General features: G+C 42.1%; 1 protein-coding gene across 2 annotated transcripts; it reads right to left on the reverse strand.

The window, feature by feature from the left end:
* Positions 1-97,733: 97,733 nt before the first annotated feature.
* PHF2 (PHD finger protein 2) lies at positions 97,734-209,106 on the reverse strand. 2 transcript variants are annotated; one of them, XM_033140867.1, is made up of 22 exons: positions 208,560-209,105; positions 155,002-155,087; positions 142,778-142,892; positions 140,240-140,400; positions 135,268-135,409; positions 133,131-133,317; positions 132,176-132,338; positions 131,200-131,287; positions 129,234-129,340; positions 127,402-127,493; positions 126,031-126,120; positions 122,028-122,441; positions 120,914-121,033; positions 119,249-119,367; positions 115,036-115,214; positions 113,976-114,049; positions 113,011-113,168; positions 108,172-108,446; positions 105,298-105,393; positions 104,701-104,810; positions 103,107-103,368; positions 97,734-101,305 (listed from the first exon to the last, which is right to left on the reverse strand). In XM_033140867.1, exons 1-22 carry the CDS (start codon positions 208,655-208,657, stop codon positions 101,217-101,219), a joined length of 3,225 nt encoding a protein of 1,074 aa, XP_032996758.1. In that variant the 5' UTR covers positions 208,658-209,105; the 3' UTR covers positions 97,734-101,216. The 2 variants fall into 2 exon arrangements, with proteins under 2 accessions (XP_032996758.1, XP_032996759.1); XM_033140868.1 differs by lacking the exon at positions 103,107-103,368 and having other exon boundaries at positions 208,560-209,106.
* Between the last annotated feature and the right edge of the window lie 16,885 nt (positions 209,107-225,991).

Here is a 225,991-nt window from a genome sequence, read left to right on the forward strand (position 1 = left end):
CCACGTCAGTCCAAATTTTCCATCGCCATTTTTTCTGAAGCCAGAGTGTAAAGACCAAAACTTTAAATGGAGATATTTTCTCCCCACTTAATCCCCAAAGGGAAAACTCAGCAGTCTCAGTTTTCAGATTCCGAACACTTTGTATCCATTATTGTAGCAGCAGTCACTTAAACTGGTTATTTTCTTTCTCTCCCGAAGGGAGGGAGGCAGGCTCCCTTTCCTCTTCCCCCCGGATCGTTCCAAAAATAGAAAAGTCAGTCAAATACTCACAACCACCGGGTTCTTTCAGATCGTTAAAGACAGGTAGAACTTAGACGCTCATCACAGGATTTGTCGCCGCATTTACATCCCGGTTGGGGCATGTCCCCTATAGCCCGGCTCCGTCGTCCCTTCACCCCCACTCCCCCTTTACAGGGGGAGCGAGGGAAGGGTTCGGAGCCACAACGGGCACAGCCGGGGAGCCCAGGGTGCGGGATGCTCTTCCCGCACCCCACCGGAGCCCCGCTTTGCGGTAGCGGGGCTCCAAACCCCCGGGATGGACTGAGCGCCTCGCAGCCGAAGCAGCCCACGACCACCCGCAATGGCGTCGCCGCCGGAAGTCAGGACTACACTGACTTTAAAGCTCGCTATAGATTGGTATATTGCTGATTGTGGTATGCACCTCAAGACTTTGAGATTAGATTGCAAATTAATTACACTGTACAGTGGTACCTTGGTTCTCGAACGGCTTAATTGTCGAATAAATTAGCTCCAGAACACCGCAAACCAGGAAGTAAGTGTTCTGGTTTGCGGATGTTTTTCAGAAGCTGAATGTCCAATGTGGCTTCCGCGGCTTCCGATTGAGTGAAGGAAGCACCAGCAGCCAATCAGAAGCAGCGCCTTGGTTTTCAAATGGTTTCAGGAGTTGAACGGACTCCTGGAATGGATTAAGTTCGAGGACCAAAGTACCACTGTATCAGAGATCTGTTTTGCGTCTGTTGAGCTTTAGCTCTCCCAGTTATCCAAACTCTTTCCACATTCTTCACTGATGGAATGTATAATATACCTGATCAGTTGCTTAGTCAAATGATCAGGGAATAATGTGTGGTAAATGGAGATCTGAGGCTGCTGTCAAAATCTGGTAGAAAATTAGAGGAGCTTGGGTTCATCAGAGGGTTTTATGAATGAAAGTGGGGCAAAGGTGGTTTTGTGCATATTCCTCTTCCAACCTCTCTCAATCCACTTCCCAGTTGTTCAGGAGGTACCTCAACAATATGTCCTTCTGACCAAACCATTGTTTGTACCCAAAGACCCAATACCATTGAAATTAGTGGAACAAGTTAATTATAACCCACTTCTAATGTTTTCTGCACTAGGACAACTTAACTTCATCACAGGCTACATTGATTATTCCAGAATCGCAAGGGTGGAAAGCAGGCCAGAGGCATTTCAAAAGTTAGCTTTTCACAAAAATATAAAAAGTAATCTTGAAAAAAGACATCATTTGCAAAGGAAAAAGAAAAGAGCTTGTCTTTTACTATAGCAGGTTTTATAGTATAACTGAAGCGTCTGCGTTAAAATATGGATCTTGTTTTCCTTTAGAATCTTTACAGCCAGTTGGATTATCTTACGCTCCTTGTTTCCCATGTTGTCCCATGAGACAGTGTTGATACAGCATGGTTTTATTTTGGAAGGCTATTAAAACATAACGTTAAGTATCGCACCACAGTATTTTAATAGTAACCCCCTATTAAAATTCTTTCAGATCCATTAAAATAGTTCATGCATGCAATTACCATTAACACAGAATGATAGGGTGGCTGTGGTAAGCCAGAATGTGTAGAACCTTACAAGAACCCATTTACAGAAGCCAAAGCTGTAGCCTGGGCTGTTTATTGCCAGCAGTGTCAAATGATTGGTGAGTCCAAATGCTTGCTGTTTCCCCCCACCCACCCACCCACCTTGATTAATGTTTAGTATGGAGGGCATCTTCAGAATACAGGCTCCTTGATCTTTTCATAGCAGCTAGTAGCAGCAGGCCATGAGAAATTACAGCACTATAACCCCCCCTCTCCCCACCCAAAGGCAGATGTTTGACTTTCTGCCCAGCTTCACTAAATAGAGAAGCTTAAGAGAGAGTGTAAAAATACATTTCCTCCTGAAAATAGGTCACAATGACCTTGCTCAAGACATACACACATCATTTCTATACCATTTAAAATTGTTTAAAAGCCTATGGGAAAGATTCCAGTAAGTTGTTGTGCTAGTGGATTTCCCCCCCCCCCGCCTTTCCCCTGTGCCCTCTCATGCCCTCCCCAAATCTGCTGGGTGGGTGGGTGGGGGGAAGCAGTGGTCAGAAAAATATCAGTGCCTGGGAGAGGGGACATCATTCCATCTGACAGCAGAAATGTTTGCCCCGAGGGAATGATCTCCTTGAATTCAACCCTATATTCTTCTACCCTCTTCATTCACGTCTAAGTGTACTTAATGATCAGGGAGCTAGACAAAGTGTGCATTATTTTCTCTTACTCTTGGCGCTCCACATATTCAGATAGTAATGTCACAGAAGGGCTGTGCCATGCGTTCTCTTAAACTTCTAGACCAGCCTAAACATCATTAGGGTTGAACCATGTAAATCAGGGGTGGGGAAGCAGTGACCCTCCAGAGATGGCTGGCCTTCAGCTCCCTTCAGTTTGAGGCCCCATGGTCTACAGTATGGAATAAGTGTGCCATAGTCCAAGAATGTCTGGGAAGGCCGCAGCTTCTCCACCCCTGAGGCAGAGAGTTAACAGACCAAGAAATTAGTTATTTTTCTACATTTGGGTATGTCAACTTGAGCAAAGGTCAGAGCTGAGTGATAAAGCCTGGCCTTCCATGCAGAGGTTCCCGGGTCCAATCTTGCCACCTCTGGTTAAAAGGATCCAACAGCAGGTATGAAAGACTTTGGCCTGAGCAAGACCATGAAGAACTGCTAGCAGTCTGAGAATTCCGGACCAGGTAGCCACATAGCCTAACCTGGTGTATGGCCAGTTTCCTCGTGGGGAGTGCGGGCATGCAATACAAATTCCCACAGGAAATCTAAAAAGGAAAGAAACTACAGAATGCCAACATCCCACAACCTTAGCTCTGTTCTGATTGGACAATCATTGAACGTAGGGAGGTGCCGGATAGCAGGCTCCACCCTTCTACCTGCACATGTTCACTGAACACCTGAAGGGATTCCAAGCTGATCATGCAGAGAGCTCTGTCTAAACGACCAGGCTCTTGAGCACGTGCTGAGCATACACTAGGCATAGGGTTTCCATTCAGATGTTTAATGAATGTACATAAGGGATTAATCCTGTCCCCCCCCCCATTTGTAGAATGCTCTCCCCATGCCTAAAAATAAATAATAAAGGCACCAGGAGAAAACATTCCTCTTCAACTTGGCCTTTGGCTGATTAATATCCTATAGCCTTTTAAATGTATCTGTGGGAAGGGGGGTTATTTTGATATTGCCTTAATTATTTACTTGTGTGCATTTGGTTTAATTATTTACTTGTGTGTATTTTATTCTGTGAACCGCCCTGGGATGTATTGATGAAGGGCTGTATATACATTTAATAAATAATAATGATGATTTCCATTCATTCATTGTGTTATCTGAATGGCTGATTCAGATGTTTGTCCACATATTATATTTCCTTTACAGGTGTACTAAAGTGGAGTTCTGCCTAATTAGATCCACGCACTCCAAAAGTGCCTGCTAGTAGTATGTTTGGGTTTGGCTGCATTTAATGAATATTTCCTCTTTCAAAGACTTCATTGGGAATCACAGAGCACAGTTGTTTTATATAGTCAAGGCTCTTGCCCCAGGAGACCCAGGTTTTAATCTAGCATTGATGGCCTTGGCTGCAAATACATTCCCCCTGGACATTTGCCATATTGCACCACTAAAGAGCTTGGCGCGAACAAGTAGCCTTTGCATAAGCAAGGCCACTAACATCCCTGGAATAGTGTTGAATTTGTGGGTATGGAAAGCTTTCAAAGCATAGCAACTCCGTACATGCAGCAGACTTGATTTTTTACATCACTAATAATGGTAAATCTAGCATAATATAGGCACTGAGTTTTCAGCCGAATGTGTAAATATGGCATGGTCACCACACTATTTTAACTGATTATTAACTTCCTACAAAGTGAATTCAGCACTGAATATTGCCAAACATCTGTGGCCATTCTGTGTCTCTAATAAACACCCTTAGCTGATATAAATAGAAACAGAGTTCATTACCAATAGGAGTTTATCTAGCTAGGAAAGATCATCTGCATGGGAAGTTTACACTAAACTCTATGAAGTCTTACGGCTGGAATAGCTTTGGAGGAGCATGATGCCCCCGACTAACAACCCAGGATGCTATGTGACTGTATTAAATAAGATATATCTGATGTGTTACTTGCAGTCTGATTGGGCACCCAACATCACAGTCAAAACACAACGGAGGCAGGACAGGTCTCGCTCATCTCTGGAAGGAACAAACACACCATTGAAAACAGCATCACAATCATAAACATGTTTTCCTTACAAAACATTTATTTCTATTGTCATTCGAAGTATTCCTTTGTAAATATATTCCAAGCTTAAATGTTCATTTTCTTATATCAACCCTGGTGCATTTTATTTTATTTTTTAGTTGGGTAGTAAATTGCAAAATTTGAAGAAGCATGGAATTCCCTGTTACGTACTGGATGCTTCCAGGATAGCTGCAGAAGTCTATGAGGCTACTCTGGAGTCAACCTGGCAGGGAAGGGAAGGTGATTTATTTTAAGTGCCTTCATCTAGACTGAGAGGCTTGTTAATCTTCATGCTATAAAACTAGCATGGCAAGCTTCTTGGTGGATGATCAGGAAGATGTTCTCCCCCCTCCAGCATGTTCCTTTCCACAGAGGCCAGTTCAATTGCTAGATTAGCTGGAAGCTACTAGAATAATATTCATTCATTCATTCATTCATTCATTCATTCATTCATTCATTCATTCCCCGCCCATCTTGCTGGGTTTCCCCAACCACTCTGGGCGGCTCTGAACAGAATATTAAAAACACGATAAAACATCGCACATTAAAAACGTCCCTAATCAGGGCTGCCTTCAGATGTCTTCTTTGTTTATCTCCTTGACATCTGATGGGAGGGCGTTCCACAGGGTGGGTGCCACTACTGAGAAGGCCCTCTGCCTGGTTCCCTGTAACCTCACTTCTCGCAGTGAGGGAGCCACCAGAAGGCCCTTGGAGGTGGACCTCAGTGTCTGGGCTGATGGGGGTGGAGATGCTCCTTCAGGTATACTGGGCCGAGGCCGTTTAGGGCTTTAAAAGTCAGCACAAACACTTTGAATTGTGCTCAGAAATGTATTGGGAGCCAATGTAGGTCTTTCAGGACCCATGTCATATGGTCTCAGTGGCCACTCCTTTCAATATACAGTATTGATATCACATGCTCATTTTTATTTTGAAGATAACATTTTGGTGTAGTAACACAGGCGAAAACCCAGATTAAGTTTCAGCATGCATATATGCTAGGGTCTTTTCAATCTGAAGTTGAGACGGTGATTCTTCCTCTATAAATATTTAAATTGTTTTCTGTCACCCAGAAGAAAAAGAAATCAGTTCCTAAAGTAGACCTGTATTGTGTTTCAGTGCAAAAAAGAACCCTACATTAGCAATGGAGACCAAGCGAAGTGGTTAAGTAAAGGTTACCCTCAGGCACCCTTTACTTACATGCTGACAAGCCAGGCATGCGTTCTTACTTTCACCTTCATTATATATATATGAAAAAAAACTTTAAAGGTGCAGCAGTCTTGACAATTCCCTCATTGAATGGCACACATGGATAATCCTATACATAAACTAAGATTTATATGCCTGTCTTCATGCTCTTCTCTCAACAACAAAGTTTCATTTATTATAACTCCAGGAATAAGAAATACCATAAATGCTTACATAGTTTCCTTGAGCTTAGTTCATAGGTGTGAAAATAAAGTTCCTTTAGTTATGGTTAGGTGACCAACACATAATGTAAAACAAAACAAAACACAGAACTTTTCACACCTAATTTTCTTTTTACCCAGAATAATCACAATAGTACCAACCATGGCTTTCTGGTCATGACTGTGATCATTACCACTACATCAGAAAGATTTCCTGTACTTAAAAAAGAGAAGTGTAATTTATTTATTTTTAAGTGTGCTCTATTCATGCCCTTCCATGCACACACATAGTTTTCTGCACAGAGAGGGAATCCTCATAGGCCAGACTTCCCAACCTGGTGCCTCCCCAGACCTTGTTGAACTCCAAACTCCCACCAGCGTGGACAATGGTCAGGGATGGTGGTACAACGATCTCTGGCAAGCAAGCAGCCTGATAAGCAGCAATGACTCTCTGTCAGTTTTATGTAAGTTTAATTACAAGAAGAACACATCCAGAGCATGGCCCTCCCGCCTGCTCTCATTAACAGATGACTCATCGTCCCTCCCCCAACAGGAAGAATGCCAAAATCTTGCCTTCCGTCTCTTTCCCTTCCATTGTTCTCTGAGCTTCTCCCATCTCCTAGTATGGGGACTGAACTCCTTCCCACTCCCAGAAGACACAGCCTCAGACTCTGGCTTATCTGATGGTTGCCTGGGAACACTCTGGCCAACTTCCAACTCTTCCTCTCCTTGGGAGCTAACAGATTCTTCCCTGGAAAGGAGTGGGGCAGGACTGTCCTCTCTAAACTCTGACAAACAGGTCTCATCTGCAGAGTCGGCTCCTTGTTTGCTTAGCTCAATTTCTGAGGCCGACTCTTCCACTGTGCTCTGGGGAGCCATGTTCCTGAGAGGTGGTGACTGTTAGTAGACCAGCAACATCTTGAAGGCACCAGTCCAGGGAAGATTTCCATAGACATTGCATTCAGCTCTCCTTCCTATTGACTCTTCACAAGGTGCACTGTAGGGCAGCCAACCATTCCTGGTAATGCGATGCTTCCCACTGCGTGTCAGGTGTGGCACACTGATTTGTAGGCTCTGTCTCACAGAATACCCTGATTTCTTGGGGGAGGATGCTATGAGCCAGGGGCCTGGAAAAGAACTGGCTTGTGTGTGTGAAAATATGTGTGAGGTGAGAGGAGCAACAGAACATACTGTTGTTTTTCAATCTGCTGCAGCCGTCTTTCTAATTATAACTTCAGCACTATAAATCGGGTGAGGAAAAAGCAAAGGAAGAATGGCAGTTCTGGTAGAGACTGGCATAATTGACCTCAGGTGTTTTAGATATTAGTTCTATTTGTTTTATTGTAATTTAAGTTTTATTATGCCATGCTATATCTGCAGCTCAGTGCGACTTATGTACCATGTTGTTCGTATTCGGCATTGTTTGTTTTTGCTTGTTGGGTTTCTGCTATGGCTAAATGCTAATGCAATAAAGAATTTGACTGATCACGGGCTTGTATGCATTAGGAAAGGTGCCATAATCTGTCCCATAATGGCAGACATTTTGGAAATCTCTCGTAATGGAATTAATATTAGGTTTACGGTCTCTTCCTGTTTTCTTTTTATCTCTCCAGCTTACTTCAATAAACCATTTTTCAAATAAACTGCTTCTCATCACCACCTTCCTAAGTGAAGCAGTAAGGCAGAATGCCGGGCATTATGCTATTGCACCTCTTTTCGACGTAATGTTTGTACTAAAGCTGTCATGATTTTCAAAATTGAAATAGTGATTTAGTGTTCTGGCTTATTCCCAAAATTCTTTGTCACAACATTATTTATTTAAAAGCCAAATCAATTATTACCATTATAAAGCACTGGGTATTTATTTATTTGTACATGATGGGGAAGGGCACTGCTAGGACCAAATGCTCCCTGAGATTTATGAAGCTGCATAATTACCAAATCAAATACTAATTAGCGGAGTTAATTGTTTGGATAGCTCATTTTCAGCTACGGTGGGGGACTAAAAGGTCTTTCTGTTAACCTCCTTTGGCCCTGCATTAAATTCAAAAGCGGTTTTATGTGTGTGGACAAAAAAAAAGGGAAACCAGTCCCCTCACAAATTTGTTTATAAGACACCCATGGATACATCTTCAAAGTGATATTTAGGAACTCATCAACAAAACTCCCATCAGAGCCAGTCCAAGTCTCATACAACCCCTTCCCCTTCCCCTGTGTCCTACTTTTAAAAACATGCCCCCATTGCTGAAGAAAGTGCAACTGAAAAACAAAATCCCTTTGGTGGAAGGTGCAATGCTTTAAAGAAATCACAGCTATGTAGACCCTTTTGCAAAATCATTTATTAAGTGTTACTCAGTGTGTACAAATGAGTTAATGACTAGAAACAGAGCTCAAAACATGTGCTTATTTACAATGACATTTTTATAGGACTGCAGTCAGGGAATGTTTATTGCCATTTACCAAAAGGGGGGGGGGGTGGATAAGAAAGATTGCATAAACAAAAGAACTTTTTCCAGTCCCTTTCAAAGGACGGGGCCTATTGCAGTTTAAAATCAAGTCCATATTGTACACCCCGCTAAACCTGAGAGGGATCATAGATAATGAAAGATTTAATGGAGAGGTTTCATTATTCCAAATTTACTTAGTTCATGTTAGTTATATGTCAACCACCATTATGTTCACACTCTCAGGGAGTTTAAAAAGTAGTCGTATGGCTCACCTCAACTATTCCGATGACTGGTTCAAGGATGGAATGATTATTTCAAGCTGCAGGTGTGATGCTGGGATTAATAAAAAGCAAAAGACAAACATCCCATTGAGAGACATGTGCATGCAAGCAATAGTATCAGCTTATGTGTATCATCGGCACACACTTGACTATGGGACATTATCAGAGTGGTGAAGTTTGGTGGAACAATTCACCTGTTTGGAAGCTGTACACAAAGTTCCCCATCCAGTGTCAAAATCTGCACACAAAGCTGCAAGCACTGGGTTCATCAGTCTGTATCAGGACCATGCCCACAGTACTCTTTAAAACATGCAGCTCCTGATTCAACAGAGCATGCACACACACATGAACTCAGCACACTACTGGAAGGAATTTTTTAATTTTTAATTTTGTTTTGACTATGGCAGACAACACAGCTACCTACCTGTAATCAGCACACTTTGACACACACACTGCATTTATTTCTGAGAAGTATGTCCAATTCTTTCCAACCCTCTTATTTCGTAAGCAGAACAAATTTCATTCATTTATTGTTTGGAAAAATAACATTTTGAAGACGACATCTCAGTAGCTGTGACTAAAATGAAGATGTTAATATCTACAACACATTGTAAATATATTACATGTATTTACAGAGGAATGGCGACTGAGATGATAAGGGGACTGGAAAGCAAGCCTTATGAGGAATGGTTGAGGAGGTTGGGTATGTTTAGCCTGGATTAGACGATACTGAAAAGAGATATGTTAGCCATCTTCAAATATCTAAATGGCTGTCGCATGGAAATTGGAGCAAGCTTGTTTGCCCCTGCTCTGGAGGGTAGGACAAACCAATCACAGAATCATAGAATTGTAGAGTTGGAAGGCATGCCAACCCTTCCAACCAGATGACCATCTAACCTCTGCTTAAAAACCTCCAATGAAGGAGAGTCAGTTACAAGAAGGAAGATTCTGACTAAACATCAGGAAGACCTTTCTGCTGGTAAGAGCTGTTCAACGGTGGAACCGACTGAGAGGATGGTGGACTCACCTTCCTTTTAGGATTGTAATCAGAGGCTGGGTGGCCATCTGTCTTGGATGCTTTAGTTGAGATTCCTGAGTCACAGGGGTTGGGCTAGATGACCCTCAGGGTCCCTTCCAACTCAACAAGACTATGATTCTATTTCATGCAAATTGTTGCATCTTACCTCTGATTATTTCTGTTTATATGTTTTTCAGGCTTTTCCTTGCCCCCCCTTTTTACTTGCAATTTAATCTACTGATTCTCTTCTATAAACCAGAACTTTATAAATAAAGAACCAGCAGAATATATTCACACACACCCCATACACTCAGTGACAACAACTGTCAGGAATTAGCAACAGAATTTGATGAGGGTGCATCATAACTGTTAATGAAATCTCACATTCTCTTTGCTGCTTTTTCAACAGGCAGTGCCATCTAGTGGTACTACGTCTCATTTGGGCTGATTGACAAAACATATATCTATGATCTGTTAAAGCAGGCTTCCTCAACCTCGGCCCTCCAGATGTTTTGAGACTACAATTCCCATCATCCCTGACCACTGGTCCTGATAGCTAGGGATCATGGGAGCTGTAGGCCAAAAACATCTGGAGGCCGGAGGTTGAGGAAGCCTGTGTTAAAGGGACTAAACAGACACCCATTAGATCACTCATCTTGAAAACAGCTACACACAAACTGAGGAGGCTACCATAGCAGTGTGGGAACTGCTTTTCTATGGTCAATTCATTTAAACGAACAAACAATATGCTCATCCACATGATGGCCCCAGCTTTCCTCCATCTCCTCTGAGCCAGGGGCCAATTCCATGCTCAGAACGCACGCAACTGGGCCCGTGCATTCCCATGGGCCATTTAAAGAGATGTGATGGCAACCCCAGGCAAAGAGCTTTCCCATATGAGTCCCATGTGCTCTCAGTCATGCATAAGCATGCTTAGCACATGAGTAATCCCATCCTAGGGACATCAGAGGTGATGGCTGTCCTCTGCCTTCACGGCTGGAGGCAGCAATGCTTCTGAATACCAGTTGCTGGAAACCACATGAGGGGAGAGAGTTGTTGTGCTCGGATGCAGCTTGTGGGCTGAACACAGGCATCTGAATGGTCACTGTGAGAACAGGATGCCAATGTGGATGAGCCATTGGCCTGATCCAGCAGGCTCTACTTATGTTCTTATTCATATACAGTGTTAGCAGCATGTTTTTAATAAGCCACTGTTCGCTGACATCTACACGCAAATGATAAGTGCATCTATGCGACAGAGGATATGTGGAATGTATACCTGCAAGCATTACATGTGTTTCAAACTGAACCATACCCTACCCATAGACACTCACAGAAAAGTGACTCCCATGGAGAAAGGGGAATGCAAGACATGGTTAAAAACAGAAACTGATATTAACCAGTTGGCTTTCCTTTCTTCGTTCAACCAAGGAACTTCAATGTAAGAGGGCTGATTTCACAGAATAGGTGACAAGAAATAATTCCTTCCTTGAGGCCTGCAGTTTGAAATAAGTGTTCCATTATTCTCCTTTTAGGTTCCCTTTTCTTAATTTGATAGGCGTTGGCCTTAATAGAAGGACATTTGGTCCACTGGTGGCATCCAAGGATGGGCAAAATGCGCCTCTCCCATAGCTTACTCAAATGGGATCCAAGCCAATGTTCGTCAACTTGGAGATGAAATCCCCCCCTTCCCTGTGAAGAAACCCCCTTAATATTGAAGTTGGTCTCTTCTACTACCATCTGTGCCTGGCAAAAAATTTGCAACACTTCACCTCAAAGGGATGTTATGAATATAAATACAATAAGGATTGTAAGATACTTTGATCAAGTTGTCCAAAGAAGTAAGTTGGATAGTGTTTGAATAAAGATGTGGAATGAGTTTTTGATTGCATTTTATTTCTTCCAGATGTGTGGATTTTATGCTGGCTGGCCAACTGGGATACTGGGTTTTTTAAAATTCAGAACTTTCCCCCATTATATAAAAACTCCATATTTATCTTAGTCAACTGGTTTTTTTGTTTTGTTTTGTATTTTCTGAAGCTCACCCGCTCCAAAAGAGGAATCACATCTTCTTTAATATGTTCAGTGGCTTTAGAGCAAAATGGACACTAAGCTTGCTGTAAAGGAATGTGACTTATACAGTGCAATCCTATGCATGTTTAGGTTTATTCCCAGGGAAGTGTGTGTCTGATGGCAGCCGAATATTCAGAAGTTGATTCCACACATGCAATGCAAAAACTATATACCTAAAAATAAAATACATTCTAGAATTAAAGTATAACCTGCCATGCCTTTCTCACTACATGTTGCATTACTGTACCACAATTTTGGGATCCTTGTTTGGCAGTGTCCTGCCTAGGACTTACCAGTCAAAATTTAACATTGAAGAGTTGTTTATCTCCTCTGAATGGTTTTGGTTTGTTTGTTTGTTTGTTTGTTTTTTGTATTTTCCTGCTAAGTAGAATGACAATTACAGCAGGGTGGGCACACTATAATTCTTGTGGGATCCACTTTTTAGTTTTTACTAGAATGCTGAAAATAACCAACTGGTAAAAAGGTAAAGGTAAAAGTACCCCTGACCATTAGGTCCAGTCGCGGATGACTCTGGGGTTGTGCGCTCGTCTCGCTCTATAGGCCGAGGGAGCCGGCATTTGTCTGCAGACAGCTTCCAGGTCATGTGGCCAGCGAACCACAGCAGCAGACGGAAACGCCGTTTACCTTCTCGCCAGAGCGGTACCTATTTATCTACTTGCACTTTGATGTGCTTTCGAACTGCTAGGTGGGCAGGAGCTGGGATCGAGCAACGGGAGCTCACACCATCACAGGGATTCGAACTGCCGACCTTCTGATTGGCAAGCCCTAGGCTCAGTGGTTTAGACCACAGCACCACCCGCGTCCCAACTGGAGTCTAGTGCAAAACAGTGGTTCAAAGGATAGAAACAGAATTAAGAAACAGGACATTGCTAGGGATGGGACAAAGCTCCCCCCCCCAAACAAAACTGGCATCCCATTTATAGGCAGTGAAAATGCAGGGAAGCATTTCATCACTTTTCCAGAGGTTAATCTTTGGGAACATTTCTGTGAGGGTTATTTATTTATTATCTTTTTTTTTTGAATATAAAATTTTCATTTATACCCCACCTTTCCTTCAGGTTTATTGATCATGGTGGGACAGCAGTGGAATTGATGGCGGATCTTGATTTTGTTGGGGAAGCAGTGCCAGAGCTCTTCCCAACAGCCTCCAGGCACCAGCCACCATCTTCTCTCCCCAGCACGACCCTAGGATTCATTATGAAGAACTGTGTGTTCTAACGGGCCTTCTGGGATCAAAAGGAACGAGCAGTTGGGGTTGCCATTTTGTATCCTCAGAGGCTTCCTCAAAATGATACGATGTAGCACCATTCCAGGGCTTTCCAAGGGAGAAAGATGGCAGCCACTATGAAAAGCTCTACTGCTGTCACTGCCTTGGGTAGTCGAAAAAATAAACGGAAACCAACCAACCAAATACAAACACCACCACTGTCCCTCTGTCAGTGGTCAGCTGCCCCCCCGTCACCTGCCAACCCTTTAAAGGACATATGTTCCTCTTCAAATTCCCCAGTTATGGGCACCCCTTGCCCTTCTCTCCAATGTGAAGCTGACCATTTGACAACTCAACTTTTTGACCTCCCCTGAGTGCATCTTCTGCCCAAGTATCTAAGCTGAGCTCACAGTTCCTCCCCATGAAAATCCATTTCTGGGCTTCTTGCTAAGCTCCCCTTTCAGCAGCCTGACTTAAAAGCAGAAAAAAGCCTTTTCACTGTTATGACTGTTAAACCATAGAGAATCAGAGGGCCTTGTTAATCCCCAGTAGGCCTGGAGTGGGGAAGTTCAGGCCCAGAGGACCAAATGTGCATCCCCTCCCAGACCTTTCTCTTCAGCCCTGGTGACCCTTGCCCCTTCGCTCCCCCTCCCTACACCACACCTCTATTTAGATCTGCTGCGCACTCTTCTCAAGTGCTTTGCCCTGTCCAGATGTGCCCTTGGACAGCCATCATGCCTCTTGCTTGCCTGGATGGAAGATGGAGAGAAGTGTGTGCCTGTAAACATTTCCAATGAGCTTTCCAGTTTTTCAGGGAAGGGGTGCAACTCAGTGGTAGAGCATCTGCTTTGCATGCAGAAGCTTCCAGGTTCAAACCCTGAATTGTCTAGGTAGGCCTAGATATCTCCCCTGTCTGAACCCTGGAGAGCCGCTGCCAGTCAGTGTAGTCTGTACTGATGTAGATGGTCCAAGAGTCCGACATGGTAGAAGTCAGCTTATTACGTTCCTGTCTGGGACTGTACCCCATACTCACATTTCTGAAAAAATGTGTTGGGTCTTCATTTATGGGAGAAATGATGAAAAGGAGCAAGCATAGGCTGTCAGTGCTCACTCCAGTTAATTTTGTTCCTATGAGGAGCAGCAGCTGCATATTGCTATCAGATATTTGGCATTTTTAGAGCTAAAAAGGCAGCTGTAGTGGAAACGCCCCAGAAAAACACATCCATTTGCCTGCTTAACTTCAGCACTTAAACCATCAGACGGGTCAGCCTCAAGAAAAATGAATGACATCAGTCAAAACAATAGGATATGCATATCTTTCTGCAGTGATTATCTCCGTGTAGTACAAAAATTTAAAATAATTTGTGCTTTGAAAAATGTGATGATTGATTGGCTTCCATTAAGCTGGGGTTTTAAAAACATACCATGAACTCTTAGATAAAACAGCACTAAAATGTTAATGCAATGACCAAATGAATCATATCTGGCTATGGTGCATATAACTACTTTAAAACATTATAGATGCAACCCTTTGTGTATAATAAAAAAAGCAAAGAATGTAATCACCGGAGGAACATTTTTAATGCTTTTACATTACACCGACCCACACCTCACATTCTTGTTTGTTATCTATCCTTATTACGAAACCCTTGAAATTTGCACTTCTACCGAGCACATAAGTGTTGTTCCAACACAACTGCATTGAGGGAAGTATTCATTTTTCATGTTTATAGGAAGCATTATTAGAATCATGGAATTGTAGAGTTGGAAGGGACGCTGAGGATCATCTAGTCCAACCCTCTGCATTGCAGGAATATGCAGCTGTCCCATACGGGGATTGAACCTGCAACCTAGATCACAACTATAGAGTGCCTCAGGGCTTTGCAAAATGGCAGTATCAGCAGAGACACATAAAGGGAAAAGTAGGAACAGAAACTCTGCTGCTTTGTATTTTATAAATCCTTCTTGAGCAAGACAGTTCTTTATGGACAAATCTCAGCAAACAGGTGGAGAAAACAAGTTAATACCCACATTACCTTGTCTGTGTGACATTCAGGGCCGTCTCATCCACAGGGGCTGGTGGCGCGGTGAACCAGGGCGCCCCCGCGAGCCCGCCGGCACACCGGGCTCCCCCTCCCCAACCCGTCCCCGCCCCCATGCTTTGCGCGCCCTTCCAGCACTCCAGCTGGGGCTCCAGGAGGCGAGGGCAGCTGGCTTGCAGCCCGCCCACCCGCTGGTACAGGAGCGCCCGCCCGCCCCTCATCCCCTGCCTGCTGGCGCGCGAGCGCCCGCTCCAACGCCACACCCCTTAGATCCCTCTAAGATGGCCCTGGTGACATTCTTCCAATTGCATTACACATAGTCACCTGAAATTCACCTGCTTGCTTAATGACCTTCCCAGTTGCCTCTCTTCTGGCCTCTGTGGTCCACCTTGATTCCTTCAAAATTCATCCTTCTTAGATGGAATCCAGTTTGCCTTCCCTTATACAGCAAGAGTATTTCCGGGACATTGAAATTTCACTGTGTTGCTCTTTCCCTTAGCCTAGTTTGTCCTAGAAAAGAAGTCATGTTTTACTAGTGAAATTATTTTTTCCCCCTTTCCTGTAATGTAGCACTTAGGAGGTTACAGATTACCAAATTAAGTGGAAAGTGCTGTTTTCTGTTCAGTTTCAATTCTCCATGCTGCGTGCGAAAGTATTAAAACTATGAAAGCTATTGACTTTTCAGGAAGGATAGTTGAGCACGAAGTAATAAGATATGGAGTATTTCATGGCGATCTTTGACCATTAATAGAGCAGATCAGATGTTCAGGCCACCCACAAGTATATATATAGGCAACCTCTCAAGATATTAAGAACCAACAACAAGCATCTTGAAGTAAAAAAGCAAAATGAAAACAAATGGCGGGGTCCATGCCAATCGGTGGTGCACATGGGGGTGTTGTCCTCACCAGGTATCCTCAAAGCCAGAGTTCCAGTGTCCTGGCAGGACTCACCAAGGACACTTGCTCGGCTGAACCCTCTGAAAAAGTTTTTATTGCAGAGATGGGCAACCTTTTCCCCCTTGAGGTCAACCTGCAGTAGTGGCTGAGTGCATACTACAAGACAGCGGGCATGACTGGAGTGTGCATGCAGTGTTAATACAAGCATGATCATAGTTTTTAAAGGCTTTCCTTGCTGGAATGAAGAAAAGCAGAACCTCTTTGCCACTGCAGGGAAAGCCCTTTGAACAGAGGCGTAGGAAGGTCAGGTGGTACCCGGTGCGGAAAATTTATTGCCACCTCCCCATTGATTTCACCCCTTCCCTGCAAAAATGGTTTTACTTTATTTCATATTTTCTTACAAAGGAATAATAACAAGTAGTAATAATAATAATAATAAACTTTTATTTATATCCCACCATCCCTGGCCGAAGTTGGGCTCAGGGTGACTAACATCAGATACATAACATTGGTATAAAATCAAACAATAATTAAATTACCTCCTTAAAACATCTCAAAATCAAATTAAAGTCTAATTAGATGGCTTTCCACAGGCTTGGGAACAGTAAGTGCTCCACTGAACAGAAATTTCAGCCTTCACAACATAGCAAAACAGCCAAGTAAACAGCTATTTTGGTGGAGGAGGGTCAAGATATTAACTGATATGCATGAAATTTCATTTTAAAAAGTTTTTTATGAACCACCCTAGTAGGGCAGTAATTGTTCCTTGATAATTTGTCACCCCCTCCATTATGGAAACTGGGGCGAACCGCCCCCTACGCCGCCCCTGCCTTTGAAAATGGGGATCATGCCACAAACAACCAGAGCAATCTTGGCTTTCAAATCTTAAACAAAGTTGTGGACATGCACAAGCTCCCCTAGCTAATACTATGCTATCATATGGAAACTCAGCATGTTGCAAAAAAAAAAAAAAGTTCACCTCTGATGGTGGCGGTAATGACTGAACTAGCATTTTGCATCTTTAAGTAATCATCCCTCAAGGAATCTTTAGAACTATGTGAACGCTGTATCCTTTATTGTTTTGCTGCAGCAGGCAGCACCTTAACTCTGCACAATGAGCCACTTCTGCTTGGAATTAGCAGAATACGTCCATAGATTACTATCAATAGCTTTATGAGGGTGATTATCAGCTCCAATTGTCTGCCAGGCAGCATTACCCTTAATGTTTCCATCCGCCTCATCATTAAGCACATGTCAAACTCAAAGGAACAGTGGTAATTTTTTGCAATTAAGGTCCCCATTATTGTTTCCTTTACTTAAACAGGGAGTAAAAATTGCATGTTTTAAATGTAACCACAAGTTGCTCCCCACACACTTAGTTACCTTATCCAGCAGCAGAGATTTCTTTCTACACTTAATTGACTAGGTTAAATCTGCTACTGAAGGACCTCTTGATATCTAAAAGAATACATTGTCTTGCATCTGTCCTGCCAGAAAATGTTGTGCCCAGTTTGGTTGTAAATCTAAGTAAGCAGCTTGAAGCTTGGGAGTGCTTTCTTAAAACACATGGAAGGAGGGCAGGAGAATGAAAGGAACATTATTTTAGATAAGGGAAATGCAATTATTAAACATTAGGGTTTTATTTGTGGAGCACTTTATTTGTCACATTAAGGCCTGCAGATAGAGATAGAAGATAAATTCAGATTGATTCAGATTTTAATTACAGGTGGGTAGCCGTGTTGGTCTGCCATAGTCGAAACAAAATAAGTATCTGAAGAAGTGTGCATGCACACGAAAGCTCATACCAAGAACAAACTCAGTTGGACTCTAAGGTGCTACTGGAAAGAATTTCCTATTTTGTTTCCTATTTTGTTTCAGATTTTAATGTGAGCCTACTTAATTCACACTTTCCAAAACAATATGCAAACTGAAACACAGGTATCCTTCAAAGTTCGCTCTTCTCCCGAAAATCTATCAGAGGTCTAGCGCTCATTTCCATGCTAATTGTTTTCACGGAAAAAAAACACCCTTTTTCAACCCCATTAAATCAGAACATCGTGAGAGTTTTGTGTTACAATTTTGTATGATGAAATTTGGGGTATGTATATAACAGCATACAGTTCTTTTCTACTGTTTGAAATTTAGTGTAACATGGAGGTATATTGGTCAAAAAGTCGCAGTTCCATAATGCAACAGGTACTGAAGTGCAAAAAGGATGTTAGAAATAAGAACAGAAGCACTAGGGTACATTTAGCTGTGGGGAATAGTGCATTAATTTTCCTGACTATATCGCTTGTGCTTTTATGTTCCTCTTACACTGCAAACTGAATATGGTGGTTAGTGCTCATGCTTAATAATTAGTGTCTGAAGAAAAGTGGCTTTATGTATTATCTCCATCATTTCTGGTGATTACAGCCCTTCAGAAGTATTCTTGCACAATTACTAATGGTGTTGATATGGCTTTTTGAATAAAAATACCTCCCAAAGATTCCTCAACTTTGAATCTGCAAAATTTACAGGTGACCTAGTTTCCAGCAAAGCAATATGAATTCTGTCACGACAGGAGGAAGCTCAGTCACGAGTCCCCCCCACATTCATATTCAAAGAGTGATGTGTCTTCTTTGCTTACATAAAGCTTGTCCTCTCTCTCCTTGAACAAGGAATGTGAATGTCTTCAAGTAAGTAATGAAAAGAGTGCCTGGCTAAAGTGCTCCATAGAGTATCCCTTGGGTTTGACATTGTCATTGTAGCCTGTAATAAATTAAGAGCTGTGCTTGAACCCAAAGACCAGCAAATTAACAGTTAATTAGGAGTTGATAAATAACAGTCACAGAGGACCTCTGATTTAGCCAGTTTGCCGTGGCACCCTCTCCCTCCTATCTTAAAACAGCAAGTGTTTATGTGCTTGTAACAAGTGCCTGAGTGGATGGCGGTGTCTGCATTTTGTCATGCCTCAGGATTGCTCTCACATGTTCACCTTCCACTCGACTTCTCTTAATACACTTACTCGACTCTATCTGACAGAGTGGCTCTATCTGAACATTTTCCAAGATAAAGAAGCATGGTGACTTTTTAAAGGAATCACATCACTCTTCTCATGGGGAGGAGAGAGCTTGTTTTGCTCAGCAGAGGTGGGGTAAATGATCTGCTGGGGCTCCTCCAGACAAACCAGTTTATTGAGCAACCACCCTGATTTGCTTGATCACAGCTCACATGGGAGGTTTGAAATGTCTGATCTTCATTTAAACATTGATCCTGAATTGTTTACAGAGGGGTTATATGTCTTCCTGTCAATCAATCATTATCACACACGTCTCGGTGCAACTCCCTGTCACTTTCCTAACTAAAACATTCAGTGTTTTCTTTTTAAGTGGATTTGTTGTTAAAAAGTGATTGCATAAATTTCCAGTATGAGACTGAATCCTTCTTGCAAAATAGTGGCAGTCTGGAGGCAACCCTGGTTTCCAGAAAAACACAAACCAAAGAGCAAACTGTGCTTAGGCTTGCAGCCAGACATTCAGATACAGATCTGTTTGCTCCAAACTGAAAATCTCACTGCGTTCAACAGGTGCCATGAGCAGAGCATTTAAACACTGCCATCAGCAATCCCACTAGCCTGTAGGATTCTTTGTACTATCACATGCTGAAATGCTTTTGTGGACTGAAGGCCAGGGTGTGTGAAGCTGCAAGATAGTAACTTCATAAGATGCTTTGAGACATTTTCCTTAATTTAGGGTAAGGGTAAGGTAAAGTCAATGTCTAATTTCCCTGCAGACAAATCAGGATAAATGCTCAATGAACAGGTCTGGAAGTGTCTGGTATGCAAGGATATATGTTTTTTTGCCACAACCTCCCTTGTCAGCTCACTTCCACCTCATCCCTCTTTCCATTCTCCCAATCTCCTCCTTCTGAAGGGGCCTTTTCAGTGATGGCTCTGAATGACCTCTCCACTGAGGTGTGTTCAGTCACATCTTTGTTTTTCTAAAGCACTTAGAGGTTTTATTTACAATTAATGCAGTATAAAAATTCTGAAAAACAGATCCAAATAAAATAAAATAAAACGTTTTCTTTTTGGAAATAAGCAAAGAAACACCTTTCAGCAGGCTTTTGGATGAAGGTATCAGTGACTGAATGAATGGATTGAATACTTTGATGTTGCTATTTATTATGAATTGCTTGTTATGAATTGTATGTGTATAACTGTAAAATTTGTATTTTTTGAATATTATGTTATGCATGAATGTTACAATGTTTATTAAGTTACTATGTTGTAAACCACTTTGTGGCCCTTTGACAAAGGGTAGCGTATAAATTTCTTAAATAAATACATTTCCAGGGTGGGTGTAAATTAGAGAATAATTTTATGTCCCTAATAATGATGTAACACTAGGATATATTAGCATACCAAAACATGCATAGGCCTTATTAGGAGCTTCGAAACTTGCCACTTCATATCCCCTTGTTCTGACACCTAATTAATGTTTTCCCTTTATGGTGTTTTGGGCCTAGCACACCTTATTAATGTCAGGCAGCATAATCTCCTTCGCTGTGGTTGGCAGGCACTTGTTAATTCAGGTTTAAATGTGTTCATACTTCTTGGGGATAATGATTTTGGTGGGGATAGTGAATTCAAAAGTTGGGGTGCGCGTGGAATGTTGTCATTTTATTGCTTTGTATGCTTTGATAACATAAAATCGCTTTATTGTTTAGAGTGCTACTTGATAGGTTGCTAGCATATATATTTTTTATTCAGGTTTAGGGACTTTCCAGGCCAAAATGACTGGTTTGTTGAGAACCGAAAAACACCTGACTACAACATAAACACTCACTTTCTTCCCCCATTTCAGTAAAAATGCCTCAGTTGCTTAAGGGGTGACCAAATCCAGCACTTTCTTTCCTCTTTCACACATTATTAATTATCAGGCTTTACAAGAGGTTGGACTGATTCAGAATGTTGTAGCTGATGCATACCTTTCTAACTGCTCAGAATAGGAATTGGAATAATATCCCTGATCCCTCATTCCCAAACTATAACAACAAAATACAGGAGAAACAAATCCTATGTTTGTGAAGTACAGCTGAGATAAGATAACAAAGATGTTTGGAAGCCCCCGTATGGGGGGAGAACATCCTATTAATAAATTATATTTCAGTCAGTGAAACAGAATACAATTATAGATTAGGCAAGGATTGTGAGGCAATCTAATCAACTTCCTGTGCAAAGGCCACCATTGGAGATAATCCAGACTTCAGCGCTTTAAGCAGAGAACAGGTGCACTGCCAAAGGGACACCTGTAGTGTAGGCACCTTAAACCACACACCTGAGTGGAAGGTATGGGTCAGTTTGACCAAGGCAAAAGTTCAAAAGATGGCAATCAGAATGAGAATGAACAAGTCATGGGTGTCATTACACATTCCCCCAAAATTATATTGAGTGTAACCCTCAATCACCCCAGTTTATAGTTGTAGCATTCCATGAATATTCCTGTGCAATAAGGATAATAAGAACATAAGGAGACCCCTGCTGAATCCTAGGCCCATCTAGTCCAGCATTCTGCTCTCACAGTGGCCAACTAGAAACTGATGGGAAGCTTGCAAGCAGGACTTGAGCATCTCCCCCACTTAAAATTCCCAGAAACTGGTGTTCAGAGGTATACAAAATCAGTCCAACTGAGTATTGTCTACACTGACTAGCATTGGCTCTCCAAGATTTCAATCTGGAGATGCTGGGGATAGAACCTGGTATCTTCTAGGTCCAAAACAAGTGCTCTACCACTGACCTACTGCCCTCCCCCAAATTATATACTGTCATATCTCGGAAGTCGAACAGAATCCATTCTGGAAGTCCGTTCAACTTCCAAAACGTTTGGAAACCAAACCGCTGCTTCTGATTGGCTGCAAGAAGCTCTTGCAGCCAATCAGAAGCTGTGGAAGCCCCATTGTATGTTCGGCTTCCAAAAATAGTTCGCAAACCGGAACACTCACTTCTGGGTTTGCGGAGTTTGGGAACCAAAGCGTTTGAGAACTAAGCTGTTCGAAAACCAAGGTACGACTGTATTGCATCAGTTCTGAGATGAATAACCAGATTTCTGCAGAATACGAAGACAAGGTCCAAGGTATGCATGCAACATTTTAGAAACAGGGTAAACAACCACACAGAACCGCACCATCATTCAGCGTTGTCGTTCAGTCTCCTCCACATGCAAACAACCTCTTATTTGAGTAATTTGATACAAAAGCAAATGAAGGATAACTTTAAAAACAGCAGATTATTAATTAATTTCACTCGTGGAATGACCTTTGATTCGGAAGAGACTCTGTTAAGCAGGACAGACAGGGGAGAGGGGTTTTACTGATTCCAACTACACTCCGCAGCCTGCTATGCAGCCCCCACAAAATCTGCTGTAGTTTGGGGAAAGCTTGGAATACCTGGGAAGTAGAGTACAGGGCCAGAGGGAAAAGGGGAAATTTGTGAAAAGCAACACACACACACACCCTTTCACTCTCAGAAATCTCTGCTCGGTCGCAGAAGCCTTTCATCAGCGAAGGAACAGTACTGAATGCAGCCCTACAACTGGGGTGGATCTACTATGAAACTAAAGAAGCTTCAGCTTCAGGGTCCCTAATCCTGGAGGAGCCCCAGAAATGACCTTATTCATGCATGTATATAACATTTCCCTAATTTCCATCCCCCATATAACTTGAAAACCATAAGGCATAGGAAATATTTATTCACACCAGCGACTTTGACATGTGAGATAATCTAGTAGAGCAATTTTAATCAAAATCTGAAATGTAGTAGCTAGTTTTTTATAATAATAATAATAATAATAATAATAATAATAATAATAATAATAATACTGTGGTGGTCTGTCATGGAAGAACCCCACTGAGGAAGATAACAGTGGTTAACCTAAAATGTAGGTCTGCCACTGCCTACAATTATAATTATTTTGTAGTTGGATGAGTTGGCCAGTTGGCCAGCTACGTATGATCTTATTGAATGCTATTTGTAAGTTTATTCTATTACTGTATGTTGACAGGGTTTTATGTGACTTTGGGGTGGGTTAAAGGAGGAGAAAAAGACACATTCATATGGACTACTCTCATGGTTCTTAGAATTGCATCGCACATGCTGACTTCCCCCTGTCTTTTTATAGTGGTTAATATAACCTCTGGCCATACGAATATGACCTCACATGGCAAGATTTATGTTTAATCATGTACAGAAGAACAATTTAACAAACAAATCAAGGGAGAATGACAGGGAATGGAGGAGTGACGGCAAGAAAGTTACCAGGGGGTGACCTTTTCCTGTCATAAATGATTATATAAAATCATCCTCAGGGGAAACATTCCGAGAGAAGGATATCTGTGCTTGTGTTCTTGTGAGTAGAAAACGGTCGTTCATCAGGACTACAATTTCTGTCCACTGCTTAGTTTTTTGGTTTTTAAAAAACAATTTTCCTGAATTTTCCATTGAGGGCATTTTGGGTAAAAAGACCCAATGCTAGATATGGCGACTATGGGACACAGAAGCCAATTGGCCACGAGTGCCACTGACATTGCAGAATAGATGCAAAATGTTCCCATAGATATGGGCAATCACTTCCTAATAAATTTGCCACTGCACTCTGGGTCAACCACAGCTTATGAAGACTCTTGAAGTCTAGTCCCATGTAGAGTGCATTGCAGTTATCCAGTCTTGATTTAAGTGGGCCATGTGTTACTTGATATTAGATGACAATAGAGACATAACTGTGTGTCATCTGCATAAAGGTAAAGGTAAAGGGACGACTCTGGGGTTGCGGCGCTCATCTCGCTTTATTGGCCGAGGGAGCCGGCGTACAGCTTCCGGGTCATGTGGCCAGCATGACTAAGCCATTTCTGATAAACCAGAGCAGTGCAGGGAAACGCCATTTACCTTCCCTCCAGAGTGGTATCTACTTATCTACTTGCACTTTGACGTGCTTTCGAACTGCTAGGTTGGCAGGAGCTGGGACCGAGCAACGGGAGCTCACCCTGTCACAGGGATTCAAACCACCAACCTTCTGATCGACAAGCCCTAGGGTCTGTGGTTTAACCCACAGCGCCACCCGTGTCCTGTGTCATCCGCATACTGCTGATCGATTATATTTTCCTATCATACCATGAGTCTTTGCACTCAGTTAATGAGTGTTTTTATTGTAGTGTGTGTGTGTGTGTGTGTGTGTGTGTGTGTGTGTGTGTGTGTGTTACTGTATCTGCAGGAATACCTCAGATTTTAAGATTATCTCAGATTTGGGCTTCGTATTCACTTTACAAGATCATACTACAGTCACTAGTCTAACTGAAGCGGCATGATTATATCTATCTAATTGAATCTAATGTGATTAAACTGTAGGATCATCACTATTTCGGTAATCTGAGAACTGTTCTATTCCCTCCAGCCCCAAAAGCATTGTTGTCTAAATAATGAATGAACATGTGCATAATTGCATTTTCATACATTTTAAATTATTCTTCAAATACCACTGCACTGAAGTACTTCACTTAAAAATAAAACTCAGACCTCCAACTATACCTTTTTCAGTGATCACAGTCCATCTCAGCTTCATGTGTGCCTGGTCCCCAGCATGCTTTCCATTAATGTGCTAGGCTGACAATGAGCTGCAGACAGAATATGAAAGTGAGCTGTGGTCAAATAAGGCTTTTAACTAAGTATGATGACAGAAGCCATCACCTTAATGGGCTCAGCCATTCTAAAATGTAACTGCTGACAGTCGTGCACTTACAATCATGGAAGGAACAATGGGACTCCTCCATCTGCACATTTTTGGCTGACTAAATCATCTGTTTCTAGCTTTACATACTCATCCAGCTTGTAAGTGTCCTGTAGGAAAGTTGTTTCTGTCATCCATAACAGCACACAAGGGATGGAGGGGAGGGGGGAGAGGAAATTACTGCAGCTTTCTATAGACAATTGATAACCTTGCCTATATATTCTTAGCCTACCTGAGAGACATGGAACAAGGCCAATGCAGTTTTTGGTTTCTAAGCTATAGAACACCAGCTTTGCTCTCAAGTTCCTTCAAGGACTTTTGTAACAAGCTGTGGATTCTGGGATCATCCATTTTGCAACTCCTCCTCCATCCATCCCACATACAGAAACTGATTGAATGGGCAGTTGAACCTTACCCAAACACTGGTGATGGGACTGGTGATCTTCCACCACACCTAGCAAGCTAGCTTAGAGGACACCACAGGACAGACTACAATTAACATGCACCTCTGCCCTCCAACAGCTCATTGATACCCCACTCTGAGCATCCACCACCTGAGGCAGACCCCTCACTCTCTCTAATGGTAGGGTCCGCCCACTGAGGATTGCAGGCTGAAGAGGAACATGAAGACTTTTGCACTGGAATGAGAGCCAGGATAAGGGTAGTGGTTAGAATGCAGGAAGAGCCAGGATAAAATCCCTGGTCAGCTGTAAAGCTCACTGAGTAACATAGAGGCAGCCTCACATTCCTCACAGGACTGTTGTGAGAACAAATGGGGAGTGGGGAAACCAAATGTGTCAACTCCAGCTTCTGTAATGAAAGATAGGATAGAAGCGAATAAAACAGTGTCTATTTTGGAACAGAAACTTATCTGCAAATGATGAAGAAGGAGACAGAAATGATTGGAATATATAATACCTTCACCAACAACAAAAAACAACAACAAATACACACACATGACATTCTCCCTGACCCTCAAATAATCCTCAGTATCATATGAACAAGGGAAAACCGATGATGCTTAACTCATAGTTTTATTTATGTTCCTAAAATGCATTCAAAATCCCTTTTCTAGAGATATCTTCCAGAAACCCCATTCATAACAATTTGCTACTGATGCAATTAAAAACAAATCATAAATGGAGATGGAAGGTGGGGCTAGAGATAAACAGTCACTAAATATATAATTAAAACAAATATTTATATACTTCCATAATGCCATTCGTTCAAAACCGCCACCAACGTTAATCATGTTCAGAGTTAAAGGCAACATTCAATTAGATCATCTTTCCCAAAACATGGATTAAGGCTGGAGATTACCTCAAACCAAATAGTTATTTCTGGGCTATTTGAAGCAGCCTTTCATGTTATTTCAGTCAGACCTCATATCTAAAATGTGATCCTTTCATTACTTGCTGTTGCACTGTGTTTGCAGGTTGCTTTAAAAAAATTGTAGGATCCCGTCTTTCCAAAGCACACACGTTCATAAGGAGAATGGTCCCCACCTTTGTAAATTCTCATTTCATTATTATCACAACTTCCATTGATCAAATATTCACTGTCTTCAGCACCCCCTCAACTTTGAGTTCTCCCCTCAAAAAAGAGAGGTATTTTTGCTTGTTGTTGAACTTAATCAAAATTGAATGTAAATAACACTTTGCAATTATGAGTGTTTAAATTCCAAATTTTTCAGGCTAATCACTTTCAGAAACAAACAAGAGATTGAATTTATATCGCCTGCAGTTGTTATTGGAAAGGTACGGCCCGAGATTGCTAAATGAAGTCAGTCCCACTGCAATTATGACCACTCAAGCGTGCTTTCAACGTATCGTGCCAAATTAGGTAGATTTGAGCAATTTGACTTCCTGTAACAAATCTCCAGGGCACCTTTGAGAAAGTACAGACTGTTTACAAACACTCTCAGATTTCATGAGTAACTCTGGGCAAGAGCCCTTTCAGCAGCGCCCGAGCACACACCTGTCAAACTATGACAGCATGGACTTTTTCTGCCACATGTGCTGGAGAGAGAGAGAGGGAGACCCCCCTCTCGCAAATGTTTTGTTATCTTTTATTTGCTGTGCTTTTATTTGCTTTCATTTTAAATGAAGCGGCCACCAAAGATTTTTAATTAACTTTTTAAATTAAGCAAGCACCACAGGACCACAATCAACCCAATGCAAATGTTGGAAACTTACCGTATTCTAGTCCCCCTAGCTGAGGGCTTATCTCCTTGGGCAAATCTTTCGTAGCAACACTATTTTTCCTGGCAATGGAAGCTAAATATGAGGCATGGTCCAGGGTGTCTTAAACATTTTAAAATCCCATTGATGGAGTTTCCTCAGTAGAAGAATTAAGCATGTGTACCTCTCTCATAGAAACTGAAGGGATTGGAAAGTTCCATTAAATTTTGCTGGATCGTACCGAAGTGAAAACCAGCACTTTATTCCTTAGAAGGAGATATCAAAAGCATAATCAAGTCTGAAGCCAAGTTAAATTCCTTAAATTGCCTAACCTTCCTTGTGGTAGACCAAATAGATATAGATAAGCAAGCAGCCCATATGATGACCTCTTGAAAGGCAAACTGTGCGCTGCTGTGCGTGATAAGCCATTCACATGGAATGCCGCACTTGTTTCATACAGTTTCACCCCGCTAGTCTGAAACTGATAGATCTGGCTGTACGTGGACCAAATTGTTTCCAAAGAGAATGGTTGGAGAGCACCTACTGCTTTCTGGATGAGTTCTCTGGATAGAGTAATATTGGTCACCCCAATTTAAGCTGCACTTTTCTGAATGAAATGTGCAAGAAAGACATCACTCCCCTCAACAAGCAAACTCAACTGCTTAATGTCAACAGGACTGTAGGAAAAACAAGAAGGAGTATCAGTACGCTTTGGGGATACAACCCCAAAACAGCCCAATAAGGCCTGCGCATGTTTAGTGGCCATTGAACACTGAACATCTGTTGATGACGGACAGAAAACTAGGGAGGAGAAACAGAATGAACTATTCTAGAAGAGGACATGGCTGACTGGCTGTCCATAACCTGAAAAGAAACACTCATCTTTGGAACATTTTGTTGCAACCTCAGTTTGTAAATACATATACCTGCCATCCCATACAAACTCATTCCAAGTGAATTAGAGTGGCCCGGAGGTGACTTGTGTTCTTAAACTGTTGACTTGAGTTTTGTAATTCAGAGTAACCTTTTAACAATCACGACAACACATCTGGGTGATGTACAAATGCCTGGAGCTCATCTGTGGCAATTTTCCTTAATCCCCAGATTCCTCACATGATGTACCTTTAGGATCATGGAAGTTGCTAGGGCTGCACTCTCTGTGACCTCCCAACTTGCATTGCACATGTGAATGGAATACAGCTGCAAGCAAATAAATGATCCAGAATTGGTGCCTCAGTCAGTCCCTCAGAGACAGAGAAAGAGAGATCTTTATACAGTGGTACCTCTGGTTACGAACTTAATTCATTCTGGAGGTCCGTTCTTAACCTGAAACCGTTCTTAACCTGAGGTAACACTTTAGCTAATGGGGCCTGCTGCTGCCGCCACCACGCGATTTCTGTTCTCATCCTGAGCAGGGCCGTCTTAAGCCTATCTGGCGCCGTGGTGCAGGGATCCCTCCGGCGCCCCCCACACCCCCTTTCCCTCCGGGTGGGCAGCAGCTGGAGAGTGGCTCCTCTGCGGTTCCCCATGCCACTAGCCTCTATGGCTAAGGCGCCCCTGGGCGGGCGGAAGTCAAGGAATCCGGTGAGATCCTTTTAAAAAAATTCCCCTTGTTGGGACCTGCTTCCTTTGAAAGCTGCTAGTTCTCCCCGCCCTCTCCCTCCTCGGCACTCCTTTTAATTCATTCTGGAACGAAGTAAAGGGGGGAAAGAGTCCCTGTTGCCCGCGTGTTGATTCTTTCTGCCAACGTGTAGCGGAAAGCTGCAAAGGGGTTTTTTGTGCAGGAAAAAAGTTGCTTCCAGAGGCGCTTTTGCTGCGGGCGAACGGGAGAGGCACACGAAGGTGCATAAGGCAACGCAGCTGCGGAAGAAAGCCCCCCTCCCGTCTCCTCCTTGAGCTGAGCTCCCAGTGGGGGCAAGGCGAGGGAGGTGCCGCGTCCAGCCTCCGCCTCTTCCCTGGCGCCCTCCAGAATGTGGCGCCGCGGTTCCCCGCGTCACTAGCCTGTATGGCTAAGACACCTCTGATCCTGAGGTAAAGTTCTTAACCCGAGGTACTACTTCCGGGTTGGCGGAGTCTGTAACCCGAAGTGTTTGTAACCCAAGGTGTTTGTAACCCAAGGTGCCACTGTATATTCCCACTGAAACGTACGAGGGGCAGCCTACCACTAAGCACAGTTGCTTATTGCAATAAGCAATAAATGTATTATTATGATTTAAAACACAGTATTCATAACTTTGCAATACAAGTGATGTTTCTGTCACACAGGCCTTGCACAACAGGTCTATCCTTACTGACTGTTATCTGTCTAAAAAAGGCTACCAGGAACAACTGACCATGAAATAAAGCTATGACCTACAACAAACCAGGTGTTAACTCTGTCCCCCTATCCATCCAGTGAACTTAACACTATTATGGCATCTAAGAACAACAGGAGTTCATTCACCTCTTCATCCTGCAACATGATAAGCTCTGAAGTCTGAACCATAGAATTGGCACTACTACAGGTGCCACATACCTCTTCAGCATTTGTAAGAACTTGATTGTTTAGTGTGGCAGTGCCTACACTTTGGAATTCCCTGCCTATTGAGATCAAGCCAGTGCCTTTGCTGTATTCTTTCCAGTGACTTCTCCAAACATGCTTGCTTAGACAAGCCGATCCAGATGTGTAGAAGGTTGTTGTTAAGTCGCGGTACATAACAGTAGTTATGAATCTTAATGTTCACATTAAGTGAATTTTAATGATGTGAATGTTTGAAACTATTCCAATTTTTTTCTTGATTTTCTTGTTTCATCTTTTTGTACAACAACAGGAAGAGCTTAAATCTCTCTTCCCCATGGTCCAGCTCCAGGTCCTGACTGGGGAGTCCAGCAGTTGTTCTTTACACAAGGAGGAAAAAAAAGATACACATACTACGAAAACTACACATTTAATATCCCATGTAGTTAAACCCAAGGAAGTTGTTATAGATAAAGCCAGATGGGCCCCTTTTGCCTTTCCAGGTCACTTGATTTCTACCAGCCTTCCTACATGCATTTTCCCTTCCTGCTACAATCAGGGAAGTCCTCAACCGCAGTGGGTTCAGGCCACACAGCACCCTTACTTCTTAGATTTCCTGATGGTGGATGTAGTGAACCATTTAGAGGTCCTGGGTAATATATGAACTCCTTTAGCATGATCTTCATGAGAATGAACCCCTGACTTATTACATAACTGAGAGGAAGGTGCCTGGGCCCAGTTCCTCCAGTTTAGGTCTACTGGTGCCTTGCTGAAAAAATTAAGGCTTACTGCATGTCAATTAAAATTAACTAATGAACAGAAGAAATAGGCTTCTGGCCAGAAGTATGGTTCAGATATTTTTGCTTAATTTATTTCTTGAATAATCTCTGCCCATAATACAGACCAAATAGAAAGCCGAATAGAACTGTGAGAAGAACACATACATAAACTTGTTAAACTTTTGCTATGCTATTCATATATAGCATGTCACTGGAATCCTATCCTTTGCCAACCTCCAGAAACATTTTCTTTTTCTGTACTAAAAGACAACCTGAAAACATTTTACTGTGAATTAATGAACTAATTTATGGATTACACTCACGGCTGTTGCTCGAGATGCTGGTTTAGGTCATTGTAATATATTATGATAGTCTCTGTAGCCAGGAGTAAAGGAACTCCACAAACTACAAAGAGTTCAAAGCTTTTGATTACACACGGGTCCTTGAAGCTTCCAATCAACTGCTTTCTCGTACGCTTGAACTCAATTGTGAAGGAGCACCCAAATGACAGAAGGCTAACTCCAGACTTGCGAGAAGGGCTGCTCCAGCAATTCTTTCAAGATGTCTGTAATCAGCTAACAGCAGACATTGACTCAACCCCTCACAGTTATTGCTGAACAGGTTTCAGGTCTGCTGTGTTTCTTCAGGGGCCATTATGCTTAATCTCAATCGTTTGGAACACGAAACTCTCAAAATGGAGATCCAGACCTTTGCTTATTTCACAGTACTATTTCAAACAGTATATAGGCACCCCCTTAGAGGCTGAATTAAAATAGTTACACACACACACAGTTCAGCAAGTACTGTAGTTCTTAGAACTTAACATCCACTGAACTTAGATTTCTCAAATATATATTTCTCATATATGATACAGTACATCCATTTCAAAGATTAAAGGTTGTACCTGCTCAAACTTCCAAGCTCTTCTTTCTGACTGAGGGCAATCTGCTTGAGGTTTGCAGGTACATTTACCCACTGCCTTACCACTCAGAACCTCAAACTATGGTCTACACCAGAAGTAGCCAACATAGTGCCCTGCATAACTTGCTGGACTTCAACTTTCATCAGCACTGACTATTAGCCATGCTGGCTGGGCTTGACGATAGTTGAGGCCCAACAACATCTGGGGTTGGGCCCTGTCCGCTACCTCAGTCCACACAGAGAGACTAAAGAGCTTTTTCCCAACAACATACTTTGCATTGCACTGAAAATCTACAAACAGGGTTTTATACCACACTGGGGGATGTTTGTGAGACCTTTGGTGTGTACATGTGTGAAAGCATTAATGGTCAAATATAAGAACACTTAACAGGAGTGCTGGCCTGAGGTACCATTCAGATATTTATGCAGAGTACATTTCTAGAAAAAAAAATCCTGCCAATAAAAACAGACACAGTAATAATGCACTTAATAGAAGTCCTAGTAAAGACAAGTACACATATTTAACTTGTTAAAATTAACTTGATAGTTATTACACAACTAGCCAAAGTTTATATGTTTGCTGCTAAAAACCTGTTTCTGTTTTCCACCAGATGATGTACATTTTTGATGGAACATTCCTTTTGAGACTTCCAGCTGTAGGAAAAGGAGAAACTTGCATGCCTGTTTACATGAGATTGCCCAAGTTTTTCATGTTAGATTTCACACATGCTATTTCATTTCACATGATTTTTTATTTTTTCATTATCTTAAATATTTACATACTGCCTGTCATTAAAATAACACCAAAGTGGTATCAAGTTATGTAGTAGCTGTCCAATGGGAGGCATGTTTCCTTTCTTCATGGGTGTTCAGCAACCCACATGGCCAGAAATGGGCAGGAGTGGATTGATCAATTTCTGGTGGTCCCTCAAATGCCTACTAGTTGCTGCTATGAGTGGCACAGGAACGTCAACACCTGGTTTAGGGTCCCACGGCCAAGTAAAGTTAAAGGGTAAGGGAGACCTAACCACTGATGACTCTGGGGTTGCGGCGCTCATCTTGCTTTATTGGCCGAGGGAGCCGGCATACAGCTTCCGGGTCATGTGGCCAGCATGACTAAGCCACTTCTGGCGAACCAGAGCAGCGCATGAAACGCTGTTTACCTTCCCGCCGGAGCAGTACCTATTTATCTATTTGCACTTTGACATGCTTTCGAACTGCTAGGTTGGCAGGAGCAGGGACTGAGCAATGGGAGCTCACCCCGTTGTGGGGATTCCGGACAACAGAGAGCCAGTGGCAGTGATGGTAGTAAGCAAGAGCATGTCAGAAGGACCATGCTGACTTCCAGTGCTCCAACCGACGGCTATTTTGATGTAAATCATTCCCCAAGGAAAGAGTGGCAGTAGGGCCAGCCTATCAAATACCATCTGCGCTCCCTCAGCTGGCTCCCACACCATTGCAGCGTCCTCACTGGTCCCATACTCCCAAAGGTGATTTCTGACTGTCTGCAATTGCTGTCACTCTTGCCCTGTGGATATGAAACGAAATAAAAATTTAAAAATTCCTTCCAGTAGCACCTTAGAGACCAACTAAGTTTGTTCTTGGTATGAGCTTTCGTGTGCATGCACACTTCTTCAGATACACTGAAACAGAAGTCACCAGACCCTTATATGTAGTGAGAGGGTGGGGAGGGGTATTACTCAGAAGGGTGGTGGGAATGGGTGATTGGCTGATAGGTGAGGTAAACCTGTGGATATGATTTCAATTAAAATGGCAAGCAGCAAGAGCCTTTGAGAGGGCCAGTGGAGTGCTTTGCTTTGCAGTATACCCTGCCAGGAAGCAGGATAGCCAGAAACACACACAAAGAGACACAGAAGAATTACAGAATAGTAGAGTGGGGAATTGTAGAGTGGGGAAGCACAGCGCAAAGGCAGAAGCATTATTGTTTTACTTGAATAAAATAGGGAGGCACATAAGCCCCACCCCACATAATCACAAGATGCAGCACACATATATCACTTGAATGGCAATGCCCACCAACCAGGACTAGGACCCTTGTACTTACGGGACTGCCTCTCCTGGTATGCCCCACAGAGGACCTCAAGGTCCACAAATAACAATAGCTTAAGGGTCCCAGGCCCAAAAGAAGCCAGATTATCCTCCACAAGGGTGAGGGCTTTTTCAGTGTTGACTCCAACCTGGTGGAATATTCTGCCCCACAAGACTAGGGCCCTGCGGGACCTGACCTCCTTCCGCAGGGCCGGTAAGACAGAATTATTCCGCCTGACCTTTAATCTAGCCTGATGCCCTATTCCTTTTCCCTTTCCCTTCTTTCTGAAGAAAGCCTTCGGGGTCCCTACATTAAAATTCCTCCCTGGTCTCCCTACTGGCCTAGCATGACTAACCTGGCCAGTTAGCCCTGATGATCCCACTGATGTTTGTTTTTTATGCTGTTTTTAAGCTGTTTTTTAAGTTGTTTTAATCATTGTCTTATATTTGTTGTTAGCCGCCCTGAGCCCAGTTTTAGGATTGGAAAAGGCGGGGTAGAAATACAAATTTATTATTGTTGTTGTTGTTGTTGTTGTTGTTGTTGTTGTTGTTGTTGTTGTTAACTTTGGGGGAAGTATTTTTTTTTGGGGGGGGTGAAGGGACCTCAGCCCCCAGGAGTTGTCTCCTATGTTGTTGTGAGTTGCGGGGTGTCTGTATGATGCCTGAGTCCCTTCTAATTCCTGGGGTCCTGGATCCAGCAAGGGCTAACATATAAGGAACGATTCCATTGTTGAACTAGCCAGGCATTTTCTTTTTTCTTTTTAATTAATTTTCTTTATTAGTTCCAACAAAAAACCAAACTTACAACAAACAAATAAAAACACATTAACACAATGCATCTAAATATAATAATTTCCTAATACAGCTCTTCTATAATGACCTCCCATCACCCCATCATGATACCTTATTACTTTTTGAGTTGTCACACTTATCTTTATCAATACTAATACATCTTTATTAAGTTTCTATAATTTCCTAGTTTTCTACAGAAGTTACTCCAGGTCTGCCAATGAGTTCAAATTCTTACAATGCCTCCTGAGATACTTTCTATACAGGTCCCATTCCTTTATAAATGTTTGTTCAGTCCGGTCTCTTAATTTTTTCATCATTTTAGCCATTTTCTGCATTTTGTTTGAACCCTGAGTAAGTGCCTGGAACCCCTAGAATCTCACACTGCTCGTAGATTGGGGTGACGTGTAACATTATTATCCTCATCTCCTCACAAACCCTTGATTTTGATGTAGCCATGTTTATTTTGGTGAAGGAATAGGGCTCCTCAAAAGGGTTGCTCACAGAGAACCACAGACCATAAATCCACCATTGCTCAGAATGCTTAAAAAAAAAACAACCCAGCTGCCGGTATTGTAGACTTAGGTGTTAGACTTAGGTGTTACACTAACACTAGACTCTAGAGATACTGTTGCTGGCATCAGCCTCTATGTGGCATTTACCTCAAGCCAAATTCCCTAAACCTCCACCTCTGCCAAATACTTTCATAATCCAGTCCAACTACTAGGGACAATCTGTCCCTGCCTCCCTCCCCCCCAACTATACTGTTTGCTGCTTGGATGACTCTAGGGAACCTTAGCCTGCTGGCCAAATGTAGCCCTGCAGGCCACTGGTCTTTGGGACATTCTTTGTACCATGCCCCTAAACAGCGTTGCTCTACACCCACCTCAAGGTTTTCCCCCTGTTGGAATGTTTCCTTGAACTGTGGTGATGCTTCTTGCTTAAATGGATTGAGAGATGTGGGGGTGGGGTGGGCATAGAAACCTCTGAATTTTGCACAGCTGCAAAGGAGCCTACTGTACAAAGATAAAGAGTCATATTTGTTGCTCTACTTCCCTTTGCCTCTGACCCAACACTGACATGTGGCCCCAGGAAGGTTGCTATAATAAATATTTTTAATAATAAGCAAGCATACAGATAAATCACTGCTGAAGTGCACTCACAATTGTGAGGCTTTCCAAGCTATTACCATTGGCTACAGACTTCCTGTGATGTCATAAAAGCAGATGGCTGCTGAGTGGATACAGCAGGCAGCAGCTATGACATTCAGCATTTCCCAGTCTTCTTCCACCTGCAGGAGGTGAATATCCAGCTGCAGGTGCTATGGAGAACTAATAAAGTAAGTTCACTTGCTGAGTGGGATTGTGGCTTGAAGGCAGGTGATATCCATGGGTGGGAGCTGACTGGTGTCTACTAACAGATGTAGCAGAAGTTGGCTCATGTTGGTGGATGGAAGCTGGTGGAGGTCGCATTCAGAAATTGGTGAACACCACAAGGCTGTAGCAGGCTGATGTTTGCAGATGTACCGGTAAGTCAGTTGAAATTCCTCTTCACTATAGATAAGCTGGACTGTTTTAGGAAATGGCAAAAGGATCTGTCTAAATTTATCTGGCAGGGGAAGAAACCTAGAATAAAATATAAGATCCTGATAGACTCTAAGGAAAGAGGTGGATTCGCCCTGCCAGACTTAAGAATTTATTTTGAAGCAGCAGCCTTTTGTTGATTGAAGGACTGGTTTAAGTTAGAAAACACGGATGTGTTGGACTTGGAGGGACATGATAATGTATTTGGCTGGCATGCTTATCTTTGGTGTGATAAGGTTACTGCCCACAACGTGTTTAAGAATCAAAGGATCATTAGAAAGGCCTTGTATCAGGTTTGGACTAGAAACAAAGATTTATTAGAGAGAAAAACCCCTAGATGGATATCCCCAGTAGAGGCCAAGGCCTATAAGAGACCTAACATGTCTGCAAGATGGCCAAAATACGTTGATATACTGCAACAAGAAGGTCAGAGTTTTAAGTTGAAGAGTTATGAACAATTGAAAGAGGAGGTTACCGACTGGTTGCAGTACTACCAAATAAATGAAGTTTTTAAGATGGACAGGAAAAATGGCTTTCAACTAGAGAAATCCAAGTTGGAGACAGAACTAATTGAACCGAACTCTAAAAACCTTTCCAGAATGTATAACCTGTTGCTAGAGTGGCGTACAAAAGATGAAATGGTTAAGTCAGTAATGATTGATTGGGCGAAAGATGTAGGATATAATATTATGCTAGAAGATTGGGAGAGGCTATGGAGGGAAGGTATCAAGTTTACTGCATGTAATGTATTAAGAGAGAACATCATGAAAATGGTATATAGATGGTATTTAACACCAGTGAAATTAGCTAAGATGTATCATGGCTTGAGTAATGAATGTTGGAAATGTAAAAAAGTAGAAGGTACCTTCTATCACATGTGGTGGACATGCCCAAAGGTAAAGGACTTCTGGGAGAAAATTTACAACGAACTTAAAAAAGTGATGAAAATCACTTTCACTAAGAAACCAGAGGCCTTCCTGTTGGGCGTGACCAATCATAAGATACCCAAGAAATATAAAGTGTTTTCTATGTATGCCACAACAGTTGCTAAAATTTTGATTGCAAAAAACCGGAAAGGTGAGGAGCTCCCGACAGTAGAAGATTGGCAGATGAAGTTAATGGACTTTATGGAACTCGCAGAACTGACCGCGAAACTCCGAGACCAGAGGGAGGAGAAGGTGCAAGAAGATTGGAAGAAATTTAAAGAATACTTAAAACAACGTGAAAAATAGGACATTTGAAGTGAAACCAGTGAATATAATAGGCTTCAGTTATATAATGTTAGGTTAAAATAGTATAGATGAAGTTAAGATTATGTTTAAATTTTTTATGTAAAATACTATGGTTAGCAATAAGTGGATATAGATTAGTCAAGATGATATTTGATCTGTTGAAGGATAATGTTGAATGAATGTTAAAATAGTTACAAAGTTACTAAAGTAAATTCGAACTGAACGCAGATGAGAGAACGCAGGAAGTCCCCAAGTAAGATTTGAAACAAGATTTAAATAATAGTTAATTGGTGTTCCAGTGTTCGTGTGGTGTTAGGTATGTATAAGTTCTTTGTTTTTGATATTTGTATTTGTAGTGTTTTGATATGTGTATTCATTTTTTTTGTAGAGTGTATGTTGTTATTTGTTGTTCAATGTGGAAATGCCAATAAATTCTTTTTTTTTTTTTTTAAAGAAAGAAATTCCTCTTCAGAAACTGGTCAACAGAAGCCGGTGGATATTTGTGGGATGAAGCTGGGGCATGAATGTGAATGAATTGTGAGAGGATGTGTCCGTTGGCATGCTTCATGGATGTTGACTGGCGTATGCCTGTGTAAAGGGGAGAGACTTTGAATGTGGTCAAGTCAAAAGGTGTGTGTATGTGATGTGTAAAAGGTAACTGGTGGATATTCATGAATAGATGAAACCCATGGAAGCTGGCAGGCTGAAATTAGTGGATGAAGTCACCAAACTGAAGCTGGTGGAGATGCCTGGGTGATGCTGTCAGATGCTAGCTATCCCCCTTAGGGTCTCTGGGTCCGTCCCCCCCCCCAGGAATGTCTGAAGCCAGTGAGGTTTTCTTAAGACCAACCCTGAAGGCCTGAAACTAATGCAGAGAATCGCAGCACTTAAGACAAATCAACTTCTCTTTCTAAATACATTTAGCTGTGGCGTCCGTTCTATCTTTCCCCCCCAAAGACAGATAATGGAAGAACAAACACCTCAGCTTTGTATCAGTACATTGAGAAATAAACAATGAACAAATCAGTGCTGAGGTGCCCACAATTGCCAGGCCTGGGGAGACTTTGCTGATGCCAATTGTCTGTGAACCATCTGTAATTTCACAAAGGGGGATGGTAGCTGAGGTGAAAGAGGTTCTTCCCATTACATCACTGGGGCTCACTTCTGTGACATCACTGGACTGCCCTTAGTTTTCTGGCTTGTGCCCTGAAATCTCAGGGTCTGGGATGCTCCTAATAACACAATGGGTATTAATATTCAGGCTTCCACTTCTATTCTCAGCTTTTCTCTCTGGTCTTTTCCTCATAATATCTTCCTTCATCAGAACCCTTTCCTCCCTCTCCAACTCCTCAACTGTTCAAATCTCCTGTCTCCCTCACTGACAGTTAACTCCCAACTGATGGGAACCTCCAGACACAGTCTACTTTCACCTAGAGTCCAATGAGGATGGATTTACCTGATTCAGGCCCCAACTAATAAATTTTCAAAGCTATTGAGAACTTGACACCAAACAGTTGCCACTAAACAAGTTGGCAACAAAGCAACAGCACAAGGCCTCAGAAGTCACAGATTATTATTTTCCTTCAAAACACCAGCATAAACAGACACATATACAGCATTTCTCCACAAGCCATCAATCTTTTTAAAATTATGCCTTCTCGATTACCATAGTAACTTAATGGATATGATGATGATTTGCAAAGTATTTTTGTCCAACATGCAGCAACCTAAACTATGCTTATCTAGCACATGTGTTTAAATTGCACATGTGCAGAAGCCAGGACTATTAGAAGAAAACAGTCCTTCCAGTTTTAAGAACAGAGATGAATCCAAGCAGCATAGTTCTGATTTAAAACAGACATTTGGGCTATTCAGTTGTAGTGTTTGATTCAAGCTCCGATCTATTGCATATGCTACCCTAGCCTATCAGCTTCGTTACTAATTACGGTATGCAACAGAGTTTATGACTAAATCTTAAGATTTGCCTTTGATGGTGACTTTTTATTTGCTCTTTTGTTGAAAGCAACATTAATTTTCCCAGTTCTGAAGGATTCTCCTTTCAGTCAAAGGATTTCAGCAAGAGGTTATTTATATCCAATTGGTTCCTTAAATGGAAAACAATGCTGTTCCATTTCTGTAATGCATTTATAATTCCTGTCAGCTGGTGCAGTGTGTGTGTGTGTTTGTGTGTGCGTGCAAGCAAGCCCATGCATGTATTTGTGTGTTTAAAGAGTATAAACCAATCGCTGAAGAATAAGGATTGAATTTTGTGTATGCTTCACAATATACATTTTCAGACGGTTTCAAATCATATGATTTGTATGGCTTACAAATCATTTACCCAAGGAAGCAAGACTCACATATAACATCTGGTTTTCAGTGTGTTCCCAGTTTTTGCTTTCTTTGGGGGCAAACTGATTGAGACATAAGGACACCAGGTGACTTAAGGTCACATACTGGGAATGTGACACAGCTGGTATTAAACGTAAGATGCTTTCAGCCTAATCATTAATGGCCATTTTTTATTCCCTTCATGACACCGGAATGTAATTACTTGCATAAGCAATACCAATTGAATGAGTGGATTTAGTCATAGCAATAACTGCTTAACATATTAATGTATTACAAACATTTCTGTCAACTTTTTCACACAATTTTTTTTAAGTGGGAGGAGCTGGCAATTTAGATTTACAACTCATAGCCTGCAGACCCAGACAGCACTTTTGTTATGAAGTTGCCATATATTCTAAACAAAACAAAACATTGCATTTTTATTTTTATGTGTGTTTTGTCCCCTCAAGAACTTGGGGTACTTCTTCAAACCTTTGCAATTGTGGCGTGGAATGTGGTTTAGTGTTCCTGGTACTCTGTGGTTATAATTCGTGATGCAGAGTTAGTTAAATAGCTCCTCCATTGGTTCCTCAGTAGCTTGCTCAAATATGGTAGGCGATTTGGTACAGGTTATTGGAAGTTGTTTTCTTGCCCACTTCCTTCATCCTAATGAAATCTCAATACTTCACACTGTTGCATTGGGCAAAAGGCCCTTCTTCTGAGCTACGCCAATAAAACTCAGAGACTAGAGGAGCTAGGAGTCCATTTTGTTTTCTTTATTGCAAAGCAATAAGGGTTACAGCCGAATCATTTCACAAGCCTGCAACCCCGCCCAAAGGTCTGGGCAGGGGTATTTATAACATTTCAGACAAAGCATTTCAATTTAACCAATCATATTTCATTACATCATTTTAGTTTAGTACGCATGTATATTACCTAATCTAATACGCATGCGCAATAAGCATTTCTAACTGAACCTTGGTTCTCACCGATCTGTTACATCTTCGTTAGTTTGCGTGCATGGGAATCTGTGTTAGGCCTTTGTTCTATGTATCAACTTATGTTCTAGCTTATGAATGTGATTGACGTATTTGCTGTCCTTCTTTCCCAGTAGGGAAGGTCTCTTGCAAAGAATCATCAGTTTCCTTAAAGCAACAGGTTACCATAGCATTTCTATTATAGCATATTCAATGATTTATTGGGGTTCACATTATCATATTCATTGTGGCCCCTTTGGACCACTGCTACAACACCAGTTTGTGTGCTTCACTATTTCCTTGGACATCCTTCAGTGCTCTCATATAGACAGCAAGTGACACTTGGATGAAGCTGCTTGCATAATGGGATATGCATCTTTCAGAATTTGAGAGGAAAAAGTGGGGTGCTGATGATAAATGAAACTACCACCTCCTTGTTGTTGTTCAGTCGTTCAGTCGTGTCCGACTCTCGGTACTAAAGTATTGGAAGGTCATCCCACTAACCGTAGCCTGATTTGAGCTATTCAGTTTTATGGAATTTACATCATGTGAACCAGCAGAGCAGGGCCCTGCATGTTTGCCCCACCCATTGTGGCACCCGTTGTATGTCCCTCCCCAGTGTTGCTTCTGCCTTTGGATGTATGCAGCATGACATTCTACTGACTGTGAGTCCTGCAATAGACTGTCGCTAGGAGTGCTCAAGGGCTCAGCTCATGTAAGCAGCTTTTGGACCATTCCAAAATGATAATTTTACTATTGATACTCCACACATCTTACTGGGTTGCCTCTGCCACTCTGGACAGCTTTTAACATATATAAAAGCGTAATAAAACATTAAACATTAAAAAAACGCTTCCCTATACAGGATTGCCTTCAGATGGCTCGGGGGTTGGATCTGAAGAAGTGTGCATGCACACGAAAGCTCATACCAATAACAAACTTAGTTGGTCTCTAAGGTGCTACTGGAAGGATTATTTATTTATTTATTTTGTTTCCATACCCTCCAACATTTCCCCAATGAAAATAGGGACATCCTAAGGAGAAGTGAGACATTCCAGGATCAAATCAGAATCCAGGATGGCTTCTCTAAATCAGGGATGTCCCTGGAAAATAGGGACACTTGGAGGGTCTGCATTCTCTCAAATGAGCAAAAAGCATTGGTGCAATGGGGAGGGCAAGGTCAGCAAGCACAGTCCTGCGCTCCTGCCTCATGTGTGTAGCTGAACACCTAAATCAAGATTATACATCATAGTAAATGTTAGAATTTCAATTAAAGGCAATGCTTACCAAAAATGTAAGACTTATGAGGTCAGCATGTAATTTTGGAGCCAGTGTAGTAGTTAGAAAGTTAGACCAGGATTAACAAGGCCCAGGGTTCAAATATCTTTCCACCTATGTGTGAGCTTAGGTGAGTCACCCACTTCCTCTCAGCCTAGCATATGTCACAGGGTTGTCATGAGAAAAAAGTGTGTAGATGTGTATGGGGGTAGGGGGCTAACCATGTACCTCGAGTTACAAACGCCTCGGGTTACAAACACTTCAGGTTACAAACTCCGCTAACCTGGAAGAGTTACCTCGATTTGAGAACTTTGCCCCAGGATGAGAACGGAAATCGTGTGCCGGCGGTGCAGTGGCAGCGGGAGGCCCCATTAGCGAAAGCACGCCTCTAGTTAAGAACTGTTCCAGGTTGAGAACGGATCTCTGGAACGAATTAAGTTTGTAACTAGAGGTACCACTGTACATTCAGCAGCGGAGCAAGCCGATCGGGCGTCTGGGGCGGTGCGCGTGCCCTGCGCCCAAGGATGGTGCCAGCCACATGCGGGATGGGGCAAGCCGAGGCAGGACAATCCGCGGGGCCTCCGAAGTGTCTGCCTGCGTCCTCCCACTCAGCCGCCCTACAGCTGGGAGGGAGACAGCAGGCGGACCGTCTGGGGCAGCAGGGAGGCGGCAGGCGCCTAAGCCACCGCGTCACTCCCAGGAGAGATGCGTGGCTCAGGCGTGCTGCAAGCCCGGCAGTGAGTGCTGACCGGCATTTTGTCACCCCCTCAGTGGTGACACCCAGGTCGGACCGCCTCTACCGCACCCCCCTTCCTCTGCTCCTGTGTACATTTCCTTAACTCTTTGGCAGAAAAGTGGGATATAAATGCAACGTACAAACAATAGCCCTTTCTCCATGCTGTTCTGATTAAAAGTGCACTCTTCCCGTATTATAATAGCCTCTATAGAGTGGGACGAAATAGACAGGGGCAATATAGATATCTATCTTTTTCTTCCAGTGGTGGCAATAGCAAGATCAGGGCATGTAATTTTGGTTGTGAAAATGGAACTGTTGGTTGGCATCCGTCTGTCTTGGGAGACAATGGAGGAGCACAGCAAAGGAATTCAGCATTGCTCTCCCATTGCTGCTTCCTGAAGCCAATTCATGGCTTTATTTAAGTTTGCTCTTTTAAAATGTTTTAAAGACACGTGAAATGTGACCCCCCCCCCCGAACTAAGAGGACAGATCATATACAAATAAATAATAGGGTTATGTGCCAGTCAAAGCAAAAATAAAATTAGTTAAATCACAATGGTGATCTTCATTTGGCTCCTATTGGAACTGCACTAAACCCCAATGTTCCCTTTAGTTCTACTTTAGATCAGGAAAAAGGATAAGAACAAGCATAAGAACACCAGATGTTGCAGTGGATGTGCGCAGTTCTACACCTTTAGTTTCATTATCGTCCTATGTCCTTGAGCCCTACCAATAGCCAAATAAAACCATGCTGCTTTTCCAAATCAACACATTCAGGCATTCCACTGTATCTGCAACCAATTAGTCAAAAATGGTACCAATTTAAGCTATAATCGTCTTAATCTTCCTATGCTGGTAAATTCCTAAATCCAGATTCAATATTTTGACAGTCCATTTATTTTATTTGAGAACATTGGCATTCTATATAGCAACATAGTGGAGGACACACAGTGAGTCCTTTAATAGAGCACAGAATTGGTTGGGTATTATTTAAACAAATAGGGGGAAAGACAGGAATCAGGTTTACTTGTTTGTTTGTTTGTTGGTTGGTTGGTTGGTTTGGTTTGGTTGTTTCCAAAGTTGATAACCGATCACTGATTACCCAGATGTAATATCTGGCTTGGTCTTTAGTTACTTCTGTTCAAAGCCTAGAACAATCAACATTAGATTGAAATGTTCCTACCATGTACACCAGGTGTAAGTAGGTCAATAGCAGTGTTAATAAATTTTGTGACAGTCTCATTTGAGCTTTCGAAGCTTGCACTTACTTCTCAGTATGAACATGCAGTCTTAAAAAAAAAAGAGCCCAATATTTATTGTCAAGACTCTGAGGTTCTTCTGATACAGCAAGCAGTAAAATATGCACATATGTGCAAGTTACGTTTGCCAATCTAAATACAGGCTGCACATGAGTGGAAAGCTTCATATCTGAAGGAAAATATGTAAAAAATAAACTAAGAGCTTCATATTTTTTCCAAGAAATTACTTTCCTTGGTTGATGCTTTTAACTGTTCTCATATTCCTGCATTTTCCAAGGGCCAAACTGCATATTACATGGAGATCTGTGACAGAATCACACAACTTTCTATTTTTACTTTAACTCTGCCACAGAAGGGTTGTCTATTTCATTGGAACACCAATGCTTCGGAAAGAGATGCTTAACCCCATCTTGCCATTCTGATTGAATTCCTTCTTCTGCCCAAGGCTGCCATTAGGCTTGTGGGAATGGGAAATAATAAGCCTACCTAGGTTTCGATCAGCAGCACATCATAGAGGGAAAGAAACCTACTTCCCCTAGGGCTGCTGCTCTGATCTAGTTTGTACCACCACCACCACGCACAGATATATTATTTTTTTAAAATGTTGGGAGAACCCACCACAAATTTCCTGTGAAATGCATGGCAAGTCCCTTAATTAGTGAAGTGCACAACAACATTAGCAGTTTAAGGTGCTCTACACCTGGAGTACATTTTTTGGTTATTTCAAAAGAAAAATATTTCCTAGCAGTGCAGGGGTTGAGATATGCCAGTTTCTTGCATCTAATAAAACATCTACTGTGTTTTAATTTGTTGGAAGCCACCCAAAGTGGTTGGGGGAACCCAGTCAGATGGGCGGCATATAAATAATAAATTGATGTTACTATTATTATTGCCACTAATGACATATAAACCTAATTTCTAGAATCCAAATGTTGGCATTTCCATGAGTGGCACTAGGAACGTGCTGTGTGTAATAAGTTGATTGATTGATTGATTGATTGATTGATACACACTACAGTGGTTAATAGGAAATTGAGTTTCCCTTTAGAGTAGTGTCATGGTTGATGTGTTTCTTTTCATCATAGCCACCTGTGCTTAGAAATGTACCTCACCCTCTGTTTCTTAGCTGCTGACAGACTCTCTACCAGAGGAAAAGACTAACTGAGATTTGGGTGTGCATCATCGTGCCTTTGTTCGTTCTGTCAACTTCCCCAGATTCCATGCCTTCAGTCCTTCCCACAGTGGAATGTGTGAATGAACTTGCAGGGGTACAAAATGATTGATCACATTTCTTTTTCCTGGCCTCTGAAAGGCTCTTCTATCAATCACTTAAAAACTTTGCCGGGCCCTCGTGTAGCCAAGGACTTAGGCATGCAATTAACTTAAATGGTTCCAGTTGGTTTCCGTATAAATATTTACCCATTTAAATTCAAACTTCAACGTAATATCTTGTGTAACCTGCACTTTGTAGTGAAAAGACCTCGGCTGCATGTGCATTGGAACTTCTCTCACATTGGGCCACGGTCACTCCCAAAGTTCTCACACTTGGGCAGGTAGCTGATTAGTGCCTGGTATCCTATCTTGGAAGGCTTGCTAGCTTTCCTGGCTAAGGAGGACTCAGATGGCACCTGGTTGATCGCAGAGCACTGATGATGATGATGAGCATCTCCCTCTCTGAAAATGACAGCAAGTTAGGAGACATTTGCTTGCATTTGTTGGAGCTTCCTGTGGTTTCACAAAACCAAGAGCAAAGAGTTCTCAGAAGTGCGACAAACAATTTATTTAAAAGGCCAATGTATTTTTGAGGAATTCCTTAGTCAGGGGCATCTTTAAAAAGAGAGAGATGTACAAAATTATAAAAATAATCTTTGAAGCAATTTAACAAGAGGCTAAAAATCTATACAAAGTAAAAAGTAGCATTCCTGAGCATGCATGTGTATACACTACAGATGTGGTTATATTATCTTTTTCATCTCCATACATGAAGCTGGCCTCCTAGCACTACAAGATGTCGCCAAAGGATTTGTTGGTTTGGCAATGGAGGCAGATGAACTAATAGAGCTGCATGTCCTCAGTGGTATTTTGGCATCAGATGGGGGTGTGGTTTGGAGGTTATTGGGGTAGCCTCTCTGTAAGCCCTGTTCCAGTCTGTTCAGGGTGGCTAAGGAGTATGGGAAAGCCCCATTGCTAAAGCAGAAGGCTTCCGCTGATGTTCTTATTAGGTCAACCCTGCCCAGAGAGTTTTTTTTTTATATATATAAAGAATTTATTGGTTTTCTTCATAACAACAAAAAATCCAACACCTACACCAACATTAACCCAAACAGTTACCCACCCACAATTATAACAAAACAAATACAAACATACCAAAGATTCTTTTTCTTGTTTAGATACAAAAAAAAAAAATTCTTGTTCGAATCTTTACGGTTGACTTCCCCTGCCTTCTATCCTTCAGTTTCAATTCCAAAATCTACTTTAATAACTTCACCTCTCTAAAAATTAAATTCATTTAAATTCATTAAATTCATTTAAAAAATTCAAAACTAAACATTTTTCTTAAATTCTTATTTTTTAGTTTGCAATAATATCTCACTTCTTATCTTAATTAAGATCAAATCTTATTGTAACTTCATAATAATTAGTAACAAAACTTCATTTCTTAACAAATTATTCTTAAATCAAATCAATACAAACATCTTCTTTCCTTTAAACTGCTGCTAATAACAAAAAAACAAAATATCTCTTTTCTAATTTAAAAAGACTTAAAATCTCGACACCCCGGTGTCAGGGTACCATAACAGACCATTTATGTTTTAGTTTTAATACAGTTCACCCTATCCCCCTTCTAACCGTTGTCCTTCTCCTCCTTACTCCGGAACCACTCCTCAAATTGTCCTCATTTTTTATAAGTCCACAGATCCAGACACAGTCCACAACAGTCCTTGCATCGAGCATCAGGGTACACAGTTCATCTTCTTCCAGCTTCTCCGGTTCGATGATCCATTCTTCTTTCATTTGTAGACATATTAATTTTTTTGCCCATCACTCCCGAGCTCTCACCCCGAGAGTTGGATATAAAAATCTTCTCCGTCCTGGGTCTGCCACCCCCGAAGGACGTTTCTTTTTCCCGGAGTCGCCAAGCCATTTCGCTCTGTTCTTCAATCATCCCCTTCAGCTCTTTGCCAAGGCTCTCTTCCATTGTATCAATAATCCATAAGGTCTCCTCTGTGGGATATACTTTTTTCGCCATATCCCGGTTCAATACCACCAATTTCTGGTTAAGCAGTTCCAGTCTCAAAAAAGTAATCCTTTGTTCATCAGTTAGTCCAGTGTTCAAAACAAGCTCAAAAACAAAGCCCAGCATGGTAGAAGTGGGCATAGGTATCAAATTTCAGTTTCAATTCCAATGTTTTTCCATCTTGGTGCCAGTAGTTTTCCACTCCAACTCAGACTTTCGCAGCCATTTTCCCTGAGACCAGGGCGCAACTTTAAAGAGAGATATTCTCTATCATCTTACTTCCCAAAGGGAGATCTTATTAGTCTCACTTGTCAAAAGATCAAAGCATTATAACCATCATTGTAGCAGCAGTCTGTTAAAACATTTGTTTTCTTGCCACCGAAGTGAGGGAGGCAGGCTTCCTTTCCCTGAAACCTCCCGGATCGTTAAATTCCACAAGTTAATCCAATCATGTACTCACAGTCACCGGGCTTCCTTTTCTTTCAACTTTTAAAGGGAGAACGATGTCGCTTGTCGCGGGCGGCGGCCGCCGCTTCTCCGACCCGGTTGGGGCATATCCCCTAATGGCCCAGCTCCGCAATCCCTTCACCCCCACTCCCCCTTTACAGGGGGAACGAGGGAAGGGTACGGAGCCTAGCGGGCCCGCCGGGGAGCCCGAGGCGCGGGACGCTCTTCCTGCGCCTCACCGGAGCCCCGCTTAGCGGTAGCGGGGCTCCAACCGCCGGGCCGGACTGGGTCGCCTCGCTGCCGAGGCAACCCACGACCGCCCGCGATGGCGTCCTCGCCGGAAGTCCCAACCCTGCCCAGAGAGTTTGAGTGCTTTTCCTGAGCATCATTGTGAACAACTTTTTCTCTCCTACACAGCCCTGGTTTCAAACATCAAGATTTTTCAGGTATCTTATTCATATTTGTAAGTGGGGGGGGTACAACACTTCGGCTTTCATGCAATACACATTTTCTATTATCTCACAGCTAACAAATATCTATGTTTTTAATGATTATTATTACTATTAGGCTGTCTGACAGTATGCTTTTCACTATGTTTTTATTATACTTTTATCATTGCTGTTTTGTAAAGGGTGGTATATAAAGTGAATAAATATAATAATAATAATATTAATAATAATAATATATCTATGTTCATGTTGAAATCAATACTCGAAGTTTTTCCACAGTTCCTAACAGAAACATATTTTCTGCCAAGAACCCTTGTAAATTTCAGTAACACATTTATACTCCAAATATGGGTTTAATTTAGTTTTAATAAAATATTTATAGCACAGCACATTCACCAAATACTAGCTGATTATTACAACCTGTTGAGAATTAGCACCTCCGTAACTTTTACTGGAGATATTATCATAAGCCTTTTAACTACACCATCACAATTCAGATTCTGAGCAATATTAAAGAGCTAATACATCTCCTTTGCCTTAGCCCTCATGCCATTGAGGAAATGAACTAGGCCATGACCTATAGGAAGAGAAGCTAGCTCAAACTGGGGAGAAAGCCCTTCCTAAACTTATTTCACTGATATTCTGGGCATGAGTGACATAGTCTGCATCCAGTCTGTATGATTTTAATAATGATTTCTTTGAGCACATTTCCCAGACATGAAATTATTTGGGAAACTGAAATTCTATACTAAAAATAGAAAGCATCATGAGGGGGTGGTTATTTAATTATTTGTCTCTTCTTGCAAAAGAGCTAGTCATATTATGCTATAACTTTCTTTGGCACAAATCAGTTCAGTGTTGATGCGGATCAAAAACTAGGGCTATGACAATTAAAATATCAGAAGTTTTTCTATATATTTACCCTCAAATAAACCCTATTGTGCTCAGTGGGCTTACTCCCAAGAAAGTGTACAGGGGAGGATTTCACATACATTTATGGCCTATTAATTTCAATAAGGGTCAATCTAGTGCTTAAATATCACATATTAACCACCAAGTTCTGTGATCAGAATAAATCGTACAAATTAAGTACAGCTGCAAAAATGTATATAACATAATTTATCCTAACTACAGCATGTGAAAATTCATGAAATGTGAAACTTTTTTGGCAAGGGTTGCAGTGGCACAGAGGAGTGGGAGAGAGGATGGGGATGGGTTTCCACAGGGTACAAAATAATGGGACAAGCCTTTCCACTATGACAATGATTCTCAAACTTTTTTGTTTTCATTTTGTTTTGTTGTAGAGCACTTCAGGATTGCTTGGTGTCAGTAGCGAGGGAGGCTGGCTACACAGGCTAAATGACAAAATGCACCCTATGAAAAGCAAACACAGCTGACAAAATTTATGGCTATGATCTGTGTACCACTTCATTACAATAATCTTTAAGTGGTGTACAAGACACTTAATAGAATAAAAATAATGATGGGTTAAAACTATAAAATTGGAATTCACTTAAAATACCTACTGGAATGAAAAAAGTATTTAATATTTAGTAAGCAGAAGAGGTTCAACAGGGAAGGGGCCTGTCTTGACTTCAACTGAAAGGGAGGTCTATAAAATTGGATCCACGATACTGAACACAAAACTCCTGCTGGATCTGCATCATCCAATTTGAGGAAAGATGACAGGTTGCTTCTGGATTTTTATTTTACTTTATTTATATTTGACAAGGTGGGATGTGTGCAGAGGAGGGCTACCAAGATGATAAAGGGTCTGGAAACAAAGCCATATGAGGAATGGTTGAGGAAGCTGGCTTCCAAGGGAATCCATTGTGAAGGGCTATATTTCCCTGTCCAAGATCTTTTTTTACCTTTACAGACTCTAAATGTAGTTCAGTAAGTATGGCACCTGATTCTTCATTATATGTACAGGTTGCTTGAATTTGAACCAGTCAGATGTTATGGGGAGCTCAACAGATAAATGTGAAGTTGATAGCATTTCCCTGTTGTTTGGTCAATACATGGTGGATCCATGGTTAATGGTGTAAGTGGAACTTCTCTATGCAGAGGTTGGAGGAATGTGTCTATCTGTCATGGTGTTTGACACATGAACTCCTCCCACCCACCAATCTGCCACCGAGGTGTAGCTGTTACGAGTGTTGGACTATTTTAACCTGTTTTGGACTGGACAGTCCTTCAGACAGAGGACCCCTTAAAATAAGAGTCTTGCCCTTTGTAAAGTAGGACACATGGCCACTCAACATAAGAATAGTGACAAGGTGGCAATCAGGAATTGTCCAAAGACAAATCTGTCAACTGTCTAATGGCTAAGGTACACATCACCAAATATATTATAGTCTGCTTTTAAGAGACCTACCGTGTATTAGACAAAACATGAGAATTATCAGACAAAACAGTGGGGCAAAACTTACATTTCCTTTGCACAATATCTGTTTTCATTGTTGATCTTAGACTGACAACTTCTTTTAGTTTGCTGCCTGAAAAATGAAGATTATTTCTCTCAGCACTGAAGCCAGAATATGGCGCTTCAGTAAATCAAATCAGTCACAACACACACAGCTCTGCACTACAGTTTGATAACATCAAGCCATTCAGTCTTCAAAATACCTGCTAGCAAGTCAGCAACAGGAAGCTGTTGAACCGTTGCATGAAAGACTGATAGAATCACAGCATGCAACTCATAAAAAGCATAATAAATTATTATTTCTCTTACATGACTGTTTTCTAAGTGGTATTTCACTACCCAAAGAAATAATAGAGGAAACCTTTGTTTCGAAACTGGAACAAGGTGCTTAAATCATTCTTAAATTATAGCTTGAATTTGAAATGCTTTAAGTCATAGTACTGCGGAAGCCTTCAACAATAGAGTCCCTAGGTTAGAAAAGGGAGCCTTTAATGTGCTTGCCAGTGTACAATTATTTTAAGCAAAAATAACAATAGCACATGATACCCTCATGCAGACTGTTCTGAACTTTTAACCACGCCGAAGATGTTCTGAGCTATTGCCAAAACCTTTCTGCAACCTGTTAAGTATATGCTGTTATTTACTGTGCTGCTATATGCAATTTTGCAAGGGGATTTAGCTTAGATTAGCCATTATGAAAGCAGCTCATTCAATAGGCCATGTTTAAAATGTTCTGTAAAGAAGCTATTACAAAGGTTTGGCTGTTTTGCTTTTAAGAATGGTGAAAGATGGCCCCCAGCAAGTGAGGCAAAAGACAATACGACTACAAAAGCCGTTGGGCTAGGCTCCCTGACCACCATGTTGGTGCTGGCCCCTTTGCTTTCAAAATCAACCGGCAGATAGAGAAAAAGAATTAAAACCTAGGCATTTAAAAAATTACTCTGTTCCAAGTGCTTAATGCAAAATGTCCAAATGGGCAGAGGCATAGCTGGGGGGGGGCAGGGCATCACACTGCAGGGGACGGCACTTACCGCGTGGCCTGCAGCGAGCCTGAGCCACGTTTCTCTGCTGGGAGTGATGCGGCGGCTCAGACACCTGCAGGCTCCACGCTGCCTGAAATGGCAGCATGAGGCTTCCTTCTGCCCACCTCCTCTCCTTCAGACACCCTACAGCTGAGGCGCAGGCAGTGGGTGGACTCCCTGAAGGCCCTGCGCCGCTCAAAAAAGCAACCCGGGCCTGCAGGGTGCCGGAGTGGAACACAGTTCAGGCACTGGGATTCGCACAGGGAGTGCGAATGTGCTTATGTCCTGCTCAGGGCTGTCTTAGAGGGATCGGCCGCCATGGCGTGGCAATCCCTCGGCATCCCCAGCGTGCTGCCTCTCCGCCCGCCTCCCTCCCGCGCTGGCCGCCCCTCGGGAGGGGGGGTGGGCAAGCAGGGGATGAGGGGCGTGGCGCTAGAGCGGCGTGGGGCTTTGCGCACCCTTCCAGAGCTCCAGCTGGGGCTCCGGGAGGCGAGAGCGGCCGGCTTGCAACCCGCCCGCCTGCCGGCACGCGAGTGCCCGCCCGCCCGAGGGGTGGGGGTGGGTTGGGGAGGGGGCGCTCGGTATGCTGGCGGGCTCGCGGGCGCCACCAGCCCCTATGGACGAGACGGCCCTGGTCCTGCTATAAGTATCACATAGGCACCTGGTTGTCTGCTGTGAGACTAGGACACTAGACTTAGATGGGCCCTTGGCCTGATCCAGCAGGGATCTGGCATTATTTCCCAGGACAAATCATGCTGGGCACTTGTAAAATCTGACGCAGATGATGCGCTAATAGTTTGAGAATTCCACTTACTGTATCACATCTTTCTAGTCTGTTAGGAATCATTCAGGCATAGCAGTTTCTTTAATTTATTTGGTAACATTGTGATGCTTGAAGCTCCTCTGGAATGTCATTCTGGGGCTTTCCGTCAACCCTTCTTGAAAAGTTTAAGGACACGCTGGTATCTTTTAACTTTTCAATTTGTGGGGGGCTTGGAATAGCTCCATTAAGTAACATGCTATCAATTGGAGCATATCTGAGTTAATAAGCAGCCTTATTAAGCGTTTTAACAACAGGTTTCTTTCACTGCTCTGGCATGTCAGTGATTATTCTAATGCTGATGCTTGATGCGGAGGACTGAATAATGACAGCAGGTCCCCCCTGGAGGCAATGGTTTTCTTTAAACTGGCCTCCAATTAATTATGCTCAGCAGGTTCAAAGGTCAAAAGCATGGACTTCTGTGATTGGGCACCTTGCCTAGAGTGCGTGGTCCTTGGAGGAGCAGTTGACATATTTGATTTTTCCCACACACAAACTGTTGGTACAAGATGTAATCTACAGAATGAAAGGGCTGGGCAGGGTGATTGGGACAGTTCCTCCCAGGGTGATTGGGACAGTTCCTCCCAGAGGATTAAGCCACCTTGATTACGAATATATCACTGTGACAAAGGTAGTGTAGTTGAGTGGGGGTTGGGGGAAGAGAGAGAGGAAATCAGAGTTAGTGTTAAACTAAATAGGGGGGGGAATCCATTTATTTCTCTCTCTTTTTAAATTGTGGTCTCATTTCCTTTCTGGGCTTCTTGGTTCATTTCTAAAAGTACTGCTTGATCTGAAGTCCATTTGAATCAATGGCACAATCTACTCAGGCTCCACAGTTGGAATATTCTGTTCCTTACTTCAAATGCAGTTCGAATCTTCATTGCAAACTATGTAAAGACTGGAATATTAAAAGATTGGAATACCAGTTTGCTAAATTCTAGTTTTCCTCTGATGTTAGGGTTGAAAATCCGGAAACAAAAGTTGTTGAGCTATTTTAAGTTTTGCCCAAAGTTGTCCAACTTTTTTTGCAAGATCTCAAAAGAAGAGGAAAAAGTATTTTTAATTATTTTTAAGGAAATTCGCCAAAATCTACTTCCAAAATGGGTTGCCATACATCCAGATTTTCCCAGACATTTAACCCTATCTGTTGTTATTATTTTAGCAACAACACATAAAAAATGCTTTCTAAAAAAGTGTTTCAATGGCAAAAATTTACACAGATGTCTGTCAGCCAATGGCTGTATTAGGGCATCATGATAAACCATGGTTTATTATGTGAGGAGTGAGCATGCCTAGCCTCCCCCTACAGTTCATACTTTCTCCCTTTCTCTCCCTTTGCTGTGGCCTTGAGGAGGAAATTGGAAGATTTTACTTCCAATCCAGTTATCCACAATTTAGCATTACATTCAAACCCTAAACTGTGGTTAATGTTAACTATGGTTGAATAAAGTCAGCTTTATAAACCATGGTTTGAAATTGCCTTGTTTCAAAACAAACCACAGTTTCAATTAAACACAGTTTGTCAGATTTAGATAACATGGTGAAACACAGTAAATTAAAAACAGGAGTGAAATCTTCTGAACCTCTCATTGTGGCTGCACTGGAAGAAAGAAGGAAGCATGAGAATTGGGGGGGGGCGTGTCAGGTGCTTGGCTTGTTTCCATCATGATACACCATGATAAACATCTTTGAGTCTGGTTCTGGATTATAACCTACTATTGCTAACTGACAGTGTGAACAGAGCATTACTCAAATAGTCAGGTACTGAATATTCACCTGGAATCTATTTAACTGGCCCCCAGTTCCCCTGATATCTTAAGCATTGTGCTAGATGAAACCGGTATAGAACTTTTCAGTCTGTTTTTAATTTATTTATTTTTTAAAGGCCCAGTATTTTGATAAATTGCCACCAGTGTCCTTTATGTGTCTGGCTTGCCAACTGGGAAGGAGGAAAAAAATAGAGAGCAGGATTTCTGAAAATATAAATTGATCATTATTCATATAGCTACTCAGTCTGAACTAAAACCTTCTGGTTGAAAACAAAAGAAGAATTTTTAGGGAAGTCAGTCTGGATCTATAACCAGATTTGCCTCAGATTTTAAATGACATCATTATCCAGGCACCATCTCTGTAAACCAAGGGCTTTATTTCAAATCTGAAGAAATTGGCCTTCTATTTGTGGTATAGACAGTGACGGATCCTAAATACTCAAATGCTAACCATAACAACATCAGGGGTTTCCGCCACATCTGAAATCACCCCTAACAATATAAAAAGTAAGGGAAATTGCATTTCCAGCACACACACATACGACTAGCAATGTGGCCTATAGTAAACTAGCAAGTGTTTATACTACAATTGCTTGTGCATTAATATTTACACTGCCATTCAATCTTATCAGGACTGCTAACAGTTTTCTAAAATTTAGCAACCATTCAAACTGGATTTTGTTTTGTTTTGGCTGAATTACACGTCAAGATTTCTAACTAGAAATGTGTTTGTTTTGACATGGTCTTCATAATATGTCCAGTGACAATGCCCCTCATATTTTTTTATTTTATTTTTAAAGAAATGCTTAATTTCCCCCTATCTTGAAGTGTTAGATTAATTCTCTCAAACAATTAAATGTAACAGATGAGAAAAGGCCAGGACTCACAGTGGAAGAATGTTGATACAGTGTTGATACACATGTGTGGCTCAGGCTCTCTAATATGAAATAGAGGGAAGGGCCATAGATCATTGACAGAGTGCACATTTTGCATGAAAAGGTCCCAGGTTCAATCCAGGTCACTCAAGGTAACCTGGGAAGGACTCCTGTCCAAAACACAGGCGAACTGCTGCTAGTTTGTGTAGGCAGTGCTAAGCTTGACCAATGGACCATTGGTCTGGCTGGGTGTAAGGCAGCTTTAGATGGTCCTTCCTAAGTACCATGGCCAAATAAAACACATTGTTATTATTATTATTATTTATTAATATTATATAAAAGTAAGGTAAAGGACCCCTGGATGGTCAAGTCCAGTCAAAGGGGTTGTGGCGCTCATCTCGCTTTCAGGCCAAGGGAGCCAGTGTTTGTCCACATACAGCTTTCCAGGTTATGTGGCCTGCATGACTAAACTGTTTCTGGTGCAACAGAACACCGTGATGGCAGCCAGAACACACAGAAACACCATTTATCTTCCCGCTGCAGCAGTACCTATTTATCTACTTGCACTGGCGTGCTTTCAAACTGTTAGGTTGGCAGGAGCTGGGACCGAGCAATGGGAGCTCACCCTGTCGCAGGGATGCGAACCGCCGACCTGATCGGCAAGCCTAAGAGGCTCAGTGGTTTAGACCACAGTGCTACCCGTGTCCCATATTACTGTGCACATAAACATGGGTGTTAATCCCCCTTTTAACCATGATTGCTCCTGTAGGTTCTCCACTGTAATGTCAAAAGGATCCCCCCACCATGTTTCAATTACAAAATTAAATGTGTCGGTGGCAGTTCATGTGGCCTCCCTCTTTCCAAAAAAGTCCTTTATTTAAAATATGAAAATTAAAGTTTTAAACTAAATTTAATAAATATTTTCATTAATATAGACAGGCAAATAGGGAAGTCCTTTGGAGGGCAGCCTGGAGTTCTTCATGTCCTTGTTGACAATTTGGCCATGCTCACGTTGACATGCAGTTCTTGAAGGGTTGTCTATAGGTCAGTTGTTAGCCTTACAAAATTAGCCAGCCCTTCTCTAATGGATACATCTGCAGCACAGTGCACCAGCAGTTACCCAGCATGGAGGTTCTGCCTCCACCCCTCTGAGAATTTATCAAGGGAATATATATTTATATACAAATAAAGCAAAGGCAGTTGGAACACGTTCATCTAACACCTCTTGATGGTGGTGGTCAAAAATAGTCTGAGCCTCAAATTGGCAGATTGTTTCACTTCCACATCTTTGGGTGGCCTTCAGGGATTAGCAGATTCGAGCGGCCTTGGTTTAAACATACTTCTAAATGAACCTCGGAGTCTCAGATGGTTTTCAAATGCCTTTTTCAAAGGGACGACAGAAGAGCACATTCTGCTTGCCTTCATTTGTGTGTAAAGATGTATCTCGTTGAAAGGAGTTGCTATTATTTCTTTATTTAGAGAATGTATATACCACACATTATTGGGGAAAGGGGGAGGTCCTAGGTTAAAAGGTAAAGGGTAAAGGGACCCCTGACAGTTAAGTCCAGTCGCAAACGACTCTGGGGTTGCGGTGCTCATCTTGCTTTACAGTACAAGGGAGCCGCCGTTTGTCCGCTCTGCAGACAGTTTTTCTGGGTCATGTGGCCAGCATGACTAAGCCGCTTCTGGCGAAACCAGAGCAGCGTACAGAAATGCTGTTTACCTTCTCGTCGGAGCGGTACCTATTAATCTACTTGCACTTTTTGGCGTGCTTTCGAACTGCTAGGTTGACAGGAGAAGGACTGAGCAATGGGAGCTCACCCCGTCGCGGGGATTTGAACCGCTGACCTTTTGATTGGCAAGCCCAAGGTTCAGTGGTTTAGACCACAGTGCCACCCGCGTCCTAGTCCTAGGTTGGTTTACATTTCTAAAAGTGCAATATGAATATAAAATACAATCAGCATAAAAATGGAATGCTAATTAAACACAACAGAGAGGTTGTTGCCTGACACCTAAACAGCAAAAGTAAGTGTCAGGTGAGTCCCTCTGGGAGAAAACTTCACTGAAGGGGTGCCACCCCTTTCTTGAACACCACACACCTTCCTTCCAGTGGCAGGTGGGCCTGAAGAAAAGCATGGACAGATTATTTTGCTATCCAGGCAGGTTGATATGAATCAAAGGTGATCCATAAAACACCCAAGGCCCAAGCCATTTTGACCCTTAAACTGTAACATTGAATGGTCATGTTGGAGATAAACTAGCAGTTAGTGAAGTTCTCTACAATACTGGTGAGGTATGTTCCCAGTAAACTGTACCAGGTAAACGTTTTATAGCCACATTCTGCAGTAGCTACAGGTAATAAACCATTTTCAGGACAGCCACACCTACAATGCATTGCACTAGTTTAACCAGTCCAATAAGCTATCAGACCATGGATAAGTGCGTCCAGGCTGTCCCTTTCCAGAAGAGGCCTGAAGTTGGCATATCGGACTCAGCTGTTAAAAGGCACTCCCTGCCACTGAGGAGACTTGGGTCCTTAAATTATGAAACTTTTCCCTTTAGGGAGAGTGCAACCTCACCAAGAACAGGCTGAACACCAACTCCCTGAACCTGGAAACCGCCTACAGAACTTCCACTTTCTTGGAACTGATCTTCAGTTCACTGGCTGCCCTTTAGTCCATTCCCAAGACCACACACCAGTTTAATGCTCTCACCACCTCTCCTGGCCCTGATGCTAAGGACAAATGTAGTGAAAGTCACCTCTCCTGCCCTTCCTGCAAAGGGGAACTCTTGATCAAAGCCATTGTCTGAACCATTGGCTATATTTTTAATGTCAGACAACTCTAATTCCAAAAGCAAGCACAGAAGCTCGTTCATAATGAAAGTACTTGAGAGCAGTAGCAGAAAGTAAGTACAAGCTAGCAATGAGCTATAATACATGACTGAAGGACTGAACAACAATATACAGTAATAGTATAGAAGGGAACTTTGCTTGCAAGTCAGAAAACATAGCAACCCTCTCTGCCATTTTTCGAATATGGATCTTTTAAGGAATGGCCGTACTAACCAAAATGCATGGGCCTGCTAGATCACTACTGTGTATTAGGTCTAGAAGGTCTTTTGTTTCCAGACAAACCTGTCTAGATGTTGTTTCCCATATGCTGCAAAAACAGAGCTGCCACAAATGGTCCACTATTAGTAATTCATGTACGGTTTCTCAGAAGGCAGCTTTCAGAAAACAGGTGGGTCCCAGGCATTTCTCAAGTAGGTCACTAGGGGGATTAGATTTCAGGCCAGCAACTATTAAGATAAGGCACACTGCCATGTTAAAGAATTCCATGTGTCATTATTTCTCCTCAATGCTTTTATGAAGAGTGGAATAAATATGCTTTGGAATTTCTCGGAACTGCCGAGAGTTAGCCGTACTAGGGGGACATAAACGTACCACATGTTTTGCGGACAAATAACATAAATATTTATTTTTGTACGCTATCTGCTAAGTAATTTTCTACTATTTTAATGGATGCTGGCAGTCATTGCTTTGCATTCCGCTGCATGACTAGAATCTCCCATCTTCACATGCACTTGCCTCCATTTCCTCCTTTTAAAGTAGAGATCGTTTCCTTATTTATGCTGCCAGATGAAGAAGCTGAAACATTGACAGTGAGTTGGCCAGCCTTCCAGGGTGTCCAAGGAGACTGCTCAGCCACAATACACAATGGGAGCTAATTGCCTAATAAATATGTGGATATCAAAAGGCTATAAATCTGGTGTACAGGTGCTATCCATTTAAATCACAAGAACAACTACCTAAAGCTTGAAAGTATAAAGAAAGAACTTGAACTTGAGGTGTGTGTGTGTGTGTGTGTGTGTGTGTGTGTGTGTGTGTGTACAAGACAGAAATAGGGCTGGAAATCCGGAGCATTGCTTGGTATATATCAGAGGCTGACAAAAATATTAATATAAAAAATCTAGCCAAATGTGGTCTAAGTTCTATGTTCCCTTTTTGTTTTGTGAGTAGGGTTGCAAGGGGTTGAGTAGTAAGGGGGTTAGGAAGGATAGACTCCAGATGTTGGCTTGAAAAACGACAACAATCTCAGTTAATCCCAACAGAGAATGTTCTTAATCAACAGCCTGCATATTCTGGTGGTATATAAGCCTTACATCAGACTTTCAGTCCCATTTAACCCAGGCATTATCTGTGCCAGGAGCGATGCTGTTTTCTGACCGCATTTGTATTACAACCTTATTCGTATTCAGAGGAAGTGCCCTAGGTCAATGAGTGTTCAGCTAGGTAACCCCGAAGGTCAGGTTTAATTGCCCTAAAAGGTGGCACATGGCAACGAATGATCTCTAATGATTTAGATAGTATCTATTTCACATAAAGACGTTTGGACTCTGAAGAGACCTCATCGAAAGTAATCTGAAAATTAGTGAAAATAAAAACCATGCACACAGTTACCTAAATACCTATTTCCTTTCATTTTATGCCCTAAATGACCCTGTCTTGGGGACATTACATTTTTTTTTTGTTTCCACTAATATGCAATTGCCTGAGAGAAATGTTAGATGATAACCACTCATTATAAATCTGTGACATAGAAAATATTATTGTTCTAATTAAATGCCAAATACAAGGAAAAGTGGGAGAAAGAGTTTTTCTTAAGCAAAAAAAGGGGGGAGGTGCCTTTGAATTCAATTTCCACAGATTTTCTCTTGGAACAGTACTTTGTGGATGTCTTACCGATTGGTCCCATGCATATTTGAACTGCAAACAGTTTATTTAGAGATCAAGCCTTTATGGTATATTAAAGTCACTCTTAGACTGATCTATAAGTAGTATGTGCTAAGGCATTTTGTTATAGTGAATCTTAAGTGTCAGGCAGGCAGACATATATGGGAGGAGGTGGCCTTTTGAGACATCGAGTCCCATGCTTTATACTTGTGCTTCATTTGTAACATGTGAAGCAAGGCATGGCCAGCTCCTTGTGATGAGATTCATAAGCTTCCCCCCTACACACACTCGTATGGAGTTGGAACTTATTTCCTCAAGTAGATATGCAGCTACTTCTTTGGACATCACATAGGAATTGCATGTAGAAGCAATTCCTTCCCATACTCTTCCAGAATTGAGACACTACATCACCTCCAAAATTGTGGTTTGACATCGGGGGTGGGGTGGAACAGTCTTTATTCAACCCTTTGCAAGTCACTATTTCCTTAGCCCCAAATAACTGTCTGATATTTAGGTGTCCCTTTGGTTATGGAACATAAGGTCAGCGGTTCGAATCCCTGCGACGGGGTGAGCTCCTGTTGCTCGTTCCCAGCTCCTGCCAACCTAGCAGTTCGAAAGCATGAGGTGCAAGTAGATAAATAGGTACCGCTCCGGCGGGAAGGTAAACAGCGTTTCCGTGCGCTGCTCTGGTTTGCCAGATGTGGCTTAGTCATGCTGGCCACATGACACGGAAAAACTCTCTGCAGACAAATGTCGGCTCCTTCGGCCAGTAAAGCGAGATGAGGGCTGCAACCCCAGAGTCATCTGCGACTAGACTTAATTGTCAGGGGTCCTTTCCCTTTCCCTTTTTTGGTTTTGTAAACAATTCTCTGTGTTGTCTTTGTGGTTATTTCTGTGGCAATGGTTCATCTTCGGTGGAGATGATGTTCTCCAGTGTCACAGAATCATCATCAAATTGCAGAGCTGGTGGACCTAGTCTAACTTCCTACAATGCAGGAATCATAGCTAAATGATCAGGGGTAATAATGGTTATGCCATGGTTAATAATACAGGGGGGAATGCCAATATTGCAGGCAAGATGGAGGAAGGACCTCCAATGGGCAAGTTATAAGCATGAATTCTAGAAGCCATTAAAAAAAAATCAAAAACACTCAGTGAAATATATGTCCTGCTCCTATGAATCTATGAGCTTGCTACAAAGGATTGCACTTGAGGCAAAGGGAAGAAAAAGAAAAAAGAAAACCGAGCCCTTTCAAATCATTTAATGTGCTTGAGTGAGATCCGTGGCCCTCAAGCGTTAAGAAAAGGGTTGAAGTAATAACCTGAAAATTCCTTGAAGATGTTCCAAGAAATATTGAATCTAAGAAAGTAGAAATGCCATACAGTCTACATGAAAGCAAAAAAGTAAAGTGAAATGGAATTTGTCATATTTACACAGAAATGGACAGTTGTGTATATACAGTAACTGCAAGACTATTGGATTCTTGTTACATTTTTCTTCCTGAAATGCTGAACTGATTTCAGTAGAGTGTTTTTAGCTTTATGCTTATTGCCAATGGTGTGTTTGTGTGTGTGTGTGTGTGTGTGTGTGTGTATCCTTAAAATAATAAGTAATCTTCATAAATGGCAAAAGTAATGTATACCTTTAAGGAACTCACTGGGTTCAAAATATATATGGATATGAATATAATGATGTGTTGTCTGACTGCCAGTGAGCTTTAAAAAAAGTAAATTTCCTTCCATCTGCTGATGTGATTTCAGTGTTTTAGACCTAGTCTGTTGGCTGATTCACACGAACTTGAAAACAGATATATAGTTTGAGAAAATGCAGGCAGTTTGGGAATCAGAATTGTGTTATTGTTTCACATTGTGCTCAAGTCCAAAGGCCTAATTAATACCGTATATTTTACAGTAGCATGGGAGCTATTTCCTTACGGGCTAGATCCATGCTGCTTTGGTAATGGGGGAGGGGAATAATATGAATTGACTGAAATGATTTCTTCCTGTGCCACTTTTACCCTCCTAAAAGTTGAACAAAGTTGACTTGGCAAGAAACCATATCATATGTGCAGAGCTGTGTGGTTCTTTCATATGGAGCAGGGGGTAGCCAGTGATACCCCCGGGATGTTTATGGTCCACAACTGTCATCAGCTGCACCCAACATGGCCAATGGTCAGGGATGACGGAAATTGTAGTCCAGAAAAATGTGGAAGATACCATATTGACTACCCTGATCTAAGACATTAACACAGTAGCGTGGGCCAGGAAATGGCTCTTCCACCATTGCAGGTTTGGGTCAAAATTTGGTCCTGCACCTGAAACTGTTGATGATGACTAGCTTTTAATAGCCAAAAGAATTAGACCAGCTGTACAAGAACTGTCTGTGCTTTCGAGCATTAACGATAGAAAAGAGACAAGTGCCAAACAATGCAATGCTCACTTACATATAGTTTGTCCCAGACTTTGTTTTATAAAATGCAGCTATGGAGGCTGCATACTAAAGGGGGGAAACAGTGCATTTTATATATGTGTGTATGGGTTTGTGTTTACCTTACCTCTTCTTGCTTGTTGCTATTTTTGTGGGGGGGGGGACAGGTGGGAATCCCCCAATGAGGGGGGGGGATTCTTTTCCATTGCACAGCAAATATCAGCTGTGAGCCATTTTTAGCAGCCAAAGGGACAAGGGGAAAGAGAAAGGGCCCATCCAGATTTTTTTGCCACTGCATTCATGATGTTTTCTGATGATAAAGGTAAAGGGACCCCTGACCATTAGGTCCAGTAGTGTCTGACTCTGGGGTTGCGGTGCTCATCTCGCGTTACTGGCCGAGGGAGCCAGCGTACAGCTTCCGGGTCATGTGGCCAGCATGACAAAGCCGCTTCTGGCGAACCAGAGCAGCGCACGGAAACGCCGTTTACCTTCCCGCTGGAGCGGTCCCTATTTATCTTTGACGTGCTTTCGAACTGCTAGGTGGGCAAGAGCAGGGACCGAGCAACGGGAGCACACCCCGTGGCAGGGATTCGAACTGCCAACCTTCCAATCAGCAAGCCCTAGGCTCTGTGGTTTAACCAACAGCGCCACCTGGGTCCCTTTTCTGATGATACTGAGGTGGTAATACGCAACCCCATTTTCAATACTGTTTGTACCTGCAAATGTTTTGGGGTGAACATCCTGCTTCACCTCCAGTTGATGCACACCCTATAGCTACCTGCTGAAATCCCTTAACTTCTCCTGCTGCAAATGTTGAGGTGGTGTTGGTCTCCCTTTTGTTACTCAATAGTGCAAGAGTGCCTCTCCAGATGGCAATAATGCAGTAACATTGGGGAAGCATCACAGAGCAATTGAGAAAGTGGAATGACATGTGGTCGGTCCAATATATATCTGTCACTACTGCACTATTGGAACATCAGTGACATGTTGCAGAAGACACCTGCCCCCCCCCAAAAAAAAAACAGTGGAGGGACCCTAAGATCCCCTTTGCCATGATCTGGTCTCCTATTTCAGTTTGCATTCCTCAAAGCTGCAGCAAAGTATTGTGCTTACTTTGGTCCTAGGCTGTTGTTGTTTTTAAAATGTATACTGCCTTTCATTCACGATTCAAAACATAACAATACAACATAGAAGCATAAAATATATGATAAAAACAAGAATAAAAAAACACAAACCAATAACTCCCCCCCTCCACCCCACCTAGTGAGTAAAATAGTATAGGACTACATTTACTGGTGCTGGAGGAGACTCTTGAGAGTCCCATGGACTGCAAAAAGATCAAACTTATCCATCCTTAAAGAAATCAGCCCTGAGTGCTCACTGGAAGGACAGATCCTGAAGCTGAGGCTCCAATACTTTGGCCAGCTTCCGGGTCATGTGGCCAGCATGACTAAGCCATTTCTGATAAACCAGAGCAGTGCAGGGAAATGCCCTTTACCTTCCTGCCAGAGTGGTATCTACTTATCTACTTGCACTTTGACGTGCTTTCGAACTGCTAGGTGGGCAGGAGCTGGGACCGAGCAACGGGAGCTCACCTCGTCGCAGGGATTCGAACCGCCGACCTTCTGATCGGCAAGCCCTAGGCTCTGTGGTTTAACCCACAGCGCCACCCACGTCCCTATCTCAAGGTAGGGATGGGGGGAAATCGCTGTCTGAAATCATGGAGAAATGCTACCAATCAGTATAGACAATACTGAGGTAGCAACAGTAGTCTGACTTGCATCTTCATAACAGAAACAGCAAATGGGGGATGAATCCAGGCCACTGGTTGGAAGCATTTGGGGCTGGCTATAATATCACACTCTTCCAAACACTTATTCAGAGGGATGGAATAAGCCAAATGGAGAAGTGAATCAGAATCCAGATGCAATTCTTATGTTTAAAGAAACATACTTGTTAACGATTTCTGTCTCTCTTACGGTATTTTGCTGCAGAGCAAGGCCATTTTAAAATACAATTTGCATTTGTTAAGATATTGATCCCAGTTGCACCACTTAAAGCCCACAAATTTCCCCAAATTCAATAACTATGTTTACACGCAGTAGTCAAAGAGGAAATTGCATGTGAAAGCACTTTCTAAGGAGATGGTATTTTGTTGCAATTATGCATAAGCTGTATGTTTACATCAGGGTTTTAAGGAGAATTCAAAGCATATCTCCTTTTTGTGATGCATCAACAAGCATATCAAATGAGTGTTCAAACGCTTGTTCGCTTTATAAAATAAGAACCAAATGGCTGAGTAATTTCCAACCCCACAAAACTGCTAGAGCAATTCCATGGTCTATTTAGAACATATTTATAAAACCTTTTAAATAATAAAACTCTACACTCAATCTTTAAAAACCTACCAGATCTGTTGGACTCACATTTCCAAACATTGTGCATTGCAGAACTATTATATTAAATGCATTTTTTTCCACCATAGATCATGCATGCCACACTTTCTCTCCATTAGGCCTTTGGCAGCTCTTGAGATTGAATTTGGGTTATTTGTTGGTTTGTTTGAATGAGCCGCTTTTGGGCAGGTGACCTATCACGACAATCATTCACAGAGCCTCATCATGGAAATGACTGGGCCAATGGCATTAACTTTTCCCTTGTCTATACTATGCCCTTGTGCAGAAACAGCAAGCCAGATTGCTGCCATTAGGGGAAGGGCTAGCACCTGGTGGTAGAGTACATTCTATGCATATAAGAAAGTCATAAATGTTCAATCCCTGGCTCATCTAGGTTCACTGAAGAAAACCCTTAGAGCCACTGTGTATCATCAGGTGGACTAAGCATTATGCCACTAAGCACCACCTGCTGAGAATTGCAGGTGGCCAGAGTCCTGTTGCAACCTTCCTGCAGGCATCTGGTTGGCCACTGGGAGAACAGGATGCCAGACTAGATGGGCAATTGGCCGGATCCAGCAGGGCTTCTTTTATTCTATTTTATTTATTAGATCTATATACCACCCTTCATCATAAGATCTCAGGGCAGTTCATAAAATAAAATGCAGGATCAAAGCAAGTATATAATTAAAAACAAAATGGCAAAACAATAACCCCCCCCCACCCCACCCAGAGACACACTTAAAAGGTTGTAGGATATTAATCAGCCAAAGGTCTGGTTGAAGAAGAACGTTTTTGCCTGGCACCTAAAAATATATACTGTAATGAAGGCACCAGACAAACCTCTCTGTTAAGTGCATTCCACAAACAAGGAGCCACCATAGAAAAGGCCCATTCTCGTGTTGCCACCCTCCGGACCTCACATGGAGGAGGCACACAAAGAAAGGCCTCAGATGATGGATACAAAGTCCGGGATGGTTTATATGGGGCTTATGTTCTTATGATCTATTTCAGCATAAGTACAGTGGTCATGTGTCCTACTTTACACAGGACAGTCCTTTACTTGAGGGAGTCCTTTATTTGAAGGGCTGTTGAGTCCAAGTTTTTCAGGGAGTTTGAAGATGCCAACAATAGATAGCAGCTGGATGGCAGACTAATAAGTCACATGGAACATAGGAAGCTGCCTTTTGGTCCATCTAGCTCTGTATTGTCTACACTGACCGGCAGCAGCTTTCCAAGATTTCAGGCAGGAGTCTCGCCCAACCCAACCTAGAGATGCCAGGGACTGAACTTGGGACCTTCTGCTTTGCAAGGCAGATGCTCTGCTACTGAGCTTTCCCACTAAATTACTGTTTAAATTATATAAATTATTTCTTTCAACACATGTAAATTTACATTCAAATAAATTAGCATATGCAGATTTCATGCAGATTCACATCCTTTTTCGATGATGTATTTCTTCCTACTGGCAATGCATATATGATCACCCTCAATATAAGGCAACTTCTTGTTTCTCTTGTGCATGGTCTCATTGGGATTTTTGGAAAACATTTCCGAGTTAGTGTATTTCCAAACGTAAACTAAATAAGGGCTCATTGCAAAGGTATACACAAAACAGTGGGGGCATTGGCTTTTTTTTTTTTTTAAGCAAATGGAATCATAATCCCTGGGAAATGGCATATCTGATCCAAACCCACCTTTTAGTTCTTAATGGATGCCAAACTGATTTACATTCATTACCAAGTGTAGCTTGTCTGAGAATAACAGAAAGGCAAATGTGCTCACAGCGGCATTGATTTTCAAAAGGAGGGGAAGAATTTTTCTTATTAATTTCATGTTGGAAACTCTCAAATTCAACCCAAGAATGGTTTTTTTAATATATAATTTAACTCCCCAGCATACTTTTCTTATCTTTCTTCTGCCTCTGGCATCAATGAGAAGTTTTCAGCTGCTAAAGGAATTGATCGTTCAAAGCAGCCTGGCAGGCTGGATATGAAGCTAGCCTTTCAGCTCAAGTATTATCACCTAAAATTGTTGTTGTTGTTGTTCAATCAGATTCATAGCGTGGAGACTAATTCTGCCCATATACCAAGTATGTAAAGGAATGATGTATTATTTGAAGGATTTTAAACCTCACTTCAAACATGTATTGCAAACATGTCCCCGTACACCTCAAGTGTTCTCCAGGTGAGGTGAGGGGACATAGTTTAGTAGCAGAACACCTGCTTTGTATGCAACAGGTTTAAGTTAAATCCCTGAGATAACTCCAGGTAGCATTTGGAGAGACTCCTGCCTGAATTCTTGGAGCGTGGCTACCAGTCACTAGAGATGCCAAGCCAGATGGACCAAACATTTGAATTGGCATATGGTAGGGTGGGGGAGTGGGTGTCCATCAGATTTGGATCCATCCTGAATCCTGAGGTGTAGCAGCATGCCTCAGAAGGATTTTGGCTCATCAAAGGCAAAGTTGAATCTCCTTGAGGCAGCACGAGTCAAAAGTGGAGGCCCCAGAAATGCTTCCTAGTGTCTCGTTGATCCAGGCATTTTCTTTTTAAAAAATCCTGATAAAAACGAAAGCATTATCTCTAAGCTTACCATAATGCCAGGGTGGGATGATGTGAGAAGGTAGAGCACAGACTAGAGAGAAGAGAGGGTGGAAGGGGAGTTCCACTGTGACAATAAGGTCCAGCTTGAAAAGGAGGGAAATGTGTTACACAGAAAGTGAATCTCTTTTTATATAGATGCAAAATATTGCTTTTGATTATTCAGATTAGCTTAAAACAGTCAAGCAAGAGAATTGTAAGGCAACTTCAGAAAATGCCTCTGACTACACGGCAGCACCATTTGAGATGGGGAGGCCCTGTACCAATTTCTTGTTTAAAACAAAATTTAGATCAAACTTCATGGGGTGACCAAAGGATCAAGTGCAGAAATAATACAGAAACAGAACTATGGCAGAAAGGTGTGTATACGGCCCTTTCTGTAGTCCAACTTTGTAATTATTGGTGGGGTGGGGGTCCTGCATTGTCATACTGTGCTTATTATCAGTTCTGGCCGAATTTGGAAATTCCTTTTAGGAAGAAAAGGCACAACAGAAATACTTTAACTTAAATAAACTACACCAGGGGTCAGCAACCTTTTTCAGCCGTGGGCCGGTCCACCGTCCCTCAGACCATGTGATGGGCCGGACTATATTTTTTTTTGGGGGGGGGGAATGAACGAATTCCTATGCCCCACAAATAACCCAGAGATGCATTTCAAATAAAAGCGCACATTCTACTCATGTAAAAAACATGCTGATTCCCAGACCGTCCATGGGCCGGATTGAGAAGGCGATTGGGCTGCATCCGGGCCACGGGCATTAGGTTGCCTACCCCTGAACAACACCATGAAGCTAACACCTGAGCATTGGAGCTGGTTCATTATGGTCCTTCCAAGGAGAATGTTAAGAATTATTTTAACATGTAGACACACCAAATCTCAAAGCCGCATACTCTTTCCTGTTCCCCACACATTTTATACTTCTGTTTGAACCCAGAGAAGCTCTGCAAACATTTCTGGCATTCAGTTCCTTGCAGCACTCAAACAGTCCTATTCTAAAAGTACAGTGGTACCTCAGGTTAAGAACTTAATTCATTCCGGAGGTCCGTTCTAACCTGAAATGGTTCTTAACCTGAGGTGTGCTTTCGCTAATGGGGGCTCCTGCTGCTGCTGCACCGCTGGCACACCATTTCCGTTGTTATCCTGGGGCAAAGTTCTTAACCTGGAGTAACCACTTCCTGGTTAGTGGAGTTTGTAACCCAAAGCGTCTGTAACCCAAGGTACCACTGTTTAGCTATGGCAAAGGGGCCCCTCCCATGTGTCTCTAAGGAGAAAAACCTCGTGACTAATTGGACTGCCCTTCTTGTTTAAAATAAAATTTAGATCAAACTTCCATCCATTGCTATGAGGGCTAACCAACATTCACAGTATTGTATCACCCTAGGTAGAGCTGCCTTGAAGGGTAGTCTGAGCCATGCTCAGAGTTCTTTTTTCTGAAAGTCATAGCCCAAATTACATTCTTTGTAGCTAGCAGGAAAAAGGTGTGGTTGCTAGTTTAAGTAGGTTGCTTTTTATTAATATTTATTGAGACAGGTGTCATGAGTTTGCAAGGAGTTGGTGGTGATTAGAGGTGTACGAAGCCGCTCGGGCACCCAGAGCGGCAAACATGATGTGCACCCGGGGGGCAGGGTGTCACTACATAGCATGCATGCGCAGCGTCACAGTTTGCCGGCGCTCCAGCACTGTTCAGACGGTGCCAGGATCCTCTGCTCATGGCTGCAGCCGTGAGCAAAGGATCCCGGCACCATCCGTATGGCGCTGGAGCGGCACCACCAGCAAACCACAAGCCTTGTCACCCCCGGAGACATGGTGCCGGGAGCACACCGCCTCTCCGCTCCCCCCTTGGTATGCCCCTGGTGGTGATACTTAAAACCCTTAGGCTGCATCACACCCTTAGGGGAGTATTGTTGTTCAGTCGTTCAGTCGTGTCCGACTCTTCGTGACCCCATGGACCAGAGCACGCCAGGCACGCCTATCCTTCACTGCCTCCCGCAGTTTGGCCAAACTCATGTTAGTAGCTTCGAGAACACTGTCCAACCATCTCATCCTCTGTCGTCCCCTTCTCCTTGTGCCCTCCATCTTTCCCAACATCAGGGTCTTTTCTAGGGAGTCTTCTCTTCTCATGAGGTGGCCAAAGTACTGGAGCCTCAACTTCAGGATCTGTCCTTCTAGTGAGCACTCAGGGCTGATTTCTTTGAGAATGGATAGGTTTGATCTTCTTGCAGTCCATGGGACTCTCAAGAGTCTCCTCCAGCACCATAATTCAAAAGCATCAATTCTTCGGCGATCAGCCTTCTTTATGGTCCAGCTCTCACTTCCGTACATTACTACTGGGAAAACCATAGCTTTAACTATACGGACCTTTGTCGGCAAGGTGATGTCTTTGCTTTTTAAGATGTTGTCTAGGTTTGTCATTGCTTTTCTCCCAAGAAGCAGGCGTCTTCTAATTTCGTGACTGCTGTCACCATCTGCAGTGATCATGGAACCCAAGAAAGTGAAATCTCTCACTGCCTCCATTTCTTCCCCTTCTATTTGCCAGGAGGTGATGGGACCAGTGGCCATGATCTTAGTTTTTTTGATGTTGAGCTTCAGACCATATTTAGCGCTCTGTTCTGCTAAAATTGCGCTATAGTCTGCAGAGTTATTGTGAGGGGGGAAAGACTATAAAAGACTCTGACAAACTTAAAATTCAAGTATGTACAAGATGCAGGATGGGTAAATTGAGAACTCAGTGTGCAGAGCCTATATGTAGTACAGCATCATGAATTGTACCTGACCTGCACAACCCATCCATGCAACCTTGCCCTAGCAGACTGCCACACTTTAGATTGTCCAGTGACCAACATATAAAGTCCTATGCTTATAGGCTTGCATATCCTGATTTTTAGGCTGGGCTATGAAAGATTCTTGTATGCAGCAAAAAAATAAAATGAAAAGAAGTGTTAAAGACTTAAACATTTATTACTGCATAATCTTTTGTGGACTATAGTGCACTTTATCGGAACTTCTTGTGCATCAGAGGTTACTGTTTTGCTCTGGGCCTCAACCTTGGGATGTCTCACTATCTTTCTGGTGCTCAGATAGTATTATATCTTGAAAGTGTACATCATACCACATCTAAGAGCAGAGTGCTGAGAGTTAGCATAGGGAAGTTTCCCCTTCCTTTCTCATACAAATAAATCACACCTGACAAGAATAATCTATAGCCAAGTCTGAATGTTCAACTATTATGGGCTTGGGGTTTTGTTTTGTTTTTTTGAGGCAAAAAGAAAGAGAGATAATGAATGGCTATGAACTTGGGAAACTTTGCTTTACGAAAATGCTCGTGAACAAGACCAAACAGGAAACTTAAAGAGCTTATGAACTTTTTGAATGAAAAATAATTGTTTATATTAAAGTAGGGAGGGGAAAATATTGAGGATTTTATGTCTGACAGGAGGCTTATCGTTTATCCATCTTCTGAAAGGCTGCTTGATTCAAAAGTGTGTTTTAAAAATTCTATGTTAAATAGAAGTTTACACTAATACATCAGCTAATTACATACAGACATTTGACATGGTGATGGGGAGGAATGAACTGCTTGGTCTAAAAGATAGGAATGAATGGGTCTACTTGTTATTTGTTTGCCTGAGCTTCTCGGAATGTGACAAAGCTAACATTTTGCATGGTCTGTTGGGTTTAGGTCTATGGTTATAAGGTGTTTTTTTTTTAATAAAAAAAATCACATGACTTGCTGTGTGTTTAGTAACAGCAGATTCACAAGTGGGGCAAAGGAGCTTGGGCTAAATGGCTTGTGCAGCCCCCCTCCCTCTTAAACACCAGCACTCCATTTGCACTCAGGTAAGGTGAAAAGGTAAAGCTTTATTGTCATTCTTTTTTCATTACAGGGATAATAAGTCTTCTCATAAACAATTTGAAGCAAATGATTTTTGGCTCCCAGTCAGAGCTCAGATGCCTAAGGACATCCATTTGCACAAGGAGAAAAAGACGCTCTGCCATTTCCAGGAGTAATATAGTCCATAAGCCCCTTTTCATTGCTAGTTAACCATGAATTTGTTTCTTTTTTAAAAACACACTTTACATGCTTTCTGTGACAGATTTATTGTTGTTCTCACCATTCCCATTCAACAGGTCAAGATGCTTAAAATCGAGTAGGTGGGGGACATTGCATACAGGCATCTGCTGAAAACCAGGTTGTGGTTACAATACAAAAAAAAATCAGTGGCTGAGGTAAAAAATATTTTTGGCTGTATGCTGCCCATTCCTTTAGAGCCAGGAGTTTACAGTCTATCATTCTACATAATGGAGAACCAAGCACAGGCTGTATCAAAAGGACCCTTGTAATGATTATGCTATGATAACTTATTATATAATGATGTGTTTTCAAAGATTGTGTGTCAGTTTCTTTTTTTAAAATTTAATTTTTATTAATTCATTTTGTTTAACAAAAAAAGAAAAAAGTAACAAAGTATTACAACTGCTATTATATAATATTACTGAATAAAATTTAACATCCCACATAGTCGTATCTGTGTCTTATTGTTTATATCTTAAGAGAAAACTAAAAGGAAAAAAAAATACAAAAATGGAAAAAAATTAAAAAAATTCAGCCAGGCATATAATTAGATAGTCCATACATCCACTTACTTATACATACATATATATACCTAGACTCACTTACCTACATATACATAACAAACTTAACTTGACAAAACTTTAATTTCACAAATCAGACTTCCTGTCAAATCCCCATGCGTCTACCTCTCTTATTATTGAATGTAGATCAAACAATTCTACTTCGTTCAGATATTTTCCAGTATATTCCACCATATTATATATCCATCTTTCCCCAACTCTTTGCCTTTCCTTTAGCACTCAAAAGCTGGCATGGAAGTAAAGTTGTTATTATACTTTTGGGCATATTTCTTGTAAATATCCCATTTTTCAGCAAATTTTTGTTTAGATTTTCCTCTGAGATTAATAGTTAGTAGGGCCAATCCAGCGAATTCTTGTAATTTGCTCTGCCAATCTGAAATTTTTGAAATTTTTGGAAGATTGTGTGTCAGTTTCAGTTTCAGTGGCACATATGGAGACACCGATATCAAAGAATATTAAAGATACATTGGTACCTCGGTTTACAAACAGTCCTGTTTACGAACTGTTCGGTTTACGAACTCTGCAAAACTGGAAGTAGTGTTTGCGAACTTTACCTCGGTCTAAGAACGGAATCCAAAAGGTGGAAGGGAACCGGCGGCGGGAGGCCTCATTAGGGAAAGTGTGCCTCCGTTTAAGAACAGATTTGGTTTAAGAACGGAACAGATTAAGTTCATAAACCGAGGCACCCCTGTATTATAGTTTTACTGCTGGAGGCACCTTACAGTTTGACTTCATTAACAGTGCTGGTTATGACCTATAAAGCCCTATGCAGCTTAGATCCAAGCTATCTGAAAGATTGTATTTCCTCATATGAACCTGCCCAGATTCTGAGATCTTCAGGGGGGGGGCCCTTCTCTCAGCCCCACGACCCTCACAGGCTTGCTTGTGGGAGAGGGCCTTCTCGGTGGCTGCTCTCAGACTTCCCAAGAGAAATTAGACTGGCTGCCTCCCTGTGGTCCTTCTGGCAGCAGGTGAAGACCAGCTTGTTCCAACAGGCTTTGGGGAACTGACTACTTTTAATGAGGGGGCTGGTGCCGTTGTGATTGCCTGTATATTTTAAATAGATATTGAAGTGTAGGTGGGTTTCCACAAGGCAAGACACAGTGATAACAGCAATAACCTTTATTGAACTAACAGAATGGGACAACAGGGGCAAAGCAACTGTTTATATACATTTATGAAGCCCTGGGCCACTCCCACTCCCAACGTGATTGGCTGTCTAAACATCCAAGCTGCAAATCATAACTCAGAGTTTAAGGCCAATGGCAGAGGCCCAAATCCTTAATTATTCTGTGATTGGATATTATGTATCAAATCAGAACACAGGGGCTCAGAATCCTTAGTCCAGACTCTAGCTCAGGCAAACACAGACCACTGAATACATAACAGATATTAGAGAAATTCCTTCCAGTAGCACCTTAGAGACCAACTAAGACCCTGGTGACTTCTGTTTCAGTGTATCTGAAGAAGTGTGCATGCACACGAAAGCTCATACCAATAACAAACTTAGTTGGTCTCTAAGGTGCTACTGGAAGGATTTTTTTTATTTTGTTTCGACTACGGCAGACCAACATGGCTACCTACCTGTAACTAGATATTAGAGAGAACTTTAAATTCTATTAATGTTTTTTAAAAATTATTAATCCCCCTATGCTTTTAGCTGTTCTTATTTTTTCTGTAAGCTGCCTTGAGTCCCTGTCAGGGGAAAAGGTAGGATGGTGATGATGATGATGATATACAATCTTCTGTCTGACAAGGCCTATGTACATGCACTTCCTCCATCCTTAAGAAATTTAGACTCATGGCAGGCACATACCAAAATACTGGGAAGCTCTTTGTACCAACATCATTTAAATCTTGCTTCTTCTAGATCCTTATCAGAATAGTGGTAATACTGCTGGTACCATTGCTACCACTGCTCTGGTCTTATGATCTGTAGTGGTGCTGAGTGTGGCACTGCAGAGTCTGGACGGTGATCAGACGGGACAGTGGCAGATTCGGGGCTGTGTGTTTGCACAAATGAGAATGCCAGCATCAATTTAGCTCTCCTTAACTGTCTGATCTCCACCCCAGCCCTGTTCGGGTAAACAGCAGTGAACCTGGTGCCAGGAGGGCGGTTCTGCTCGTCTACACACTATGCTACTGATTGCAATTAATTCCTAAAGCACAACAGGTTGCCATACATGCCCTCTATTCCTCCCCCATATTACTTGTGGCCCATCAGAACAGTAAGCATCTTGGGGGGAAATGTGACAAGTGGGGTTCTGATGTCAAATCCTCCCTTTCCACAACTGTCAGATCATCCAAAGTCCTGGCATGATGAAAGCCAGAATATAACCCCTGATAGTGTGTAAAAGCCGCCTTATCTCCTCACGCATACATACTCCACTAGGAAACAGTGGGCAGGAAATGGGCAGAGGAGCACAAGATTGTTCCTCTGTCCTCACTTCCACTTTGCCAGCTTCAGCCTTCATATTTCAGCCCTCCCCTCCCCTTAAAAATAATTTTGAATGGTCTGTTGTTAAAATGTTGGGTGGGCATCTTTAGAGGCTTAGAGTCTTTCTTCAGTCATGGAATCGTCTAGAAGGCTGTGTGAGGCCACAGCTGGGACAGGAAGCATCAGCACCTTACCTGACCTGACTCTTCTGAGGGCAGCTTCTCACAGCTGGCAAGAGTCTGAGATTAAGGCTAAGCTCCTTAAAAGCATTTCTTGTTTGTTGTAATTCTCATATTATGTATTGCTCCACTTGCTTTCTGTCGAAGGGAAAGTAGAATAGTTAGGAGAATTGCCTCTCAAGCCCTTCTACGTTAAATGTCAATCCCGTACTGTACAACACAATCCAGAGTGGTGTATTCTCCCCATAGAGTATTAAAACATTTCTGCTTTCCTGCACAACCTAAGGTTAAGTTAAATATGTGGAGGAGTAAATCTGTACCCACTGCAGTATGGCAATAGAAACTTAACTATCTGCACACAGCTATTCATGCTCATCATGGGTTATAACCAGACTAGAAAGAGTCTTAAAACTAATTTCGTAGCATCGCCATAACGTTCAGAAATGCTTAAGAGTGGCCTTCTGATTCTTGCACTATGAATGAACCTGAAGCATTTCTCCTGATTCTTCACCTTGGGTAAACAGGTATTAATAGAAATGGGAAGTTTTGCCTCTGAACTTCCACAACAGACTTTATGTTCTGTCCAGTAGCAACATGCAAATGTGATTCTAATTCCTTTAAAAAGCTGCATTGGCTCTAAATAAATAAATATCCTCCCTTTGAGGACTTGCAGATGAAATATTCAAACCACTTGTAATCATTATTCAAACCAAAATTTTATCCCATTGCAAGACACATTTCTTACCATATCATATCTTCTATTGTGCCTGATATTTAAAAAGCAAAAACCAGGAAGCTGTTTCTAATAATATATAATATTCTTTGCCCTCTACCTTTAAGGTATGGTATTTAATGTAGGAATATACATACATACATGTGTGTGTGTGTGTGTGTGTGTGTGTGTGTGTGTTAATTCACAACCATATTCCAGAGTATAAAATGGGAAAAAACAGAGGTGTTGGTATTGTTGTTTCAGTTTCTTACCCACCCTTCCCCCTGAAGTCCAAGGGTGGGTTACATCAGTCTAAACACACATTAAAAACCATTAAACCAGATTACAATAGTAATTTCACAGGCATCAAAGACCAGAGTAAAGAGCTACCGTATATCTTCAGCATATGATGAAAACTACACAATGAAGGTGCCCAACACATCTCTGTGGGGATGGAATTCCACAGTGTAGAGTATGATAGTTGCAGCTAAGAACAAAGTGGTATTGTGTCCAGTGCTCTTGCCTTTGTACAGTACGCTATATCGCAACCATGCAAAAACCAGGGGGTTCTATATGCAGCTCTCCAAGCAAGCAAGGGGCAATATAGCACATGACAACAACATTTTCCAGCTTGGCAGAAGTGTCTGAAGAGAGGCTGTTCATGGTTTAAATCCCCTTTAAAGAGGCATGGTCCATTTTGGTTGAGAAGAGGTGTTTTTTTGTTTTTTTTCAGGAAAGCAAGATCTACTGGTAGAGGTCTCAAGGAAGAAGTAATGGAATTCCATGAATAAAAGCTCTACACAATGGAAACATTTCAGCCCGGGTGAGTGGAGGGACGGGGCTGGTGTGGGGAAGGAGCCTCAGTTTCTTCTGGGCTCACAGAGGCCACACAAAGTGGTAAAGATTACGTTACATTTTTGGCCTAATTAAAACTTCATTCTGTAGTTTGAGAAAACCTCTTGAGAACATTTGCAGGTTTTAAGTAAAAGAGCTTTGCTGGCCTACATGTGTTAACTCAAATGCTAGTGCGAGAAATTATAGCTGCAGTTCTGAGGGAGAAAGCTAACATTGCAGTCTGCAGTTTTTTTCACCTTATCCAGTGTCCTGTTTTATTAGTTAGATGATATGTTTATCTGCAACTGCTGCTGAGAAATGTGTGCGCCCCCCCACCCTCTCTTCCTTCCCATCCCACCCACATGCTCCACTTCTCCTTCTCTGCAGTCTGTCATATTTCATGTTCTGTTGAGGTGTCCATTTTTCACTCAAACCCACCAAACATATTTTATGACAACCATAAAACAAAGAGGTTTTATGTGGGTAAAAGAGCTGAGTTAAGCAGGGAAGGTGAAGAAACGGCGCCAGGGTAGAATTCTTTTGTGTTACCTTCCTTGATATGGGTAGCCTGGATAATAAACAGATTGGTGGTCCTCCCACTGCCTGTGGCGATTAGCTTTACGTGATGATTAGCTTCACATGATGATCACATGATTCCCCCCCCCCACAACTCCGTGTTGCCCCCTGCCACCATATGCTATGGAGGGTTGGATCTTCCAGAAAAACATGGGAATCGTTCTGAGGAAACAATGGACCAGCAATATTAAATTCCTCCCTTTCCACCAGGGACAGCCTTCACTGGATTGAAGACCTTTCATGACCACAAGAGTGCTTCCATTCATTTTTCTCATATATTGTACTGATTTTTAGGAGGAGCTCCTAATGAAAGGGGCTGGCTTTGATCCAAAGGGGCCTTGGGCATTGCAGAAAACTGCCTGCTCATTTCTGTGTTTGAGAAGTCTTCCCTCTTTCTTCCCATGTGATTCTTTCACACTGTACCGATATGGAAAACATCCCCATGGAGAAGCAACTGGGCTATGCATTATCTGAACCTATTGTCACCAAATAGATGATATCCCAGTAATACTACAGGTTGATTCATTATTGTTCTTTTTTTAGCGTTAAAGTGACAATATCTATTCATTCTTTCTTTTCAGTACATACATCCAGCACTGGAACTATGCAAAATACATTCTCTGGGGCAAATGATGTTCGTAGGATCTAGTATGCTGTGTTCCTGCTGCAACATTGCTGCTAATTTATTGCATATATGTGCTAATTCCCTGTTGGTGAGAGGAACAGTTTTGGCCATGCTCCTAGTGCTATCAGCTTGTAACTTTTGATGCCCAAAATATTGCTCCCATGTGAAATGCCACCAGAAAAGGCAAAGTGAAGGTCAAGGAAAGAAATAACCACAGCAAGCCACAGCAAAGGCTGGGGAGAATTTGGCAAGTCGTGCATGGATGGAGCATGACAAAATTGGGCTCATTGGCTAAGCTTGCCTGGTGCTAGAATAATAGCCAGAACAGGAAAAGAACACAGCTGATATCCTATCTTTATTAAAGCATAGTAGTGTGCTAGCTATTGGAAAACTTTCTCACCATTCTAAGCTGACATCATAAAGAATAACTTGTTTAGTTGATTGACAATAGCATTCCTCTTCAATCATTCAACCCAAGATTTTCCAGAAGCTTAAAAATATTGAGAACGTTAAAAAAAAAACCAATACATTGATTTTTATCAGTACTGTATCAATCATTGCAATTTATCTCTCAGCTTATCATGGTTCAATATTTTTTTAAACTCCCTCAGTTGTAGAGGAAAATGAACGTAAGCCATCTAAATGCTCCGCTGATATTGATATAACACTGAATTTATTGCCTTGGTCTGAGATAGCACAAAGACCTCTCAGTAGATTCAGATCCTTGTAATGGATTATGATTACATTATCTATTTCTGTTATGGGAAGTGGAATATTTAGGTTGAAATTTATGATGTAGTCGTATAATGTAAGCTAGCCCCATAAACAAAATTAGTTTACTAATCCAGGTTTCGATTCCTGTAGATGTTTATGCAGGGCATGGTTTGTTCTGGTGAAAGCCCAACTTATTTTAATAGGAGCGAAGCTCATTAGGCACACTGAGAGTTTGAAAGATCAAGTCCTTTGTGATGTCACTGTCATCATTAATTATACCCAAGGCACCATTTTTGTTCATGTTTGCATTTCCTAACGACTCCTATGTAGATCAAAAACCAAGCATCACGCTAATATCAAAGCGTCCAGGCAGCTTAAACTCTGATTTTGTTTCTTTTAATCAGTCACTACCCACTTAATACTACATAACGTGGTGTCTGTTTTTTTTTTTTTTTTTGGCAGGCAGATTGGAGCAAATTAGTACCTGGTTTAAAGCTATTCAGATAACTGGACGATTATTAAGAGAAAAGCTTTCCCCCATTTCTTTTCATTGCACTCGCAGTTTTACAATGCAAAATGTACATTGCAAGTGTGTGTGTGTGTGTGTGTGTGTGTGTGTGTGTTTTATTGATTAGACAGGTGTGGAACAGTCATCACAGGTCAAACAACACCACAGACAGACAACCTTCACATACCTCCACATACAATGCAACTCAGTGGAAACAAGATCAGACATTAACAGCTTGGGCACATTTGTATGCTTGCCCTGCGGATGCAGTTGGAAACAGAGCATAGAGTCACAGAGCTGCACAGCACCTTGAATAGTTTTCACAAACTATATACACATATACCAATATGATGGAGATGAAACACACCTACACCTGCCCACACACAGGAAGTACAAGATGGGTAGTTTTGCTGCTTGCTGTGGTAGTTTATTGCCCCCAATATGCCCTGCTTGCATTTCTCTCCATGAAACAAGTATTGTAAAGGCATAAAATCCTAATGCTCCCGTAGGCTACATTCACACGTCTGCTTATTCCATTTTCACAACATTTCTCTAACTATTAACTTATATATTTTATTTGAGCTTTAACATGGTATAAAAGCTACTTCTGCAACGATTGTAGGATATAGTGGAAAAATCATAGAATATAGTGCAAGCTCATTATTTGCGAATGGATTTTTTTTTCCCTGGTAGCAAATTAATACCAAATAAGCACTCCATTGACTCTGCTGAGACAGGCCAGCTCTGCTAGGTCTCCTGTCTTTCAAGTGTCATCTGAGGGTAGCCATTTCATCAGGCTGCATCAGAGGGGGAGAGAGGAAGCAGGACTCATCACATCGGCTTTGCTGGAGGCCCAGTTTCATCAGGCACCTGCTGCCTCTGCACTATGCCAGCTGGACAATATAGGAACAACTGTCTAGAAACTGGTGCCTGAGATTTGAGTTGTATTTTCCTGTTCCCTTCTTGTCCCCCTTTTCTTCTCTGTTTTCTGCTTGTTTGCTTGTTTGAATATAAGCCTGCAGTTAGTCTTCCTTTGATTTCACATAAGCCGCTCTGGAAGCCTTTTTGGCTGAAGAGTGGGGTACAAATGCTCTAAATAAATACAATAAATATGGTACATTCCCCTCTAGTTCGAGAAGTGTCTTTTATGTCTTGTGAAAATTCAAATATAATGTGAAGAGGGAAAAGTTATAAAATAATAATAATAATAATAATAATAATAATAATAATAATAATAATAATAATAATATTTATACCCCAGCCACTCTGGGCAGCTCCCAACAGAAAATTAAAACATGATAAAACATCAGACATTAAAAACCTCCCTAAACCGAGCTGCCTTCAGATGTCTTCTAAAAGTCTGATAGCTGTTTATTTCCTTGACATCTGACGGGAGGGTGTTCCACAGGGCAGGCGCCACTACTGAGAAGGCCCTCTGCCTGGTTCCCTGTAACTTCGCTTCTCGCAGTGAGGGAACCGCCAGAAGGCCCTCGGAGCTGGACCTCAGTGCCGAGTGATGTGGGTGGAGACGCTCCTTCAGGTATAAGCTGCCCTGTGACTGCAACCATGAATTTCAAAAGGAACAAAACCCCGTAACGCTACCTCTGTATTTGGGGAAGTTGGAAGCACCTTTCAGTATGAAGCAAGTGATTCACGAAGAAGTATACTTGAAACAGACCTCTTTTTTTCTTCTCATTTTGGTTGGATGGCAAATTACTTTCATTGTGGTACATTATGTGACCTTCAGTTGTCTGATAGCTGCTGCTTCTGTGCTCAAAGTCAAACATCTACATATATGTCCTATGAGCACATTAAAATGAGAGAGTTGAACAATTTTTCACTAAAGCTTGGCAAAGGAAAACCCCCTAATTCCTTTGGAGAAAAGACGCAAATGTTTCTCTTTATAACGTGGCATGTTTGGATGCACTGCACTCAAAAGCATAAAAGAAATTATAGCTGAGCTTAATTTGTCTTTAGTATCTTTATGTATCTTAGTCAGAAATGAGCCCGATGTTTAGCGAATGCCGTACAGTGAGGGCAGATTTCATGTTTGCAATAGCCCAGGCCTACAATTTGGCCCCGTGCTGTACATCTGCGGCATATGCAAAGCAGAAGGCATTATAATTCATTATCATTATTATACTTTTTAAGAGTCAAAAAGAAGCAGAGTGCCTGATAATGTACAGGGAACAAGTTTAAGCTGTTTACTGAAATGCTGTGAAATCTACTATTTCGGTATTCCAAACCCATGTCAGATGCTAATGGAAATCTCATCATTTTTATGAAGCAATGGCAACATGCCATTGTTTGAAATAACAAGCATGCTTTCTCTAATTCGGCTGGACTGCCAAGATGAATGCAATGTCTGCGAGATTGATGTGGGAGGGTGCCAAGTGTCATTTTTGCAATGGCTCTCATTGGTCCAAACAGAGAAACAGTAGAAACAAAATTTTTATTAGTGATAATTTATCTGCCACAACTGACAGCTCCACCACATATAATCCTTGCAGAAATTACCTCCTCACTAATGGCATCCTTTGTTTAGAAAGCAGCAGATTTATGAAGTGTTTCCAGTTGCTGGTCACCATAAAAGTCAATCGCAAAGTGCACTTATCCCCCCCCCCCATGCTGCAATTCTTATATTAGCAAATAATTAATGAATAATTATTTCCCTGAGTCTGTAAAGGCCAAGTTCTTTCCCTGAAGTGGAATGTAACCAAACTAGTCCACTGGAACCTTTATATACAAGTGGAATGGAGATGACTTTTCTGCAAAAGCAGTTAACACCATTTTGTTCTTTCTGTGCTTTGTCAGCAGTCACTGCTTAGAACTGGGAGAAGTTTGGTGAACTGGGAGGAATATGTCCAACATCTTCCAGCAAGTAAGGGTGGAAGGATCTGCCCATTTCAATTCTATCAGTTGGTTGCATTCCCCCCCCCCCATTCTTAAATTCAGTATGACTTTTTCCTAATAAGAACATTTTATGAAGTTTTGACTAATGTACACATTTTTGAAAGCAATTCCCCCTAATATAAAGCTTTTTAATGCCCCTCCCCCCTCTCTCCCCCCCTCTCTCTGTGTGTGTGTGTGTGAAAACATTGGTTGGTTAACTGCACTGCAAAATTCAGATAAGCGAGAATTTAGAAGGATGGCTGTGTTTCACTTTTCATATTATTTTGGAAAGCATGAATTTCATAGATTCACCCTTAAATATGAATGGAATCAAGTCTCCCCCATTCCTAGGGAGCAAGCAGTCACAAGTTCTATAGCTTAGCTACTGAAGCTCATGGGAGGTAACTCGTACAAAGAAGAAAATCTGAGATAGCCCCAAAACAAGGTTCTTATAGGTACTCCCCTCTCACAACAAAACTGGAATAGTACTGCAATCCTATAAAAAGTTGTGAGAGAGTAAACCCAACTCAACGGGGCTTACTTCTGAGTAAAGACACATATAGATATAGATATAGATATACTGTATATGAATGATTGGGCTGTATGAGGCCTAGGCTGCAATCCCAACACAACTGACCCGGGTAGGAACCCTCCTCAATTCAACAGGACTTAGTAGACATGTTTAGGATTGCCCTATGTAAAACCTTTTGCCTTCCTCTGTCTGAATTATGGCATTGTGGGTCAAGTCAGTGGCCCACCTAGTCCAGCATCCTGTTCTCACAGTGGCCAACCAGATATCTATGGGAAACCCACAACCAAGACCAAAGCACTCTCCCTTCCTGAGGTTTCCAGCAACTGGTGTTCAGAGGTATGCTGCTTCTGACAGTGGCGGTAGAACATAGCCAATATGGCTGGTAGCCACTGACAGTCTTATCCTCCATAAATTTGTCCAATCCTCTTTTAAAGACATCCAAATTGGTAGTCAACTTAGTCATGTCTCAGTCTCCTTGCTTTCAGTGTGACTTGCCACACTTAACTTTAGCTGGACTGTGTTAAGTTTATAAGTTTAATAAAATGATGTTTCTGAATGCATTGTATTTAAAATGCTGTAATAGGCAACAAGGTTTTATTCTGGCAAAAGTAAAGGTACAGATCTGGGATTCCACTGAACAACTCTAACAGACTGGGCCCAAGCAATCTAACCAATTCTTTTTCTACAGGAATCCTGTCCCAACTATTTCCTAATTTCCCATGTTCAAATGCTGCGCAAGAGAATGATGAATGCCTGTTAAGACACTTGTACTGAACCTAAATAGCTATGCTGTAGGCCAGGAACTGTTCACTTCAATAGGCTTCTCCTCATAAGATTTATGGTGACATGTTTGCCAACTGCTGATAAGCCAGCCTTGCATTGCTCTATTGGAAAGCTGGACAGTGGACTCTTGATCTGACACTCACTGCCCTTCCTGTCTTAAGAACTCATTAGAGGAGCATGCGTCCCATCACAATGTTTCCATCGATCTGCCTCCGTAGGGCTATGTTTTCCACTACATCATGCAGCCCCATGATGTAGTGAGCAGAGTGCTGAATCTGAATTGAGAGACGTGAGCCTTGTTTTGTGGGTGGTCTTGGGCATGCTGCCATTTCTCCACCTAATCTAGCAAGGCTTGGTTCTGAGGATCACATGGAATAGGCCCATGCTTGTTGTTCATATGATAAAGATACCTGTTTAGAGAAGAAAACATCTCACAGCCACACACATGGGTAGAAGGATAGTATAATTATCCCCACATTCACTATCTCTGAGAACTGCAGCATCATTTCAGTGGCACTAAGACAGGCATAGGCAAACTCGGCCCTCCAGATGTTTTGGGACTACAACTCCCATGATCCCTAGCTAACAGGACCAGTGGTCAAGCATGATGGGAATTGTAGTCCCAAAACATCAGGAGGGCCAAGTTTGCCTATGCCTGCACTAAGACACGTGGTGTCAAAATAGTGGGTATACAAGTCCCAGCTATTGATTTTTACTGCTTCACATGGTCGGTGGTGCAGTATACTTGAGATCCATGTGATGATTGCACCTGGTTAGTAGGCTATATGCAAATGTTGTCTCAAAAGACATGCATTTCCCTAATAGCTCATTCCCCCCCCCCCCATTTCTTATGGTTAATGTATCCTGCCCTTCCTTAGTAGAGCTCAAGGCATCGGTTAGACTGCTGGTGGGTTAAGCTGAGATAAATGTCTGCCCAAGGCCACCCAATGAACTCAGCAAGAATTTGAATTATTGATCCACACTTTCATCATTAATGAGTACCTTAATTGAAATGATAAATGTGTGCCTGGATCATACAGCTTCAGATGGGCACAAATGAGTGTTCTTCCAGAACACGCACCTAAACTCCCTAAAATTAGGTATTTTAAATTTATTTAATTACCCTAGGCTAGGTCTTACCGATCAGAAGGTCGGCGGTTTAAATCCTCGCGACGGGGTGAGCTCTCATTGCTCGGTCCCTGCTCCTGCCCACCTTACAGTTCGAAAGCATGTGAAAGTGCAACTAGATAAATAGGTACCGCTCTGGTGGGAAGGTAAACGGCATTTCCGTGCACTGTTCTGGTTTGCCAGAAGTGGCTTTGTCATGCTGGCCATATGACCCGGAAGCTGTCTGCGAACAAACACCGGCTCCCTCGGCCAGTAAAGCGAGATGAGCGCTGCAACCCCAGAGTTGTCCGCGACTGGACTTAACAGTCAGGGGTCCCTTTACCTTTACCTTTGCAGTCCTAAACCTGGCATTAAGTTCCATTAACTGAACAGAACCTGAACCACGAAGTATTTGAACCTGAACATTCAAATCTGTTTTTTAAAAGCTCCCCATTTTCCGAACATTCTACTCGGAATTGACATCCAAGTCGAATTTCACACTGCCTCCTGCTGTTGAAATGCATGAACTGAAAGGAAAATGGTTTTGGGCTAGGGAAATGAAACTATTCAAAGTAGACCTGGCAAAAGTATTACTATTTCTTGGACTTGTAGGGCTGTTCATATTTGGGTAAATCATATTACTGGAAAAGGCCAGAATGCTCTTTATCCAAATCAGATGCAAGTAGATCAGAGTGTGAGACTCACTGAGCACATACATCCAAGATCTCCAGGGATCATGAATATGGAAAATGTATCATACTGAATGTATCAAAGGTATCATCAAAATAAAATAGCAGCAGGAGTGGTAACAACAACGATTGCAAGTGAATCAAATCCAGTTTTATGATTCGGGGTTTACTTTTCGTATTGGCAAACGAAACCAGCCAAGGTACATCAATTTGTGAGAATAGGTTTAATGACTCCATCAATTATTTGCTGTACTAAAAAGCTGAATTTTGTTAAATAATTAAGAACAAGTTCAATGTTATGAACAGACCAAATGATTTGTCACCAAAAAGGGATTCTGCTGCCATGTCTTCTTTTAGCGAGGCATATTTATTCTGGAAAGACGGAAAAGCTTTCGATGACAGAGTTATATAAGCACCCATCAGCTCTGAAACAGACAGAGCAAGGCAGCCCACTTTAACCAAAGATGTCACCATGTAATCACCGGATGAAACACATGTAATGGACATTTGTAATGCTGGTGTTGAAAACATGGTTTGAAGCTACAGACAACAAAAGATAAGGACAGCCTTTGAAAGAGACTTCTCAAATTTATCAGTTTTGGCTTTTAACCAGTTAGGGCCCCCCAGGAAACAGCATCTATCTTGTAATTAATGTTGACCATTATATTGGTCTTTTCCTATATATCCATCATTGTACAAGGATAATGAGACGGAAGAGATACGGTTTTTAAAAACTCTTTATCCATTAGTGAGATTGGCAGTGCAATCCTATACATGGACACTTAGAAGAAAGCTCCACTGAGTTTCACTGAACTTATTCTGTATAGAGTAACACAGTATATTTCTGTGTATAGAAGTACTAGATACAGTAGTACTCTGTATCATATCTTAAAGTGTACTGTTTTCAAGGTAAGCGTGTACAGGATTGCAGGCCAAATGTTGCTAAATGTAGAAAACACTTATTTTTAATCTTAAACTTTGACAGGCACTAGCTTTTAAAACAATTCTAACCATTTAAAACATGGTAACACAAAGGGAGAAGGGGGTTAATTATTATGGTTAGTCTTGAAGAGATTAGATACAGTGGTACCTCGGTTTAAGAACAGCCCTGTTTACGAACTATTCTGTATAAGAACTCCACAAAACCAGAAGTACTGTTCCAGTTAGCAAACTTTACCTCGGTCTAGGAACAGAATCCAAATGGTGGAAGAGAACTGGCGGCGGGAGGCCTCATTAGGGAAAGCACGCCTCGGTTTAAGAACAGTTTTGGTTTAAGAACGGACTTCTGGAACGGATTAAGTTCTTAAACCAAGGTATATGCTAAAGCAGGGTGGGAAACTGTCTGAAGATTACCTGACGATAACCTCCCTCAGCTCTGCTGGCTCAAAGAGACTTCTGTCGAGTTGGATACAAGTCTTTCACCCCACTACGAAAGATGAAAGCAAGAGACCTGCTTACTGAGTCTGGCACAGTCCCCTGCTTTTCTGCAGCACTTTGTGACCACAGAAAGCTAAATGGCTTGCTTTTGTTTTGTTTCTTAACCGTAGATGGGCTTTTGCCACCCAGACCGGGTGAGGTAAATGATGATACTGTCCTGAGGCGATTGTAAATTGCCCAACGCAGCAGCTTTCGGGTGAGGCTGAAGTGGAGCAAATGCAACGTATTTGGGTCTGAAGCTATTTAGTACTGTCTGTCATCACTTGCAGGAACCTCCTGCAGGAAAACGTGTGCCAAACATGTGTGGGTTTCGTACCTCAAAGTGCTGGCTGACCTGTCAGTTATAATAAAGCAGGCTCAAAACCTTGGGAGGCAAATTGCATACTGATTTTAGTCTTTCAGCTCTGACGATACAATGGCTGCTATATGAGCTTTATTAAACCCAGGGAACCAATCGAATGCAGACCGAAAAAGACAAGACCCTGAGGAATAGATGCCATACAACTAACCATCTGACAAATGGACAGGATCCTGTTAATATACACAGGGCTATTTAAAGGGTTTTTTCATTTTGTTTTGTTTTGTTTTGTTTACATCTGTATTTCTTATTTTACCATGTTTGATATATACACATAATCAGCAGCTTTGGTTTATTTGCTTTAATCATGCTACAAGAGAAAGGAAAGGCCTCGCTGAACGAACAATATGGCACATCAGTGGTGCACAGCTTCACGCCTGACAGGCTGACAGGCAGCCCTCAAACACTACCATCCTGCCCAAGTTGTGCCAAGGGACTATATCCCACAATCCTTCATTCTCATTGGGACTAGCTTGCCCTGTGCACATCTGGTGTCCCGGGAAACCCTGGGCCTCTTTGGTCTGTCTGTGACTCTCACCAGCCTGCTGCACCACCCAGGTTTTGAAAATTCCTCCTCAAACTCAAGATGTGCCAACTGGCAATCTATTCCACATCAGCTACTGCCAGTTAAGACAGCAGATGGTAACAGCTTTCATTCACTGCTGTGCCGATATGGAATCAGATTGGTGACCTAGATGTGAAAAGGCACTCTGTGGTGTCCTGTTACCATTCCCTTGAGCAAAGGATACCATCCCTGCCTTTTCTCCCCACATGCTAAGCTGTTATAGAAAGAAATATGCCTGAAGTATTAAAAAAGGCAAGAAAATACCTTTATTTAAACAGAGGTGGTTTATCATAAATAGGACTGAATCTGTAGAAGAGAAGACAGACCTCTCCCTCTCCCTCTCCCTCCCTCCCTCCCTCCCTCCCTCTCTCTCTCTCTCTCTCTCTCTGAAGATAGATAAGGCTGCATTCAAATGGCAGTTTATTCCATTTCTCTGATGTTCCACTAATTTAATTTCTACATTATATTTGAGCTTCCTTGTGACACAAAAACCACTTCTGGCAAACGAGTGGAATATAAGACTTGTTTAGGGCTCATTTCTGTGTTACTTGATTCCAGAAAAAAAACCACCTTATGTATCCACCTTAACCTGGAAAATCATAGGGCTAAAGTAATGGAATTTGAGGTGGTATATCAGCATACATCTCTTGCCTGCTGTTCTGTTGGGGGGAAATAATGAGGGAACAGAAGCATCATGGGGGGAGTAGTGGCATTGTACAATGACATTTGTTGCTGTGTGGATGAAATATAGCACAACATTCTGGTGTATCGGTTAAAAAGCCTCAGTTCCATAATTCAACAAGTACTGCAGTGTGAAAGGAATATTAGCAAATAGGACAGAAGTGCTGTCATTGTAATCAGGAAAACTAATGCAAGATCCCCTGTGTCTGAATGCACCCTACAATGCTCTCTCTCTCTCTCTCTCTCTCTCTCTCTCTCTCTTTCTCTCTGAATAGTCTGATTGCAGCACTAAAGGTTTCATGGATACTTTTTTTATTGTTGAGCATTTGAATGCAGTTGTTCCTTCACATGAACTGTGGTGGTAGACGATGGGAATTATGTGCCTCCCCCATATTGTAGGAAATAATGAAAGTCAGATGAGAAGAAATGTGTGGCCTCTTTCATTTAGATCCCCCATGATATTATTTTATTTCCCCCTTTCCCCAACCTCCAAATGCTTCTGAGTCAAGAAAAATAAATGTCTGAACTCGGCTCTAACTCATGGGCCTATGAATATGGAAGCAGAGGCTTCCATCCACCTCTAGCTAGATGGGGCACCATGTGGGTGTAAATAGGAACACATGCTGGGTTGCTAGCATCCAATCCTACTGCTGAACATTAAAGCACATATCTGCTATGACAGAAATCGCTCCTATCAGGGGACAAGCTTGAATGTCCAGTTTAGGCCCAGTTGTACATGGGTACTGTTGTGTGTGCACCTATTTGAATGCATCAAATGCATTTTCAATGCATGGTGCTTGTAGAGTGGCCAGTGGTGATTCTTTATAGGGAACAATACTCTGTGTGAAGAAGTACTGTCTGAAGAGCTGCTGGGCCAAGATCTCTGAGACGGGAAAGCAGGAGGGGGGGGCCTTGAAGTCAACAGTTAGCACCTGGGCATTAGATTGAGCAGGCACACAAGTTTCAGCTGGTCACAGTCTTCCCCAGTGTGGCAAGATGCACCATATTTTTGTTTATGGTGATTATTTCCCAAATTTGCATTTGCGCCTGTATTAGCACGTGCAAATTCTGCACAAAACTGTGCCCTCTGTTGTCTTCCTTTCCGATGCTGCGCTTAGTCCGTATCAGCAATGCTTAAGAGGGCACTCTAGATGTATTCAAGAAGCAAACAAAAGATGGAATATTCTAGTCCTTGGGTTGTACCCAATGAAGTCATTGCATGAGTGAAACACCTGCTCAGGCAATGAATTTCCCCTTCTACTCTGCTCACCTCTCTGCAGATTCCCCCTGCTTTGAGCTTTCCCCCATCCCTCCAGAGTGGAGTTTTTTGTTTTGTTTTTAGTGGAGGGATCAAGGGTATACAGAGGGAGGAGAGGGAGATGATACTCCATGGAGCGAGTGGAAGTCAAGGACTTTGTTGGATTCAATCCCCTGTTTTGAAAGTAGCTTAAGATCTGCTGTCTACATGGACTGGACCTTTTTGCCTTCTGGTGATCAGAATGTCTCCTGCACAGGTTTTTTTTGCTGCCCTTCTTTGTCTTGTTGTCATAGAGGCCATAGTCCTCAGGTGTCAAGTGGCATGGAAAGAGATAAACCATAGTTGACATAGACCACTACATTGGTCAACTTTTTCACAACTTTGGCACTCCGCCATTTGAGGCCTATTTATTTTTTACAGTGTCGGTCAGCCCCTTCTGACTTGAAACTGCCAGCTAAGGAAATGAGGACAGACAAGCACATTAGCACCAGGCCTTTGTTGCTGATTATCTTAGCAGGGACAGCAGCTACCTACAAACAGAGCAGAGGTCAAGGCCTAGAAGAAGTCCTTGTGTTTTTATAGTGACAATTTAGTTAGAGCAAGAACATAGGCAGAAAAATTCTAAGTGACCCTTAACATTGGCAGTGATAACGTGATAGAACAACCAACTTGCCAGATGTTGAGTTAATTAACATTTGTAGTAAGAAAAGAAGCCTATGGGTTACATCCAGTGTTAGTCATGCACAGAGTAGACCCATGAAAATTAACTGAAGTTTGTTAATTTCAGTGGGTCTCCTCTGAATAAAGCTTTGCTGGTTACAACCCATTGTCCTTATTAAGACCCAAGTTAATAGAACTGAACATCTTGATGAATTATAATTTGACAGCTTCACCCTGCAGGCTGCCTTTGAAATTCCTTTTTCGAGTACGGCCATCCTAAAATCAGCGGCAGAGTGTCATGGGAAATTGAAGTATGCTCAGAGCCACTTCAGAGGTCAGATGTGTGTCCATTCATTCACTTTCTATGGCCTGTCCTATGGAGAATGCAGAAGAACATGGCTGAGTGTCGGGGTTTGGGTGCTGGAGCTCCTCGTGCACGGCCTTGGACTGGTTATGCACGAGGTACCAGTTGCGGGGAAAGCGGCCAGCGTTCCGCGTGCTTTTGAGCACGGTCGCCGGCCAAGCCTCACAGTCTGAAGGATGTTGAGTAAGCCAATTGACGACTCCGAAAGTTTGTGAGTTCCTAGTTGCCTTCTTAGTGAAAAGTTGCCTCGTGAAATAAAATATATACCCTGACTCTGAATAGACGGACCAGTTTAAAGAAATTAAAATTTTTACTTTACTCCCCCCTTTAACCCCAAAGGAAGACAGACACCGGTTGTATCTTTAGTGGCTTCGGCAGAACCCGCATAGGCTCGTCCCCTAAGCTAAGTTCTCCTAAGCTTAAAGTCCCTGCGCGCCCAATCTTCCGCGAGGCTAACTAAATAAACTAAAACCGAAATATCTTCCGCGGGCCTAACCCTAGGCTAACCTAAAAGAACCTATCTAAAACTAAAACCGAATGATCTTCCGCGATCTAACTCTAACTAAAGAAAAACCCATCCAACCCATCCAGCCCGCTCCTAGTCCCTTAAACTAAACTTGACTTCAACTAAAACCCAACTAAAAGAACATAAGAAGAACGTGCGGTCTCGCAAACTGAACGTGCCTAAGCGGGGTGCCTCTGCCTTTTATTAGGGAACAAACGTGACATCATCATTAGTACTTTAACCAATAAAATAACTGTTGCTGCCCTCCAAAAGGGCGGGAAGCAAGTTTAACGCTCATTAACAACTTTGAACATGACCGGAACTATAAAATAAAGGCGGATTAATCTCGTAAGTGAACCACACTATTCATTCATGCTTTCACTTTCGCTTTTACGCGCAATTATACCAAAAGTAGACCTCGAAAAACTCATAAAATAACCAAATAAATATGAATCCATGGCGGATCCGTGAAACGTATTCCGACAGCTGAGAGATAATGACACATATTACATCAGAAGATGAGGCAGTGAATGAACTGACTAATATATTTTTAGAGCTTTTTATAAAATGTCTCACATTATATTGCCAGGATCTCCAGCAGAGGTTGATGATACAGGGACAAGGTTTCTAACAGAGCACTTATATCCATGTCTACTCAGAAGTAAGTCCTACCTGTATTCAATTGAGCTTACTCCCAGGCAAATGAGTACAGGAGTGCAGCCCAGTAATGTAAGTTGTCCCTGAGAATTGCATTTATGCTGGTATAACCAACTAATTGAAGCAAGACATTTCAGATGCTTAAATCCCTTTGAGCAAAAGGAGTTCTGGATCTGGTCCAGTAACAGGTTCAGTTTTTGCACCATCGAGGCATTTTATGCTTCTTTTGAGTGCTATGTTAAAGCCATTTTCTAAGTGGAACTGCGTTTGGAATATATGAAACCTAAGCCAAAACTGCCGATCCATCCATCATTCAACCAATTGAGAAGATTCTCTTCGCTTGTGATTAGTGATTGGGAAATGCTCATAAGGTTAATTCAGAGACGCTCCCAAAATTAATCCCTCATGTGAAGCTCTTCTACAGGGGTACTGGGAATCTCATCAAATTTCTCATCCATCCAGTTTTCAGTCGGGTTGGAAACTTCCACAGAAACTGCCTTGCTCATCACAGTTTTGCTTCTGGGCCAGAGCAGTCAAGAACAATCAAAGTAAAATAAAGGAGACATCAACTCCGTTTTCCTCTGTATTCCAGAAAAGCAGCATTTCGGTTCCCATATTGCAGGGAAAAGACAGGTCAAGTATTCACACTAACATATACAGGAATACACAGTCCACCACAAAGCCTCTGCATTTTAAAACTGGCTAGGACAATGCATGGGGTGGTTCAATGCTGGTGTCTCAGACTAACATTTCAGGGCCAAGATTACAAACAGCAGGCTGTTGGCACAATTTTGGGAGGTTTGAAAGGCTGCAATGTGCAGATTCCTCTTCCTTCCCACAAGAATATCTACCCCCAGTTCTTATTTAAAGAACAGGCCTACCACCCACCAACTAGCTGCAGTCTCCTATGTCTTTTAAGAACAGATTTTCATGCTCATACAAAGCACGAGGCTGAATCACCATCAGATTGCAGGTAGGGGAATTATTGAAATACTACACACACTTGTCAGTAAGGCTGCATACACACCGTCCATTTAAAGCACTATAAAGAACTACAGCTTACCTCTAACAGAGCTACAATTCCCAATAGCCTTAACAAAAAAAAAGACACACACATAATCCTTGACCCTGATCATGCATTGCAATTAGACATCTGCTATAATATTTACATTTTTAAAATATATATACACCAGTCTTGTTGCTGAATGTGAGAGGACTTTTTCTCCTTTACTGTCACAGCTCATTTGGAATAATAAAGCTGCCAGAGCTCTATTTTTGAATGTACACTTGTGTGTTTAGCTTGGTGAAAAGACACTCAAAACAGTTGGATAGGGTCTCTAATGCAGAAGAACAGCTCCATCTTGTGGAGAGTAACACTTGTGGTTTTCACAGTTTGCATGTGTGTGTTTTTTTTAATGCCCACTGTGTTTGGTTAGCTAAATAATAGATAGAACCATTAATTTGGAATCTGAAAGGAATTATATCTATGTACAAATTCCACCTTATGTTTGATAAAAATTTGCTGTTCCCTGATAGCTATTTTCATCCATTTCTCCGATCACAAAATTCTGGAACAAGTCAAGAGCCAGGGAAGTACCGATAAATAATTACAGTGCTGGTTGGATTATATTTCCTGAAGACGACTTTTCATTTGAGAAAGCCACACTTTGCCATTGGCTGCTTTCAAAAGAGTGAGAACGGATTGGCAGGTGGGTCGTTAGACATGCAGCCCAAGTCTGTGCATGTTTACTTAGCAGTTCCTTCCATTATTACCTGTAGATCTTACTCTAAGGTAAGCTTGCATAGGACTGCAGCCATATTATTATAGTACTAGGGTACACAACAAAAGTTTGTCTTTCATGTCTTGGAAAAGAGAATTGTTTGTGCACACACTTTGCGTTTTTATACCCCTCTGTGGGCAGAGAGGGTAGCCCCCACGTCACTCATTCAAAAATCCAAATGTTAACATTGGCCTAAAAGGGTTTGTGTTCCCTGGGCTACCCTTCTTAGCTATGACTTATTGCAGTTTGCATAATTTATTATTATTATTATTATTATTATTATTATTATTATTATTATTATTATTATTATTATTATTTGTACCCTGTCCATCTGGCTGGGTCTCTCCATGCATGCATGTAATTCTCCAACGGTTTGACTTCACCCTTCCAGATGCCCTTTTCCATTGTCTCCCGTGGCAGACGAATGCCAACCACCCTGTCTCTCTTTTAAAACCATGGCAGTTTTTTCATTATTGAGCCAGGAGTACTTTAAAGGCAATTCTACTGAAATAAATCTCTTCTGCCGCTTTTCAAATCATTACCAGTTTTTGATTTTACCAGTGCAAAGTACACTATCAGATGTGTCCCAGAGTAATTTGCAGGATCCGCGGTGCTATCAGAAGACGTCCAAGCTGGTATTATTACCTTGCAAACTCATGTCTAACATGCTGTCAACCACAGAAAACCACCCAAATTGAAATCTCTGCTGCCATCCAAACAGAAAAGCACTGTACTTAAAAGTAGGGTTCAAAGGACAGAATACTCACTTTGGAGATCACCCCAGTGTCCCATCTGACTTTCAACTGACCTGTTGGCGATTCCTGTGCCAAACGAAGCTTGTGGTGCAGGGAGAGCTTTCTCTGAGGGAGCTCAACACCTGTGTTGTGACCTCTTGCCCTAGGTGTCCCTGCAATACTTTCACTTTGTCCACAGGTGAAGATGAATTCCTTTGGCCAGGACTTTTGGGAGGAAGGAAGTGTACTGGAGAGTCAGAATGTTGTGGTTGCTTGGTCTTTTAAATGGGATTTTGACTACTGCATTACGCTGATTTGCATCCCTTTCATTTTCCACTGTTAAGTTTGTTTCTGAAGTTTAGGAATCCCTAGGCTTGGCATATGTCAGGAAAATCCTGACACTTTCTGGTTGGTGTCAAGCGGGAATTTTGCTGAATCGGCAAAATGCCAGGAAAATCTATGGATGTATAGAAAAAGCAGCGGAAACAGCTCCAGAAGCTTAAAAATCACTCTTTTGGGGGGAGGTTTCCCCCCCAAAGCTTAATAATTTTGGGTTGTTTCCAACAATTTTGAGGTGTTCCTAAAACAAACAAACAAACAAACAAAAACCTCAACAAGCCTAGGAATTTGTGCCCACGAACCTTTGGCTGCAGGGCAAGAAGTTATAGGCACAATTAATAAATAAATAATAAAGCTCTCCTGCAGCTTAAATTCCCCCCTTTTTTGCGGAGAAAAATAAGAAATCATCCCTATATAATTACCAGAGGTGTGGCCAACCACTCACCTGTAGCATTTCCACTTACCTGAAGTGAATTAACTCAACCTAGTGCTTCTTAGAGATTGTAGGCTTGCAGATCTGCAACAGCAAACAGAGCAGTTATATCTTGACCACTGGAAGTAGATTTATAGGGGTGATCCAGTCTCCTTGCAGGGCATGGGAGCTGTGATGCTCATATAGCACTCCTGAATGAGCAAGCATCTGGAAGAGGAGGAGAGGACAGGGGGTGAAGAAAGAGTTGAGAGTGGAGAGGGACCCTTTCCACATCCTTTGAATCCCCCCCACCACCCTGAAGAAACTCAACAAATCTGCTGGACCTGGAACTGGGTGTGGAGAGCACAGCTGAATGGGACACAGCTGTGGACAACCTGAGGAAATAACATCCACTTTGGGCCTTTGATGTCCACTGTTTCCAGAAACTTTTCTCACCTTGTTGTAATATTTTGTTTAAGTTGTCTCTTCTTGCTTCAGTTTTCTGTACACCACTTAATATATGAAAGAGCGATGCGGATGGTGCTGTGGGTTAAACCACAGAGCCTAGGGCTTGCTGATCGGAAGATCGGCGGTTCAAATCCCCACGACGGGGTGAGCTCCCGTTGCTTGGTCCCTGCTCCTACCAACCTAGCAGTTCGAAAGCATGCAGTGCAAGTAGATAAATAGGTACCGCTCTGGCGGGAAGGTAAACGGCGTTTCCGTGCGCTACTCTGGTTCGCCAAGAAGTGGCTTAGTCATGCTGGCCACATGACCTGGAAGCTGTATGTATTGGCTGACAAAGCTATTTTTAGCCATCTCACCCCTTGATTTTTCCTGTAAGACCAATTACCGTCGTTAACAGTCGTCAACAGGTTTTCCACACCTATCAGCCAATCACCCATTCCCACCACCCTTCTGAGTAATACCCCTCCCCACTCTGTCACTATATATAAGGGTCTGGTGACTTCTGTTTCAGTGTATCTGAAGAAGTGTGCATGGACACAAAAGCTCATACCAAGAACAAACTTAGTTGGTCTCTAAGGTACTACTGGAAGGAATTTTTTTATTTTTTATTTTGTTTTGACCCTGTAAAGCAGTCTTTTATTTCTTCATATGGTTTAAGTTTCACTCCCTTCTCTGTATCCATCAATATTTCACCATAGGTGGTCCATCTCCCTTCCATATTTACTTTGTTAACTGTTCAATGCTTCTGTTGGTGAGAGCCACCTAGGTGTTTTCCTCTCCAGTATATTTTTATATCTGTCCCACACTTCAAAGATCAACTTTCTTACCATATGATTTAAAAATCCTTTATGGACTTCCACCTTCTCATACGGTGGTACCTTGGTTCTCAAACGCCTTGGTACTCAAAACAACTTGGAACCCAAACACTGCAAACCGAGAAGTAAGTGCTGCAGTTTGCAAACCTTTTTCGGAAGCCAAACATGCTCCGTTTTGAGTGCCACACTTCCGTTTCGGGTGTCTGAGGTCTGTCTGGTTTTGCTATTTATTTTGTGTTTGTGTTTTTGCAACTTTATGGAACCCAGTTCAGCTACTGATTGATTGATTGATTGATTGAGTGAGTGAGTGAGTGAGTGACTGTAGTACATTGTTTATTGCTTTCATTTTATGGCTCAATGGTCTTGTTAGATAGTAAAATTCATGTTAAATGGGTGTTTTAGGGGTTCTTTTTAAAAGTCTGGAACGGATTATTCCATTTTGCATTACTTTCTATGGGAAAGCATGCCTTGGTTTTGGAACGGACTTCCAGAACGGATTCAGTTTGAGAACCAAGGTACCACTGTAATCAATCAATCAAGGGCTTCTACATTTACTTTAATGGATGTAAGTCTCTGCGGTGGACAGGAGTGAGAAAGTTGTCACTTAGGTCTGCCCCTGCTCTATTTGCTGGGGAAAATTAAATTTAAAAATGTGAACTACCTTGGCAGAAAGGCATCCACACACACACACACACACACACACTTATGTGTGACCCCATATATGCCTGGTGCCGGGAAATAAGTAAATAAATTGATTCAAACCTGGAAATGGTGGGACAGAGCTGGAGAGTCCTCATAGCTCATGAGAAGCCCCCAGAGCCCAAAGGGGATGTCAATGAGGGCAGGGGAAGCCCCAAAGAGACCAGAGGTGCATCAGGGCTTTGTTTAGGCTGCTCAGCCTCCCCGCCTAACAGCAGATGCACGGGGCAGAGCATCAGCAGCTGCTTTTTCACACATCCTCCAGCCTCTACCTAGCCCCAGAGCTTCAACTCTAGTAATGGATATCTTTGGATACAGTATTTTTTGTCTGGATTGGAGAGAGGCAGAGAGGGCGTTTAAAGGGTGTTTAGAGGGTGCTTTTCTTCTCTTTTTTAAATTAAATTTTCTGTTTTACAATTTAAAATACTCATTTTACATCCTTAAGATATCAATGACTTCCCTTATTCTCTTTTCATGGTTCATTTTACATATCATAAATTCCTGCATACTTTACAAAAACTATACCATTCAGTATTCCATTATTGCATCCATCAAAACTTGTTTACACTGTTGACTTTTATCTTAATTCCAGCATTTTCAGCTGTACACAATTATTTCCCATATATTCCATAAACTTTTTCCAATCTTCTTTAAACCTATGTTATTCTTGTTCTCTTATTCTATGTGTTAAGTCTGCAAGTTGAGCATATTCTATCAACTTAAGTTGCCATTCTTCTTTGGTTGGGACACCGCTCGTTTTCCATTTTTGGGCTGACAAAACATGGGCCGCAATAGTAGCATACATAAATAACCATTTTTGACCTGGGAATTTCAGTCTGAATTATCCCCAACAGAAAGGACTCTGGTTTTGTTTGTTTTTTGAAAAGTACTTCTAAACATTTTTTTCAATTCATTATGGATCATGGCCCAATACTCTTTTACCCTTCAACAAGTCCAAGGGTGTTTAGAAGGTGCTTATGCACATGGGGCACCAGAACATAACCTCACATAAATGCAATGAATAAACAAAGTGTACACAAATGCATATATTAGTAAATAAATTAAAAGGGAAAGTGCTTGCAAAAATATGCATTTTAGGGGAAATTGCATTTAAAAAGATGTATGCATTATGAAAAAAAATCCGAGAGAAAGTACTGTACAACAGCACTTTCCCTGCTTGTCAGTGCCGGATTTACGTATAAGCTAAGCAAGCTATATCTTAGGGCCCCACTCTCTTGGGGGCCCCCCAAAAAATGTAAAGAAAAAAACTGGATGTATATTTATAAAATATAAGATAAAAAGCAAATAAAAACTACATACAGCAACAGTGTTTTGTGTTATGTAGGCTCCTATGATGTAAGTAATGCTAGCCTGCTCCCTAAAATATCACTGGTTTGCTCATTTCTATATATAGGGCAAGATTGAGGGCACAAGGAGAAGGGGTTGACAGATGATGAGATGGTTGGACAGTGTTATAGAAGCGACCAACATGAATTTGGAGGCAGTGGAAGACAGGAGTGCCTGGCGTGCTCTGGTCCATGGGGTCACGAAGAGTCGGAAACGACTAATCGACTAAACAACAAATATATAGGGTGCCTACATTCTGCATGTGCAAATGGCTTTAGATACCTATTAGGTCCATAAATTACCATATAGCATATATTCAACACAAAAAAACAGTGACAATTTGTTGTTGATGAAGGACAGTGGAACATATAAAGGGCCCCATTAATTTCAGTAGCTTAGGGCCTCATCAAACCTAAATCCGGCCCTGCCACTTGTGATTCCCAGCCACTTGTACTCAAGGCAAACCGCTTCCAACAGTAGAGGTGGAACATAGCTATTGGGATTAGTTTACACTAATATACCTCAGAGCCTAAAAGAGTTTTGGTGATCTCGAGCAGCCCATTCTTCTGGTGCACAAGTGTCTGCTTTCTGCAAGGTGCACCTGTAAACACAGCAGGATGGTATTCGTTATGTGCCCTGTGATCAGTCGTGGGGATCTCATCCTGTCTGCAGTTGCTTCTACATCAATCTGCTCCTATTCAATTAGCTTCCGCACTGAAACTCCTGCCCTGGCAGTGAGCAAGTCTTACCTGCAACCCAGAGCAGCATGTTGCCCTGTGGTGACTTAAGAGAGACAGAACTGTAGAGTTGGAAGGGACCCAAAGAGGTCATCTGCTTCAACCCCCTGTGATGCAGGACCTTGTAGACCCATGGCCTCAATCAAGTTTCTCAAGAACCAAACCAACGCCAGTTCTATACAAAACCTGAAATATTTTACTTTTAAAATTTTGATCTAAGTTTACTTAGATTTCATGGACTTGATACAAGAGCATTTGATATGAATCGGTAAATAAAACACTGTAATAGATAGCCACAATAAACTTTGTTAGAAATGTACATGTTGCGAAAATAATAATCATAATCATAATAATCATAATAATAACAATAATAATAATAAAAAACAGCATGATGTTTGTGTTATATTATATAAATGCTTGACAAGAACAGTATACTAGGGAAGCTTAAAAAAACTTGCTCGGCTTAACCCTGGGGCCCTATTCAACTAACATTTTTGACTCCGAGGATCCAAACCCAGTTTCCCCATCGTGGCTGTAGAAAGGTTAGTTAATAAGGCCTCAGTTGTTTTCTGTAGCTGTTTTTTTTCCTCATGGACATCACATCCAGGTAATGTGTATATAAACAAAGCTCATAATAAATGTACAAATATAAAAAGCTACAAACATTAATAAATTACATCATCACAAAACACAGAAACACTTCACAAGGTGCTAATAAAATAATTGTATCCCCTCATAATACAAGAATTGAAACAAGGAGCTGGTATTATAAAGTTGAAGATTCTTCTTCATAATGTGTCTTAAATAGATCAATTTTTGTACTATTATTCGATTCTGTATAAGGCTGCACAAAGTTTTACTTGTTTTTCAGGCAATGCCAAAATAATTAATATAATAATAATAATAATCAAAGGGGGGGACAAAAACAAGGACCAAAAACCCAAAATTCCTCTCTTAGAGTCAAGAACCTAAAATACAACAGTTGATAATACTCGGCAAAAAACTTGTATAAAGGTTAATGAAGTATTCTATAGAAAGAAAGGTCTAAAGATACTTTGCTCTTATAAAAAAGAAGGTATTTAAAAAGCTATTTACAGGCTACATTCTATGAAAAAATATGCTTTAGGAAACAGATCTATAAATGAAAACCTGGGATTGCCTGAGAAACAAATTTAACTCTTTAAGTGTTTAAATGCAGACAAGCACGTTTAATGTAAAATAATGCACTCTACACTAAACACTAAGAGAGTTAAAAGACGACAAGTATCCAGTTAAAGTGTCAATAAGCTTGGCTTTCGTCTTATCAGACATCTGTGTGCCCACAGCCGTCATTCCTCCAGACAAGTGTATCTCATAGGAAGTGCTTTGATATGACTGTCAGAAGCCTTAGGTACATCGCTGACATGGGTTTGCACCTCACGGCCTGCGTTGGGGTCAAGGCGAGCTCAAACCATGGAGCCATCATGTCTTAGTGGGTTTGCAAGCATTTAAAAAAAAAACAACAACCCACAAACCCTCAAAGTGTTGATACAGATGTAACATTTTCTTGGCATTTTGCTTCTGGAACTGTTTCCTCACATACACACCCCTGGCCAGCTGCTTTCCCCAGAGCAGGAAGAAGTGATGGGGTTGAGTCATGGAGCCAAAGGAAAGTGCCCTGTTTGCTGACATTCTTAGTTATCCCAAGAAAACAGCTTAGCTCGTTGATGTGCCTCCTTTGTTTACATGATCCAGGGGTTTACTCAAGGCTACTGTGAATTGAAAGAAAGAAACCCTGGTTAATTGATGGGGGGCTGTCATCATTTGTTTCGTCTCATATTAATTGATTGCATTAAAAAAAACTTAACGTGCGAACTGTTGGTTGGGGTTCAGAAGTCACGTCAAGATGGCAAGGGTCCAAGAGATGACCCAAGGAAATTATCGAGGAGTAGGGCTTTTTTGCAGCCAGAACTAAGTTCTGGCACCTCTCAAGTGGGTTCCATTGCCATTCTAAAGAGAATGAGGGAGCCGCCTCTTTTTCTAGAAAATAGTACTGGTGAGGAGATACTTGACTAAAGGTGCCATCCTATATCCACTTAAGAGTAAGCTTGTTGAACTCAAAGGGACATACTTCAGAGTTGACACACACATGCTTACAATGTAAGGAGGACATATCGTGTTAACTTCGTGTCACACTTGCCATTTCTACTTGGTCAAGTCCTGCACCGCCACACCAGTAGCCATTGAAATGGGGAGATAAGGAGACTATTTCACATGCCGAGGGCAGCATCTGTCTTTGGGATTCGGAAGGAGCCATGACGTCTGTTCCTCCCGCATGGTGCTCAATTTCAAGAATCAGCACCTCAAGATGGGGTTCTAGACACACAGAAGTGGCAACTTTGTCACAAGGTTAACTGGAGAGTCAGCCCTGAACATGGAATTCTCTGCTCTGGTAAACAACAGCCATAATTTCCAAACAGAAACCCTGACCTAGCAATATCTTGGGGGGGGAAACACAAAACTGCAACCCCTCTGTTTCTAGGATCATGTAAACAAGCCTTAGCAAGAACAGCGGTGAGTGAAAAGAAATCTCCAAACACAACCGTTCTTTTCAGGTCTTATTGCTAAGGAGCCAATTCCATCATTTTGTAACAATCTCCCAGCTGTACACATTGGTTTTTGTTATTATTGGGGTGTTTTGTTTTGTCTTACAAGGCTACTCCTATCACACATTGCCTTGTGGTGGTGAAAGCAGAGACAATAAGGACAGACAGTATGCTAAGAGGTGCTAAAAAAAATAAAACAGATAAGAAAATGGTGGGAGGGGTGGAAAACTATCAATGAGAAGGATTGCAATCCAGCACCAACTGAAATTAATGGAATAACTACCACTGATTTCCAAAGAACTGCATTAACCTATTTTGTGTCTACACACCCTAATCATTAACCCAATTGGATCAGGCCTGTGATCCGGATTGTTCCGGCAGTCACCTAGCATTGCACATAAAATAAATTAATTCATCCATTTTTGTCCTATACCTGGTTATAGGGAAAGTTCTTAGTAGTGCTGAAGTGCAATTTTAGTTCTTCCGTTGACCAAAACATACTTATCATGAGCCAGGTAAAGAAAACTAAGTACTCCATTATGCATATTATGTCTTGCATGTATTACATCACACACAGTAATGGCAAAAATCTCTTTCCCCTCTCTGTAAGTTAATTTGAGCAAAGGTGGAATTTACCAAAACTCTACTCTCCTGCCGCTTAACCAGATACCTCTCTGAAATTGGTGCAGCTGGATAAATGAAACATGACTGAAATTAATGTGCATACTGTTAAAAACAACCTCTTTTTCTTCACTTATAAACAAGTTAAAGGGATACTTTCCTAAAACTGGAATGATCCTCAGTTTCTTGGAGTATTAACTTTTTGCGAACTAGTCACTCTCAGCAATTTGAGAAAGGACATCTATATTAAAAAATATTTATAGCAGTATTCTGTACATGTTTAACTGCTGAAAGTTAAAAAGAATTTATTAAAGTGGTGGCAAAAAGTTAACTGGTATTGTCCCTCGGGTGTTGCACAATACGACTGAAGGTCCTTCAAGAGTTGAAGAAGAGTTAGTGTCAGCTCAGGACATTCTGAACTTGGATAAGAGTCCCAGCTGGGGCTAAGTTTTAGAGGAGAAGTTTCCCATTCCGATGAATTTTCAAAATCTTCCCAAGCCTTTGCTTAGCTGTGGCCATGCCTTTTTTCGTACGTTTCCCTGCAAGTGTGAGAAAAGGGGACACATTAAGCCGCAAAGCCTCTGTCCACGAAGAAAGCAAAGTTTTACGGCGGAGAAAGATGAAGCAAACGCAAAGGAAGATTGATTTGGAAAGGAACCGGCTGCATCCCCACATTCTAGAAGCAAATCAAACATTTCCCATGTGCTGTACTGTTGGGTGAGGAAAATGGCGGCCTGACTAAGGCCATCTAATTGACTTATGGTGAGGTTAAATTTTGGGGTGGGGTTGTGTTTTTTTTAAAATTACATTTTGATGAAATCTGCAAAAGAACACAAAGATTGATATCAAATGTATTTTCATCAAGGCTAAAAAAACTAATTTGAACAGAAAAAGGAAAAAGCAACCCACAAGTTGCAACCCACAAAATGAAGGTCAAGTTACACATTATGCTGCTTGCCTTTCTCTTTCCCCTTTCTCTTTCTCTCCTTCAGCTCGTGTTTTCCTGCATAGGGGAAGGAGATTGTTGCTGGGATGGCAACATACAGGGAGTCTCCCTCCCAACAAAATATGTGTTGCTGCTTACCAGGGCAGGGCAGGGCGGGGACAGATGGGTAGCAAGGTCAGAGCTGTAGGGGTGTGCTAGTAAGGGCAACAGGTTGACTCCACCAGTGGCCCTGTGCAGCCACTACCTGCCTGACGCACCCCCACTCAACCCAGGTGTGCAGCGGTGATGCCACTGTAAGGTAGGTGGCTACCAAGGAGTGTGGTGGAGTCTCCTTCTTTGGAGGTCTTTAAGCAGAGGCTTGACAGCCATCTGTCAGGAATGCTTTGATGGTGTTTCCTGCTTGGCAGGGGGTTGGACTGGATGGCCCTTGTGGTCTCTTCCAACTCTATGATTCTATGGTACCAACCTACAGCCTCATATCATGACCCTTTACATGTGTACTCAGAAGTAAGTCCTGCTGAGGGACTGCAACCACAGTCATCAACTGCTCCCAATATTAATGGAATTCTATGGCAGGGGTAGCCAACGTGGTGCTCTCCGAATGGCTTGGGCCACAGGCTCCCCTCAGCCCCAACTTGCATGGCAGGTGCTGTAGTCCACAACTTCTGGAGGGCACCACACTGGCTGCTCCTGGTCTAAGGGCAAACATATCAAACATTTACCACACCGCAGAAGAAAAATAATAATAATAATGATAATGATAATTTATTATTTATACCCCGCCCATCTGGCTGGGTTTCCTCAACCACTCTGGGTGGCTCCCAACAGAATATAAAAAATAGGATAAAACATCAAACATTAAAAACTTCCCTAAACAGGGCTGCCTTCAGGTGTCTTCTAAAAGTCAGATAGTTGTTTATTTCCTTGATATGTGATGGGATAGCGTTCCACAGGGTGGGCCCCACTACTGTGAAGGCCTTCTGCCTGGTTCCCTGTAACCTCACTTCTTGCAGTGAGGGATCTGCCAGAAGGCCCTCAGAGCTAGACCTCAATGTTTGGGCTGAACGATGGGGGTGGAGACGCTCCTTCAGGTATACTGGCATGTCATCTTCTTAAAAGTTGAAAACTACCATTCCTAAAGTAGCAGGCATTCCTTGTGTACACAACCAGTGTGTTTTCCTTGATACACACTGGTTGTGTGGTTTCCTGTGGTTTCTGTAGGGAACAGAGGCACAGCTAAGGGCTTATCAACATGACTTACCAAATGCTACATGAACTGGTTTGAAAACGATACAAGACCACATATTATGACAAAGCAAAGCATGTATTAAGGAAATGATGCTGCCGGCTCATGAAAATATCTGCCACTTGTAATATAAACTGATGAAAATTACCTTTGGCAGCAGCATTATTCTGTGACGACGACGAGGGCCTCCGTTGCGTGAGGAAAACTCCTGGTGCCATGGGTTGAGAACCTCGGTTGACTTGGGCCACCCCAAACGTGCTTGCACCAGCTGTATACTCGTGGTCTGCTAAACTACTGCTGTGGGACTCCAGCTTGGGTTCAGGAGAGCTGCTTTCCTGAGGGATTTTATTTGTGTTGTTGGGCGACAGTTTCTTTTTGGTGTTCTTTTTCTTCTTGCCCTTCTGCTCCTCCTTTCAAAAATGATACGGTGGCCATTAGCTTCAAAAAGGTAGCTGTTATCACTAGCACTGGTACATTACAGGCACCACACTCCATAAATAGCCATCGCAGCCCTACAAGCTCCAGAGGGTAGGGCCCCAAACCAAAGGATTCAAATACAAGGAAGGAAATTACGACTAAACACCAGGAAGAACTTTCTGGTGGCAAGAGCTGTTCGACAGCGGAATGGGCTCCCTTGGAAGGTGGTGGACTCTCCTTCACTGGAGGTTTTTAAACAGAGATGGGATGGCCATCTGTCACGGATGCTTTTGTTGCAAATCCTGCATTGCAGGGGGTTGGACTAGATGACCCTTGGGGTTCTTTCCAAATCTACAATATAACTACAGTGGTACCCCGCAAGACGAATGCCTCGCACAACGAAAAACTCGCAAAACGAAAGGGTTTTGTGAGTTTTTAGCTGACTCGCGAGACGAATTCGTCTATGGCTGTGCTTCGCCAGACGAATTCGTCTGGCGAGGTACCACTGTAAGCCGGAACCGGAGCCGCGCGGCGCCGCGTTTTAAAGCTGCAGCGGGCGAACAGTTTGCTCGCTGCAGCCTTAAAACACAGCGCCGTGCCGGTCGGGAGGGGCGCGGCTTACCTTTTGGCTCCGGTGGGGAGGGGTACAGTCGGAGTGCGTCGCCATCTTGGGGTCCACTGCGCATGTCTGGACATGCGCAGACGACCCCAAAATGGCGGACGCGCTCCCACTGCACCCCTCCCCACCGGAGCCAAAAGGTAAGCCTTTTCAGCTATGGCGCGTCGCCGCGTTTTAAAGCTGCAGCGGGCGAACAGTTTGCTCGCTGCAGCCTTAAAAGGTGGCGCCGCGCGGCTCCTGTGCCGGCCGGCGCCCCTTCCGACTGCCGCCCCCGGAATTTTTTTCCCATAGGAACGCATTAATTAAATTTTAATGCATTCCTATGGGAAACGGTGCCTCGCAAGACGAAATTTTCGCAAGACAAAAAGTCTTGCGGAACGAATTAATTTCGTCTTGCGAGACACCACTGTATATGATTCTATGATGAAAATCTGGGATCCCATTCTGGCACATAGACTCTGGCTACTGCAACAGGGCTTCTTCTGCCCCTTCTCACTCCATGCACTCCCTCAAATCCACTCTGGAGGGCTGGGAGAATTCCCCAGAGCAGCATGTTGGAAAAGGAGAGAGCAGAATTTCTAGGTGTGGCATTCAATTCAGTTTACTCAGTGCTGACCCATAGAAATTAATGGCCATGAATTCCAATCGGTCTACTCCAATGTCCATGGGATTAATTTTTTTCTTGAAACCTCTTTGGTCAGCTCACCTGCTGGGATAATTTAGCAGCTGCCGCCGCCAGTCCTGTTTCAATAGAGGCGACTCTTGTACCTTCTCGGACAGGTCTGTCTTGCCGAGGTACCGATGGGCCAACCCTTGCTAAATGCAGAAGCGAAAAACAAAAGGTTACAAATGCAGCAATGTGAAGTTGAATATATACACTAGCATACCCAATACAGAATTAAGCATGCTTGAACACATGAAGTACAAAGGCTGAATTGAGGTGACCTCACTCAGATCCAGAAACCTGTGCAAAAGAACTCCTCAATAAGAATCCAGTCAAAATATCAGTGCTGCTGAGGAATCCTTTCTTTGTTTGCTGTCACCCAAGGTATGGTAAGGGCAGCATATTAAGCAGCACCTTGCCAGGAATGTGGTAGTCAGGACCAGCCATGTACATCCATCCTTGAAATACTGCAGCAACTCTGACTATTTTTAGGTTTATTGTCAACAAAAGGTATGAGTGAATGGCATAACTTACTTTGTGGCTTCCTAGAAATCTGTGTATGTACAGTAAATGACGAATTAAAAGGGGTTTAGAGTATTTTTCCTTTATATGTTTGATTTAAAGTATTAGAAATATTACCTGTTGGGCTATATGGTGCATCATCAGAACTTTTCCTTTTCTTTGATCGAGACTTGAATACTGGATTATCTTCATCTGATTCAAGGGAGGGATAAACTAAAAGAGAAAACAAATACTGTCAGATCTGCGTTGCTGTTGCTCACGAGTAACCAGGCATGAGTCTCAACTGTCTTTTAACAGTTTATTGGTGCAGACTATTTACAGTGCAGAGAACGTGAAAACATGACCGTCCTAGTCACTTGCAGAATCTGGGAGTGCCGGTTTCCGGCTGTGACCCCAACATAAGAATTTAGGCACCCCAAAGCACCTCCTCCCCGGTCTCCTTTTGACCCCTCTGCACAACTGGGGCGATGGAAGTGGCGTGCTCCCCTCAGAGCGAAACTCCTGAGGCGTGCTGGGGCTCTCAGCAGCATCTCCAAGCTCTTGCCTCGCCTGGCTGCTTCCAGCCTGCCCCTCCCCGTTGGAGGAGGTGCCGCTTTTCCCGCTCGGTACATCAACAAGACCTCCTGCCCTGCTGAGGGCAGTTCCCTGACAAATACCATAAGAGATTCTGGTACGGCACTAATCAATAGTGTAAGCATGCCATATATGTAAAAAAAATAAAATGGGAGGAGACAATAGCCTTTGAGTGGTTGAATCAATTCAGTTCTAAACATGGAGGATAAAAATATTAGCTTTGCATCATGATCTATTCCAGTGTTTGAGTTAAGGGAGCAAGACTCCTTTGTCAGCATCTCTCAATTAGGAATATATTGAAGAAGAAGAAGAAGAAGAAGAAGAAGAAGAAGAAGAAGAAGAAGAAGAAGAAGAAGAAGAAGAAGAGTTTGGATTTGATATCCCGGTGGCCCTTAGCTTCCACACCATATTTCACCCTGAGATCTACGGAAAAAGGGCAGTATACAAATTATTATTATTATTATTATTATTATTATTATTATTATTATTAAGCACTTCCTACAGATCTACTGTGCACATCAATAATTTTTCCAAGCATTTGTTTTCCAGAGTTCTGAAGTCATTCTATGTTTAGTAAGCGTGCAACTTAAGCACAACTTACCTTGTGCTTGTGGCAAACATTTTAACGAAAAATTAAAAGGGGGCAGGCATCGGGGGGGGGGAGACACTTTGGCAATGCCACCTGCCACTGATCCCAATGTGTTTCATGTGCAATTTTGGCTTTAGGTGTGATTAATGGAACGTAACCCCCGTATAAGTTGCAGGCTTACTGTATCTGGAACCCTTCTACAGCCATAAGCAGTTCTTTGTTTTGTGCATCTTGTATGCTTAGGAAGGATTCTGGCAGCCGATGATAAAGTCCTAGCCTGGTTAAAAAGTACCCAAAGATTGGGCTGGCTGGAGGCAGTTGCTCACACACATTGAATGCAATGTAAGCTGCAGCCATGTGGTAGTAGCAGTGGCTACACATGTGGTTATTGGAGACACAGCTACTCTACCTCCAATTATTCTACGGAAACACCTGAGATTTGCCACACTCTCCATCTCTTTTGCTTTCGGAGAACCCGCAACTTCTAGGCTAAATGACAGCTACATTGTTTGCATTACACCCACTTAAAACTGAGAAACCTATCTCAAATGTGGACTTAATTTTCATTTCTTTTTGCTATGGCGGGATATGATTTTAAAGAAATTGCATCCATTTAGCCACCGACTGAAAATGTGCTGGCCAGATGTAGGACAAATGGAGCCTTAGTGAACCAAACCATATTACAACAAAGCAAGCCTATTAAATGGTAGCATAAATATATAATTAGCAAGAATGTTCGTTCTCTCCCCACCCCACCAAATCAGTCCTCTCCTTGGAATGACATCTTTAGATCGTGTCCATACATTATACTTTTGCAAACATTTAAAAGTAATTTAACTAGAGTGATATGCCTACAGGTACTGTCATTGTAATTTGTGCTTATGTTTTGTCAGTTTAGAAGAGAGTCTAGCTTTCATTGAGCTACAACAGGATTTCAATCTGATGCTGAAAGCGGAGAGGAATTACGGTATGTGCTTTCCAAAGGGGTGGAAGACACCCAACGCATGGCTCAATATTTTTGGAAGCTGAATTATTAGGCTATCTATCCATCTTAGGGCGACACTTCACTACGCATGTTCTAGCAGTGCAGTCCCACTGAAGGAAACAAAGCTATGCTGATTGTGTAAATGCCTGGTAAACTGCAACATTAGCGCCATTAATGAGTTCACTTGCTCACTGAAAAAGTTGGTGCACAGCTCTGCATCTCTGCCTAGGGGTTCTTCCTCCCTTTTTCAAACAGCCTCCTCCCCATGTTGCATCACAAACTGCTTTTTAAACTTGAAGAAATTGCAGTAGCATATGAAGCAGCATGGAGTGGAAGCAGAGGAAGTTAATGGTGGGGAAGAAGAAGAAGGAGAAGAGTTTGGATTTGATATCCCGCTTTATCACTACCCTAAAGAGTCTCAAAGCGGCTAACAATCTCCTTTCCCTTCCTTAATTGGGAGGTGAAGGGGGCATGTCCAGGGACACTAGGAATGGGCCCCCATCCTCCGACACACTTTTGTCCTTGTGCGTCCAGGCTAAATGCCTCAACAGTGCTTCAGTAAACATAACCTGAGATCTCCCTTGCAAGATTTCCAAAGAACTCCCATACCTATCTCACACAGACAAAATTGCCAAATGGAATTAAGGGGGATGTTGTGAGGCAGATAAAACAAGACCGGCTTCCAGCCATCATTCAGGCCTCTGACTCAGAATCTGCTGCCACAACAACTGGTCGCGTTACTGCTTTCATGAAGGGTACCGGCCACCTTCATGTGTTTCACTGCATGCGTATATTTAAAGGGTCACACCTAGAGAGAGAGAAAAGTGACGCAGACATTCCATACCATAATCAGAATCTTTAAAACAGGCGTCTAAGTGATCCTGGTCCTCGTCGTAATCTTCAATGTCAATGTTGTTTTTTACACTCTTTTTCGGCAACCTTTTCCCTGCATTTTTGTTGTTGCTGCTTCCAGTTTTTTTGGCATTTGGGGCAGACGTGGAATTATTCTTCGCTTGGTTGGGGCCCCACGAAGGCTGTAGGCAGGAATCTGTAGGCAGGTTGGCCATCGACAACATCCCTTGGATCGCTTCCTGTGTGCTGGGAGATGCAGGTGGCTGACTGAGAAAGAAAAGGAGGATGGAGGGAGAAAGAGAGCTTTCAACTCAAGAGTAAATGCAAGTACTGTACAGAATAAAGAGGGGGTGCCCAATATGTGACATGCCCTCCAACGTCATGGGGTACACTTGTTGACCACACTGTGGCCATTTGCATTGTACAGACATGACATCACCTTATGTAAGAGAATGGGCAGACTCAAAACTGCAATATGATGGAGACACAGCAGGTAGGGGAGATATCATTTCACCCGGACATTCTGACAGAGACCTTGACATTAATATATTTAAATATAAAGGGGGTTGTCTGGTTAATTCATATTTAAAGTAGGCCAACTGAAATCAATAGAATTTACATTTTTTATTTCAACGGGTCTACACTGGTAAACACCCAAAAGATTCAAAGTGCAATTGAGATGAAACATAGAACTCGTTTTGTGGGAATTTGTTGCTGCTGCTGCTGCTGCTGCTGTTGTAAATATCTAAACATGAATGGAGGTCAGGAAATCTGTAGCTGTTGATAAGGGACCAAGATCAGGACTGAATGCAATTGGATTAACTAAGATTTCGGAAGCAGGAAGAAACAAGAACTTTGCACCCTGAAACCCAGCACACGGGAAGTCACTCAAAATGTATAATTGTCTCACTCACTCTACAAAAAAAGCAGTGTGATATGTCAGCAATTGATGTCTTAGCAATTTATGCTTTGATGCGCCAGCAAATTTATTTATTTTACCTAACAGAATTCATATACCGCTCTCTCCAGCAAAAGACCCCCCAAGCGGAATGCAAAAGTGAATTGAAAATACTCATCAAAAATAGCAACAAACATTAAAAACTCTGGGTACTTTCCAGAAAGCTTTGACAGCAGCTCTGGCTTTGTCTAGTCACTGTCACCTCCCCGGGAAAAAAAACTTACAGGCTTGCTATATTTGAGAGGAAGGGTTAGCTTGCCATCTCAAGCAGGAATTCTCCTTACAATTCTTGTAAGCCAAGATGCCTGCTTGAAATGCTAGCCATAAGCCTCTACTTGCCAGTCAGTCCTGTGCAGTTGTTTGTTTTTTGGTGGGTGGCCTTGAAACATTGAAAGTGGAGGAGGGGGTGGAGACCTGCCTTCCCTTGTCAGGGAAATGGTTTTAAAGGGGGGAGTAGCAGCGAAGGCAGAGCCTAACATTCCTATCAGCCTGTTCTCGGATGTACTAAATGCAGGATAGCTGCTGTTTTATGTTACATCTGGTGTGCTGGGAGGCTAACTCAGTCCACTTTTGTATTACTTGGTATCCCAGATATAACAAGACGAGAATACGCTCGGCAAAGCATGCCACAACTGGTCCTGCTCACAGCTCTATCCAGAAAACGAGCGGACCTGGTTTTGGCAATTATCAACTCTGTGAGCACTTAAGACATTTGCTTGCTTTCTTAAAACCTTGAACCCGAGACACAGTGGAAATGGACCATCAAACGCTGCCTGCCAAATGGGCAAATTAGAGAGGAACTGCCTAAAGCAAAGCAAGCGATAGCAAATAAATTGTGGGATCTGATCAAAACCAGTGGCTCGGAGTGGGGGGCGGGGGGCGGAGAGGAGAGGAGAGGAGAAGAAAAACAAGCCACAGACTGATTGTTTAACAAGCTTTTAAAGCAGCAAAAGGTTAAGGTAAAATTGGCCGGGTAGCAATCTCCTGAGCAAACCCCATTCATGCGAATGGAGCTTGCACAGAAGAAGATGTGCGTCCTTCCATTTAGCATCCTGTCATTTTGGCATTCGGCTTAGCGTTCTGTCGCCCTGCTCGTGAGCAACTTCCTTTAAAATCAATCAGGTTTGCACAGGAGATGTTGACACTGGATTGTACCCAATGTGTTTTTCATTAGGCACATTTGCAGCTTAGTAATTCTGGATCTGCTCTAAGTGAAATATGAAACAGGAAACAATTATTAAAGTCTGGAAAGTCACATCCCCTTTCTGTAGTTTTAGTGATTATTGCTATTTTTTTAAATAAAAAAACAATAATAAATAATAATACTAGTAATATGAAAGCATAATTTGAAAAATATGAATGAGAGCTTCTTTAAATGGAGTGCATGTGTGTGGCTGGTGCCAAATACTTTACATCATTCCCTGGCTGAACGGCGGCTTTGAACTGTGATTGAACATTACACTGAAAATATTAAGGTTTTACTCCTGTTCTTATGAGTGATACCCAGAAGGGAAAATTCCACCAATTGCAGCTTGCAGCCATCTTCATCTGGGACATTTCCCTTGATCCCTGCTCTTGGTTCTTTGCTACTTTGTGGCCCTCACCTATTGAATTTCTGCCTGACTTGCACCTCTTAAAGAGGCAGATCATTTAAAAATCTGATTCAATCTGAAATTACAAAAGGTTTCTTTCTAAGAAAATGTAATTATATAATGTAAATTCCAGTACATTATAAATGGTAACCAGTTATCAATCAGAAAACAATAGAGCATATCCCATTTTTCCTCTGGACAAAGCTCATTTGTTTATCAATTTTTGCTGTATGTAGATGGAACGCTAGCTTGCTTCCGCTATTGTGCCGAGACAATTTTGTTTATGACTAACAAATTAACAAATAAGCAACATTACTTGAAACTGTCTGCCTTGATCCAAATTATTCAACAAGACTGTGTACAGATTCCTCAGTAACTTGGATTCATTACTAACAAAGATATCTGAAAACTTTACACTGTGTTGGATCCTCACAAATGGGAAAAAGTGAATATTGCATCACATTTCCCAACCATAAATGACACTCTGGGCAAAGCTGAATAGATACATCTGGCTGTCATACTGATTTCCCACAATGCTCTGGGCCTAGCATAGCTTCAGAATTCCATGCCATTTTAACAGTGTGGCAAGATTCAGTCTCCTGCTGCCTCATGTAGTGTCGGTCAGAGTGCTCATGCCTGCTCACACCATGTTAGCCTGAGGGGTTCAACCAACAAATATAGGTGCTAATCAGAGGTAAATTTGCCCAGGGGCTACTCAGATATTGAACTGATTCTGGCAGTTCTTATTCAACCTAATTGAATAGACATCCAATACAGCAAATAAAAACAACCATGCAAAGACTGTAGAGAAGATCAAAGCAGCCCTCTGCCCTGACACATTATTCATCCAGCAGCAGCTTCACAATCAGGGAGTGACAGAGACTAAGGTCCACCCAATTTATTTTTGCTTTAAAAAGACAAAAGGAAAGTTCAGACGAGAAAAGGTAATCTGGAAATTAGGTGCACACAACCAGGATCTAGCTGCGTCTATAAAAGCAAAATTGATAGGACACATTTCTGGCAAGCTACCTACAACACAGAGTGAAAATACCTCACCCATGATCCTTAGTGATGTGTGGAAACCACAAGTCTTTGAATGCACTGGTTCAAAAATACTGAAGGCCATTTTAGATTAAGACCAGTTCCAATTAAATATAGATGTGTGTGTTTGAGGGGGAGGGGTATGCATTGACATGGCAAGTAGGCTTTGCATGGGGAAGACGGGCACGTTCTACAAGGTGACAGGAATTCCACTCATGTGATGTTGGATAGCACCCTTTCCTATGATTCTTATTTTAATACCTTCCAGAGGAGTAGCTGTGTTAGCCTTCTGAAACAAAAACAGAAGAGTGGCACCTTGAATACTAACAAATTCATTGTGACAATAGCTTTTGTGGATGATACTTCATGCATTTGAAGTGGACCGTCGCTCATTAAAGCTTATGCCATAATAAATCTGTCAGTCTTTAAGGTGCCATAAGTCTCCCCGTGGTTTTAATTTGTTACAACAAGCTCAAATCTGGAACTGTGAACAGTCCTAGGGAAATAAATAAATGAGACTGAGTACAGCTTGAGTACAAATGTTATGGGTCTATTTCTACAGCCTTTCCTCATGCTTTCATGGTTCATGTATATCCACTGCTTTCTGGTTTCATGCATACCTCTTTTTAAAATTTATTTTTAAAAACTATTCTGAAAAGTTTTTTTTATTAACACCAAACTTTGATTTTTACACTTACAGTGGGTGTTATTTCAAATGCTTACAGCAAGATAGAGCTGGTGGCACATGAGCAAGACCCCTAGCCAATCCCATAGGAGGCCCGTTTTTGCTGCCCTTTAGAGAAATTAGTTTTCAAAACCATTCGTTGTTGTTTTCCTTGGCTTCTAAAGGCGGTTTTCTCTAGTATCTCCTTCCAAAGAACCAACAATTAGGGAAATGAGCAGAGGAATAAAAGACATTTTGTTGCATAAATTAAACTGTTCTCATTTCCCTCTTAATTGAGCCAGTTCTTTTAAAATAAACAACCTTCTTTATTGTTATCACTTAGGTGGATTTTCAGCATTTTTAATAGGAAATCTTCAAATTTTATAATTGTGTTATAAACGCATTCTGCAGCTGCCTGCCTCTGGGGTTTGAGACCGGGAGGGAGGGTGGGAGTGGAGAATGCAGTGAAATAGAAAAGGTTTATTGTAATGGGAAATTGTGGCCAATGTGCAGGCATATATGAAATATTGACATTGCATTATTTACAAATAGGTATCCACACTCGCTTATGCCTACCTGTTGGCGTTGTACTCTAAACCCCCAACTTCCTTGCTTGCCTGCAATAGGTCAAGAATGCCTGCTGAGCTTCCAGTCTCTTTCTTCACTTTAGAATTGCGCCCTGGCTTGGCATCTGTGTCAATATGAAGCGAGTCTTCATCTGAGGAGTCATCACTCTATAGAAGTTGGCAGAACAGATACTTTTTTAAAAAAGGGATGCCAGGGATTATGCTAGTCAGTAGTAAGCCCTAAATTAAATGTTTATTTTCTGGTCTAATACAAGCATATCATTGCATTTATAATCTAGGAGCCTAAGAAATCACCTTCTATCAAGTCAGACTATTGCTATATTTAGCTCAGTGGCTGAATCCGCACATAATGCTAAGCCAAACCATTGCTGAGCATTCATGTATGGGCTCCCAGAGAGGAGACTGCAGCTGCTTTCTCCCTGGTCCATTTAGCTCAGCATGATATGGCAGCTAAACCAAGGTTTGGTTTAGCATGTCATCCAAATCCAGTCACATGGTTAAACTCTTTGTAACCAAGGTTTGTTCTTGGTTAGAAGGACCAGGGAGGAGCAAAGTGGGTGCAAACTGTAGTTTGGCTAAAAATGGAACATGAACTGAGCCACTGAGTGGCAATAGCTATCCAGGTTTTCAGACGGACCTGGAGATTGAACGCATCACCTCTGTTTGAAAGAATTTGCTCTACTCCTAAACAAATCCAGGATGGATGCTGAATGAACCAGAGAGACAATGCTGATTCTTCCTATACAAAGGTTAAGGGTGATTTCTCAGAACCCCTACAGTCAAGTAATAAATACAGAGAGGCACTCAGTTCTGCTGTACCTGTACAAATAACAGGCGTTGCTTTGGCAAAGGGCTGTTTCTTGTCACTATGCAAGATCAAGCCATTAATGCACATCTACAATGTTATTTATCCTGCATAAGTCCCTATTATGGAAGAGTATAACACCAGAATACCTTGTACAATACTGATTCCACCTTTGGCTTCTTAACGGGTGTGTGTTGTGCAGTTTCTTTTTTATCTGATAAAACTAGGAAGAAATTGAAAGACAGAATTTAGTTTTTCAAAAAGAAAAAAAGCACAGTATTTTATATATATAGATAGATTTTAATCAGATCAAACTTTTTTTTGCTAATAATGTTCTTCGTCTTAATTCATTTCTGTGCGTGGCTGAAAGCCTCACATATACAACATTTTTAGTACCCAAAATATAAAGAGAGAAAGGGATTAAAGAGAACCTCACATTCATTTTTCAAAACAAAAGCATTGTTGACTATGCAAGCAAAGACACTCCCACTGACCTGGTTGTCACGGACTGGCTGGACACAAAAGAACTGTGGGAGGAACCCCTGGGAACCCCCAAGGGAAAAAGGCTCAGAGCCCGGGGAATGGTGGTGGGACAACAGTGAGTGGTCAGAGGGAGAAGACTGGGAAGAGGAGACATCTGAAGCTGAAGAGGCAACAGGGAGACCAAGAGGCAGAGATGAGTTGGGCTGGTGAAGAGTCATGGGTGTCTCCCCCTGCTCCTACAACAAGCTCCCTCTGCCCCGCTTCTCTCGGAACCAAGAGAGGCATGAAAAGGGCAGAATAGAGATTGGCTGCACAGAGACAGAGCCTCCAAATGCTTGGGGGAAACCCTGGAGAGGAGGAGGACTAGACAGCTGTGCGGAGGTGAGGATCTTTAGTCTCAGCAACTGATTTCATAGAGCAGGATCCACAGGGAACGAGCTGCTGTGCTCAGGAGGCCTGACATTCAGCCAAGTCTGTGGAGATCATGTCTTCGCTAATGAAGAGTTAACTTCAACTTTGAATGGTGTGGTTTACTGACCAACGCGCCCTGTGACATTGGTGGAGGAGGAGGCTCCTCTGCCCTCAGATAAAACTAATTGTCAATGGGGAGCCAGTGTTACACCCTTTCCTCCCCAGGGCTCTGACCAACATGCTCCTCTTGCTACAGTGGGATGGAGCATTCATTTGCTTAGGCAAGCGCTTCCACAAAAGAAGCAGCAAACTTACAGGGCAAATCTCGTTTGGTGGTGTTTTTCTTTCTTCTAATTGGAAATTCGTCAATTTTCAACTCTCCATCATCTGAGACATACTCATATTCATCTTTCACAGGTTTTGCTTTATCTTCTTTGAAATTTTGCAATGATCCAAATATACCAGGATTCACCTGAGTTTTCACTCCCTTTGAGCTGGTTTGACAAAAGAGATGAAATTGGAAAGGATAACATTGCGACATGTTATGTATCAAAAATACCATCAAAATATCACCTTTTCTGTGTGTAGGAATATATGAACAGGTCAATGCATACCACAAACCTCCAATGATCAGACCTCATAGAACATACCTCACAAAACAGGCCCAGCAAAATGTGGTGCTAGTTGTGTAAAGGTAAAGGGACCCCTGACCATCAGGTCCAGTTATGTCCGACTCTGGGGTTGCGGCGCTCATCTCGCTCTATAGGCTGAGGGAGCCGGCATTTGTCTGCAGACAGCTTCCGGGTCATGTGGCCAGCATGACAAAGCTGATTCTAGCGAACCAGAGCAGCGCACAGAAATGCCCATTACCTTCTTGCCAGAGCGGTACCTATTTATCTACTTGCACTTTGACGTGCTTTCAAACTGCTAGGTGGGCTGGAGCTGGGACCAAGCAACGGGAGCTCACCCCATGGCAGGGATTCGAACCGCCAACCTTCAGATCAGCAAGCCCTAGACTCTGTGGTTTAACCCACAGCACTACCTGGGTCCTAATTTTCCCCTCACTTAGCTTCTAATTACAGTGGTACCTCGGGTCACGAACTTAATTTGTTCCAGAGGTCCATTCTTAACCTGAAACCATTCTTAACCTGAGGAACCACTTTAGCTAATGGGGCCTCCCGCTACTGCTGCGCCGCCACAGCACAATTTCTGTTATCCTGGGGCAAAGTTCTTAACCCGAGGTACTACTTCCGGGTTAGCGGAGTTTGTAACCCAAAGTGTTTGCAACCCGAGGTACCACTTGTAGTAGTTTGGGGAAATTATTTAACCATGTAATAAATCAGTTCAAAAACACATGATAAATATTTGCAAAGAAAGTGAACAATCAAATTCCAGTTTCAGGGAAAACATTTTTATGCTAAAATCATGATAAAATTATTTTTTAAAATATTCTTATCAAAATGGCTGCAGAGTAGTTCAGATCACTTGTTTCAGTAACTTCAAGTTATCCCTGGAAACCTAACACATTTGTCAAACTACAAATTCTAATTGCTTATGAAATGGTCCTTAAATGCTGACAGTCACAGCTAAATTTCATGGAAGTCTTAAATGAATGAACATACACTGTACAAACATACACCAGTGAATGCCGATTCATATTTAGAGATTAAACAATAATATTATTCACGAATGTATCTTTGAGTGGCCAGGAATTCAATTCACAAAATTTTAATGGGGCTGTCACATTCACATATGAATTTCAGCATTCATCAACACATACATTCCAAAGTCTAAAACTTCAATCTGAAGTCTAAAACTTCAGATTGACAACAGCTGACATCCCTGGGCTTTTTTGTGTGTTGGGGGGCTGTGGGGGTCCTACATTCACTTGCTTGCCTGTCACAAATATTCAGATTCTTAACATTGTCAGCAATCACCACCTTTTTTCATTTGCACTAGATATAAATTTATTGATGCACACAGAGACCCTCCATTCAATCTGGTTCAGTAAATAAAAATTCTGAAATATTATGCTCCTAGCGCATGCATATTCAATGTGTTGGAATCATGTAAGCGTACACACATAAGCCAGTCAATGTATTTTTCAATGTCAGTTCATGCCATCAAATAAATAATTTGTGATCATTTTTCCCTCATTTATTAGCAGTATAAATAGGGTTATTCTACACAAAGACTTAGGAAACAATTCATCCATTCCGAACGACTGAATAAGCCACCTTGAAATGTAAGTGAGCTGCCTAATGCCCTTCGAGAAAGCCTGCTCAGTGGAACATGCTGGTAACTTGTGTCCTCAGAAGAGATACCTGTCTTCATCACACTGAGCAGCCACAGGAAAACCAAGTGACAAAACGAAGTACTGAACCGTGGACATTAATATGTGATAATGACTCCTAGTATAGACCGATATTTCTACAAAATCATAGGCCTAGCTGTTCAGTTGCTGGAAACTGGCATATTTCTATTGACTTTAAAAGCCTGAAAAAGCCTTTAGATAGTCTATGTTCATTCAAATATAACAAAAATCTGATTGACTATATACAGTCATGCATAAAAGCTCTGATTTAAGTATGCATGCATATTTTGCTTTAAATAAATGGACTATACAATTACTGTGAGCAACAAAAGCAGAAATCTGTGCAACAAAAGAGTCATATACATGTAAAGAAAGAGATGCCATAATCAAACAAATCCCTCTATTATCAACGTGTCAGCCAAGGTCAATTCAGACCCTGCCAACTGAACAGTTGTTAAAAGCATGGAAAACTGCTTCCTTCTTAAAAAGAGAAGTGATACCTGATGAGAGGCAACACCTGATTTGATTCAAAGTGTTCAGATCAGAGATAGGAAAAAAATGGACTCGTTTCTCTCCATTGTCAGGGCACAACAAGACATAATGGCCTTTCTGGAGGCTAAATTGAACTGTTATTCATAATACCTATAATTTTGATGAAAGCAGTTGCAGAGGGTTAAGGTTTCCTAGAATTTCATCTACTTATGACTCCAGAAGTGTGCCTAAATAAGGACTACAGGTTTATGCTCAAAGATGATACCAAGGCAATGCAGACATTCAGGATGCTCCCACATTCCTTATTGTATTAATGTTAGATTGATTAACACATAAGTTTGGCCTCCCTACAGAGGTGCAGGTGGTTGCTAGGAGAAGGAGTGGAAAGATGGAACATTCAGAAGAGAGGAAAAATTTATGTGAAGACAGTTGGAAGATAGAGGTAGGGAACTAAATTAAGAGCGGGTAGCCTGTGGCCCACAGTTGTTGCTGAAATCCAATGTCCATCAGTTCAGGAAGCATGGGGAATGATAAGGGATGATGAGGTTTGCAATCCAACACCATCTAGAGGTCCACGGGTTAGCCACCTCTGGACTAGGTTATCAAGAAATAAGGACCCGTCCACGATAACTCCTGGGCATGGATGGCCTTTGGCAGCAGCAGATGGCAGGCTATCAGTGGCTACTAACCCTGATGGCTATGTACTGCCTCCACGGTCGGGGGCAGGGCACTTCTGAATACCAGTTGCTAGAAACCACAGAAGAGGAGAGGCACCAGGTTGGCCACTGTGAAAACAGGATGCTGGACGAGCTAGGCCACTGGCCTGATGAAGCAGGCTGCCCTATATTCTCACCTGACCTCTGCCCACCCATGTTGCTGCTGAATACCAGGATGGAGAGGGGCAGGGGCAAAGTGGCAGCAAGGTCAGCGCAGTGCATGTGCACTAGCAGAGTCAATCCAGTGCATGTGCACCACGCCAACCTTGCCACCATTTCATCCATCCCCCCTCTCCATCCTGATCTGTAGCGGAGATAAGATTAGCATTGCCATCCTACTACTGGCCTTGGGAAGTCTATGTACAATGGCCCTCTAGCTTGTGGCTGGCCAGCCATGTGCACTCACCACTATGCCTAGGATTTTGACTTCAGTGTTTGCTTGTCTGGCATTTCCCGGCATGTTCTGATAGCCAAATTCTGCATGTTGTGACACACATTGCCTGCCACAGATTAGGGACCGCTAACCACAGGCTTCTCAAAAGCTTTTCCTGGGGTCACCACACACTAGAAAGTCATGTGAATTAAACAGCAATGAGGACACTTTCCCGATGGCATGGGACAATTGCTAAACATTTCCTGGGGGTGCTTTTCTTGCACCATCAAGCAATTGTGTAAAGAGGTTTGTGAAAATCAGACTTGTGGTATTAATTGTGGCAGCCATTCTGTGCTCAAGTCTTGTATCTGTGTCCATGCCAGGGTTTCATCTCTGGACTAAGAAGAGCAAAGAAAACATTTCGCCCCCTTCTAATTTTTTGTTTTTCTTCAGCTGTGCTTCAGGAAGTACACATGGCTTCCCCCTTCCAGCAGGTGTGCTTGAGCATAAGTCCAAATGACAACAGCACATATTGCAAGTAAAAATCTTTAGATAAGGTTGGAGTGCTTGGAATATTTATTATGGCCCGTATCTGTTTTATTAGTCAGTTTTCATTGCCAAAATAGCACCTACCCCAGCAGTTTCTTGTTGGTGAAAGAAAACATGAATTTATTGTCCTTGTTTCCTGATAACGGTGTCTTCTCCAGTTTGTGCTCTTCTTCCATTTTCAGTAATGAATCAGGTTTGCTATTCTGAAAAGGACAGGAACATTCTTATTTTAACCATGAGAGGTTTGTTTTATTCTATTTTGGGGGCTTATAAAATGCTGTGAGCAGACAGAGAAAAACCTGTACAAGCATAACATGCACCCACAGGTCAATGTCACAAGACCCCTCCCAATCGTATAATCTACTACAATGTGAAAACATGTTTGCAGGATCATCTGGAAGAAATGCTGTGCCCTGATGCAGATGGCAAGACAGAGTGGTAACACAGCAGTGAGGGTGCTGCTACAGACACCAATTTTAGCTCCTGCAAAATCACTATGAATTTTTGGAAAGGCAGAACAGCAGTTCTCTTGAGCCCTAGAAACTGGTTTAGTGGCAGTCCAGTGCACAGTTAAACGCTGAGGTCAGTGCTAGGCTACAGGACGAAGTAAGAAGGTATTTCAGGGGGTGGCGAGAAAGTAACATTTGCCTTATATTTTTATTTGGGGGAAAGTCTGAGGGCACAGGGCAAAGTATTCTTGGCAGCCTAACACAAATAAGCAAACTAGACCATAGGCCTTCCACAGTGAACTGAGTTACTGTGCTAACTTCGCATTCAGTGCCAATGAAGCTACATTGCTTTTTAAAAAAATCCATTTTCTACATTGCTACACCTGAAACTTCTACAGCACTGATCATAAACAGTCTGAAATGGAATTACATGCATTTAAGTTCACTGTATCCTAACTGTACCCAGGTATCTAAATACATTGTGATATCCTCTCTTGGACCATTCAGTTATTATATGGCTAAGCTTAAATTGAAATAATTTTTCCCCAAATACATTTGCCTTCTGCAAGCAATTCTTCAGAGATTTACAAGCTTCAGAACAGTGATGGAAATGGAGGAACTGAGATAGAGGAAGACTTGACCTCACTCTATAATTGGCCCCCCAGACTGGTGGGTTTTTGTTTGTTTTTGCTGACATATCTATTCTGTTTTATGAGTTCTGTGATGCTTCCTCAGTGCTATCACGTTATTGCTGTCAGAAGGGACACTCATGCACTGCAGCACAAGAATAGTGGTGCACACACTCACAAAGCAAAACAAAGCACAACTCAGAATATTTGTGGTATAAAAAGTTACAGGGTTTCAGCAGAAAGTTATGGGACACGCACTGATTGGAAATGAAGCAGGAGGTCCACCCTCAAACTGTTGCAGACACAAACAATATTGAAAGTGGGATCGTGTATAACCACTCTGATACCATCAAAAGTAACAATGAATGTGTTGTAAAAAGGACATATGGAGGGGCCCATGATCACATATCTAAATCTGACCTGATTGGCTAGCATCATTTCCAACAAAAAAATACCCTACTTAGTTTGCTTTTTAAATAAAAAAAAAGATGTGGAAGAACCTGCCCCTTTACATAAACCTTCGACAAAAAAGTGAGCAAGGAAGGTTTTCATAGAATATTTATGCTTTGTGCCAAAAGTGTTAATTTGCAAACTTTCAGCACAACTCTAGTTCTTACTTCTCAAGATTATATCGAAACATTTGTAGAAGCACAAGGTAAGGAAACTCATACCTTATATTTCCATTTTGCTTCCGTTTTGGTCTTATTTTGTTCTCGGATTTCAAACTTTTCGACCTCATTTTGCTTATCGATGGGTTCTTTCTCAGGGGTACTCAAAGTATTCTTGGCAGCCTAACACAAATAAGCAAACAGAACCAACAAACAAATCAGGAGATTATCCCAGATACAAAGATATCAAAACATGTTGTTTCTTCTCAATAACCACACGCCAGTTTGGCCAGTGTGAATTTTTAGAGAACTAACACTTAAGATCTGCCTGGAATTAATTTACTTTGACAAGACAGCCGAAGCATCAAATGCCAAGCCTAGAGAAAACAGAAAATAATTTCCCTCTGTTATGAATATAATGTGAAGAACAATGTAATAAAAACAATGTGCTGATCTGCCTGCTTGTTATAGGTTTCTTAAACCACATTCTGTATAAAGGCAGCTCCCTGTCAGGTGTTAATGCCGTCTTCTCTTGTTTTAAGTATTTGTCAGGTTATGAAATAACTAACACAACACTAATAATAATAGTGAGGATGATAATATTGTCATTGACAACAGCAACATAATGCTGTAGAACTCATAAGGAACGTTTGGAAGATTTCACAACTAACTTCATCAGTTTTTCACCAATATTCAGACAGTATCAAAATTACCAGCTCCCTTAGCTAAGGAGTTGAAACCTTGTAAGAGCCTTTCATAAGGTTATAGTTCCATATTGATACAACCATCCTTCGTGTAAAGTAGAAACCAAAAAAAAAAAAAAAAAAACCCACCCAAATCAGCTACAAAGCCAGGAATATCAGAGTATGATTCAAGCCCCCTTCTTGCAACTTGGATGAACCAGGCAAGTCCATGACGTAGACCTCTATAGGAGCTGGACACCTGCAGATTCAGGGTCCCAACTCCCACAGAAGACTACATACACAAGCTTCCTTGGCTCACACTTCCATGCTCAACACATGGATATCAGAGGTGGTTGTTAGGGACCCACATTACCCCAAGGGCTACGCTACTGCTGCTGCTCCCTGCATGTGTACCACTTGTGACCTCCCTTCATGTAATGCAATACCCTTCCTTAAGCCACCCCCTTTTCAACAGCTAGAACAACCATACTCACCTTTCCCTTCTTTGGTGTTTCAATCTTTGTCAGGGCCTCTTTTGTGTGGGCCTCCAGAAGGTCCAAGTTTGGAATTGCAGGGGGAGGCACTTCCTTTGCTTTCTTGCCTTTTTTCTTCCCTTCCCCTTTTACTTTTGGCGCCTTGGGGGGTTTGGGCGGCTTGGGTGGCTTAGGGGGTTTGGGCGGTTTGGGTGGTTTGGCTAGTTTGGGTGGCTTGGGTGTTTTTGTTGCTTTTTGGGCCTTTTTCTTAGGGACTTTTTCAACTGGTGGCGGTGGCGACGGTGGCGATGGCGGTGGTGGAGGCGGTGGAGGCGTCCGTGGTGCAGGTGATGGGATTTCTTCTTTCTCCACAGGGCTGACCTCTTCGACATTCACATTGGCACCCACTTCAGGTTTGTTGACTTTCAAGGCATTCTGAGAAAAAGGTGAACACAAACATGCTCAGAGCCTGCTTTTTGAAAAATTGGATACTTGATCTCTACAGGGTATTGATTGTGTTCCTGACAATCTAGAGGGATCAGAGGCTGTGGTGTGGCCCAATTTGCATGTTACAAAGGCAAAAGGTTGCTAGCCCTCTCTGGCTTCATCTCCTACTACTCCAGAAAACACAATATAAACCATATAAATCACCTGAGGCCCTTCTTTGTATAACTCCTCCATGTGAGGTCTGGAGGGTGGCAACACAAGAACGGCCCTTCTCTGCAGCAGCTCCCTGTTTGTGGAATGCTCTCCCCAGGGAAGTTCTCCTGGCACCTTCATTATATATTTTAGGTGCCAGGTGAAAATATTCCCCTTCAACCAGGCCTTTGGCTGATTAATATTCTATGGCCTTTTAAATATGTTTGTGGGAAGGGGGGGATAATTGTTTTGCTGTTTTGTTTGACAGTCAAACCTCAGCTCCCGAATGCCTCCATTTTGGTATGTTTCGGCTCCCGAACTCAAAAAACCCAGAAGTACAGTAAATGCTCCAGTTTTGAATGTTTTTTGGAAGCCGAACGTCTGACACAGCTTCCACTTGAGTGCAGGAAGCTCTTGCAACCAATCAGAAGTCATGCATTTTGGAAGCCAAACAGACTTCCAGAATGGATTATGTTCAACAAACAAGGTTTGACTGTAATTATTCACTTGTTTTTATCCTGTATTGTTATCACATGGAAAGATCACTATGTGATCCGGCCTCTGCAGCTCTCACAAGCTTTGCAAATTCCTAAATTACTGGTGTGGGGTGAGAAGGGGAATGGAGAGGGAGCATAGGATGGGGGTGAATATGATCCACAAACAAAAGAATTGGGTCTAAAAAGTAGCCAGGGCTACTCTTACAGAACATGCAATCCACTCAAACTAGATACTCCCTGAGGAGGCAGCTGTACATAGAGCTTGTAACGTCTGAAAAGTTTTTCTCTCATTCCTAAACACGGAGAAATGAACTGATAGGTTCTGACCATTCCACTGGAAAATACAGGCGGACATCTCAGGAAGGACCAATCAACATGCCTATTTTCACTATCTAGTTTAATTTGCAGTTTGCACCATGCTATTTTTTACTTTCTGTGGCTCTGTCAGCTTGACAGGACTTTCAGAAGAATATTTCTGTACTGAGCATCACAACGGCAGGGTATATTTATTTTCTTTTATCCTTGGAACAACTGCCATTGATTTAAACATAAAGGGGTGCCCCAGCTACACATACAAACTTTGCAGAAGTTTATTATATAGTCACACACTTCCATAATTTAGAAACGTTGTTTTAATTAGGAGAATGTGATTATCATCTAATTATAATTTTAAATGTGGAGAATTACTGTTTGCTTCATTTGTTCTCTTGTTCTTGTTTTTACATTTTTCAAAAAGCCTCTTCCATTCTTTTCTCTCACTTTATATTTTTTTGGGTAAAACAATAGAAAATAAAGAAAGAAATGTTTAAAATGCTAATCAGTTTTAAGAGAACGCCTTTCAAATTAATTCGCATGGGAGAAGCAAAACAGAATTACATTGTCCCCCAAGGTAAAAGGTAGCAGTAAAAGATGCACAATAAAAATTAACGGTGTATGACTAATTAAAAACACATTATTTCCTGTTTAATGCTGTCGTTTTAATAATCATCAGAAGCCATATTCTACATGGAACCCATAAAAGGCAGAGAGATTTTTAGTAGCCCCTGTCTTGGTATCCTTGCACTCGGAATAAAAGGCAGAGCTGTACTCATTAGGCCTGATCCTTCATCCACTGGGCACAATCCAATTTATTGGCCATGTTCAGATGATCACACTTCAGTTTAAGAAGCCAAGATGCAAACAAGACATTTGGCCTTGCATACAGCCTCTTCATGAGATTGGGTAAACAAACCAGGACGTCCTCCATTAACTACAGCTTATTATTATGTACTGGCTATGGAACTATGGTAGGTAAATTCCTCTGAAACAAGCCAGGATATGAAACTATGGTTTCCAAGCTGGCTTAATATCCTAACTTGTTCTGTAGCCATTAGCCATTCCCTCATTTCTTTTTCTTTTTAAAGATCTCTAACCAGTTGCTTTATTTATCCATTTCAGAATAACAGAGTGAGGCACTAGAAAGACATGCAGCTTCAATTTGTCCATTGAACAACAAGTCATTTCCATTTGGGTGGATTTCATGTGTCTGCCATATTAATGTACAGAATTGGCTTCCCATGTGGATCAGTCAGATCCTAAACCAGTCTCCTAAACCAAATGGGCAATACTTCCCTGGAAGTTCACTGAAGTATTATATGACTGATATTTTTGATAGGGCCTTCTCAGTGATGGCTGCCTTTCTATGGAATTGCCTCCCAACTAAGATCAGATTATCCCCCGCCATTGGTGACATCTAAAGGTCATCTTAACACATGCTTATTTTGTCACACATTTTTTTAAAAATATTTTATTTAAACAATTAAGCTTTAGTAGAATTAAAACATATACATATAAAAGAATCACATACAGATTGATACAATAAAAACATCACAACACCTTCCTTTTCCTCGCGGTTTTTGGCTGCCACCATAACATGCCGAACAAAGTCCAATCTCAGTATATGTATTGTCATTTTACGATGTGCCTCAGATATAGGCCAAATCTGTACCATACATTCAAAGCACACTTATATACAGTGGCACTTTGGTTTAAGAACAGCTTAGTTTATGAACAACTTGGATTAAGAACGCTGCAAACCCGGAAGTGGGTGTTTCGGTTTGTGAACTTTGCCTTGGAAGCAGAACATGTTGAGTGTGTTCCATTTGTAAATTGAGTCCCCCGCTGCTATGGGAAAGCACACCTTGGGTTAAGAATGCTTTAGTTTAAGAACGGACTTCCAGAACGGATTAAGTTCGTAAACCAAGGTACCACTGCACTGCTTTAACAGTCATGGTTTCTGCCAAAGAATCCTGGGAACTGTGGTTTGTTAAGGGTGTGAGTTGTTCAGAGATGGTTATTTCCCTCACAGAGAACTATGATTTCCAGAGTTCCCTAGGAAGAGGGACTGACTGTTAAAACACTCTGAAAATGGTAGCTCCGTGAGGGATCTCCTAACAACTCTCAGCGCCCTTAACAAAATTATAGTTCTCGGGATTCCTTGAGGGAAGCCATGACTGCTTAAAGTGGTATGATGCTTTAAATGTATGGTGCATATGAAGCTATAGAAAACCCAATTATGTAAAAGAACATGGAGATACTTTTTTAAAAGGTTTCATGTGTGCATTAGATTCAGCAAGCTGTATTTACCTGGCTTTTATACTTTTGAGGCTTAACATTGTGGATAAAGTTTATGCTTCCTTTTTAAGAAGGAGGGATGTGGTCTAAAGTGCACGAGACCTTCAAATTTAAACCTGTGGCTGTTGTATCTTCCATGAAGATTGTTGACCACACACAGGGAAATGTAGGATACAAATTAATATTAGTAAACTACCCTTTAGAAACACAGAAATCAGTTTGTTGACATTTTATACAGAAATGGAAGAAGTGTATATTCAAGAAAGAATACCAACCTCACTTAATCTTATTTCTTTGGCAAGATCCTTAATAAGTTGTGCGGGTTTAAAATGTTCTGGGAGTTCATCTTCATGGTCTATTAATGCCTAGAGCAGAATAAAGCCAAACAGAAAGGCTCAAATGTGCATCAAGAGAGCTTATAATTTCGCATTGTTAAAATTATGCAAGGCTAGCGTCAGTGCTTTTTTCTGGGGGGATGCAAGGGTACGCATACCCCTAAACCTTTTGTGAATCTTTGACCTTTTGTCCATTTACTGTCTTTATTTCCCCCCGATTTGAACTATAAAATTGGTGATTTTCTCGAGTCAAAATGAGAGTACCCCTAAACATTTTTTTTAGGGGGGGGGGAGCACTGGCTAACGTTATTGAGCACTTCAGTTCAAAGCTCAGGCTGGATCCAAAGGTACCCTTATTTTAATTGTTGTTTTTTTTAAAAAAAAAGTTAATATACTATATGTGGAATACTTGGTGAATCTGTGTCGTGCTTGAGCAGCGTGACCCTGTTTATGTGCATTGAAGGGCTTCTTCTGTTAATGGGAAGAGGTTCGGTCTAATGAACCCTTCCCCATCCCTTCCCCTGCAGCCCTTCTGCCACCTCCCATGTTGTTCTGGAGGGTCTCCAACCCTTCATTCACAGAACCCCAGCTGCAGAACTCTGGATCCAACCCCCTTTCTTCTTTCTTATCTAGGGTGGTGTGCAATTTATCCTAATCTAGAGATGAGATATCATTGAGGCAACACTTTTGTATGAAATCACCTCCCGAAATCTTCCCAAGGAAGCACATTACCGGTAGGTTTCTGTCTTCTGGTGCTGTTTGCTAATCCTCCTCTGGGTTCCCTGTATTCTCACAGCAGCTCTCTTTACCTTCCTGTGCTGTGTCCATGCACAGCCAGGACATATGGGGGTCTTTCCCATATTTCCTCAGGCATGCAGGGACACACTGCTTCCCTCCTTGGCACAATCCATAGACCAGCCCCTCTCTCTCAGCCTAACCTACCTCCCAAGATTGTTGTGAGGATAAACTGGAGGGAGGAGAACCAAGTATATGTATTTATATAATAAATATATAAATGACAGAGACAGTCCCCGTTTTCTGCTTCTTTTCTCTGCTACACATAAACAATAGCTGAACACATCAAGCAGGATTTTAGTTGCTCACATATCTCTTTGAATAAAGCTTAATAGTGCAGGATGCAAAACGTTTTGTTTCATTGAAAGCCTTGTATATGAAACCATTAATTCTATTGGATTTCTCAGGCTATTGTTTTGGAATTCTCAGATTATTGCCTCTGTTATCTGCAGACTTCTCTCTCCCTGTTGCTCCATCCTTTCCCTTTTTCCCCTTTTTGCAGCCACGTAAACCCACCTGCTTTTTAGTCCATGCCCGGAAAGCGCCATTGAGGATCTTTGCTCCCTGGACTAAATGAGAAGGAGGCTGCTTCCCAGCTTTGTGCAATCCTAAGCAAAGCAGAGAACACAACGGCCATTCAATAAAAGTGACCAATTTCTGTTCACACACATTTTCAAAATGAAAAAAAAATTAATTCTTTGTTTTATGAAGGGGCGATCTAAAAGCAAGCGAACAGTCTGAAAAGCAAGACTTTGTATGGTCATAAAATTAACAGTTCCCAACTTCGGAATCTGAAATTTCAGAACAGGTGCATTTTCAACTTGAAATCTGCTCGTTTATTTTGGGATTTGGCAATGGATTTCAAACGTGGTGTCAAATAAAAATTAGTAGATACCTTTGTCCACAAAAATTGGATTTATATGTTCATAATATTACAATTCCCAATACATAGGGCTGTATCCGACATGGGATAAACAGAAGTACTGCTGCCTGCAATTGTGGAAGCAGAGCAGAGCCATCATGGCTAATAGTCATCAATAACCCTTTCTTTCATGAATCTGTCTAATCCTTTTTTAAAGCTATCACTACCTCCTGTGGGAGCCAGTTCTGTAATTTAACTGTGTGTTGTATGATGAAGTACTTTCTTTTCTCTGTCCCCAGTGGTGGTAATACAAGTCTACCTCACGTTCACACCCTGCTCTGAAAAAGTTCAAAGCAGTATACACAAAAGTTCCAATATCAGAGTAGTTAGGAATTAGTCAGCATTTGACTTTATACAGTAGATGGCTGACCTGTGGCATGTTTATTTTAAGTGTAACATGCCTTAATTAGATATCAGATTTTGCTACATTGTCAGGGCCTAAAGACACATAGTACTTTTCCACAAGTACACTACAAAAGAAAATGGCGCTTTACAAAGATTACAGGCATGGGTGTATTGTGTTCAAGGTCTCTGCGCAGTATTTGGCACCGTTTAACCAACCTGAACTCTTGTATTCTTCTGTAATAAGGGTATCAATTTTACTGTGGTATTTCAGTGAAACAATTAAACTCCAGAACAGCAGGAACAATGAATGTGTAAGATCCTGGGACAGCGAACAGGTAAAGCAATTGGAATCTAAGAAATTCTCTGAAGAAATTATTAGGCGGAAACACCGTCATTGACTAGTCCCTTCTATGTTGATACAGCAGCTAAGTTGGCACATTAGACTTTCAGTAACAATCCTCTAGGAGAATGCAACCAAAAGGAGGCTAAAGAAAGCGACTTGGGAAGATAAATTTCTAGGAGAATGTGTAGGGCATAGGGTCGGGAGGATTATGAAGGTCACATGGGTAAGATATCAATGAGATTGGTCACCTCAAGGAGGATATGATCAAAAGGAAACACTTCCAGTGGTGTGGTATCTAAAGGCTTTGTTCTGAATGTAATAGACAATTAATTTAAATTACAGGATTTGCCTGCCAGAATGTATTTCCAGAGTACTGCACATTCGGTTTTTGCAAGGAAGACCACTTTTGACTCAGAGCATCTTTGTTGTGAAATGTGCTTATTAGCATTTTGGTGGATAATTGACTCCACAAGCGCCCCCTGTAGAGTTGTAAACGTGGATTACAAATCAAAATCCTTCGTAAAAATCAAATTTGTATTAGTGCCATCAATATCAAAAGCATGCTGCTGTTTGTAAAAAGTTACTTTATTGACATCTATCTGACTATCTCATTATTGAAAATCTTTTTTCCAAAACCCATAGGAGGATTATTCTTTTTAAAATAGCTAGATCATTTTCGTTTATACTTGGCATGGCAAACAATGGAAAGCAAGAAACACACTAAATGCTTTTATTTACCTTTAAATGACTCTAGCAGGTGTCTTCCTGTGTACCAACATGCCGTTTCAAAGTTAGGAAACTGGGTTAAGCTGACAATTTTTAATCGTCTTTCAACTTCATATGCTCTATGGTGCATAGTAAAAAAAAAAAGTGTTTCAGTTGAACAGTATACAGGAAGCTTTCTAAACAAAAAAGAAAAGTATCTCCTAGCATTGACCATAACACAACTGTTGTGTGGCTGTGGTTTACAGGTGCTTATTATCATCCAAGCTGTCATAAATCCTCAGCTGCTATGAAAATGACCAGCGTAACGTGAAACAGAAGAGCTTTTTACATAGCATTTGCTGAATTAACTATCACAAAATCCCACACTGTTCCTTGGAAAACAACTGACAAACTGTACAAATATACAGCCCAAAGTGTATACAATGTCACATTTTTAACATATGTTTCTAGTGCAATTTATGAATTTACCGTATTTTACGCTCCATAAGACGCACTTTTTCCCTCCTAAAAAGGAAGGGAAAATCCCTGTGCGCCTTATGGAGCGAAGGCTTCGCTCCCACTGCCTCCCCTCATCCCCTGCCGCGTTCGGCGGGAGGTGGGGGGAGGCAGCGGCGATGTTGCTGGATCATGCCAGCACCTCCGTTCACCGAAAGAAGCTTCTTTCGGCGAGCGGAGCTGCTAGCGCGATCCACCAACATCTCTGCAGCCTCCCCCCCCTCCCGCTGAACGCGGCGGGGATGGGAGGAGGCGGCGGGAAGCGAAGGGGATGTTGGTGGATCGTGCCAGCAGCTCCGTTCACGGAGCTGCTAGCGCGATCCACCAACATCTCTGCAGCCTCCCCCCACCTCCCGCTGAACGTGGCGGGGGATGGGAGGAGGCAGCGGGAAGCCTGTTTTTGGGATCGGTGGGCGGCAGGGAGGTTGGTAGAGGATTTCCTCCACCACCCCACGCGCTGCCCGCCGATCCCCAAAGGATCGGTGCAAGGCACGGGGTGGTGGAGGAAACAGCGGGGATGCTGCTGCTTTCTCCACCACCCTGCGCCCCGATGCCAAAAGCAGGCTTATCCCCTGCTGCTTTAAAGGGACATGGGGAGGAGGGGAGAAACCTTCTCCCCTCGTCCCCATGTCCCTTTAAGGAAGCGGGGATGAGCCGCTGTGAAGGGAGAAGGGGCTTCCCCTCCAGCGCCCCCCTCCCTGTTTTTTAGAGGAAAACCAGGAAAACATTTTTTCCTGGTTTTTCCCCTTTAGAAAACAAGTGCATCTTGTGGTCCGGAGCGCCTTATGGACCAAAAAATACGGTACATGCTTACTTTTTGCTCTTTGTACAAATACATCCCTGGGTGATTCACAATAGGAATTTACATAATTAATATGCCAACAAAAACATATTAAAACAAAAGCATGCATAGTTAGAACTAAGTCCTATATTGTTCAATGGGACTTATTCCCAGGTAACTGTACAGGGCTGCATTCTAAAATACCCATTCTTCTTATGCCTAATTACAGTTAATTATGCCGACGACTACTATAAACAATAATTTTGAATAGATTTGAGACATTTCTGGAACAGCGTCTAGGACAATGGAAGTGGGCAGTTTCATGAGTCTTATAAGCAGTGCTATTTTTCTAGAAAAAGAGGTGCTGGAACTCACCATGAACGCCTCCTTTGTTCTCTTATCATGGCAATAGCGCCTACCTGAGAGGTGCCAGAACTGAGTTCTGATGAGTTCCGGCTGAAAAAAAGCCCTGCTTATGAGGTTTATTGATTTTTTTAAAGACATAGTTATGCTTACAAATATGCAAGTATGCTTTATAATCATGACAACAGCCGTGGGAATGAATGTTTGTTTATTTTCTATTATTTTAATCAGGAAAGAAAATATTTTCTAACTAAGCTAGTGGCACTCTTTGTTGCAGACCCAAGAAAATGCACATCTCATTAGAATATTATCAAACAGAGATAAATATGAACATCTTACCTCATCTGCATCTCTACACTTAGGCTATGTAGGAAATGTCCTGCAAAGGCTAAGCAGTCAACAGGAGTTAAAGTTGCATAAATCCATCCTGGAAAAGACAGAAGGGGAAACATTTCAGCTTTTGAAAAGCAGAAGTATAATCACTAGCTTCTTAAATGTTTATAGTCTGCTGCTCATTCACATTTCTTTTCTCATATATACAGTGATACCTTGGTTCCCAAACGCCTTGGTTCTCAAATGCTGAAAACCCGTAAGTAAGTGTTGCAATTTTCAAACGTTTTTCGGAAGCCGAACGTCCGATGCGGCTGTCGGCTATTGTTTCCAAGGCATTTGCACCAATCAGAAGTTATGCCTTGGTTTTCGAACATTTTGGAAGTCAAGTGGACTTCCGTAACGGATTAAGTGTGGCGCTTTGTTTTTGAGGCTTCTTTGGTTAATTTGTTTTTGTGACTGTGTGGAACCCAGTTCAGCTACTGATTGATTTACTGACAGTGGAAATGGATAAAAGCCCCCCTTCCAAACAATGACTATCATTAGTGCAGGTAAGAAAAAAATAATTTTTATTTTTATCATCTACAATAAAGTCTTATTTATTTTATAGAAGAAGAAGAAGAAGAAGAAGAAGAAGAAGAGGAGGAGGAGGAGGAGGAGGAGGAGGAGGAGGAGGAGGAGGAGGAGGAGTTTGGATTTGATATCCCGCTTTATCACTACCCGAAGGAGTAGACCTCTGTGAGGTGAGTGGGGCTGAGAGACTTCAAAGAAGTGTGACTAGCCCAAGGTCACCCAGCAGCTGCATGTGGAGGAGCGGAGACACGAACCTGGTTCACCAGATTACGAGTCTACTGCTCTTAACCACACCACCACACTGGCTCTCTGACTTAACTGTCTATTATTATTATTATTATTATTATTATTATTATTATTATTATTATTCCAAATTTCAAGCTAACAAATGCGTTCAACACAGCATCCTCACCTGATGGGATAAAAAGTGTTTGTCCTTGTTTAACTGTGCATTTGTAGCATTTATCCACTTGGTCAGCAAAAAACATTTCGCTATGATTTGCTGCTGACTGCCACCGTTCATAGAGGGAAATATTTGCAGAGGTTGGCTTGATGAGATAAAATATTTTTTCTCCCTGTAATGGATAGAAGAGATGTTTTGATTATCATGCTCAAATAATACTATGTAGTATGTCTACAGAAATCTATCTGTTCCACCAACAGCTAAAGAATGGTTTGTGGGCCTTTTCAGTTGTTAAGAACAGGCTCAGGAACTCACTTCCATTTAATGGTTACAATTTAAGCCCTTCAGTGTGAGTCCCATAAACTGGTATTCAGAGGCATATCGCCTCTGACAGTGGAAGAAGAACATAGCCGTTGTGGCTAGTATACAATGATAGCCTTATCTTCCATGAATTTGCCTAATCCTCTTTTAAAGGAATCCAAGCTGATGGCCAACATTGCATCCCACATGAGTGAAATCCATAGTTTAGCTACGCACTATGCTACCACTCTGCTCCTCTCTCTAACTGTATATGTTATATACCTCATACAGAAATGTAACACCGACACAAAATCTACCCCCTTTCTCATCCCCCACAATATAGTTGATCCGTAAAAAGGAGTTTATAATCTGAAAGTGAAGACCATGTATGCACTTCTGTAACCCAAGAAAATATTTAATAAAAACAATTAAAAAGAGAAAGAAAGGTCACGCTTCATGGTCTTATAGTAGATGTTTGGGGAAGCATTGGCACAATGACTGCCCAAACTACATGTCAAAAACTGCTGTTTGTTTCTGAAAGTCCTTAATATGTATTTTTAAGTCAAATACTTACTTTAGCAGCAGAGCTAAAATGGGATATTCAAGAAAGGAGAGGAATTACTATGTAACGGTGCATGATCAAATATGGAATAAAGCATCTTACTTTCAGGACATGGTACCAGGCAGAAGCTCCACCGGAGTCTATGTGAAAATCTGTGTAGCTGTCTTTCACGCAGATCAGGCAGTATTTGGTCACTTTTGGTTTTGCCAGCAAAGCATCATCAGGCCAATAATTTTCGGCCCAAGAAAGTTTCTTCACTATATCAGGAGACTCCACAAAACTGGACATTCTGTTTAAAATATAAAGCAAAAAAGACCGGAATTAGCTTAAAGTCAGCATTAGAGCTAATCTCTGTCAGTCTCCTGTTCATGGGGAAATTTCAGGATAGTGATTTCAGTTCTCAAAAGTACCAGTTCTCATGTAGCCATATTGCAAAATGGTATCTCTCTCTCTCTCTCTCTCTCTCTCTCTCTCTCTCTCTCTCTCACACACACACACACACACAGGATGAATCAATAACCTTGGAAAACCTCAAGTTTGCAGAAGTATATATAAAAAAACTTTAGAACTTTTACTGGGGGCAGGAGGAGCATGAGGTGAATGGGCTCGAAGAACTCAATGTCATATGGACTGACAGAGGTATCTGAAGAAGAGTGCATGCACATGAAAGCTCATACCAAGAGCAAATTTAGTTGGTCTCTAAAGTGCTACTGGAAGGATTTTTTTTATTTTTTATTTTGTTTTGACTATGGCAGACCAACACAGCTACCTACCTGTAACTGTCATATGGACTGAGTATGTTTGGTGGCTACAGAATTCTGATTGATTATTGGGGGGTGGGCAAGAATTTGGGGGGGGGGGTGAGGAACAGAGTGCCTAAAATCCTGAACATGAACAGTCTACACCACAACATTTGTTGTGGGTCCAACTTGATGAATCAAATCTGAGAAAGATTATTTTAGGCTAAAAGATTATTTTACCTGGAAATCACCCCCATTTTCATCAGTGGAGCTCATTTCTGAGTAGACATGCATAGAATTTGACTGTTAGTGGTATTGCTCCATTCTCTCTCTCTCTCTCTCAATAAACCCGTTATAACCAGTATCGAAACTGATTTGCCAAAATGTTTATTACCCCCCAAACATTATGTAAATGTAAGAGCAAACAGTACTATCAGTTTTTCCCCCCCTGAATGCTTCCTGAATACTTAACAGCTTTATTATATATTCTTCATTTTAAGCACCTCTTGTGTGGGACCTTAAAACTAAAACGCTCACGTTATAAATGTACGTATCATTTACACTTCATGTCAAGGCAGAACTTTGGAGCCTGTTAAAATGCCATGCTCTTTGTTGAGCACTACAATATTTCCTAGCTGGTGATTAAATCAGCAGCATGTGAGGATTGTTTCGACGATCCTCAAGAATAAAATGCTTCCCATCGTTATTGTTTCAGCAGATAGAGGAAAAGCTGTAAAAAATACCTAATGAAAAATACCTATAATCACAGAGCTTTGAAATTGCTTTTGATCCTTTGTGTAGAAAGAAGGGGGTTACATTATTAAAACAATAAATACAGCCTAGAGAGCTATGGATACTACAAAAGAAATGATCTTGCAATTATCCTTCAGGCTTTCTGTAATCTGCATTAATTATCACTCCTTTCTCTTGTCCAATAAGATGGAATCCTCTTCTAAAACAACCATTGTTTATTTTATTTTTGCCAGAGCTCATCATTTTCTCTGTTTATAAAGGAGCATTCTCCTGCCCCGTAATAATCTTTTTATGTCTATGTAGATTGCCCAGAAGTCCTACAAGAAAAGAGAGGTTTAAATTACATGGTTCAGCAAATCATAAATTCATCAGTCGCCCACAAACATTGCCAACAGAAAGAAAATTCAGCAAACTGAAGCACAGTTGAATAATGTGTCTGGAAGCAATTTCGTAATCTGTAGAGGAAGGCCAAACCATTGATTCAATCATTACATAAGACATAGGTGGATTACTGAGGAATTGTCTTTGTTAATGCTCTAAAAAAAATAAATGCTAAATATGCTGGGGGATATTCAGAATCTGTGCAGTAAGGCAGGGATGAGAAAACGGTGACCCTTCAAATCCTGTTCAACTACATCTGTCATCCCCCCTGACCTTTCATTATGCTGGTTGAGGCTGAAGGAACTGAAGTCCAGCAACACACCTGCCCATCCCAGGAATAAGGCAAGCCTGTCATTCTATCTTACCTTGTATCTGAAAATTCCAAGTTAATTACATTGAGGACTCTTTTTCTGTTAGTGCTGTAATAGTAATCCACAAATTCCTTTAGCTTCATCTTGCAGTCCTTCTGTTTGGTGACATCAGTGACATCAACACTCCTTTCTGGTCCTGAAAGGGGGGAAAAAAACACCAAGGAAAATGAGAATGTCAAACTGGAGCCAATATGAGTTGTGGGCCAAGGTGGAACTCAAAGGGCATGGTTACCATAGGGTGTGCCTGAGGAGAAAATGGTTCATACCGTCTTTCTGTGAAACTGTGTTTATGATAGATAGATACAGTAGATGATAGATAGATAGATAGATGATAGATAGATAGATAGATAGATAGATAGATAGATAGATGATAGATAGATAGATAGATGATAGATAGATAGATAGATAGATAGAGCGAGAGAGAGAGAGCCACTCCAAGGTTTGTTGTTTATTTATTTAAATATCTGCAAGCCAAACTTTTGTACGAAAATACAAGGCAACGCACACCACACAAAAACTACAACAATAAAAACATCAGTCAAAACCTCCACTGGTTAAAAGAAAACTCACATTTCCAAGGCCTGCCTAAATAACATTGTTTTTAAATAACGTCTCTAAAGGAAGACAAGGATGATTCCTGCTGAGCCTTCAGTGGCAAGGCCTGCCACACTAAAGGCTTGGTCCCTAGTAACCTCGGGGGTATGGGGAACCACAATAAGTGCCCTATCAGAAGATCTCAGTGATCAAGATGGAGCATCAGGGATCCAGCGGTCCTTAAGGTACCTTGAACCCAAGCTGCTTGGTGCTTTGCGAATTAACACACAAGAACCTTAAACCTGACCTGGTAGCAAATTGGCAAACAGTGCAGCAATCAGAAGAGCAATAACATGTTTCCAATAGCCTGCTCCTGTGAGCAGTTCTGGCCACGACATTCTGTGCTAGCCGCATTTTCCAGATCAGATGCAAAGATGCTACATAAAGCGTGTTACAATTATCAAGTCTTGAGGTTATCAGCGCATGAACTACTGCAGTCAGGCTATTTCGTGCCGGCTGGAGCATGTAGAAAGCACTCCTAGCCATGGAGGTCATTTGGGTGGTCTATTCCAGCCATGTTCAACTCACAAGAGACTGTGATCTACTCCCAGTATAAAAAAAACTGGCAGTGATCTACCCATTGTCATTGCCAAGAGCTGTTGAGCTTTTTTGGGGGGGGGGGAGATTTGACCAGAGCTTTTTTACGGGATCAATAAGGAGCTTCATGCTGTGATCAACAACAAACATCCCCACGATTGACCAGTAGATCATGAACAACCTGTTGGACAGAGATGGAATACATAGCACCTCGAGACTGCAGGCCTGTTCTTTTAGAGACAGTACAACAACTCTTGCATCGTGGCCATAGAGTGTTAAAAGGCTGCAAACTGTTCTATAGAAAATGTTCAGAAAGTGATCATTGGTAAAAAAAAAAATCTCCAGTTTATTCATTTTTCTTAAAATTCCCAAATTGAAATTAAAGCTACATCCAAGGATGAAATGCATACAAGCTTTCACCTTTAAAGTGAAAACATTGCTGGGGTATATCAGTGTATCTGCATATACGATCTCCTCCTGCAAAGCATTGCTGCAGAAAAAAATAAAAATACATCTACAACGCAGCTGTCCCCACTGAGGTATCACAAAGTATTCTCCAAAATGGAAGCTGTCTGGACAAGCCCTGCTTTAGCTCTTCAGTGTTCATTTGCTGGAACCATATGTATTGTCACATCATAGAAGTCCTTTGCAGCACAGGAAGATAGTGTGATGTTGTCAGTATTTCCCCTGATGCCTCGGGATAAGGCCTGAACAAGCCTGGAAGTTGCATTGCTTGCTATTTTTACCCCATGCTTGTAGGATTTAATATGAATCTGTGTATTCAGCATTCATTCAGTGGAAAATAGCAGAATGTCAACATGGCTGATCAAAGCCTGAAAATGCCAGGTGGTTAACTTGCGTAGATAAGATGAGAGTTTGGCACACACACACTGTTGCTTTCATTTTAAAGCCAATGGGATATCTACAGTCAAACTCCCCTTTCTCCAGGAACGCTACAGGTGCATGACCAATACACCAGTCAGCCTTGTCAGCACAGTGCAAGGCTATATAAGAGGGAGCCAAGGAGTTTGTGAAAGGAACACACCTCTACACGGCTACACACCCTGACACCCAGATGCAGAACTGGGAGGGAAGAACCCAGAGCCAACAAAGATGCTTCCCCCTGGCTGTGGGGGACCATGTCCACTGCTGTCCTAAAGTCTGAAGGAATGAAAGCAGTAGGATCTTGCCCGATAGATTAATAGCCAAGCATAAGGCTAAGTCAGGCACTGTGCGCTGTTTCATGCCTTGTGCTTTATAGAAACCAGGTGCAGGAATTAGGCTTCCTGTAGGCTAGCTTTGCCTGGCATCCCATGAGCTATGATTGGCCACAACTGGTGGGCTGGAGTATTTAGCTTTACCCAGCTGGTCTTTATGTTTCTTGCTGTACTAACCTGTATGCATATCTGCAAATGGGAATCCAACTCGGCTAATTAGGCTGTGTTTAGGCTTATTGTGCAATTTATGCTTGGATATGCTTTATGCAGGCCAGTCCTGTGCTTTATGCTCAGAAACAGGCTAGCCATGTGCATTGTATGCTGATTTGCACTGTACAGGAATAAAGTGAGGAGCCTTCCTCCCCAAAGTGTGCTTGTCACCTCTGAATCACAAAGAACAGCTGCCCTTGGGCAGAACACCATACTATCTCTAGGCCAACTGATTGAGAAAAGGCTTCAATCTAGGATATTACTGATCATTCAGGAAGGAATGGCATTATTTGTCTCTTTTACTTGTTCCCACCAGTGTTTTAGTTATACACTTGGATTTTCAAATGTATTTTTTTTTCTTTTTAAAATGCCTAGTTTGATTCATAAAACTTTTTACACCACATCTTCTGCTTTCAAAGTATTCGAAGTAATGTATAAATAAGCAGGGGGTAAAGGTAAAGGTAAAGGGACCCCTGACCATTAGGTCCAGTCGCGGACGACTCTGGGGTTGCGATGCTCATCTCACTTTACTGGCCGAGGGAGCCAACGTTTTTCCGCAGACTGTTTTTCCGTGTCATGTGGCCAGCATGACTAAGCCGCTTCTGGCGAACCAGAGCAGTGCACGGAAACACCGTTTACCTTCCCGCCAGAGCGGTACCTATTTATCTTCTTGCACTGCGTGCTTTTGAACTGCTGGGTTGGCAGGAGCAGGGACCGCACAACGGGAGCTCACCCTGTCGCGGGGATTTGAACCGCCAACCTTCTGATCAGCAAGCCCTAGGCTCTGTGGTTTAACCCACAGCACCATGGAGACACATAAAACTGTAAGAAGTCATTGTCCAACAGATTCTAGTACCAGCTTTTGAAAATAAATCTGTTCAGTCCACTGTGGCCAATAAAAACCACTTCAATGTGGGACTATGTGGGACAATCAGGATGTGCAAAAACAGCATCTGCACAGGAGAAGATGAACTTGGGATGGATGGCTAAGTTTGCCATGGGAAAACCAGGTGTGCTGGCCCCAGGGGTTTGTCCGTGAAGCGAGGTCCAAATCCAGTCCTGGGTCTAGGGGTCCAAAGAAGGTCAGTCCGGTGGGGAGCGAGGCAGGGAGCAGGTCAAGGTCCAAGGCAGGTGCAGGCACGAGGTTGCAGGTTGAGCATACGCTTGCAACTAAGTTGCTCATGCAACTTGGGCTGGGTCTGGCTGGCTTTTATCTAGCCCTATGCTTAGGGCGGCCCCAATCCTCCGGAGACTCGCCTCTCCTCCGGGCCTGGAGGCGAGCACTCCTCCTGTAGGCACTTAACTCCCTTCGCCTCTCTGCCCTGAGCCTCTGTAGCTCAGGAGAGGCTGGTGGGTTACTGGACCCAGGGGCTGCCTCAGCTTCCTCTGAAGAGGCTGGGAGTGGAGCACCTGCAGGCAATGGGTCCTCCCTCCCATCAGGAGCCAGAGCAGACTTTGCTGATGCCTGCACCTGGGGATCCAGCACAGGTGGGGATCCTTCAGGCTCAAGCCCTGGCCCCGGCTCAGCTGGTTCTGGAGGCGGGGAATCCTGTGCAGGCTGGGATCCCTCAGGTTCAGCATCAGAGTCTGACTCCCAGGCCATCACACCAGGATTCACATGTAGAACTTTACCCAGGAGCATCCTGTCTGGCACTTGTATTTCACAAATTACTCCCCCCCCCATTTGCTATCATTGACCATATCAGCTTGTTCTTCTAGCAGCTGCATGTCCAGGGGTTGGTCAGCAGCTGCAGCTTCTCTCAGCACTGTGATAGGAAAAAGGTCTCCTGGCAACACACAGCTTTTAAATGCAGGGAGTTGGAAATGGGTCCAAGACAGCCATGGGAAACCTGTTGCCCCCAGTTGTTGTGGACTCTCATCAGCCCCAACCGGAACAGCTAATGGTCCTGTAGACCAGCTAGGTGATCTAAAAGGGTAGTGAGAAAACTAGATGCAAAGAAAAGGTATAGACGAGAGGAGGCAAATGGGTGTAGGTGGTCCTTATAAAGGGACATCAAGGTAGCAGCACACCTGAGATATTAGCTCCGCCCAAGACATGATGGAGAACAGAAACAACCGGAAAAAGATGGACATAACATTTTACAAGGACAGGAAGAAACATCACAGACAGAATAATTGCCGCACACAGGAAGAACAAGGATATAGTTTGAGTACCTCACCTGTAGTTTCATAAATCATGTAATGTGTCAACAAGAATAGAAGTTATTAATACTGCAGTTTTTTATATATGGGGTTATTATTTTGACCAGAATGTAATTGAAATTAGTAAGATTTTGGAACACAGAAATAAAGAAAATAATCAAGCCATCAATTCTAGCATGCGGGGGGAGAGCACTTTCAAAGTGCTCTCCGTGAAGTAGGCTCTGAACTAAAAAACAAATACATACCAACATAGTTTTCAACATCGCTAACATAAAACGTCGGTGCAGGTACAGATAAGCCCAAGCCGTCCTTCTTTGGGATGAGGATAGGCTCGGTGAATCCATTTTCTTCCAAATATTCAACTGTTAGTTGGCTTCCAGTCAGTTTTATTACCACGTCTTCAGCACTAAAAATTCAAAACAAAAGAAAGAATAATTCCAATATTAAAAGAGTTTCACACCCAGCCCGTATGTTCTTTTCCTTTATTACTGATAAAGCAGGCTGCAGATCAATGTATGACTCTCCATATTAAAAAATAAAAAATAAAAAAATAAAAAAAATCCTTCCAGTAGCACCTTAGAGACCAAATAAGTTTGTTTTTGGTGTGAGCTTTCGTGTGCATGCACACTTCTCCATATTAAGACACCACTGGTCTATGATCCTCTCTAAGTCTTGATTAAATCAATCAAGCAGCCAGACAAATATGAAGAACTTTAAAAGAATGGTTTGTATTTCTGTTTTGTGCACGTCTAGTGATGCCACTGATGTTTATTTTTAACTGTGGCACGAGTTACAGGTTTCTCCCCCTTGCAACATTGCTTAGCTGCATAATGATCAGTCCCCATTTCCCCGATAAACTCTTCTCCAATTCAGAATGCAAATGAAGCTTTGGAGCATGTGCAAGGCAGCAAAGGGTCCTGGGATGTGTAGTTTTTCAGAGTGCCTGGACACTTGGTGGGGTGCCTGGTGCTTTGGAAATTGCATGTGCCAGGATCCCTTGTGTCTAGGTTGCTGTTATGAGTATGCTTACTGGCTGAACATAGTTTTTGTCATTTGTGGTTCTGAAAAGCATCTGGGGGAAACGAGATATCTTAAAACATTGGGATACGGGTCTTCCCAGCAGACAAGATATTTAGTATTCATATATTTTCTGGTGCATATATAAAATGACATTTTTTTTGAAGGGTAGAGTAACAAATGCTATTTGATTGCAAACATAACAGATCCTTGAATCTATAAAGAACCAAAAAGTTTTTAGGATATTGCATGGCTGCCCTCTTCTGTGCTTGTTTTGAACTACATCTCGTTTTAAGGACACCAGTGCCTTTCACGTGGCAGCCAATGAAAATGCAAACAAAAGTTTAAGAAACAGATGAGCAAGACCACCGTGTTGGTGAAAGCAAATCCTCCATATTGGTCTCCTAGAGGCAAGGTTGTTTTTTTTAAAAAAAAGTTTCTTATTACTTCAATTTTGAACCGGAACTTCGCACTAGCGGTGGGTTTGTTAATTTAATTAGTGAACTTGTTTACCCTGGGTTTGCACTAAGTAATCCTGATGCTCTTTTCCTATTTCTTAGTCAACACTGATTAGAGAGGAACCAAAGGTTCCTTCAGGGTGGGTTTATCTTATCTGTCTAACAATACTGAGTATAAATCAGGAGTTTGCAGTGGGGAATGTATCATTTAATAATTCCATTTTAAACCTGTTTTGCCGTACATTGATTATAAGATACTTCTGTCCCCTTCATGGGTTACCCTTGTGAAGGGGCCTCCACACACTGAAGAGACTGCATTCCCAATGCCATGTGTGCCTTCCCTATACAGTCATACCTTGGAAGTCGAATGGAATCCGTTCCGGAAGTCCGTTCAGCTTCCAAAATGTTCTAAAACCAAAGCGCAGCTTCTGATTGGCTGCAGGAAGCTCCAGCAGCCAATCAGAAGCCACGGAAGCCCTGTGACGTCGTCCCCTGGTTTTCAAACATCCTAGTTCTCAAATGTTTTGGCTCCCAGATGCTGAAAACCTAGAAGTAAGTGTTCTGGTTTTCAAATGTTCTTTGGAAGCTGAGGGTCCGACGGGGTTTCTGTGCCTTCCGATTGAGTGCAGGAAGTTCCTGTGGCCAATCGGAAGCCGCGCCTTGGTTTTCAAATGGTTCCAGGAGTCGGACAGACTTCCAGAACGGATTAAGTTTGACAACCAAGGTACCACTGTATCTGTACTGAATAAAACTTACTTGTAAGCAAGCAAAAGTTTGGGCTTGGACATCGCTGGATAATCATAGTTAATATGGTATTACTGGTAAGTGGAGACACCGTAATAGTCCCATTGATGATAGGATAAAAAAAATCTTAATAATAAGACAAACTGCAATTTTAATTCTGCTTGAAGCTTACTGCTGAATTACAATAGCCTCTAGTAGGGAAGCAACCCATATTTTACACATTTTGTTCTGCCCACAGCCTATACTGCTTCCACTAATTTCTGTGGATCAATTCCAGATATTATGAAGCATGGTGGATACAAATCAGGCAAATGTTGCAGATTTCACAGACTTGAATTCTTCAACAAGTGGGGTGAAAATTTGGGTGAAGGGCTTGTAGATTTCAATGTGTCTCTGCAAGATATCATGCAGAGAACTATTAGCTCAAGGTCTCTTGGATTATTGCACATATAAATCTACAGAGGAAAACATGTTGGAGGGAAAAGAATCACCTTCTAAGCACATTTTTTCCAGAGTATGGTCTACTGATAATAGCCCAAACATTGGCATCATTTTACAACTTACCTGGGGAATGTTCGACTTCGAAGTTCCTTGATGAATACCTGACTCCCATTCTGAACAGGCTTGACTTCTGTGGTTTGACCAGTGTCGTGTTTGTGCCAATTTCTTTTCTTTTTCACTGCAAGAGACAGACATTGACAGGATTATGTATAGCTGAGGAGGGAGAAAATAATCAATTTGTCATTGACTTCAGACAAACAACATGACAATAATCTCTTTGAAGACACAACAGTGACTTTGACATAAGGGGGCAAGAGATTGTGCTTTATTCCAAGGAGAAATCTAACATTTGTTTTCTCATTTGCCTCAAGACATTAACACTCAAGGCTATATGTCGCATCTTGAACTCTGTTCATTTGGTAACGTTAAGCACAAGAAGATACAAAGATAACCACAGAGCTATAGAACATGGGTAGGCAAACTAAGGCCCTGGGGCCAGATCCGGCCCAATCACCTTCTAAATCACAAGAGACCAGGGCCCTGCGGGATTCGGTATCTTTCCGCAGGGCCTGTAAGACGGAGCTGTTCCACCTGGCCTTTGGGTTGGCTTCTGTTTGATATTTATGCTTCATTCTTTTATTGGTGGGTTATTTGAAAATGAGACTGCAGTTTTAATATTGAATTTTTAAATTTGTATTTTAATCTGTTATTTTAAATTGATTGGGTTTATGTTTTCCTGTGTTTTTATTTAGTGTTAGCCGCCCTGAGCCCGGTTTTTGGCTGGGAAGGGCGGGGTATAATTAAAAATTTATTATTATTATTATTATTATTATTATTATTAAATCTGGCCTGCGGACGGTCCGGGAATCAGCATGTTTTTACATGAGTAGAATGTGTCCTTTTATTTAAAATGCATCTCTGGGTTCTTTGTGGGGCATAGGAATTTGTTCATCCCCCCCCCAAAAAAGAAAATATAGTCCGGCCCCCCACAAAGTCTGAGGGACAGTGGATCGGCCCCCTGCTGAAAAAGTTTGCTGTCCCCTGCTATAGAGCTTCCATGTGTAAACTCCAGACAGAATTCAGACCTGGACTGTACCATCTTAGGATATGGGGACTGGGTGGGGGTTGCAAGTTTAGATACATCAAAACCCCTTGTCCATGGACAGTAGAATTCAGGAACCCAGTTTTCTAGCTTTGAGTTCTCTATAGATTCAATGACCGACCTCTGCAACGGTGAGCATCCCAGATCAAATGCTTGAGAACAGGATTGGGTCAGGCACATTGCTCCTTAAAGCATGCAAAAGTAAATGAAGTGGGGCCATGCTTGTTCCAATCCTGGGAGCCACACATAGTACCTTCCCCTGCTCCAAGGCTTCCTAGAATTTATTCTTCCTGCAGCCTTTTCTGTGGCCAGGGCATAGAATCATAGTTGGAAGTGGCCAAAAGGGTTATACAGTCCAACCCCCTGCAATGCAGAAATATTTTGCCCAATGTGGGGCTCAAACTCACAACCCTGAGATTAAGAGTCTCGTGCTCTACCGACTAAGCTATCCAGGACAATCCTCGCAGCTTACCTTGCCACAAGAAGGGATTGGGACAAAGGGGCAGGCATGGCTTTGGGCATCTTCAGTCCCTAGCAGAGCATCTTTTCATGGAGACTGGTATGAAAATAATTCTCCACTTGTGGTGTCCACTGAAGGGAAGGCCCTCGGAGGGCCCTCCATAGTGGGGATTACACTCTGCCAAACAAAGATCGGTGATTTCCCAATCTAGGTTTCAGAGGGGGTTTGGAAGATAAGAAAATGGAGGGAGAGACAAAGGTTTGGCCCCTTTCAGGGCAAGCTATTTATTCAAGGCTTTTAAAAAGAGCTTTCTGCTAGTAAAATAAGTATTATTTTGCTTCTTTAATAATTTGTATCCCACTCTCTATTAAAAAATAAACTCAAAATTACAATAAGATACACATGCAGTAAAACCAAATCCACAAAATATAGCCATCAACCAAGAAAACATACTAACCCCGAACCCCGCCTCCAATAAAAAACCAACAGAAACAGTGAATTTTAAAAAACCCCAAAAAGTGTGAAGACACAGAGAAAGGGAAGCAGCCATAATGTATTCATGATGAGAGGATACATGGTTTTCAACTGAAGGCTGTCCTAAACAAACAGCCTTTGGCCAAACTCCTAAAACCATAGCATGTCAGGGCTTGGCAAATCTCAACTGGAAAAGCAATTCAGTTCCAGAAGGACTCTATTGCATGATCTCCCTGCGTATATAGGCTGTCGGTTATAGAACCGTCTTCGCCAACATGGTGCCCTCCAGGTGTCCTTGGACTCTAACTCCTATAACCAAAGCCAGCACATCTAGAGGGCACCAGACCAGCGAAGGCTGCTATAGGACATCACTATTCCCTGAGGTCCCTGCTCTGCTGAATGGCTGGGGCAGCATTTTTGCACCCAACCCCCTGGAAAAAAGGAAGAGAAAATGCAGGGTGCAAAATTGGTGTGCTGGGTAAAGGAGAGGAGAAGGGGGTTAGTGAAAAGTCTTGCCTCTGCCTCCCAATGGTCTCATTGCTCCTCAACTTAGCAACCCACCCACCTTCCATAGAGGCAGGATGGGTTGCATGATGTACAAGTTGAAGGGGCTGCATAGGATTTTGTAACCAGTGCTGACCCAGATTGGCAGTACAGCTGGTGAGGTTTTCTTCACCCAGGCTATGCTTGCCTGAGGGAGAGGCCCCTTGGACCCACACAGCACCTGCCAACCTACACTCTCAAGACATCCGTCCTTCAGTCAAGCAAGGCCTAAGGTGGCAGGTGCAGCGTGGGTTCAACGACGACAATACTGAAAGCAGCAACAAATTTGATGAGCACCCTGTGGCATCTTTCAAGTTAAGGGGAAGCTTCCTCAGACCTGCCCCTTCAAGGCTTTGAATGTGTGAAGTGGTGCAAGACCTCCGTTTGCAGCCTGTCCAACTCATCTTCACAAAGCCATGAGGCCTGGAGTGGTAATGTGGGCATATCCTCCTTGGCACAGCAATGTGTGGGCCACAGGGGACCGTGGAGAGAAGAAAGTTCTGTTGAATTTAGGCCTGTGGAATTTAGTACTGATTTTAACTGAGTACAGAGGGATGTGATCAGCCTGCATTCCAACTGACGTATCTGTGGTGATGTAGACACACATACACACATTTTTGTTTTTAACAATACTGAAAATCAAGGCACTTGCAATATATGCACAGCATATTCTGTAAGTTGATGCCTGTTTGGTGGTGAAGTCCGCTCAGGGCTGTATGATACTTTCCACCATCAATCACTGCCTGACTGCATATTAGAGAATCCGCGGCGCAATATGTGAAAGAGTGACCAAGCGTGCAATAGAAAGGAGAATTATTTTGCCTATAATGTCAATTTTTCAAAAATGCCAAAGAAAAATAAAGCTAGAATAAATGTGCGCAATTCAATCACCGTCAGTAAGGACAGCCTGGAATGGTAACACCAAAAATAGAAGCCAAATGTCCAAGACAGGGATATGCAATTGGGAAAGAGCCACTAGTTTAGGGCTGCCATACGTCCAGGTTTTCCAGATCAGACTGCCAAAATGGCGTCCAGGTGGATTTTTGCCGAATTGGCAAAATGTCTGGGGAGACCTGGACGTATGGCAAATAGGGCAATTTTTTAAAAGGAAAATGCTGTAAAAAAAAAAAAAAGCTCAAAGACTTAGTTTTTTGGGGGAGAGATGTTCCCCCAAAAAGGTCAACCTCCTCTTTACTATATGTGCATGACACTTAATGCTCACTGCAGCGCATGAACAAACAGCTTCTATTACTGACAAAAGCAACTACAAAAGACTAATGCAGCTGGTATAATAAATTAATAAAAGCTGTTTCCTCTCCAACATTACTCTCTATACGATCTTTAAAAGTGAGCAAATAACATGTATTCATTATTAATTATATTTATCTGACACGTTTTGCTCTGAAGTCTCTCAAAGCAACTTACTTTAAAAAAACAAATAAATTAAAACCTGATATAAAACAGCCGTAAAACAAAATGCATATAAAAGGAAATGCATTTAATACATATAAAAGAAATGAATGCACTTCACTTAGAAAGGATGGATAGAAAAAGAAGACACAGACATTTATTAAAATAATTTACGAACCACTCTTCATTGATCACACAATTCTTGGCATTTCTCTTATATGCTGTTGTTTACCTTCCCCCGTCCCCATCATTTTGGAGATGGTCTCTTTGACTTAGATCACTTTTTAAAAACTCTCCCTCCCCTGCTTATGTTCACCTTGGAAGAGTCCCACTTTGACCTCAATACACCTACCTCAAGTGAGATTCAAGTGAAGCAGTTGCACAGCACTACTTAAAATCACCTGAAATAGCTTCACTAAACCCAGCAATGCTCAGTAACTGAAAACAACAGACTTAAGCACCCACCTTGGAACATAGGTATTGTAGAACACAACATTCTCCATCTCCCATCCATTGGGCTGTATCCCAATGGCGGAATGAAGTTCCTGTGAGGAAAGGTAGTGACTTCCGGCGGCGACGCCATTGCGGAGCGGTCGTGGGCTGCCTCGGCTGCGAGGCGACCCAGTCCGTCCCGGGGGTTGGAGCCCCGCTACCGCAAAGCGGGGCTCCGGTGGGGTGCGGGAAGAGCGTCCCGCACCCTGGGCTCCCCGGCTATGCCCACTGTGGCTCCGAACCCTTCCCTCGCTCCCCCTGTAAAGGGGGAGTGGGCGTGAAGGGACAACGGAGCCGGGCTCTAGGGGATATGCCCCAACCGGGATGTGGAGAGGCGGTTGCCCCCGCGATGAGCGTCAATGTTCTACCTGTCAAAATCTGAAGTTTTAGAAACCCGGTGGTCGTGAGTATTGGAATGGACTTGTTTTCGCATCTTTTTTAACGACCCGGGTGAGACTCGGAAAGGAAGCCTGCCTCCCTCCCTTCGGGGGATAGAAAATAACTGGCTTAAGAGACTGCTGTTACAGTGATAGTTACAAAGTATCTGAAGTTTGATAAGTGAGACTTTTTGGATTTCCCTCTGGGGAACAATTTGTGGACAATATCTCTTTTTAAAATCTGTGGATCTTGCACCCTGGATTCAGGGAAAATGTCTGCGAAGGATTGTGACTGAATGGAAAATCACTGGTATTAAGATGGAGAAGTTTGAAATTCGAAACTGTAATCTGACACCTATGCCTGCTTCTGCCATGCTTGGCTTTGTTTTTGATTTGGTTACGAACTGTGAGATGAGTGACGAAGAAAGGATTATTATATTGAGATTGGAATTGCTCAACCAAAAATTGGAGATATTGAATTGTGACATGTCAAAAAAGATTTATCCCACAGAGGAGACTTTACAGGAGATGGCTGCAGTGGAAGAGAACCTTGCCATGGAACTGAAGGGGATGATCGAACAACAGGATGGAATGATATGGCGACTCCGGAAAAATGAATCGTCCTTTGGGGGTGGCAGACCCAGGACGGAGAAAATTGTTATATCTAACTCTCGAGGTGAGAGCTCGGGAGCGAAGGTGAAAAATTTATGTTTATGCTTACAAACAAAAGAAGAATGGGATGATGAACCGGAGAGGCTGGAAGAAGAGGTGCGTACCCTGATGTTCTATGCAAGGACGGTTTTGGACTTAGTCTGGATCTGTGGACTAGTAAAGAAAAAAGACATTTCGAGGAGTGGTGTTGGAGCAAGACGACCAGAGAAAATGGACAGAAGGGGGATAGGGTGAACTGTATTAAGGACAAAAAGGAAAAAAAGACATACTATGGTAACCTGAAACCGGTGTGTTAAGATTTTAAGTTTTTGATAAAGAAAAGAGGTATTCTGACTTTTGTTATTAACAGCAGTTACAGTGAATGAGGATATTTGTTATGATTTATATTTTAACTCTTAGATTTTCGAGTTGTTAAGATTAAGATGGTATATGATGTTATCAAAGCAATATTTGGTTTTAGAACCGAAGGTGAAAAGGCAGGGGAAGTCTGTACCAAGATTCGAACAAGAATCTTTTTTTGTATAATATAAGAAGAAGAATTATTGGTGTTTATGTATTTGTCTATTTTTGCTAGGTGTTGGGTTAATGTGGGTGTTATATCTGTTTGTTGTCAGTTGTAAAACCAATAAATTCTTATTAAAAAAAAAAGAAAAAAGAAGAAGTTCCTGTGAGGAAAGGAACCTTTGTATGCAACCTGCTGGGCTGCTTTTAAGAATTCAGTCAGTCACTTTTACAGGAGACATCTTAATTAAAATCTGATTAAACGCACATCTATAACCTGTGACTATTACGTTCATCAAATGCAGCGTTCTTCCTCACAGCAGTTCTATGTTCTGTCAGAAGGGCTGATCTATTCTCCAAAATCCGGTTTCCCCTTGCAGATTCCTCAAAAACCTCCTACTCCTTTATTTATGGATTGGAATGCTTTAAAATGTTCACACTTTCATTAAAGAAAGGTGGTAATCATAACATTACCATCTTGTGGAGCTACTGATGGAAGTAGGGTATTTTACAGGTATTCTCAGTACATAAACGGGGCCAGCTATATGGTGCTTTATGGATGCCTGGAGGAAGCTGATTATGTTGTTCCATGTAAGTCTGGTTTCAGAGCTGGTTTTTAGCACTAAAAAAGAGCCTTACCCACGCTGATCAACGACCTGTATCAGAAGAAAGACACGGGAAGTGTAACCCTGTTGATTTTTCCTGATGTCTTAGTGCCTTTTAATACAACGGACTATGGTATCGTCTTGCACCAGTCCTGTAGGTTGGGAGTTGAAAGCACAGTGTTGCTTTGGTTGTTCTGCTCCTACCTACAGGGCAAATTTCAGAGAGCAGCAGTGGGGAGCAATCGCTCATTCCCATGCCAGCTATGCTGCTGGATCCCACGAGCTATTTTGTTCCGCTGCAGAAAACACAGTTACTTGTATGAAAAGAGGAGTTCCAGCATGAGTGGGATGCAGAAACAAAAATATTGGCAATCGGTGGTGGCACATGGGGGCAGGTGTCACAGATCAGCAGAAGTGACCTCCTGGAAGCAGTGGCACAGTGTTCACCATGGCAGGAATAGGATGGGATGGGGTGAGGTTATTAAAGCTTCTCAATTTATAGAACGTGAGAATAAGTGGTCACCATCTGCAAAGGAGAAGTCTAAAGTAGTGAATGCCTACCCCAAGATGCTGACATGCACAGCATGATCTCAATGCGCATGTCCTACAGTTACACACTTACTAGTTATCATGATTCATATCACTCTGATTAATGTAAGGTCCTATTGAAATGGATCCATCCCTGGTTTGGCCCCCAGTTCTAACAAATTCTAACTAACATTCCAGTCCTTGAAAAACTTTTGCCAGGAAAGGCCTCACAAACTTGCTCCTAATAATATGTAATAAAAAGGCAGTTGTTGTTGTTGTTGTCCCCCCCCAACTGCAGCAAAACTCAGACCCGGGTCTGACTCTACCGAAACCTTTTGTCTTCCACCGAATTATCCCAAGAAACACGTTTTTAACAAAAGTCCATTTCTTCAGCATTGCCTGCACAAATGCAATTAAATCAAAATTACTGTAAATGTCGTCCAAGAGGAAGCAATTTTCTAAAATCTAGTCAGCAGGCTACAATAGTAAAGTAGAAAGTACAAGGAGAAAGTTATTTTTATGTTTGACATCTGGAAGGCATCTGTCGTGGAATGTGTGCACCAGGCATCCTTTCTATAAAAAAAAATTAAAAAATTCCTACAACTTTCATAATAACAATGAGTGCTTATCTTTGCTGCAAATCTTGCAGTAAGTAAATCAGATGAAGGAGAACACCACTGAAAGAAGGAGGCTTACTTCTGAGCGATCACGCTGAAAATAACTAACAGTGCACTTCTGTAAATGCTTACTTAGAGACAGCCCCACTGTGTTCAATGGGGCTTAGTGCCTAGTGAGTATATTTAGGACTTTAGTCTACATGGGTCAGTTTAGACGCAATGTCAAAGCACGATTAAGGAAGCTTAACTATGGTATGACATCTGAAACCATAGCCTGAAGTGGGTGCATATGGTTTATTTCTATGGATCATGGCATTAGTGCAGCTGGCGTTAAGTTTGATATAAAAGGCATACCCTTGTAAACTATCTGTGACCCTGGTACAGTTCCTATCTCTCACACATGACCTGGAAAGAACAGCTAACTTCCTGACCCTGAGAGTCGCAGAAAAAAATCAGAGCACTAATCCTTGCATTTGCCAAAAAAGATCTAGTTATCAGCCTCCTGACTTTTGATGTTTTTATAATGTAAACCACCCTGCAATCCTTTGCTAATGAGCAGTAAAACAAACAAACAAACAAACTTTGCTCTCACAGAAGGCACAGAGCTCAAATCCCTGACTTTGTGCCTCCTTTGCTCCAAGATCAGGTATTCCACCCGGCCCCAATTTACTTTCTTTTTCTCTTTAGTGTGAGTCAGTGGCAAACTGCTGCACTCAACTCTCTAGGTTTGGGGCAGTTAGGGAATGTTAATGATATTGTGTGAATCATAGTCGCTGCCCACATATTCACAACTTGCTGTCTAAAGTAGCACTTGCGTCCTCTGTCTTTCACTTCCATGGAATAAACCAATTATTTTCTACTTCCTGGTGTGACAAATTCTATACCGGGTATACACTTATTTTTAAACAAACGCATGCCCTGACTCCATTGCTATCCATAGGATACGCTGCGTCTATCTACGAACGTGGTGGGCAGATATGCAGGCTGATGTACACCTCGTAACAATCTCAGTAACTTTGAACTGAAATCATACACACAGTTTCAACTGTTGCTCAGAGCAGACAGAAAATAAAAGCAGAGAAGTAGAAGTGAGAGCTGGACCATAAAGAAGGCTGATCGCCGAAGAATTGATGCTTTTGAATTATGGTGCTGGAGGAGACTCTTGAGAGTCCCATGGACTGCAAGAAGATCAAACCTATCCATTCTTAAAGAAATCAGCCCTGAGTGCTCACTAGAAGGACAGATCCTGAAGTTGAGGCTCCGGTACTTTGGCCACCTCATGAGAAGAGAAGACTCCCTAGAAAAGACCCTGATATTGGGAAAGATGGAGGGCACAAGGAGAAGGGGACGACAGAGGATGAGATGGTTGAACAGAGTTCTCGAAGCGACTGGCATGAGATTGGCCAAACTGCGGGAGGCAGTGGAGGATAGGGGTGCCTGGCGTGCTCTGGTCCATGGGGTCACGAAGAGTCGGACACGACTGAACGACTGAACAACAAAGCAGACAGTGTGGTGAACAGTGGTGCTCACCTAAACTCCAGTCAATGATGGAGAAAGAGGAGGACAGGTGAGGCAGTGCTGAGGTCAACATGATGCAAATGCAAATCGAATCTGGTTCTCCTGCTGATCCTTTTACACTGCACCAACCTCTCCGCTGCTGCCTCCTCCTCTACTTCCCCATAAGCAGTAGCGATGCGACCAACCAGAGGTCAGGTGTGTGCCACCACCCCACCACATCATCCAACTCCTATCAGTAGCCTTAAATTATGGTTTGCCTGTTTTGCATATTGACATTTAAGGCATGGTTTGGGTTTCAGTTAGTCAGGTCGTGCACCCATAGGAGCGACCAGAGAAGGAATGACCGCTGGGAGAAGCGCAGAAGGAAGAAACACCATGGTACATCTGCATCAGCAGAACCGGCCGCCTTCACCTGCCCCAGCTGCAACAAAACATGCCTCTCCCACATCAGTCTCTACAGCCACAGCAGGCATTGTAACCTTCCAACCGTTTGACTTCACCCACAAGGGTCCAGTATTCCATTGTTTCCTGAGATAGATGGATGCCAACAAAAGATACGACTAGTACCAGCATTATTTGAATCTCGCCAGTGTTGGTTTGTGCCCATTGGGATTGGTAGGGCAGAGAGGGCAGGGAGGTCAACAGTATGTAGAGTCAAAGCCAATTTAACAGGCAGATCCAATGAATTGTAGTTTTGCCCCCATCCTCTTCTCTGATTACTTCTACAAAATCAGCACTTAGACCCATGTTTCTCAAACTTGGTGCCCACAGCTAGCTAGCAATGATGGGAGTTGTAGTCCTACAGCTGTGGACCAAATTTGAGAAACACTGACTTAGACTAACGAGGAGGGAGCTGATATTCAGTGCTACACTCTGGTTTGTTTTACTTATTTTCATGTTTTTATTCTGTATTTTACTCTGTGAACCACTCTGAGATCTTATGGTGAAGGGCAGTTTATAAATGAAATGAAATGAAAGAAGGAAGGAAGGAAGGAAGGAAGGGGTGTGGGTTGCTGAGGGTAGACAGGTGGGTGGGGCAGTGCCCCCATTTGCTTTAACAGCTCCTCAGCATTTGTCATTTTCCCAAATCTTATTTTGGGAATTATTATTTTGACATCAAGAAATCATCCAAACCCAGCTGTGTCACCCCATGATATGCTAGCTTTCATTAAAAGCCTTTAAAATGAAAATCATGTTTGGATTTTGCAGTATAATTATAATTATTATTTATTGAATTTATATATCGCCCTATACCCGGGGGTCTCAGGGCAGTTCACAGAATAAAATCAAGATATAAAACCACAAAATACCTAATAAAAATACCCTGTTTTGTCTACAGTCCCAGCAGATATTCGACTGTGTGCAGAAAATTGTTGCGGCCAGATTTTGTTGAGTATTAAGAAGCCAAAATATGCTTAAAGCTAGACTTCTCCCCAAAACACACTTGTTATAATAACTGGAGTATTACACTTGTTGTCTTCTTTGAAAAGTTGTTTAATTTTGATCCTGAGCACTAGCGGTTCCTCATTCCCTTTACACAGGAGGCCTATAAAAACTGACACGGTACAGGGGTGTGTTCTACAAATCCCAAATACGTCGAGGACAGTAGAAGATGAATCATATATTTGAGTGGCAAATAATGGAACTGCACCATCAACCTACATTAATATTAGACAGGCAAACATATTGCAACCCAAGGTAGCAAATTTCTTCCCCTGCCCCTCACTCAGTGTTTTATTGAGGTTCTCTTGTTAGGTGAAATCATAAGCCCTACGTTAAAATCATCCAATAAAACTTGAAATACTCTGATATATGTTCGCATCTCAATTCCCCGTTTCCAGCTGATATCCTTCTGTCTTATCTAGCCATTCATTTTTAGTCATTTATTCGTTTTATCTTTCACTCCTAAATTATGAGGAATTAAATATCATATACATTGCTGTGTTGTTATTGAAGAATTTCATCCAAGACGCCAAAAGGAAAATTAACATTTTATCTCTTACAAAGGAGGTCATTACTGACAAGGAGAATTTTCTGCCACATTGCTTCTCTTCCAGATAAGTTATTCAATTGGAAAATTATTCCCTTTACAATTGACTTATGCAACCCTTTTCTGATGTGTGTGTTTTCCTCTAAGAGCCGAGCCTTTTAAACCTACCTCGAAGAAGGCAAATATGCTGAACCCTTTCTTAAAGTGTTTTTGACTTTTTGCCCTAACATAACTTGCTGTATCATAGCAAGAAAATGTCATATTTCTAATCTTATCCTTACTCAGAAGTAAGTCCATGCATATTTACTTGGAATTTAAGCCCTGCTTAGTTGAATAGTGCTTACTCCCAAGAGCTAAAGAATTTCATTTCTCCCCCCCCCCTGTGGTTTTTCTAGATTTTTCTTGATGGCTGGGAGGTGGGTGGGTGAACTGAGCTGGCTGAAAATCAATTATTTTAAAGCAATGTGAGGAACTATGAAAGATCTGTCTGTGAGGGTCCATTTACCCATATAAGTTATCACTTGGTATTTCAGTCATCAGATAATGAATTTGCATGTTTGTTTGTATCCGTGCTTACCCGAGCTTCAAGTTTTAACCAAAAATATTTAATAACAATGTAAGTTTGTTGTCCTTGCTTTTTAAAGGTATTTATCATAAACAGAAAATACGGGCTAAGTCCTATATATTCCAGTTCTGTATCAGAGTGTATTCCACTAAATTATCGCACATGCAGAATGTTTTTTGCAAGCACCACAGAGCTTTGCTTGCCTCTTCTTCCCCCATGTGCCAGAACCAGCTATGGGCGTTCCCACAACCCTCCAGCGCAAATATGGGGGTGCTCAGGGTGGAGGAGGAGTGAGGAGGAGGAGAGGAAACTTCATTATGCTCACAGAAATTGTTCTGCATACACAATGATACAAGCCATACAATATTTTGGGTAAGAGATTAGTACTTATAATATAATAGAAGGACTCTATTGGTGAAGGGACTATACTTACAAGTAGACTTTCCATGGGTTTTCTCACAATTTGGACAGTGGTAGATATCAATATCTGGAGCCTCATCTTCTTCTACACCAACACAACTGAAATAAATAAAAGAACGAAGAGTTATGTACTGTCTTTTCTCAAATGCGAAAAATGGATAAAGCAATTTCAGGGTTTATCAATCCTCAGATCCAAGTTTCAGCCTACCTAGGCCATATATCAAGACTTGGAAATATCCATTATGTGATTACATGGTCTATGCTAGTTGGAGTCATTTCCATTCATTGTCTGACATACCAGGACGGCATTGTGTTTCTCCCTCTTCCCCAAGCAATTGCCTCTTATTATTTAACTGGTTATCTGGACCTGGGTCAGGAGAACACAATGTGACAACACTCTTTATGTCTTTAGCATCACTCTGCTGCTTTGGTGCAGATGGGTTAATTATTAAAAGTAATGCCACATCTTTCATTTGAGAGCAACCAGACAAGAAGGACCTGCAATTCACACAGTAGACTTAAATTAAATGTCAAAATGGAAGCCACTGGACAAGAATGAATGCAGCCTCTCCTTTTGCTTTCCCTTTACAAATACAATTTTATCGTAGGAATTTGGTTTGCTAAAAGATTTTTAGATCATCATCATTTAGTATTTATACCCCACCCATCTGGCTGGGTTTCCCCAGCCACTCTGTGTGGCTTCCAACAAAATATTAAAAATACAATACAACATCAAATATTTAAAAAAAAACTTCCCTAAACAGGGCTGCTTCTTCATCCATTAGATATCAGGGTGGTGTATCAAAGAAGACCAAAAATGGTCCTTCAACCATGAAATAAAAACAGTCCAAACAACTTTAAGTCATTAAAACACAGTAGGCCATGTTATGCAACTAAAGTTATGGAACTAGAATTGCAGACACAGTTTTTTGAGTTGGCATCGAAAAGTTAATGAAGTTGGTGACAGCCATACTTCTGCAGAGAGGGTGTTCCACAGCCGGGGTACCATGACAGAGCAAGGCTTCCTCCCCCACTGACAAGCACTTTAAAAGGAGCCTCGTCAGCAGATCTTAAGACATGGGCAGGCTGGTACAGGGAGAGGTTAATGGGGTCATATCCCATTTTGGGCTTGAAAGAGTTGAAACCAGGACCTTGAATTGGGCCCAGAAACAAACAGGCAGTTTCCTGCTCCATGGGAATTATAAACAAGATGAAGGAAATGTGAAATAAACTGGGATTGTGATCTATGGCCTGGCTGTGGAAAGTAATGCAAAATCCAAAAGCTTCTACAGAATTCTAATGATATATCTTGGTTTTTCTAAAGTAGAAAGTATGGTCACAAAGGAAAACTTGATTTTACATATGGTGGTGTGTATTTTGTTTCTGCTACATGCTTAAAACTCTAAAGCGGTCTTCCTTGACCCAGTGCCCTCCAGATTGTTTGGATTGTAACATCTATCAGCTTCAAATAATACACTGGCTGGAGGAGGGTGAAAGTCGATAACATCTGGAGGACAACAGGCAGGGAAGGGTACTCCATAGCATATGTGGTCATGATTCAAAGTAAGTATAAGTAACATTAACATAACCAACACCCCTCCTTGGTACACATATACCACAATGACTCCCAAATGCCCACTCTGCGAAATAAGAATATATATGATTTCAACCAGTACAAAGTATGTAAATACGTGCAGCTATGCTGGTGGTTCTGGGTGCGGAAATTGGACAGAATTGTAATACTGTATAGTTACCACCTGGATCTCTTAGAAATCAGCCCAAAACAGTGCTGAACTAACCAATGTGCCTCCTTTTCTCCTGCAGAATATGGATTTTGTCTTATCACAACCATTTTAGATTTTAGTTTTGTACAAGTTATTTTGCTGCCATAATCCAGCTCCGCTACACAGAGAAGGAGGACATGTAACTCACAGCATTTCTTGGTTGCCAAGAAGATTTCTCACATGACAGATGCTCAGGACACACATTAAGGTAGATGACAGAAAATACGGGGCAATGCAGTGTAGGCTGCAGTCAAGCTGTGGGAATGTAATCCAAGGAGAGAACAACCCATGAGAGGGGATGGAAAGGAGTCAAGGGCCCAAGAGATATATTTTTTATTTCGTAAAAAAAAACTTGTTGCATAATCAAGACAGCGCGGCAAGGAATTGTCATGCAAAGGAGCAATGTTTTTTTCATAAGCAACTGAGTCAAACACAATTATCTTTTGCCTGAATCATCTCAGTTTGAAGACACCATCTTTGGCTACAACCTTGCCAGCACAGGATAGACACAATTTAAGCTGAACTGATCCAGACTGCAGCAAGAAGCAGATAGATAGATATTGTAACAAGATTTCTGTACTGCCTAATAAGCACAAACCTTACATAAAACAATATAAAATATCCTTAAAACAATACCAATAAAACCAAACTTTCAAAATGAGTAGACACAACATTTATCAAAAGATAGGTAAAGTGGACTTCTATACAGATATATTAAAATCATTTGTCTGGGCAAGCTAGCCTAAACAAAAAATGTTTTCAGCAGGCACCAAAAACATTGCAATGAAGGTTCCTAGCCTATTCTGAACTGGCAGGAAGGTAGTTGCTACCACATGAAAGGATCAATGGTTTGCAAGCGTGGAAAGATTATTATGTGGCACTGGTAAAACTGCCAGTTCGGGTGTCAGAAGCCAGAACCCAACTCCATTCCAGACCTGCTGAACTTACGAATTCTTATCCCAGACTCTATCTGTTGATGCAATAGATTATGTGGCTGCTCTGTAGGAGAGGATGGATAGCAACAAACCACAGCCCTAAATGGTCTCGGCCCAGTATTCCTGAAGGAGTGTCTCCACCCCCATCATTCAGCCAGGAAGCTGAGGTCCAGCTCCGAGCGCCTTCTGGCGGTTCCTTCACTGTGAGAAGTGAGGTTACAGGGAATCAGGCAGTGGCGCCTGCCCTGTGGAACACCCTCCCATCAGATGTCAAGGAAATAAACAACTATCTGACTTTTAGAAGACATCTGAAGGTGGCCCTGTTTAGGGAAGTTTTTAAGATCATGTTTTTAATATTCTGTTGGGAGCCGTCCCAAGTAGCTGGGGAAACCCAGCCAGATGGGTGGGGTATGTATGTAAGTATGTATGAATGAGTGAATATTAACCCATAATCAGGCTGTAGCATCTCAAGAAAAGGCAACTGCTACATTATTATGGTAAGTAGGCCGATGGCTGATTTTGGGTGTCATTAAAAGGCAAAGCCCAGAAAGCTATTCTGTGGGATTTTCTGCTTCAGGTGCCAAAATAACTTGGTTGTCCCTGGGTACGATGCACCTTGACTTGCTGCCTCAGAGAGTGAAACAGCTGGCACTGACCCAGGCGCATTTCTCCACACTCTCAAAATGAGACACCAACACAGCTGAAGCAGCTACTGCCTCTGCACAGATTAGGGAGTGCCCCCCCCCATTTATATCTTACAGCATTGAAGGTACTGGACTGAACCTTTATCTCAACGGACAGTTTGGCTCTGATGCCAAATATACCATGAAATTGTGTTCTGTCAGGAAATGAATGCGGCTTTCAAGCCCCAAATAGAGGTTATGTCCCCCGTCATCGTCCCCCGTCCTCCACCACAATATATTTCAAGACTGTTCCTCTCCCTACAGCCACACAGCTTCTGCTGACCAATGGGCATCAGCCTGTGAAAAGTTTGGAATGTGAAAAGGAAATTTTCAGCTTTGCGTGTGTGCCACAGCAGGCTCTGGGTGCATCAAGCAACGTCCCCCGACAGAATGAAATTCGGTGACCCTGTGTGCCAAATCACTTTAGAAGAAAAGGGGTCCACTCACAAACAAAACTGTTTTTTTCTGCCTATTTTGTAACACCTCAAGGTGTACAGATTAATTATGCCCCCCCAAAAGTAGAAAGCCCCTCAAAATTGGTTCCAGAACACTGCAACTATGTGACACAGGCTGCGTTCACATGTTAACTACAATTACAGCATAATTAAATTACCCCCCCCCCCCGCAAGAATCCTGGGAACTGTAGCTTACCTCTCACGGAGAGCTACAATTTCCAACACCCCCAACAAGCCAAAGTCCCCAGGATGCTTGTGGTTTAAATGCTGAGACTGTCCCAACAATGTCAAAATGGGAATGCCAGAGACACACAAAGGGCTGGAAAGAAGAGTGTCCAGCGCATAGCAACAAAAGAAAACAAAAACAACCACCACCTTCCCTTCCTCAGCTCTTGTAACCCAACGGCAAACCAGCCATCAGGTGGAGCTCAGGTAAAACATGCACGTAAATATAAAATTTAGCTTACTAGGTAGGAGGTTGAAAGCCAGGACTTTCAAGGCTCCATTCCACATGTAGGGTCAGCTAGTCATGGCCTCGTCATCTGATTCAACAGGTCATTTAAGTTATTATGTGTTTCATTGCAAAGAGTTGCAGTATAAGGCTGCTATTCATTAATCACAATATTAAATGCTTAATGCTAGTCCTTCAAATCATCAAATCATAGAATCATAGAGTTGGAAGAGACCACAAGGGCCATCCAGTCCAACCCCCTGCCAAGCAGGGCAATCCTGGGAGAGTGGGGATAGGATTGCAACATTATATATATATATATATATATATATATATATATATATATATATATATATATATATTTGTATTGTGCATCAGTCTTCTTCCTGCAGAAAACAACTTGAGACTTTCATAAATGATGGGAAGCTCATAACTCTTTGTACTTTGATGGAAACACCACACCTAACCCAATTTTGGAAGCAACCAGCTATAAATAGTAGGCAGGAATCAGGACTTTTCAGCATAGAAAGACACATCAGTTACTTTCTGTGTTTCAACAGCTGCCTAGCACTTCAGAATTCATTTGATCACATTTCTCTCGTGTTCTCTTAGGAAGGTCTGACAAACTAAATGCAATTTCAACAAAACAGTAACTCTTGCTTCAACAACACCCATTACACCTGGGTAAAGAAATAGTCGGTTTCGTGAGGGAATATACAGGCACACAAACAAGCTAACTTTCTTTAAAAAGTCAATCTTCCAGGTGAGCAGATTTAAACACAAAGCTGAAAGCTGACCCTGAACATAGCGGGCCAATGGCTCGTCTCTTATTTGCAACAGGGCCCACACTCCTTCATACAGTAATTAACAGTAAAATGTCAACACCCGTTAAAACTAATTTGGAAATTTATCCCCACTTAGTAGGATTGCTTCTGTTTTCTGACCATGGTCTACCTCACGTCCACTGAGCCAAGCTGCACATTACACACGAGATCTTTGGCTGTATTTTCCAGTCCGAGGGGCTGTGACTCTGCTCACAGCAGTAGCTGGATGGTAGCGATTTCTACCATGCTATTTCCCCTATCAAAGTCACTTTATCCCACCCCAAAAGCATATCTGTCCCATGGAGGGGGGGGGGAACCACAGGTGCCTGTGCATTTTTCCATTGCGGAACAAGGATCTGCTGAAATGGGGATCTTGACTGGGTAAGTGGCACACAAGGAGAAAGGTTTAAAACACGGCCAGTGTGGTGTAGTAGTTAGAGTGTCAGACTGGGAATTGGTAGTGAAATAACTGCAATGAAATATGGGCAAAAAGAGAGCACTGTGAGGAAAAGGAAGTCACTGTCTCACAGCCTAGCCTACTTCACAGGGTTGTTGTAATAATAAATTGCGGATAGGGAGACCTATGCATGTCACCTTGGGTCCCTTGGAGGGAAGGTGGGTTATTATTATTATTATTATTATTATTATTATTATTATTTAATAATAATGGAGTTACAGCATTGACATCCAAGGTTATAAATACAGAGAGACCAGGTTCCAGTAACTGAAGGAAGATATAGATGTTCATCACACATGCCAGTCACGTTTGCCCTTCGCTAAACTGGTTTTACAACCCATAGTAAGCATATAAAGGGCAAGGAGGAAGTCCATGCAGCCAACCAAGGCTCTCCAGTGCATGTTTAGAATTATGCACCTGCCTTTTGTATTTGGTGTGTTTGATGTGGGGAGCACCACCATAACATTGGTGTGGCTGCTGCAAACATGACTCCCGTGCCAAGTGTGAAGTGTCTCTTATACAAGCAGCATCAGTGAAGAACCATTTGAGAATAGTAGCTCAGTTTTTGAAATGGCATTAAGGAAATTTTGCAAGAGTGCAACTTTTTTAAAAAAATCTGCATATGGAACTGAGTGCCTTGTATTAGACATGATCTGGAATCAGAGCCCCAGTTCTGAGATTCAAGCTACATTTCCACAGAGAGAGTAATACTAATCGTCCCTAAACAAAGGAGGCAAATGAACCGTTTTACAAAGGTTCTGCCATTTGGAAAGTAAAGCAGAGTGAAAATATTGTGACAATATTAAGCTGTAACGGCAGATGGGATTCTCAAATCGTATGTAGGATAGTTGGTGCCTCCTATGATCAAATTCTGACATCTGGAAATACAATAGCCATATGCCAGAGAAGATAATGGTGGCAATCATGTTGGGAGGAGCCAAACAAGGGACAGAAATAATGGCTCTTACATAAATCACAGTTTTAGGTAGATGGAATTTCCCACTGTGTTCAATATGAGCACTTGGAGGCTTGGCATTAAGCATGCGTGCAATCTAGAGACTAACTGAAAAAGAGAGCAAGGGTCAGAGAGACAAAGATCACCATCAAAATCCTGCCCAAACAGTGGCCAGGCTAGATAAGATAAAGATTCATGGGCAAAAATCCTACATCTGCAATGTGCAACTATTAAGCATGGAATAATGATGAAGATTCTCATCTGGTTGATTTTTTGTGTGAATTTTTTTAAGCACCTTGGGTGCTTATTTGTATTGTATTATTTGTATTGTATTGTATTTATTGTATTATTTGTATTGTTTAACCCCATCTTTAGTTTTTTATTGGTTTTATAGGGTTGATTTGCAATGTTTCAAAGCCTCTTTTAGTTGTTTCTATTATAGGGTTATGAACTGCCTTGAGATGTATGTGAAAGATTATTAATAAAGTTATAAAATAAAATAAAATAAAATATCACCTCCCAGTGCTCCGATGATACTTCTGCTTGATAAGAGGCACTAAATCCTATGGGACATTTAGAACATTTTTGAATTTGTACTGCACTGTGCAAACATTCTGCAACAAAGAACCCCCAGATTGCTAAAATGCTTGTTTATTTATTTATTTTGTAACTGTAAAAAACTGTACGGAAGTGAGAGCTGGACCATCAAGAAGGCTGATCGCCGAAGAATTGATGCTTTTGAATTATGGTGCTGGAGGAGACTCTTGAGAGTCCCATGGACTGCAAGAAGATCAAACCTATCCATTCTCAAAGAAATCAGCCCTGAATGCTCACTAGAAGGACAGATCCTGAAGTTGAGGCTCCAGTACTTTGGCCACCTCATGAGAAGAGAAGACTCCCTAGAAAAGACCCTGATGTTGGGAAAGATGGAGGGCACAAGGAGAAGGGGACAACAGAGGATGAGATGGTTGGACAGTGTTCTCGAAGCTACTAACATGAGTTTGGCCAAACTGCGAGAGGCAGTGAAGGATAGGTGTGCCTGGCGTGCTCTGGTCCATGGGGTCACGAAGAGTCGGACACGACTGAACGACTGAACAACAACAACAACAACAACTGTAAAAACATCAGATGCCTGATGGTTGACTCTCATTCACTGGAGGTTTTTAAGCAGAATTTGGACAGCCATCTGTCCTGGATGCTATAGTTGAGATTTCTGCATTGCTGGGGGTTGGACAAGATGACCCTCGGGATCCCTCCCAACTCTGCAGTTCCATGATTCTATGATTTCTTTCTCTTAGCAGAACCCAACAATTGCCTCCAAGGGGAAAGTCAACTCATTGCAGCTCTTTCTCCCCCTCAGGACTTCATTGACAACTACTGTAAGGAAACGTCCTCCCTATTATATGCAACACAGCAATATTATCCACAATCCTTTCTCATAAATTACATATTTCAGCAGATGAGTCATTATGAAGATATGTCCCTGGCCTGTTTAATTGCTTCCCCTTTATACACTGCATCCTGATCAAAAGCATAGCAAAAGCTGATGAGAGTCTTTTTGCATCCATTTCCAGTTCTTGCTGTGACAAGCAACTGAGAGATGGCAGGGCAGGAAAAACCTTCACACCAAACTCCAGCTCCTCAGTCTCTGATTTCTGTTTGTCATCTGACATGCCTACTGCAACGAATAGAACTAAAATCCAAGCACTGCAGCTTTAAATCATTTCTGAATCACACCCAGTTCAGGTGAGGCTCAAAAGGGGGATATGAAACCTGATGAATCCACAGCAAACTCATAACAGATGATAAGATCACCATGTGGCAGACAAATTCAGCCTTTAGGAACTACATTTATCTCACCTGGTAGCATTGATCCCCGTATTACAAGAAATACAATGAAATGGAGATTACTTTAACCTACAAACCAGAAAAGCATCTGATACATTTGCTCCTGCCAAGACAGGGGGGTTCATGGGTCAGGCTTTACACATTTAAAGTCAAAGATGGAACAAATGCATCCAACATATTAGCTCATGGGTCAAACTCTGAACATTTAGGGCAGACTGAAGACATGTTTTTCTGTTACTGTTTTGAAGGAACATCTGTAGGTGAATAATATAGATAGATAGATAGATAGATAGAAAGAGGCCCCCTGGCACAAGTGGAAATCCTCCCGTGAAGAGGACGACTTTGTTGTATACAACCCCTGGTTTGCATGTCATGCTAAGCCAAACTACGGTTAAACATGCATGGTCAACTGCTCACAACTAAAATCACAGCCATTTTGCTCCTCCGCTGTTCCCGCTGCTGCTCTGTCTTACCAGTGTTCTTCTCTGGCAGCAAAAATGCATGTACAATTCTTGGCCACTACATGTTTTTTTTTTTGGGGGGGGGTGTTTTTTCTAATTAAAAAGGTATCCGTTTTCCTTAGTACCTTGGGCATCTGTGTGATATACTGGTAACCCCCTGATCTGCCCATTCTCCTACATGTCGTCTCTATGTAAGACAGCTTGTCTGATAACAGGGGGAGTAGATATAGACTGAACACGGTTTTCTGATCCAGAGATCAGAAAAGGCCTTAAAAGCTGCTTTCCACAGCCACTATTAAGGAATTCCTAGCTGATATTTTGAATTATGTTGCTTGAGGAGACTCTTGAGAGTCCCATGGACTGCATGAAGATCAAACCTATCCATTCTGAAGCAAATCAGGCCTGAATGCTCACTGGAAGGACAGATCCTGAAGCTGAGGCTCCAATAGAATCATAGAGTTGGAAGAGACCACAAGGGCCATCCAGTCCAACCCCCAGCCAAGCAGGAAACACCTCATTGGCCACCTCATGAAAAGAGAAGACTCCCTGGAAAAGACCCTGATGTTGGGAAACATGGAGGGCACAAGGAGAAGGGGACGACAGAGAATGAGATGGTTGGAGAGTGTTCTTGAATCTACCAACATGAGTTTGACCAAACTGTGGGAGGCAGTGGAAGACAGGAGTGCCTGGCATGCTCTGGTCCATGGGGTCACGAAGAGTCGGACATGACTAAACGACTAAACAACAACAATAGAAATACACCTGAAATTCAGACCAGGGGTGGAATGCTTATTAAACTACATCTTTAGAAAGATCACCTTGTTTATTTCTCTTGAAAAACCAGTGTGGTCCGGTTGTTATTGTATCAAACTCAGAGCTGGGGAACCTGGTGAAAAGGCATGAAGCATATTATCACTTGCCTGTTTTTGGGCATGCAACTCTCCTTCAGCTTCAAAGCACTAGGGGTAAATCTGGAGCAACAGCGAAGGACTTTCCAGGGCTGCTGTGAGGACAACTAAAGTCGAAGTCTACCAAGAACGGCAGCTTCATTTTCAACTACACCAACCACTCACACCTTTAGATGTTAAATATTTAAAGCCAGGAAAATGAGGAGCTGTGTGGGTAGTTATGAACATAAGCAATTCATGTGATTCAGCATCAAAAGGTTGATTGACATAATAGCGGGTAAGCTAAACCACAATTCTTGAATGGTGTGCAACAATGTAAGTGTGGCATTGCAATTGCTGGCATCCCTCTTTTGATCAAATCCTGATCATCAGCTACCTGAAGTTTATGCATTACTGTGGATCAGCTGTTTGGGCCAATAAGAATCCTAGGGGGTTGCTTGGTTGAAGGAAATTACAATCTAAACAATAATAAAAAATGGCATCATATCATTTTCCTTGAAGCCGTTCACACTGACAGCTGCAACATCATGGAAATAAGGATCACTCCAGAAAATGTAATGTATCAGTTCCTCAAAGCACTGGACTTTGGAACATCAGAGTCTTGGACTCAGAACATCAAGTCCAGACTTTGAAAAGAATTGGCATTTGGGACATCCTTTGGAGCATATACACACACCAGTGGAATCCTCAAAGTGTAAGGCTAAAGCATTTTGCTCAGTTCAGTTGTGTTATGTTTTTTTGTTGTTGTTCAGTCGTTCAGTCGTGTCCAACTCTTTGTGACCCCATGGACCAGAGCACGCCAGGCACCCCTATCCTCCACTGCCTCCCGCAGTTTGGCCAAACTCATGTTCGTAGCTTCGAGAACACTGTCCAACCATCTCATCCTCTGTCGTCCCCTTCTCCTTGTGCCCTCCATCTTTCCCAACATCAGGGTCTTTTCTAGGGAGTCTTCCCTTCTCATGAGGTGGCCAAAGTACTGGAGCCTCAGCTTCAGGATCTGTCCTTCTAGTGAGCACTCAGGGCCCATTTCCTTGAGAATGGATAGGTTTGATCTTCTTGCAGTCCATGGGACTCTCAAGAGTCTCCTCCAGCACCATAATTCAAAAGCATCAATTCTTCGGTGATCAGCCTTCTTTATGGTCCAGCTCTCACTTCCGTACATTACTACTGGGAAAACCATAGCTTTAACTATACGGACCTTATGATAGACGGCTCCAGGACAGGTTCTAACCATTTTTTCTGAAAGCAAGCATAGCGGTCTACTTCTAAAAATAATATTTCATAAAATGCTATAATTAAATATCCATTGATTCCCAACAGGCTTGTGTCCTTAATAGGCATGGTGATGCACATCCTGATGGGCAGATTAACAAATGCAGCTTTTAGCACAATTGTTAAATCTATATCAGAGCGTGGCAGCTGAAAGTGTAACAATCTAATAGATAACAAGGGAAGGGGCGTGGTGCTGTTTTTCAAAAAGCTTATCAATAAACCAAATACATTTTTAGAGTACATTGGGATAATCCTAATACACAGCCTCCTGAGTAGCGATGCAGAGATACAAGTTACCACACAGCATGCAGCTACTTGGTTTATAAAAAGTTTTAAACTGTGAATAATCTATAAATTTGCCCTGAAAAGAACCTTCATCCAGGGCACCTGTACTCAGATGGAGACACATTACTTTGTAGTTAGTTGATCTACTGTAGGTGGTGGATTTGTAACTCTGGCATCGTGGGGTTTTTCTCTAGATAGCCTTCTGGTTACATAGAATCATAAACTTTTATAGAGGGAAGGGACCCCAAGGGTCATCTAGTTCAACCCCCTGCAGTGCAGGAATCTTTTCGCCCAATGTGGGGCCCACAATCCTGAGATTCAGAATGTCTTGATTTACTGACTCAGTTATGAGTTCCCCTTCCACGCTAAAACTAGTTTTGACTTATACTAGCAGCCACAAACCAATTTTCTTACCATTATTAAAGACATTGCTTTTTAATTTTTTTTCCTTCTAAGCTAAGCCTCTACTTGCTCCTTGCTGTTAGTCTTAAGGCAGTATTGCTGACTTTGCTCTATCACATGGGTAGGCAACCTAAGGCCCGGGGACCGGATCTGGCCCAATTGCCTTCTCAATCCGGCCCGCGGACAGCCCAGGAATCAGCGTGTTTTTACATGAGTAGAATGTGTCCATTTATTTAAAATGCATCTCTGGGTTATTTGTGGGGCATAGGAATTTGTTCATTACACACACACACACACACAATATATATCTATATATATATATATATATATATATATATATATATATATATATATATATATACAGAGAGAGAGAGAGAGAGAGAGAGGGAGGGAGATGGGGGGCACAAGGAGAAGGGGACGACAGAGGATGAGATGGTTGGACAGTGTTCTCGAAGCGACTAGCATGAATTTGGCCAAACTGCGGGAGGCAGTGAAAGATAGGTGTGCCTGGCATGCTCTAGTCCGTGGGGTCACGAAGAGTTGGACACGACTGAACGACTGAACAACAACAATAGATAGATAGATAGATAGATAGATAGATAGATAGATGATAGATGAGAGAGAGTGTGTGTGTCAGGCCCCCCACAATGTCTGAGGGACAGTGGACCAGCCCCCTGCTGGAAAAGGTTGCTGACCCCTGATCTACAGGAATAAATACCAGTCAAGGCACATGGCACCATGGTTTAAAAATCCAGCACATACATATGGCGTGGAAAATACAGAATGCCTGATATGTAAGAGTCCAGCATATAAGCAAATGTAACAACTGAGAGGCAGTTACTCCAAAACTGGCTAGTTTGATAGGAAGCAAAAACTTGCATTTTTCATAGCATTGAATTCATGAAGGGTTTTAGAAAGGAAGATGCATAACAGAGCTTTCTTGTGCACATTTAAAGGGTGAATCTCTCACCAACGGGGCTAAAATGTTGCATAAGAGGTGGACTGACAGGTTTTTCACTCAGAAAATGTAGCAGCAGTCTTAGAATGTGGACAATAAAAGTTTACATCACCCCTTTTAGGTCACAAGCATGAAGCCACATTTCGATGAAACTAGATAAGAATCTGAAAGGTTTTGTGAAAAGCATAACGCGGAAACCTGAACTGGATATTATTTTGTTCATTCGCCTCTTGAATTTATCGCTGCTGGATATTCCTGTTGGTAAGCTGTGCTGGTGCATTTTAAATGAATGCTCAACATTTTGCAAGGAAACCCATATTAAAATTAGCCTATGGTTTCTCATTAAAATATATATATCCAAAGATATATGTTCCTGGATGTAAACGTGATATAGAACTTTCCAGTTTTATTTATTTGAATTTGCCAATCTGTCCTTATTATGTAATTTCTCTATGTAATAGGTTTTTTTTTAGAAATTGAGAACATTGTTACCAAACGTTGCCAGGAAAAAATTAACATTTACATGTCTGCTCAGAAGGAAGTTTCATTGAATTCGAGAGGGGTGTATGGGATGTTAGGGGAGGGCGGAGGACAACATTGTGCTTTCTTTTGAAGTAGTTTGTCCACCTTTGGTCCCCACCCTGCACTCAGCTCTCACCTGAGGCTCCTAGAAGCTGTCAGCATGCAACAGCGGCCACACCCCAGGAAACAGCTTCAACTGGTTGGCTAAACCAAGTAAGGGTGGCCGATGGGTCTCAAACCCTCAGTGAGTTAGAGACTTGCCCTGTATGTGAAGAGAAGCTCTAGTCTAGAGGATTGAACAGATGAGACCAATAGTGGGTTCAATGATCAGTAAGGTGGTTTCTGCATGTGAGGGGCAGATGGGGCTCGTCAATCTGGGAAGGCAGGCCATCTAGGAGAAGGAAAACTCTTATCCTAAATCTCCTCTGCCTTGCAGGATATCTTCAGGAGAAGATAAGGCTAAGGAGTAAATCCAAATCTGGAGTGGAGTCCCTAAGATGGATGGATGGTGCCTTGTACACCTCCTTCCAGCAACTCCTGCAGCCAAGGTGGTGCCAGACATATGGCTCTGCTATCCTTTGGACCACACCAGCGAGGCCAAGAGCATCCCAGGGCCTCCATACACACTGCCCAATCTTGTGTCCTGTGGACATCACTTTGGTACTGCTAATGCAGTGGTTTGACTTCAGCCCCAGCAGTGCACTCCATCGTCTCTCAAGAAAAGGCAGGTGCCAACTAACAACTCCCAAGGTTGCAGCTTTAAAAATGGAAGCTACCATCCCACTTCAGTCATGTGTATAATATTCATTTCTTCATACTAAACAAACAAAGGAATTATTGATGGTTTCATAAATTTCCTCAGATACTGCAAAGAACCATTTCCCATTACTGCCTGTTCTGTGTGAAAATCCAATCCTCCAGTGTTCTTATTTGGGAACTTATTTAGCAAGCTATTTGATATAGTAGCTCACACATCTCCTTTATAATATCTTCTTACTTTGAATTCAGAATGAGTAAATGCAATGCTAAGGCACGCCCACATAATTAGTAATTAGCTTTTTATAGCTCAGGAAATAATAAGCAACAGAAATATCTATCCATAAGAGCTTTTAGAATTCCAGAGGATTCTTTCTTCTTTCTTTTCCAAAATAGCAATAAAATAGGCTGTCAGGAACCACAGAGGTAATGTCTGCAGGCCTTGGATTTTTCTTTTTAAATATTTATCTATGTCAGAAAAGCCACTCAAGGCATCTCACAAAGATAAAACAAATAGAACATTTGAAATATCAAAACAGAAACTACACATTTAAGCAAGGAGACTATCAGTGAAACCAAAAAGAAGAACACAGTTCAGCTCTACACTATCTGTAGTGATATCAACTATTTGTGGAGGTGGAGAGAGGGTTGAGGAGAGTGAAGGAAGGGAAGCATTTTTAGTTTGCCCAGAAATGTTCTTGCATTTGATCCAGAAGCTGCAGTTAGGCAGATTGCTGCAGCGTGGTTGCAGGCAGAAATGAAACCCAGTATGCATAAAACAACTCTGCTCAGAGATCCTCACCGGTTGCTGTTTTGCTCCTGGGCAAAGGTGTTACTACCGGTATTAGTACAGAAAACAGCTTAGGACCAGAATACTTGCTGGATTGCCTTACCTCATATATGCCCACTCGTCCAATTGGATCTGCGGAACTGGCCCTGTTACAGGTGCCACATCTGGCACTTGTAAGAAATCAATCTTTCAGTGTGGCAGAACCTTCATTTTGGAACTTCTTGCATATAGACATCAAGCAAGTGCCTTTGCTGCTTTCTTTCTGGCAAACGCTTAATACTTTTTTGTTTAGCTCAGCCATCCAGACATGTAGAAGTCACAGGTGTTTGATCTCTTTTTAGCTTATTGTCGACTGCAATCATCTTTTCAATGCTTTCAAATACCTGTTTTGAAACAGTTTTTTTATCTAGAATAGTAAAGTTTTATATTTTTTGCAAACTGCTTAGGGGTTTCCTTGCGATCAAGCTGCATATAAATTTTGCTAAATAACTAAAATAAGTGACTTTGTGCTTTCCCTTTCTATCTATCCTTTCATTGCGGAGTTTTTGATCCCTTCCGCTCCGCCTCCACACACCCCTCCCAGCTCCTGCTCTTTTGGAGATTTGTGGTTTTAACAGCATTACATTCTCTTTGGCAACCTTTTCATTACAAACGAGAATGTTCATTAAATTAATGTTAAGTGATGACTGCTCTAATTAGGACACTTATTTCAAAGGCAGCACATCTGATTCAAAGACAGTGCTTCCAAGATGTTCCTTTTCCTATTAAGATGTAATTTGAATGGAGACGTACAGCTTAGTATAAAACATTTATAATTATTCTCCGTAATACAAACTCGCCGGCATAATGAGCGAGCCAAAGTCTCATGCCTTGCACGATGACTGGCTCACGCTGATATTTTTCCCATATACATTGTGCGGCAGAGCGTTCCCTCTCTGTTACTATAATTACAGGTAGAAACAAAGTGCCGTTCATTTTGGTGAATGGTGTTCTGGGGCCAGTGGGAGTTTATTGAAAAGACAAGGCAAACAAACACATACTAAGTAGTGATTTTAGAAGGAACTGAATTCCCGAAGAGCGAATTCGGGGAGGCAAAATGAAATGTTTGCTTGCAAGGTAAGCAATAATTGACTTGAATGGGGTCGTATTGTGCATTTACACACTGCTGACAAGAGCCAGAGTCACCACCTGCCTTGACTACTCCCCTCACCACCCTCTGGAGAAACAATGAGGTCACCACCCTCCTTGATGACTGCTCAGTGGTGGCGGGGGTCTCTTCCTACCTGCTGCCCCACATCAGTTTTGTAAAGCAAAAACAGTTGTCACACTGCTAATCTAGCAACCCTACCTACCTTGTGTAAAGACATGCTCAGGAAAGAAGTTTTGTTTTTGTTTTTTGGCTAATAGCAGCCTACCGCTGTGTAACAAGTGAGAATGAACACAAAGTTTGTGCCTTTTGATACTGCTTGTGAAATAGCACGCAATTCACTATTTCATGCCCTCATCGAAGTGACTGCATACTGAGTCAGAATTTGTGAACGCTTGCACAACGCTGTGGATCATCCTTTCCCAAAATTTATGTAAATATCTTCATTGTGGGGGGTGGGGAATCGAAATAATAAATCCTGCTATGTTAGCCTCACTTTACAACATGGGCTTAAAGTCCAGAGCAGAGGTCGGCAACCTCTGGCCCAAGGGCTGAAGGTGGCCCATGAAGACTGTTTTACCGGCCCACGAGCCACCCGCAAACCGAGTCGCCCGCTCAGCAAGTCCCCCACACATGGTGCGGGGACTCGCCAAGTGGTGCCAGAAATGGCATCTGCGCACACACAGATGCCAGAAACCGCATCTGCGCATGTCCAGACGCCAAAAATTGCTTCTGCACAGGTGAGATTTTCAGTGTCTGGGCATGTGCAGAAGTGATTTCCGGCGCCGCAGACACGCACAGACGTGATTTCAAGCATTGCACTGCACCAGTCCAGCCCACAGATGATCTCCATGGGATTGATCTGGCCCATGGCTGGTAAACCTTGCCGACCCCTGGTCCAGAGCATCCACTCAGGAACCAAATGAACACACACTCTGTTCAGTGACACCTTCTGGAGGGGAAGGATGCCAGCACATACTATAATCCTAAACTGTGGCTCAGTTGCATAGTGATTAGTGGGCTGGACTAGGACCTGGGAAACCAGGGTTTGGATCCCCACTCAGCCCTGAAGCTCACCGGGTGACTTTTGGCCAGCCACTCACTCTTGGCCTAGCCTACTGTTCAGGATCATTGTGAGGATGAAATAGGGAGGAGGAGACCTATGTCCACCACCTTGACCTCCTTGGAGGAAAGGTGGAATATAAACGTAATAAGGAAGATAAATATTACACCCCTAGTAACAAATTAATATCTGCATTAAGTTCTGAATATGCTTTGGCTATCAGGAGTCCAGCTGCTAAACTGAATGAAGTTCAGGTAATTTTAACACGGTCAGGTCTTTTACTCCTTCATCAGTCAGCCACATTGTGCTTTGATTCCTTTCTTATATTTCATAGAATCTTTGGGAGAAATGCCTATCAAGAACGCCCATTTAATTGCACCATGATGTACACCAGGCATGTCCAACTCCCAAGAGACTGCGATCTACTCCCACTATTTAAAAAATCTGGCAGTGATCTACCCATTGGATTGACCAAAGTTGTTTAGCTTTTTGGGGGAAGCCAAAGTTCTTGAGTTTTTTGTTTGTTTGTTTGTTTGCTTTTCCTCTAAAATAATATTTTAGATCTCTGATCTCCATGGTTAAAGCCAATAGCCTAGAAGTCCATTAATAAAAGCCTTGAATAGTGTTTAGATGTAGCTAGGCTTGCATAATATTGTTAGTTATAAATAGTTCTTGAACACAAGGGTTTAGAATTCCTCCCCATTGTTTGGAGTCAGCAGCAAAGAGCACAGTCCTGCTCACACGCAGACGTCAGAGAGCAGTAGAGTGGCATGTAGAATTCTAGTCACTTGCTTCTACCAGTGGAGAAGAGCATCCCTAGGGGTGAGGGTGGGGAGAGTGATGCCACAGGAGGCCCTGAGTCTGCCCAGGTGGACAATAAGCTCCCATTGATGGTAGGGTGTGGAAAGCCCCCAAACAGGGTGCCAGGGTGCCTAGGTATGCCACTGGTTCATTGACCATCTCTGAGCAACATTTAACTGATCCATTATCAGGTATTCGTGGGCCAGTAAACTTCCAGTGCTAGCATTGTTCAGCTGCTTCTTCGTTTCAGACAGAATAGAGGAGAAGATGCAAACAGCCCAGACTGGAATTTGTTCTCAGAGCTAAACTTTTGTGGCGTCACCTATTTGCAGATGGGGGCTGTCAGATAAAGACAGCATTCCAAAGATCCAGTGCTTTCAATTGGCTTGGAAATTTCAGCTATACTTGGCAAACAAGTTGATCAACTCTGTTTAGCTTGCTGCAGCTATACTATTTTTCTTCTTCTGACATTCACAATCAAGCAAACAAATAAGTTTAGAGTGAAACTATGGGATAAAATTATTTTTTAAAGCATTCGGGTTTTGGTTTTGGTTGTGTTTTTTTTAAAATACAATACTGTACTTAATAAGAAAAACCAGAGGGGAAGGGAAGCAACAGAGCTCCTGTAGGTAATATGTAGCCATCATGAACAGCAGCTGTTTAAAGTCACAATCTTCATGAATTTGTCTATTCCCCTAAACCAGGCATGTCCAACTCTCTGGAGACTGCGATCTACTCCCGGTATAATGAAACTGGCATCTAAGGATCCCATGATTGACCAGGATCAATCATGAACACCCCGCAACGACCAGTAGATCGTGATCGACCAGTTGGACATGCCTGCCCTAAACCATCCAAATTATGCAGATTCCATATCTTAACTATAAACTGTGTGAAGTTCTTATTTCTGTCCTGAATCTCCCAACATTCTGCTTCACTAGAAGGCCGGTATTATCAGAAAGGGAGATGAACTTAGCTCCGTCCACTTTCTCCACATGATTTTATAAACCTCTCTTGTGTCCCATTTTACATGCCTTCTTTCTAACCTAAAAAGCCTCAAATGCCAAATTTCCCTCATTGTGGTGTTATCCCTGCTGTGTGGTCACTTCAACTGCCCCCTTTCCACATCTTTTCCAGCTCTACTCTACCCCTTTTGAGATCCGGCAACCAGAAATGTGTGCATTAATCCAAGCATGTTCAAATCACAGCTTTGTGTAAAGGCTTTTCAATACTGGAAACTCAGGTTCCGATCCCTTGCCGAACAATCCTACCACAGAATTCACGTTTTAGCTCACAGCTGCCACACGCTAGGTCCAGGATTTCCAGTGGAAGACAAACAGTCAGGAAGAACAGTGGAAGCAACCAAAACTATACTGTTTCTAGATTGCACCTGGCAATGCAGGGGGGTCGACTACATGGCCCTCAAGGTCTCTTTACCTCTACACTTCTATGCTTCTATGTTGAACAATTCCCCTTGATTTCAGTGGAATTCGTTTGCACTAATACTGCTGAGGTTTACATAGATGATCTCCCCTACACTCATCAGTCTTTATAATCCCTGTCATGGCCATCTGATCATCTGATACTATCTGAAGTTATCTTCTGAGTGTTGACAGAAGAACAAAGTTCTCTTATCCAGCAGACAACAAGGTGGGGGGGTGGAGATTCAGCTTTCTGGGTCAATGACACTTCAGAATTTATTGCATGGGTAGAAGCTGGAAGGGGAAAAAACATGAAGTGAAGTGTCAGAGTTTACTGTGAAGTACAGTAGCTGCAATTGATGCTTTTGAATTATGGTGCTGGAGGAGACTCTTGAGAGTCCCATGGACTGCAAGAAGATCAGACCTATCCATTCTGAAGGAAATCAGCCCTGAGTGCTCACTGGAAGACAGATCCTGAAGATGAGGCTCCAATACTTTGGCCACCTCATGAGAAGAGAAGACTCCCTGGAAAAGACCCTGATGTTGGGAAAGATTGATGGCACAAGAAGAAAGGGATGACAGAGGACAAGATGTTTGGACAGTGTTCTCGAAGCTACCAACATGAGTCTGACCAAACTGCGGGAGGCAGTGGAAGACAGGAGTGCTCTGGTCCATGGGGACACGAAGAGTTGGACACAACTAAACAACTAAACAACAACAACAACAACAACAAGCTGCAATTCACCTGTAACCACAATGCAACATCAGTATTATTCTGGTTCACTGAAGGACTTCTCTTCATTTGTGGCCTTTAATACAAAACCTTATTGTAATATAACAACAACAAACAAACAATTCACATTTCTTCTCCCTCAGAAAAATCACCTTTCCTGTACTGACCTCTAAAATAAGAGACAACGGCCTTCAAAACAGAGAACAATGAGTGATTATAAAGACCAAATACTTTAAGATACAATACCAGTGTTATCAAGGATGGTGTGTGCAATCGTCATTTTAAAAAAAATCAAATTAATTTCTTACGATTACATTTTGGGTTTCAGCCAGATGATCACATCAAAGTATTTGTCCTACCACGGAACAATCCTGAAATATCAGTTTCAAAGGCAATAATGCAATAGGCACTCCTTACGTCTAGGGTGGGGGAACTGTTGCCCACTGGATGCATGGAACTGCATCCCAACTCCCATCAGCCGTGGTCAGGAATTATGGGAAGTTGTAGTCAAAACCATGGGTAGGCAAACTAAGGCCCCGACGGGGGCTGGAGGCAGCCTAATCACCTTCTCAATCCGGCCTGTGGACGGTCCAGGAATCAGCGTGTTTTTACATGAGTAGAATGCATCCTTTTATTTAAAATGCATCTCTGGGTTACCCTATTTGTGGGGCCTGCCTGGTGTTTTTACATGAGTAGAATGCGTGCTTTTATTTAAAATGCATCTCTGGGTTATTTGTGGGGCATAGGAATTCGTTCATTTTTTCCACCAAAATATAGTCCGGCCCCCCACAAGGTCTGAGGGACAGTGGACCGGCCCCCTGCTGAAAAAGTTTGCTGACTCCTGGTCAAAACCATCTGGAAGGTTCCATGTTCCCTTAGGCAATGAATGGGAAGTGACCTAGCTGCAGAGGGAGGGCAATAGTTGAACTATGGTTCCATTTTTCCTTTGCAATAATAAAATAAAATAATAAAATAAATAAGAGGAGGAAGAGGAAGAGGAGGAGGAGGAGGAGGAGGAGGAGGAAGAAGAAGAAGAAGAAGAAGAAGAAGAAGAAGAAGAAGAAGAAGAAAGTCACAGAAAGCAGCAATATTTCTGAACATAACTGTGTCAGGGACTTCAGTGATAATTATTTTATTTATGAAAACTTCTACACTGTTCTTCCTTCTCCCCCTTTTTATATTTAAATATATTTTTAAAAGCACAGAAATTCAAGAGTTATCAACGGATCATTACATAACATCTCACTTATTCTGCCATGCACAAATCCACATAAGCATAGTACTTTGTGCTCACACATTAAATTAAGTTGCTTGCTATATTGCACTGATATCAATGTGCAGAGATAAATCTTTTCGTAACTTCTACTTAAAAGGCTTGTTGGAAGAGGAAGGTCTGTCATGTGTGCTGAAAAGAGAGCAGAGACAGCACATGTCTGATACGTGATGGTAGCCAAAAAGCGTAGGTGCCACACCAGACAGGCCCGATTCCTATATTGTGCAGAAAAGACCTCCTGATAGGATGGCCTCTGCAGAGCACAGTGATCAGTTGTATAAGGGCTGGGCCACTCTTTCAAGTATCCTGGTCCCAAGTTGTCTAGGACTGCTGCATTTAGCACTTCATCATGTGAAGTGGTGGGTGTGCTAAACAGGTGTTCAACTGCAGGAACGGAAGAGATGGGAACCAGTGATTAAAGTTTAAATCAGACAAGACAGAGAGGCTGTTTGTGGGTGTTTCTTTGGTCTGGAAACGTGGTGTTCAATCAGGGGAGTAGTTCTCCCCCTGAAAGATCTGGTCGTATTCCTGGAACCCCCGCTGCTTATTTGCATTAAGCCATGGTTTGTTTCTGACCACGGCTTACCATTGCATGTGAGCAGGAATACTCCCCAGCTGAGCTGAGCCAACAGAATTGAGGAAACCACTAGCTTGAGACCAGAGCTAGAGCTGATTATTTCAGTCTGATTATTTGTACATCCATACTCTATAACTTGGCTCAATATAATAATACAGATTCTGTTTAACTCTATAAAATCTCATTGTAGAATCAATTGCTCTTTTGCTGAAGAATTATAGAATTCTTCCCCGAACCTGTTTTGTTTTTGTTCACTGTTACTATGTTTATTGCATTTCAGATACAGTCACACACTCTTGTTACGGACTTTCAGCTTATGCACGTGGCAAACCCGGAAGTGTTTACTTCCGGTTTTGCCGCCCATGGATGTACAGAAGTGATCTGCGCGCTTCGCGCATGTGCAGAAGCGTTCTGCGCACTTCACACACATGCACAGACATGATCTGCGCACTTTGCACACATGCGCAGAAGAGGCACTCTAGTTGCGGACTTTTCGGGGTGCGAATGGCACCCCAAAATGGATTAAGTCCACAGCTAGAGGTACCACTGTAATGGGCGCTAAAACCACAAACACACACATTCCAAATACTTAAATGAATTTACTACCTCACTCTTAACTTCACTGATGATGTGAATTTCATTTAGTTGTGTTTTAAAAAAAACCACACCCACACCCTAATTTTAGTTCTGGAAATATTAACTTTTCGATATTTAGACTGACAATACTGATAAAATATATCCAAGAACCTTAGCAATCTCATTGCTTCAGACAGCTACTTTTGTGATCTTATATTGTATTTTACTGCATTTGTTTTTATTATTTTAAATATTATTACTGTACTGTTATTACCATTCTTATTATTTAAATTTATTACCAGCCCTTCACCATAAGGTCTCAGGATAAGACCATCAAATTTCACACCCCTAGTCCCTACCTACCTGTAGGGTTATACTGTAAATAAAATAAAAACAGGATGTTCCAGAAGGATACTGGTGGAAGCCATAGATCCATACCCACTGAAAAGATCTAGAGATGGTGTAGTTGTGCTGACCCATTTGAGCTCAATGAGCAGGGGAAACCAAAAAATTGGAGAGTGTGTGGAAAAACTGCCCCCAGGCTTAGCCTGGCCACAGCTAGCTGTCAGGACTTAGGATGGTAGTGGTAGCCTCACCACAAATTTTTCTCCCCAACTAACTAGGGAAACTAGTGGGCTGGAAGACATATCTCCAGTATATTTGCTTGAATCCTTTACAGTTATGCTTGAATTCAAGATAACAGCGAAATAATGTGAGATGAAAGAATTGCAGATTTCCACCTTTAAATAGATTTTGACAAGTACTATTAGAAAAAGGAAAGTTTCTAAGCTGCGGCAGTTTAATATTCCATTTTGAAGGCACTCTTAAACATTCACCTTTTGGACTGTATTAGTTCCTGAGTGTTTTGGATAGAAATGCAATTGATTTCTGACGGGGTAGAAGGAAAGGGATTTACACAGATATTAAGACAGTTCTGAGAAGACAAAAATGGCAGAAGACTAGAGAAAGTGCTGGAACATGCTCAGAAGGCAGAACTGTGTTGAAAAGCATTGGCTATGTACACAACATACATTTAAAGCCCCCCCCCCAAAAAAATCTGGGAACTTCAGTTTGTTAAGGGTGCTGTCATAGCTCTATGAAGGGTAAAGCACACTTCCCATTATTCTCTTGTGTGCGGATGTAATTTAGATGTACTTTAAAACATATGATGTATACGAAACCTGTCATTTCTGGCATTTGGAAGATTCTGAACACAACTACCCTTAGGTATTAGGGGCATAATTCACAAACTGCTGCACTAACACATTTGGTGTCTACCCAACCCATGCCACTACCACAATATATACAGAACAGTGTCCTGTAAACTCCAGGCTTCAGAATTCAGCATGATTTAGCACAACAACCAAGGACATTGCTTGTAGCTGGTTGGAGTAGTCACAACAGGTCCTGGCTGCAAGACCGGAATCCTGGGGCCCGATCCTTAGCCATTTCCCTACTGTGCCTCCTCCTCCTTTCTTGTAGCCAGGGCCGGCCCCATTGTTAGGCAGAATCCGCCTCAGGCGGCAGCTGCTATAAGAGGGACAAGGGTGGCTGCCATCCAGTTATTCCTCTTGAGACAGCTGCTCAGGCCCTCTTGTTGGAGGACCAAGTTGTGTACACCTTGCACCCTCCTAACTACTTTGCTGCCCTTTGGTATGGTAGAAGACAGCAACCCGTTGCTAATATTGATGAAAGACTGAACTGCCAATCCAGCTGAGTTCTCTAGGTCAGAGGTGTAGGAAGCCGCTCGGGCACCCGGAGCGGCAAACATGATGTGCTCCTGGGGGCAATGTGTTGCTACGTGGTGCGCATGCGCAGCGCCGTACATAGTGACGCTGCGCATGTGCGCTACATAGCGGGTTGCCAGCGGCAGCACTCCAGCGCCGTGCGGACAATGCCGGGATCCTCTGCTCATGACTGCAGCCGCAAACGGAGGATCCTCTACATGCGGCTGCAGCCGTGAGCAGAGGATCCTGGCGCCGTCCGTACGGCGCTGGATTGTCGCAGGCAGCAAACTGCATGCCTTGTCACCCCCGGAGATGTGGCACAGGGAGCGCACCATCCCCACCGCTCCCCTGTAGCTGCACCCCTGCTCTAGGTAGAACCAGTGGCATAGGAATGGGGGTGCGGTGGGTGCTGGCCGCCCCGGGTGTCATGACTGAGGGGGGTGACAAAATGGCAAAAATATGTGTTTTTAAAATAATAAAAAATGGGGCATGTAAACAACCAGTGACTCATCATCACTCAACCCGCAACCAATCCTATCCGCTGCCGTGCCGGTCAGTCACCCCACATCATTCTGTTGAGTTAGTTCTGCGTTATTACTGAAGCTTATAAGTGCCGTGCTGAATTCATTTTTGTTACATTTTTTTAGTTCATTGTGATCATCCTCTTCTCTATGATATTGAGTTTGGTAAGTAACGTTATGATGCATGCTATTTGTTTGTATCTGTATGTTAAGCCAAAGCTGCAAAATAGCAAAATTAAGTAAAAAAAGTTCATTCATAAGAAATTCCCATAGCGAAAAAATGGTTTTAAGTGCTTATGCTCACAATGTTAAGTAATAAACCAGAAAATAACACTTGCAACTGCAAGTATCTTATTTTTCCTTCTTTTAATAATTTCAATTGGGGGAGGGGGTTGACAAGAAATTTTCCGCACCGGGTACCACCTGACCTTGCTACGCCACTGGGTAGAACAAAGGACAGGCACCATTTTGTCTTTTACCTCAGACAGAAAAATGTATTGGAATTATTTCATCAGCTTCTAAGCATAAGATTCCTGTGGTCTCAGAAAAAACATTGAGAATCACTGCTGCCCTCTGATTTACCTTAAACAGCATTCTGTTGGTACCATGAGTGTAAATTGTGATATCCTGACTGAGAGATGTCTATTGGCTGCATATTTCAAAAAACAAACCACAGGCAGCATAATCCCAGGGTAAATCCTGGGCTTCTGGGACTTCTTGCTGCATTTCACTGCAGCTGCATTGTAAATCAGCAAGCTTCTAGGCAAAGCAGAGCCTAGAAAATATCTTTGATGAGACATATTAAATTAACACATTGTATGATCCCTGTCTGTATCCAATACAATATCCATCTGTGTTGGATTTGAAATTGTTTCATACATGTTTATCATTAAAGCACTTTAAGATACTTTATAGGAAGGGGTTCATAGATGGAATTTAGAAAAAAAAAAATATTTAGAAGGGATAAATTTATATTCCAAAACCACACATTGTTATAAAGCTCAGATATTAGCATGAGGTCTCCTATTAATGGTTTTAGATGATGAACACATTGGAATGTGGCAGCAAAATGCAATTTTAAAAAATCATATTGAAAAATAAAGGAACAAGTTTTGAAAAGCAGTCTGTCTGAAAAAAATATAAAGGAAGTGTCACGTAACGTAGAACCGTCTACCACAATAAAATTATTTGTTCCTCTCTGCAGTAAGACATAGCAGATAAGGTTTCGTTTTTATATTAAGCAAGGGGTTTGTTTTTGTGTTTGGCTGCACAGATTTTTCAGAATTACTGTAGGGAATAAAGTTGCTTGCTGCCCTGCCAGTGGTATTTCTTCCTTCCACACAGAAACAAAGATGATATTATTTTCCTAAATATTAGATACGAAAAAACAAAATACTAAATCAGAGCAATTTAAAGTTACTTTACTATCTCATATATATTCTTGGCATTGCTAAGTGCTCTGCTTAAAACTAGTGTACTCCAGAGACAACAAGAAGAAGCTTTTCCAAAGCCAAAAGTCAGAATCCCAAATCAGCACTAGCAGCAGCATTTTTCTCTTCTGCTTTAGAAGGTCACCGCTCTTTTTTTAATCTACCATATTTATTTCAAAATTATGTTTAAGCAATAGAATCATCTTGTCACCCCAGACAGTAACTGTTGTGTATTAATTAAGATATTCTGTCAGCTGGGTGGAGTAATGTCATTGGTCAATTTAAAGAGTACAAGCACAATCCACAGCCTGATTGGGTCCCGCCGGAAAGTTTGAATATTATTGGTCCCGCTTAAATGTATCTTTCCTCTCTGTACCAGTGTGTCTATAAATAGAGCTTCCCCTGCCCCCTATTCCCCAGTCTTGTCCCATCCTTACAATAAAGATCTGTTCACGAAGAAGTGTCTCTGGATTTATTGCTCCACGAACCCCCAAGACACAACAGTAACCGACAAACATTTTATTTATAACAGGCAAAAAAAAATAAAAAAATCATACTCTGGGATACATATTGCTGTGATTCTGACCCGGCAGTAATTCTTCCTCTTTGTCCTCATAGAGCAAAACTTACAGTTGCTTTAACCACTGATCTCATTTGTCAGGTCAGTGATCCAACAGATGCCATTTTCACCTTACAAGCAATTTTGTGACATTGAACAGGCCTGTGTTTATTTGTAAACTGGACATGTGATGCTGTCCGAGCCAGGCTGGGCCAAGGGGCTCCATAACCAAATTCAGACCTTGGATGGTGGTTCTCCAAGACAACGTCTCTGCGGTCTACTACTGAAGCTTGGAGCATGAGGTGAAGTGGAAGGCCTGAGCTATTCCCCCAAAGTCCAGCTAGCAGAAGATGAGAGGAAAGGGCAGAAAACTGACCAAGCCAGAAGGTTCACACTGCAATAGATTGCTAGAGCATTTGTTACTATCTGTGCCTGATAAGAACACTTAAGGCCTGAGAATCCACTGTCATAGGTTATCTCCCACCACCATAGAGATCCCCACAGTGTCCACCAAAAGCCTGAGCAGACAGAAGTGTAAGTCCCTTCAGGAGCATGAGTGGAGTTGGATACCTGGCCCAAGGCCAAGTCTGGGGCTCCCTGCTGTGCCAGTCCAGAGCTGAAGCAGCAAAAATCCACCGTTTACTGACCACCACCCCACACCTTCTCCCCTGGCCTGCACAAAACTGCAGGGCTTTGGATAACATGGTGGCTCAGCCACTTAGTTTAGGCTTGCTGCTCCCAGCCAGAAGTTAGGATTGGATCCGAAGACCCAGACCCAGACTTGAGGCCCTTATTTCAAGCTCCACAGACTCTGGAAGGAGCAGCTCTTGCTGGCGGGCTCCACAGAACACCCTCCTCCATTTCAGAGAAATACTGGTGGAAATTGATCAGTCAGCATCCACTGCCAGCCTTGCCAACACAAAACAGGCTCACAGCTCAACTCCACACAAGAGGCAGCACAGATCCGCCGCAAAGGTAGCTCCACTAATGTGAACAATCAACCCTCCTTCGCTTCCCTTTTTGCACATTTTCTTAGCAACAGCATACCCTCTGAGGCCAGAAACTCTCATGAAATGCACCATTGACACAATTGACCAGAGGGAGAGATAAGAAATTGTCAGTAGCAGACTGGAGTGGGAAACGACTGGGGAGAATAAGACCCCTCTCATCAAAGGACAATTAGCTCCTTTCCACTGAAGGCTTCTCTCCATTCCTGCAACTGCATATCGCACCGGAAAGAGTACAGCTCTGTGGGAATACGTTTTGGGATTTCCCGTGCTTTTGCCGCTTCACAAAACCTTCCGCGCTACTGCACGGAAGAAAAGAGATCCGGCTGGTGACTGCTGCCTGGATCCCTCCGCGCCTGCTAGAAAGCGTGCCAGGAAGCCTCCCGGTAACGGTCGGAGACTTGTTTCCCGCCCGGAAACACTCGCTATTTCTGTGTTATGATTGGTTACTGCTTATGCTATGACGCTGTTCAGTTTGTCAATAAATGGCCCCTGCTCTCTGTTAGCGGTGTGTAGAAGCGTGGAGAAACGAAAGAGAGAACACGCACAGAGAGTAGTTGGGAGAGTGCACCCCAACAATAGACTGCAGTCTCTTATTTTTATTTGGCCTCTTTTCTGCCTTCGGCCGCACCTTTTGCTATTCTTCTTGCTGCCTATCCTATCCTCTTCAGAAACCTTTGCAACTCCAGACAACTTCTCATGACCTTCAGGAAAACCTCATAACCAGCGGACCCATCATAACCAGTGGGAGCAGGCTCTCCAGGATTACTGGTTATCCCAGAAGCTGGTTATCCCGACACAGCTCTCCTCAAATCAACATCACTCCCTTCTTTCTGGACTTCCTCGACCACCAACCAAAATGGACTTCCACAATGAAGCAAAGAAACAACATCATACAAGGGTCACCAAATCATAGTGCCATAATGCAGGGTTCACCAGATTTTGCAGACTGAAAAAATCACCCTGTACTATAAGCATCCATAAAGCAGGAATATTATAAATCCGTCAGTGTGATTTTTGATAGGTTGGTATGAGATTTTGTATTTTATAACTTGGCCATTAATGGCAGCGCGATAAAATACAACACTGCTTCCCTTCATTCACTGTGACACCATGTGCCCACAATCAGGCAGAGCAACTCTGTTGTGGTCCAGCAGCATAATGATAGCAAGTCTTTTGACACCTCGGAATCTTGGCTTCACTGAAGATCAGGCTATCATTTTCTCTCCTTCCTCAGCTGGTGCACAAACATTTGCCCACCCCAGGCAGAATGTAGAAACCATAGCCTCTAATGTCTCCATACATCTTTTAAAAAGACCCCTTCTGCTACTTTTGCAAGTGGCTTGCTATGCTACTTTGTTCAGCGATAGGAAAAACCGGCCAGGTAGCCAGGGGCGTTGGTGGTGGTGGTGGACATAACTGTTCATACATGTCAAGATCCACTTTAGTATAAACTAAAACAGGATTGCATATATTAAACAGGCCAGCAATCCTACACATTTCTACTCAGAAGCCCTATGGAACTTACTCCCAGGTTACTGAGTATAAGACTGCAGCCTTTAATTGTTTAATAAGTAAATTATTCAGATCATTCATTAGTTGATTAATCAGTGAGGACAAACTTTAAATTGGTGGTGATGCATTTTATTGGCAGAGCTCTAGACAGAGGCACTTAATTTAGCTTGGGGGGTGGGAATTCTCAGTTCCAATGTCCTACCAAAACAGGGAATAAGAATTAAAATATTTCAGATGACAGAAGAAAATGTCTTCTTTATTTTTATTATTAAATTATGATATCTTATGCTTCCTTCAACATCTGTAAAAAGGCAACTATATTGAGCTTCTGGTTAAAAACAAATGTGTTTCAATTTAAGTATTGATTAGTCAGTTCAAAGTCAAATGACTAACCAACTAAAAATTCTTTAATGTTTTCGGCCAATCAATAAGCTCCTTATTATCTGGCAAACAAAACAAACAACTCAAGTACCTTATTTTCTAAGCAGGCTTCTTTGGCATTAAGTTTGTGTAGCAGAAACCCTCAATTTCTCATCAACCAGCTACCAACCAATGATGTCACTAGCTTGCCATCAGGAATTCTGGATAAATAGGGAAGGTGATTTGGGCTGCAAGTCTAATCCCACTTATTTTGGGAGTAAGCCTCGCTGACTCCAACAAAACTTACTTCTGAGTAGACACGGTCAGGATTGTGCTGTAATTTTTATTCAGAAGAGGAGGCAAAAAACACAGGTCCAAATAAAAACAAAAGGCAAGGACACCACAATCCATATGGTAACTGTATTAAGATTTGAAAGTGCTTTTATACATTAAATGTTGTTACGTATGCAATTATTTAAACTGCTTTTATACATGTCGTTATTGCATTGTGCAATTGCTTCGTGATGCTTCATGGGAAGCAATTCATAAATGAAATGAATTAACCATAACCCATTAACCTACATTGACTTAGCACTTTCTTTCTTTTAATCCATTTGTGAGGCTTGGACTTTCCAGAGAAAAACACAGAATTGTCAAGATTTGAGGCCATGTCCTACTGACTCTTTCTGCAGCTTTTGCTTATCACTTGAAAGATATTCTGGTGGCCTGTCATGTGTCAGCTCTTTCACAATTCAAAGGTTTGGGTTAGGGACAAAGGCATTGCAGGATCACAAGCAAGCAACAGTGGAAGCATACATATGCAGGCCTACACTGGGGGACTATCGCTCAGCTTCCAAATTCCCTTCAACAGCAAGCCTAACAATGCCCAAGATTCCTGGAGCCCAAGCTGAGGCATTTTTATTGGACAGAAGGAGGAGGAGGAGGAGGAGGAGGAGGAGGAGGAGGAGGAGGAGTTTGGATTTGATATCCCGCTTTATCACTACCCGAAGGAGTCTCAAAGCGGCTAACATTCTCCTTTCCCTTCCTCCCCCACAACAAATAATCTGTGAGGTGAGTGGGGCTGAGAGACTTCTTTGAAGTGTGACTAGCCCAAGGTCACCCAACAGCTGCATGTGGAGGAGCAGAGACGCAAACCCGGTTCACCAGATTAAGAGTCTACCACTCTTAACCACTACACCATACTGGCTTTCAAAATAGCAACATAAAGTATCTGTGTCCTTAGAGTGGTGCCATATACTGTGTTGCCTATAGAAAGAAGTGTTTGGGACAGGTTGGCATTTAAGTAATTTTAAAAACACCCCAACGGAAAGCCAGGAGCATCCTCTAAGGGGCTTTTAATCATGTCCCTTTCTTCTCATCTAAAGGGTGTGTTCACATTACCACCTCAGAGCACATTTCACAACTCTACCCCCCCTCCCTGGCAGAGGGCCTTCTCGGTAGTGGCACCCACCCTGTGGAACACCCTCCCATCAGATGTCAAGGAAATAAACAATTATCATACTTTTAGAAGACATCTGAAGGTACCCTGTTTAGGCAAGTTTTTAATATTTGATGTTTTATTGTGTTTTTAATATTCTGTTGGAAGCTGCACAGCGTGGCTGGGGAAACCCAGCCAGATGAGTGGGGTATAAATAATAATAATAATAATAATAATAATAATAATAATAATAATAATAATAATATACCCCTAGCATGGCTTCAATTTTTTTCTGTTTGTGTGCACACCAGGCAGAGTTGGCAGGCAGGAATGTCTTCACCCTACTCCAAGGTGTTCACACCTTTACTAAAGACAAATTAGGAATGGCTTAAGGATCCCAGCCAGACTGAAGCTGGTTTGAGGAACAAGGCCTCAGACAGCATACAAGTATAATTAAGTACAGGAGACATAAGCATTCAGGAAAGCATCCATTAAAGACCCAGTGCTGGAAACACACGCAAGTGTGCAATAAACTGGAGTGTGATCACAGCTCTAATCGCAGCTCTCTGCAGTGGCACAGCCACTTCATTTCATGGGCTCATGGAAGCAGGCAAACAGCTGCAGCTGAAGCCGAGGAAAATGCTGCTTCTTGGCCAGACATTAAGATGGGTGTCTTGTATAAAACAAACAGCTGCTTTCCTCAAACACAGGACTGGAACATCAACGGCACATATTAAAAAGAAAAGTTCTATGCCACGATTGATTGCCGCCATTATGTAGTAGTAGTAGTAGTAGTAGTAGTAGTAGTAGTATGATCAACCCAACTGCATAGTCAATGATTTTACTGCACACTATCTGTACAGCAGATAAAGTGAAAGGTGCCAATAGGAATAGTACCGGTAAGTCCTTCAACGTTTCGAAGACGAAAAATCACCTAGAACAACCATCAGGCAGTTGAGCAAGGGGCATGGAAATTTAGGAAGCAGGCACCCATTGCTCAAAACACATTTGGATCCTACTTCTATACAAGTCAACTCCAGATGACCAATTGCATTGCAGTGCAATCCTATGCACATAAACTTGAAAATAACATTGACTTCCCAGCCAGGTAGACAAATATCTGATTGCAGCCTTCCAGGGCAATCCTATACATGTCTGAGTACAACTGAACTTACTTCTACAGTAAGTACAGGACTGCAACCTTAATGTGAATTTGTTGGTCCGTTTCAGAGCTTCCACTAAGTGCTGCGTCAAAACCCGTCCTCTTAATTTTGTGGAAGTTTTTTTTCCCCTTACAAAAGAGGCTTCTGTTTTTCTGCGTCATTTTCAGGGTGCTTTAGTCCAGTGTTTGTGGGCTGAGCTTGTTTTTTGCTCAGTGGCTGGGAGTGGTGTATTTTTCTTTCCATTAAAAACATTTCACAAGGACTGTCCATCTTCCCTGGCTGCTGAGGTTTCCTGATTGGAAACCAACATTTGGGCTGATGCTGGAGACAGCAACAGGTTTCCTCTCAGAAAGTCACTGGATCCTATAGGCCTGGTCTTGTAAGCTAATTCAGTACTAACCACTCATATTATATTATTATTATTATTATTATTATTATTATTATTATTATTATTATTATTTAATTAATATATTAATATTAATAGAACTAGTCATTTTACAATTAGAAGATAAAAAGCACAATGCCCAAAATCTTACGGCCTAAATAGAAAGTAGCTACGACTGACTCATATAATAACAAATGAAAGTAGCATTTTCATTCATCTTTACAATTCAGTAATTGAATAGCAGAAGCAGAGATTGGTTATGCATTGCTCAACTGGAAACAATGCAGCTTTAGTTTGCCGATCCTCAAAAGCTGTGAGATACAAGAACTCATGTAGGAAAATATCCCACTGGACTGAATAATTTTCTCAAGAGTGAAAAATTAACGGCATAACTTTTTCTGAATGAAAGGGAAAGCTTTGTGCCTAAAAGAGATAAATTTATACTTCCCACCAGAGATTACCGGTAGATATTAACTAAAATCAAGACAAACATTAATAACTGTAACTGTACATAATTCCAGCAAAAAGTCCATTGTTGTCAGTTCACAGATTGCATCACTGCATGTTGTCCAACTACCGGTAGTAATTGGCAGGGCAGGGCAATCCTCACTCCCCTATGAACCAGGGCAAGTATGAGGTTGGGGAGATAGATCCATGTTTGATGCTATATCCTCATTAGCCTTGCTGGATTGGTGCTGCCAGGGCAGAAGATGCAGGGGGTGGGGTGGGATTTGTCATGGTCTTTTCTTAAAATATTACTTTTTGTCCCATGTGGAGAGCAGGAGGGAATTAAATGTGCCTCTTCCAGGATTGGTATAATTAAGGGCCTGCCTAGAGGGCTATGTCAAGGCAACAAGGTGGGTTGGGTTCATACAGATCCCACACCACAAACACACCACAGTTTCAAGCCTTATCACCAGTGGGAATACTACCAGCAGAGCATCTACACCTGGGGAGCTTTGCTTTCCCCAGGGAGGTTCACCTGGCACCTTCATTATACACCTTTAGGCACCAGGCAAAAACATTCCTCTTTAACCAGGCCTTTGGCTGCTTCACATCAAAATGCCCTTTTAAAATGTGCTATTGGGCTGTTTTTGTTTTTATTTTTATTATGTCTTTTGTGTTTTTATATTGCGAGGGCCTTCTCAGTAGTGGCGCCCACCCTGTGGAACGCCCTCCCATCCGATGTCAAAGAAATAAACAACTATCTGACTTTTAGAAGACATCTGAGGGCAGCCCTGTTTAGGGAAGTTTTTAATGTTTGGTGTTTTATCGCTTGGTGTTTTATCGTTGTTGTTTTTTTATTACAATCGTACCTTGGTTCTCGAAGGCCTTGTGACTCAAACGTTTTGGCTCCCGAACGCGGCAAACACGGAAGTAAGTGTTCCAGTTTGCGAATGTTCTTTGGAACCCGAACATCTGACTTGGCTTCCGATTGAGTGCAGGAAGCTCCTGCAGCCAATTAGAAGCGGAACCTTGGCTTTCGAAAGTTTTCAGAAGTCGAACAAAACCATTCAAAAACCAAGGTACGACAGTATTCTTATTAATATTCTGTTGGGAGCTGTCCAGAGTGGCTGGGGAAACCCAGCCAGATGGGCAGAGTATAAATAAATAAATGATGAACTGCCCTGAGACCAGCAGGTATAGGGCAGTATACAAATTTAATACTGTAAAACAACAACATGTTTGAACACGGCTACCTACCTGTAACAACGACATGTTTGGGCAGCCACTCTTACTTCCCAAATTATTGGATCTGTGTACATAATGCTTACAAACCCATAATGCTATTTCAGAGCTGTCGGCGGCACACAGTATATACGTGGACTGATTCACAGTAACAGTTTTATGCAAACAGACCAAGGTGAACTTAAACCAATAGGTAAATGTCTCCCACAAAAAAGTTGAAACATACAAGCAATTCATTTAGGAAAAGATGTATTTATCTGTATAGAAAGCTGTTTATATTACTCCTGTATAAAAAGTATTCATTTCATTGAGAAATGGTAAAATTCTGTACCTGAATATCTTACAATTTTAACCAAATTTGTAACATTTTTAGTCAATCTAGCATTGACGTGACTAATTGTGTAATTATCTGAGGCTATAAGCACATTTCTAAATATGTTTCATGTTAACATCTCTTTTAAAATAATATTACATGTAAATGCTAATTTAGCTAACACAACACAGGTGTAGAAATGAACATTCAAAATTGCACTTGCATATAAACAGCACAAACGGGCACACTTTTTATTTTTAAAATGTTGAGGGATAATTGTTCCCAGGGGTAATGATAAAACAGCAAAGAGTGTATTATTAGATCCCCAAATACTGTTTTCCTTCCTCCTGCTTTTTTTTTAACTCTTCTTGTCACCACCACCCACCCCAGTTTAAAATCCAAAGGAACTAGCTTTGCAATAAAAGCATTCAGAAGGGGGGGGGGAATTAAGGGAAAGCAAGGAGAGAGTAACAACACTCCAATCCTATTGCATACAATGCATTCTCTGTGTGATTTAAGAAGAGATATGTTTCTCCCTTGAGTGGCCATTTCCTAACCATATTTACTTTTGGGAGGCTCTTGGTGCTGTAGCCTCATACAGACCTTCTACCATTCTGAAAGGTATACGGCAGCAAAAAACATCTTCTGCAAATGTTCTCTATTGCAGTGGCTCTGCACTGCAGCTTGTCAGTTCTGTTCTGCTTACCAAGTGGAAGAAATTGCTCAAGAGACTAGGCAGGCCCCATCACCCCACTGAGATCAGTATGCTACTTCCACAACATGTTGGATCCAAAACGCATCCTCTCCCCTTGCAGGAGGGGTGATTTCTGCCAACTGAATTGGCCAAGATGACTGCTTGTGTTTTTTTTTTGTGTTTTTTTTAAGTGAGTGACAATTCTTCTAAAGGGCTCTGTAAACTACACGGCGCACGGAACAAAACTTAAAAGCAGAGTGAACTAGTGTGGTTGCATGAATGGGTGATGAAGACATCCTACTGCACCACAAAAGCTGTGTAATAGTGCACAGTGAGACAGGTGGCCTCGCCCAAAGAGGCAGCTGCATATGATGGCAAGGTCTGATGCAAGACTCATTCGGTTAATTAACATTCGGTCCTAAATTTGAATTCCAGCAATTGGCATGCACTCTCTAGCAGTTCCATCTAGCTTCAGTTCTATCTATGATTGGCTGCACAGCCCTAGAATTAGTTTATCTTGCTTAACTCAAATTCTTCTTAGGCTTAGATCCTTATTATCATGCTGAAGTGCAGTCTCCTTATAGTACAAATTGCACACTCACACCAATCCCGTGAGCTGCGACAGGCACCCACAAAGCACTGCCACTGTCCTGTCAATCCATCTAGCAAAGATATCCAAATGTATAGAATTCATTGTAATATGGTGGGGGCTTTGCCAAACTCCCGACTCGCTTACATGCAGCCAGAGTCCAATTCGCAACTCCCAGTTCCTCTCCTTGAAAATATGAAACATGAGTGAACAGTCTAGGCAATGTGAATGGACCAACACATGGAAAGCAGTAGCTTAAACCGGCTCCAGAGCTTAAATAAATCTGTTCCTGTAATGTGAAGAATGGGAGAAATGGGAAGGAAGGAAGGAAGGAAGGAAGGAAGGAAGGAAGGATATATTCAGTATCTAAAGGCAAATGTAGCAACTTACAAATTACCTTCAGATGGCATGCAAAACCACATGGGTCATCCCAAGTGATTTAATAATAATTAATAATAATTTTATTAATTTATTATTTACTGAAAGCATTCAATTCAAAGGAGAGCTAAAGAACGTGAGAAACCTTGACTCTTTTTAATATCTTCAAGTGGGGTTTGCCAGGTAATAATACTTTTTCTTGGCATCCCTGAGATTCCTCTCCTATCTAGAGGGTCATTTGCCAACAGCCCAGCCAGATGGATAGGAGGTGTGAATGGGACCGATCTCCTCTTGATTTTTCAAATCAGATCAAGGGTGGTGGAGAGCACATTATGGAACCCAAGGTATAGAATATGTGGTTCCCAGGTGGTTACTCTACCAGGCATGGGCCAGACACACACACAGATGGCTTGGCTTCAGGAGGATAGTGGTCTCAGGTGCCCTCAGGAGCATACTCTAAGATGCAGGACATGTTTGTCTGGGCTGACTGGGTTTTGCAATTAGCAAAATTGTTGCTGTTGGTTTTTTAATGCATTTATTATTATTTTTTGCAAAGTTTCAAACTTTTAAAGATTTTTATTGTGAATTTATATGTTGGAAAACCCTTTTGGAGAGCTTGACCCTAAAAGCAGGCTCAAATATGTGAAATAAATAGTATTATTGGTAATAATTGATAGGCCATTTAATGCCAAACTAGGCTTCTAAGTGATTGACTGAACAACAACAACAACAACAACAACAACAACAACAACAACAACAACAGTAATGGATGTGAACCAAGAACCTCAGATGAAATATATTAATTAGCCCTAATGACTCCTGTAGGAATATAGAATGCTATCTTAGTGCAAGAAGTGTGAGAGTTTTGCACAAGCAGTAGCATGCATGCATTGACATACTAGTGTTAACTATCACTGGGTATAGTAATGGTGGTAGTGGCTGCACAACGGATATTCTACAAGTGCAAATGACTCATTGGAACTGGATTTTCTGCAAGATTCGACACAAGGCTTCTGCTAGCAGTCTGGCTCTTGCACCAACTTACACTGACTCAGACTATTGGCCCATCTATTTTAGTGGCTGCTCTGCATTTCAGACTGGATCTTTCCCAGACCTGCCTAGAGATGCCACGAATTAAAAATGGAAGCTTTTACATGCAGTAATGTGCTCTGCCACAAAACTACAACCTTATGCTGTTTCTGAAAAAGGTGCCTCTGAATGCTGTGCGTGACGTCGCCTTGCAATCTTATGCACATTGCCTTGAGGGCTCTTTAGATGGGGAAGGCAAAATGTTTGATAAATAAGACCTGGGTATAGTACATGTTTTCATCCTTGATTAAACTGTGTTATCACTCTTTGTGCTATATATTGTTAAATATATATAGCAAGGAGAAATGGAATTAAGGAATGCTATTGAAAGTTACAGAGAGCGAGCTTAATAATGCAAAGTGAACTGAAACAATTATTTCTATTCATAGTAGCAGTGCGTATTAAAGAACTATAAAGTGCCATGGGCTTTGTTTGTTGGTTTTTTGCTCAGAAACCAGATGGTGAACATGACTAAGAAACATTAAGCTAATAAGCTGAGAAGTATGCACCTGCATTTAAAGATCTTTGCCCATAGGCCTACTGACAATACGAAATTGACCACCTGACAATACCATTGACTTAGTTAATACACATTTCTAGTCACCCCCAGGAGTACTGAACAGGTGGCCCATAACTATAATGTATCAATCCTCCAGACCCTTCATGCACCTGGCACACACAATGCAATGTTGCCTCATACAATATTTCCAAAATTGGAGACCCAATCTCTTGACTGTACAGAATTTCTCTGCTTCCAGAAACAGCAAACATTCTCATCCTCGTATCATCAGACCCAGCGGCAGTGTAAATACATATTGTCTCTTTAATTTATTTACTGTATTTTGACCTGCCTTATTTTAGGAGCAAAATGGGACTTCAAAGCATGCCTCTAAGAGGCCCCTGAACAATTCCCCCCCCCCCAATTTTTAGACTAAACATGGCATACCCAAATATGCTGTGTTTCTGCCTGGAAATGTGCAACCTGTGGTTTTAAATTATTCAACTAAAAAGCATCTAATGAATTTTCTGAAATTAGCTTGAGCAACGAACTACATGGCAGTAACATTTAAGGCATCCTATGCAATTCATTAGGGATGTGGGTGGTGCTGTGGTCTTGCCAATCAGAAGGTCGGCGGTTCAAATCCCTGCAATGGGGTGAGCTCCTGTAGCTCGGTCCCTGCTCCTGCCAACCTAGCAGTTTGAAAGCATGTCAAAGTGCAAGTAGATAAATAGGTAACGCTCAGGCGGGAAGGTAAACGGCGTTTCCATGCGCTGCTCTGGTTCGCCAGAAGCGGCTTAGTCATGCTGGCCACATGACCCGGAAGCTGTACGCTGGATCCCTCGGCCAATAAAGCGAGATGAGTGCCGCAACCCCAGTCGTCCGCGACTGGACCTAATGGTCAGGGGTCCCTTTACCTTTACCTTTATGCAATTCATTGCTCCCTCTTTAGCAAAGCAAATATCACAGCATTTTCATGCCTTACACAAGAGTGAGCTTTTTTTATTCATCTGTTTGTTGAGAGAGCAGGAAAGATATTGTGAACACCTGAGACTTCCCCATACCAACCTGTGCAGCTGGAACACACATAGAATATGATATCAAGAAAGTTCTTAAGAAATGACCACATCCATTAGTTCAGGGATCCCTAAACTAAAGCCCGGAGGCGAAATGTGGCCCAATCGCCTTCTAAATGCAGCCCGCGGAAAGTCTGGGAATCAGCGTGTTTTTACATGAGTAGAATGTGTCCTTTTATTTAAAATGCATTTCTGGGTTATTTGTGGGGCCTGCCTGGTGTTTTTACCAGAGTGGAATGTGTGCTTTTATTTAAAATGCATCCCTGGGTTATTTGTTGGGCATAGGAATTCATTCATTATTATTTTTTTTCAAAATATAGTCCGGCCCCCCACAAGGTCTGAGGGATAGTGGACCGGCCCATGGCTGAAAAAGTTTGCTAACCCCTGCATTAGTTACATCTTTTGCTGTATAAAAAACCATGACTAGTACTAATGTGTATTAATCTGATTATGAAATATACTCCAGCTTTCCTTCTCTTTCTCTGTGCACTTCTAAATCTATTTACCCTTAAAGATTGCCGCTCATGTCTGCAGCACTCATTTCCCTCAAGCTGACATGCAGCTCCCTAAATATTTCTTAACAAGGCATTACACTAAAATGCAATAAGCACGCAGAAGAAAACGAGATCAGAAATGCTTAGGAGCATGCACTGTCATTAATAACTGAATGATGCCCTTGAGATGCACATGATTGTGTTTTGCTTGTCCATCCTGAAGTAAATTGTGGTTTGCCTCAACTGTTTCAGTCATCTGCAGACTCATGAACATTAACCGAATTGATGAAAAATAAATATGAATATGTTATTTCAGACACACCGATTAACAGAGCAATCCTATTCATGCCTGCTCAGAAGTCACATCTGCTGAGCTCAATGGGACCTACTTCATAATCACCACAGATACGCTTGCTTTATCCGTACACCTACAATATGCTTGTTACCCCAATGTTATTGCCTATTAGCATGGATCAAACTGTGGCGTTTTCCAACTGATTTTTCTCTCTCGCTATTTCTTAGGGAGAGGAGAGCCTGCGCTGCAGAAATCATTAAAAAAAAACCACCCCTATGAATTAAAAAGAATTATTAAGGCAGAATTACCACCACCATCCTGAAAGCAGACTTGCAAAAAGGTCTTTATAACTACAAAGCTATTGAGTTATAACGTTGGAAGTAACTGATTCCCTCTTAGTTTGGTATTCAATTTCTGGTATTTAAAGGGGATCATCTATCATTCTACTTTGCAGCAGAAGTGGATGCGAAATGCCTTTTTTCCATTCATAAAAATGAAGAGGAAAGCTCACCCTAGCCACACACACGAACCACGATGTAATACTTCCAACTTTTAAATTGCAGAAATAGGTACGTGTGAACTATCATTCACACCTGGGCTTCCAAGTCCTGGAATTCTGCTGACATTATCTCAGGATGTGCCCTTGCCTTCATGCGATTATTTTACTGATGGCGTCAAGATAATCCAGGCTCTGCAGAGCAGCGTAATCTTGCGATCAAAGACCTGCTGATGCCATGGTACAAGTAGACTGGTGCCTGATCACCAGAGATAGACACTTTATATCCCTGGACAGGCAAGCAAGGAGGTCCTGCTCCTCCTGGTTGCTATGGCAGTGGGGGGAAAGAGGGAAACACACACTAGCGGGAAGTGCTTGTGCATTACTGAAACAGCCTCCCCCCCAATGTAAAGGAAGCAGGTTGCAATCCTATGCCCTCTTAAACTGAGAGTAAGTCCCATTGGGCTCAGCAGGATTTACGTCGGAGAAGACACGCATGGGGTCGCGCTGCTCATTACTTTTCTGTTCGTTAGAAATCAATGTAGTGGGGGCTGTGCCTCTTCTCATTAGACCACAGCAGTGTTGCAGCAGTGGTTTCTCAAACTTTCCTCTCTGGGCCACACTTTCAGAATGAAAACATGATCGTGACACACCAATTTTTTTATTGATTAAAAATACATTGGGAAATAAAAAGAAACAACTCCTAGCAGCACTTGATTTGTAATATAGTACTCTTGATTTATAATATAGGACTCTTCTAGTCCAACCCCCTGCAATGCAGGAATCACAGCTAGGAAACCCCTGACAGGTGGCCATCCACCGTTGAATAGCTTTTTGCCACCAGAAAGTTATTCCTAGTGTTTCCTTTCTCGTCAGTTGAATCCATTGGTTCAGGTCCTACCCTCACAATCTTTCTAACACATTGCATTAAAAATGTGGTTTAATTCTGGGTTTGTAAACATTCTAAAAATTGCTCTGTTGATGCCAAGACAGAAAGCTTCTGCCATTGTTCTACCCAAATTGTGGGGGGCAGGAATGGCTGAGAGGGTGTGGTCTGTGCCAGGCCTGCAAAGCAACCCAGTGTTCCCATGCACATATTGCTGAAGGGAGTGAGAAGGGAGCGCATGGCAACTGTGAAGTGTAGTCCAGTGTTATTAATTCTGCATTTGTGTGCACGCTTGGTGGTGGCAATTTTTAAGGGAAATGCAGTGGTGATGGGACTGTGGTGGCGAAGAAGTGTGCATGCACACGAAAGCTCACACCAAGAACAAACTTAGTTGGTCTCTAAGGTGCTACTGGAAGGAATTTGTTTATTTTTTATTATTTTGTTTTGACTATGGCAGACCAACATGGCTACCTACCTGTAACCATGAAGGAGTAGGCTTGGAATACAAGGTTTTTGGAGACCAGGTCTACCCAGGCCTCGCCACTGCTCAGTCAAACAAATCTACCAGAAATAGTAGGCCTGCTCTCTGATGCAAGGTGCTGTTTATTTATTTGGAATATTATACTTTGCACCTCCCCCTGGAAAAACAACCCCACAGGTGCACAGGCTTGCAGCACAGCATGTGTGCAACCATATGATCTACCTGCTGCTTTACAGATCATAATATGTTTGTGCTTGCACTTTCCACAGGCATTAAAGGGCAAATGGTTATATTGGAAAATTGCTTTTTATTTTAGCACCAGTAATGATCAGCCCATTATTGGCAAAATTCACTTCTCGCACATGTTTCCTGGCAACTTTCACCTGCCAAAATGCATGTGAAGCAAATACACCTAGTACAGTGGTTCAAATCATCATATACCTCAGTCATAAATAGTTAATTTTCTTTTTTTTTTCTTTTTTTTGCATTACCTGTTTTCTTCCATGATGCATAGAAGAATATGTGGGAGGATATGATCTTTCTTCATAATCTTCTCGTGTTAAAGAACTCCCAGCATTTAAAAAAGCCTCTAATACATTAAAATTACACATAGCAAGTAATGGCATCCTGTTTGAAGCAGCTCTCCAGAAAGTGCAATTGCATCTGGATATGTTGACTCTGACAGAATGCATAATAAGAACTAGCAATGTCTGACATGTGTTCTTAAGATCACATTAGCTTGTCATTTAACAGCTATTTTAAGTCTCTGCCAAACTGCAGAGAAGTACAGTGCTTTCAGTGTGCACATGTTTCCTATGAGATCTCATTCGTCCAAGATACTATATTCAATTTACTGCTGCTGCAACAACAATAACAATGGATTATAAAACCATTATCATACTAAAGCTGATTTGCATTTTTGAAAAAAGAAGGTGCAAGGTGAAGAAACCACAACACTGTCCAGAGCGACTTTCCCTGAAGAGGGAAACTTCCATAATCATAACTGTTGTCAAGGAGCAGAGTTATGATCTTGGGACTGAGCCAACCAAAATGGAAACCAGAAAACAAATAAGATGGCATTAACATGGCCCTTTGCTGTATGTGCAGTTTGCTGCAATTGTGCTTTTGAGAGTTTGCCTCAAAACATAAACTCTGTCCTCTTTGGTTTGTTTACACTTCAGGTGTAAGTAACTGCCTTTCTCACTTTATGGCACCCTATTTATTAGGCTATTATAACTGCGTCTCTATCAAAATTACAAATAAGCTTTGTTTGTCAGTACATGTTTGAGGAGAAAGGCCAATCCAAGATTGACGTATTTGGCCACAGATACCACACTGGCAGCCAGACTAGCTCGAATGATATCATGCCTGGTAGGCCAGATGTGTTACAATGACATCCTCAAACTTCACACCTGGGATGGCCAGTTCAGTTTCTGTGCCAATTTGGCATGTATTTATTCATACTGTTCCTTTTCCCACATTTAATCCGTTAGTTAAAAAAAAAAGCTGTACAAAAGTTTGTGTTTTAATAAATACTTAAATACATATTTGATGACAAAACATCGTTTTTATTTATATCATTTCTGCACACAGGGAAATCTGAAAGTGACTTACAGATCCTGCAGAATATACACCGCTTACAACAGAGCAAATTCAAGTTTTGTCGAAAAAGTGCTGATCAATTATTATAAAAAGGGCAAATCCTGCTCCACTCAGAGAAAATATGAACACCACAAACAGGCCAGAATCATTCTGCCATATAATCACAGTTAACAACCAAAGGATTTTGTAAAACAGGAATGTTTTAACGAGACGTCTGAAATCTGACAGCACTGTATTTCCCTGGAAATAACATTCCACAAATGGGGAGCCACTACTGAAAATCTCCTTTTTCACATTGCCACCCTCCACACTTCCCCTCAGAAGGGCCTGTGAATACATATTTCTAAATATGAAGGCGCCACTGTGATCAGTAGAGTTGATACATTACCCAAGGCTAGTAAATGAAAGTTGACAATAGTTTTGCTTTCCACCCATTGCATCAGCTCACCTTTTAACCATAAGAGATAGACTACCACTCATTGAAGTGGGAATACTTACACCAGTCATGTCAACAATGTGACAATATGAACATAACCAACCTTCTCTGTTGGCTAGCAAGGCTGCTCTTACACCTTAATAACCGTTAATCTATAGTGTGGTTGTACTGTGTGTTTTGGCAATAAAGCTGTGTGTGAGAGGTAAAACATAACTGCACCTTTTAAAGTCATAACGTCGTATCCAAAGCTGTTATTCCTCTTGAACAACAGACTTCCACTCTCCTCGCCTCTCCCATCCACCCCCCTGTACACCCTGCAAAATTGGTTCCAGAGGGTGGAAGAACTCCATTGGGCAGATTTGGGGGGGGGGGTGCACACTGAAAAAGAGAAAGAGGACGAGGAAGTCCAGTTCTGTGAGCAGCATTTTAATTGTACACATTGGATGCAACACATAGTCTCTGGTCTAGTATTGCAAGACCACATGAAGACCACAGAGCCTAGGGCATGGGCAGCCTTCTGCAACCTGCTGCTGTCAGATATTTTGGCCTGTAACTCCCATCAGCCCCAGGCAGCATGACCAGTGGTCTGCAAGCTGTAAGAAGGTAGGCAAAGGCTGCTCCAGACAGCAGTCCGGGTTTCAAGTGTACTTTACTGCAGAAACCAACTTAACATAAAAAAACCTAAAACAAAACGTTAAAATCACATTTTGTTTTTCAGGATCCTCAACCCCACCTACCCTGGTGTAAAAAGTAATTTGTATTTTGAAAAACAAAACTAATTTCAAAAACAAAACAAAATGTAACATTGCAAAATATACCTCCTTTGAAAATATTTTCTCATTGGGAGCAGAAATGTGGAGAATATGTGGGTTAAAATGTGGAAGGGAAGCTGGAGGGGGCAGATATTATTCTGCTTTTATGATCCTCTGATCAGACAGCATCATAGTCAGAGGGAAACAGTAGTATAAACTTAGTTCCTGTAAACAGTTTAGGTAGTTTCACTGCCCTTAACCTTTTGGTTGGTGTAGGGGTGAGGATTTAGGAGAGAACATTCTCCATGGCAGCCACTGGGTTTTGGAATTTCCTTCCCACAGAGATTGTCTGGAACCTCATTGCATAGCTTCCACCATATGCTGAAGATGCATCTCTTTGCCTTGCCCTTTGACACTTGAGACACAGACATAGATCTGTATTTTAGGACCCATTCTAGTTGTAATGGTTGTTGTTGTTGTTCAGTCGTTCAGTCGTGTCCGACTCTTCGTGACCCCATGAAGGGTCATTTGTCAATTGTAATGGTAATTTGCCTTAAACTCTTTTTAATGCTGTTTTTTATATTGCTGTAACTCTCTGTAGGACCTTCTGGTGAAGAGTGGGTAATAAATATAACAACAACAACAACAACAACAACAGTTTTGTTGCCTCAAAGGAAAGTCTTTTATCAGCTTTCCTTTTCTATAAGGGTTTTTCAAGTTGCTACCATTAGATCCAACCTGACAACAAACTTGTCCTATTCTTTAAAGTTTTTACACATACGTTAAGACATCTTTGGATCACTTGTTTTTCCCTCGGCTTTGAGGTGTAATGTTTGGAGACATTCTCGCAACAGAGCAACTTGTTCCCACAAGAGCAAAGAAAGATGTTCTTTCTTTCTGCCACTCCTCTTTGGCTAATAATAAAGTCTTTTAATATTAGCCCTGTACAATATTTAGTCATCACTGCTGCATGCCAATCTGCTGCTGCTGCTGCTGCAGTTACAAGTCAAACTAGACTCTTCCTGTAGTTCTCAACTCACAGGCAGGTTCTTCCTCACTCCTTTGGGGTCCCAGGCTATGTCCTTCAGCTGGTGGCTCTGGCCCAGTTCAGCTACATACCTACGGGAAGGTGGGGGCAAATACATTCCAGTTATCCAGGATTGCAAGCTCTTTCTGCCCCCTGAATTTTCAGGCCTCAACTGTAGCCACGAGTGTCTTTGCACAATTTAAAATGTTGTGTCAGCTGCATTCCTTTCTGGAATATTCTGATCTGGCAACCGTGATCCGTGCCTTAATTCCCCTCTTGCTTGAAAGATGTGTTACATAGGCTGCCTTTTCAAGACCTTTGGAAACTTCTGGTTGCCCACAATACAGCAGCCAGTACAATATAGGGGTTGTGTGTCGAACACATTGGGGGCCAACTTGCTTCCAAAGTGCTGTTTGTTACCTATACAACCTGAAAGACCACCTTCCTGTATATAATCCTGCCTGAGAACCGAAATCTTCCAAAGAGAACCCCTTCTCCTGTCCCATTAGCTATTCACAACATGACAATGCTCAGAAGAGCCTTTTCTGTGGTGGGCTCCAGGCTCTGGAACTCCCACCTCTGGAAATCCAGGTGACTCCTTCATTGCTTGTGTTTAGGAGGGTAGTTACAACTTCTCTTTGCAACCAGGCTTTTTTACTGTCCTATATATTGGGCTACTGTGAGTTTCACCATTTTCTGTTATTTGATTACATTCTGTAGGGCTTTACTGATCTTCTTGGTGAAAAATGGTGAGATGCAATTTCCAGTCTTGTCGCTCCCCATCTTCAGGGGAATTGGACATGGGTTTAGTGGATCTATCTGTGTTGGAGAACAATGTGCTTTCTGAACCAGACTGTAACATCAGTGCCTCCTCAGAAGTTCCAGTGGCAGAGGAGCCCATGAAGCCAGTGTCTCTCCACCTGGTAAGGGCATATTACTGTCTTTAGACTCTGAGGGCCCTAGCTCTGGGGACACAGTAAAACTACAGTCGTCACCCCCATCCCACCCCCACCCCCCGTGTAGTCCACAGCTTCCTAAAACAGACTGGGCCTCTTTAAGAATAGAGGTTCTGCTCAAGAGGAGCAGGGCTTGCTGCTGAAAGGAAGTTGCCACCCTACTGAAGCGAAATGTTGACGCAACAGTCGTCTGCCTTCCAGTTTAGGGTCCACTTGGAACTATCCAAGGTGCTACCCAGATTGCTTCCTTGCCTTTCAGACTTTGACCTCTCATTTGGCTGACCTTGCTTAGGCGGACTTGACCTTTGCTTGATCTGACTTCACTTCCTGGATATGGAACTGGTATGTATGAGACCTGGTGCAATTTCCCACTTGCACTAGAAACCTGTCCCCTGCCCAACAGCTGTCTGGGACAGACCCATCTGAGGATCCATTTCACATATTTATGCCATCATTCTGAATATTAAACAGCCATTTTTATCAAAATAAGCTAAGAGCATGCAGAGAGAGAGAGAGAGAGAGAGAGAGAGAGAGAGAGAGAACCCCACCATTGTTACTATAAAATTCTGATTTACAGGAATGAAAAATCAGCTAAATTTGCAGACTTTGAGCTTACTGGGAATTGTGCATTAATTGGGATTATATTGTAATAAGAGTATTACGCTGTTCATATAATATTATAATTGCTGGAAGTCCACATGAAATTCACAAAGAATTTCAATCTCATTGTCAACTAATACATTTTTTGTTTTAAAAACCTTCCAACAAAAAGTGCTAATTTGGGTTTAAATTCCAGTGTATGTGATTCTTATGGAAAATGCACTAGTTTTTGCCTTGCTGATCTCACCTTATCAAACCTCTGCAGATGATAAACTGATACAGCTTTCCAAACTGCTCCTTAGTAGGGATGACACCAAGATGCCCATGATAATTACTTACAAACCACATTTATATGCCACTCAATAATAGTGTTATTTAGTTACAGGTAGGTAGCCGTGTTGGTCTGCCATAGTCGAAACAAAATAAAAAATAAAAATATTCCTCCCAGTAGCACCTTAGAGACCAACCATGTTTGTTCTTGGTATGAGCTTTTGTGTACATATATGCACACAAAAGCTCATACCAAGAACAAACTTAGTTGGTCTCTAAGGTGCTACTGGAAGGAGTGTTATCTAGGTGGCTTAAAATATCAATATTAAAATATAACAATCAGCTATAAAAGCACTAGATTTAAACATAATTTTAAAATACTGAAATATTAAAAAGGTATTTGAAAGGGCCTGGCACTGAAATGAACCCAAACAGGTGCCAGGCAGGCTTCTCTGGAGAGAGCATTCCATAATTGGACTGCCACCAACAAAAAGGCTTTCTCCCTAATAGCCATGAGCTCCATCTCCTTTGGTCAGAGCACCTGGAGAAGTACCTCTGAAGAACTCAAGGTTCAGGTACGCATCAACGGGAAGAGGCAACCTTTCAGCTACTGTACATTCTTTACTGCATTGGCAGGATTGTGTGCATTCTGAGATATACCACCCCCTTTATAAAGTATGTTTCTCACTCTTCTGGTACTAGGTCTAAACATTGTTTTGGAGCCAGAAGGTCATACAGTACTTTATTTGCATTTTTGTTTCTAATAATGTAATTGCCATATCATTTTCATTGACATGGGTATTAACGCATCTGGACAACATGCTGCACTCTTTCAACATGTTGCGTTGCAAGAAGTCAAATGTGAACATTGAACTCTGCTCTACAAAAGTCTTTATATATGAACTCAAAAATCACAGTGGAGTTGAAATGAACTACATTTTTCTTACCAATTATTTTTTTAACCTTTAATGTTGTTGCCCTCACATTTTCAGCATTAGCTTTCTGAGCGCAAGAATCTGAAGCACACTTTCCCCTTTAAAAATGCGAGATACATACATTTTTAAACATCCTTACAAGGCCTGTGGATTGTGCAGAAGGAACTCTCATTACTGAACAAATTGTCTGCCGTAAGTGTAGACCTGTGCTAACTCATCGGAAACAATTGCCTAATTTCCCAATCCAGAAACCCATATCCCATCCTTATGCAAAACTGAAACATTTCTGCGAACAGGGAAGCCCTTTCACTGAAGAAGATTTACTGCAAATGCAGCATTTCTCCTTCCTTGAAAGTGAATGGGAGGCAAAGTAGAGCCAAGTAGGCATTGGAGCGACCACATCTACATGTTACATTTTTCTAATGAATGTAACAATGTAATACTCTCTCTTTTTGTTTTTAAGAACATGTGTGCACAAAATCAATGAATATTTAGTCAACAGTCATGCTGAGTCAAGAATGAATTACCTATTGAAGAGTGCATGTTCTTCATTATTGTAAAATCAGTCTATCATGTAATAAACATTCTGAAAGGATGCAAGAGATATGGAAATAAAACAAACTGACTATGTGTGTAACTTCAAAGCCTATTGCTTTCAAACAGACTTAGTCATATTAAACTGCTACAAAATTGACAGATCCTTGAACCCAGAATCTGCATTGTTTATTTGGGAGTTCAGCTGGGTGCTGACAAACTATTTCAGCTCTGCAAACCAGTATTAAACCAAAATATAAAACTAAATGTGGTGGACTGTTCTAACATAACCTGGTAAACAAGTGTTCCATCAAAATTGGAAGATTTTTAACTGGTAAACTGGAAACTGGAAACGCCAAACTGGTAAACTGGAAACGCCAAATGATAGATTATTTGAAACTTTCTAAATTTTACTGATTTTTTTTCAAGCAGCTTTTCACCTTTCCTCACCAACATCCTGAGACAGACAAGAACCTCTTCATTAACAAGTACTAAGGTCACAAATCCACAGGCTGTGAATTGTGTGTCCTACACAATTTTCCCTTTGTATTTTTCTGACACTATGGTGTTCACACTTCATCCTTGATAGTAGTTTATGAAGTCTATTAACAAGCAAAGCTTGTAATATATATGCATATAGCAACAAATCAAACAGTACTTTTAGAATTAATGTAAACAGAATGCTGAATTCACTTGCAGATCATGTGAAGAATACATTTTGAAAACCTATAATCAAGTATACTTTCAAACAAGTTTTTCATTCATCAGTTAGATTAGTTATAATTGTATGTCACTTTTTTCTTACACACACACACACAATTTTGATGTTAGCAACTAATGAAGAACTACTGAAAAGAATATCATTATTTTCTCTGGAGAAAATTTCATTGCATCAGCTTTTTGTCTTCACATTAGGTTTTACAACTTCCTGTGTACAGAGTATTATCCTGGCAGCTTCCCATGATAAGTTAAGAGAGCTGTAACAACATCCCATCGTTGTTTTTATTTAATGTCTTTATGATTTTCAGTTAAGCACAAGGGGGAAAGCATCTGACACCTCACAATTTCCTTCATATTTATTTATACTGTATATCCTACCCAGTTATTCATTTCTCAGTCTTCTTCCACACAAGATTTGTTTAGGATGGACATGCACATTCATTTTCTGCTTATCTATCCAAATATGTGCCATTATACACCCACACAAGCATAAGGCAAGCAAAGTAAAGTAAGTAGACATTAACATTGATGGGAACAGACCCCCTTTTTGTACAGGTAACCAGGGGCTGGTTCATGCAAACACTCCCCTACATTCCTCTATTTGTGATGGGATTGGGCAGAAGACCAGCTTATATCTTCCCCATCATGCATATGCTTATACGTTCCGTATGTATAATAATAATAATAATAATAATAATAATAATAATAATAATAATAATAATTTATTTGTACCCCGCCCATCCGGCTGGGTTTCCCCATCCACTCTGGGCAGCTTCCAACAAAGATTAAAATACATTAAAATGTCACACATTAAAAACTTCCCTAAACATCCAACCTTCTTGTCCTTACCCCTTAAAAATGGGTGAAAGGATGGCAGGAAGAGAGCATCAAACGCTATATCATTGACACAAAATAAAAGTGAGTCACGTACTAGGCCGTACACACACACACACACGTTATGCCACTTAATGAAATCGGTCAGCAGTTTACATAAAAACAAAAAAAATACAACTTTTAATAAACTCTCTCAAAAACTAGAAGAAACTGAGCCAAAAACACAACACAACCGTATATTGCAAATAAAATGGAACAGTACGGAAATAAGTAAAATTAAAATAAAGAGTAAGAAACCAGAAAAGCTGGATACATTCAAATTTTTAAGAAGCATTTAAAGGTCTTTACTGTCCCTCCCTCACAAATTACCTTAGGTAATTTTGTAAGGCCGCTGCTATCGCTGATAGAAGGCTCACTTGCACGGTGTCACCAAGTAACAATCGCTGGCCTTGATGCCCTACTGTTCGTTCAAGGTTTTCATCTTGCAATTGCATAATCAACCTCCAAACGGATAAGCCAGATTTGTTTATCTTTGTAAAGCAGGGAAAATGCACCATACATAAGAAGAAACATAAGGAACAGATTTTCTCAGGAGGAAAAATGCATTTGTTTTCATTGTATTTTTGCATCTCATTGTTGCTACCTTGAGTGCAAGGAGGTGTGGGGGAAAGAGAACGATAAATGTAGGCAAGTAAAATAATGACAAAAACAAAACAAAAAAAATCATCCTGACCAAACAAATGCCATACCTTTAACCACAGCATATTTATACCTTAAACGTATGCAAACATTTACATGTCTGTGGTTGGTTACCACATAGTCCTCTCTCCCTGTAACAGTTGCTATTTTTTGCGTAAGATTGTGACTGTCCCAGTGAGCTAATGGGAAAGGATCTGAACTTGAGTTCCCCCCCCCTCCATCTCAGACATGCCAACCACTACCCCACAACGGCTTTCTAACTATTAAATGAGCTCCAACGTCGATCGCATCAAGTTCTTCACTCTTATCAGTTTTCTGTTGACAGCGATATACTCATTTCTACAGCAGTGGCCTTTTCACAATTCACAGCACACAGTGCTTGACAAAAACGTAAGACAGATAAATTAATACAGCCAATTAAAAAAAGGCAACATAGAGAAAGCAATCGCAAAGTTGTCCTAACTGCTCCTTACTGTTACTTTAAAGCAACCTCCTGTATTCCCCAGTGGGGAGGCAATCCCCCTTGCCCTTGAACTTGAGTAATCAAGAGGACCAACCTGTCTTTAGTACCTTCTCTGCTGCTGTTGCAAGGGAACCAAGTTGCAAGGGAAGTTCAGTTTTACAAGAGCAGCAAGTCAGAAGGAAAATAACAACCAGTCAGAAGCCTTCACATACCCAGGCTGCGAAATTCCTACCCGGAGCTTAAACAACCCAGACAACATTAAACATTTTCAAGTCCTGCGGATCTGCATGAGACAGAGCAGCATGTGAGACAATTTTTTTTAAAAAAACAAAAAAACCATTGCTTAATTTTGGCAGCTCATACCCACAGCAAGGAAGCCCAAGGCATTTCAATGGCGTTTGCTTCCATCTGAGGCATTCTTCAGGTAATATCCACAAGATTTGTTTCTCTCTCTCCCCCCCCCCCCACCATCCTCCCAAAGAGAAGACTGACCTCCTAGGGAATCTGGCTGAAGTCTTTCCCCCTCCTGCCTGCAGCTCCCATTTATTTCATTCTTTATTTATTTATGAACGACGCGCCTGCCTGCCTCCCGCCTCCTGCCACACAAACCCTCCACGGAGAGACACAAAGATCAGGACCATCAGCTCTGCCATCAGGCAACCAGGACGACTCGGCGTGGAGTGACAATTGCAGACAAGAAGCACCACGAAAGGGGGAGCGAGGGAGGAGGGCTCTCCACCCTCGCCCTTGACATATCAGATAAATGGATAGAGATATGAGCGGGTGGCCAGGGAAGTTTCCAGCCCACCCACCCCCCCCAGCAACCTGCGCGTTACATTGTCTCAGATTCCGCAACAACTGAGGACGGGGAGAATTGAAACGATCTCCATGTAGCTGAGGAGACGCAGCCAAAGCTGCCACCACCATCCCAGAGAACTGCAGTCAACCCCAATCCTTTTCCTGCGGATCCCGCCCGCGGCGGGGGGTGGGTGGGTGGGTGCATGTGTGTTTCAAGGAGGCAGATCCATTTCCCACCCCTTAAAATGGGAATGTTTTAAAAGAAGTGAGAGGAGGCAGAAGAGGGGCACCCGAAGTGCAGGAGGAGGACGTGGCAGCCTCTGCCCAGCGCGGCGCTACCTCAGGGCGTCGAGGAGATGAAGCGTCTCTCCTCCTGCCACCCCCCGGCCTCTCTCTCTCTCTCTCTCTTTAGAGGGTAAGAGCGGGTCCTCCTGGCGTTTTCCTCGCTCCTTCCGCGACCAAGCAAAAGTGGCGCCAGCAGCTCTGGGCTTTTGCAGCCCGCGCGGCGGGGGATTCCCTTCCTTGGCTGCGCCCGAGTCCACACTGGCCCGCCTGGCCGCTCCTCTCCCGGGGGAAGCCCAGCCCAGCAGCGCGGGCTCGTTCTCTCTCTCCCTCAGTCGCCTCGCTCGGGACCCCCGCCACCGCTCGCCCTCTCTCGCCCGCGTGTGAGGAAACACCCCCCAGCCCCGGCCGCCCCTCCTTCCCTCAGGAAGACGCTAGGCGACGGGGCCGCCGAGAGCGGGAGAGCGGGCTCGCCGACAAGCCGGACTCCCGCCCCCCAACACACACACCCCGCCCGCCCGGTTCATAGACCTAGGAGCTCCCGCCCGCCCCGTAGGGACCCTTCCTCCTTTGGCCAGACGTCGTGTGGAAGCGCTTTCCCCTCGATAACCACCGTCCGCCGCCGCCGCCCCCCCCCCCGCCCTCATATCCCTCTCGCGCGCTCTCCATGCCTTCTCTGGAGAAAGTGAGAGCGGGCACCGAGCTTTAAATCTTCGCCTCGGCCACCCGCCCATGAAGACCCCCACGGGGCTAGCGGCGAGCTAGGAACAAAATAACCTTAATAATAAAAAACGCCTTCCTCAGCTAGCAGCCAGCCAAGCCCTCCCCTCCCCGAGGAAAGGACAATAGCTCTCCCCCCGCTAGTGCCGCCGCCGCCACCACCACCACCACCCGCAGCCCCTTGACACTAGAGCCCCGATGTGGGGGGGGGAGCCCATTGTGTGCGCCCGGGCTCGACAATTTACAAAACAAAACAACGCACACACATACAAAAAAAAAAATACAAGAGAGGGAAATGGGGAGAGTGGCTCCTCCTCCTCTTCTCCAAAAAGGCCTGTTGGAAAACTGCACGGAGGAGCAGCAGCAGCAGCTCCTGCGAGCCCCGCCACCATCTCTCGCTCGCTCTCGCTCTCTCGTGCCCTAGCGAGCCGAAGAGGCGAAAGGCCCCCGAGCGAGAGGAGGGGGATCTGTGTGCCCCAGAGCAGGGGGGGGGGGTGGAAAGGCCCGATCGCTTTGTGTTACCTGCCGTGAAACCAGTCCTTGCAGGCGTCGCACTCGATCATGAAGCGGGTTACGTCGTAGGGCAGCCTACAGATGCAATAGACGGGCACCGTCGCCATGTTAGCTCCCTTCAAAACAACACTGGACTCCCAAGGCAAGCGAGCTCTGCGTGCGCGTATGCGAGAGAGAGGAGGGAGAGAGAGAGAGGGAGAGAGGCAGGCAGAACCGAGGCAGAGCGGGCGGGCGGGCAGGCAGGCAGGCAGGGCGTCTCGCTGCAGCTTCCTCGCTGCTAAGGTAGATCCTCTCCTGATCCTCTCCTCCGTTGCCGAAGGGAAGCTGATCCGCCAGGCCTAGAGACGGCGGGAGAGGTCGCCGAGGATCGGGGCGAGAGAAAAAGCCAAAACAAAACCCGGAGATTTCAAGAAGCGATCCTCAAGGGCGAGCTTGCAATGTCAGGAAAAATAACCAAGGGTTCCCGAAAGTTTGGCTGCATGGCTCCTCTGTCTGGCGCGGACTCCAAAGCGCACTGGAAGCTCTCTCTCTCCCTCTTCTCCCCCCCCCCCGATTTTTTTTTTTTTTTTTTGGTGGTGTTGGTGGTGGTAGTTGTGGTTGCTAAATGATCATTATTCCAAATGTTGGACGAAATGCATTCTATTGCATGCCCCCTGGTGACAGTACAGTACCGAGGCTTTTCATAAACACTCCGAAATGTAGCCCTTTCCTTGTAATGTCCTTACGTCAGCTTGCAACATTGTAATATTTCCTCTGATGGGGCTGGGGAGGGAGGCTGCAGAAAAGGGGAGGCGAATATGTGAAAACTCCCAAGCTTGGCACCGTGCAAAATTGTTTGGTTTTTTTTTTTTTTTAAGGGAAGAAAGAAAAAAAAAGAGCGGGTAGTGGGAAAGGAAGAGAGCCAGTCTCAGAGCTGGAAAATAAACAGGGAGGCGTGCAAAGCGGAGACGATTGAAGGAGGGAGATTTTAAAAAATTACAAACGTTTCAGTGAGGGATATTTGGAAGGGGGGGAGGGATGAAAGAAAGCTCGCTGAAAGGGGAGGAGGAGAGGAAGAGCGAAAGGGTCTTTTAAAAAAACAACAACACAATATTACAGAAACTTTGAAAAAATACTATCGGCGCATTCGGGGGCTCTCGTCAACCCTTCTCCCAAAATTTGTGGGTTGGAAAGGAGACAGCAACATCTACTGCTAATATGAGGTGAAGGAATCAGTAGGTCTCCACCCCCACCCCCCCAAAAAAATGTTTTTTGCTTCCCGTGGCTGCCCAAGGCTGGAAGGAATTCGGATATAGGAACTTGGAGGACCGAGTTCAAACTAGAAAGCTCCTAACCTCAGCCCTGTTTTTTCATGTGATTCTGCAACAGAGGGAGATATTAAGTGGGGTGGGGTGGGGGGAGCTGGGAGGAATAAACTCGGGCGGGGGAACAGACCCAGCCTTCTTCTAAGGCTACATATATTTACAACCGAAAGTGCGAGCCTGATTTTAAAAATAATTTTTTTAAAAAGTTAATAAAGCTGGAGAGTCGAACAGAGGAAGTGGCGGTTCCGGTTCTTGTCTTTCCGGTGTATGGCGCTCCACGACTTCGCTTTAACGCTTAAAAATTTGTAGAACTTTCCTCGTGCGGTACATTTCAGAAAGGATCTTTTGTAACTACTGTAAACAGCTCTGTTCTTCGGGAGGCCCCCTTCGATTCAGTCCCAACTACTTGTTTCCGGATCAAAAGTTTTTTTTAAAAAATAAAATAAATAAATACCACGTGTCATTTTTGCACTTCAGCAATTCACTTCGCTGTTGTAGCCACATGTTTGATTATATTACGGTTATGGTATTTTTCTGCAGCGGGGGCCGGATGGGAGGGGAGAGTCCTAAGGCCCCCCCCCTTAATTCCAAGATTGGGCACGATCCTGATCCTTCCAAGTAGATGTAGCTCATCATTGGACTCCCAAGAGTGGACATCCACATGCCCTTGGGAAACTGGCCATCAAGGCATAAGGAGAGCTCTCCTGTTGCTATCTCATGCCAGCCGCGGGGAAGGTTTGGAGTGTCAACTTCAGAATATTATTACTATGAACAATTTGTATACCACCTTCCTCAAAAGACCACACGGCTGTTTACAACACGGAACATAATAAACAATATAATATAAATACATAGTGCAATATCCAGACAGTACGAAAAAGTAAGAACACTTACATAACTACAATTCAAATCGTAAGCAATATGTAGTAACAGATAACGGTAGTTAATACATAACAAACAATACATGCTAGGCAACATATCGAATCCTGCACAATATCCAGGAATATAATTAAGGCATGAGTTGGTTGCTCTTTCCATGCATATGTGTGCCTTTTAAAATTACAACAAAAGGTGCTGTCCACATTTTGTGTGCATGTCCACAACTAGACCTCAGGTATCCCAAACCTAGGTGGGCAAGGAAACACTAAGCGAAGGAAGGTGATCTCTCTCATTGTTTCCCATCCACACTAGTGGGCCATAGTTGATGGGATGGATTAGCACTGTGTGCAGTTGTCACCTTCCTTCACTTAGTGCTTTCCTGCCAACCGCAGGTTTGGGAAACCTCAGATCTAGCTGTGGGCATGCACACAAATTGTGGACAGCATTTGTTTTATTTTTAAAAATTGAAATATAAAGTTTCCAGTATAAAAATTTTGCACAAAAGTGTAGCTAAAATAGTGTGTGTGTGTGTGTGTGTTTTGCTTCAAGTCAGGAAACCTGAGGTGTTGGTGGGTATTTGTTTACCTATGCCTGCAAAACATTTTTTAAAAAGTACAAGCTTTCCAATATCCCAGGTTTGTACAGTTAAATGAATGAATAAATAAATAAATTGTGTGTCCTCCAAGCCTAAGATTTGGAGTCACTCACATGAGAGACTCCCATTTCTTTCCTTTCCTTTTTGCTTTCCTGTCTCCTGTACCTGATAGGGTAAGGGTTTTTTTGTTTTTTGTTTTTGTTTTTTATTAATGCAGCTGAATTATGTAAGAGGTGTTCTGTGTAAAATAGCTGTTTTTGAAAACAAAACTACCAAGAACATGTAATCAGCAACTACTGTTAGAAAAAGACAGGTTGGGGTGCAGCTATAGATGGCACCCAGCAAAATGTCACCATACATGTAAAAATACTCATCCTCTCAATATGCTTCAATATGTCCTCAGTTTGTCAATTAGGAAAACCTGAATTTAGTAGGGGGGGGTTCAGGCTGCTACTTGGGTGACATTGTGGAAGAGGATGTCATTGTGGAAACCGCTAACTAAAATAATAATAATAATAATAATAATAATAATAATAATAATAATGTATTATTTATACCCCGCCCATCTGGCTGGGTTTCCCCAGCCACTCTGGGAGGCTTCCAACAGAACATTAAAATACAATAATCTATTAAACATTAAAAGCCTCCCTAAACAGGGTTGCCTTCAGATGTCTTCTAAAGGTCTGGTAGTTGTTTTTTTCTTTGACATCTGGTGGGAGGGTATTCCACAGGGTGGGTGCCACTACCAAGAAGGCCCTCTGCCTGGTTCCCTGTAACTTGGCTTCTCATAGTGAGGGAACCGCCAGAAGGCCCTCGGCACTGGACCTCAGTGTCTGGGCAGAATGATGGGGGTGGAGACGCTCCTTCAGGTATACTGAACTGAAGCCACACACAAAAAGAGACACAAGCCGTCTCAAATCCACATTAAACTCCCGTGTGAATGAGCGCTAAGACTTGGAAGACCCTGGTCCTGATTTCCATTCTGCTTGAAGTTCCCTGAGTGACTCTGTCTTAGCCTGACCTACCTCACAAGATTGCTGTGAAGATAAACTGGAGTGGGGCATGACACCAGGTATGTAGCCTTGAGCTTCCTGGAGAAAAAGCAGGATATAAATGTAATAAAGCTATACTTCATCTGAATGTGGAAGGCTTGTGTTTAGTGATAGTTGTCACTGATTGCAGAACATTGTTATTATTATTAATTTTGGTCACTCGGTGGAAATACACTGGAGCAAGTATTCTCATTCTAGTAACTCTGTGTGGTCTTTCAGTGGACAGGTAAATGGTCTGCACAGGTTCAATCAAGCACCATATTAGCTGGTAGAACTTTAAATGGACTACCACGATTCCACCATACAAAAGGGGGCAACTTGGTGCAGCCCACTTTAGAACTTTATAAGACCAAGGTGTTGCCAAAGTTGTTATATGGAGCACCACTGTGGGCCATGTAAAGCCAAGGTCTAGCTCTGCTTTTTTGGTTAAAAACTATTTTTAAGCATGTATCAGAATCCCCCATGACAATATTGGAAGATATGATCCCAAACTCATGGAAACGTGAAATGCAGTCTGCTGCCATGAGGTTGGGACTCTCTGCCTACTTTCTTGTGAGGCAGTGTTTTGAGAGAGCTAAAGAATTAATACTCCAAAGGCTTAAAGACATCAAGATGCAATCACAAGCTGCTGAGATCAAGATCTGCGAATCAAATAAATTGTATGTGCTTTTTTTAAATTATTCCATTGTATCCATCCCTGCCAAGATATCTGGTAGATTTGCCAAATGTTAAAATGAGGGTAGTAGCCTTTACTCAGGCAAGACTAAATGCCCTTGCGTTAGCAGATTGGACAGGCCAACATAAAGGAGTTCCCAAGAAGGATAGAGTTGTGTGTGCAAAACTCTGTCTATAGAAGACATAACTCATGTACTCCTCAAATGCCCTTTTTATAATGATCTTAGAAACAATTACATCCATCCATTGTTAAGATCGCAGAAGGAAAAAGCATCTCTTGCAAAGACCTGTTTTTTGCTGACTGATGTGGAGAGGTATATATCCTATTGAACATCCAAATTTATTGCAAAGGCTTTACAAATTTGTGTAATAAAACTTAAAGGAGGAATGAGAAAATATTTATCCTGTAAAGGTCAGGGAATAGAAATGTCAACTACTATTCGTAGCTGTATTCTTGTTATTATTATTTTCATGTGTGCAATGGCTGTTCACTAGACACAATAAATTGAACTGAACTTAATTATTATGGAATGTAATAGATGTACCCTATTTCAAATTTAAATTGTGATCTGGTGCAGGGTAGGGCTGCCATACATCTGGGTTTTCCTGGACACATCTGGGAATCGCTCAGAAAAATGGCATCTGGGTGGATTTTTGCTGAATCGGTGGAATGTCTGGGAAAACCGGATTTTAACTTTTGGGAATATGGCAACCCTAGTACATGGGTTCTCATACTATGGCCTGTGGAGCACCAGTGGTCTACAAACTATTGCATACCTGTGAAGAACACTTACAATTTGAATTCTATAGTATTCTACGGAATTCAAATTGTACTACGGTACAATTAAATACAAAAGAAGAAGTCAAGCTAGGGTTGCCATATGTCATTCTGTAGTCAGAGACAAAGCTCAACTTTTCTGTCCAGATTTTCACTGTTTGAAATATGGCAGCCCTAAAGAAGCAATAAAAATACAATAAAAATAATAGTACAGTGGTACCCCGGGTTACGTACTTAATCCGTTCCGGGTTACAGTACGTAACTTGAAAAGGATGTAACCCAAACCTGAAAAACCGTGAAAAATGCTCTGCGCATGCGCAAATCGTGCACGCTTCGGGTTGCGCTTCCGGGTTAGCGGAGTTCATAACCCGAAAAGTATGCAACCCGAAGCGTACGTAACCCGAGGTACAACTGTATCTAGCTCATTACATTACAATTGCTACAACAGGCAGAAAAAAATTAAGTGGTTCACCAAGACCCTAAGCAATTTTCAAGTGGTCCATGGGGGGGAAATGGTTTGAGACTATTTTTGTCTACACCTATTAACATGTTTCTTCCCAATGTTATGCAATCAAATCATGACACAAAGAGTTGTTAAGGCATTCGTATTCAGCGTAATATGGGTATTTTCACCTGGATGTAAACACAACTGTACAGTCATACCTTGGGTTATGATAGCTGCGGGTTGCGTTTTTTCGCATTACGAACGTGGCAAACCCAGAAGTGTTTACTTCCGGGTTTCGCTGCGTGCGCATGAACAGGAGCGCTCCGCGCAGTCTGCACATGCACAGAAGCGTTCTGCGCAGGTCACTCATGCGCAGAAGCTCGATATAGCGCTTCCGCGCATACACAATATCGTTGCTCAGGTTGAGGACTTTTTGGGGTGCGAACGGCACCCTGGAACGGATCGTACCCGCCACCCGAGGTACCACTGTAGTTATAAGGACAAGCAATTACATAAGTGTAAGGATAGGTGGCTTTGCATACATATCCATGCAACGATAGATGCAAACATATACCTATGCTCATGCAGTTATTCCATAATACATCTATAGAAATACCTGAAATTGTATTTACAACTGAAGGTGTAAAAAACCATATTTAGTTGCCTATATAGCAGCTAGAACAGAATTCTAGTTTTCATAGCATTTCAAGAGCATTACAACCTGAAGAAGGATGGCCTTATTTACTTATTTATCCCTACATTTCAATGCTACTAAGAAAACAGCAACCCCAAATCAGTGTGGATTTTATAAAGTTAATATAAAATCTAAAGTTAAAATATAAAAATAAAAATAAAACTGGGTCACAAGGTAAGCATGTGTAAATTAAAAAAAATGTTGTAGGATTGCTTTGGTGCCTAACTAATGATAGCTATTGCAGTGGTTGCAATAAATGTATATGGCACAAAGTGTGGGGAACCAGGAAAGGGCCTTTTCAGGTGTGTGTGTGGGGGGGGTCCTTGTACATACAGCTTGCTCCCGTTTCTTATTTATTTATTTGTTAAATATAAATACAACCCATAAATAGTGGGTTTTTTATTTAAAACAGTGGAGAAAATATAAAGAAAAAAGGGTATAGTACAGTTAGCAATTACAATTTTTAACTTACTGTATTCTGTATAGATGAGTTCCATTTCTTTATTGTGTTAACTGGCTAGTTAACAAAAATCTTTTTCATCAGGTGATGAAAGAGAAGGAGATCTGACTGAAGTAGAGACCTGACTGAAGAGAGACCTGACTGAAGTAGGAAAGCCCTGACTGCTGAAGCTTCTGTTACACTAGGGTTTTTAAAAGCGATTTCTTGTGTACTTTATGGATTGTATTATTTTATGTATTAAGTATTTTTAAAATCTATTTGCCCTGTGGCTTGTAAATAAATAAATAAATAAATAAATAAATAAATAAATAAATAAATAAATGCATATGTAAATAAATAAGTTTTATTTGTTGCATGGGACTGTAACCCTCATTTCTTATCCATTTGGGATTTGCCTCTGCATTAGCTTTGGTAAAGCAAAAACCATGCATGGTCTGTTTATTTTCAGGACCTTTTGACTTGCTTATATGCAACCTGCTCATCTTGTTCCTCAGGTATTTCTTATGATGATACTTTTCATCTAGTTGCTTGTTTTAGGAATAATTTGAATTATATTGTAGGTAGTTAAATATCAAAGGGCTTTTACTCTGGACAGATTTAATGTGTTTGCCTTCTGATGGTTGATTACCTCCTTGTTCTCAAAGAAACTGATACAAAATGTGGCCACTACCAATGGGATTTTATCTCCCAGCAAGTATTTTATTGTAACATTGAGCAAACCTTCCTGGTAGTTTGGCCGGTAAAGGGGTATCATTTTCTGACACGCTCCAGTGTAAAAATGATAAAATAAAAGAGCATGTTCTATGGATTTCACACCCTGATCGTTATGAGGATGATATCTGCCCCAAAAGCAATCGAGAAGGCAAACACATTAAACCTTTTGGGGTGCTCCTTAGTTCATTGGCCACATTGTTTATACATATATCTGAGCTGATGGCATTTGTATTATCCCTCATTTTGTATTTTGCCCTGTACTTAAAATTATGTTGCATTGTATGGTTTTATTTTTGGTCTTATTTCTGGTCTGTTGACCATAGTAAATTGATGGGGATTATAGAAAAAAACATGTTTTAAGCTGGTTTCTAAAACTAGACACAAAGGATGCCTGCCCAGGATACAAGGGCAATGGATTCCACAATATAGGTGTTATTGCGCTGAGTGCCCTGTTCCTGTGGCCTCCAGACAGATGTTCTAAAGGAAAGTCAGCAATCCTTCTCCAGCAGATCTCAAGTAATGGGCCAAAATATATGGTGAAAGGAGGCCCTTCAGGTAGGCTGGTCCCAACTTGCTTAAAAGGTAAAGGGACCCCTGACCGTTAGGTCCAGTCATGGATGACTCTGGGGTTGCGGCACTCCCTCTATAGGCCGAGGGAGCCAGTGTTTGTCTGCAGACAGCTTCCGGGTCATGTGGCCAGCATGACTAAGCCACTTCTGGTGAACCAGAGCAGTGCATGGAAACGCCGTTTACCTTCCCGCCGGAGTGGTACCTATTTATCTACTCGCACTTTGATGTGCTTTCGAACTGGGACTGAACAATGGGAGCTCACCCCGTCGCGGGGATTCAAACTGCTGACCTTCTGATTGGCAAGCCCTAGGCGCTGTGGTTTAACCCACAGCGCCACCCGCATCCCTTTTCCCAACTTGCTTAGGAATGTATAAACTAACACTAACGTATTAAGTGTGTGCTGGTTTTTCAGCAATTATGCCACCATGCTATCAGTAACCAGCTTTAGTAAAGAGCTGGGCCCTACACAGAGTGCTCTGCGATAATGTGATTGAGTGTTACCAATGCCTGAACCACTGTGGCTAAGCTACCTCCGTTCAGGAATGGCTGCAGCTGTTGCACCAGCCATAGCTAGTAAAAATGTGCTCTATTAGGGTTGCCATACGTCTGGAATTTCCTGGACATATCTAGAATACTGCAGTCAGCAACAGATGTCTGGACGTATGGCAGCCCATGTCGGCAGTGCCATTTTTGCCGAATTTCCATTAAAAATAGCTCAGAAATGGCATTTGTTGTGATTTTGCCAGGGGGGGGGGGAAACACCTCAACAACTTTGGGCAAAATTTAAAAAGTTCAACAACTTTTCTGCCCAGTTTTTCGCTATTTGAAATATGCCAAACCTAGTTCTATTCACTGATACCCAGGAGACCCAGAAAAGAAAGTAACAGCATACTGCATTTTGCTACCTAGAGCTCCCAGCCAGGGCTGATTTAAAGCAATTGGAAGCCCTAGGCTAGGAGACCCTGGGAGGCCTGAACTTAATAGCATATGATCATGAGAAACGAAACCTCGTTCTCTTCTTTGCCTACTCAATGAAAGTAGAGCACTGCAGAAATTTTAGCATTGATAAAGAGATTATTTATAAATTTATAACCTTAAATAAGGTTACTAAAGTATGGAATTAATGAAGATATCCACACAGAACATTCATAGGGGAATATAACATTACACTATATTGAAAGTCAGAGCAATTTCTTTTGACCTCCTTTGGATGCAAACTTATCAGTTGTATCATTAAAATCAGAAAGTCACAGTTTTTTTTATCATTTTCTATGCATGAAATGCTTAGATCACACGACCAATCCGAGCACATTGTTGACCGGAGAACATTCTTTATGCTTTTTAGTCTAGAAAACTATCTTTTGCCATGACAGTTTGTAACCATTAAACACAGGAACAATCCGATAATTGTTTCCACATTTGGAACAGCTGTCCAAATTTTCTCCTGGAATATTATTTGATACATATCTTGGTGGCAGAAATTTGCTTTTTCAGGGTGAGCTTGTCTGACATACAGGTGGAAGTGCAAGAATTCATCAACTAGACTAAGGTCAACATGCTATGGATACATCAACATCTCAATGTCGTGAATCTCTTCTCGGGTTGCTTGCAGGTCCACCAAAAATGAAAAATTGCCAGCTATACTCCTGTATGCTGTTGCTCCTCTGTATAGGTTGGCTTCAAGAGCATCCATGACAGGGATAAATGAGTTTTCCCTAAACTTGTCTCTTGGAGAAAGTTCGTCTAAGGTTTCGGGTGCTGTCCCATCATTTTTTATTTATTTTTTATTTTCGTATTCTTTGTATTCTTTTGACAGTTTTGTACCCTACATCTGGTAGAGTAAATTTGGTTTGCTGTTAAATTTCATCAAAATTAGCCCGAGTGTTTGATACAAACTGTAACAGTGAACTGTAAATATTTTGCACGTGTGCTCAAATGAAATTTGTGAAATTTGGAGTGCCTTGCTAACTTTATGAAATTGTTCTAGCAAATGTGTCCAAAGATGAAGCATGAAAATGAATTCAAATTCTTCCACTTTCTAAAGAAAATTTTAGCCTGTTGTCTGTTATTACCTTTTTTATTTTCATCACAATAAATACAACCCAGGGCTTCAACAATGTAAGCATAACTTTCACTAATAACTGCAGTAGCTTTGGCAAGAGCCTCCCATCTTGTGTCTGGTAAATCTTTAGGGACTCAAGAGGCAAGATTTTTTTTAGCACTGCCCATCTTTTTGTAGAAGCTCAGAAAAATAAGAATAAAGTTCATTTATTGTGGCAAAAAAAAACTGCATCCAGGCACGAAAGGACAAGTCAACTGTGGTTTGTCCAACTAAATTTAGGGAATGTCCAGCACATTGAATAATCTTCACAAACTTGTTCCTTTCCTTAATTTTTGTTGTTGAAGGCTGTTATACTTTCCTGCCATGTTGCTGCATTGTCATATGTTTGTCCTCTACATATACTGTACTGAAATCTATTTACTAAAATCTAGACCTGTATACCTGAAGGAGCGTCTCCACCCCCATCATTCTGCCCGGACACTGAGATCCAGTGCCGAGGGCCTTCTGTCGGTTCCCTCACTGCGAGAAGCAAAACTACAGGGAACCAGGCAGAGGGCCTTCTCGGTAGTGGCGCCCGCCCTGTGGAATGCCCTCCCACCAGAAGTCAAGGGAATAAACAACTACCTGACATTCAGAAAAAACCTGAAGGCAGCCCTGTTTAGGGAAGTTTTTAAACTGTGATATTTTAATGTTTGATGGAAGCCGCCCAGAGTGGCTGGGGAGACCCAGCCAGATGGGCGGGGTACAAATAATAAATTATTATTATTATTATTATTATTATTATTATTATTATTATTAGACAAACAGGCCAAAACCTATGCAAAAAGAATGTTCTCACACAAATCTGACACCAGAAATGGCATTATTTTAGATATCTTCTAGCTTTAACTGAATTGTCACTATCTGTTCTTCTTGGATTTCATTTCCCAATGACTCCACTGCTTACACCCCACCCCTCACACATAATCATCATCATCATCATCATCATCATCATACCCGCCCATCTGGCTGAGGGTTGCATTTCATGCATCTGAGAAAGTGGACTGTGGTCTGTGAAACCTTATAGCATAACAAAAATTGTTAGTCTTTAAAGTGACACAAAACTCTTTGTTGCTATTGTAAGTAATCTACATGGGATGTTATCAGAGCATGAATGACAGCAGGAAAAATCTCAATCAGTGACAAGAGGATGCAGCCTGCTGAACAAGTATTTAACTAATTTTGATAATGACAGTCACAATGTCAGCAGCCTCAACTGTTGTCCTCCTGCATCCAAATGCTGGTGAATGGTTAGCGAATGAATGGCTTGAGAGACAGTGGCGCCTAATCGCTCTTCGATTCCTCATGCCTCAGCCCCGCTTTTTTCATTTGTGGTGCTGGCTCCCTATGACGACCACATTTGGTGATTCACTTGTTGATGTTAGTCATTCAATCAATACTGACATATCACATTTTGGAAAGTGAACTGGGCTCAAAATTGCCCAAGACATTTTGCCGCCTGAGGCAAAGGACAAGATCCCAGCACCACCTCACCTTCCATGTAGAGCATGGGTCCCCAAACTAAGGCCTGGGGGCCAGATGTGGCCCAATCGCCTTCTAAATGCGGCCCGCGTATGATCCGGGAATCCGTGTTTTTACATGAGTAGAATGTGTCCTTTTATTTAAAATGCATCTCTGGGTTATTTGTGGGGCATAGGAATTCGTTCATATATATTTTTTCAAACTATAGTCCGGCCCCCCACAAGGTCTGAGGGAAAAGTTTGCTGAAAAAGTTTGCTGACCCCTGATGTAGAGACTGGACTAGCAGTTGAATCTTACTTCAATCCAGGAAACAGGATAATGTCCCCATGTGCACCTGAGGGCAGTAGGCTAGGTTAAAGGGTGCGTGATAAGCCTATGGCTTAATGTGCTTTTAATATGAGTTTTAAACTGGTTATACTGTCTCTGTTATAAGGGAAAGTTGTTTTCTGACTTTCAGTGATTAATATTGTCTTGTTTGTAAGCCATCCAGAGACTATTTTTTTTAAAAGTAGTCACATAAATTTAATAAATGTCATGAATACACCATATTTTAGTGCTAGATGTTCTGTTATTCTCTACTTGATCCACCTTCCATTGTGCATTCTGCTTACACCCTGATCTTTTACATGTTTAATTGGAATGAAGTCCTATTTTGTTCACTGGGAATTTCCTTGAGTAAGTGAGCATAGACTTGCATCTTTAATGGGTTATTTCATGGTTTGTGGCAAACCATAATTTGCCATTCTGTCCAAACTGGGAAACCGTGGTTTGCACTTGCCTTCCAGACCAGATTCACATTCATTATTTCAATAACCTTTATGGCCTTGTGCACTTCAGTATTACCATCTCTGGGTGAAAAGGCCTGAGAGACAACAGCTACTTAATTAGCAGGGTTAGGGCAAGATTTAAACCAGTTCATACATCATAGTCTTAATACTACAGTAGCTCCCAAAAGTACCTTCTATTTAGGTCTTTCCAGAAGATGTTTTACATGTCCTTTTTAGTATAATCCAGGTGATGTCATAAGTACCTAGGATTTGTATTCCTAGGAAATTGGATTTTGTTGTTGCTGTTGTTTAGTTGTCTTAGTCGTGTTTGACTCTCCGTGACCTCATGAACCAGAGCATGCCTTGGAAACTCTCACTTTCTTCTCAGAGCTTCTCCTTTTTTATGTCCATGGAGTTGGATTTGCCCTCTATTTAAACAATTATTATTATTATTATTATTATTATTATTATTATTATTATTATTATTATTTAGTTGTATCCCGCCCATCTGGCTGGGTCTCCCCAGCCACTCTGGGCGGCTTCCAACAAATATTAAAATACTCATTCCATTCATATAATATTGAGTAGATAAAATGCTGCAGCTGCCGTAAGGAAAACCCAGAGACACCAATAAGGAAATACCTATCATAACCTTTTAAAATCTTCAAGCATGAAACAGGTAGAACCACTTCAGTGATCCCATAAATATGAACTATGTCTCATGTCATCAACAACTCCTGATCAATGACAACAAATGCTGCTGGAAGATGGAACAGGATCAATAAGGTACAGTTGCCTCCATCAATTTCTGTGGGAAGATAATTGATAAAAGCAACAAATGCAATCTCAATACCATACATACCTACGTTGTAAACTAGGCTGGCAGATGTCCAGAAGCTGAGAGCATCAAAGTGATCCTGAAGCTCTAGGGAGGAAGGCTAGAGGCAAATGGTAGAAATTGGATAGGGAATCAACATCACTGGAGTTGTGAGCAGGCGCTGAACAGAGCTGCTCAATGCTACCAAGCCATAGAGACCAGCCACCACCAGCCCTGTAGTTCAAAACATCTGAAGGGCACCAAAACATCTTCAGTCCAAAGCATCTGAATTGGGGTATACCAGAATGTTCTCTGACAAAAAAGTATTAATTGGAATAAGAGTGTTCAGCTTACAGAGGCTTTGGAATCATAATATAATGGGTTGGATCCAAGGATATCCAAGTGGAACTCTGCTTACACAACTCCACCCACACCACAGAGATTTCCTGGCTCCTCTTCTATGCAGGCCCCCAAGTCACTCCTGAGGTGTGGGATAGGGAATGGGGGCAGGGAGAGTTGGCTGCAGCAGGAGAAGGGGATTGCTAGAATTCAAGAAGGTTGCCTTCTGCGAGCAGGAGTGCCTTTCTGCAAGTCACCTTCAGATCCAGAAATGCTGGTATTTAGTGAGTTACTTCCTTTAAAGCAGAAGTGGGGAAACTGTTTTGACCAATAAAGCCTTAAATGGCTCAGGACCGCAATACTTGAAGGACCACCTATTTCCATATGAACCTCCCTGGACCCTGAGATCATCTTCTGAGGCCCTCCTTTGTGTGCCTCCTCCTCCAGAGGTCCGGAGGGTGGCAACACGAGAACAGGCCTTTTTCTGCAGTGGCTCCCCATCTGTGGAATGCTCTCCCCAGGGATGTTCACCTGGCGCCTTCCTTATACAGTGGTGCCCCGCTAGACGAATGCCTTGCTAGACGAAAAACTCGCTAGATGAAGGCATTTGTCTAGCGGAAGGCTGCCCCGCAAGACAAATTTGTCTATGGGGTTGCCTCGCAAGACGATTTTTTTTTCGTCTAGTGAAAACCGCGGTGTGCATTGCCGCTTCGCTAGACGAAAAACCCGCTAGACGAAAATACTCGCAGAACGAATTATTTTCGTCTAGCGGGGCACCACTGTACACTTTTAGGCGCCAGGCAAAAAACGTTCCTTTTTAACCAGGCCTTTGGTTGATCCAATTTACATCCTATGCTCTTTTAAAATGTGTTTTTTTGGGGTGGGGTGGGCTATTAGGTTGTTGTTTTCATTTTTATTAGGTATTTTGTGGTTTTATATCTTGATTTTATTCTGTGAACTGCCATGAGACCCCCAGGTGGTATATAAATTCAATCAACAACAACAACAACAACCTGTGGTCCTCCGGATGTTGCTAGACTACAACTTCTTTCTTCCCTGACCATTGTCCGTGCTGGACTCCAACAACCTCTGCAGGGCCACAGGTTTCTTTGGGTTGTATCCAATGCTGGCAGACTCACAGAAGTTAACAGACGGGGCGACTCAAGGCGTTTCAGCACCCAAGGCGAAATACCCTGCTGCCGCCCCCATGATGGGAGGGCAAACTTGGGAAAAGGGATCTGGAAAGGATCCCTCCCTCCCTGGCTGGGTGATGTGATGGGGCTTTCATTCTCACTTTATGCAAATATATGCAGTATTTTTTACACAAACAGTTTATCTTAATGTAATAATAATAATAATAATAAATTTTTATTTATACCCCGCCCTTCCCCGCGAAACCGGGCTCAGGGCGGCTAACACCAATAAAATCACAACAAAAACATAAAACAGTTCATTAAAATACAGATTAAAATACAATTTAAAACTAAATCTAAACTTCAGCCTCATTTTTAAGTAGCCCACCAATCACCCCAAAAGAACGAAACATCAGGGTTAAACTGAAACCAACCCAAAGGCTAGGTGGAACAGCTCCGTCTTGCAGGCCCTGCGGAAAGATGCCAAATCCCGCAGGGCCCTGGTCTCTTGTGCCAGACTGTTCCACCAAGTCGGGGCCAGTACTGAGAAGGCCCTGGCCCTAGTTGAAGCCAACCTAGCTTCCTTGAGGCTCGGGACCTCCAACAAATTATTATTTGAGGACCTTTATTGTAATTTTGTAATTTATTGTTTGATTTTATTTTAATAAATGTTTTTCTAAGGTTTTTGTAATGGCTAAACAATTAAAAAAAACAAATTTGTAACTGGAATTCGAGCTAGGAAAGGGTCTGGAACAAAGAGGTGTCATTTAGTGACAAACTCTCATTCCATGTTTCACACCATATTTACTTATTCCTCAGGAAAACCTCTGCTTCTGACCAGTTCATGGATTCTATATACAGAATCACTTCTGTTTTACAAACCATTTAATGGGTCAATGTATTGTGTACAGGATGTGTGTGACCACTTGACATGTATTAGTAGTATTTTTATGGTTATTAGAATGTAATCTTCTGTGATGCCAAACCTGGGTGGGCCAGTACCTAATAGTTTGAAAATGAAACAGAAAAAAGATAGTGGTTTCTTCATACTCAAGAGAATTCCCCTGGTATGCAGAAGTATATAAGTTTTTAAATTAAAAAGAACAATATTTTTAAATGTCCCAAATGACCTGACCTGTGAGCTTCTAAGACCTGTGGAATGTCATGGACTGTAAGGAAAAAAACATAGGGGAGTGGGATCGAAAGGGAATTGTTTGAACCGCTAACACCTTAGTATCTTATGAGGTTTAAAATTTTCTGTCTCAACAAGTAGGTTTTAGGTGGGGAAAAGGAAAAAACCACTTCCTTTCCCATTTTCCAGGCTGTATCTTACAACCCCGCCAGCGTAAGGGGGAACCAGATCTTATAATATGAGCTAGTTGGACTGGGGTTGAAAACCAGTGGTGGACCACCTTCAAATAATTCTCCCTAATGTCAGCAGATATAAGTCTTCTGGAGAAGAACCAAGCAGGTCACTAGGGACATATATTAACCTTTAAAGAGTAATTATCTAACTATGACATTACAGTCATTCTCACACCACTTATATTGGGATTATATAGGGACACGGGTGGCACTGTGGCCTAAACCACTGAGCCTCTTGGGCTTGCCAATCAGAAGGCTGGCGCTTCAAATCCCCGCAACGGAGTGCGCTCCTGTTGCTCTTTTTCAGCTTCTGCCAACCTAGCAGTTCGAAAGCACTGCAAGCAGATAAATAGGTACCGCTGAGGTTGGAAGGTAAACAGCGTTTCCGTGTGCTCTTGTTTCTGTCACAGTGTACCATTGCACCAGAAGTGGTTTAGTCATGCTGGCCACATGACCTAGAAAGCTGTCTGTGGACAAACGCTGGCTCCCTTGGCCTGAAAGAGAGATCCGTGCCACAACCTCATAGTCGCCTTTGACTGGACTTAACCATCCAGGGGTCCTTTACCTGTTTTACCTATTGGGATTATTTTAAATCAGTGCAAAATATCAGATCCAGGTGTCCTGCCCCCAAAATGGTAGAAATTAACACTTGGAATCTGCACAATATTAATAATAATCCTCAGAATATTCCTCAGAATATTAATATTTAACATCAGAATCCCCTAGATCAGTGATGCCCGAACTTTTCTTCCCCATGGACCTCTGGAAAATTGCTGAGTGTCTTGGTGGACCACTTACTAATTCTTCTGCCTTTTGTAGCAATTGTAATGTGCTGTGCTAGATGTATAATTTTAATTGTATTTTTTACAGATCTGCTTAGGACCACCAGAATGAAGCCTTCTGACCACAGTTTGGCAACCCCTGACCTAGGTTAACCCAGGACAAATGTAAATAAAAAGCCAAATGGTGCCAGCTGGTGAAATTGTTGACACAGTTGTGTAGGAGATAACATGGAAACACTTCTTAAAGAGAGTTTTCACACCAAATTCCTCTTTTTGCAGAAGATGAGGCCTTTTTAAATTAACAAACTTGCTGCCTCAAAAGAAGCTATTGCTTCAGGGGCTTAATAAATATTTTAAGCATAACATTTTTTGTTGCAAATAATTTACAAGCACTATCCTAAAGCATGCATGTGCTATATATATATATATATATATATAACACTTTTCATTTTAAAAAATAACTCTTCTAAGGAACTGTTTATTGTAAAA

The sequence above is a fragment of the Lacerta agilis genome, chromosome 2 (genome assembly GCF_009819535.1).
Source record: "Lacerta agilis isolate rLacAgi1 chromosome 2, rLacAgi1.pri, whole genome shotgun sequence".
NCBI lineage: Eukaryota > Metazoa > Chordata > Lepidosauria > Squamata > Lacertidae > Lacerta > Lacerta agilis.

Coding starts and splice junctions, on each gene's coding strand:
- PHF2 (XM_033140867.1), bottom strand. CDS start 208,657: ATGGCGACGGTGCCCGTCTATTGCATCTGTAGGCTGCCCTACGACGTA. Junction 115,215..119,248: donor ACCAACAAGAAACTGCTGGG/GTAGGTGCTATT, acceptor TTGTCAAACCAG/CTCAAAGGGAGTGAAAACTC. Junction 104,811..105,297: donor TGCACCATATAGCCCAACAG/GTAATATTTCTA, acceptor TTCTGCATTTAG/CAAGGGTTGGCCCATCGGTA.